Here is a 270,498-nt window from a genome sequence, read left to right on the forward strand (position 1 = left end):
GCGTTTGCAAGGCAGCCACGCGATTTTTACTTAGATCGTCTCTTTCAAGTGGCTTCGGGGTCTTACTGATGCGAATTACAGGGGCACTGAAAAATCCCCCCCTCAGACTGACACTCTGATTCGTGGCGACCGCGCCCTTTCGAGCAGCGGGGAGCGCGTCGGGACTCCGGCTGCGCCGCCTCCTTCGGCTGCCGGCTGCCTCCGGAAAACCACGCGGCCACGCTGGGGCGCGCGCCCCCCGACCGCACGCGCCCGCTCACGCATGCTCCAGGCGCGCCCACGTGCGCAGGCCCTCCACCGGCACCGCCCACGCAGCCTCGTGCTCCCGGCGCACGGGCTCCGGTGCTGCGCGGCGCCCGCGGAGGCAGTTGCCGGCGCTGGGATGAGCTCTCGGAGGATGCCGCAGCGCGGGGCGCGTCGCCCCCCTCAGTCCACCAGAGCCCGGATACCTCAGAAATTCGGCTCTGGGTCTGTGGGGAGCGAAATGCAACCCAAACACCGTTTTACCGAACCCCGCGCAAATAAACACGCACAAGCACTCACACAGACGTCGCCGCGACCCGCGCTTGCCGCGGCGGATCCCGGCCGCGGGCTGCCAGGAAAAAGCCCGGGACCCGGGAGGGGCCGCTGCCCACGCCTCAAAGTCCGAGGGGTCGCTGCTCGGGATCAGCCGCTAAAAGGTGCGACGTAAGTGCCCGGCGTTACCGGCCCGGCTTAACGGCGCAACGGCGCAACGGCGAGCCTGGGGCCTCCATCGCCGGGGCGGGGCCAGGCCGGGCGGAACCGGCCGCGGGAGAGCGGGTAGGCGGGGGCGATCGGGCAGGAAGGGAGCTGGGGAGGAAGAGTGTGGGCGTGATTTGTCCTGCGCGGCCAGGTACGGCGGTGCCCAGGACGGGCCGGAGACAGGGCTGCGGCTGTCCTCAGACGCACCAGCCGGCACCCGGCGGACTCGCGCCCGCCCTTCGCTTGCAAGACTCGCCGGTTCCGTTAAGAGGCGGTCTCCGGGTGAGGACGAGCTCTTGCGGCCGGTGTCTGTCAGTGCCCTGGCCTCTGCGATACAGACCGAAAGCTAAGGGGGTGGTGGGAAGGGCGCGGGGCCGTCGCCTCTGGCTTAACAGAGCAGATGCGCAAAGAGTCCAACAGGTGGCTCCGTGGCGCAATGGATAGCGCATTGGACTTCTAGAGGCTGAAGGCATTCAAAGGTTCCGGGTTCGAGTCCCGGCGGAGTCGCAGTTTTTCCCCCCAGTACATAATTTATTTTCTACACCTGTCATTTCTCTCATTTTCCTAAAGGGTTGAACTGGCCTCGCATCCTCTGCCCACTGCCTTCGGCTTCTGCAGCTCTTTCACCTCTAGCCGCTCGCACCTCCAGTCTCTCCTTCCCCCTGCTTCCCTGGCTCAGTGGCTCTGGGCCTGGGCCCTGCCGACTCCGGAGCCGGATCCGGGAACTGGGAAGAGCGGCCTGGGCGGCGGCGAAGTGAAGCCTCGCGGTTTCGGTCTGAGCAGAGCGCGGGGGAGGCCTGGGTCTAGGGTGTTTCGGGAGACCTGCCCCCAGGCCCCGGGGGTACGCCCCCTCGCCAGGAGCGCGAGCTTGGGTGCCAGGGAGGGGTGAGCAAAGGACGAGGAAACGCGCCCACACAGTGAGCTGCCCCTCCAGCCCACAAGGCTTCCGAATTGTCATGTACTTGAATCCCCAGTGGGATCCTGTCAGAAATGCAGATTTCTGGGCGTCACTCTCATTCAGTCGATCAAGGTGGGGCCCAGGAATCTGACCTTCGAATAAGAACGCCCTCTCCCCTCCTCCACGATTCCGGTGCAAAGAGACCCGAGGTCCACTCTGCTTGTCAGCTACTCTAGGCAGGGATGACTATCTTGTACTACTTCTCCTGACAGTTCATAGCTTTACACGAGATTAAGGTTCCACCTCGCTAAAGGCGAATGAATGAATGAAATTTTAAAAACTCATTGTAACAAACAATTCATCCAAAAAATACAAAATCCAAAATTGTCAAAAAAGGTACAGGGAAAAGTAAACATCCTTGTTCTTCCTATATCCCAGCCTTTCAATTCTCTCTATAAGCCATCAGTGAAAATGGTTTCTTGGAAGTATTTTCAGATTTATTTTATGCACATGTCAGCATTTCTATATCTATTCTCTTTCTTTATGTTTGTTGATGTTACTGATATAGGTGATATAGCATTACGATTGGTAGTATATTATGCTTGCTAGTTCACTTATTAATACAATAGAGCTGCCTTGTTCCATTGCACATAAGTATCATAATGATTTAATAGTCCCCAATAGTTGGTCATTTAAGTGCCCAGTATTTTCCTGTTACAATGTTTCAGTGAACATCCTTATTCTTACATTATTGTACACAAGTGCAAAGGTATCTGTAGGATAGATTCCCAGGAAGTTGAATTGCTGTGTCAAAGGTTTATTTGTGCATTCTTTGATAGATACTGCCAAATTGCTCTCATAGAGATTGTATCCATTTTACTCTCACTAACTGATAAAAGTGGCATTTCAAATTAATGTAGAAGAGGAAGAATGTTCATTATCAGTGGTTCTGGGACAAAATTCCCACTTCACTCCTTTTACAAAAGTATATTCCGGATGAAGAAAATACAGGTATAAAAATAAAACCAAGAAAAGCACTAAAATAAAACATGATGAAGTTATTTAATAATCTAAGTGCAATATAACCCCAAACCTAGAAGAATTTAAAAAATTGATAAATACAAATATATGAATTTCTCTAAGACAAAAAATAAGATACCATAAACAAAATCAAAAGACAAACTGGGAAAGAATAATTACAATACATATCACAAAAAAAGGGCTGGTTTCCTTAAAATGTAAAGAACTCCTACAAACCAATAAGAAAACGACCAACGATGCAATAGAAAAATGACCAAACTCAAGAACAGATAAATTACAAAAAAGAAATACAAATTATTCTATGTATAAAAAGATGCTCACCTTCACTCATAACAAGACATGGATTGAAACTACAACTAGAAACCATCTTTCAGCTGTTTCATAACATGTAGGGTATGTTGTTGGTAAGACTGACATTTAATTTTCTGCTGTAAATGCAGCATTGTTTAAAATGGCCTCCGGAATTCCCTGGCAATCCAGTGGTTGGGACTCCATGCCTAGGGCCTGGATTTGATCCCTGGTCAGGGAACTAAGATCCCACAAGATCCCTGCACGGTGGGGCAAAAAAAAAATTTTTTTTTAATAGAATGGCCTCAAGCTGGAAATAACCTACATGTCCATCAATAATGAACTGTTTGAAGAAAGTATGGTAGAACCTTGTAATTGAATTGAATACAGTGCAGACCTTTAAAAAATGAGGAAGATCCATATATACTGCTATGGAAAAATAACCAAGATTATATGAAAAAAATTGATGCGTAAATGAGTATACTTAATATTATTCTTTTTGTGTTAAGTAATGCTAATAATAATAGTAGTAATAATGTATATTAGCATGACTGTATGTGCAGAGAAAATTTCTGGAAGGATATATGAACGGTTAACAGTGCTGGGGCAGGAGGGACAGTGGTATGGAGGGTGGGGATCTTTTTACTGATTGCCTGTTTGTAATGTTTGAGTCTTTTTTATAATAAGCCTATCTTATCCTTGTAATAAGTTAATTTTAAAAAGATAGAGCAAAAATAATTCCTAAGCTAATGAGGAAGGAACAAAAAGCATTTGGTGCCTGTTCTTAAGTTCACTTTCCAGTAGTCAGCCCTGATACTGCTTATCCATTAAAGATTTTCTGAATTTGATTTAACAAACATTTATTATCTCCTTATGTTCTGCTCCATGCTGGATCTCGGCCATAAATACACCCTTTAGGCGCTCCTCCTACTAAGCATAGAGAAATATGTAAACAAGATCTCTCTTTACAAGGCGGTTCCAGCAGGGACCATGTCCTGAAGGTCTTGTACACCATGTTAAGGAGTGTGGACTTTGCCCTAAAGGCATAGCCTAGCTTTTTTCTTTTTTAATTTTTAATTTTTCTTATTGAAGTATAGTGTGAGTTACCATGTTTCAGGTGTCCGGCAAAGTGATTCAGTTATACATATACGTATACATGTACATTCTTTTTCAGATTCTTTTCCAATATAGGTTATTACAAGATACTGAGTATAGTTCCCTGTGCTATACAACAGGTCCTTATTGTTTATCTATTTCATATGTAGTAGTCTCTGTCGATTAATCCCAAATTTCCCTCCCCCCCTTCCCCCTTTGGTAACCATAAGTTTGTTTTCTTTAGTTGTGAGTCTATTTCTGTTTTGTAAATAAGTTCATTTGTATCATTTTTTAAGATTCCACATATAAGTGATATCATATGATATTTGTCTTTCTCTGACTTACTTCACTTAGTATGATAATCTCTAGGTCCATCCATATTGCTGAAAATGACTTTTTTTTATGGCTGAGTAATATTCCATTATATATATATGGAATATATAATATTAATATAATATATAATATTCCCTGGTGGTCCAGTGGATAAGGCTCCACGCTCCCAATGCAGGGGGCCTGGGTTCAATCCCTGGTCAGGGAACTAGATCCTGCATGCATGCTGCAACTAAGAAGTCCGCATGCCACAATGAAGATCCCGCGTGCCACAGCTAAGACCTGGCGCAGCCAAAATAAATTAAAAAATAAATATTTTTAAAAAATTCTATACATACACACACACACACCCCACATCTTCTTTACCCATTCTTCTGTTGGTGGACATTTAGATTGTGTCCATGTCTTGGCTATTGTAAATAATGCTGCTATGAACATTGGGGTGCATGTATCTTTTTGAGTTAGAGTTTTCTCCAAACATATGCCCAGGAATGGGATTGCTGGATCATATGGTAACTCTATTTTTAGTTTTTTAAAGAACCTCCATACTGTTTTCCATAGTGGCTGCACCAATTTACATTCCCGCTAACAGTGTAGGAGGGTTCCTTTTTCTCCACACCCTCTCCAGCATTTATTACTTGTAGACTTTTTAATGATGGCCATAATGACTGGTGTGAGGTGATACCTCATTGTAGTTTTGATATGCATTTCACTAATAATTAGTGATGTTGAGCATCTTTTCATGTGACTGTTGGCCCTCTGTGTGTCCTCTTTGGAGAAATGTCTGTTTAGGTCTTCTGCCCATTTTTTGATTGGTTGTTTTTTAGATATTAAGCTGTAGGAGCTGTTTGTATATTCTGGAAATTAACCCCTTGTTTGTAGCATCGTTTGCAAATATTTTCTCCCAGTCCATAAGTTGTCTTTTTGTTGTATGGTTTCCTTTGCTGTGCAAAAGCTTTTAAGTTTAATTTTGCCTCATTTGTTTATTTTTGTTTTTATTTCCATTACTCTAGGAAACAGGTCCAAAAAAATATTGGTGCGATTTATGTCAAAGAGTGTCCTGTCTATGTTTTCCTCTAGGAGTTTTATAGTATCCAGTCTTACATTTAGGTCTTTAATCCATTTTGAGTTTATTTTTTATATGGTGTTAAAGAATGCTCTAATTTCATTCTTATACATGTAGCTGTCCCCTTTTCCCAGCACCATTTATTGAAGAGACTGTCTTTTCTTCATTGATTATTCTTGACTGCTTTGTCATAGATTAATTTTGACCATAAGTGTGTAGGTTTATTTCTGGGCTTTCTATCCTGTTCTGTTGATCTAGGTGTCTGTTTCTGTGCCAGTATCATACTGTTTTGAGGACTGCAGCTTTGTAGTATAGTCTGAAGTCAGGGAGCATGATTCCTCCAGCTCTGTTCTTTCTCAGGATTATTTTGGCTATTATTATTTTCGGGGTCTTTTGTGTTTCCTACAAATTAAAAAATTTTGTGTTCCAGATCTGTGAAAAATACCATTGGTAGTTTGGGATTGTGTTGAGTCTGTAGATTGCCTTGGGTAGTATGGTCATTTTAACAGTATTGATTCTTCCAATCCAAGAACATGGTATATCTTTCCAGCTGTTTGTGTGGTCTTCAGTTTCTTTCATCAGTGTCTTATAGTTTTCAGAGTGCAGGTCTTTTGACTCCTTAGATAGGTTTATTCCTAGGTATCTTATTCTTCTTTTTTTTTTAAATTTATTTTTATGGCTGTGTCGGGTCTTAGTTGCGGCACGCAGGATCTTTGTCGAGGCACGCGGGATCTTTTGTTGCAGCATGTGGGCTCTTCATTGCAGTGTGTGAACTTCTCTCTAGTTGTGGTGTGCGGGTTTTCTCTTCTCTAGTTGTGGCACGTGGGCTCCAGAGTGCATGGGCTCTGTAGTTTGTGGTACACGGGCTCTCTAGTTGAAGCACACGAGCTCAGTAGTTGTGGCACGTGGGCATAGTTGCCCCACAGCATGTGGGATCTTAGTTCCCCGACCACAGATTGAACCCACATCCCCTGCATTGGAAGGCAGATTCTTTACCACTGGACCACCAGGGAAGTCCCTCATTCTTTTTTTTTTTAAAGTTTTAATTTATTGATTGATTGATTGCTTGATTGCTATGTTGGGTCTTCGTTTCTGTGCTAGGGCTTTCTCTAATTGTGGCAAGCGGGGGCCACTCTTCATTGCAGTGCACGGGCCTCTCACTATCGTGGCCTCTCTTGTTGCGGAGCACAGGCTCCAGATGCGCAGGCTCAGTAGTTGTGGCCCACGGGTCTAGTCGCTCCGCGGCATGTGGGACCCTCCCAGACCAGGGAGCGAACCCGTGTCCCCTGCACTAGCAGGCAGATTTCCAACCACTGTGCCACCAGGGAAGCCCCCTCATTCTTTTTGATGTGATGTTAAATGGGATTGTTTCCTTAATTTCTCATTCTGATACTTCATTGTTAGTGTATAGAAATGCAGCCGGTTTCTGTATATTAATTGTGTATCCTGCAACTTTACTGAATTCATTGATGAGCTCTAGTCATTTTCTGGTGGCACCTTTAGGATTTTCTATGTATAGTATCATGTCATCTGCAAACAGTGACAATTTTACTTCTTCCTTTCCCATTTGGATTCCTTTTATTTCCTTTTTTTTCTCTGATTGCTTGTCTAGGACTTCCAAAACTATGTTGAATAAAAGTGGCGAGAGTGGGCATCCTTGTCTTGTTACTGATCTTAGAGGGAATGCTTTCAGCTTTTTATCATTGAGTATGATGTTAGCTGTGGGTTTGGATGTGTGTTCTGTATCAGCCCTCTGTCCACATTGTGGATTCCAGGCTGGAATAGCACAAGACGGGAAGCTCTACAACCAGTTCAGGGCAGTTAAGGTCATCTAGGTAAGAAAATTATGAGGGCTGGAACTTGGGAGGTGGCTGGGGAGTGGGATAAGTATACAAATTGGAGAGAGATTAAAGGAGGCCAAATTGATGGGACTTGATCAATTAAGGGATATATAGAGGAGAGAAAGGGAACAGTCAGAAAAGACTCCCATTTCTAATTAGGGCAGATGAGTGGATGCTGAAACAGTCACAAAGGAGACAGAAGGAGAGAGAAGTGGGTTTGGGGGAAAACTAAGTTCGTATTTCTATGTGTTGAGCCTGAGGTCTCTGTGGAACATCCTGGAGAAGATGTACAGTTGGCGGTTGATATTCAATGCCGAGGACATGGCAAGCTCTCAATAAATATTTATTGAATGAAAGAACTAAAGGAAAGTAAGTATGTAGGGAGAGAGGGAAGGAAAAGAAGAGAAGGTCTGCAGCTAAGGAGACTGATCTAGGCTTGAGATTTAAAATTTATTCACCTACAGATGGCACTTAAAGCTCTGGACACAGGTGAGATCGTGCAAGGAGAGTATAGATCGAGTAAGGAGAGATGAAGGTTGAAGACAGAAACCCAGAGCACAGACAGTTGAAGGATAGGTAAAGAATGAGTTCTTCAAAGAGAACAAAAAGGGTAGCCAGAGAGGTAGGAAGAAAACCAGGAGAAGAAAGCATTATCTCCAAGAACTGATGGAGCAAGTTTCCCCTTGAGGAAAACAGAGTCAAGAGGAAAAGGAAGACACCTCACATTTTTCTAAACACCTGCTTTATGCCGGCAACTTTATTTAACCCTTGCCATTTAATTATCTCTCCAATCCTAAGAAGTATGAATTATCCCTATTTCATGGATGAGAAAGTTAGAGTGTGAAGATGTTATGGGCGTAAGTTGAAAGGATTAGCCTCGGCGTGATGCAAAAGTGCCTGCTCTTCTGAGGCAAGTAGGAAGAGGGCAGAGGAAAAAGCATGAAGGTGGAGAAGGGAAAATCATAGGTGTTCATGTTTGAGGACCTATTTCCTTTGTGCCCTCTTTCACTGCTCTACCTCACACACCCAGGATTCCAGGAAGGTAGTCACAAAGTGGGAGCTGCCCCAAAGGTGGAGACATTCCCATCTTGTGCCACCTGTACCCAGTACAGACTCTAAAGACTAGTGGCTAGGGGTGGTTTCATTCCAACTTCCTCTTGGGCTTTGTACATCCATCAGCATTTTAAAAATATTTTACAACTTCATCCACCTTCTATTCTATTCTATATATATATATATATATATATATATATATTTTTTTTTTTTTTTTTTTGAGTCCTGGCTTTGTACAAGGAACCATATTGGAAAGAAATACAAAATTGAGTAAGAGTGCATTTTCTTACAGCGTTCGTCCTAGTGAGGGACAGGGGACCATGGATCGGTGATTCCATTAATTAGGGTTGGTTTTGCTACGAGTGACAGGAAACTCAAAATAACAGTGGATTTGGCAAGATAGAGGCTTCTTTTTTTTTTTAATAAATTTATTTATTTTCAGCTGCATTGGTTCTTTGTTGCTGCGCGTGGGCTTTCTCTAGTTGCAGCGAGCGGGGGCTACTCTTCGTTGCGGTGCGCGGGCTTCTCATTGCGGTGGCTTCTCATTGCAGGGCACAGGCTCTAGGCGCGCGGGCTTCAGTAGTTGTGGCACATGGGCTTAGTTGCTCTGCGGCATGTGGGATCTTCCTGGACCAGGGCTCGAATCCGTGTACCGTGCATTGGCAGGCGGATTCCTAACCACTGCGCCACCAGGGAAGTCCAAGATAGAGGTTTCTTTCTCATGTGAAAGTCCAGGGAATGGCAGCTGCTTGATCATGAGACCCAGGCTCGTTATTCTTCCATCTTCAAAATGCAGGTTCCACCTCATGGTCCAAGATGATTGCTCCTGCCCCTGCCATCAGGTCAGAATACTAGTTAGTGGGGAGAAGATAAAGGGACAGAGCCCCATTCCAAGCTCATCCTTCTTTGAAGGACACCTCCCAGAAGATGCACATACCACATTCACTCACATCCCATGGAAAGGTGGGAATCTTAGCTTTTTTTTTTTCCCCAAGGTGGACACAGTCCCAGCTAAAAACCATGTGTTCTGTAACTGTAAAAGAAAGGGGGAAAAATCCAGCAGTTTCTGCTGTTGATGCTGAAATAGGTATGCAGATAGCTATAGTGCAAGGCTAAAATGAAAGTGTGACAGAGTTATACGTACTAGCTCTGTGACATGAGGCAGGTTACTTAACCTTTCTGTGCCTCAGTTTCTTCATTCATAAAGTGATGAGGTTAATAGTAGTACCTACCTCCTAGGTTTACCTAAAGGTTACCTAAATTGTTACATATGTATATAATATGTTTCATATGTACATACATATATAATGGTTACATAAAGTAAGTTGTATTTGTAAGTCCTTAGAACAGTGCCTGGCACTTAAGTAAGTGCTATATAGCGTTTATTAAAAACAAAGTAAAAATAAGCAAAAATGGAAATTTCGAGAATGTACATATCGGTGGGGAAAAATCTGAAAAAATATTTTATGAGGAAATGTAGAGTGTCAGCTCAGTGTTGCCTGGGATGGTCTCATTCCTTCCCTGGGCACTGCCAGCACCTGGCACATTGCCTTGCACAGAGTAGATGCTCAAACTACTGGCTTCAGAATGGGCTTGAAAGGTCAGTAGTATTTTGTTAGGTGAGTTGGAGGCAAGGAAAATATTTTAGGTGGTGTTACCCATATGAACAAAGATAAAAGGTGAGAAAACTCACTGTATCCAGCACAGTAGCTGGCATGCACAGCACTTGGTATATGTTGACTGACCACTCAATATCAACTAGTTTGGTTTGGCTGAAATTTATTTGTCGGGTCTAGGCAGAAAGACACATCACTTTAGAGAATTTAATATGGGGAATTGTCACACAGGTGATGAAAGTGTAGGCAACCCAGATATTGCAATAGTAAGAAACCGCTATCAATCACCCCTAGTGCCAGGGGGACAATGAGAGGAGATGGTGTTCCCAGAACCCAGAATCCTGGGGTATCCAATGGTGGGAGGTTGCCTGGTGGGAGGTGGGAAATGGCAGAGCTGCAACCCAACCCAAGGCGGAGAGGGAGAGAAATACCCTGACTTCTTGCTTCTCCTGCCCTTGTCTTAGGTCAGTGTCTCACTGCAAAGTCATTTGGCATCTGGGAAATGTCATTTCCTGTAGTCCAGAGCAGAGCAGTGAGAGAAATAGGCAGATGACCAGCACAAATGACGTTTGGAGCATGAGCGGGGGAGTGATGAATATAAACCCCTGGTGGTGTCATTTTATAGTCTTGAATGTCAGATCTTGAATGTAGGGGTTTCCTCATGTTTTGTTAGGCAGAGGTAGGCCATAGAAAGTAAAAAAAGCAGAAAGGCATCATTAAAACTGTTTTAGGAAGGCTTCCCCAATGGGGAAGATGGAGAACAGGGAATAGTAGCTTCCCTTTGAGTACCTGTCATGTGCCAGGCACGGTGCTAAGCACTTATTCATCTCAGAAAGATGATGTATCTGGTTCTGGATATGTTGAGTTTGAGATGACTTCACGATACATGGATGGGCGTATCACATATAACAGGAACTGTGCATCTGGAGCAGGGGTGTAGAAGTGTAAGGATGGAGACTTTGGAGTCTTCCGCGGAGGGGTGAGAGCAATGCGGAAGGAGAGGGAGGACAAGGCATTCAAGTTAGACGACAGTATAGAGGAAGAAGATAAGAGGGTAGGCATTACGGGGGACCAACGAGCAGTGGGCAGAGTAAGAAAACCAGTGAAGGGAAAAAGAATAGAGGGATAGGAGAAGCAGAAAGTTCATCTTCCCGCAGGAGCCAAGGGAAGCTGGAGCTTCAAGAAGGAAAGGTCAGGAGTGTCAAATAACAGTTCCTGGCCAGAAGAGATGAAGACAGAGGGAACAGCTATTGAGTATAGCAGCTGGATGCATGGAGGAATCGTTTCTCTAGACAGGTGAGGTCACAGAAGGAAAAGTAGGCGTTTCCTTGGCTGCGAGTGGCAGGTGAGAGTATCAGAAAAAGAAAGAACAAGACTAGTGGCACATACGAAGAAACGTCTGACCAACGGATCCAGACTGATTAGGGAGGAAAATGTATCCTAATGGGGGTGGAGGATTGGGAGAATGAGAGGGGCTGAAATACTTGAGATCATGAGTTTACAGTCTTTGGAGGTGGGGCCCAGGCATCAGTACTTTTGGAGCCACCTCGAATAATTCCAAAGTGCATTCAAGGTTGGGTTAGAGGGAACTGGAGGGAAGGCTAACAGAATCACAGATTGGGGTAGTCAGAATTCAGTATCTTGACCAGTTTCAAGTAAGTCCATGATGGTGACTGACTGAGGTGGAGTGGAATTGAAGGTAACTGGAATTGATGAGATTGAGCTTGAAGGAAATGCAGGCTCATCTTGATTCAAATGCCTTTGGCTAAATCAGGATAATGATTTTCACTAAAGGAAAAACCAAGAGTCAACCCTAAAGGACTACAGTCAGGTAAAATATGTGAAAAGCGTTTAAGTTGTGATTCATCCAGCAGTCACCAAAGCACAGGTAGAGGCACTGAGCCAGTTGTTTTGTATCTTTTCATCTCACTTTATTTGACATCCACTCCCCTCCTGGCAGGTGAGGGCAGCTGACAGTTGAAGGTAAGTGGCAGATTTGTCTAGAAGGGCAGATGTTACAGATAAATCGGCCAAGGTTTTGATGAGCTTCACATTACAGAATTAAGCCATGACCTGTTATCATTGTCTCATAGCCAGCCATTTTGGTGTGTGTGTGCGCGTACACATATATAAAAATGGGAAAAAATAGGTCTTCCTGATAATACCAAGATATAGAAAAATTTTATTAACTACAATGTGTACCTTGTTTTTGTTGTTCTCTTTAGTACACTACTCCTGTGAACTTCCCTGGGTTATGGGGGTGGAGGAGTAGATGTAGGACGGAGGGGCTGAACAAAACTTCACATAAATTTTTTTTCATATAGATGACTGCGTGCACATATTTCTTTCCTACCATTTAAAAAGGTTGAGGAACACCTCTCAAAGTCATTTATAGTATTCCTCACTGCATATGAGAGCTAAAATTCATATGGTAATTGGGCTAAATCTAACCATAGTTTTCATATCCATATTTCATTTTTCTCCCCTTAATGAACAAAACCTCAGAACTTCAGTACATTGCATGGGGTTTGAGGTCAGGATTTTGGTGCCTGAAACCTACCAGTTCCTGCTTTGCAATTCTGCCAAGGAGGTTGTAACCATAAGGAAGATGAGCCAATGGAAAAGAAAGTATACCACTCATGTAATAGCTTTAGAGAAGCAACCCTGACTGCAGGGTTTCTCAGGTAAGCCGAGATTGAATGACGTGTTCCTATCATCCCCTACCATTCACAGAGAAAGCCTGGCTCAAGAAGGCCCCAAGTCTAATTTCCCACCTCGTTTGGAAGAGAGGATGAGAGGCCTGCCCCCTAATAGGGCAAAAGTGACTGACTGCAGATCGTTTCTGACCTGTTTGTTAATACAGCAACTTTGTTCATTTGTAAAACTACAGCCCAGTGAGTATCCTGGGCTCACTTCGATCTGGTTAGCAACTCCTCTTCCCTCAGGAGGGGCGACTAGGAAGGAGGAAGGTGGGGAAGAGCAGGACTTCCTAAACACTATGCAGTGCCAAAGTGTGTGGGTCGTGTTTTGGCTTTATAGCAATTTCTATGCTATACTACCATTAAACTGAAGATAAATTTCAATTGTCATTATGCTTTTAAAAGAAAATATTACAAGGTGTCAGGCATGTCAGGGAGTGTCTTAGGCCTTCCAGATCTGCTCAGCAGCCCGCTGAATACCACTGAGCGACCTCATTCAATACCATGTAGAGCAAAAATCACCTAGCCGAGCCCTGACCCACTGAATCACGAGATACAATAAAACAGTGGTTCTGAATCACTGAGTCTTGGGGCAATTCTATGCAGTGATAATTGGAATGAACATACATCATCCACCACCCATCACCTGAACCTAAAATAGTTTTGCCTTTTTCACAGTTGGTGTTCAGTATTTATTCATAACCATTTCCCTTTCAGAACCTCCTCCACTGTTATCTAAATTCACATTTCATAGTTTGAGACATTCCAGTTCTTTGATAAAACACTGATTTGCTTAAGACATTTAATTGCAGGTCATGCTACTGACCCTGCTTCTGGAAAGCTATTAGAAATTGAAAGCACTCATTTGTCACTTAAGTTGTGTAACAATGAGACCTGAATTTTACATTCTAGTCAGATGCTTGGGGAGTTCATAAATCATTTTGTTTCAATCCTAACTGAACGCTTTCAGTAAGATGTTGTAGGTAGTTAATCTGAACAGTAGTTGTCATTGCTTGAGGGATTGAACTGAATGAGCATTTGCACATATTCCAGAAGTGGTACTGAAATTTTTTTCATGTGATGTTTTCTTATAATTTGCTATTTCTAAGAGTGGGACCCCTTGAATTTATCCCAGTTGCTCAAAGTTTCATTAAATGTTTCTATACAGCCTTTCTTCCTTTTAAAACCCTGCCATTTATCCTCTGGACAGCCAAGCATGGCCTGTAGTCTGACATCCTTGTTATGAGACCCATGCGACATTTCTTCAGGTCTTAAAAATAGGTATAATGGTGTTTCTCTAAAGCAGCTGTTTCGTTTTTATATTGTGGCAGAACACTGAACACAGAGCTGATTTTTGTGTTAGATGCCAGGAAGCTCAGAGCCTGCCTTCATCAACTGTTAGTTTTCTAACTTCTTCCATCTCCATTTTCCTTTCCCTCATTTCCTCACTTTAGAAAACAAATAAAAAAAACTAGCTTTGTAGGCTTTTTTTTTTTTTTAATAAGCTGTGTTAAAAGCATTTCAGAAATCTTTCAAGACCTTAAGGTATTCTGAAGGCCCTCCTTTCATTAGCACACTACATCAGCACTTTGTACGCTTTATAATGCTTTTCAGTTGAGAAGTCAAGGTACTTCTGATAGTCATTAAGCCTTAAAATAGTTCCTGTAAGTGAACTGAGTTTAGTGACAGGAGCCAAAGTCACTAAAGCTTTTTCTCAACAGTTGCTTTGCTTAAAAAAAACAAGACAAATACATACATTATTCAAATAGATTTTTGTAGAAGGCTGGGAGCACTAAGAGACTTCCTTCTGACCTTTACTGAGTTATATTTTGATACTCAGTTTTGAAGATTTAAAATAAATTTGTGAAGATCACATTTGAGATGAAGCTACTATGCATCTTACCAGTTTTAATTCCTTAAAGTAAATGTTAATAGAGATAACTTTAAATGATTTTTAGCTGAAGCATTTCAGTTTATTTCACTGATTAAGGTATTTTACATTTGTTGATAACTCTCTACTTTGTTCCAAGTTACTTATGTGGCTTACAAAAATACATATAAGATAAAAAAAAAGGATCAATGGAGACAAAAAAAGAGCATGTTAAAATGTAACTATAATACAGTTGACCCTTGAACAACACAGGCTTGAACTGGGCAGGTCCACTTATACACAGATTTTTTTTCAATAAATCCACACTAAAGTACTGATACTACATGATCTGCAAGCAGTTGAACAGTTGGCTCTCAGATGCAGAACTGTGGATACAGAGGGCCTACTATTTAAGGTTTCCGACTTTCAGCTGCATGGGGTTCAGCGCCCCTAACCCCCGTGTTGTTCGAGTCAACTGTACTCAAAACACATACTGTGAGCACCTCTAAGGTGGGTTAGTGAGAACTGAACTTGGCGCCTAGGTTCAGTTCTCTTTCCTCATCACTGCTTTCCAATCCAGAGAGCTCTAATGCTGCTCTGTGTGGGAAGGATTAGAGTTCTCCAATCTTGCTTTCCCTGTAAAATGCACTATAATGTATCAAATATCTGTCATTAACTGCAGTTTTGAAGTATCAAATAATTCAACCTATTCTAGCATTCACTAGTCAGAAACCAGCATGAAAGTTATGAATAGATAAAAAGTTGACACACACCTTAAGCCTGAGAAAAAACTGGGTAAGTCCTCAATTGCGCCGAGAAACACCATACAAAAGGACTGACAGCTTTGACTGTTCTTATAGCATAGTAGCATGAGCTGAAGAAACGTTCTACTAACAATGTCTCCTTCTGGAAGAATGTGTAAAGAGTAAATTACTTCTTGATATTTAATTCTCATAGCAGGTCCTTATTTTACCCAAAAGGCAAAACTTAAATATTCTTGGAATAAAAGCTTTTCTATAAAAGAGAGCAGATAGAGATGTTTCACTAACTCCACCTATGAATGTCATTGTGAGTTTTATTACTAGGCTGCTTATTCCAAGCAGTAAACACAAAATAGGAGATTTCTTATTTACTGAAATCCCAAGAAAGCAGTATGCTACAAAATAGACGTCCCGTGAATAATGACATAAAGGAAGCAATAACCCACCAAGAGGCATTAATAGAAATGACCAACACTCCTTGGGTGTCGTGAGTTGCTTTAGCCAAGATGCATATTTCTGCCACTGGAGACAAGATAGGCTGGGCCACGTTACCTCCTGGCCAAATTAAAATTATATTAATACTATTTCACTGGAACACAACATTGAATCTGGATAAAATCTATTTTTCCTCCTGTTTCAGTTGCTAAAGAAGGAAAATAGCTCTCCTGCTTCTACCTTTAACCCAAACTTTCCAAGTAGTCTATCTTTTAAGTCCTTTTTATAGCTTCATTTAGTTCTTTGGTCATATACTAACACACACATGCTCCAGGAACACATATAACATTTCTTTGGTTTCAACTGTGACTGTTATACCGGCAACAAGATCTCTGTATCCCAGCTTCACCAATTTTCTGGACTTGAATGTGCAACTGACAAAAGGGCACCATCTCCCCCCTACACACACATCTCCACATAATAATTACAATATTGCTCACATATCTTTGATCATATTACTTTAAAATTTTTGAATGTTAGCAAACTTTATATTTTCTAAATGTTTTAAATTTTCTTTAAATAACCAAATGTTGAAAACTTTACAAAAATGTTAAATGATTGAGGTTATTTTCCTTTTTTTCCTCCTCAGAGGGTCTAAGCATGAGTGGATCCTTTGTAGACACCCCTATTTTTATCCCAAGGGGCATGTGATTAATCCTCTCTAAAATCAACTTTTTCCAAAGAGAAATCCCTATATATAAATAGGGCCAGGCTATGTTAATTTATGTGATGGTCGTGTTAGTTTTCAAAATATTTTTAGTCATAAATAAAGGGGAGATGTAAAATTTTGTGATTTGCTTGGTGAATCTTAATTGCGAAACTTCTTCTTCTTTCGAAACTTCTTTCCTGCTGCATTTGCTGCCTTTTCAGCCATAATCTCTGAGTACTTCCTTCGGTTATATCTAAAAAGAAAAACCAAACCTTTTAGTTCTAAAGTATGACACACCAAACATTAGAAGTTAATGTAACCTTTTGGTGGGGAGAGGTGGGGCGGCGGCAGGGAGGCACTTCTAAATTTCATTTTTTTTGTTTTTTTTGCATTTTCACTATCTATTCATCACATCTGCACTAAGTTCCACCATGTGTAAGAAGCCATACTAGGTGTTGGGGACAGAGCAGTGAACCAGCCAGCCATAGTAGTCCCTACCCTCAGAGCTTGCAGTCTAGTAAGAAAAAAATGGCAACGGCAGAGGAAGGCTTTTGAAAACTTTCAGCCACTAGAGACCCATGCTGTAATTTCTGGGATTGCCATCATGAAGATTACAAAATATAGGTCAATTTTAAGTAAGCAAAGACTCAGTCACCTTGTACCACACACCTCTGTGGGGAAGGAAATAGACAGGCTTGAGAGATAGGAAAATGGGAGGGACTCTGACAGTTTGAACATGGGACTGAAGGGAGAAGAGGTATCAGGACTTGCCCTAATAGATGGAGGGCGATGCCGTTTGGTCATGAGATACAGAACACTGGGAGAGGACCAGAATGTACAGGGAGGATGAGGTCAGTAGACCCCAAGTTAGCTCTTAGAGGGGCTTGTGAGATACCCATTAGATATTCCTGAGGCAGTAGCTGGTTATGGGCTCTGGACTCAGGAGAGATCTAGACTAGACATACACATTTGAAAGTCAACAGTATATAGATTAATACAACTCTGTGGGGATGAGATTTCCAAGGAGAGAGAAGTGAGAAAAGAGCATTGCTTATTTCTAAAAATTTCACCATAAACCAGACTCATTAAATAGTTTACCTAACACTCGAGTTAAATTTGTTTTCCATGTCTATATATTACACCAGTTTAAAAAACCTTGATAAACATTTTCACTTTTGCTATTAAACGAATCTGGAAGTTCAGCAGAGGTTTCTATGTGAGGTATGCTTTTAAATCTATACTATACACATACCTACTTCAAGGACATTTAAACATACTCAAATTGCCCCCATCGCAGGAAAAAAAAAAATCCAACTCCATCCACTAGCTGTGACTCTCTCGTCTTGCTCACAACCAAACTTCAAAGATTTATCTCTTATTTCTTCAACTCACTCTCAAGTACCTTCCAGTGTGCTTTCCTCCCCATCACTCCCCTGAAAACTCCTTCTGCCAAGGTTACTGTGACCTCCATGTACTAAATCCACAGTTTTTAGTTCTTACCTCAACTGAGCTCTCAGCAGCACTTATTACTGTTAACCACTCCCTCCGGCTTATACCTGCCTGTAACGTTCTCTTTCCTTGACTTCCCCCCCCAATTTATTTATTTATTTAATTCTTTGGCTGCGTTGGGTCTTTGTTGCTGCGTGCGGGCTTTCTCTAGTTGTGGCGAGCAGGGGCTGCTCTTTGTTGTGGTGCACGGGCTTCAGTAGTTGTGCCACGTGGGCTCAGTAGTTGTGGTGCATGGGCTCAGTTGCTCCGTGGCATATAGGATCTTCCCAGACCAGGGATCGAACCCGTGTCCCCAGCACTGGCAGGCGGATTCTTAAGCACTGCACCACCAGGGAAGTCCCTTTCCTTGACTTCTATGACACTGTGCTCTCCTGGTTTTCTTCATGCCTCCCTGGCTATTCTTTCCCAGTCTCCTTTGTGGGCTCATTCTCCTCTAGTCAGCCAAATACTTTCACCCTTTCCTCTAAAGCAGTGGTTCTAAATTGGGAATGCTTATGCCCCACAGGGGCCACCTGAAACTGCTAGAAGACATTTTTGAGTGTCATGAATTGGGGGTGAGAGGAGTGCACTACCGGCATCTAGTGGATAGACACCAGGGAGGCTGTTAAAGATCCTACAATGTACAGGACAGTCCCCCCTAATAATTATTCCATCCAAAAAATATAACAGTGCTGCTCTTGAGAAACTCTGTGCTAAAGCATTTAAAAATTATCTTGAATTTAAAGTTTATGCATATTCTAAGTGAAAGTACACATATTATAAAGTGAAACATAAATTCCTTTACCTTCTGAACTCAGAATCGGCCAGCAGTTCTTCCACAATAGTTCTCTTCCTTTGTTTCCTGGGAACTCGTGAATGGTAGAAGTCAGCTGGATTGTCAACAATGGTTCCAATCTATGAATGATTGATTGAAATAAGTCATGCAATACCTGAAGGCCAAGTATCTTTCATATCTCAGGGTAGCTCTAACAAAGTATATTTATAGAAAGTAATGGAAAACACAGCTTACAATTTACCAATATTAAAATTAGTTTTGAATAAGTGAAAAAAAATCACTTATTCAATCTGCACTGGGTCCTACTAATGACATTTCATTAGTTTACAGTAAAACCAAAATTCCTTTTATGTAAGTGCTAGACGGTAAATTCTTGATGAACAGTCTAAATAGAGGAGGAAAAGTGGGACAGATAAAGTCTTTTTAGTTTTCCAATTTAACGAAATTGACACATACATTCTACTATATACCTATTTGATCTCCTAGGTTATCATAATTGCTGCCAACTTAGAACCTTCTTACTGACCACTCTGCATCTGTGCATATGTTCAACCAAGTAAAATTTACAGTGTCTACTATGTGCCAGGCACTGTGCTAGGTGTTAGGGAAACAAAGACAAAGAATATCTGGTCCCTGCCAGTGAGGGGGCCAGAATCTTTTTTTAAAATTTTATTTATTTTATTTAATTTTAAAATAATTTTTATTTTTTTAATAAATTTATTTATTTATTTATTTTTGGCTGTGTTGGGTCTTCGTTTCTGTGCGAGGGCTTTCTCTAGTTGCGGCGAGCGGGGGCCACTCTTTGTTGCAGCGCACAGGCTTCTCACTGCGGTGGCTTCTCTCGTTGCGGAGCACAGGCTCTAGGTGCGCAGGCTTCAGTAGTTGTGGCTCGCGGGCTCTACAGCGCAGGCTCAGTAGTTGTGGCACACGGGCTGAGTTGCTCCGTGGCATGTGGGATCTTCCCAGCCCAGGGCTTAAACCCATGTCCCCTGCACTGGCAGGCGGATTCTTAACCACTGCACCACCAGGGAAGCCCCCAGAGTCTCAAGGAAGATCCAAAGGTACGCAACTAAAAAATTAAAGCATAACCTAATATTATGCTGAACAAAACACTCTAGATGCTCTGAAAACTAAATGGCGAATTCTACCTAATGGAGGCAAAGAAGGTTTTACAAAGGATGACATTTTAGCTTGGATTTGTACGGGTAAAATTTCACCACGCAAACATGGCAGAGCCAAACACTTGTAAAGTCAGAATAACTAGACCAGTCTGTGCATATCCTGAGAAGACTGAGTAGCTGAGTGTGTTGGAGCTTAAGAGGAGACTATGTGACCAAAAAAAGGGTTGGTGACCTGGTTTGGGTGCACGTGGTGAAGGGCTACATTAAAGGGTACAGACTCTATCCTGTAGTTTATAAAGAATCATTTAAGGTACCATTGAATATCCTGATTATCACTGAGCAGAGGTATGTCATAAAACAGACTGCTATTTTTTAAAGGAAAGATGACTGCCTACAACGTAGAGGATGGACCCAAAGGGAGAGCAGACCTGGAGGCAAAGGACTATTACAGTAATCCATGAGTGACAAGAAAGGTAGCCAAGAAGAACGAAATGAACTTGAGAGCTACCAGAGGGTGAATCAATTGGACTTTCATCTGAAAACACTTTGGAAACCAACTTTTAACTTGTTTTCAGAATAAAGAACCTTGAAAAAAAGAAGAGTTTGGTGTACATGAGTCCCTCCTTCCTGCCCCATCCTGCAAGGAGTCTTGCTCTTAGGCTAATAATACTCATATATGGTACACCCATCTTATAGGTTTCATAATTTTTAGAGAAGAAATTATGAAAAGCTAGTTACCGTTTGGAAGCCTAGTTACCGTCTGGAACACCGTCTTTCTATATGGAAAGCCATTACAAGCTGGTGGCTGTCTGAATTGGGTTCTGGCCATTATTATACGGCCCGAGCAGATGTGCTCTGTAAATATTCATTTAAGAGTAAACAAATCACTATAGTGCTTTCCAAACTAAAATCCTCAGAACATCACTACCATTATTCTGTTTGCTTCATACCTGGAAGTACTTGGGGAAGCCATCTCTATCATTTTTCTTATAAAACCTTTTTGGGTCCATGCTAGCTCTCATCTTCAGTGCTTTGAGATCATTTTTCAGTTCATCTGTCAGTTCTGGAGCTTTCATACCAAACCAGCCATCACCTGCTGTTTTTTGTCTCTCTTGCTGAAATTCAAATTTCAGAAACAATTAGAAAATTCTAATTTTAATAAGCAGTGTATAAACTATACCTCACTCCCCCTGAAATTATAAAGAAAATTTCATGAAAAACAAATAAGGTTATTTTAATTTATTTATTTATTTATTTATGGCTGTGTTGGGTCTTTGTTTCTGTGCGAGGGCTTTCTCTAGTTGCCGCAAGTGGGGCCACTCTTCATCGTGGTGCGCAGGCCTCTCACTATCGCGGCCTCTTGTTGCGGAGCACAGGCTCCAGACGCGCAGACTCAGTAATTGTGGCTCACGGGCCTAGTTGCTCCGCGGCATGTGGGATCTTCCCAGACCAGGGCTTGAACCCGTGTGCCCTGCATTGGCAGGCAGATTCTCAACCACTGCGCCACCAGGGAAGCCCTACAAATAAGGTTATTTTACAGGAATGTATATATTAGTCTCCAGATTCACCTTTCTGATTAGATCACAAAAAGCGATTTCTCTGATAAATTAGGCACAGCACTGTCAGTTTCATAAATGAGGGCTCCTTAAAATTTACTTTGTATCTTAGTAAGAACTGCTGATGTGTTCGGAAAGTAACCCACAGCTTCAATTTTTATTGTCTAGAATACCCTACACAAGATGTAATGTATAAAAAACATTTTTACTTCTGGAGCTTTTATGTAAACATTAACACTTTTACTGAGTCACCGAGTTGTCTCAGAAAGTTACTCACTCTACCAAGTCCAGAAATTTGTATTACTTCTAAAATAAACTTTCTATTTTTTTGAAAAACTTTCTATTTTTTGGAAAACTTTCTATTTTTTTGAAAACTCCTAGCAAGTTATTTGCTTAATTTCATTTTTTGTTCATTCACACAACAAATATTGGAGTGTTTACCATGTGCCAGGGTGCTCTGGTCATATTAGTGACATTACTGGAGCACCATCCTTAAATCTCCTCTTAAGCTCTCTCAATAATTTCTTTATCCTTACTAGTTGAAATGGAAGTAGTCCCCTGTGTTTTACTAAAGAAAATACTTCCTGTGCTTTCGTTTGGCAGACTAAATAGGCCAGTGTTTTTAATGGTTACATTCAGTTCCCTAGAAAAGCCCACAATAGAGCTCCCAGACTTCTGTGAACAGTACCTATAAGCCAAAAGGTGTGGTGTGGACAGTGACCTCATATGCTGGCTGCCACTGTTTTTAAGGAAGGTAAAAAAGAGCTTTCACTTTGTGAAAATCTATATGAAACGTTGTTTACGGAACCATATTTTACAGGCTCTTAGATATCTGTAACAATTTTCTTTGGAAACATATATATCTTAATTGTACAGCCATGTTAGATAAACTGAACATATATAGTCAAACACATTAAACATTCTAAATAATGAGTCACTGTACTCACTCTGCGTTTTTTCTGAAGTTTATACTTTGATTCACTATATGGTGGGACACAGTCGTTTTTTTCAAAATCAGGAGTAATGACGGTTTTCTGCAAAAGCTGCAAAAATATTAAATTGGTTTTAAAATGTCAGAATGTCATTATTGTTTCAACATTATTGCCTTATAAAGGAAACACCTCCCACACTGAAGACTACTCCAGATATATTAACCTTCTTTATGGACAAACATACTACTGCAAAGTTGCTCCTGTCCTTAAATTTGTGAATTATATCAAAATAAAAATGCTTTAGGAGACAAACTGAAGGGTTATTTTAGGGAATCTATAAAATTAATATTCATCTCAAATTTCTTTTTCTAATCTGAATCTGCACACACCAGATACGTTAATGTGTCCACTTGCATTTCATTGGTTTGCAACCAGCCACCTGCACCAACCAACTGGAAACGAAAGACAATAGGAACAATGCCATAGAGTTCTTGAACTCCCTTGGAAAAAACCTGACTAGGCTTTAATAAGTTCTTCGATGTTGGTAAAACAGCTTTCTGTGATCTGAGGAGACCAGCTAGACTACTAATAAGAAACAGCAGTATAGATTTTGATTAAACAACATATGCTTTTTATGGTATACCAATGAAATTATGCCATCAAGCAAATCTGCTTTTTGCAACCCAACAATATATCAAAGATGCTCTTTCAACGTCAATTCATACAAAGATCAACTTCATTCTTTTTAACAGCTGTTACGTACAATTTTTCTTCTTGATATTTAGTTTAATAAGTCTCCATTAAACTTTTTTCCATGAAACATTGTAAACATCATCTCTGCACACTTGTGATTATTTCTGTAAAACAGATTCCAAAGTGTGTCATTTAAATTTTGATAGGTACTACTAAATTGCCTTGCATCCAAGTAGTATAAACTCCTACCAAGAGTTAATCAGTACCATTTTCTTTACATAGCCAACACAGGAGATTATCCTTTCGTGTTTTGTCAGTGGTACTTCATGAATGTTTCCATTTGCTGTTGATCATCTTTTTGAGTACTTATTAGCTATGTATTGTAATATAAATCTTCTTCTGTGGAATGCCTGTATTTTGGGGGGGGGTTATTTTTCATTTTTATACAGGGTTGTGTTCTTATTAATTTGTAGAAATGTATTTTGTATCTTGGTATTAACCTGTGGTCTTTTACTTGTCTTTAAGGTGTTTTTATTTGCGTTAAGTTTTAAAATTTTAAGTAGTCAGATCTGTTAATCTTTTCCTAAATGTCTTCTGCATTTTTTGTTACTTGCCTAGGGTGATTAAATACTGTCTTAATACTGTGTATGTGACTAAAAGGAACCTCAGGGTAATTAGTCATTTCCCCAGTACAAGAACTAAAGACAGCTGCTCCTTAGTCCTCAAAACAGTTCACAGGAATACAGCAAATATTAATTTGGTCAATAACATTTGAAATTATCAATTTAGAAGTCAATTATCAATTCAGAAATCCTCAATTCAGGTTCAGGACTAGAAGTTGCTGGGTAGCACAGTAGCAGTCTAGACTTTCCTATCAGTCAGAGAAGAGAGCATGACATTTATTTAATAGATTATTAAGAGCTGGTTGTGTGTCAAGTACTATAGTAGGGTTTAGACTGGTTCTCAACTGAGAGCAACTGGCAATATCTGAAGACATTTTGAGGTGGGGGGGGCAGTGCACTGGTAGAGATGGATGCTACTGGCGCCTATGAGGTAGCGGCCAGGGAAGCTGCTAAAAACATCCTATAAGGCACAGGACGTTTTCCCACAACAAAGAATTATCCAGCCCAGAGATAAAAGACAGTAAAATAACAATGAATACCACATGATCAATAATCACTTAGATCTATACTGGGTGTTGCAGAAGCAGAGAGGAGGTAGGGGGAAGGACTAGGGTCAAAGAATGCTTCCTAAAGGTTGTGATTTATAATCTCTGCATTGGCCTGGCAAAGACCAGGGTGTGTTCAGAGAACTATAGTAATTTTCAATGGTAAGAACACAGCAGGTGGACAGTCAGAGCTAGAGGAACAGAGGCACCTTGAATACTCTGAGGAACCACTACAGGACTTAAACAGAATATCATGGTCAGATTTGTAGTTTCAGAAAAAGAAATCTAGCAAGACCATGGAGGATGGCTTGAAGAAGAGTAAGGAGGCCACTACAATAGTCTAGATGAAAAACACAACAGATGTCACTAGTCAGTGACAGTGGGGTGGAAAGGAGGGGGCAGAGTAGAAAGTATATAAGAAGCACCGTCCCCTAGGCTTAGCTGTTGACTGCAAAAGGGAAAAAGATTTTCCCTTGCAAAAGGAGGAACTGGTTTAGGTAGGGAAGAGAAGGGCAATTAGTGAAGTCAAGTGCCTGAGCACATCTGAATGAACAAACAATAGGCACCTGGATTTAAAGACCTGGGTAGGCTGCAAGCCTAGAAAATATTGATACTAAAGATATGGAAGTCATTCAAGGTGACAGCTGAAACTGAGGGTTTGGATGAGGTTACCTAATCTGTAATTTCTTTCTGAAAATATATGTACAATTTTATGTCTATGTGCTCTTTTTCCTGGTGGGGTTAGTGGGCACTCACAGCTTTCAGATTTTCAACACAGTCCAAAGCAGTTAAGAACTAAAAGTATAGCAAGAAAAGAAAAAACGCAACCCTTGGGATCATAACTGGTGACTGCAAGAAGAGTAACAATGATCCTATATCACTTTAGTTTTCAAGTCTCATATTTTATAGCTAGGACTTTATAATAAAAAAGAAGAAATGATTGTCCTGGAAAGAGGGAAAAAAGCACAGTAGGCTAATGTGGTTGCATCGTAGGAAAATTAGTCTCTTACCAAGGACTAATCATTTCTAGAAGTGACTGGTTAGTTCTATGAAAACCAATGGGATGCTTTGTGCAACTTACCTCATTTTTCTTTTTCTCCTTGATCTGTGTTAGGGTTCTCTTGTTCAACTGTAGCCTGTCTGCATTGACATTAATATACAAACCACCCAACTGCTTAATACTCAGACCAGGATCTATGCTGCTGCTAGTCAACTTCAGACTGAAAGAGAAATGATCACTTTTAAGTGATTAAGAAATGATCTTTAGATCATTTAGTTAATTCAAAATGGAAACAATTGAGACTATATTTTTATTTAGAAGAAAATTATGGGATGAATAATGAATTAAGCCTTTTGGAAGCACATCAAAATTTATTCCCTAGTTTTTCTTAGAAGAGGATTAAGACCATATTACATGACAATAGACTTCATAAAGGGATTTTATAAAGAAAGAATTACAGAAAAGAGGAGGAAATACATCTGGCAATTTAGCTTAACTTCACGTATAGGTAGTGAGTTAGTATACGTCCACATACTTCCATCTCCAAAGCCAATGAGAAAGACAGGGTCTTCTACTCCCAACTTCTAAGTTATCCAAATTTGGAATGTTTTTCTGGGTGATTTAAGGGCATTTAGTAGTGCCTCTAAATCAGTCAGTTTTAAACAATGAGCATTAGTATTTTCCACTGGAGCTTTAAAAAAAATATAACTGTCCTACCCCAGATCCACCAAATCAGAATCTTCTGCAGTTGGCTTGGGCTCCTGCTATATTTATGTAGTAAAAATTTCTACTTTATATTACTGAAGAGTCCTTTTTATAAACAAGTACACTTGGACTTACAGTCAGTTTCTTTCCTAATTATTCATATAAACTGAGCAGTTGAAAGTTTTGATAATCAACCTCTACTGGAAAGTGAAATCATTCAATTGTAGTGCCTTGGCAGTGATTCTCAACCCTGAGTGTACATTACAATTATCCTGGGGAGGGGGTGTGGATTTTAAAAAATAAGTACACCTGAGACTAGCCTCAGAGATTTCACTGGTTTAGAGTGAAGACTGAGCATCTGTTAATGGATAGTTCCTTACCAAGGATACCTGTATTTCCAGTGGATACACTGCCACCAAGGGCCTGTGCCTAGGAAAAACAAATTTGAAAAACAAACAAAAAAGAAAGTAAAGAAATAGCCCCCAAAGAGTGCTTTTCAATGGGTGGTAGATGGGATTATAGGTTATTGTTTTTCTTAGGTTTTCCTCTATTTTTCAATTTCTCTACAATCAACATGTAGAAAAAACCAAGTTACCTCCCTTCCCTTTTATATGTTGCTCTTAATAATCATGCAAGAAAACCTTAACAGATGATTTTTAATATACCACCAAATGGAGTACTTTTAGCTCTCATTGGTGGGAAAAATATGACTAACAAAGATACCCACATAAACAAGGGAAATGCTGGATAAAAAAGCTCTTCCATAAAGAACCCAAATTAATAATTTTTTCGATTTCTATGACTGTAATATTTTTATGGTAAATTAGCCACTTCGAACATGTATCAAAAACTTACTTTAAAAAATAAAGATAAAACTTACAGTTTAGATTTAGTGCTATTTAGTAAGTTGTCTTCATCACTAAACTCATTATCTTTACTTCTGTCACTGTCTGATGGTTCTTCTTCACTTTCTTCCTCCTCCTTTTCTTCCTCAGTGGCAACCTCACTTGCCTTGTCTTCTTCATCCAAGTAAAAATTTTTATCAGCACTCAATCGAGGAGTTGTGTCAATTACAAACAACACATTGTCACGTGATGTATTTTCTGAGTCTCCATTTAATGACTCTTTTTGACCACTATTTTCAACAAAACACACAGTGTCCTCTTCATTCTCACTGTTTTCAGACTGCTGGCTTTCATCACTGCTGAGAACTAATAAAACAGAATCATCTTTATCCTGAGATGTGCTGGGCTCAAGTTTACACAGTTTGGTATCACACTCAGAATCTACATCCCTTTCTTTGCTCATGTCTTCGCCAACACCTATAACTGTGCACTCTTCTTCATCACTATCACCACCATCACCAAGTTCTGGCCAGTCACTTGTTTTTATGCTGCTGTTTCTCTCTTCATTCCATCTGTTCACTTCCACAACTGCAAATGTTTGAGCTAACGATTTCATTACAGCCTCAGAGTTCACGTTTGAGGATGCTGAGGTGGTTTTGTTACTTTCGGGGGTTGAATGCCTTTGAGAAACTAACTGCTGAAGGCTAGTGTCCTGAAGTTCAGAAAGACTCTTCAACTGAGAATTTTTCTCATTAATTTCTTTTCCCACATCTGTTATTCCTTTGGCTTCTTCATCTAAGCTCTTACAATTCTTTGTTATTTCTTTGAGAGGTGAAACGTCCTGTTTTTCCTCTCTTATATTAAAACTTTGGTGTTTTTGCACTATTAGTTTTTTTCCTGAATTTCCAAAGAAGGAGTCATTATCAGGGTCATCATAAGTTTCATTATTAGAGATATGTGGCTTATTTATCTGAGAAAGCGATCTTGCTAGTAAACGAGAAGAAGTTCGTCTGGTATCTGAATCCTCTAAATTCACAGGTGTATTTATGATTTGCTTTTCATTTCCTGGTACAATGTTAGTACCATTCTCCTCAGTTTGTGCCTGTAATTTCCTTTGCATACTCCTTGTTGTTCTCCTAGTTGCAATTCCAGAAAATGAAGAAATGTCTGAGCATGATGACTCAGCATCAGAATTAGCTTCCACATGGTATTCTTGGTTTGGATCGGTTCGGGATTTAGCCTTACTTCTCCTGGTTCTTGTTATTTCTGTGGGATGCACAATTCTAGAAATACCTGAAATATGTGATTCTGCTTCAGAGACTTCTTCTTCAGTATGAGACTCACTTACTAGAGTTATTTTCAGCTTTTTCCTTACACTGGAAACTGGGGTGCCTGCAACTAAGATCTGCCTTCTCCTAGTTACTCTTAAAATGGGATCCTGGGCCTCAGACACAGAAGAACAGTTTGACTCTGCTTCAGAGATCTCTCCATCAGTAGACGGTTTGTTCATTCCTGGTAATGAACCTGTAGTTCCGCTCCTCCTCTTCCTGGTTTTAGGAGCTGGACTTTGTTCCCTAGTGGTCTGTGATTCAGCAATACTTGGGTCATCAGATGGAGATTCCTTCCGGCCTTTTGGATGTGCTTGAATTCTTGTGGCAGAATTCTATAAGCCAGTGAAAATACATTGTGATTTACACAGGGCTGAGACAAGAGCAAAGTGAATGAGGCACTCCCCTCAGAAGCAAATTTTAACAGGGCACTAAAAAACTCAGTAAACAAGATTAATGCAAAACAATAACAACAACCATCACCACCCACAATTTAAAAAAAAAAAAAAATCAAAATACTGGATCTGACTCTGAATTTGCAGGCCCTGCCTCACTAGCGTCACCTAAGTCCTGGATCTGACTTTAGGGAACAAAACAAATAATTGAAAAAGAAAAATTTCTCCACTCAAAGTCACATATGCTAGGTGGACCTACATTCCGACATACATATAGGAAAAGACAAAAGATAGAATCGGTCGCTGTGCTTCCGTTTTCATACCTAAGCGAATTAATGCTCCCTTCCCTTCATCGCAACATCGGAGGCAGCGGACGACTAGCGCCACTTAATTACTAGCTGGCGTCACCACAGCCCTCCCCACGCCAGAAGAAGGTGCTGTCGGGGCACAGCCAGTCTTCCCACGTGAAAATGGTGCCTGCTCCATCCAATCCAGCTAATGAGGCTCACGCTTGGTGGCCGAAATTAATCCTCCTTAGCACGGTGTTAGCAGTAAGATTAAAAGGCCTGAGCTGTGCATCTGCATTACGGAGCTGAACTACCGCAAAATAAGTTACCTAATCTCTCTATTCCCTGCCAAGCATTACATTAAAAGACCCTAGTGAGGTCTGAAGAGGAAGCTACAGGCTTAGCGCGGAGCTTGGTACACAGCTGCGCGCTGCCAGTTCCGGCTTTTCTGCCGCTCCTCCCCAGACTCTGCGGGACCCCAGTGCCACCCACCTCCCTGAGCACCGCTCTGCGAAGCAGCGAGAAGAAATGAGGGAGGCTTGAGATCTCCTACCTTCTGCTGGGAGCTTTCAACTGACGTGGCTTGGATCCCGGCCTGAGGCCGCGCAGACCTAGTAACCACCATCTTCCAAGCGTGCAGCCGCCGCGGCGCCCCCTCCGCGCTCCGGAAGTGCGTCAGAGAAGCGCCACACTCGCGTTTTCCCGCGAGAATCCCGGAACTCGAGAACTCTTACCGCCTCCGCCCCTCCGACCTAGGCCAAGGCTACCTCACCCCGGGAGCCCAGAGGAGACGGGTATTAGCGTTCACGACAGTGCGGTAGAAGACAGAGCAGCCTTGTGCAGGGAGAGACCTTCCCGGCGTGGCCTAGGGCCCTCGTCCCCGTTACACACGAACGAATTAGAAAATAGCATCATCTGTGGGAATGTAAATTGATACAGCCACTATGGAGAACAGTATGGAGGTTCCTTAAAAAACTAAAAATAGAACTAGCATATGACCTAGCAATACCACTACTGGGCATATACCCAGAGAAAACCATAATTCAAAAAGACACATGCACCCCAATGTTCATTGCAGCACTATTTACAATAGCCAGGTCATGGAAGCAACCTAAATGCCCATCGACAGACGAATGGATAAGGAAGATGTGGTACATTTATACAATGGAATATTAGCCATAAAAAGGAACGAAATTGGGTCATTTGTTGAGACGTGGATGCATCTAGAGACTGTCATACAGAGTGAAGTCAGTCAGAAAGAAAAACAAATACCGTATATTAACGCATATGTGTGGAACCTAGAAAAATGGTACAGATGAACCGGTTTGCAGGGCAGAAATTGAGACAAATGTAGAGAACAAATGTAGGGACACGAAGGGGGGAAAGTGGCGGGGGGGCGGGGGTGGGATGAATTGGGAGATTGGGATTGACATGTATACACTGATGTGTATAAAATGGATGACTAATAAGGACGTGCTGTATAAAAAAGTAAATAAAATTTAAAAATTAAAAAAAAAAATGAAAATAGCATCATCTGCCCCACTACGTCCATCCTCTCATTTGTGCAGCAGAGGTCTTAATGCAGCCATGGGTATGGCCAAAGGAGACGTTTGCATTATTTATAATACCTTTAAAAAAATCATATACTCTTGTATTACTTGTGAAGTTAAATATAAATAAAATAAAATTTAAAGATGTGGTTCGGGTAAAAGATGTATATGTTAAATGCCCAGGAATTCGGAGGCTAGTTAGGAAGCTATATAATTTAAAGGTGCAATGGTGAGTAGGAATTGGGAATAAGCAGAATAGAAGAAATGTTAAATTGTAAAGGAGAGAGATTTTAAAAAAAGTTTTTGCAGTGAAAGGAGGAGAATGACTAGACTCGAGACACTTTTTGATTTTTCTTTTAGGATAAAGGGTGGAGAGCTAGGATATGTTTGAGGGTAATGGAAAGGGATTGAGGAAGTAAGTAAACAGTCGTTGGAGATGAGAACGAGCGCCTCATCAAATCTCTTCTCCCTTACTTTAGAACAGAAAACCAATTTTTTTTTTTCTTAAAGTCACGAAGTACAGAATTTTCAGTGGGCACACTGCCATTCAGCTAAATAGCTCCTTTCATAGTTTCTCTTGCAGCCAGATACAGCTAGGTTTGGACTAATTACGGATCAATTAAGTGTTTTGTAGTTCTCTAGGGACATCTTAAAAGAGAGGAGGTCCTCTTTGCCTTCTTTAACTTCATTTCACTCCGTGGAAAGTTGTGTTCCCTGGTTTTCAAGCAGCAATCTTGTGCCATGAAGATGAGGGCCATGCTTTAAGGATGGCAGAGCAGTAGCAAAGAAAAAAATTGAGTTTCTGACAAGTTGTGGAACTGCTGTATCAGTTCTAAATAGCCTAATTTTAGAGCTGTTTCACCTGAGAAAAACACCTCTTTTTAAACCAGTTATTTGGGGGTTTTCTGTGTTTTGCAGTGAGCCTAATCCCAACTAAAGAACGGAATTAAAAAAAAAAGAATGGAGATGGAGGAGTTAGCCACAAAAGAATGCTCCTTCCTTTGAGGCAAGAGGGAAGAGTTGATAATTGAAGCAGAGAGGAGACTATAAATGCAGGGAAATTGAAGTGGGGAGAAGAGGAGGGGATTCGAGGTAGATAACAATCTCTGTAAGAAGAAGGTGATTCATCTGCTCAGAAGAATGAAAAAAGTTTAGATTGACTGTCATGGGGAATGTGGTAAGAAGCAAAAAGAAGGAGTTTTAGTAGGGCCAAGTAGCAAGGAGAGTAGGTAAGAGAAAGAACAGAAGACAGGCTAAATTTGAAGAGGAGGTGGAGTGGTGTAGAGGAAGGAAGATGAAGCAACTGGAGGTGGGTAATGGAGATCAAAGCAGCAGAGGACAACAGCATCCATCATAGTAATAGTAGAGCACTTACTGTATGCTGGGTACTAAGTGCTTTACATGCATTAACTCATTTAATATATATGACAACTTTAACATGAGCAAATGCATGAAAATAGAAATTAAGATTACAGGAGTGGGTGTAGAAAATTGGGAGAGTATTAGAACACCAGTGTGTACTGTTCACTTACAAGCATGGCCCCTTTAAAATGAAACAAACAAACAAACCACTCCCAAATATTTACAATCTAAAAAGTTCAAGAAACAAACATTAAATACTAAGATTAAAATGTTAGTACATATTCGTAATATAAGAAGACTGAGCTGGTCTGCTGATCAGGGGCAAAACTGCAAAGTATTGTTTTTGTTTTATGCGAGCTTACCAGGTCTGCCATGTTTCCCTATCTCTACCTTCTTTACCTGCTCTCTTCTTTACCCAAAGTGGATTTGGGGAAAACACAGTATAAAAACACAGTAATTATTACACAGGCCCAAAGGGAAACTCTCCCATGATTGTCTATATTTTACTAACTAAAGCTCTTAAATTATAGGGTTGAATCTCTCTCTGGAATTTTAGGCATTAACCAAAAGATGAGCGTTTTAGTGCATAAGCCTTCTAAAAGTACATTTTGCATTATTACATACAAAACATTACTTTTAAATTAAGTTTGACGGGTAAGATGGTCTCCAATGATCCTATCCTCTGGTCTTCATACCCTTGAGTATGGGCTAGACTTAGTGACTTATAATGAAAAGAATGTAACAAAAGTGATGGGTGTCACTTTCAAGATTAGGTTACAAAAAAAAGCTGGCTTCCATCTTGCAATTTCTCACTAGTTCATTCTGTGCTTGTTATGAGCTGCCCTATGGGGAGGGCCATGTGGCAAGGAAGTGAGGGAGGCCTCTGGCTTACAGCCAGAGAGGAACTGAGTCCAGCCAACAACCTCACGAGCAAGCTTGGAAGCAGACCAACCTCAATCAAGCGCACAGGAGAGACTGGAGTCCCAGATGACCCTGATTGCAACATTTTGAGAAGCCTTGAGGTACCCAGACGCAGCAATAGATAATACAGTCAATATTAATTTTGTCTGTTCTAAAAATTTCATGTAAAGGAAATTATGTATTTTCATGTCTAGCTTCTTTCACTCACTGTATTTCTGAGACTCATCCATGTTACTTTGTATACCAGTAGTTATTTTTTATTGCTGATTATACTTCAACTATCCATTCAACTGTTGATAAACATGTGGGTTGTTTCCAGTTTTCAGCTATTATGAAGAAAGTGCTATAAACATTCATATGTGGCTATTTCAGATATATGATTTCTCTTGAGTAAATACCTAGAAGTGGAATTGCTGGGTCACATGGTACATGTACATTTAATTTTGTAAGAAATCCCAAGTGATTGTATTGATACCATTTTACAGTCCCAACAGCACTATGAGAGTTGCTTCCTCCACATCCTTGCTGCCACTTGGTACTGTCAGTTTTTTAAAATTTTAGCTATTTTAGTGATATTTCATTGTGGTTTTAATTGGCATTTCCCTGGTGACTAATGATGTTGAACATGTTGTATATTCTTATTGACTATTCGTGTCTTCTTTGGAGAAAAATATGCTCTAACATTTTGCCTACTTTTTATTGGGTTGTCTTAAGCTGTAAGAGTTCTTTACACATTCCACATACAAGATTCTTATCAGATATATGATTTTCAAATATGTTATCTTATTTTATGGGTTGCCTTTTGACTTTCTCGGTGTTTCTGAAGTTTTTTAAAAAAATTATTTTATTGAAGTATAGTTGATTTACAGTGTTGTATTAATTTCTACTGTACAGCAAAGTGATTCAGTTATATATATAAATATATATATACATTCTATTTCACATTCTTTTCCATTATGGTTTATCTTGATGGTGTTTTTTGAAGTACAATTTAAAAAATTTGATTATGTCCAATTTATTTTTCAAAGAAATATTTATTGCAAGTATTTCATCCCAGTCTGTGGCTCACATTTTCACATTTTCAAAATACACTGTTTTCTTAAGTGTATTTTGAAGAACAGAAGATTTTAATTTTGATTAAATCTGGCTATTGATATTTTCCTTTATGATTACTTTTTTGGTGTTATCAGAAAACTCAGAAGCCAGTTTTCATTTTCTTTCTTTATTCTAATTCCATACACATAAAAATGAATAGAATACTTCAAATGAAAAAAACGTGACCAGAGGGAAAAACAGATTATTTCTAGGGAAGAAAATGCAGGTTTTCATTAGCAAGAGTATAAATGCTGGAAATCAATAGAATGTTATCTTCAAGATGCTGAGGGCAAGTGTTTGGAAACTTAGAATTCTATAATGTCAAATGATGATTTAAGACTGTTAATAAAGACATTTTCAGACAAACAAGACCTAGGAGGTTTACTGTCCAAAGACCTTCAGTGAAAGAATTACTAAGGATATACTTAAGAAAAAAGTAAATGTAAATGGACTAGAGGGCAAGAATCAGCAGTGAGCAAAGAAACAGAGGAAACAGAGCTGAGTCCAAATTAATAATGCTTATTGTAAAACATGAACCTTATTAAAATAATGGACCAAAACACAGACCGAAATCTTGTATGACATTTTATACATTTATTCATTGCTGAGGGATACATATTAAGGTTTTGTTTGACTTTTCTGGTAGTGAAACTACATAAGCTATATCCTAATATATTTAGGGGATTGGGGCAAGTTTCTGTCTCTCTTTTATAAAATGTGACTTTTCAAACCTTACCTACTCTTGTCTCACTAGAAGCCATTCCTTTCTATCTGATAAGAACAAGCTCTTGAAGAAAGTGTTTTCACAGGATTTCTCAAGTTTACATATAAACTGTTCATTATTCAGTATCAGTGTATTTACAAACCAGGCATACCCCCACCCCGTCTTATGATCCTACTCTGAGGCTAGTTCCTGCAGGGGAGCCTTTCTCGTCCTTATCCTGCTTCCCAGCAGTCCCACTCCTTCCACGTGACCCCACTCCCTTTTCACTGCTTCTGTCATTAACAGATGCAGCCCTTTATTGCTCTTGTTCATGTACAGATCTCTCTCGCCCCCCAAATATACTTATCTGCTCCTTGAAGATAGGGCTGTTTTCATCTCTGTTTCTGTCTGCCAACATCTTGCACACTGCCTGGCACATAGTAGGAATTCAATACATCTTTGTTGAATGAATGTATGAATAACTTTATGGCTTGGTATTTAATTTTTTTTCATAATTTATTTTCAAACCATACTCAGTTTGAGTTTAAATAGTTCAAAACCAATATAATGTTCCAAGATGCTTACAACTATTAAAACAACTCAATTAAAAAATACACAACTCACAATTTAAATTCATAAATAGGTAAAATTAAAAACTTATAATCATTTAATAATGCTTTATATTTTACCTTCATTTTAGAGTACACTACTAAAGACACATAAAAGTAGAATTATCTAGTTAAAACATTTTCCCCTCCTAAGTATATTTCTAACTCTGAAAACTATTTAAAAAGTTAATAAAAATTATAGTACATATTTTTAAAAAATAAAACTGACATATCCTGCCACCAACTTTATGGGAAAATGACAGGTACAAGTTCTGGTATGTTAGGAACTTTGAAAAAAATAGATTTGGAATCATAAGTTGGTATATTTGAGTATGAAAACACAAATGGACTAAATTCTCATTAAAACTTCAAATTTCTCTAAATGTACATTTGGCAGAAAGATGAATTGTCAGCCAATATACTATATATATACACACAATATATATATCAACTGCTTACATTCCCAAATATTGAATCTGGGTGGAAAAGTTAGAAAGAAAATCTGCTCTAAAAAGAAACATAATTAAGACTTAGACCTTTATCACTGAAAATCAAGATCCTATTTCAGTTACTACTTGGCTCTGGTAGGGAACTCTGAATCATTCATTCAAAATAGAATAACTTCATTTTCCATTTCACACAGCTGTCGAAAATGAACCTTCCCGTGAATGGAAGAATTATTAGCTATTATTTGTGATTCAAGTTCTAGCACTGGCTAGTCCTAAATTAATTTTCTATTATCATACTGGCACAATGTGGTCTTCATAATGTACACCGTGTGAACATGTTTTGTAAGACACCTTGGTCCTTCTGTTGACGACAGTTTCTTAGACGAGAATTCAAAACAGACTCATCACAGCACAAATTCCAAGTTACAGGACATTGTGTTAAAGTAAGGCTCCAGTGTATTTTGGACATGTAATAACAAGCTGCAGCTTCTTGTCATATTTACTGGAAAAAAACTTATACCTTGGGTCACTGGATACACAGCTCCCCAGAAAACATATCTGTTATATACACTATTGTTAACTTAGCTTTCAGCTTTAAGCAATTATTTGGTAGTATTATCACTCTATTTTATGGCTTTTTAAACATTAAGTCCCTAAATACTTGAAAAGCATTCACTATATTCTGATAGTTCACCAAAAAAAGAAGTGAATATCAGCTTAGAGAAGATAAAGCCTTTAAAAAAAATCAGTTTTTTAAAGAAAAGGTCATTCAATAACAGAAATTAAAGGTACAGAGGCGAAACAAACAAAAAATTCATTTAAAAAAGCCACACATGATCCCCTTCACAAAATGAATCTATAATCTTTCTACTTTGTCAAGAGTTGGGGAAAAAACACACAAAAAGCTCCTGCTGAAGTATGGATGTATTAGCAACATACGTTTTTTTCTATTTTCAGAATAACCTTTCAAACAATCCATTTTTGTAAGTCCAGGGTTTTAAAAAATAATAAATGTGATATTAAAGTGCCCTCAAAATATCTTGGCCAATTCACTGTATAGGCTTAAATTAAAATGAGCATTTGTTTTAAAGACTTACATTACATGAAAAAATGTTGTACATTTCCAAATTAAAAAGTTAACTATATACATTTAATAACATTACATACAATTAATATAAAGGCTATACATAAGGCTTTAGGAAGCTCAAAGTCTAAAGTTTTAGCAGGTAAATCAGCTGATTTCCCATTACAATTCTAATGATCAAATTATCCAACTAGTAAACCACAAAACGTTACTCAGAACAGGAAAAGAGTCTTATTTGTTTATTTATTAATTTTTAGTGTATTTATTTTGAATATGGAACCACAGATCTTTTCCCTAAGTTGAAAAAACTTGGGCAAAATTAGTTTTATACATTAGTTACATATATGTGTGTGTGTATATATATATATAATTATCTTAGTTTTATAAACCATGTATTAAAATACATGGTTTAAAAGTATTAATTGAGATACAAGAGATTTTTAAAGAATTTTTCAAACTATTTGGGTTACAGGTACAAATTTATAGAATTACAAAGACCTATAGTATATACCAAAGAGGTCACAGCTTATTTATTTGCTATTTTCTGGTTCTTAAACTAATGAGGAATTATACTAAATGATCTACAGTCTCTTTTAGCTTTAAAGTTTTGGTTATATTGTTTTGATTTTAAACAGTTAAGACCATGTCTCAAAGTTGTCTAAGTAGACAACATGATCCTGAATTAAAGTTTTCACCCCTTTTTGGCTTTTAGTCCCTTGTTGTCAGTTACGAGTGGGGAACAAATATTGCATATTTTACTCAACTGATTCTTAATCCCTGTGCTCCCTCCTCTCTCCAGAACCCACAGTGCCCAGCACATGGTAAGTCCTCAATACTTACTGAGTATTTTTGAATGAGTAGGAAAATATTAAGGACAGATCGAGAATTAAAAAGAATCTGGAGGTAACAATAGTTGCTTTTATAAAACCCCCAAACAATAATTTCAAAGCTCCTAGTCTCCTTTACGTATTTACTTTGGTTTGTCTTTGTAATAACAGCAAGAGCAAATATGGCACAAGAATACAGGTTAAATCATTACAGGTAAACTGCAAGCAAGGACAAATAAAAAAATTTAAGCTTCCATTCACGTGTTGAAGAAAGGACTTTTATTTACACTACTAGTAGATCCCAGCTATTCCAGTTACTCTGAGATATAATCATCTTATCAATGACAGGAAAAATATCTTCCAGTATTTAACAACTGTAATTAAATTGCTTAGTTATACTGTAGAGTAAGAAGCAATGAATTTTTTAGAAATAAAAAATATGTATATATATTCCCCTGATGCCTAGGCCAAAATATATCTAACAACAAATTTTCTTGATTTCTACTGTCATAAAAATAAAGGAAAAATATATTGCAAGTATCTTCTTTATAGACAATTTCAATTAGAAAACAATAGTTTAATGAAAACAATATAGTGGTTCATGTGAGTGAACTGATATGGAAGCAAGAGAAATATTCAAACTTGATAGATAACATATTGTCAAATATAACTAAAGAATATCTGCCTCAATGACACATTTACAGGCAGTAATTAGATTTTTACACATCTCAATTTTATCTTATATTCAAGGAAAATACAGGTCAGTAGGTTATGATCCTAAATTGTAGTTAAAAACCCTTTCTTTTAGCTTGTAAGATGTAGCCTTTTGATTTGATAATTCCTCTACTTTTAACAATGACTGAATATCGCAGTAGCCACAGTGGCACCCACTCATGTGCTTGAATGTCAGGGATGCTTTCCTGAAGTGCTTCTTGGAAACTTGCTTCAGAAAGCAGTTCTTAAAACAAACAAACAACAAATAAAAACCCAAACTGTTAAACTTGAAAACAAAAGCACTTTACTATGTAGGTAAGCATTTAAATACAACAAAAGAAACACCTCAAAACTGAATATAAATTATATTTATCCTTAATGTGTGCTATGAATCTCAACCAGTATATCAGAAAGACCCAGACAGTTCTTTAGAAAGTATCTACACTTGTAACCCAGCCAGTTTAATTCATAATTTCTGGTGAGTGGAGCCTGGATATTTGTATTTTTTGAAGATCTATAGGTGATTCTAATGTACAGCCAGGGACAATACAGGAAAGTACAAGGAAGGAAGAAAAGTTACCCATAATCCTATCAACCAAAGATGGACCATTTCCATTGCCATGTATTTCCATCCAACTATTTTTCTGTATATATTTATATATATATGTATGTATCCATATCTTAAAAACTAGAAATCATACTGTAGTTATAGCTTAATTTACTTATTTTTTTCACTTATATTTTCCCATGTAATTAAATAATCTGTGAAAGCATTTTTAATAATTCTCCCAATATTACATTTTATAGATATCATAATTTATACATTTTCTTATTGTTGGTCAAAAAATTAGGTTTTTCCAAATATTTAGCTAATAAAAATAATACTTAATGAACATCCTTAAAATGCATGCCTGGCTATGGAACGACAAGGTCAAAGTACATTTTCTGAAGGCTTGATACATAGTATATTGCCAGTTGCTTTCCAGAAAGACTGTACTTTACAGTTAATAGATAATATTGGAGTGCCAATCTTACCATATCCTCACTAGCACCAGCAATCATTTAAAACATCTTTCCCAGTGGTTATCTTTTAATCAGCATCTCCTTGATGAAATTATTATTTTCTAATTCCACATTTATACCTAAGCCCTCTACCATTGCTCTGATCTGCTACTCCCCTCCTCACTTCCTCTTCTCCAGCCACCCTGGCCTCACAGCTGTATCCTGAAATCCTCAAACATATTCCCACCTTGGGGCCTTTGAATCAGCTGCTCCCTCTTCCCTGAGCACTCTACTTCCAGATACCCACATGGCTCTCTCCCTTCTTGCAGGTCTCTGATTAATGTACCCTAGCAGAGAGGCCTCCCCAACCATTCTATATAAAACAACAACCCCTAACCTGGGCACTCTTTCCTCCCTCAGCCAACTTTTCTCCATAGCATACACCACCATTTATCACATTCAACATTTATCTTAATTTGTGTCTCATCCCATCAGAATATAATTTCCATGAGGGTTGAGATTTTTGACTTGGTGCTGTATTTCTAGTACTTAGAACAATGCCTGGCACATAGTAGGTACTCAAATGTCTTTTGAATGAATCAGTCAATATGGAAAGATTCCACTGCAGTCAGAACCAACCCTATAGATAAGGATTAGGTGACCATCTATACAATATGATTCGGGAATGCCAAAGAACCTGCCCTAAAATGAACTGCCGTGATATTTGAATAACATCAATAGTAAACTCTCAGTAAATATTAGCTATTGTCACGTGCCAGCCACTTTTTTTTTTTAACATCTTTATTGGAGTATAATTGCTTTACAATGGTGTGTTAGTTTCTGCTTTATAACAAAGTGAATCAATTATACATATACATATGTTCCCATATCCTTCCCTCTTGCATCTCCCTCCCTCCCACTCTCCCCCTCCCACCCCTCTAGGTGGTCACAAAGCACCGAGCTGATCTCCCTGTGCTATGTGGCTGCTTCCCACTAGCTATCTATTTTACGTTTGGTAGTGTATATATGTCCATGCCACTCTCTCACTTTGTCACAGCTTACCCTTCCCCCTCCCCATATCCTCAAGTCCATTCTCTAGTAGGTCTGTGTCTTTATTCCCATCTTACCACTAAGTTCTTCATGACCTTTTTTTTTTTTTTTCCTTAGATTCCGTACATATGTGTTAGCATACTGTATTTTTTTTTCTTTTTCTGACTTACTTCACTCTGTATGACAGACTCTAACTCCATCCACCTCACTACAAATAACTCAATTTCCAGCCACTTTTCGGAGTACTTTATTAACTCTTTTAATCCACATGTTAACCCAAGAGATAGGTAATATTATTTCCCTTCACAGGGGGAAACTGACACAGAGAGATTTGATAACTTGCCCAAGGTCACACAGCTAGTAAATGGTAGTTTTAATAAATGAAATGCAAATATCTCTTTGGAAAAGTAACATTAACGTGGATTTGTTTACCAGATTGTCTAACCCTGAGGGAATGCAGCATAATATAGATTAGATTTAATGGGAATGGTGACAGGAGGAAGGTAAATAAAAAGGGGAAAGTTTGAAAGTCAGAATCACCTACTTCACAATTTTACCCTAACTGTAGTTAAACTATTACCACAACTTATAGGACAAAGAATAATGGAAAATAAACCTTTCTGAAGAAAAAGGGTAATTTTAGAACAGAGGAAGGCCTTTAGGTGACTTATAAACAAGATTCTATTTTAGATGACACGCAGAGTTAAATGTTTTACAACTTGATCACTTAAAAAATAAATCTGACACAAAGTCAGAGAACTATGCTATTCATTAACTACATACTTTTAATTCAACTATGTTAACTCTTTAGAATCAGTAAACATGACAAAACTTTTAAGAGAATTGCTTCATTACAGATCAAATTGTCTGAAGATCCGTCTATAGTATATGCAGGATCAGACTATAAATTCTAATTAAAGGGTTTAGAATTAAAATTAAAAAGACATCCAAATGTCAAATTACACCAGTAAAACAAAAACATACTTCCCCCCACAGGATTAAATCTCTCTTTTTATATACATGTGCAATATATTTTTCCATAACAATGATGTATTAGCACATAATCCCCATGCCCACATTTAGATAACGTGGAAATAAAATACTAGACACCTTAGTCTTTTCCTATTTCCTTTCTTACTGGAAAAAGGATAGAGTGTTTTTCAGGTGGAGGTGGAAGGGGGTACAGGACCACCCATCAGCTGTTGGTAACAATTACAGTTGGAAGAATCCCCACGAGTAAACAGAAAAATGATATATTATTTGCCAATGTATAGAAAGTTAAAATTTCAGTGGTTTATATTTTAGAACAAATCAGCACAGCAATTCTTTGTTAGATTTTCACTAAAATGACCTTTTTTAAAAAAATGAATCTAATTACTCATGTGTGAAAGCTCTGCTGGAGGGGAGGGAAAGTCCCTATGTCCTATTCTGGTACGATTTAAATGGAAACTGATAAGAAAGTACAGTTTCAGTCTGAAATACTACAATACTAATGTTTCAAGTCAGAGAGACAGTACAGTATGGTGGGGAAAAGGCTCCAAATTCAGCCAGGACCTAGATCTAAGTTCAAACTTTGCCCTATGCCAGCTGGGTGACCTTGGGTAGTTTCTTAAACTCTAAGGCTCTGTTTCCTCATCCATAAAGTGTCTAGTTTCAGTTGCTGTAAGGATTACAGATAATCTCTCTGAGACATTTAGCATGATGCCTAGCATTTGAGAAAGAATATCAAAACTCCTCCTCCACTTCCTACAAAACAGTAAAAAAAAAAGAGGCTGAGGCAGATTGCTAATAAGGTATAAAGTCTTAAGAGGTTATCCATAAGCATCCTAAAAATAAATTGAATCAAACCACCTATATAATGCCATCTTTTTAGAAATGAAAGTAAAAACTGAATGTTTTTCTCCAGGAATCACCTATAAAATATAATTGCCTCCAATTTTTATTAAACTAGAACTTCTACAAAAATGTCATGGAAATTTAAAACTTTCACAAGATATCTCTCACTTAACTATACCAAAAATACTGGTTCATAGAGTCTGTATATTTAGTAAGTAAAATATGCTTAGTATATTTACCTCTGCTCCCTAAGAAAGTGTGAAAAAACGAAAATGGAGCAGACTGCTAATAAAGTGTAAAATATTATCTTCCCAGCTTTCCAAGTTATCTTGTAAAATGTTGATAAAAATTATTCTACAAAAGGCAGACAAGCCATTCTCATTAATCAAATGTTTCTGATTAACATCAAGCATATGTCTTGATATTAATGATTAATAAAATACCTAATCAAATACCTATCCTAAGATGCGTAAGTTTCAAATTGAATTTTATCTGCTTCTTTTTCCAGATATTTATCCTTTTTAATTAAGTGGCCCTTTGGTGCAATCTTTGCTATACTAGACAATATTATATGTGACACTATTTAGAATATCTTAGAAGATCTTTTCTGTGTAGCTTAATATTTATAAACCTCAGCAGACTGGATGTTCAGGAAATGACCCCTTCACTTCTTTTCCCATTGGTACAAAGACAAAATTAAAGCTTTCTGAAACTAAAATAAAGGCATGTATGTTTTGAACTAACTATTAAGAATAGTTCTAGGTGACAGCATTGTACCTTTATCACTGTACACAATTAAAAATTAAATCTTAACAAGTAGCTTCTTATAAGATAAAAGCTCATGATCAATCTCTATAAATGAAAACCTCAGTCTTACCTTTTGGATCATTATGAGTCAAGAGCTGTATGTCAAATTGCTTAGCAAATGCAGTCAAATCGGGTGGCATCACACAGCAGGAGGCAAGATTAACTTGGTTACTATTTGGTTTTACCTAGAAGTGGAAAAAAAAAAAAATGACATCTCCACTAAATTAAGTACTACAAAAAGTAGAAAGCAATAAAAGGATTCAATTTTAGAACATATGAAATATCACATTCTACAATACTTAAAGTTTATAAAACACTTTTACATGTATATATTTATTAATGTATGCTGTTCTGACTCAGTGGTAACAGAGAAAGGAAAAATAGCTCTGCAAGGGGGAAAAAGCCAATATATTATTACACTATTATAAAAGTCTCATGCTCGAACCTGCCATCTAATACATCTGCCTTGGAAACTAACATGATTCTAAGTGGTATGGTTCCACCTACAAAGGAAATATGTCTTAAAGATAGAGGATCAAATACAAATGATAAGTATGTTTAATGTTGAAGTATACAATATGGTTATTAATCAGACATTTGAAAAAGAGAAGAATCAGGTAATTTCTAATAGATGCTCTAGTTAATTTATAGATACATCTCAGATCATCTAAGTCTCTCCAACAGGATCTTAGCCACATTCTGGCTATCACCAAGCCGAAGGGACAAAGGGCAACTTTTCTCTAGGGTCTTCCTGCCCATAAGAAAATGAAAAGGCTGGGGATAAATGAAAAGGAATAAAGAAAAATACAGACAGTAAACTACTTGTAAGCAACTTCCCTAATAATTTTATAGGTTAATAGGCTAGAGAGCGGCAGTGATTAATTTATGACTCCTACTCCACATCAAGTTATGTGAACAGAAGGTCTTATATATCTTTAAATAACAGAGCAAAATATTTGTTATATATGATTTTCTCTCACTTAGGAAATTAGAACCATGGACTAATAAAACCTAAAGGAAAACATAATATTTTTATCACATAATTAAAACTGAAGGAAAGAGCCTTAATTCATTTGGCTATGAATGCTTCAACACACACTTTCTAGTGTTTTTGTCAAAGCCTGCTTCAAAACTCCCATGTTTGGAACAGTCACCCCACAGTGGCATCCACTATGAGCACGATGTTTAATGGGATGCAGCAAAGACTGTAAAAGACAGGCTCCTCCTGGAGTGCTCGTGATCTAGACGTCTTTTACCTGTGCCCACTGATACAGCTGTTCCAACTGGCTTTTGTCCAGATCAGAGGTACCTATAGCAACAATCTTTTTGCTGTGGACTAAGTTTTGTAATTCTTCCCAGTAAGGCTGCAAATGCTCCAAGGAAAGATTAACTCCATCTTCAATAGGAGGTGAAGCAATGATCACAGAATCCAGCTGTGCAACTCCAAGGACTGAACAGGCTGATGTGAAGGAAAAACACAAAGAGGATAAATGTTTGTTACATAATAAAAACAAGTTGTTTCTAATGTTCTTTAAGTACCCCACTGAATTCTGTCCATACAGTTCACTAGTATTCTACATAACAGATTATTTCACTAGGTTTCATAATTTACCTGTCATTTAGAACATTTCCATCTTTTAAAAAAGTATAAAGTGCCCATTCATCTACTTGGTCTATGTGGCAGACATGTGGGTTTCTTTGACCTGCCTCATTCCTGGGGAAACTCACAACTACTAAAGGTTCCTCTTTCTGAGGAACAGGCCTCCTTGTTGCCTAGGCCCCAGGACTTTTTGGTAGCCTTTGACCTAATAGTCTATAATTGGTAGTCATAGCAAAGAATAAGCTTGAGACTCTGAAAGACTGAATTTATGGTCTTAACCTATATATTAATCTATATTTATAGATGTAGATAATCTCTTAATTTCTATAAAAATAATTTTAAGAGTTTATTTTTAATGATTATTGTTCACTCCATAGTTATATTAAAGAGCTATTTATTTAACTGCTCAATGTATATAAATACTGGAAGAATGTTTTAAAAAACACTGAATAACTATACTGCCATAGTAACCTAACCAAGTGCTGAAAATAGATAAAAATGCTTGTTTTTGTTGTTGTTATTCTTTTGATATTTCACCTGTAGTAAAAGAGTTAAGAATATGATTAAGGAGAATTTCTATCTCTAAACATATAGTTAACATTTAATTATGTTACATCTTTTACATTCCTTTTATATATTAAAATATGACCTTACATAAGTTGATGTGATTCTACAGAAGCCTTAACAGATTAGGCTAGAACTTTAAAAGATAAAATTGCAATGAGCTCATTTTCTTTTTTACCTGGACCTGAACACAAGATATAACTAATACACCTACACTAATTTAAAGTCCACATGAAAATAAAGTTGAAATTTTGCTTACCCATGTCAACTGCATTTCTAGTTGATGATGAAGAGTTTGATCCTACAATGAACAGTTTTGCTGGGTGACAAAGAAAACAAAACAGATTACTATATTTGAGTAACATTCTACTACATAGTAGTAATACTGCTAAAATACTAAGATGACAGATAATCCTGAATGAATTTTTTCCTTTCCTAGTCGCATTGTTTTATAGTTTTCATTTTAAGACCTAAAAGGATATTTCCACTGTAATTTTAAAATTATATGCTAGTTGCCAACAATAATCTGATTGTCAAAACAAAAAAGCAAATATTAATTTCCCCTTTATTAGAAGGCAGGGCAGATAAATATAGAAACTTATTCAAAATGTATATTTTTATGAATTAAACATTAATGGAGCATATTATTTTCTCCAATAAACTAAAGTCTATATAAAGCCTAAATTAGAATTGCTTATAATGAGAAGAAAATTGAAAAAAAAAAGCCAAAAAACCAAAAACAAACATACACTCCACAATCCTACCTTCCTAATATTGAATACAATCATTTTCATTTTTAGACGACATTACCTTCAAGTTCTTGGTCATATAAAGCAGAGTATATATTTTCTACTTCCACATACTTGGTTTACCCTTATGTAACAAATATTTTTACATCTCTATGCAGTATTATCTTAATTTTTTAAAAATCATAACAGTAATGTATTCACTCTAGAAATGAAGAAAATCTATAGGAGTAGGGGAAAAAAAAAAACCAAACAAACAATAAAAACTCTACCAATAGTCTCATCACCAAAAGCAATTACTGTTTAGATGTTTATGTACTCTGGATTTTTCTTTTCTTTTTTTTTTTGGCCGCATGGCTTGTCGGATCTTAGTTCGCCAACCAGGGATTGAACCCGGACCCTCAGCAGTAAAAGCACAGAATCGCCAGGGAATTCCCTGTACTCTGTATTTTTAATGAATAATTTTACACACTCATTTTTAATGGTGAACATTATTCTGTAATTTTGATAGGGTATAATTTACTGAATGATTTCCTACTTTTTTGACTTTTAGATTAGTTCCAGTTTTTTGTTATCACATATAATGCTGAAATAAACATCTATGCTAACTTCTTGTTCAACTTTAAGCCTGAAGCATTTCCCAAGGACAAACCGTCAGAAATGTGATTATGAGTCAAAGAATATGATCTGTTTTTTGTGAGTCGTGTTCTACTTTATTTACCTCCTATTTTATAAAAGATTTGTACCAGTTTACCAGAGCACTAAAAGTTAGGAGTTGCTCTCCTAACAATATAGGATGCTATTAAACAAAACAAAACAAAAAATATATATATATATATTTGCTAATTTGATAGGTACAAAATATACCTGCCCAGAACAACATTAATTGGCATTTCTTTGCTTACCAGGAAAGTTGAGTAGTTTTTCATATTTATGAAATTGAGGCTTTGGCTTGATTTCAACTCAGCTTTATATGTATATATTTACTTTATGTAAACTCACTGTTCAAAAATCTAAATTTACTCAACAAATAGGTGGAGTAATAGGAAAGCAAGAAGAGGAAAATCAGAAAGGGGAATGGAGAGAAAACAGGGTTAATGAAACACCCTTATGTAAAGTGCCTGGCATTCAACATATACAACAAATTTTCCTTGTACAACATTTCTTATATTTGTCATTTCCTTTCTACTGCTAGATAATCTTCCTAAAACACTGCTTTCCTCATGTTACTTCTCTATTTAAAAGCCATCACAACTTCCTTACCAGGTGAGAGTCAATCTTCACCACTTTGCTCCAGCCTTAGCTCCTGTAATTATGCTCTGTGAACACCCTCCCCATCACTATCCCTCTGGCCATGAATCTGTGCCATTTGAAACGGTCTCCTCTCTCTGAAAGATGAGGCATTTTTAGGTAGGTGAAGAGAGGAAAGCTCTTGATACTTATCAAAAACCTCAAGCCTTCCAGGAACTGAGGACAACTTGTAAGAGCTCCAAGATGGATCTACACCATGATGAACTGCAATCAACCACAGAGAAATGTTGCTCTGATGTCCTTTCCAACACAAATAATAATGTGAAGTTAACAGAAAGAAATGGGTTTTGTAGTCAGGCATACCTGGATGGATTCCTGGTTCAACCACTTACTTGCTGTATAACAACTTTCAAGTTATTTAATGTCACTTCTGCAATGGGGGTAAAAAACCTACCCTGCAGAACTGCTTTGAAAATTATATGAAGAAATATAACCATAAAGTGTCAAGTACAGTGCCTGGTATAAAGAAAGATTCAACAAATGGTACTTATTATTATTAGAGTCAAAAGACAATGCCCTATCTCATCTTACATGTTCATCCTAATAAGAGTAATAATAAAATAACAACAACCACAACACAACCACAAATGGTAATAAATAACAGCTATCTGGCACTTACTTGTGCCAAGCACCATGCTAAGTGCCTCTTTTGTTATTTCATCTAACTTACAAAGAAGCCTGTGAAACAGATGTACCCCCATTTTATAGATGAGGAAACTGACCTCAGAGAGGTTAAATCATTTGTTAGCCCCAGATTATATCAGTCAGTAATCTGCACATCCAGGAATTTCAATTTAGTTAAGCTCAAGCATTTAATGACTATGTTATGCTGACTGTAAGCTGAGGACAAGAACATCTTCATTCCTTGAGCTCAGCACTATCTCTGCAAAGTAGGAGTCATTTCACCTTTGTTGAATGGGTAGAGTATGTATTTGATTTCTCTTCATGCAACTTGTTGCCAAGACTTCTTTCTCTGCTCCCAGGCAACCTCAGCCATTGCTTAGCAGTATCACACCAGGAACGGAGGGCTTATGCTGGCTTTAGGTGGGCAATACTCTTAAGTCTTCCCTTTATTCTTTCCATTTCCTACACCTTACTCTTCCTACTGCTCTGATGTCCTACAAATAAATTAATGAGAACATCATGAAGAGGTGAAGTTCTATTCTGACTCCATTGAAGTAGCCAATAGTGACCTCCTATAACTCCCTTTTTAAAGCTGACTTTAAAATTATGTTATAAAAAAATCTCTATATTTCCCACACTTAGTGATTGAGTTACTCATTACCAGAAGCAAGGAAAGGTTTAGTCCCATGCCTGACAAAACCTCACTATCATCCACTGTATAACAAAATGAACTGTAAAGGCTGGACTTTACCAGAAACTTTCATTTCTTCTCTTTCATCGGGATTTATCTTTTCTACTGCATGAGATACAGTACATTCCAAGACATCTGGAAACTCCTATAATAAACACATGATATTTACAATAAATATAAAATTAGTGTTTCTGATTAGCTATATATTTTCTATTGTCCATAACACTCTTTAGAAGCAGAGAACCCATAAGACAATAGAGTTCTTTACCTGAGGCCTAGATGGGCTTCATAACGTTTGTAAAGCCCTGAAATAAAGGTAAAGTGCTGTGTGTGTATGTGTCCATTTTCTGGGAAAAAGTATCTCATTTTGATGAGATACTCAGAGGGATGTATGATCAAAAACAAACAAACGAACAAACAAACAAATTGGGCAGTATGTGAGGAGTGAGAACCACTAACACAGTAAACACTTTTGCTCAGAAAAGAAACCAGTGAAAAGTAAGTAATATTTTCCTTCTGGACACCAATATGTTAAAATACTTCCTATATATCAATCACAAACATTTTAAGCCAAAACATATTTTTTTCTGAATGCAATGGAAAAAAAGTAAAGGCCAGTCCAATGCATAAAAATGAGTAGTTAATGAGTGAAATGATAAAATATTAGTACACATAAATCAGAAACATACTAACTCACATTTACAAGATTAAAACAAAGTAAACGGTGAGGATTTTCCCATGATTCTTGAGCATATTACAATGCCTGGCACATATTAACTATTTACAAGTCATGCACAGAGTGAATGGTCACTTCAGAAAAACAGAGACAGACAGAAGACATTAATTAATGCCTGCCTAGCAGCCACAGAGTTACAAACTTGCAGTATGCTCAAGGAAACAATTATTTTCAGCATATGTCCTCTTCCATACTTTTTAAGTAGTCTATGTAATCTGTTACAAGCCTTTGGCTAAGTTGGATTCCAAAGAGTGGTTTACAGACAGGTGTTTTGTATATTAACATTTATGATAATGGCCATATACTGACATTCAATGAAACACAGTTCTTTACTGTTTCGTAAGAAACTGATGCTTAAAAAATTATTTTTAGTGGCTATATTTTGGGTTATAGTCTACCAAAGCAATCTACTAACCCAAATTGTTTGATAGTCATTCCTCTACTAGACCAAATATAAACTGGAAAAAAACGCATTTTGAGAAAACTGTGGTGGGACTCTTAGTAGCTTGTCTAGTTGAAGAGTTGACTAGAGTCAGATTTTCTCTTTCATGCTTAAGCCTACTGGGTCAGACTCTCATCTCAGCAAATCAGCCACAATAAGTTTCATGCTAATTGCCTATCTGACTTCCCTATCAAACCTGAGGAAGTTAATTGCCTGCTTATTACATGATTTCTTCATTCACAGTTCACTCACCCTGACCAAATCTGTGCTAATTTGGGAACTCCACTCATTCAAGGTCTTCCGGATACAATCTCGAAGCTGCAAAAGAAATGCATTTTGAAACTGCTAATCATACGCTACACTTTTCTGTACTTCTACAATAAGACTACACTAGTCTGTTAAGTAGGAAAAGGAACATATCAATAGGAAATACCATACAAAAATTTTAATTCTATAAGGTTTTTGCTTCCTTTAACAAAGATTGATTTAGACCCGTTTTTATCCTACTCTTAATTCTCAAATGTTCTTGACCTAAAGCAGTAATCTAATTATTTAAAAAGTATTTTTGTATCAATGAAAATTTAAGTAAACTTTTGAGATGTAAAAGCATTCATAAAGAAACAAAAAAATTTTTCAATAATAAAGTTTATAAATGGAGGAACTTCAAGCCCAGGCAACCTGACTAGAATTAACATTAACCACTACGCTATATTCCTCAAAGGCAAACAAATGATTCTCTAAGTGTGGCCAAAGAAATTCCTACATTAGACTCACCTGTGGTGTTTATTAAAAGTTCAAATTCCTGATCCGCATCCTAGACCTCCTGAATCACTTTCTAAAGGCAGCAGAACTTTCATTTTAACAAGCATCCAAGTAATCAAAATGTACTCTAAAGTCTAGAAACCACTATCTCCCTATCTTGCAGAAGTCAACTTGCATAAAGTCAGTCCTTAAGTCATTTCCTAACAGTTAGGTAGACCTTCGATCTGTCTTCAATGTTTTCTTATATAAACAAACAATTTTATTATGCTAACATTATAGTATTTTGTTAATTCATTAAAGTGTCTACTTATCTTTTATCTCTTATGACAGTGTATTTCCAACTTATTTAATAGTGGTCCAAAATAATAAGACATACACTAACACAGTGAGTAAGGACCTACATACATATAACAACAAAAATTCATAAAGCAGTATTTATGCTTACTACATGCCAGATACTCTGAGGGCTTCTATTATGAGTTAGAAAAAAAATACGGGGCTTCCCTGGTGGCGCAGTGGTTGGGAGTCCGCCTGCCAATGCAGGGGGCACGGGTTCGTGCCCCGGTCCGGGAGGATCCCACATGCCGCGGAGCGGCTGGGCCCGTGAGCCACAGCTGCTGAGCCTGCGCGTCTGGAGCCTGTGCTCTGCAGCGGGAGAGGCCGCGGCGGTGAGAGGCCCGCGCACCGCGATGAAGAGTGGACCCCGCTCGCCGCGACTGGAGAGGGCCCTCGCGCAGAAACGAAGACCCAACACAGCCAAAAATAAATAAATAAATAAATTAAAAAAAAAATACGCTTCTCCATGACTCACTGAACTGATAACACACATGGGCCAACACTAGCAGTTTGAAATCATTGCCTTATAAATACCAAGGGCACAGTGCTTTGCATTCTGTGGACAATCAATGAAAAAATAAATGAGTAACTAGAAGTACAGCACTGAATTGCAAAAGCACTTTCCTAATACCAACAACAGAGATTAAACTTCTGAACTATCTGATCTATGATTGCTTATGATAAAAACTGACACAAGCACTTTATTGCTTATATCTCAGTACAGATAATTACAATGGACAACTGGTTTATCAATTTAAGAGCTCAGAGTCACCTATTTAAGATTTACAGTCTACAACAGCAATTCATGTGCTAGCCACAATAACCCACATGAATACAATTTACAGGGTCTATATCTTTATGAAAGGTATATTTGTAATCCAATTCAAGTCAGTAGATAAAAATAAGTTGATAATCATTCTAGACAGAATTACAAGTCAATACTCTTTGAAAAATTAATAAAATTTGAGGCAGCAGGACCAACTAGAAGTTAACAATTCTATCAGGAGTGCTATGGCTCAAATCATGGGAGAATTTTTAGAAATTTTCCTCTGGAAGGATGGTTAATTTGCATAAGGCTTTCCTGATGAATTTCTCAATTCATGAAGATAAGTATATTTTCAGAGTGTTTGCTCCCTTCTGTCAGGACAAATCATGGAACAGCCCAATGTTACAATAATATGATAAATTCACTGACTATATCACAAACCTAGTGATTTTTAATCTTTTATATGTTATCTATATTGACTGAATACTAACCTTGTACTTTTTTGTTCTCTGCTCTCTTCATTCTTATTAGACACACATCACATAGTACCATGGAAGATGAGTGTCATGATAATTTAGTGTATCATTAGATCTGGGGTTGTATAAGAGTTTAAAAAATGCTACATGATCAAATACCCTAACAACAAATAACTGGTCAAAATAGTCCTATAATGGCCCATTTTAAAAACAAGACTTGATTTCATAAAATTCTAGTGAAGCAAAAAATCTCGGCAGAGATCATAGAATAATTAAAAAAAAAAACAAAAAACAAACATTAGACTAGAAAAGACCTTTTAGGAAATTTAATGATCTCTCTCTACGCAATGTGCAAATTTTCTCAATAATGAGTGATTTAGTCAGTTTCTTTATTCAATGAGGTTAAACTGTTTCAAGTAGTGTATCCCAATTTAGAGCTCTGGTTGCTACAAAGCTCTTCTTTACATAGAAACAAAACATGCCTCTCTATTCTAATCAAGCTGGCATGTTTTCTCTACATATGCTATCATATCTTCAAGTTTTCTCAAACGTTTTCAAGTTTCTTTAGTTTTGGGTCCCTCTTATGCAGCGCCCAAAGTAATATACACAAATCACAATTCATCTTTTGAACGATGTTTCTTAAACTGTGGGGTGTGACTCATTACTGCATTAAGAAATCAAGTTTTTAAAAATTAAAGTAAGAGAAAAAATCAGAATACACAGTATATAGTAAGGGTTAAAATCTTTTCATGAAACTCGTGTGTTTGTGTGTGTGTGTGTGTGTGTATGTGTGTAAACCATGAATTGGACTGCCAAGGCCAAATGCATTTTTTTTTTTACTGGGTTTTCAGTCAAACTGAAAACGACTACTTTAGCATGTGTTGAGTGAGATAAGAGAGAGAAAATTTCACCCAGTATTATTTACGTGCAAAATACTGTATTGAACCATCAGCCCTGGAGAAATTAAAGGTCTAGTATAAAACACAGAAGTATTTATCTTTGGGAGAAATAGCACAATTGAGGGTGGTTTTAAAAAAACAAGAGAAACAAACTGAGGTGCATCCTGGACACAGAGTATGGTATGGATTCTGATTCCTACTAAAGTTACAATCAAGAGCACTGACAGAGGCGGCACTCGGTGTGAGGATGCACCTGCCGAATTTTTAAAGACGCTGTGCCCCCAACAGTAGGTTCGGATGCGACATCGCGCCGACAGCCGACCCAGCCTCCTCCGGCGGGCGGAGCCCAGGTGTGCGCCTCTCCCGCGACCACTGCGCGCACGGAGCCCGACCACCCGCCCTCACCTCCCGGCGCCTCCCCGCCTCTCGGAGCCGCCCGGTCCGGCCCGCGCGGCCTACCCCGGGAGCCCCGCGTCTCCGCCGGCACGCTCGCCACCCTCACCTCCTCGCTGTGCGTGGACGGGCACTTCTTCCGCAGGCGGCCCCAGTTCAGCAGGTTCCCCGTCTGCAGGTGCAGGGTGCTGGCCCGCGCCAGGAGCGCCCCGGCCGCGCGGCTGTCGGTGCCCATGGCAGCAGCCGACGGACCTGGCCCGGCGGCGACGGGGCAGCAGGCGGGGAAGGAGGGCCCCCGTAGGACGCGGCGCCCGAGGCCGGAGAGCAGAGCGCGAGGCTGCTCGCCCCGCGCGGCGGGACCCCGGCCTGCGCTCGGGCCCGAGGGAGGCCGGGAGGCGGCAGGGCGGCGGCGGAGCGGCGGCCCGGGAAGGACGCGCTGGTGGCTGCGGCTCCTGCTACTGCGGCCGCCGCGGGAGAGTTGACTCCCAACTGAAGAGTCGTTTCCTGGAAGACAATGACTAAGCAGAAATCGCGGCGGAGAAAGTGCTTCGTAACCGTTACCCGTCCCGCAGCAGGGCGGGGGCGCGCAGCGACCAGGCTGCAGGGGCGCCGGCCCGCGGGTGACTAGCCCTCGGCCTGTGGCCGGCGTGGCGCCAGGCGGAGGGCTGGCGCGGGGCGGAGAAAGCAGAGAGCTGGGGGCGCGCGGGGCGGGGCGGGGCCGGCGGCCTGGGGCCGGGCGCTTGGCAGGGCTCCCCCTGTCGGTCAGAGGGCGGCGCGCCACCTCCACCTAATACCTCAGAGTGCGCTCGAGGTCTCACCTCCCAGCCGACCGGCAGTCACTCTGGTTATACCCCTAGACATCTCTTTAAAAAGAGAAATTATGGGCTTCCTTGGTGACGCAGTGGTTAAGAATCCGCCTGCCAATGCAGGAATACACGGGTTCGAGCCCTGGTCAGGGAAGATGACACATGCCGTGGAGCAACTAAGCGGGGCGCCACAGCCACTGAGCCTGCGCTCTAGAGCCCGCGAGCCACAACTACTGAAACCCGCGCGCCTAGAGCCCGTGCTCCGCAACGAAGAGTAGCCCCTGCTCGCCGCAACTAGAGAAAGCCCACGCGCAGCAATGAAGACCCAACACAGCCAAAAATAAATAAAGAAATTTAATTTAAAAAAAGAGAAATTACTGAGGCATTGAAATACTAGCCGGTTTCAGTTCTCAGAAGCGAGCCTTAACGTACAAGGGCTCCTTTCTCCTTCAACTTTGCTTTGCTACCCACTTACTGGTTCATTTCCTTTCTCAAGGGCTTTCCCCCAAAGTGCTCATTTTTCTTCAAGTCCATTAATTAAAGGTCTATTGATTCACACTATTTGCTGGCCAGAGTGTGAAGTCAAAGAATAAGACAATCTCTGCCCTTGAGAAGCTTAAACTCTAGTTACAGATACAAGGCCTAAGCGTATGAAACAATGAGTAATAATATAAGAATATCGTAGTTTCCAGATGAGTTCAGATTAAAGAGAACGCTTAAACCGGTGAGATCAGGGAAGATATGACCCATTCCCTTACAGGTGGTTGTGATTCTTTACTCCTATTAAATTTCATAGGTAGTAGACTTGGTATGAACCTCAAATTTAACATTTATTGAGCATTCCTCAACAAATTTTTGCTTTTGTTGAGAGTAATCAGATATACTAAAAAGCAAAATGATATTAAAAAGAGATGAATTCCAGTTAGTAAGAATTAGAGGAGGGGTGTAAGAGGTTAGAAATTGAGCCTGATCTTGAGTAAATATTTGTAGGCTAAATGAAGGTAAGAATTCATTGAAGATAAGGGTAATCCCAGAAGCAGGAACAAACATGGGCTATTTTAATTAATGTAAACATTTGATTCTTATGCTGCATTTCCTGTGGCATCATTTCTTGACTTCTTTCGTATTCTCTAGTACCACACAAATAATACTTGAATAAAGCTTAGAGGTTATACCTCCTAATCTATTAAACTTACCTCCTCGCTGGCGATTTATATAGCACACTGGTCACTGACATAAACCCGAATGGCTTGCAAATCAGACTTTGCCAGGTACTGGTTATTTTAACTTAGACAAGTCACTTAGTCTCTGTGTTTCACTTTCTCCCAGTCTCGGCAGATGATAGTTTAAACTACATGACATTGCTGATACTTGACTATTTTTGATCTACAGAAATGTCTAGTTCCCATGGTTCCACCTAATACAATATCTACTACATTGGGTAGGTGTGAGGAACTAATGAGAGAACTTATGAAAGCCCTTAGTACAGTACTTGGCTCATAGTAAATGTTCAATAGGTGAGAGCGCTTAGAACTAACGCCTCCGGTCTTTCCAGCTTACAATCCAGTTCTCACAACACTGGCAAATTCATGATGTAATTCACAGCAGCATCACGTCATGTTTTTAAAATTTACATTTTTAGGGGAATTCCCTGGCGGTCCACTGGTTAGGACTCTTGCTTTCACTGTGGGAGGGCCCAGTTTCCATCCCTGGTGGAGGAACTGAGATCCCGAAAGCCGCAGGGCACTGACAAAAAAAAAAAAAAAAAAAAAAAAAAAAATTTACAGGTGTGAACTCCTTTACTCTTCACAGCAACTCAGATAGGTAATTTGTTGAAAATCTCAGGTAGTACTGAGTGTTGGGGCCTCAATCAAAACCTAGATCCTCCATCTTCAAACTCCTTACCCTTCCATACTACAATTTACTTTATGCTACATAAAGTGTAGTTATTGAGGTAATTTTAATTCTTGAATGTGTATGTGCATGGTTTATATGCTTTTTGTGCTTGTACAGCTTTATTTTACAATATATTATGCTTAATGATACCCTTGCCATGACATCATAGTTTTGGGAGAAAAAACCTTAATCGTCTAAATTTATTTGGTGACAAAAACAGGGACTGCAAAATCAGAAGACTTTTACTATATAGTTATTTTGAATGAGTCTTTTTTCCCCCTGTCTATGGAAGAGGAAAAAACGCTCAGTATACATTTTGGTTTTAGATACTTGAAAATTCTTCTGCAAATACCTGTAAATACGAAGAGTCACTAACATTGACTGCCCTTTTTTCATTCTCCTTGACCTTTCCAGGATCTGATACTACTGTCCACGCTCTCCTTTAAAAACCACTCTCTTCGCTTAGCTTGAAATAAACTACACTACATGTGAGAGTTTCCTCACCATGTTTGATCACAGAACACTTTTAAAAATTATAATGTGTTGTTGGAAGCCCAACAGAGGCTCATGAGCTGTGTTTAGATTAAAACAGACAGCAAAAAATGGTCTCGTAAATAAATTGTTGTAGGAAGTGATCACATTTTCATTCATAGTCTATATAAGAACAAACAAAATTTGAAAAGTAAATTTTATTTCACCTTATTATGGGACCACCTGGTACCTTTCATGCTTAATCAGGTAAAATTGATTTAAATTCTCAAATTTTGTTTTAATTCTTAAAATTAGTGTTACCACATTCAGGAGTCACTAACTGGATCATGGCCACTCTAGAGGTGAAGGTTTTTAAAAGGATTTCTCTAGGATATTTTTGAAACCCAAATTGTTTGGAAATAATACAACGGTCACTATCTGTCACACGATTTGGAAGAACAGACCAGTGGTTTGGAATAGAAAGAACATGAGCAAGTGCAGAGGAGTGGAAACACCCACAGCATTTTTTTGAAGATAGGAAAGGGAGGCGCCTACCTTGAGCAGAAGTACCCCTCAGAGGTGAAGGGAATGAGAGTGTGGTTAATGGAAGACCGTTATCAGCAAGCTGGGGCTTTTGGGTGTAGTTTAAGAAGACTTTGACCTTGAGTAAAGCAGAGTCTTGACTCCAAGAAATAAATAAGAAAAAAAGAATCTATATTTAAAATAATATTCATTTACTCAATAGATATTTCTTATGTGTCTATTATAATACTTGTCAGGGGGCTTCCCTGGTGGCGCAGTGGTTGAGAATCTGCCTGCCAATGCAGGGGACACGGGTTCGAGCCCTGGTCTGGGAAGATCCCACATGCCGCGGAGCAACTAGGCCCGTGAGCCACAATTGCTGAGCCTGCGCGTCTGGAGCCTGTGCTCCGCAACAAGAGAGGCCGCGACGGTGAGAGGCCTGCGCACCACGATGAAGAGTGGCCCCCGCTCGCTGAAACTGGAGAAAGCCCTCACACAGAAACGAAAACCAAACACAGCCAAAAATATATATAAATAAATTTATTTAAAAAAAAAATGTCAGGTGCTGGACTAGTCACTACAAATTTAGGGTGAGCAAAGTGTGACTCTATCCCTGTCCCCACCTAATTTACAGTCCAGTAGAGGAGGCCGACTTTAGTCATATAATTGCAAGTAAATGTAAAATTCTACTGTGGTTGTTACTATGAAGAAGGGGCACAAATATTATAAGTGTACAAGTGGTATGTAAAATGGTAGTGGGAGTGATTCAATGCCAAGAGACGAGTGTGAAGACTCTGGTAGTCACCTAAACATAGGTTAGTGAGAACCTGGCCCACAGTGAATGGAGGCTGTGACGATGCATCGAAATGGAATAGATGTGCCTTCATTTTGCCCCAGTTAGTGGAAAGGAGAGAAATCAGGTTACCATGGTGGGGTTAGAAAAACCGATAAGATTTACTTAAAGCAAACAAAGTAGAAAATAGGGCATGGAGAAAAGTCAGAGAGCCAAAACGTAGCAATTAGCCTTTAATGTTATTTTTCCATATCAATAAGAGGACAGAAAATCTGATGAAATCCTAACACTCTCTGCCCCTCATTTATCACATCCAGTTTTCAGGTGTGTGCAGTCACTTTATGGTAATTATCTACTACTTATCAGATTGTGGATTATAGGATGTATCCAAAGGAGTGATCTATTCATTCATATAGACAGTATTCCTGATAGTACAAATCAAGTGCCTGGCACGTGGTACGTGCTCAATAAATATTTGTTGAATGAATAAATGAAGGAATGAGTGCTATTTCTGATGATCTGTTTCAGAGCTGGGATGAGTGTCCACATATTGGCTGTTCTCTGAGGTCACAATCATCCAGATAAATCATCCTCATTCTGCCACTGCTAAACTATTACTGTAGCAGCTGGAACCTAAGGGAAAGAAAGGGCCCGAAGCAATCCCCTCCTTCCCATTCTCCAACCCTGGCCTCACTTGCCCCTGTCCCATAACTCTGCTGGGGAGTCTAGGCAAAGGAGGGGAAAACAGCCCTTTCTAAGAGAGCAGGCAGGTGGGCGATTTCAAATGGGTTATGCCTGATAGAAAAAGGGAAGTAGAATCAGTCATTCACAGGCCTTATGATGCACAGGACCACAACATCCCTGGAAAATAAATGGCATAAATTGATTTATTCAATCATTCAGGAAATCTTATTGAATATCTAATGTGTCATCTAAGAACTTTTCTAAGGGATTTGGACTGGCTCTTCAAGATAGAGATGTTCCTTAATTTTAGTACATAAGACGTATAAAATAAAACTTTAAAATGATTTCAAATAATATTTAAGGCTATGAAGAAAATGAAAGGATATTGTGATGGAGTGTGTGGGAGATTGACAATCTTTATAACAATGCCTATAATCTGTTCGTTGCTATGCCCAGGCATTGTGCACTTGAGTTGTACCATTATAGCTTCAACTGTTACGTCTTTCCATTACTGGGAAGAGGAGATCTAGGGTCAAGTTACTTCTACCAAGGAGAGTGAGCAGATTTTTAATGAGGCTGTGTAGAGTTATTTTTCAGAAGGTCAGAAGGCCGCACTTTCCTGAGAGTTTCTCTGGTTTTCAGGTAGGCCTCGCTCACCTTCACAAAGCAGGTTGGACCCATTCTCCTGATACCAGACAACTTGGCAAGAATTCTGGGCAGCAGGCTCCTGAAATTCCAGTATTTCACTGTGAGTAGGGCACAGCACCCACAGACCACCCTGGTAAAATGACCAACCATCTTCTGGAAAATCCAGACATGATGTTATCTAAAAATGAGGATTAAATGAAATTCTGGTCTTTAGAGTCATTCAGAACTAAGTTTCGTTTCCTTTCCTATCTCTTTCTTTTAAGGCATGGACTCTGGAGCCAGACTGCCTGGGTTGGAATCTCAGTTCTACCACTTAGCAGCTATTTGACCTTGGCCAAGTAACTTAATATTCTGTATCTTGATTTCTTCATCTGTAAAATGGGTACAATTATAGTACATTGCTCATGGTGGTGTTGTGAGAATTAAATAAGTCAAAGCCCATAAAGCTCTAGAATAGTGCCTGAAACGTGTTCAATAAATGTTAGTTACATATGTGTTTTTTGTGTGTTTAACATAAATGTGAATACACTATTATTTTATGCAATTTATTTTAAATTTAATTATATATATACATGTATATAATTTATTGAATAATTATATATACATATATATGTATGTAGGTCAGTGCATAGATTTCTACTTCATCTATATTTTAAAAACCTTGCATTCTATTATATGAATATACTATAATTTATTTATTCTCAGTATTGACGCCCAGGTAGGTTGTTTTCAGGTTTTTACTAGAATAAACAAGGTGGCCATAAGCATCCTTAGTACTTGCCTCTTTATACATGGGGGAACATTTTTTTTGCATAGATAACTAAGTGTTGTATTGCTGTCCTGAAGGGTGTGCTTATTTTCTACTTTAACAGCTACCGCTGAACCAATTTACACTCAAATCTAAATTGCATAAGACTACTCATTTCCTGCCATAATTTCCAACACTGGATATTATCAGTCTTTTCAATATTTGCCAATCTGATGGGTAGCAAGTGGTATCTCATTATTCCTTGATTACTAGTAAGATTTTTGTTGTTTTATGATATATTGTGATCATACTCTATATAATTTTGCATCCTTTTAAGATTAATATTGTATCATAAGCATTTTCCCCGTGTTATTATATTGAATTATTTTCTAGTCTCTGTTAACACTCAGACAAGAATGTTGCTAATTCTTGTTATTTTTTTTGGTCTTAGAACATGTTTAATCAAGGCAGCTCTCACATATCTATTGACAGTATATAACCTCTTGAGACAAACAAGCTTTTAGCAAGAGGTGATGTAGACAGTTAAAAAAATCCACAAGCCAAGTTTCTTCTCTCTTGGTTCCTGTTTCTGTAGCAATTCCAATGGAGCATGTTAGATAACATCGCATACCTCTTCATAAAGCACTGGAGGCTGCCATCCAATTACTGAGTTGGTGGTTTGCCAGTGGGACACAGACCACAGTGCCTCGCAGCTAAAGGAATTCAGTGCCATGTTATTTGATAATGTGCTTTGTGGTGAAAATCTTAAATTGCCACGTAATCCCCAAATTCCTCCTAGGGTGCCTTCCTGTATGACATAGCCTGCAAGCGCAACACTGTAATTAATTCTCAGAATCCCTTGCAAGCTCTTATTCTAGGTACAAATTAGATTACATAAATTCCATGTACTAGTTTTGGATTTCAAAGGTAGAAGTGCGACGGAGAGCATCTTCCTGCATTGTCAGCTGTTGAATTTTGCTGCAGCCATGGTCTGATGTCCTATACCCAGCTTTGCTGGGGTCAGGATGTCAGGGAGGCAGTTAGAGCCACTTTCTGATCCCTGGATCACAGTGATGATGATTCCATGGCAACCTCCTGATTGCTCATCCTTCTTATTGTGGCTCAGGAGCAGCTAGCTCTCCTGGAGAGATAGCTGAGCAGTGTCACTGTGTCATTCCTAGAGACCCGGTCCAGAGCTTGTTTGTCCAACCTTCAATTTTGTAAGCACCTAACTTCCTGAATTAAATATCTTCTGCTTAAACAGAGTGGTTTCTGTTTATTGCAATTGAACCCTGACTGATACCATTTCTGTTCTTATAATCAAATTTAAAATGTGTTACTACTACGAAAAAAATGCACTACTACGTTGAAAATGTAATATAAATTTTTTTCTCATCTCTGGCAAACAAATATCACTTCATAATTTTTAAGTATACATTGATTACAAGTGTTTACACATTTGGGCAAAGCACTAACTTTAGTTTGCAATTATACCCACAAAACCACACCCATAAGTATGATACACATATTTTAAAATTATTATATGAAAATATAATAGTAGAGTTCTAGAAAGATTAAAAATAGGGAAAAACTCAATTCTGATGTGCATTTTTGAGGGTTATATTCATTGATAGATAGATGAATGACAGATGATACTAGCCAGAGAAGCATGTACTAGAATGGTTGGGAGAGCAGGAACATTGCATCAGACAACCTTAGTTCAAACCTTGGCTCCAACACTTGCCAGAAGCATGTGTTTGGGTAAGTCTTTTATTCCCTTGAAGCCTCGGTTTTCTCATCTATAAAATGGGGGTAATCCTAGCACCCAACTCATACAGTTGCTATGTAAATGAGAGAATATATATAAAATTCTGAGCATAATGTCTAGCCTATATAGCTCAATAAATGTTAGCTATCGTGGAAATAAACTACTTTTTTTTGCATGATTTACTTAGAAAGTACAAGACTATTAGGCCAAGGAGTCTAAGAGTTTCTGGTAAAGAAACTGTACTTATTGGTTTCTAGTTTTAGTTATTTCTATTTATTATTTCATATGCTCTATGGTATGTTGGCCCACTTCTTCAAAGAGTCATCCAAAATCCCTGAGGAAATACTAGATGATGAAAGAAATTACCTTTAAATGTCTTTGAAACTTGTTAATACTTGCTAATTCTGTACAAGTTATATTTAAAATCTGACTAGCGTTGAGCCCATTTTGGGCTTTCATTAAATCGTGGCTTGCTGGTTTGGGGACTGGTGGACATTAGCAGCAAGTCTACGCATCAGTGCGCAGTGGAATGTGGAAACCTAGATTCTGCCTTAACTGTTCCTGATGATGCCTCCATCCCAAGATCAGCATGTTTGCCATGAAATGACAAATTACCATTGAGAAACTGCAGGGGCTGGAGAAAACCCTGGGCTGCTGGGGAATCAGGACCCCAGGGAGCAGGGGAGCAGGGGCAGGGGCTCAGGCCGTCAGCAGCGGAGAGGACTTAAGCAAACTGTGAACTTTCTCTGGGGTCAGAACCTCATTTGTGAAGTGAAGGAATTGAACTGGACGATGCCGTTGCCCAACAACTGGCCCATTGGCCAAAAAGAACTTTTCTGAATAACTGGCAACTGGGAAAGCAAAGTTTTAAATGCTTATTATCATAAGGGTTGAAATTCAGAGATAAAATAAGGAACTGTATTATAATACTTAGAGATATAATGAGAAATTTGTCCATATTAGAAGAGACTGAGTTGAGATATTCATATTCATATTATACTATTTGGGGTTGTCAGATACAATTGTATAGTAGAGATCAAAGACTGGCAGCTGTGTACAGCCAGGCGGATTATCTTGGTTTGGGGGATGGGGACTGGAAATCTGCCCTTTTAAACAAGTCTTCCAGGGGTCTCTAGAGTCACTGCAATTTGAGAACCAGTGGTCTTGTATATTTATTTTCTTTGACAGAGACAATTTAATTTGTTAAGGAATCCTAAATTATTTTGCCCAGAATTTCTCTTTAAAAAATATTTTTTCATCAAAAAAAAATATATTTTTCATTATAAAAAGAATGTAATTTTATTGCAGAACATTTGTAATACGCAGAAAAGTAGAAAGAAGGAAAATCATTTATACTACTCAAACATATCTACTTTGTTTTCTCAAATACGTATTTTTTACATGACTCTTACTCATACTGTCTCAACTGTGTATCTTCCTTTGTTTTCCAACTGAACATCATAGCAAACATTCCTCCATGTTATTAAAACTATCTTAAAGCACCATTAACATTTTTAAACTTGCATTTATCTTATGACAAAATTAATACCTATTTATTATAGAAAGATTAAAACACACAAAGAAAAAAAGAGAATAAAATCCATAATCCTACCATCCAAAAATCACCTTGTACTATGATGTATCACTGTCTCAACTTTTTTGCATATTTATATAGATTTATTTTTAAAACAAAACATGATCATACTGTTTGAATTGTTTTATAATCTATTTCTATTTACTATATTGTAAATATTTTTATGTTAACAAATAATGCATAACATAAAATTTCCTATATAAATTCCTGACAACACTGGTTAGTAGCATTTCTTTTATTATCTCCAATTTAAAAACAGTCTCAAATACTGCTTTTCTCATGTAATTCTATGTCCTGTTAACATCCCTTATTGTTGGGCTTAGGACTATTTCTAGTTCTTTGCTATTACAAACTACTTTATATTGAATATTCTTGTGACTCATTGTTAGGCTGTCACCCTGGTAAGTCTGTAGAATAGTTTTCTAAAAGTAAGATTGCAGGTCATATGAATACATATTATAAATGTTGTCAAATCACCATCTAAAAGGTGATACCAATTTACAGTCTTACAAACAAAGTACTGAAGGGCCTGCTTCTAATCATTATCACCAACACCAGATGTTGTCAATTTGTAATTACCAATCTGATAGGCCACTAATGATATTTTTTTAAATTTGCATTTTCCATATTCATAATGCTGCACTTTCTTTCACATGCTAATTGGTCATTTGTCCATGTTTTTCCAGTAGCCTGTTGATACCTGCTGTCTCAGACCATGTGGGCTGCTATAGTTAGTTACCACAAACTGGGTGGCTTATATTTATTTCTCACAGTTCTGGAAGCTGGGAAGTCCAAGATCAAGGTGCCAGCGGATTTATTGTCTGGTGAGGATCTGTTTCCTAGTTGTAGACACTCTCTTCTCCCTGTGTTCTAACATGGCAGAGGGGCAAGAGAGCTCTCTGGGGTCTCTTTTATAAAGGCAGAGCCCTCATGACCTAATCACTGCCCCAAAGCCCCACCTCCTAATACCAACACACTGGGGATGAGATTTCGTCATATGAATTTGGGGGTGGCACAAGCATTCAGTCTATGGCACTTTCCATCATCAAATATTGATTACCCTCACTCCCACTAGCAGTGGAGTCCATTTACACAACCGATTAAGGTTAGGCTTTGCAATGTGACTTGCTAATAAAATGTTGGCAGAAGATATGTGACTAAGGGTCTAAAATGTGCTTGGGTGATGGGGAGTGTTTGTTGGTCTTTTGCCATCGCTGCAAGAACATGCCCTGGCCAGCCTGCTGCTGAAAGCACGAGAAACACATGGAACAGGCCTGGACCCCGCCTGTACTGAGCCCAATGCTCAAAAGACCTTAGTTGACCTGCCTGTCATAAGTGAGAATAAGTATTATTTTACACCATTGAATTCTGGGCCTCTTTATTATTTATTATTTTTTGTGGCAATAGCTAACTGAGACATCACCCTAGCCACTTTTCCACTGCTTTATTTTCTTACTGATTTGTAAGAACTATGGACATAATTACTTTGTTAGTATGACGTCACATATAATTTCCCCTTTTGGAGTTTTCTTTTTCATTTTGGTTACTGTGTTTATTGACTTACTGAAGCTTTTTATTTATTTATTTTTTAATAGACAAATCTGGCATTCTTTTCCTTTATGGCCTTAGCCTTCGGTATTATGCTTAGAAAGGGCTTTCAAGATAACATAAAGATCTCCCTCTGTTTTCTTCTAGTACTTTTATTGCTCTGGTTTTTGCACTAAATCTTTACTCCACTTGTAATTTATTTTGATAAAGGATATGAAATAGGTATCATCTAATTCATACACATACTTGGGTCTGGTTTTTTAAAATTGAGACAGAATTGAAACTATATTAGTTTCAGGTGTACAACAAAATGATTCAGTATTTGTATATATTTTGAAATGATCATTACAAGTCTAAGTCTAGTTAACGTCTGTCACCATACATAGTTATAATTTTTTTTGCAATGAGGACTTTTAAGATCTACTCTTTCAGCAACTTTCAAATATGCAATACAGTATTATTAACTATAGTCACCATGCTGTACATTACATCTGCATGACTTATTTATTCTTTAACTGGAAGCTTGTATCTTTTAACCCCCTTCCCCCATTTCACTCACTGCCCACCCCTTGCCTCTGGCAACATGCTCTGCCCATGAGCATGGGTTTTGTTTTGTTTTGTTCTTTTCAGAGTCCACATATAATTAGATCATACGGTATTTGCCGTTCGTTCTTTGTCTACCTTATTTCACTTACATAATACCCTTGAGGTTCATTCATGTTGTCACAATACCAGAATTTCATTCTTTTTTTTATGACTGAAAAATATTCCATTGTATATACCACATTTTCTTTATCTATTCATCCATTGATGGACACTTAGGTTGCTTTCATATCTTGGGTATGGTGAATAATGTTGCAATGAGCAGAGGGGTGCATATATCTTTTTGAGTTAGTGTTTTTGTTTTCTTTGGATAAATACCCAGGAGTGGAAATGCTAGATCATATGGTAGTTCTGTTTATAATTTTTTGAGGAAACTTCATACTGTCTTCCATAATGGCTGCACCAATTACATTCTCACTAACAGTACACAAGTATTCCCTTTTTTTCATATACTCGCCAACACTTGTTATTTCTAGTCTTTTTGATAATAGTCTTTCTAACAGGTGGGAGGTGATGTCTCATTGTGGTTTTGATTTACATTTCTCTGCTGATTAGTGATGCTGAGTATCTTTTCATGTGCCTGTTGGCCATCTGTGTGTCTCCTCTGGAAAAATATCTATTCAGATCTTCTGCCCATTTTATTGTTTTTTGGTTTTTTTTCCCAGGCAGGAATTAACACTTTATTTATTTATTTTTTTTAAACATCTTTTTTGGAGTATAATTGCTTTACAATGGTGTGTTAGTTTCTGCTGTATAACAAAGTGAATCAGCTATACATATACATATATCCCCATATCTCCTCCCTCTTGCGTCTCCCTCCCACCCTCACTATCCCACCCCTCTAGGTGGACACAAAGCACCGAACTGATCTCCCTGTGCTATGCGGCTGCTTCCCACTAGCTATCTACTTTACATTTGGTAGTGTATATATGTCCATGCCACTCTCTCACTTCGTCCCAGCTTACCCTTCCCCCTCCCCGTGTACCCAAGTCCATTCTCTACGTCTGTGTCTTTATTCCTGTCCTGCCCCTAGGTTCTTCAGAACCTTTTTTTTTTTTTAGATTCCGTATATATGTGTTAGCATACGGGCAGTCTCTAGGTCCATCCACCTCACTACAAATAACACTACAAATAATTTTGTTTCTTTTTATGGCTGAGTAATATTCCATTGTATATATGTGCCACATCTTCTTTATCCCTTCATCTGTCGATGGACCCTTAGGTTGCTTCCATGTCCTGGCTATTGTAAATAGAGCTGCAATGAACATTGTGGTACATGACTCTTTTTGAATTATGGTTTTCTCAGGGTATATGCCCAGTAATGGGATTGCTGGGTCGTATGGTAGTTCTATTTTTAGTTTTTTAAGGAACCTCCATACTCTTCTCCATAGTGGCTGTATCAATTTACATACACCGGTCAGAATGGCCATCATCAAAAAATCTACAAACAATAAATGCTGGAGAGGGTGTGGAGAAAAGGGAACCCTCTTGCACTTCTGCCCATTTTAAATTGGATTTTTTGCTATTTTTTGTTGAGTTCTTTATATATTTTGTATATCAACCCCTTATTAGATATATGATTTGCAAATATTTTCTCCCATTCAGTAGGCTGCCTTCATTTTATTGATGCTTTCCTTTGCTGTGAAGATTTTTAGTTTGATGTAGTCCCAGTTGTTGATTTTTTTCTCTTGTTGCCTTTGCTATTGGAGTCAGATCCAAAAAGTCATCTCTAAGACTGATATCAATGAGCTTACTCCCTATGTTTTCTTCTAGGAGTTTTATGGTTTCAGGTCTTACTTTCAAGTCTTTAAACCATTTTGAGTTAATGTTTGTGTATGGTGTAAGAGAGTGGTCCCATTTCATTGTTTTACAGGTGACTGTCCAGCTTTCCCAAGACCATTTATTGAAGACTATCCTTTCCCCTTTATATATTCTTGGCTCCTTTGTTGTAAATTAACTGATCATTTATGTGTGGGTTTATTTCTGGACTCTCTGCTCTATGCCATTGGTCTATGGGTCTGGTTTTATGCCAGTACCATCGTGTCTTGATTACTATAGACTGGGTCTGCTTTTATGCCACTACTATCGTGTCTTGATTACTATAGACTGGGTCTGGTTCTAGTCTTTCAATCTTCTTCCATTGATTTGTAGTCTATCCAGTAGCACACCTCATGCTTTTAAATTTTAATTTATTTTAGTCTCATGATGTAATTTACATTGATGAGACTATGCTATCCCATCCAGTTGAGGATGCATACGTAGATGTGAAAAGTTGAAAGTAAAGGATGGAACTGGTGGTCACAATGTTTATGAGAGGGGTTACTTCTGAGAGTGACGGTGGGGTTGTGAATTGGGAGGTGCACACAGCTGGCTTCTGGGGTGCTGCCACATTTTATTTCCTGACCTGGAGGAGATTACACAGGGATTCACCTTATAATAATTCTTTAAGCTGCACCAATATGTTTTACTTACTTTTTCTATAAAGATGATAAGGCTCAAAATTTATGAGTGTTTTTAGAAGTTCTTACTGTACTCAGAGTACCTTTCAAGCATGTGTGTAGAGAGGATTTAAAAAATAGCCAGGGACAGGGTGGATCCTTATACTTGGAAAGTTTAGATGTATCATTGAGATAAACATTATTTTGGCACAGTTCATAGTTCATAGAAGCAGAAGGTCTGTGAGGATGTTTGTTCCAAGCCTCCTCTCCCATAACACGTTCAGACTTTCAGGTCAGGCCCCCAGATGTCCCTCTTTCCTACTCTTCCCAGGGCCCACATTCCCGTTGAGGTCGGCCCTGCTGTGTGCCTGGCTCCTTCCACCTGTCTGCCTAGCCTCAGCAGCTCTCCCTGATCCGTCCTGACCATGTTGACTACCAGCTGAAATGCTGTGAATATTGCCGACTGTTAAGCAGTGAAGTTATCATCACCCAGCGCTCCTCACACACAGCTTCTGTTCCAGTGAGTCCCCTTATCAACCACTTCCAGGGAGTCTCACTGCTCTTAGGACAAAAAGTCCAACTCTCTACAGACCAGCGCTTCAGTTCCAGTCCGCCTTTCCCCTCACACCTTTGACTTCCTAGTCACACCCTAGGCAGCTGGACATTGTGCTTTTCCTCATCTGGGCCACATTTTCCAGCCTCCATGACTTTGTTCTTCCATCACAACATCCCAAGGCTGCTTCAAGGCCTACCTCACCCACTCTCTTCCTCACACAGCCACCCTCACCTCTGTCCTGCTCTGCTCCTCTCGTGCCCTCCTGGCGCTCTCCCCTGGGTTATGATGGGTTAGCTGTCTGTCTGGATATCCCCTACTCCCACCTCTCTGATGCCCCATGTCCTTTTCTGTTCAGAGTCCCTTCCGGGATTGCCCATGACCTCCACGATAAAGTCCAACCGGGCTTAGGGCCCTCAGACCCCCTCCAATCCTGCTGAGGTCACTCCCATGTGTGGACCCTCTGCTCCAATCAGAATTGTCTCTTCTCTAGTCTTGAAACACTTGGTGGTACCCATGTCACACCTTCAGTCCATTCTCTCCCTCCATCCTCACTGCCCTCTCCTTTATTTGCTTGTCCAAACCCAGCTCATCCTTTAACACTAAGTTTAGATGGCACTTCTCATCCATGAAATGTTTCTTCATTACTCTGGTTAAACTTCTATTTCCTACCTCTGAACTTTTGTGACATTTCATTTCTATTGACATTTGTTCCATCTGTCCTTACGTTCTCATTTTGGTACTTGCTTATCTAGACAATTAATTATCAGCTCCTGGAGCTGATGTTCTATTTCTTAGGCTTTTTCTGTTTTTAATATCTCCCATGGTTTTGAGTGTTGTGTCTCAGTATTGTAAGTTACTTGGTGAAGACATATTGATTGAATGCTAACCATGTACCTAATTCAATTCTGAGTAACTACAGGGTTCCCTGGCTTGGGAACTGAACATTTACCTTCTTCATATTTTTCTTTTCTTGCTGGCAAAATGGTGATAGTTTTATTCCATAAAAGAATGGATGGGACAAAGCTAAATTGGACATATGCTGTATTTTTCAGTGTTGCATATTTTTATTATTACTTAAAATAAATAAATTTGCTTCCTAATTCAGATGTAACAGAGGAAGCCAGTTTCTCTGGGGTGTGGCTGCACTCCCCATCTAACTTGTGATAAAAGCTGATAGGGTTTGGATTCCACTAGATAGCTTAGGAAACACCCAACACAAAAGTTCAGTAAATTCTACTTATTAAAAGCCCTCAGAGTAGAGGGCTAAAACAAGCTCTGCTGCACATAGGGGAAATAGGTGATGCTTTTTCCTTTAGAAGTTAAAGCTGAGGCATGAACCCAGCCTGTGCTGTAGTGCACCATCAGACCCCTACACCCATCTCCCCGCTGGACATCTCCACTTGGAGGACCCACCAGCACCTTGAACTTTTGACAGCTGAAGCTGGCTCTTTATTTCCCTTCTGAAGATCCTCTTTATCTCCTGTGGTGGCACCACCTTCCAGCAGTTCTCGGGAACCAGGAGAGCCAGGGGGACCCTCCTGTCCTTTTTAGCACTCCCATTCCTTATGCTGACTTTCCTCCTGAAAACCACCATTGTCTTCCATTCCTACTCTTAGTGCCCTAGTTCAACCAAGTGCAGAAGCCTCTTCATGCTTGAATTTCCACAGTGCCACCTCGATGATCTTTCTAAACTGCAAATGAGCATCTTTGCCACTGTTTGAAACTTGTTTCTGTTTTCTCTGAACCAGATGCCTCTCCTCACCTGTCCACCTGCAGACAAACTCATCCTGCAGACAAACTCATCCTTGGAAAGCCGGCATGGGTGTCTTTTCTGCTGGGCCATCTTTGGTTCTCCCAGTGAATTGGTCTCTTCCCTTCCCTCTACTTGTGTAGCTACCCCACAGGTCCACAACTGCAGTCTCATACTCTCTCTAGTTAGGGTTTCCAGTCTGTTTTCTGTACTAGACCATGAGCACCTGGGATGACAGAGTGACTTATTCGTTTTTGTATTGCTGTACCCAGCGGGCTTCCCAGCACCTGACAGCAGATGCTTTAATGTCTGATGACTTGACCATGCCAATAAATCATCGCAGGCTGGTGATCCAGGAGAAAGATGGGATATGCTGTCTTCTCATTTAAGTAGGCACCTTGTAGCCCCCAAACAGCTAGTAGCCAGTACATGACTTTGTTCTGCTCTGTCCCTCTGTGCATTGGACAGGCCAATACTTCTCCTCTTGTGCTCGATCTCCTTCCCATCAGCCACCCTCTGCATTAGGAAGCATATTTTCCCTACCCTCTGCATGGTGCAATGGAAGGGTCACTGAATTTGGATTAAGCAGACCTAAGGACTCATCCTGGTGCTTCTGTGTGACCTTGGACAAGTCAAGTATTTTTTTTCTCAGCCTCAGGTCTTCCTTCTGCACAATGGCAGGGCCAGTGTAGTTAGACCACAATGAGTTGTTTTAGAAGTGCTCAGGGGTAGGGGGCAACAGCTGGAATTGGGGCCTGGATCCCACCTTCAAGCACAGCAGCTCCATCTTGGTGTGTTTTTATTTGTTCATACCTTTTGGTAATATTTAGTTTGAACAAAATTTTCCTCAGTCAAAACCTGTTTGAAAATCCCTGGCTTAGATGAATTTTAAAATCCCTTTCCTCCTTGTATTATCTTAGGCACCCTACTTCCTCATTTACTAATAAGAAAAAGGCTGTACTGGTCTTCTGAAAAGGATTATTATTGTTCAGGAAGATTTCTCTCCCTTTAGTTTTCTTAAAGTTGAAATCTAATCATAGGTTCAGCTGGTTCTCTGAACTGACTTGACTTCTACAGCCCTGGCTTGTTTATATTTTTATTGCCTTTCCAACCTTTGTTCTCAGTTCATGCTGAGATTTGCTAGTTGACTATAAGACACAACTCTGCGGTGAGGTCACCTTGGAGATTAGCTTTCTGCTCTAAGAGATCAGAGGCAGGCCCAAACTTGCCTTCCTGTGAGTTGGGTGGAAAGAGAACCATTGGGCATTGGCAGAATTCATTTTAACGTCTGCCGTTTAAAAAAGCACTTGTTAAAAAAAAGTTGAGATGCAAACTAAAATTCAATACATTAAAGTATAAAAGAAAAAAAGGCATTTGCTGGCTACCTTGTGGAAAATGTGTTGGAGGCAATGTGAGGAGTAAAAACAAAGGCTGTACTATGTCTTCTCCTGGGAGCCTATAGACCAGAAATCATTCAAGAAAGTATTCAATTAACCTAAAATTTTGAGGGTCATAAATGTTTGTTTCCTATTGAAAATAAAAAGGGAACTTGTGAGCCCTTGTGACCTTGTTGGTATAAGCTTCAAAAATGCCTTGAGTTCAGACTTGCTCTTTGAGATCTGAACCCGAATTCCCTGCGGTTGGTACATTAATGGTCAATGGATAGAAGGCACGTTACAAACTCTGTAGTAACGGTTACTCAGTGACTGACTTACCGTGTGTTCTATCTTTTAAAATGAAGCAAACTCACCACAGAAAGCATGGACTTTTGCCTCCACACCTCTCCACGTGCTGTCACTCAATCTGGAACACTCTTCCCCCTGTCCTCATATCTCCTTACTATGATTAACTGATGCTTTAAGTCCCTGTTTAAAGGGTGGTATCCTTCGGGAAGCCCTCCTGAGTCTGGGTTTACGGACCCCTCTTGTGTCCTCCGAAGACATCTTGTACTTAGCCTTGATATAGAGAGCACTTGTATTTTATTGTAGCAGTCTGTTTCATTATCATTATAGTCTGTAATACTAACTTATATTTAGGACTTAATGGGAACTAACCATAAACACACTTAACAGTATGTGAATTCACTTAATCCTCTCATTGCTGTAAGGTGGGTACTGTTATCATCACCATTGTATACACCGGGAAACTAAGACACACAGGGGCTAAGTGACTTGCCCAGGGCTACACAGCTAGCACGTAGCAGAGCTGGGATTCCAATCCAGGCAGTCCAGCTCCAGAGCCTATACTCCTAAGCATGATGCCAGGACAGTCTTGCTTGCAGGTGTATCCCAGGGCCCAGCAATTTGCCTGGCACGTAGAAGGTATTAAGGCATACTTGTTGGAAGAGTGGATGAAGCATGACCCTTACCTCCAGGCACTTCCTGCATGGTGGCCTGGTCACAGAGAGCTATAACATGGGGTCGGGGCAGAGATTTCAGGAATGGTATAGACCCAGGGCTGAGGGCCTGATGAGGAGGGAGAGACTCATGCTGTCTGGGAGCTGGGGACTGACCATGTGGGCTCAACATTCTCCCACAGGGAGCCGGGTCTCCACCAGGCAGTGACTGCCCTTTCTGGTTGTGTCAGAACAACCTGGCATGTGTTTTGTTCTGAATCTTGAACTAGTCACCCAGATGACCTCAATTTTAAGAGAAATATTATGTATTTGATTTGTAGAGATCTATTAAAAACAAAAAATATTTTCTCTCAATGTTAAACAGCAAAAAAATTAAACTTGCAGGAACCATCTGCACAGCGGAATTTCCAAAGCACAAAGAGAAAGCAATTTTCTTTTTAAAAGGATTCTGAGCCTAGAGAACTTGCGTGGAGGGGGCTATTGTGACCCTTCGCCGTTCGCAGAGCCCTAGGCACTCGGAGGGAACAGGACGTCAGCAGAGGCTGGCTTAGGGAAGGCGTGGAAGGATGCATCCCTCCCTGCCCGCAGCTCTCTCATCCTGAGTGCTAGCTGCTAAAATTAACAGGGGTTTTAACAGCACTCATTTGTACGTGTTCTGGTAGGCTTTAATTAGAGATTAGACACATTACAGCAGGGATGTGAGAAAATTTTGCTTTAACAAAGTCTGTGTTTGGTCTTGCCCCCGCTTCCTGAGGATGCCGGACTCCTTCCCAGCACGTGCGTGCCTGGCATCTTCCCCTTCCCTGGGACCCCTCCAAATCCTTCCCCCTTTCCACTGAGGCTTCCCAAGTAACTCCACGGCTCACTAATCTGCCAATTTTTGGAAATACTATGTTTGTCGTTGGTAGTAAAATGGTAAAGCCAGTATTACATGATACCTTCCCACATCAGGATATGGGGCTTAAGACCTGCTGCTGCCAGGTTTTTGAGCCACTTAACCTCTCTGAGCCTTTACACTAATAACAGTTCCTGTAGTACGGGGTTGTTATGAGGATTGACCGAAGAGATATGGTGTTAGGCACATACCACCCCCTCATGGGCCAATCCTGTACAATAGGGCCCGAGAAGCCTTCCTTGGTCTCTGGGTCCTCTCTGGTCCTGGTGGTGTCCCGGAAGTGACCTGTGGGTGGAGATGGTCTTCTCACCCACCACATACAGCAGACACAGGCACAGGGAAGTTGAACAGGGACTGAAGCTACTAATCTAGTGTCTAAGTCCCCCCTACTGGGAAGGATTCCTTCTGGGCTACAGAATAAAATGTGCTAGAGCAGCTTAATCACTGGCTTATTTATTAATCAACTCAGGGAGAATTTGGCTGAGGAAGCTAACTTACATTTGGGGCATTAGTCTTTATTAACCCTATTGCCTGTCTCATCTTGATCCTTTGGTTTGGTTTTGTTAAAAAAGAAACTGAAGCCAACCCAAACAGAACAAAAAGGTTTATTGCCCCAGAGCTGGCAGAGGTACCTGGACACCCACCTCTCAGTTCCAGGTGCCACCCGTTATCACGCATTCTGAAAGTGCTCCCAACTTCCTGGTACTTATTCCTCTACAAAGCAGGCCGCAGGGATCTTTCATGAGATTAAAAAGTAACTACTCCGAAGGTCTCACTATAAGTAAGCAAAAGCTCACTGGGGTAGAGGCACTGCAGCCTCAAAGTCAATAACTTGAATTTGGGCATCCTGATCTCAGGGCTGCGCTGCCCGGGCAGAAAGGACAGCAGATCTGAGCTGTGGGGATTCCTGGGGTTTGGGTCTGCCGCTGGGGTCAGGAACAGGCTAGTCTTTGCCTGGCGATTTTCATTTTTACAGTTCTCAGTTGTTTAATCTAAAGTAGCTGGAACTATGGGGCGGTGGTGAGTGGGGTGGCATGAAAAGACCTGACTTCTGGGCTATGGGATCAGGATTTGATTCTCATCATGACTCATGGGGAAATTCTTTTAAAAACACAAGCCCCATTGCTCTTACCAGACATTTCCAGGCTGGTAACAGTTGCTGACATTCGCTAAGCAACTAGACAGGTCCTGTGCTGTGTGTTTGACAGATGTCGTTGCATTTAATCCTCATAACAACCCTGCAAGGTAAGCCTTCGAGGTGGGCATTCTGTCCCCACTCTGCAGATTCGAAACCAAGCTGGCCCAATGTCAACTCATTAGAAAGAGGCAGAATTGACACCTGAACCCAGGTCTGACTGATGCCCAAGCCTGTGCATTTAGCAGAATGGAGGAAAAATATCAACAAACTCTCCCCTGTCCCCCAGCTCAGCGAAGTCCGTGGCAATAGACGTGTCCCCTCTACCTTGTAACATGGTCAGTAGCCTCCCAACTCCAGCACCTCGGAAAGGGGGTACGGATTTGCCTCCAGCGCTGCCGCAGGGAGGGAGGCTCAGGCTGGTGACAGAGCCCAGCACTATGGGGCCAGTGATCGCTTGGTCTTGGAGAAATAAGGTCCGAGTAAAACCTGTACCCTGGGAAACGGGGTGTGAGGAGGCCTGCATCCTTCGCCTCAAAGGAAAGGTGCCAGTCCTGTCTAGATTTGCTTGTTTGTAAAAAGCACCAACGGCAAGGGCCTTGGTGAGGTTCTTGCCCTGTGACCCAGACTGAATGTCTGCTGTGAGGAGAGCTTGTATGAGGCAGGAGCATTGGAGCTGGGCTGTATCCAGGGCTGAGGTCAGTGTTGGGTGGAGCCCAGCGGATGTGCTTTTCAGATTGGTCGGCTCTTCTCTTACCTCCCCACAGGGCTTAGGGAGCCTCTGACCCAGCCTTTACTCCACAGGCCTCAGGGCAGACAGGCCTGAGAGGTGAAGGGATTTGCCCACAGTCACAGAGGTTTGGGGTAGGGCCTCAGCTAGAATTCCAGTGCCCTGTGCTTTCCTCTGCCCTGCCAGGCTCTGTGACTCCTACTTGTTCCTGGTAAACTGACCCAGTGAGAACTTTGTGTGGGAGGTCTGCAGTCCCAGTTACCTCTGTGAGCATTTAAGTCTCTTTTTGTGTTGACGTTTCTCTTCCAGGAAGAGATGCTTTAGTAAGTGCAGTTATTTCCTGGACTTGTGCCACCATCCTTCCCTCATGAACTGTGAGGAGCTTACAGGTGAGTCAGCCAACACGCAGGGGTGCCTCACGTGAGGATGCCTGAAGGGTGAGTCCAGGCCAGCAGGTTTCCTGTTCAGCAAATATTTGCGGAGCCTCATGCCCAGAACGGGAGGCCATTGCGGTAATACTCTCCCCTTGCCAGACAAAAAGCTGCCGTTAGCTGGGGGCCACGGACATGCAGTCAGGCGACCATTCTACAGAGTGGTGATGTTTCAGAGCACGACCCAGGGTGTCCGGCAGGAGAGAGGAGGCTGTCTCACCCAGTGAGGGCTCAGGGAGGACTCTCTGCAGGGGATGACAATGCAGCTGGGAATGGAAGAGTGAGGGAAGGGGCAGGGGAGGGGGTCCAGGTTAGAAAGAGGAGGCTGTGTGGGGATCACACCAGGTTCAGTGCCAGGAACACAAGCTGGAAGAGGAGATAGATGAGGCTGGAGAGGAAGGCAGGGGCCAGGTCTTGTGAATCACGATGAAGACGTTGGACATTTTCATGAGGGCAGCAGATCGTGAGACCTCAGTTCCATCTCTCACTTGCAACCTAGCATGGGTGAGAGAGAAACTCTTTGAACCCTGAGTTGACTGCTCACAAAAGGATGTGTTTTTCTAAGAGATCTCAAGGCAGAACAAGTCAGGGCCCCTATGCCAGGGATAATCACTAGCCCTGACATTCCATGCTGGCCACCGAACCAGCTTTTGCCCTTGGATGTGGTTTAGTTCCAGACACTGAGGCCGGGGAAGCTCTCGTGCATCTCACTGCTCTGTGCTTTATCCCCTGTCACAGGTCACAACATACACTAGATGACTAATTGTGGGCTCATACTGTCACCAGCCACACTGCAGAGCAGAGCTCCATCCTTGAAAGCCAAATGCCATATTCTGGGTATTTTTTGTTTTTGTTTTTCTCAATGGGGCTACCTTTTTGTATGTTACTATTATGAAAGTAATATATGTTCCTTATAAAAAAACTAAACATCCTGGAAATGTATACAATAGAAGGTGGAATTTCCTCCCTCCTCTCATAATCCCATTTCCCCAAGAAAACCATTATCCCGCCAGACTTTAAAAGAAATGCATGTATATGTATGCCCAGACATTTTCTGTTGCAATATCCCAAGTAAAACAAGGCTCTCAGGCCCCTCAAAATGTCCTCCAGTTCTTTCTGGAAGTCACCAAAAGGGTGCCTCAACTGTGCCGGTAAACCTGTCTGTTGGTTGTGTCTCCATATGGCAACCTCTCCGTTTCCCTTTTTCCCTGCTTCTCGTGTGTCTGCTGCTCACGGAAGCTTGGAGAAGTTAACAGAAGCCAGACACCAAAGTCCATGCCACGGGTGCTGTCTCCAAAGTTTCCAATTCTTTTTTGTTTTTTTAAACTTTGCCCAGCCTTTTGAGGCCCGTTTATTGACATGCGCAGACCTATACTCGCGGGGCCTGGAACTTCTCCTCAGCACCACTGCCAGGCCCATCAGGAACTTATCCCACTCCGTCTGTATCTCCACTGTGAACTTGCCCTGCAACAAGATCGGACACTGGATAGCAGTGGGAAGTTGGTGGGGTCCAAGCGTAGCCCGCGTGCATGCCCGTCTGCGAGCGGCTCAGGGCCGCGTGCAGGTTGTCCGCATGCCGCATGGTCATGCCCACCGCCTCCAGCATGCGTGGTCCGTGGCTCAGCAGCTGCACCTTGTCAGGGTGGCTGCCCAGGGGCTTGAAGTAGGCCTGGGTGCTGGGGTACACCGTGAGGAGCCTGCGGGAGCAGGGGCGAGTGGGGAGGGCGGTCCCCCCAGCGCCTGTACCTCAAAGTTACCAATTCCTGTTCGGCAGAGTTGGGATGTTGAGTTTCAGGCAGAGCTGGGGAAAGGGCCACCTGCTCACTGTGTGCCAACCATCCTTCGTCACTGGGGGTCCCAAGGCTGCTCTGCTTAGATCCTCAGTCTCGAGACATCTCTACCAAATGGTGCCATCAGCTTCTCTGCTAAAGCCTCTTGCAGGGCCCTCAAATTCAGTCTGGGGGTCAAGTGCAAGGGGAGATGCTCTTCTCTCTCATGGCTCTTTTCCCTTTTCTCTGCCTCTGCCCACCCTCACAAAGGAAAGTCTCTTCCCTCCTGTCCTTTATCTTCAAAGAGTTTATATTAATGTGTAGAAGCTCTGTATACATTATCACTATTAACCTTCTTATTGATCTACATTGAAATATTTGTATCGGTTTATATTTAACATTGTTAGTCTTGTGCTTTGTTCTTAAGAAGTTTCCAAATTTATTTAATTAAATCCATCTAATTTTTCCTTTGTTACCTCTGTGTTTTCTGTTCTGCTTATAAAGGACTGTTCTGCCCCGAGATTACAATAATATTCTTTTGTAGTAATGTAGGAATTGTATATTTAAGTTCAACTATCTGGAATTTGTTTTCGTGAATGTCATGTGTTGAGTGGAATTTCTTTAAAGTTCCCCATAGATTTGGGTATAGAGGCTAAAAGCTAAGAGAAGAGATGGAGGGAGCAACTCAGCGGGCTCTTGGATGCCCTGTGCGGGGGAAGCTTGTTTGCTGAAAACACAGAGGATTGTGTTCTTGGCCAGCTTGGAGTTCCATCTGCTTCCTGCTGAGAATGACTCTCAAACCTGGTGTCTTTAGAGCCAGTCTTTCCCGTGTGATTTTAATCCAGGCTTCGGAGGTTGAGAGGAATATGCTCAGGGCTGCATTCTGTTGCCTGTGAGGGCAAACTGAAGAATCACTGTGGACCATGAGGACTGAGTGTCAGAGAGGGCCAGGACTCTCCTGTCCACAAGGCCTGGCTCCACGCTGGCGGGGTGGGCAAAAAACCATGAGTTCTTGAATTGTTCTAAGACCCATGGCATCAAGTGGCATCCTTGTTACCTCCTGGTTAACTTCATTAATGATGGGCCCTCAGTGCCTGGCATGTGCTGGGACCTCAGAATATTTATTTGTTGAATTGTTAGAAATCCATTAGGAAGGAATGGGGATTCCCAAGAAGATGATGGTCGAAACAGGAGAAATTTAATGGCAGTCCTATGTAAGATGACATCCATCCATTTACTCATTCAGCAAATATTAGGTGAATGCCTGCTATGTGCCACGCACTTTTCTAGGAGAATAAGTGTGTTATTTTTCCAACAACAACCAATTCTCTGCTTCTCCAACACCAACCGGGTATTCAACAGTTCACTTCAATTCTGACATTAACTGCTTAGAGTTATCGTATACTCCATAGGTTAAGAGCTCAGTTCCACAAGATTGCCCAACTTCAGATGCCAGCCAAAAATGGGGCCCCCAGGGTACCCGCACTTCTGCCTGGCTGACTACAAAACTGAGTTTTCCGTGACCACCCTCAGATCTGATAATTTGCTAGAGTGACACACATAACTCAGGAATTTACACTAATGATCGTGGATTAAGGATAAAAATGTACAGCCAGATGAAGAGGTACATAAGATGAGATCCAGAAGGGCTTCGAGTGCAGGAGCTTCTGTCCTGGTGGAGTCAGGGTGCACCATGCTCCAGGCATGTGGTTTTGTTCAACGAACTGGAAGCTCCCTGAATCCGTTGTTTAGGGTTTTTATGTGGGGTTTCATTACACAGGCACAATTGATTAAATCATTGACCATTGTGACTGAATTCAAATTTCAGCCCTTCTCCCCTCCTGGAGGCTGAGAGTGGGGCTGAAAATCCCACCACTCTCATCACATGGTTGGTTTCTCTGGCCACTGGCCTCCATCCTGAAGCTACCTAGGGCCTCACCACTAGTCACCTCGTCAGCATTACTCAACTGTGGTTAGAAAGAAGTTTGTTATGAATACCAAAGACACGCCTATCACTAGAAAATTCCAAGGGTTTAGGAGCTCTGTCCCAGGAACCAGGGGCAAAGTCCAGATATATATGTACCACAATAAGATATCTACCCTTGGGCTTCCCTGGTGGCGCAATGGTCGAGAATCTGCCTGCCAATGCAGGGGACACGGGTTCGAGCCCTGGTCTGGGAAGATCCCACATGCCGCGGAGCAACTAGGCCTGTGAGCCACAATTACTGAGCCTGCGCGTCTGGAGCTTGTGCTCCGCAACAAGAGAGGCCGCGATAGTGAGAGGCCCGCGCACCGCGCTGAAGAGTGGCCCCCACTTGCCGCAATTAGAGAAAGCCCTTGCACAGAAACGAAGACCCAACACAGCCATAAATAAATAAATAAAACTAAATTAAATTAAATTAAAAAAAAAAGATATCTACCCTTGTGGGGCTTACAGGCTGGTGGGAGAATACACACAATAAGTTATATGATATGTTGGAAGGTGATAACTACTATGGGAAAAAAGGCAGAGCAGAGTAAGGAGGATTTGGAGTGCAGGTAGGTAGGGTTGGCAAATGTGTTACAATTCTAAAAATGTTTCAGGTGAGAACTCATTTAGTTTTAGACAGAAACCCAAGTACTGTGGTTGGTGCAGAATAGAATCATTAAAAGAAGGGACATGGAGGGCGTAATAAGAAATAAAGCATATGGTTGAAACGAATTGCCTTGATTCATTATTCCTTCTAATAATGACTTGTGTTCAATTTTGTGTGGTCAGAATCAGACAAGGGTAATGTCAGCACTAACTCTGAATCAGGTTCCCAGCTAATTTGAGGCAGGCTTAAAATAAAGTGCTGACCAAAAACCCAGCACAGTAATGTGACATTGTAGTCATGTGGTCTGCTAGGTGATCTGAGGATGGATAGAGCACTAGATAGGTGTGGAAGAAGCCCCCTTGGAAATGGGGTCCGTGAGGCCAGCACTGAACCTAGAATTGGCAGATTTATCTTTTCTTCCCTCATTACAGAGCTGGATGTTGACATTCTTGAGATGTTGTACTCACTTGTTTCTGTAGGAAGAAGCTTCAAACAAACCCTGGGGTCCATCAAAACATGCACATTCCTCAGAGAGCTGTGTTACAGTCTTATTGAAGTGACTGTTACAAGAACTGGCAAGAGAGACTTAGAACTGAGGGTAGGTTTAGAAGACGTTTGGTCATCTACTTCAACACCTCATTTTATAGATGCAGGAATTGCCCAAAGACACTGCAGAGAATTAATGGGTATCAGGTCTCCTGACTTCTTATATGGTGTTTTCCCCATCATATTGGTCTGTCCATATTATACTTTTATGCTTAGAGTTTGGAGTTAACCATATTTTTTATGAATAAATATTAAGAGTGACTAAGAACTCTGCCCCTCATAGGGGTGAGTCTGGCAGCCATGTTTCTACCAGGTAACCCTGCTCCATAACTAACTGGATTAGTTGGAACCATTCACTTCTCCTTCCGAGAATTTGGCCTGAGTCCCAAAGTTGGGAACTGAGTCATGAAAGCTGCCTCAGCTGTCAAAGGAAGGTCTTTAGATTCCCTACAAGCTGTCTTGCCCTAGTTCTTGGATTTCATCCTTCCAATAAAACCCTTATTTTATTGATGCTAACTCAGATTGGTTTCTGTTATTTGCAACCAAAAAAGTCTTAGCCAAGAATCTTAGAAGCTGAGGACTAAGCACATCATTTATTTTCAGATATGAGTTTTAGATTTAGAAGTCATGGTTCTTTAATATAGGTTATTACGATATTACCATTTTGGTTATGATGTTAAATTATGAGGGCGTGTATTAAGACTTAGTCTACTTGGAACTATGAAGAGATTGAGCAATCACTGTGAGGGGCTTGTCCTCCAAAAAACTTATTTTCTTTTGTGTTCTGTTAAGAGTCTTGACTTGTGTATTAATAATAATTATATGAGACAGTGTGGAAAAATGCTTGAGTTGAGTGTTCCAGAGGACAAACTCATTTCAAAAGCAATCTTAGTTTCCTCATCTGTAAAGTAGCCATAATAATACCTTCATCATTATGTGAAGAAGAGTAAATTCTATTAATGAAATAAAATAACGTGGGTGTTTAGAGCAGCAGACTTTGGTTCAGATCCTACTCTGCCTCTCACTAGCTGTATGAGTTTGGCAGATCATTCAGTCTCCCAGAGCTTGAGTGGCCTCATCTAAAAAGCAGGGATAAGAATAAATACTTCACAGGATTATTTTGAAAGCTTTTTGCTTGTAATGGGAACTTGACAATTGTTAATATTCCTCCCACACCTGTTATGTCCTTTCAGGCTTCTCTGTTTGCCATGGGTGGGTTACAGAGTCATAGGCTTTGCCAGATGATTGTTACAGCTTGGGTAGTTGGAGGTTATGAACTAAGATGACAGTTTGAGAATGGGAAGGACTCAGCCCAACCCATCTGAAGTACAGTCTCTGAGAGGGACCAGGCAGGTGCACACAAAGCCTTTTGTATGGCTGTTAAGATGAAGGGCAGACCAGCTGTGTGTGTGTGTTTGTGTGTGTGTGTGTGCGTGTGTGTGTGTGTAAATATTGGTCTCCTGAAACTCATGTTTGTCATATGGTGTCTGAAAACTCTGTGCATTTCTGAGTAGTGTCTCTGAGCTGAGGGCACTTGGGAGGGGTGGAAGCGTGGCAGTGGGGTCCCTGATTTTGATTCCTGCCTTAATGGCACTGTATAAATATGCTGGGGGTCATCCTAGGCCAGTAGGCCACACAGGACCAAAAGGTAGAGTTTTTGTTGTAATCTTTTTTTTTTTAAATACATGTATTTATTTTATTTATTTATTTTTGGCTGCATTGGGTCTTCATTGCTGCGTGCGGGCTTTCTCTAGTTGCAGTGAGCGGGGGCTACTCTTGGCTGCAGTGCGCAGGCTTCTCATTGCAGTGGCCTCTCTTGTTGCAGATCATGGGCTCTAGGCATGCGGGCTTCAGTACTTGTGGCACGCAGGCTCAGTAGTTGTGGCGCACGGGCTTAGTTGCTCAGCGGCATGTGGGATCTTCCCGGACCAGGGATCGAACCTGTGTCCCCCGCACTGGCAGGTGGATTCTTAACCACTGAACCACCAGGGAAGCCCTGTTGTAATCTTTGTTTACATCAGAGGGAAATCCTTGACTATAAGACAGAGAAACAGCTGTGTCTTCTAGGCAAGGCAGCAAACCAAGGTATCCTAAGTATGGTGTGGTGGAAAGAAAGTGTGGTGGAAAGAATATGGGGACTGTGGCAGACAGATCTGGGTGAATCCCAACTCCACTACTTACCAGTTATATTATCATGAATCTCTGAGCCCCAGGTTAAGCCTCTTAAAGTTGGGATAATAATATCTAGAATTAAATGACATAAAATGAATGTCATGTATGTGGAAGTGCCTGACATGTATGTCCTTACTTTTAACAAAATAGCTATAAAATGACACAAACATATCATTTTGAAGGCTACTTAAAAGTCTGTTTTAATTAAAATAAACCAATTGCTAGATCTTAAAGTTCTCTTGAGATTTTAGTTATCTTTATCCCAGGTCAAAATGCATAGTGACAGGGCCAACCAGCTGGGCCAGTTCCAGACCCCTGTGCCCAGACGTCACAGGCAGTGGAGAGACAATCATCATTGGATTGTCCTGACCTCTTGGCCTCTGTACCAAGACATATGGGTACTTGGCTTGGTCTCACTAAAGCCAACCACTCAATTCCTCATGTTAATGAATTGTAATGACTTTATTACTTTAGTTCTTTAGAGTAAATAGTATCCTTGTTGGCTATCTCTTCAAGTTTTAATCATGGTATTGAAAGTTAATTACAAAAGATCAACTCTCTAGAAACTCAGTAATTATAAATGTTTTGACACCTATGTCAAAACTTACCCTTCAATTAATAATATCAGGTTGATGTTTCTTAGATTTTTTAAGGTATCAACTACATGCTCACAAATGTCGTTAGATCACACACACACACACACACACACACACACACACACACACACAAATTATGTTTAAATGTTTATGGCCTAGAAACTGACCAACAAGTTAACATAGAAAAGCCAAAATGGGGCTTCCCTAGTGGTGCAGTGGTTAAGAATCCGCCTGCTAGTGCAGGGGACACGGGTTCGTGCCCTGGTCCGGGAAGATCCCACATGCTGCAGAGCAACTAAGCCCGTGCACCACAACTACTGAGCCTGCACTCTAGAGCCGGCGAGCCACAACTACTGAGCCTGCCCGCTGCAATTACTGAAGCCCATGCACCTAGAGCCCATGCTTCTCAACAAGAGAAGCCACTGCAATGAGAAGCCCGCGCACCGCAACGAAAAGTAGCCCCCGCTCGCCACAACTAGAGAAAGCCTGCACTCAGCAATGAAGACCCAACGTAGTCAAAAATAAATAAAAATTTTAAAAAATTAAAAAAAAAGAAAAACCCAAATGTTTGAGGTAGGCCCCCTGTAGCTGATTTAAATGGAATCATCTCCTAATGGCTGTTTAAAGCACCTGAATAAGACGATTTTTCCATTTTCTTCTCTAGATCATCAATGGTGTCTTGCCAGGTAGTCCATGAGGCTCCATCCCACCAAATTCCAGTCAGGATTCAGCTGGCAAAGGGGCAATCCTGCTAAGCATAAGCCAAAAAAATTATCTGGAGAGAGTTCAGGAAACAAATGTCCCAGTCTAGGGTCTAGTGCCTGGGCAACGGCAGATCTGAGCTGTTCGCACTTTGGCGGGCGCTGAGAGTGAGGGCTGGCCCACCCACACGGAGGCCTCTTGGTCATTTCAGACCTGCTCATCTGAGTAGCTGCTTGGTGGAGGGAACCAGAAAAAAGAAGCCCAAGACAGGGTTCTTGCCCTCTGAGATGGTAGAATATGAAACAAAATGTTACGGACCACAGCATTGTCCAACTTTGGGAGAGATGAGATTTTGCTGTGGACGAGGCATGGGAAGATTGAACAGGTGCTGGGCTCTGAAGGCTCATCGGGCTTGGATCTTGGGGTGGGCGTGGGTGGTGAACCAGGGAGAACATCACCCAGACTTCTGTGCTGTCAGTCAGCATCAGTCAGTCTGGATTTCTTTATTTTTTTTATTTTTTGGTCACACCATGCAGCATGGGGGATCTTAGTTCCCTGACCGGGGATCGAACCCACACCCCCTCAATTGGAAGCACGGAGTCTTAACCTCTGGACCGCCAGGGAAGTCCCAGCCTGGATTCTTATCATGCTCAGAATCACCAGGTTATAAGAAGGCAATTTCTGCAGAACTGCAGCTCAGTTGATTTGGCAGTTCCAGAAACTGAGTGTGCAGGCTCTTGGTTGGAATGTCATTGTTGTAGCCATCACAAAATATTTATCAGTGTATTTATCACCATTGGTTGCAAGAAACTAGGCCACGCTAATCAGGATAGGTTCAGTTCTCTGAGATGCCATAAGAGGCGTCTCAGGGGTAAATAGCTGACATGGCCTGCACCCAAATCCCCCTGGGTCTTTGTTAACCAAAGGGGCACAGGTTCTGTCCTGTCAGGAGCTCCTGGAGGCCTGACTAGACTAGACATGGATCTGCTCCAGGCTTCAGCCCCCAGCAGAGCCTGTGTCCTCCAGCATCCAGAAGTCCATCAGTGGACTTGGGGCCCCAAGGCTTTCATGATTTCACAATCAGCACCCCTTGCTGCCCTGGGTTTGGGGCTACAAAGGTCCAAACAACAGTCCAGGAGCATTCAGGCATAACTTTTCCAGTGGCCTCTCTTCTCAGGAGACTGTCTCTTTCAGAGCCAACTCTGAGCTTTGCAGGCTCTGGGCAACACAAGGTTACTGGAGGATTATCAAAGGATTAGGGGGCTTTGCTGAGTGAGCATGTACGGGTACTTTCTGCCAGAGTGATTTTTCTGAAACAGATCTGATCATGCCACCCCTCTATGGCTCTGTGTCTCCTGCAGCTGTATTTGGAAAAGTGTTGCCCAACCATACTCTGCATCAAACTCACCCAGCCGATGGAGTAGTTATTAAAATGCAGATTCCTGAGTCTACTCCCTCATCGGTTGAATCTGAATTTCTGTGTGCAGCTTTCAGGAACCACAGTTAAAACAAGCTCCCCACTAAAGTCAGAGAACCAAAGTACATTACAGGATAAAGTCCAAACTGCTTAGCCTGGGGGAAAAGGGCCACCAGGATGTTGCTATGCCTGTCTCTATCTTCTCACCCATCCTGGAAGCACTTACCTTCCCTGCACCCCCAGTGATGCACCTCATAGAATTAGGGTCTCCCTCTCACCTCCATGATGTTCCTACTACTTAGAACACCCTCCCTCCCAGCCCCACCTCCATTCCCCTCCTTACTCTTTTATTCTTAACAATTAGCTCAGCCATTGTCTTCTCTGGATTAGACATGCCTCCTCTAGGTACCTCTTAGTGGTGCCCACACTGACTCAAAACCGTTTGGTACTTGTCTTTCTTCCCATTGCACTATGAGCTCCGTGAGATGGGGCCATGTCTTGTCTTGTTTTCCAAGTGTGTGTTATGTTCCCTGGCCCTTAGGAGAGGCTCAGAAACAGTTGGGAATAAATCAAGTTTTCAAGTTAGAGGTACCAAAGCCTTGGGTCTATTTGGGTTGCATACATCTTCTTAACAAAACCCAAATATTGGCAGTGGTGATTGTTTTTAAATTCTAATCTCTCAAAGACAGCGATGGGAATAATAAAGAATTAATAAACTTAGGCTATGAGATGAATTATGTACACTTTACTGGAGATAGTTAGGCATTATATGTGCAACAAATTTCAAATGGAGGTACAATCATGGTGTGTGGCCCTGTCCTCACTGTACAAAATCACACTCAGGGGGCCGGAGTTAGATGGCAGGGGGTGTTGGACGGGTGGGCCACCGCTGGGAGTTGAGGAACCCAGGGCTGAAGCTAAGATAGGGGGTCAGGACCTCCAAGGAGAAAGGAGTCAGAGGTCTGGGTCAGCACTGGCAGGTGTCCTGAGGGTGGTTGCTTCCAGGATTAAGTAACCTGACCAAATCCTGAAGGCAGCAGTTTGTAGAGGCACAAACACCACCACCATCAAGAGTCAGGAGTTGGGTAAAAAGTGGGCCAAGAATGGTGAAGAGTTTGGAAAAGGCGGGCCAGCACTTCTTTCCAGGAGCCCTTGGGATAGCATGCCAGGCCTGCACAACGGGGTTTTATAACGAAGGCCTTGTTTTGGGCAGTCAGCTGAAGGTAGCTGTGGGCCCTGGGCACGTGTTCGTGGGAACATGACATCTAGGGGAGGATGGGCATCTGGACAGCATGGTCAGGAACCCCTGATAAAATTCTTACCAGCCTCCCCAGCCCCCACCTCTCTCCCTTTAAAAATAAACAGCAGAAATTTATTTCTCACAGTTCTGGAGTCTGGAACTCTGAGGTCAGGGTGTCAGCACAGGAGAGTTCTGGTGAGGATCCTTTTCTGGGTCACAGACTCCTGACTTCTCATTATATCTTCATGTGGCCAAGAGCAGAGAAAGGAAGCAAGCCTTCTTGTTCTGTCTCTGACTCTGGCACTGACCACGGCTTTTGTGGTTTTGGAAAAGGCCACCATCCCTCTTCCTGCTCTGGCCAACCGTAAATGGTGACATTTTCATCAACTGCCCTGCCCCTCCAATGAAGTCATCTCGTGAAATGGTAAGCCTCTGAGTCTGCGTGTTTGAAACTTTAGTAACACTCTGAAAGCTGTGGGCCTCTTTACAGCAGGTGTCTCTGATACAAGATGCAGGTCCCTAAACACTGCTGCCTGTTTTACCTCTGCACACTTTTCTTTCAACCTTGGCCTGACGGGACGCTCATATTTGGCCTCCCTGGATTAACTGAGTCTCTTCCCAGAGCCCCAGGGAGTGTCAGCACTGGAGTGGTTGTTCCAAATGTCTCACCACTTATGCCTCTTTAGCTTTCTTAAATCCTTTTGTCTTTTTATTTCCAGTTTGGCCAGTACCTGCCATTCTTCTCACCTCATCAAAAGGTTGAATGAAACAATGTTTGTTCACCAGATTTCCCATGGAACCATGCTTTAGGGGAGTATCAGAGAGGCAAATTGTTTCTGTGTTCTCCAGCCTCTGTCCTGGGCCTTGGTCCCCCCAGCTTGGCTGTGTGCATGACCTTGGGCGTGTGCCCGCCTCCAGGTGGCCACCCTTACCCCCCAGTCCCACTGTACTCTGTTTCATCATCATTTCAACCCCTTCTCCATCCAACCTTGCTGTTCCAATCCCAAAGTTTGTTTCTCCTAGTGTTTTAAGCACTGCAGTGCCCTTTGGTGGTCATTGTAGACGTACTGTGCTTTTGAGAAGAGGGTCTGACAAGTATATACATGCAATTTTGGGCCTTTGCTTGATACTGGTCTGTTGCTCTGGTGCTTTTTTTAATTAAAAGGGAGGCAGGTATGAGCACGGGCTGAAGACAGGACTGGGGTCATCAAGACTTGAGCCTCATCTATCTCTGACATTGAGTCTCCCTCTGGCCTTGGGTGAGTTCCTTAAATTTTGAATGAAGACTCTAATGAAGGGTCCAGGAGTTTCTGGGGGACATGCTAAATATTGTTGAAAACACTAATTATTGAAAATATCTGCTCAACGGCACAGCTGTATCCGTTGGCAAATGCCAAATTTCTTTTTGCAAGTCCAGGGTCAGATACCCTAGCTTCCCTCTGCTTGAGCACCATCAGATAGCTGTCTCATTTTTCATCAGAATAGGAATAGCAGGCATAGGCATTCATTAATTGTAGCTATTAAAAAAAAAAACAAACTCCTGAGCAAATTCAAGTAGAATGTGATTGTGAAAGCCAAGCCCTGTTGCCAAAGAAAGGTGTGTGTGTGTGCGTGTGCTCTGGGCCACCTGCTATGTTATGTAATATCTGATCCTTGACCCCTGGATGTTATCCAGTGAGTAGCTGGTTGGATTTGGGGTCTAACGTGCCTTGGGAGCTGTTCATAGCCTTGCTGGGAACTAGATGACTACGGCGTTTCAATCCTGCTTGATAAACAGTCTCTTCCCCTGGTCCATCTGACACAGCCCGGCTAGTTTGCAGGGCCGGCAATCGCCTACTGTGTCTCTAGAGAAAGGCTCTGAATGGTCAGCAAGGAGCTGCCACAGAGCTCTTGGCAGCCCATCCCAGGTTTGTAGGAAGGGTTTCGGGGAATTTTGAGGACATCTTCTATGCAGGGATTTACAGGCTTTCTCTGTTAAGGAACTTTAACATTCTAAGCAGCTGCTTGAGTTTTTTGGAGGGAACGTATGCATTACTTCCACTCTAAGCCAGGCTCTTTCTTTGGGGCTGGGCCAGGGCCTGTTGCTGTCAGTGCACAGGGCCTAGGGGACCGTTACAGCATTGGATTTGTCTAGAACAGCCTATTTTTAGCTGTTGAGTGAATCAAAAATGATATTTCTATCACACCACCTAAGTCAACCAAGCTAGGCTGCTGTAATGGAACCAGGATGCAGACTAATTTGAGGCACCTAATGGTAGGGGGCAGTGTGCTGCACTGCTAGACAGCTCTGCTCCACACACACACTCAGGACCCAGAGTCTTTCCATCTTGTGGCTCTGCCATCCTGAATCCTTAAGCTTGTTTCCATGGTTACCACAAAATCAAGTTCCAGTCAGCAGAGTTGGGGAAAGAGCGTGGAGCGGACCTCCTGGTCCGATGTCACACCTGTCACTTCCACTCCATTCTGCTAAAGAGAGCTTAGTGACCAGGCCACATGTACCACAAGGCTTGACTAATGCTGTCTCCACCTGGGCAACTTGGCACCAAGTCACTGCTCTGTTATTGTGGAAGAAGAAGGATGTAGTGCATAGTTAGCAGCCTCCCCGTAGCCTATTCTTTTAAATCATTCAGTTACTTTATGAGTTCTGTGTTCAAAGCCTGCCCTCAGGGTTGGATTCATGGGTGGGAGGCCTGTGCGCTTGTGCTTGATTTAACGCCCTGCTATTGCCATCTTGAAATTCTAAATAATTTTTTAATAAGCTTTCATTTTTCACTGGGCCCGCAAAATTATGTAGCCAGTTCTGCCTGCCATTCCCCAAAGTAGCATTTTCATTCTACCCTATTCAATATTAACTGAAAATCCATTTTATAGTAAGACAAGCATGAAAGGTCACAGGAGGGATGGGATGCAAAGGTGAGTGAGGTTCAATATCTGGCATCTTCCAATTCAGCAGGGGGGTGAGAGAAGTGGAGTAGTTATCATTCAGAAGAGTCCTCCACACGCTGCTGTGAATACTCCTGGGGTGGCCTCTGATGGTGGTGCTGTTGTCAGGGGGTAGCGGGTGGTGGTGTAAGATATTAGCTCTGGATAGGATAGTTTTTAAATGAATTGTTTCAAGCCTACAAAAAATAGAGAGAGCGATCTTACAACTATCTATGTATCCACCACTTAGTTTTGTCAACTCTTAATATGTTACCATGCTTGCTTCAGATCTTTTTAAGAAATTTGAATATTATACATATAGTTGAGCCTCCTTTGTGTCTCTTCCTGAATCTCATTCCCCTCCCTCCCACCTAGAAGTGATCATGTCCTAAATTTGGTGTTCATAACCCTCAAGCATAGTATTTTTCACTGCTTATATATGTATCTATAAATAATTGTTAGTACTTTCACATGTTTTAAATTTTATAAAAATGGTAGCATACACTATTCATTCATTCATTCAACAAATACTTACTGAGTAGCTACTATGGCCAGGCACTGTTTTCGGTACTGGTGGGGGGGGGAAATGCTGGCCAACTCCACCGAGCGGGCCGTCACCATTGCTGGTGTGCTGCAGTCTGTTACCGAGTGTACCAAGCAGATCTGCCTAGGCATGCTGGAGATGCTCTCTTTGGTGCAGAGATGCTGCAGGCTACCCCACACCATCGATGACCTGGAGGGACCACCTCTAGATGCTTACTCAATTCAAGGACAACACACCATTTCTCCACTCCATCTGGCTAAGCTGAACCAGGTGGCAAGACAACATTCTCACTTTGCCGTGATGCACGGTGAGACTGGATCTACCAGAATTGACTCCAGCCTTCCAGAGATCAAGGCTATTGGGCAAGTTTGGACGCATCTAGTCAAACTACCCATGAACTCACCATTCCAAATAGCTTAAGTGGCTGCATAGTCAGTCACCAAGGCACCAACATTAATGATATCTGCCAGATGTCCAGGGCCCAGATCAGAACTGCCAACCCAGTGGAAGGCTCTCCTGGAAGGTAGATTACTGCCACTGGTTCTGTTGCCAGTATTAGTCTGGGCCGGAATCTAATTAATGCCAGGCTATCCTCTGAGAAGGGCATGAGGTGCAGCTAGAATGGTGTAGGTTCACTCATAACCCCTTTATGCTGTATTCTCATAATCCAGCTGTGTAATTTCTGGTCAGTGATTTCCAGGTTTTAAATTATTTCTGAGTGTTCAGTTTCTACACAACTTTATCTTCCCCTGAGAATTTAAAAATCACATTCTCTGTTCAGTTGATAATGCTGGGATTCATATTTAGTTTTATAAGCTTTTCTCTGTTTTTAGTTTTGTTTTGGGTTTTTTGGCTCATGGATTTTATTTGTGTTTGTTGATAAGAAATGTAAGAGCAGAATGTTAAATTCAGTTTAGTTCTGTAATGTCAAGAATTAAAAATAAAAAATGGTTTGGTTAATAACAACCAGAAAAAGTAAGAGACTAAACAAAAATTCCTGCCCTCATGGAGTTTGTACTCTAGAGGAGCAGTGAGACAATAAGCAAGAAGAGAAAGTAAAAACATGTAGTATGTTTGATAGTGATAACTGCTAAGGATATAAGAAAAAGCAGAGAAGGGGGTATGGTGTCAGGATGGGGATGGACAGTTGAAATTTTAGACTGAGTAGCCAGGAAGGCCTTGCTATTTCTATCCTGCTGCCATTAGATATTTTTTCTAACCATTAAGTTTTGAGATTTATCAATTTTGAAATACATACTTTTAATTAGTTCATTTCCACTGCTTCATGACATCAATAGCATGAATTGGACATAATTCATTTATTAATTCTTCAGTTGATTAATATTCAGATTGATTTTTGATATTCTGCTATTAGAAACAAGGCTACAAAGAGTACCCCTGACCATGTCTCCACATGCACTAATACAGGATAGACCTAGGAGGAGACTGTTGGGCCAGTGGACATGCATGTCTTCAACTTCATTAGATGTTTCCAGATTGCTGTTCAAAATGATCATATCCATGTACACTCTGCAGAAAAGGGTTACCATAGCAGACTTGAAGCTGCTGCCTTCTAGAAGGGCCTGCCTGCTAGGTTGGCCCTTGGCTGGTGCCTGCGAACTCAGATTTCTGGAGTGTTCCCACTGTTCTTTAACAGATAAGGGTGGTTACCGGTGCCTCAACTGTACAACATTGTTGTTTATGCAGAGCACCTACTTTCCCTCTGGGAGTCTGGAATTTTGGAACCTGCTAGTTGGAAAGTGCTTATGTGACACAATGGAAACCTTGGGTGTTGCGTCACTAATGGGCTTCCTGGGGCAGAAACACCCATGTGTTGCGGTGTTGCTGTGTTTTTGCTGCTGTGAAATGACTTTTTTATTTGGATTTTCATTTCCTTGTCTATTAGTGAGGTTAAGCATCTTTTCATATGTTTAGTGACCGTTTGAGTTCCTCTTCTGTGATGTGCCTATCATATTCTTTGCTCACTTTTCTTTTGGGTTGTTTGTCTTATCTTATTGCATCATAGGAATTCTTTATATCTGGATACTAACTTTCTGTTCATTATGTGTATTGAAAAATAATTTCTCTCTCTTTAGGGTCCGTCTTTATTTTTTAGAGTGTGTTTTGTTTTAAGGAAGTTTTTCATGTTAATGTATTCAAGTTAATTATTCTTTCCCCTGTGGTATGTGTGTGTGTGTGTGCATGCGCACATATGTTTGTCTTGTTATATGTCTTCTTTTTTTTTGAATTTTATTTTATTTATTTTTTTATACAGCAGGTTCTTAATAGTCATCCATTTTATACACATCAGTGTATACATGTCAATCCCAATCGCCCAATTCATCACACTACCACCCCTGCCACCCCCGCGGCTTTCCCCCCTTGGTGTCCTTACGTTTGTTCTCTACATCTGTGTCTCAATTTCTGCCCTGCAAACCGGTTCATCTGTACCATTTTTCAAGGTTCCTGCAACTTTACCAAATTTACTAATTAGCTCTAGTAGTTTTCTGGTGGCATCTTTAGGATTCTCTATGTATAGTATCCTGTCATCTGCAAACAGTGATGGTTTTACTTCTTCTTTTCCTATGTGGATTCCTTTTATTTCTTTTTCTTCTCTGACTGCCGTGGCTAGGACTTCCAAAAGTATGTTGAATAATAGTGGTGAGAGTGGACACCCTTGTCTTGTTCCTGATCTTAGAGGAAATGCTTTCAGTTTTTCACCATTGAGAATGATGTTTGTTGTGGGTTTGTCATATATGGCCTTTATTATGTTGAGGTAGGTTCCCTCTATGCCCACTTTCTGGAGAGTTTTTATCATAAATGGGTGTTGAATTTTGTCAAAAGCTTTTTCTGCATGTATTGAGATGATCATATGGTTTTTATTCTTCAATTTGTTAATATGGTGTATCACATTGATTGAGTATATTGAAGAATCCTTGCATCCCTGGGATAAATCCCACTTGATCATGGTGTATGAGCCTTTTAATGTGTTGTTGGATTCTGTTTGCTAGTATTTTGTTGAGGATTTTTGCATCTATGTTCATCAGTGATATTGGTCTGTAAATTTCTTTTTTTGTAGTATCTTTGTCTGGTTTTGGTATCAGGGTGATGGTGGCCTCATAGAATGAGTTTGGGAGTGTTCCTTCCTCTGCAATTTTTTGGAAGAGTTTGAGAAGGATGGGTGTTAGCTCTTCTCTAAATGTTTGATAGAATTCACCTGTGAAGCCATCTGGTCCTGGACTTTTGTTTGTTGGAAGATTTTTAATCACAGTTTCAATTTCATTACTTGTGATTGGTCTGTTCATATTTTCTGTTTCTTCCTGGTTCAGTCTTGGAAGGTTATACCTTTCTAAGAATTTGTCCATTTCTTCCAGGTTGTCCATTTTATTGGCATAGAGTTGCTTGTAGTAGTCTCGTAGGATGCTTTGTATTTCTGCAGTGTCTGTTGTAACTTCTCCTTTTTCATTTCTGATTTTATTGATTTGAGTCCTCTTCCTCTTTTTCTTGATGTGTCTGGCTCATGGTTTATCAATTTTGTTTATCTTCTCAAAGAACCAGCTTTTAGTTTTATTGATCTTTGCTATTGTTTTCTTTGTTTCTATTTCATTTATTTCTGCTCTGACCTTTATGATTTCTTTCCTTCTGCTAACTTGGGTTTTGTTTGTTCTTTCTCTAGTTCCTTTAGTTGTAAGGTTAGATTGTTTGAGATTTTTCTTGTTTCTTTAGGTAGGCTTGTATAGCTATAAACTTCCCTCTTAGAACTGCTTTTGCTGCATCCCATAGGTTTTGGATCATCGTGTTTCCATTGTCATTTGTTTCTAGGTATTTTTTGATTTTCTCTTTGATTTCTTCAGTGATCTCTTGGTTATTTAGTAATGTATTGTTTAGTCTCCATGTGTTTGTGTTTTTTACATTTTTTTCCCTGTAATTGATTTCTAATCTCATAGCGTTGTGGTCAGAAAAGATGCTTGATATGATTTCAATTTTCTTAAATTTACGGAGGCTTGATTTGTGACCCAAGACGTGATCTATCCTGGAGAATGTTCCATGCGCACTTGAGAAGAAAGTGTAATCTGCTGTTTTTGGGTGGAATGTCCTATAAATATCAATTAAATCTATCTGGTCTATTGTGTCATTTAAAGCTTGTGTTTCCTTATTTATTTTCATTTTGGATGATCTGTCCATTGGTGTAAGTGAGTTGTTAAAGTCCCCCACTATTATTGTGTTACTGTCAATTTCCTCTTTTATAGCTGTTAGCAGTTGCCTTATGTATTGAGGTGCTCCTATGTTGGGTGCATATATATTTATAATTGTTATATCTTCTTCTTGGATTGATCCCTTGATATTATGTAGTGTCCTTCCTTGTCTCTTGTAACATTCTTTATTTTAAAGTCTATTTTATCTGATATGAGTATTGCTACTCCAGCTTTCTTTTGATTTCCATTTGCATGGAATATCTTTTCCCATCCCCTCACTTTCAGTCTGTATGTGTCCCTAGGTCTGAAGTGGGTCTCTTGTAGACAGCATATAGATGGGTCTTGTTTTTGTATCCATTCAGCAAGCCTGTGTCTTTTGGTTGGAGCGTTTAATCCATTCACGTTTAAGGTAATTTTCGATATGTATGTTCCTATGACCATTTTCTTAATTGTTTTGGGTTCGTTTTTGTAGGTCCTTTTCTTCTCTTGTGTTTCCCACTTAGAGAAGTTCCTTTAGCATTTGTTGTAGAGCTGGTTTGGTGGTGCTGAATTCTCTTAGCTTTTGCTTGTCTGTAAAGCTTTTGATTTCTCCATCGAATCTGAATGAGATCCTTGCTGAGTAGAGTAATCTTGGTTGTAGGTTCTTCCCTTTCATCACTTTAAGTATACCATGCCACTTCCTTCTGGCTTGTAGAGTTTCTGCTGAGAAATCAGCTGTTAACCTTATGGGAGTTCCCTTGTATGTTATTTGTCATTTTTCCCTTGCTGCTTTCAATAATTTTTCTTTGTCTTTAATTTTTGCCAATTTGATTTCTATGTGTCTCGGCATGTTTCTCCTTGGGTTTATCCTGTATGGGACTTGCTGCGCTTCCTGGACTTGGATGGCTATTTCCTTTCCCATGTTAGGGAAGTTTTCGACTATAATCTCTTCAAATATTTTCTTGGGTGCTTTCTCTCTCTCTTCTCCTTCTGGGACCCCTATAATGCGAATGTTGTTGTGTTTAATATTGTCCCAGAGGTCTCTTAGGCGGTCTTCATTTCTTTTCATTCTTTTGTCTTTATTCTCTTCCGCAGCAGTGAATTCCACCATTCTGTCTTCCAGGTCACTTATCTGTTCTTCTGCCTCAGTTATTCTGCTATTGATTCCTCCTAGTGTAGTTTTCATTTCAGTTAATTTATTGTTCATCTCTGTTTGTTTGTTCCTTAATTCTTCTAGGTCTTTGTTAAACATTTCTTGCATCTTCTCAATCTTTGCCTCCATTCTTTTTCTGAGGCCCTGGATCATCTTCACTATCATTATTCTGAATTCTTTTTCTGGAAGGTTGCCTATCTCCACTTCATTTAGTTGTTTTTCTGGGGTTTTATCTTGTTCCTTCATCTGGTACATAGCTCTCTGTCTTTTCATCTTGTCTATCTTTCTGTGAATGTGGTTTGTGTTCCACAGGCTGCAGGATTGTAGTTCTTCTTGCTTCTGCTGTTTGCCCTCTGGTGGATGAGGCTATCTAAGAGGCTTGTGCAAGTTTCCTGATGGGAGGGACTGGTGGTGGGTAGAGCTGACTGTTGCTCTGGTGGGCAGAGCTCAGTAAAACTTTAATCTTCTTGACTGCTGATGGGTGGGGCTGGGTTCCCTCCCTGTTGGTTGTTTGGCCTAAGGCAACCCAAAACTGGAGCCTACCTTGGCTCTTTGGTAGGGCTAATGGCAGACTCTGGGAGGGCTCACACCAAGGAGTACTTCCCAGAACTTCTGCTGCCAGTGACCTTGTCCCCATGGTGAGCCACAGCCACCCCCTGCCTCTGCAGGAGACCCTCCAACATTAGCAGGTAGGTCTGGTTCAGTCTCCCCTGGGGTCACTGCTCCTTCCCCTGGGTCCCGATGTGCACACTACTTTGTGTGTGCCCTCCAAGAGTGGAGTCTCTGTTTCCCCCAGTCCTGTGGAAGTCCTGCAGTCAAATCCCACTAGCCTTCAAAGTCTGATTCTCTAGGAATTCCTCCTCCTGTTGCCACACCCCCAGGTTGGGAAGCCTGACGTGGGGCTCAGAGCCTTCACTCCAGTGGGTGGACTTCTGTGGTATAAGTGTTCTCCAGTCTGTGAGTCACACACCCAGCAGTTATAGGATTTGATTTTACTGTGATTGCGCCCCTCCTACCGTGTCATTGTGGCTTCTCCTTTGTCTTTGGATGTGGGGTATCTTTATTGGTGAGTTCCAGTGTCTTCCTGTCGATGACTGTCCAGCAGCTAGTTGTGATTCTGGTGCTCTCACAAGAGGGAGTGAGTGCACGTCCTTCTACTCTGCCATCTTGGTTCCTCAGTTGTTGTGTGTCTTCTGAGAGGCTGTATGGAGTAGTGATTAAGAATATGGACAGTGGACATAGACATAGAGAATAGACTTGAGGACGTGGGGGGGTAGGGGGGAAGCTGGGGCAAAATGAGAGTAGCATCGACATATATACACTACCGAATATAAAATAGCTAGTGGGAAGCAGCAGCATAGCACAGGGAGATCAGCTCGGCGCTCGGTGCTTTTTGATGACCTAGAGGGGTGGGATAGGGAGGGTGGGAGGGAGGCTCAAGAGGGAGGGGATATGGGGATATATGTATGCATATGGCTGATTCACTTTGTTGTACAACAGAAACTAACACAGTATTATGAAGCAATTATACTCCAATAATGATATATTAAAAATTAAAAAAAAAAAAAGGGCAGTGGAGCAGGACTCTGTGGGTTTAAATCCCAGCCCCACAACTACTGCTCAATTTAGGTGAAGTTAACCTCTCTGGGCCTCTGTTTGTTCATCTGTAAAATGGAGATAATCACAGTTCTTGCTTATTAGGTAGTTGTAAGGATTACATGATTAAACACGTCAAGTGTGTCAAACAGTGCTTGGCACACCACTGGTGCTCAGTTAAGTGTTAACAACAAACATTATTGTTCAAGAAAACTCTTCTCACCCCAACGTGATGAAGACAGTGTCTAATGTTTTCTTCCTAAAATTTTCAGGTTTGGCTTTTCAAAAGTCTTCCAAAAAGTCTTTAGTTACTCTTCCTTTTCCTTTTCTGTTTCCTTCCTTTCCTGAGCAAATCATTCGTAAGGCCATTAGCTGGGGTAGAGCAGGGTAGATGGCCATGTGGGGCTGAGGGGGAGCCTTGATGGCCCTGAGTGGGGTGTAAGAGCCTAGAAGGGGTGAGGAGGGCATCCATGCAGGAAGGTGGACTGGTGTGGAGAGTCAGAGCCTGAGCAGGGAGAGGAAACTGTGGTATCAGAGCCCTAGTACTGTGAGGTGGGATCCTTACGGGAGCGAGAGTGGTGGCAGAGATGGAAATTAGTTACTTCTAGGGGGAGTGTTCAAATAAGTAAATACATACGTAGTAATAGAAGTAGGAAACTAATCAGTTCAGAATTTCAGAGAGTGACAACAATTAAAATAACAAAAAGTGTAAAGTTGTATAATTGCTTAGAATTCTGTAGTTCTCAAAGCTCATGTCTTTATAGTGGTAAATACCACTGGGTACTCCAAAAAAGGGAGCCCCTCTCCAAAGGGGGGGACTAAAAATAAATGGGGACTTCCTGGTTCTTCCATGACACCTTTGCCCAAAAGCCCAAATTTAAAAATGTATCAACCCTATTGACCATGCTATTATGTTTCTAAGAGCTTCTGAGTCAGCTGAGGAAACCAACATGGATGTTTGGAGCTGGGCCCTCAAACACCACTGGTTTATAGGTAGGAACTGATGTTGTGCTTTAAGACGTCTTGTTGCATGAAGTGAGGTAGATACAAGGCAGGTAAAAACTCAGGCTCAGTTATACCTTCCTGTAAACTGGGCTGCTGTCAGTTGTTATCACTAAGGATTATCTTGTACGCTGGGGCATCAGTCAAGATTGGAGATCTGAAACGATAGTTTCTGAGCTTGAAAATTATCTCCATTCTCTGTCCTTGGACTTATCTTTGAACATCTGCTGTCCCATCTAAACTGGAGTTACTTGAAGTCCCTATTATAAAACAGAGGAAAGGAAACAAGTGGTATCAGGGTCCCTAAAAGGCACCTGGAGCTGCTTTTGCTGGTCTTCTAACCTCTGCTTTCTCACTAGAACAGGGGTGGGCACAGTATGGTCTGTGGACCAAATCCAGCCTCGCCCCTTCCATTAGATATTGCCTACAGCTTCTTCCCTGCTAAAAAGAGCCAAGCTGAGTAGTTACTACCAGAGACTGTATGACCTGCAAAGTTAAAAATATGTACTATCTGGCCCCTTCAGAAAGTTTGATGACCCCCGCATGAGAATGTTAACACCATAGAGACGTTGGCTGTGTCTTGTTCACTGCTTTAGTTCCGGAATGTGGAGAATTGGATGTTTTCCGCCCCTCCCCTGACCTCAGTGTCCTCTCCCCTTCTCTCTTACACCTTTGCTTCCCTAGTAGGCATAAGAGGATGGACTCAGCAGTCAGTATCATTCAAGAGCAAAGAGATTGCCAAGCTCTGGTAGAAAACGAGAATAGCACCACAGCAAAGCTGTGTGCCTGGGATGCTGCTGACCAGGTGCTATGTGTGCACTGCTTTGTAGATAACATGTGCCCCCTGAAACTCACCAAAACCCAAGACTATGGGATTCAGCTACAAGAGGCTGTGGTCCCTTATGAAAGTTACTAATGTACAAAACCAAGAGGATGACTGGTTTGGCCAAAGCTTGACTCACGAGACGTAAATGTCTGAGCCTTGATATCAGGCAGCTGCTCAGAAAGCCAAGTGTGTGTCATGGTGAGCTTTGGGAAAGGCTCTGAGGAGAGTACCTTTTGGGAGTTCTCATACCATATATGTCTCAATTCTTAAAGTAATAAATTAAGCTAAGAAACTGCTAAATAATGACCTTCATGATGACCTAGGCTCAACTCTGGAGTCCCACATTGGACAGTGGTGGTGCAGAGCCAGCTGCCCCATGACTCACCCCTCTTTTCATTGCTTTCCTGCTTTCCCAAAGGGCCTCGTGTGTCATGTGTAGACTTGAACCTGTGTGATCAAGGACCACCTGTGACCCAGGAAAGGGGCCCACTAGGACCTAGAAGCAGACTTTACACCAGCTGGGCCGGGATTTCTGGGTCTGGTGGGCATATCTCCTCAGACATGGGAGTGAAGTAACTGGAGGAGGACCAGAGTGGGGCCTGAAGGGAAGGCTGGATGGCCAGCCATGTAATTTAATCCTTCTGGGACTTGGTTTCCTTTTCCATTAAAACAGTATAAACCGAACAATTACATAAGGGCTTAGTTTTTGAACAGGGAGCTATTTTCTAGCTCTGCAAGCCTGTAGGTCTATGAATCTGAAAACTTCTAGTGCCTGTGCTTTCCTCAACTTGACAAACACCTTGGACAAAATGTGGCAGCAATTATGCCCTGTGGACACCAGGAGTCATGAACCGTTCATCCCAGAGGACCTGCTGAGGCATTGAATTACCACACTGAGGAAACCAAGCCCCAAATAGCCTGGGTCCAGGGGGCTGATTGCTTCTGCCTGTTTCAGAAAGGTAATGCTGCCATTTTTTTCTAGGGGAAAACCTTCCATTCTCCATAAGCCCCGCAGGCCTCTGATGCAGAACTTCCTCCTCGCTGGTCCCCGTGCAAATACCTAGGCGGCCACAAGAGACCCTTTCTCCCAAGCCCAGAGCTTTGCTGACCTGTTTTCTGCCCCACTTCCCTCTTCTTCTTTCTTTAGGAGAGCCATAGTAGTGGGACCAAATGAAGCTATGAGCTGTTCACTCATAGTAAAAGAGATTCTCTTTTGATTCCAGCTGTTTTAAAATCTCGAGTTCCACAAGGAAGTATGGAAGCTTAGAAAATCTGGCAGCAAGTCATATTCCTGAAATATCTGCTGAGTGGTCTTGTTTTCTGAACTGACTCTCTCCATTTTCTCCTCCTCTTCTTTGTAAATCTCTCTTATTAAACGAGATTGGGAGATTTTTCAATAGATTAACATGTTCTCAGGAGATTTGGGCCAAGTTTCCAACTTGAATGTTACTCAAACCCAAACAAAGTGTGTGCATGCCTCCTCCTTCTCGAGTTTTCCCTGCTTATGTTTCGTGACTAGTATTTTTAATTTTTATTTTTAAATGTGTGGGGGGTTTTTTGGCCACGCCTTGCAGCTTATGGGACCTTAGTTCCCAGAACTGGGCCCCCGGCAGTGGAAGCACGGAGTCCTAACCACTGCACCGCCAGGGAATTCCCCGTGACTAAAATTTTTTTTTAAAGCATAGCATCCCTGTTGTTTTGCCTGCCCTTTGCTACTGTCTTCGGCTGTCTGGAAACATCATTTTTTGGACCTACTTCTTTTCTGTTTTTTTCTTTTTTCTGAGTTTTTAAAGTGTTCAGTTCAGCAAGTATTTTTTGAGTGTTTTCTGTGAGTCAGGAGCTGGGGAAAATGATGAAAAAGACAGACCTTGCCATTGGAGAGCTTGGGTGTAGTAGAGACAGACAGTTAAACTGAGCTTTCCTCCCCAAGGCAGGGCAAGATTTTACCTATCCCTGACTCTTCCCAGCCCATGATGCTCGCCTCAAACCCTTACCACCCACCACGAATGACTGCTGATGCCCCTCCCTTCTTAGTCTTCTTCCTTGTGATATTGTAGTTGCTAATATAAATTTACAGAACCAGCTGGACACAACAGGGTGATGTAAGCACCTAGGTGATCAGGGTGATCAACAGTACACTCCTGGGCTCTCCCAAACTCTAGTCTAACCCTAGCTTAAGTGATTTTTTTGGTTTTGGTCAGTGGTAGATTAAAAAAAAAAAGTCAAAACCAGATTAAGCTCTGAGGCTACCAAAGTGGTTTTGTAAACTCTATCAGCAGTTATTTGCCAAGAATCTATTATTTGCAAAGCTGCAAGCCAGCAGCTGTGCAGGATGTAAAGTTGTGTTGCCTTCTGCCCTCTCTCTACCTCTGCAGAAGCACAGGACTCTCGTCGCCCAGGGAAAATGTCACCACTTCATGTTCAATTTCTCCCATGTCCCTTTCTCAATAACAGTTATTGGGTCTCAGCATTTTTCTCTTCCTCTTCCCTCCCTCCTTTCTTACCTCTGATGAAAGAAGTTTTCACATATCGAAGTATGGGGAAGTCATTCCGGCTTATACATGAGTTAACTTAAATTTTATGCTAACTGAAATAGCCTGTTTGTGGCCTATCAAACACACATTGTATATCTGCTTTAATTATTAAAGAAAAGGGCACACTGACCAGAAGTAAAGAATGTCCATGTTGAAAATGAAATGCCCCTCTTCCTGGGACACCAATGTCGGTACTCTTTTGATGATAAGAATCTCTTCCCAGGTTCCAAGGCCATACTGCATATGCTGTAAGTGTATGTGCTGGTCCTTTTTTTTTTTTTGGAGAAATGTATCCCTGACTTGTTTACTGTTCTTTGCTCTGACAAGATATAAAACTGTGCTGAGAAACACTGCTTCTCCAGAGCAGTTTCTCAGAGTAATCTGGGAAGCTGGCTTCCAGGCTATAGTCCTCAGTTTGGCTCAAATAAAACTCTTTCCTATTCTTATTATTGATTGTTTATTGATTATTTTCATTGACACCTCCCTCTATCCCGGACTCTGGAGTATACCCACAGTGTAATGTGCACTGAGCTGCACTGCTCTAGAAATTGTGTGAACTAGGAAGCCCATCTGTGGGTCACAGAGGGGAGGCTGCTTGGCAAGGAAGCCCATTTGCCCTTCCTGTCCATAAGTCTTTTGAAATAATTTGGTTTGAAAGTATTTTTTTCTGATTCTTGGTGTGTTTTTATGTGAACAAGTAGATGTCCTGTAAAGCACTGCCTCCTAACATCATTGCAGAAATGCACACGTCAGCACTGTGGAAATGGCCTCAGCATCTTCAAACAAAGACATGTTGGATCCCATCGCCAACCAAAGAGCCACTCTCACCTGTTCTTGCCTCTCTGTATCCTGTCTTAATTATACCTATGAGATAGGCATTCAAATAAGCTGGGCAAACAGATGGAAAACCTAGATGCAAATAATACCCAGCTGACAGTGGATAATGTTTACATGCATTGCCAGTTGGGTGTTGTCTTCAAACCATATGAAGCTGACTTGACATGGAACATCAAGACTAGTCCATTCATTTCCACCACAGCATTGCAGAATCTTGCTGTGACTGGCACTCCTGTGGTAATAATTCTCACAGAAGCTCATGCAATGATGGGAAGCCATATAGGCACAAAGAATGTCTAAATCTATACCAGATGGTGCACACAGGGAGATCAGTGAATTTGGATAGTTTGTGATAAGTATGTTTGCATTTTATTTTCTCCTTAAAAATAAAACACACACAGAAAAAAGCAGATCCACTTGAAATGAGAGCAGTGTGGAGGCCACAGCCACTAGGAAGACGGACCGAGTTTTCCACTTCTGTGGTTCCAATGAAAAGGGTTTTGCACTCGTTTGGCTGGGTCAGTTTCACCATCAGGTGTTCCAGGTGAGCAAGTCAGTTCTGGTTTCCTTCTAAAAGAGCCCCCATTTGGAATTCGCTGTGTGCCTCACATGTGTTTGTTTCTGCTGCCAAGGGATTACTTATGCTGGCTGGCCTGATTGAACGACCATATGGCAAAGGCTCCTGCACTTCCAGCGGCCCAGAGTTCCTTTCCAGCTGCAGAGGAAACACAAGCAGTGTAGAAGGAGATCAGATGGACTCTTCTCATCTCAATTTTCTGGAGAGGTGGTGCGATGGCTTTTAGATTTTAAGTCAAGTAGCTGTCAGTCAATCTCTGAAGGAAGCTCAGCTGAGGGCACTGAAGTCTATCAGATCACCCAAGCTTACAGTTTATGCTTGTTTCCTTGTCTGTAAAGGTTGGAGCCGATGATCCTGAAGGTCCTTCTGATTCTACAATCCAGACGTTTTAAAGACTCATGCCCACACCCCTACCCCACCCCCGCCCCACATGCTACATGTTGACATGCACGTCAGCTACGCCCTCTGTACGATTTCCTATGGTGCCTTTTGGTTTGTTTTTTAGCTCAAGAAAGTTATATGTTCTTACTGTCTCAAAAGCCCAGAAGTCACCATTTAGGTCATCCTTGAGGTGCAGAATTCCCTTTGTCCACTTCCTACGGAAGAAAATTGTTTTAAAGTGGGATAATGTAAACAAAAACGTTATTACTATTTGTTTCATGACATTTATTTATGTACAATGCTATGCAGGAGGATTTCTGCAAACCTTTATAACGGTGGTATGTCATAGAGTCAGAGTTAGGTTTTGAATCACAAATTTATTATAGAAAGATACCAATTTAATAAATGTGTTGCAGTAGGTCTTCTAATATTTGTATGCTAAAATGTGACAGACAAAACAGAAAAATGGTCACATCCAATAAGGGGGGAAAGTTTGGAATTAACTGCTGCAGATCATAGCCTGTGAGTGCCCCTTGTTGGGCCCAGAGATGACCTAGTATTAGCCCTTTAAGAGGGCATATGCCAGGTTGGGGTGCGGAGACCATTTGTAGCTCTAGGAAATGCTTTTGCTACCTAATTATGTATTCTGAGTTATAAAAAGGATTTGTAACTGCAAGTGGTTTTCAAAGAATAATTTTCTACTGGTGTAAACAGCAACTACGAGATCTATAAATTAGAAAGAGTGGCTGGAAAATCTCAGCAAAACTAACTTTCCCTGGACAGGTGCCTTTACTTAGGCATTTCTGGGCAAAGTCAGCTTTGCTAAGTAGCCATTAGGTCTCCACAGGTCAAGAGAAAGGGGAAAAATTCATCCCAAGCCGTGCCTTGGAAAGGAGTGTTTCAGTCATTACCTGTACTTGGTTTTTCTTGCAATCAAGAAACTGGTGGGAGGAATGAGAACTTCATGGGAAATAAGGCTTTGCATTCTTTGTTTATTGGAAAAATGCTTTGCTTTTATTTGATTTACTGTCCAGGTAAGTCAGGAGAGGATGGCTGAGTTAGCTGGACCCTTTAACATCCCAGGCTTAGGCCAAGGCACCTGGATCCTGGCACCTCCTCCAGAACTTTCTCCAGATCTCTCTTGTTCTCTTTCTGGGGAACTAGGATGAACGTGCTCCTTACATGGGGCGCTGTGTCAGGGCAGGAACCTGGAGGCACCTACCCCGAGAGTTATCACAGGCCAGGATGCATACCTTGTGTTGTTTCTTCCTTCATCGTCTTGATATTTTGATAAAGAACAAAGAGCCCTCTTCATAAAACAGACAGTAAGTCTTGCTCTAACCAAACGAGTCCACCACTGAAATGAGTGCCAGTTAATTTCCTTCCTTTGAAACTCAAACATATGATCAGACATATATGTCAAGTATCCCAACAACTGAAATGTTTTAATATTCTCTCCTATCTTCCCTGCTTATTTCCAAAATCCAAGTGCTTTTTTGCTGTAAGCAAAACTATGCGGGAAAGTTCTTTTCCAAAATGCTCTCCCATACCACCGAAAGGTTTCCTGATTATAAAAGGAACCTACACAACTACTGATAGAAAAGTCCTGCAGCACAGAACAGGTGAGGAGAGGCAGGGCAGCGGTGGGGGTCTGATATGGGCAGGGCTCTCTGTAGGAGGCATATCTGGGCCTTGGGGCCCCGCAGGCCCAGTGGACCAGTTGGGTCCCTGAACCAAGAATCTGCCTCAAGCAGGGGATGGGGGAGGGGTAGCAGGGGTACCTTGGCCTGTCGACTGGCTCCAGCAGCTCGAGGGTGCAAAGGGAGGTCATGAGTTTCAGTCTGCTGCTTAGCAAAGTTTACAAACACCTGGAGGCAGGGGAAGAGCAAGAGTAGGTAGATATTTCCAGAAAACGGCACCCTCCACCCACCCACCCACTTTGCTTTCTGTTTTCCCCAGTTAAGTACAGCCCTGCTGGAGCAGCTTGTGCCCTGCCCAGGGCACAGGGCTTTTTCTTGGAATTGTGAGCTAAGCCAAAGGAGTGCCCACAGGAGGATTAAAAGGTCAACAAGGCAAGGCAGATTCTCAGCTACCGGTGTCCTCCTGAAACTCTAAAGGAATAACTAAAATATCCCAAGCCAGGAGAACAGGAGCTGATCTCCCCACTTTTCTCTTCTCTCTTCAGTGTGCCTGTCCTTGCCTCCACCTGCTTATGCTGATAAGAAGCTCCTCAAAGGGTAAACAGAGGCTTGCCTATTTCCACTGCTTTATTGAATAGTCTTTAAGGGTGTTTATTTAAAAAACAAAAAAACCCCAATAAAACCCAGAAACAAATGTCCATATGGATGAATGGATAAACAAAACATGGCATTTACATGCAACTGAATAGTATTCAACTTTAAAAAGAAAGGATATTCTAACACATGCTACCACGTGGATTTACCTTGAGGACATTATGTTCACCAAAATAAGGTAAGCACAAAAGGACAAATATCATATGATTCCACTTATATGAGGTACGTGGAGTAGTCAACAGAAAGTAGAACGGTGGTTACCAGTGGCTGAGAGAGTGGTTACTGGGGAGTTATTGCTTGATGAATACAGAGTTTCAGTCTGGGAAGATGAAAAATTTCTGGAGATGGATGGTGGTGATGGTTGCACAACAATGTGAATATATCAATACTTAATGCCACTGAAGTGTAATGCCACTTAAAAATGGTTAATTATGATATATATATATATTTTTTTTATATGTAGTTTTTACCACAATAAAAAGTGATCACGTTAAAAACCCTGACACATGGCACACATTTATCAAAACTCACTGAACTGTACACTTTAAGTGGGTGCTTTCTATTGTATTTAAATTAAGCATTAGTAAAGTTGATTTGAAAAGAAAAAAAATGGCCACCACCACAAACCAGGAAGGAGAAATAATGTCCTAGAGTTGTGGGGAAGGATGCTGTAAAAAAGTCCATGAAGTCTGCTGATGGCTGAAATATTGTTAGAAGACAATTTCTGATATTCCAAGTTTTGCCCTAATGGACAGAGGGACTAGAGTGTTGGCACTTGGGCATGTCCTGCCTCGCTCTCGTGTGGATTCCAGCCCAGCCTTTGCCCGGCCCCGCTCTGCACGTGGCGCCCTCTCGGCCTTGCCTGGTCCAGCGTGGTCTGCGTGACCGAGTACTCCTCGATGAGCAGGCTGTCCTTGTGGGAGACGAGCAGCCGGAAGATCCTGGCCAGGGAGGAGGAGGAGACCTGGAACTGCAGCATGTTGTAGTGCCTCTCCCTCTGCACGCTGCCTGGGAAGTTCCCCTGGAAGAACTGCTCCACGGGACCCAGGTCGGGAAGCAAGTCGTCCTTCGGGGATTTGATTTTCATTGTGACGATGTAGCCATCTCCAAACCTGAGGGAAGCATGTGGTGGTGTGGTACAGGCCTGTTAGCAGTTGGGTCTAAGGAAATCCTGAAATGAGGACTAGACTCATCAAAAATATTGGGGATTAAAGGCATGTACTATAGACCTTGTGTACATGTTTAAAACTAGGATTAAAAGGTCCAGCAGGTGGCCACTCTAAGTTGCCGACATGGGTCTGGTGACCTCACATGCTGAAGTCCCCCTAGATATCTGTGTAGTGTGCAAGCTGTAGTTGCTCAAGATATCATGGGTCAAGTGCCCAAATGCAGCTAATCTACTAGACCTTCCTCTCAACCACTTATCTGTATGATGTGTACGAAGCATGATGTGTATCGTGCAAGACACTCCCCTGGATACATGGAGATGAAGCGTCTCGGTGTAGATGAGGTGAGTTAGGTTCTCTTCCTTTCACCAACGGGCATGGTGACTTTTCTGTCCTGGGCTCTCATTTATCTCTGATAAATGAGTGATAGCTATAAGTCCACCCTTCCTAGTTTATAAAGCATATCAGAAGGCAAAGGAGCATGACATTCTTAATAAAATCTTATTTTAAGTGATGGTCGGCTTTGGCGCACAAACTGTTATTAATAACACATTATTTACAGCTGTCTACAATTTACAGGGACGGGATAATCCTGCTGAAGATTACTGGCATTGCTGGTTTGTCATATAATACATGGTCATTTCTCAAATTCAAAAGCATATGACATGGCAGAAAGGAACACTGATTGCTCAGGCCATTTGGTCTCTGAATCATTCCTACCGTGGTTGTGGACTCTTATTAAATGGGTCATGGGTCCTGGATCTGTTGGGCTAAGTGGTGGGATAATTAGGCAGTGGTAGTGACCCTCCCTTATCCCAAGTGGGCTCTGCATTTGCCCCGATCAGAATCCCCATCTGGAGGCTCGGGGAGCCTTCAGCCATAGGCAGTTAGCCCAATAGAGAGGAGTTACATTCAGCACAACAGCTTTCTCCATCTACTACTGCAGAATGAGGCCCAGACACCTCTGCCCGTGGGATGAGGGGGCAGCAGGACCCCCCCACATGTCAGTAGAGAGCACAGGCCCTGGCTGACTGCCCCTTCCTCCCCAGAAGGTAATAAAGGCAATCCCCACCATATCCTTACTTGTACTTGAGGTGCTGAATGGTGCCCAGACACTGAAAGGCGCCCTTCGCCATGATGGCAAGCCGGGTGCACAGGGCCTCGCACTCTTCCATGCTGGGGGCGGGGGAGAGCAGGTGAGGGCTGGGAGGACTGGACTCCATTGCCCGCCTGCTCCACCCCAGTCCCTGGGAATCTCTTGCCTGTGGGAAGTGAGGACCACGGCTCTCCCTTCTCTGATGATGCTCATGATGGTGTTCCACAGCATGCGGCGTGCCTGGGGGTCCATGCCTGTGGTGGGCTCGTCCTGTGGGGAGGCAGAGAGGACAGGGGGCTGCTTCCGGCACCCTCCTTGGCTGACTCCCTCTGAGCAGCTCTGCTCTCTGGCGGACAAAGCACAAATTCACTCCCCCGTGGGGCAAGACCCGGGGAAGCCAGCACAGGGCATGGAAGGCAGGAGGTGAATCAGGACCGTGAAGAAACATCATGCACACCTCTAGACCCATTTCAGCCCGTGAATGGGTTAAGGTTGATTAAAAGGCAATGATAGAGTTATCTTAAAAAAAGGAAAAAATTCTCTATATATGTTTGCAAGGAGGCAGGAAGATAACTCAGGTGATTCTCAGGGTCCCTCCAAGGCCTGTGATCCATGCCCTCATAAACCCCAGACTACAGGGGTATGGGGGCCTCAGGCCTGGTCCAGCTTTGGTGAGAACCACATGAGCCGTTGCTCCAGCCCAGTGCGCCTGTCCAGTTAGGACCCCAAACAGGCCTCGTCAGGCAGTAAAAATTTTTGACCAGTCCCTGACATTCTGCAGAGGGGCTGAACTTCCCTGCTAGAGCCTGCAGCCCCCAAGAGGCTTCCCAGGAACCCAAAGTGAGAATGTGTTGCGACTCTATCTCCCCCCAAGAGCTGTGAAGCAAACACTAGGCTGATATGCTCAAAACGAGCAGAATAGGCAACAGCCCAGACAAAAACAGCCCGCTGCGTTTTCTAAATCTGCTGACCCAGCAACAGAGATGCAGCACTCGGCTCTTGCAAGCCCTTTGGTGGTCCCGGTGGTGCTCACCAGTAGCACCAGCAGTGGGCAGCCTATCAGTGCAATGGCTGTGGAGAGTTTCCGCTTATTGCCTGCACTGTAAGTGCCGGCCAGGCGGTCTGCGTAGAGAGACAGGCCCAGGCTCTGAATACTCCAGTTTGTCACCTAGGGAAGAGAAAGAAATCCCATTTGGGATAAACAAACAAGCAAACACCCCAAACCTCCACCAACTCAAAGTCTTGGGCTCCCAGATCGCACACCTTCAGGATGACAGACCCAGCTAGGCTGAAAAAGGACCACCTGCTGGCTCATGGGGTGGCTCGTGGCCTTCAAGGGCCAGACGTCTCCTTTCCACTGTGGGCCTTAGATCTCAGTGTGGTTTGGTCTGCTCCACACCCGTTGGGTGTAGCCCCCTGAGAAATGGCCTTCAGCTTTACAAGAGTCGGACAATGCTTCTCACCCAGTGTCCTGGACTATCGCTAGGAGTAGAAGAGGAAGAGTCCTAGGGTCTGTTTAAGAAGATGGTGGGTCCCAGACCTGTTGATACCACCCCTCATCACGGTCACACTTGAAGTCTTGTGTGTGCATCTAATATACACTTACTGAGCACCTTCTATGAACCAGGCATAGAAGGGTGCTAGAGAATAATGGTGAACATGGCCATTGCTGCTGTACTCACAGATGGCAGGGGGTGGTGACAGACAACCAAAATACACAGAATAATGACAGATTGTAACAGCGCTTTGAGGGAACTCAACAGTAAACTATGATAGAGAATACCGTGTGTGTGTGTGTGTGCACATGTGTGCATGTGCATGTGCACAGAAGGAAAGCTAGGGAGGTCTCTTGGAGACAGGCCCACCATGCCTCTGCCTTCTGCACCTCTACCTGGAATGTTCTTCCCCTAGATATCCATATGGTTCACTCAGGTCTTCACCCAGAAGTCACTTCCTCTGTGAAGCTGTCCCTGGGCCGCCCTACATAAAAGTGCACACCCCACAATTCTTCCCCGCTTTATTTTTCCCCTAAGGACTTCTTACTCTCAAATGTATTGTATATTTTACTTGTTTATCTTTTTAGTGTCTGTCCCTCCCACTAGAATATAAGCTCCATTTTTTACTTTTTATTTGGAATAGTCCCCAACTGGCAGAATCGTGTAAGAATAAGAATAGTGCAAAGAACACTCATAGACTCTTAGTCTCTATTTTCTCTCTCCTTCTCTTACACACACAAAAATACACACACACACACACACACACACACAAATGTTTTCAGACTCATCTGAGGGTCAGTTATACTTGGCCCTTCATTCCTAAATACTTCAGTGTCTATTTCCTAAGTATAGGGACATCCTCTTACATAACCACAGTACAGTTATGATTGTCAGTAAATTTAATATTGTCACGATACTTTTATCTAGATTATTACCCTTCACAGTCTGGTTTTGCCAATTCACTCAGTAATGTCCTTTCCAGCACTATTTTCTCTCCAGTACAGGCTGCAGTGTAGTGTACATTATTCAGTCACTGTGTCTACTTAGCCTCCTGTGATCAGGAACATCTCCATAGGCTTTCTCTGCCATTCCATGTCTTTTATGACTTTGATAATTTTTAAGAATACAACCCATATATACATATATATATTTTAATAGAATGTTCCTCTAGATCTTGTCAAATGTTTCCTCATGATAAGGTTCAGGTTATGCATCCCAATCAGAATATTCTGTAGGTGAAGTTGTGTCCTTCTCAGGGTATCACATCTAGGGGTGTGGGATGTCCATCTGACCCTCAGCGGTGATGGTGGTTTTGAGCACCCAGTTAAAGTGTTGTCTAATTTCTCCACTGTAAGATTATCAGGCTTCCCCCTCACAACCAATAAGCAATCTGTGGGAGATACTTTTAAGCCATAAAGATATCTTGCTTTTCATAAAAAATTTCCCCTAGACTCAGCAACCACAAATCTTGTCACAATCCAGTCTTTACTCTGACCCTTGCAAAATGATTTTCGAGCTCTGGAACTTCCTGCACACTAACTAGCTGGCTCTCAGCATTTGACTGTAGGCAAGAACCATCCCTTCTCTCCTGATTATTTACTTATCTACTTAACAATATGGAGTTATAAATCCCTACTTTTCCTCCAATGTTTTATAACTGTCATGGTATTTAATTACATTGATGCTTAAATTGTCCCATATTTGGTCATTGGGAGCCCCTTCAAGATGGCTCCTGTGCACTTATGACATGCCTCTATCATTTTTTTTTAAAGCACTCTTTACTTTCTGACATAATAGGATGTTCCAGGCTCATTTTACCTATGGTGTCTCAGCCCTGGAATTTGTCAGTTGTCTGAAGAGTCATAATTCCTTTTAGTGGGGAATGGTATTAGAGATCAAAATCTGGACACTTATTTAAATATACTCATTTTAACTGGGGCATTTTTGCTTCTTGGCCTTTTCAGAGGACAGATATATGCACACACAAACATACACACACATGCACATACCTATGTATGCATATGTGCAATATACATGAGCACATACGGCATGCATGCACAAACATAAGCACATAACTATTTCATGAGTTCACAGTGATAGCTCCAATTCCAATCCATCCTTACAGGATTCTTTCTTACTTTCCCCCTTTCCATATTTGTATGTCTCTTCTTCCACGTTGAGAACTCTGGCTCCAAACAACATAAACGCATTTATTCATTTACTTAGTCCTATAAAACATGTAAAATTGTTTCAGAATTGCTTTGCCTATGCCACTATAAAAAACAAATCAACTAAAAAGAGCTCACAATTTGCTTGCAGCTCTTTCTCTCTGCTCCACCTGCCCAAGACTGAGGATATACTGTCAAATATTGTATCATCAGTTACTTGTATTAGTTCTTTTCCTCCCCTCCTGTATGAATATTACATTCATTTGAAATAAAATTGGATTAATTTGTTTTAGTTTGCTTTCAGTGTTAGGATTTTCTTTTTGTTTTCATTTTTACCTCTTCTTCATTCTTACTGATTTAGTTTTATTTTTTTGAATATGTAGAACATTAACATGCTTCCAGAAGTTTAAACTATACAAAAAAAATACCAAGAGAAGTGTTATTCTCTCCCATTTCCCTCTTGCTGATCACTACATTTATTGTTTTCCAGTTTATCCTTCCTATATTTCTATTTGTAAAGGTAAGCAGACATATTTATGCTTTCTTATTTTTCCTACTTTCTTACACTAAAAATTAGCATTCTACATGTGCTCTTTTGCACTTTGCTTTTTTCACTTAACTATATCTCCTAGAAATAACTCCATATCAGTTCACAGAGATTTTCTTTGCTTCTGTTTTTTTTTACAGCTGCATAAGACCTTATTGTATGTATTTATCACAAATTATTCAGCCAATTTCCTATGTCTGAACATTTAGCTAATTTCCCATATTTTACGAGTAAAATGCAGTGAATAACCTTGTGCATAAGCATTTTGTACTGGATCAAAGGGTAAATGTGTATACCGTTTTGTTAGATATTAGGGCAGGACTTTATTTATCTGTTTTGTTCACTGCTATACCCTGTTTTCCAGAACAGTACTTGACACGTAGCAGACACTCAGTTGAGCATTTGTTGAATGAATAAATGGATAGCGTGCTCCAGCTTTCCCGTCTCTAAATAAATGTATTCTCATAAAACAGGTTCTCGAGTGGCCATAACAAACCATGTTTATTTACCCTCTTGATTTTCTCTGCTGGTACACCTCGAAGCCGGGCATAAAGGTAAAGATGTTCTCGCCCTGTAAGCAGGTCATCGATTGCATCAAACTGAGGACAGTAGCCCATACTTTGATGGACGTCAGAAATATTGGTTAAAATACTGCAAGAAGAAAAAGCAGTTAGCAGGTTTCCTTCACAAAGTGGGTGACCAGAGATCTAGGGCTGGAGGAGTTTCTGCCAATAAGATAAGAAAGCTGCCTCTTCTCTTCTCCCATTTTGCTTTAGATATGTGCACGACATTTAGCAATCAGAGCAGGGGCTGTTTGGTTAGAAACTGATAAACTCCAGGAGTTCTGAGCTTTGAATCCAGTCAGATTCTCCCGTTTCCCTGTCTAGGATAAACTGAATACCTGCTACCCAAAGACAGCTATGCTTTTGGATTGGTTCACCCTTAAAAACAAAGGGAAGATCAAATTTAAGAAAATGACTAGTGGTTTTTGATCCCTTTCAAACATTTGGAAAGTTGCTAGAGAAGACGTGTGCTTTCCAATGGAAGTAAATTTCTCCATTTGTGTTTACTGGCAGAGATACAGTCAATGAAAGAGGAACCAATCAGATCACCACCTAGAGCAAGAGGCTGGCAGAAGAGAAGAAGAAATGAAATGAACTGAGTCTATCAACTCCCTTTGACCAATATATTCTCTCCCGCTAGAAAATATATTGCCTTGATGAAAAAATAAACTGTCCATAGACTGGTCTAATTTCTTTCCCCCTTCTCTTATAGCTTAGGGTCTGTGAATAAAGGATGGATGCAACAGTATGCAACAGGATGGGACAGAGAGAGGCCATGTAGTTCCCCACTATGACAAAAACTACTTAGGTATGGCTGGGCCAATTAAAACCACCCAGAGAAGCAAGGAGGGTCCTTCACCAAATTCACAGGAACTACTCCACTGAAGAACCTGAATCCTGTGTCTTAAACCTATACGTTCTTTCTAGCTTCTGTCTTGGTTTTACCTTCTGGGCATCTGACTGTGTCTCACTTGGAGTATAACTTGATGTCTCATGGTAAAACCTATTACATCCCTCTGCCCTCCACTCCCTGCCCTTTCCCCTTTGTTACCATCATGAAGTCATTTGCTTGGCTAAGCTAGATCTGAAGATGAGATAGACCCAGCCATGGCTCCACCTCTGCCATTCCCTTTGCTCTAGACCCAACAGGGATGTCTGGGAAACCAAATTCATCCTATTTGAGCCAGTGAAGAATGCTCAGGACTCTCCCTACCCAGGGAGCATTGGGCCATGTTGAGGATGGCTTTCCGTAGTCAAGCAGAAGTTGGTTAGATATCAGCAGTGCCTAACTCCACCCATAAACCAGGGCAGAGAGTTTCTCTGGGCACATCTAATGTGTGTGAGCTCTGCTGTTCAAGGGGCAGCCTGGAAAGAGGCAGACAAGTGCAGGCTCATGTTCTCTGTACTGTCCTGTGGATGACCAGTCTGTTTCCATGCTCCTTATTTCAGAGAGCAGCAGGCACCCTCCCAGAATCCAAGGGCACATGCCAGTTTTCCCTTTATAGAGGAACCTTGGCCTGCAAAGCCAAGTGTTGACACAGAAATAGCCAATGCGGATTAAGGCCTCTGAGGGCCCCAAACCATCGCCCATCTAGAAACTCAACCCAGAGAAAGGATGTGTCACCACAGAGGTTCTTAACCTGGGGTCCAGGAGTTCCTGTAGGGTCATAAATGTGCTTCAGGGCTCAGTAAATTCCCCAAATGCAAAGAATGTATGAAGAGAGGTAATGGGAAACAATGGTGTATTTTTATAGGAAGAAGGTGCGTGTGTTCATCAGAAGTTCAAAGGATGAGATGCTTATGACCCACAAAAGACTAAGAACCACTGATTTGGTGCTTCTCAGAGCTTTCCTAGAATTCACGCTAACAGAGGAATCTCTTAACAATCACAATTCAATTAAATTTTCCAGAGAGTCTATGTCTTAGACTTTTTGGACCATGTCCTCTGGGAGGTCCACCCTTCTGCACAGATCTTTCAGACTCTCAGAGTCACCCTCAGATACAGGGTCAATGCTTACCCTTCCTATGGTGGGACAAGGACATGGCTTAGGACCTGGGAGAGACACCCTGAGACAGGATGAGCAGGACACTCACCTCTTGCCTGCGACAGTGGCATCGCCTGACGTCACTGTGCTGTCCCCAGTGAGCATCTTGAACGTGGTTGTTTTGCCAGCTCCGTTCACTCCCAGGAGGCCAAAGCACTGAGGGAGAACACACAGAATTGGCCTCGCCCTAGAGCCCAGGAAGGTGTGGAGTGTCAGGCCCTAGGGCAAGTGTGTGGGGTGGGGGGAGGCATTTTAGGCCTGTGCTGCCTTTGTGGAGGTCACTAGCCATGTACGGTGTAAGGCAGCAGAATGTGCCACTTTGGCATAAGGATGCTTTTGAGCCGAAGGCAAATGAGAAGAAGCAGATATAAGAAAAGCTCTCTGCCCTCCCCCCTATTTGCTTCAAAGCAGGACATAAATTTACAAGGTGTTTCCCTTTCTTCTCTACCAAGATGGACAAAAATTAATCACTGGAGACAACTTTAGACTCCTACCAGCTTGGAGATGAAACCAGAGGAATCTATAAAACAAACTTTACTAACTAGCCTTTATCTACCATTAGTTACCCATGTACTTGCTTTCCTACAATTTGCCACCCTAGAAACTATAAGTCCCTTTCCTTTGTCTTGCAACTTCCCTAAAAATGTACTGTTCCTTTGCTAAGATGCTATATAAGCCCAAGTTCTAACCACCCCTTTGGGGTAGTCCTCTCCCCTGTGTATGTACGGTACACATGCTAACAAACGTCTCTTTGTTTTTCTCTTGTTAACCGGTCTTTGGTCAGGCCAGTTGACAGAGCCCCAGCCCCAGAACCTAACAGGGTAGTAGGAAGGGGAATTTTTCCTCCTTGACAGTGGCTACTGAGCACTTGAAATGTATCTACATGTGCTATAAGGTAAAACACACACTAGATTTTGAAGACTTAGAACAATAACAAAAAAGAATGTAAAATATCTCATAAATAATGTTTTATACGAATTACATGTTGAAGTGATACAATTTCAGATATACTGGATAAAATTAATGATTAAGATTAATTTCACCTGCTTTTACTTTTTCCTGTGGCTACTAGAAAATTAGAATGACCTGACCTACAGTGGCACATGTTTTATGTCTACTGGCCAGCTCTGCTTGAGAGGAGACCAGAGACAAGCATAGGAGCTGATTTTCTGAGGCCCTTTCACATGTGGCCTGCAGAGTACCCACCTCTCCGGGGCGGACTCCCACACACAGCCTGTCCACCGCTGGGCTGGAGCTGCCTGAATAAATCTGTAAGATCCAGAGAAAGTGAGCTGAGGACTGAGAGAGGGTTAAGTAGGGAGGGCAAGAGAGCAAAGGACGGTTTAGGCGAAGGTTACATTTTGACACGAATGTGCAGAGAGGTGCTGTGAGCACTGAGTCTCGAAGCTGACCCCGTGCGGAAATGGAACGGAGGAAGGTTAGCGGGGCTCAGCTGCAGTGGCTGTCGCTGAGGCCCTGTGTCCGTGCCCAAGATGAATACTAGGGAAAGTGCATTGAGTGTTCTTGGAAGACAAGTTATAACACTGAGGTTTTATAACCTCACATAAAATTAGGGAAAGGAATTGCTTGGATAAGCATATTGCTTATTTTACAGAAGGCAAATTACAACGTAGTGCCATCACTGGTCCACCTGGCACCTCCAAACTAACATGCCGGCAACTATTCCCTTACCTTGGTTAGTTCATTTAGCCTTAAGATATCAGTTTTATTTCCTCCACTAACAATTCTTTGTCTTTCTTCAGCCACATCATCATCTTCATCTATGATAGGCTCCTTAGCGGGCTCGGTAGTCCTAGATGAAGAAAAGAGGACGGAGTGGGCTGGTGTACAGCACCCTTGGCACTGTTCTTTTCCTCTGACATTCTTCCCATTCCCTGGCTTCTGCCCCAGCCTGGCCTTCCACCCCCGCAGGCTTGAACTCTCAAAAGGACTCCCCACAGGACAGGCATTAGGCATTAGGCAGAGAGGGCAAGTGCTCGAGTCCAGAGTCTGCCCTGGGCTCCAGTCCTGGGCTTCCCATGTGTGACTTTAGGCATGTCACCGAACCTCTCCAAACCTCACCTCCCTCAACCATAAGATAGGGAGGGGCTGGTAAGAGCGTGTGCCTCATGGGATTGTGGTGGAGATGCACTTGGCACAGTGTGTGGCACAGAGTCAAGACTCCTAACCTGGGAGCCGTTATCATGAAAAACCCTTCGTCTATGGCAAGCACTCAGCAAACGATAGTTACTAGCGCCCAAGCCCCCACTTCTTTTAGTCCATAAGGTTATCTCATGCCCCCGACCATAGTTCTCCAGCAGCTGTACATTAAAGGCCTAACTCCCCAGCTGAGATCCCAGAGCCCTGCGGTCAGGCTGCACCTACTCTTCCCACCCGCTCTCCCGTTTATCTCTTGGACTAACTCCTCCGCCAACCACTCGATCTACCCATGGTCCCCAGCCCATGCTAGCCTTTCCCAGCTCGAGCCCCCGCAGGCATCTCCAGTGGCCCAGTGTTCTCGTTCTCCTACCCTGCGGAGGAGAATCCTCCTTGTCCTTAAAAGCACAGTGTCTTCTCTGAAACCCTCCCTGAACACCTTGACCTCCATGCTTTCCTTCCTTCCTCCCTGGCCATATCCAGTTCATTACTAAGTACTGTCTAACAGACTTCCTACTATTTATCCAGTCAACTTCTTTTACTCCATCTCCTAATGCCACCACTCCTTTCCAGGCTACCACTGTCTCACACCCGGGTGCCAAAGCAGCCTCCTGTCTGGTCTCTCCCCTTCTAACCCCGGCAGATCATGTCATTCCCCTGAGCAAAACACCCCAACAGCTTTCTGCTGCCCTCAGCCTTAAATTCTATGTCCTCACCAAGGTGGGGGGCATTTCACCACCTGGCTCTGCCCTCCTCTCCAGGCCCATCTCTCATCCCCCTCACCCTCTCCTTTCACGGACATCCTGAACTCCCCACAGGCAGGCATGTCCTCTACCGAGAGCACCTCTTCTTCCTCCCTCTCCTTCCTCTCTTTTCCTGGTTGCTTCTCAGTATGGGCATAGCTGTCTTCTTGAAGCCAGAGACTGTGGAATACTTCTCGGGTCTTCTTTCTGGCCTAATGCGGCAGGATGTGCTCAATGGTGCTGACACCAGAGTCTGAAGCTAATGAGTCTGTTTTAGTAAATAACTCCTCCCCCTCTCTTGCCCCAGGCCCCCTAAGATGTGGCCAAAGCTGCGGGGCTCCTGTAAGGGCTGAGGCTCCCGTGGACGGCGACTCCTCACACCGTCTCTCCCACACTAGAACCACGTACTGGCCATGTTGTTTTATTCTAAGTGTGTTGACACCCATTATCTCATTCAAACTCTTTCTAACAATTCAATTCCCTGTGGATCAAAACCTAAAGACAAGTCCTCTGAATCTTTATTTACATGTGAGCACATTCAGCCTGAGAGGATGAGAGGATAAGAGACAAACACTGTCAAGGAAAGTTTCTTCTGAGTGCCCCGTGATTTGCAATCTGGGCCTCTGGGCTGAGCCCAGTAAATGTCAGCCTGGGTTGCAGAGGGGGCTGCCTTCTGGAAAGCTGAGCACCCACTTCAGAATGATGCAGGGCCTCAGGCAAGAGCATGGGAAGAACGGCACAGCTGGGGTGGGTCAGGTTGGCAGTGACCCCCTTCTTCCCCAACCAGGGGGGGCACAATCACTGCCCCACCCGCTCCACACTGCACCTGGCTGCCTTCACCCCGAATGTCACCCCCATATTACTCCCTTCCTTCCCTGCCCTGTCCCCATTCTCAAATCTCTAACTAGCATAGGGGCCCGCTTTGTCTATTTTCTCATGAATGCATAAATCTATTTCCTAGTACTTTGGATACCAATGAATCATTATCATTTGCAATGCTACGATGCAGTTTAATATGACTATCTGTTTCTTAAATGAATGGGATTAAATATTAGTGATTGAAATTAACAGCATTGTATTTTAAACACTTTAAAGTTTAAACTTTTAAACTTTAAGTACGCACAAATTCTAACGTGCCTGTTTTAATGTACCTCTCCTCGTATTATTCAGAACAAGCCAGGCTTTGAGAGCATAAAAAACTTTATGGAGTGGGGCTAATGAGGAAAGAGATGACCACTTGGATGTGAAATCAAGTTCCCTGACTGACAGGCACATGGAGCTGGCCTTGGTACCCTCAGGGCAGCGGCGCGAGCGTACCATAGGCTGAAGAAGAATTGGTACTGGATGAGGAGGGTCAGGAGGAAGTACACCAACCCTTCTACTGCCATGGCAACCAGGTTCTTCCCAATCAGGTCCCACTGGAACGGATTTGAAGAGTGCTCCTCACCTGGGGATGGAGGCCACCGGAAATCGACAGGAATTAAGTCCACTTAGCTGCCCCAGCTGTCCCGAAAGACCTAGTTACAACACTAGGCTCAGCTAGACTAGGCCTTATGCAAGGGATTAAGTCAGAGCCAAACCCGAGTCTCATACTGGCTCCTCAAGTCGGAGTAGGGAAGAGTAGGAACTGCCCTTGACCCCTCCTAGTCGCCTTAGCCATGGATACAGAGGCACTCTGGTTCCTTCTAGTGTCAGGAAAATCCCAGACCAACCAGGCACCCCCAGCCCCAGCCCAGGCTGCAGGTCTGTCATAGGAACTCCCACTGCAGCCCTCCTGGCCTTGGAGGATCCAGGGCCATGTGACTGCTACCCACCAAACCGGGCATAGACGTCTGTCACAGCCTGGCTCAGTGCCAGGTCAATGAGGCCCCGGCCCAGGCAGAAGTGGGGGAAGATAATGAGCAGCTTCCTCAGCACGGCACTGAACCTGAGCAGTGTCTGAAATACAGAAAAGCAGGACAGTCAGTGATGGAGGCCAAGCTTGGCTGCCCCCTCTGAGCGGGGTGGGGCTTGGATGCCCTCACGGACCAGGACCAGTGGAAGCCCTGCAGCCAGAGGGGACGTAGCAGCCAGACTGGCTACCGGAGGGATTTGTCAAGCAGATAGGAAGTTTTGGAATACTCACAGGAGGTGCCTCTAGCTGGCAGCCTGCTTGAGGAGCTTTCACTGCAGACTCACTTTGAAAGTACACAGGAACCCTCCAAGGCTTTTGTTAGCAGGAGATGCAGCTGCTGGGAGTGTGGCCCAAGCTCCCTCTCCTTTGGTACAGCTGTGAGCCACGCTGGGGGCTGCGGCTGTGTCACTGGCAATATCTTAGCCTAGCTTGTACCAAACGGGAGACGGGCCCTGAGCATCTTCTAGCTCTGCTTCTCAGCTCCCACAGGACAGCTATAGCTGTCTGTAACTGTCACCAGCAGAAAAGACGGCTGGAGACTTTCCCTGGTGTCTGGGTTGAGTTGTGGGGACTTGTTTTCAGGTGGTAGAAGGTACTTGCTGCCTTAGCCTCAAGTGTCAGTGTCAGGCAGAGGGGACACCGAGGGGGTGAGGCTGACCCACTCTTCCGGCCAATCCCTGCTGCACAACCTCCTTCCTCTCCAGCCTCCGAACTTTTGCTTAAGTTACCCCATCTCCTTCTATCTACCCCTCCCCACGGTCCCGCCCCACTACTCCTGGAAGGAACTATGCTCTGTTGCCTCTAGGCCTTTGCACTTGCAGCTTCTATTAACCACTGCTATTAGCTGGAAAGAATGCTCTTTCCCCGCCTGCTCTCTGGCAGATTCCTGCCCTTCTTTAGAAAGCTAGCTCAAATAACCCCTTCTCTCACAAGCCTTTTCAGATTCCCATGGTAAAATATCCGATCCTCTCTTACAGGACTTACCACGTTGCCATGATTAATTATTCTTTTACCTGCCTATTTTCTGCACTAGTCAGTGGTCCCCAGGGAACAGGAACTGGGTCCAAATCCTTTCAATGTCCTTCCTAAACACCTTACACATGATTAGTTCATAGTAGGTACTTCACTGTTTATTAAATGGGATAATAAAATCCTACTTATTCCAGGCCAGGCTCAAACTGAATTCCTCTACCAAGATCCTCTTGACCCCCATAGCCCAGCTCTTTTGGCCCACTCTGGTCTGTAGTGTTCTATCTGTCTTGCTCCTTTGATGTTCTGCCATACACTGTCTCATGGAATGTCACGTACCGTGGTTTATATCAGTTCCTAACTTGGTGCGCAGGTCACTTACTGACTGGAAGGGGAGTTCCTGGGGCCACGCTCGTTTATATCAGCACATCCATCACACGGTGCTTACCTAGTGGATGCCTCTGGGACCTGGGGAGCCTCCTGTGGCATCCTGGGAATTTCTGCAGCATCTGTCTATTCCACAGTTTAGGTGAAAGAAACCAGCTTTTTTTTTTTTTTTTTTTTTTTTATGCAGGGGAGGGGGTGCGCTCAGTTAATTGTTGGCTAAGTAAGTGCAGCCTGCAGGAGGGAAGTTGTTTTGAGTTGCTCTAAGCTATTTAATTATTCTGAAGTAACACGCTCTCTTAAGACTTAGTGAGCCGTGAGCCTGTGACACAAACAGCTCCGAAGAGCAGCATTTTCAGTCTTCCGGGATGCTCTGACCATTGGCAGAGTCTGTGTTCTCATCCACCTCCCTGCTGGGGTCTGACTGTGACATGGTACGTTTTTTTATCAGTCATGGGACAGACGGGGTTTTGCTTGTTTAGCGGCCACAGAAAGCCTGACAAGGTCAGGGAAAGAGTCGCTCTCAGGCCATTGGACTGAGTGGTTAGTGCAGGTTTGCTCTGTGTCTTCCCAGCAGGGCCCAGAGGCAGGAGTGGGGACAGGGGCCACAGGGCATCTGTGCAGATGCTCTGGCTGGTACCAACCCTCTCAACTTCAAAGACCTTCTGAGAGAGGGAAAGGCTAGAGAGGTGCTGGGGACACAGGCACACAGGAGAGCCCACCGATCCCTGGGTATGTTCCCAGGACAGTCATGGCCAGGGCTCAGACACAGGGGTCTGGGAGAGGGAGTGTGGAGCAAAGACAACCCTGTAGTCACCACCGCTGTTTTTAGGATTCATTCTTGTCAGTTCTTTCTGGGCAAGGAGAAGTCTGGGGCGTGTGAACGGGACAACTGAACTTCACAGCTCATAAAAATGAGTCACTCAGCACTACAAATTCCTAACCCTAACCTCAGGATTAATTTTCATGCACAATAGTATGTGTTACTCTGTTACAATATATGTAAGAAATTTGGAGAAAGGTTACATATGTATTTGCTTATATGCCTCTAGAACACATAAGAAACTCATATGAAAGGTTGCCTCTGGAGAAGAGAACTAGGTGAGTGGGAAACAGGAGTAGGAAGGAGACTTTTCATTGTATGCCTTTCTGTTCTTTTTAAATTTTGAAATCACATGAATGCATTACCTCTGTGTGTGCGTGTGTATAAAACCTAACACCCAAAGTCCCCAAGGAAACCTTCTTGAAGAAGTAAGAAGATCTGAAAGCTTAGGATTATGAAAGGTCATTTATAACTTGCAGAAAGGGCTCAGAAAACTATGACACTCAGAGCACACAAATGAACAAGGAGCTTAAAGAAAAAAAGAAAGGAAGGGAAGAAGGGAAGGAGGGAAGGATAAAGGAAGGGAAGAAGCAACATTCATTTATACACTAAGATTGTACAGACACAATGCTTGCCTCTGGCTCTGCTTGACCATCACACTCTCCAGTATCCTAATAATCAAACAAAGAAGCTGAGAAAGTCATGCTTACCCGGTTATTCTCAAATAATTCCAAGATGAAGGTGATGGCACTGCTGTTGATGCCGATGAACAGATTAGCACAAGATAAGGCCACATAGGCTGTGCTGGGGACATCAAACAGGAAGGATGCTGGGTACATCATGGGAATGACTGCCCATCTGTGTGAAATGGCACAACACAGTGGATGGAGTTCCAATTTCCATTCCATCTACTGTACCCCTAGATAGAATACATTCCCCTCTCACATGGGGTGGTATGTTTGAACTGGTGAGAGTCCTGGGGAAACCAAAGAGATACTTCTCCCCTTGGTCTTTGCTCTTCATCTTTGAATGGAGATAACAATGCCTTTCCTGACCACCTCTTGGAGTTTTTGTGAGAAGCAAAAGCTGTGAATGTATTTTGTAAATTATAAAGCCTTACATAACATAGGAGTGTTCTTCCCACTCTAGTCTGGCTCAGCAAAGCTGGGCTGAGATCCCAACAGGCTCATAGTTCATTGTAGCTGACGTGTCACAGTCACACTGGTTCCTGAATTCTCTATTTCCAAGAGAGATGAATGGAGACCATTGCTCTGGCAAGACTCTACTGGCCCCCCATAGGTAGGGCTAGGTATCATGATCTCCATTTTACAGATGAGGAAACTGAGGCTCAAATGGGGTGAATTACTTGCCCATAGTTACATATATAGTAAGTGGTGGGCCTGGATATAAAGTTGCATGCTCTATAATTCTATTGGATTTAATCCCTGTGTTATCCTCTGGCCCTGACCCAGAGCGGCTTTTCAGGTGCAGTCTCCCATGTGCAAATAACTCTTGGCTGGTACAGGAGACACTGAGATGGATGGACTGGCCACAGATGAATGAGAGTCAGAGCTGAGTGAGGAAGTGGGGAGTGATGGATTCCCAGACTTTGGTCAGGTCACAGTTGGAGCGGAAGAAGATTAAGATTCAAGCCCTGTGGGGCGTCTCCACTGTACCCGAGTGGATGAGTGGACTGAGCTGCAGGAATCCCTCTGTGCGTGGAGTCGGAGACAGAAGCCAGACAGATTCCTGGTCAGCAGCCGCAGACCCTGCTGGGAGCTGGAAGCTGACCTTGGCACTGCAAACCCTGGTTTTCTGTCAGAACTGCAGCCTCCTCCCCTGGCTTCCCTTTGGCAACATTAGCTAATGGCCCACACAACTCACCCATACAGCATGAGCAGTGCAACCAGGGCTGGAAGATTGTCTGAAGAAGTGTAGGCTTTCTTCTGAAACCCGATGAAGATGCCCACCACCAGTGCAGCGCTCACAGTGTAATTCATCTTGAAGAGAGAAGAGGGGAGGGAGGCACTTGACCTCTCTGCACCTCTGCTTCCTGTTCTGCAGAATGAGGGCTGGGCCAGCCTCCTCCAGCACTTATGTTTTGGGATTCTGATTCCATTCGTCTAAACATTTCTTGGCTAGCAAACGTATGTTAAGTTGTCCTTAGTCCTCCTACCCCATGCCACCCCCACCTCCCTACACAGGAGGGAGGGTACAGTCTGTATCTTTTGAAAGAATGAATTATAAAATTCCACCTGATCTCTCCTTCTGTCCTTCCAATCGATCTCAAAGTCCTGTTGATTCTACTTTCTGAGCATGTCTCCAGAATTCAGAAAAACTTAAAGTATAATCCTTGGCCTCACATCACTTCCTCCCTTCCCTTCGTACAGAATTAAGCCCTAAAGCCAGCAGGCTTGACAGGGAACTGTGGGCAGCCACGGTGGGGGGAGGGGAGAAGTCAGAGTGGTCCCAAGCAGAATGAGAACCTAAGAAGGGTGAGAAGGGCGTCCACGGAGGTGGAGTGCTGTGCGGTGTTGGAGCCCCAGCGGGTCAGGAGGGTGTCTTTACAGGGGGCTGATCTGTTGCAGGATATCAGAGCCAGAGCACATGAGGAGGACCTGCGCCTGGGGGGTGGCTGGAGCAGGGAGAGGAGCGTGGCCACACAGGGGAGAGGGTGAGGGCAGAGATGGGGGACTTATTACACACAGGTGTATTGCTCAGGTAGGTACATGAGTCAGGGGCAACAGAAACCAGTTTCTCACTTGTGGAGAAGGGAGTTAAAAATATGGAAGGACAGAAAACCAGAGGGAGCCTGTGGTGCTGGATTGGAACTAGTGGTTTTAGTGAGTGTTTTGTTCAGTGTATAGATAGATAGAGATGTATAGATGTAAATGTGTGCATGTCTGTGTATATACCTGCGTATCTCACCTAGTTCTCTCCACTGAGAAGGCCTGGGACCAGTGAATATATCTAACACCGAGATCTTGGTTTTTGAGGGACATTTTCCCCTGGAAGGAACCAGAGCTCCTTGGGGGAGACAGTTGATTCCAGGGTAGGGCTGTGGGGAGGAACATCTTGCTGGGCAGAGAACTTGGAGGTACTCAACGAACGTGGGGACACAAGTCAAGAGGGCACAAGAGCCAGCTTGAAGGGGCTCCCACTGGCCAGACTGGGGATAATCTGAGCACCAAAATCAGTAAGAATGGTATCAGATTGTAGTCTGTTGATTAACACAGGAACCACAACTCCATACAGGCATAAATAAATACATGAATAAATGGAAAGCTTGATAACAAACAAACAGGATATTTACATAACTTCAAAGTACATCTCTCTAAATTCTTATTAATTATAAGGAAAAAAGTAACTTTACAGTGAAGAAGCTCAGCAGACACCATCTTAATCAAGTGACTGAAGTGACCATCATCAGTAATAGGACAAACTGAAATCAGAAGCTACCTGACAGGATGCAGTGAGCAGGACAGAGCATCCCTTCATGAAACTGCTGCCATGACCCGAATCCAATCATGAGGAAACATCAGGCAAACCAAAATTAATGGACTTTCTGCAAAATAACTGGTCTATGATCTTCAAAAGTGTCAAGTCATGAGTGTCAAGGAAAGACTGAGAACAATCCCAGGCTGAAGGAGACTAAAGAGACAGGACAACTAAAAGCAATGCATGATTCTGAGCTAGATATTTTTCTATAAAAGGCATTATTAGGGCAATTGACGAAACTTGAGTAGGGTCTGAGGATTAGATGGAAGTGATACATCAGTGCTAGTTTCCTGATGTTGACAGTTGTGTTGTGATTGTATAGGGTGAGTCCTCGTTTGTAAGAGGTACACATTGGAGGTGCCGGGGTGTGTATGTGTATGTGTGTATGAAGGGTTATCTTGTTTGGAAGTTACTCTCAAATGGCTGAGGAAAATAGTTTTGAATGGTGTTTACAACGTTTCTGTAAGTTTGTGGTTGTTTCCTAATTTAAAAGAAAAGAAAAACAGATGATATATAAAAAATAAGAACTTACAACATCATATATGCGCTGCATGAATGATATAAACAATGAGTATCTGTTCATTTATTCAACAATGACCCCCAGGCCAGTGTTATTTTTTCGCCACTGGCTAAGGAGGGTGCTTAGCTCCAATACCATAGCTCCTTGAGCTCAGATTCCAGGCCAGCCTTAAACTTCTAGAGCATCAGGAAGCCTGCTGGCATCATAGTCACTGTCTCCAAACCCTTCATTAGGCTGCCAAGTGTCTACTTTGCTAGTATCATCTCTCATTCAGACACCCATTCTGTCCTTCTGTCCACAAATTTCTCCTTAGGCTCAGAGATCTCTGTCTGTAGTCAAGCACACACGTGGGTCAGCCCCAAGTGTTAATTCTATTCCTTGTCTTAAAAAAAAAAAGTAGAAAGCAAAAACCCAGCACTTTAATAGCTTTTCAGTGCAGGTGAGCCTAGCTCCTCTCATGTTTTAAGCACAGAGCCAACTTGGGTGGCTGCAAGGGATGTTTTCATCCAAAGTGAGGTTTATTGGCTCTGACCTCCTCCCCATGTGTTCATAAGTGTTTCCTCATGTAGACAGAAGAGAGGAAGGAAGATTAGTTGGTACTGATGATTTCTGGCTTTATATTGTTAAGTGATGGCTGCTTAGTAAGTTGAGTAAGATATTTGTCATCATTATTAAAAGCCATAGTGGAAACAGTTGTTTGTGTTGGTCTCCATCGTGATATACATTATCATCACCATGAAGTGGAGACTCAACGTTAGTCTTCGAATGTTGAGATAAAACAAAACATCTTGTTCCCCAAGACGCCTGGAATAAACTGGAGTTAGTGTCATAACAACTTCCACATTATAACCAGGCCTTCACTGTCAAGTCATTTTGACCCTGTGGCCTGTCGTAAGGTAACCCATCCTGACCCCTCTCTTCCCCCACCAATCCTGATTGTGAGAGAGGTGGTAGTCTGCTGTTGATTTGATAAATAATTTTTTCTTCATGTTCCTCCAAGTGGTAGCTAATCTAATATAGTGAAGTTCTGGTTGGGTAGGCAAAATAAGGCCACTGGATAGGGTTCCCAGATTTAGCAAATAAAAATATAGGATGTCCAATTAAATTTGAATTTCAGACAAACAACCAATAAATTTTTTAGTGTAAGAATGCCATATTTGCGGGGGGCGATTAGGATATACTTATACTAAAAATTGTTCATTGTTTTATCTGAAATTTAAATTGAACTGGGTGCCCCTTATTTATCTGGCAACTCTACCACAGAGCAGTTTCCAGTTTACCCCTTTGAGGGTGGGGTGGGGCCTAACAAGAGGATGTAGGGTGAAGGGCCTCTTGATATCATCTCTTCAGCTCCCGGTTATTCTCAGGAAGGCCAGCCTCAGTGCTGCAGAGCAGTGATTATTTGGTGCGTCAGAAGGCCCCTTGTGCAGGGCCTACAGAGTTCCCACTCAGCAGTTGCTAAGCTGTGCCCTGCATCTTTCCCCAGCTTGGGCGCTGGGCACATCACCTTCCAGCAGCCCTGGCCGTAAGAGAGCCCCACCCTGCCACGTCCCTTCAGTCAGAGCACACACAAACGCCCACCCACCTTGGGCCCAGGGTGGTGAGGGAGGTGCTAGGTCCTGATACTTACGATGTCCCAGAGGAAGTTGGTCAGCCAGTAGGTGGTGGGGCTCACCCCACTGACAAACTGGAGGTGCTTAGCTTTGTTCACCCTCTCCTGGATCAAATAAAGGACAAAGCTGGCAGGGACGAAGGACATGGCAAAAATCACACAGATGGCCACCACAGCATCCACAGAAGTGGTGAGCCTGCAGAAGGGCGGGAGACAGAGGGAGAGAGGTGAAGGAGGAGCAGAAGCAGGAGGAGAACAAAGTTAGGCTCTCGGAAGCCCTCACCGATGCCAGGGAGCCGCCTCCAGAATGCCCTTCCCCAGCCTGAAGCTCGTCATCTCACTCAACTGTGTAAATCAAACTGGGTCAAGCGTAAATGGATATTTGTGCATTTCCTGTTCTAGGTTAATGTTGAATATCAAGGTTAATATCAAATATTGTCCCCTGTTAATATAAAACTCTAGATACATTTTCTTTTTATTACATTTTCTAATTATTTGTTGATTGTGTATAGAAACGGATTTTTACATTAATCTCATGCACTGCAATGCTCTTATTAGTTCTAATAATTTGTCTATAAATACTCTTGAATTTTTATGTAGATAGTTATAGCGTCTGTGAAAAGAAAGAAATTTTTAAAAGAAAAATTTATCTTTAATTTATTTAAATTATCTTGTTAAATCATGCTTTCAAGAAACATCATAACATAGGGAAATGTTACGTTATAACATAAATTTAAGTAAAAAGGGAACAGGCTGATTTTACAGGATCTTGGCTCTATTCGCCCTTTCCCAGATCAGATAGAAAGCATCTGGCTAAGGGGGAAAGTGTGGGCTGAAATCCAACCCGACCTTCACATACAAGCCATGAACTCTGGTGTAAGCCAGCGCCTGCCTTGAGAAAGGAGCACCTTTTACTAATTCCCACAAAGGCACCATATGTGCTAGTCGCTGCCCTGTTAAAATTACAAATAGCTTGATCCACACACACACACTAAGATTAGAACAAATTACTGGAAGGAAACACCCAAAAATGTTTAGAGGAAACACCCTAAACTGTGTTGGGTTATAAATACTAAGTTCTTAAAACTCTATTCTATAAACTTTATTTAATGAACATATACTATGTTATATACTATTTTTATAGTCACAAAAGACTCCTCTCTCATATTTCATATTCAAGAAGCTTGGCAGGAGGTATAGAAACTTGGGCTAAGTGGGAATGGACATAGACTCCTTTTCCTCAGTCTAGGGCCTCAGAGGGTGTCCTGAGGAAGGTCCCATGGGCCCAGGACCCACCCAAGTTTAGCCATGACCCTGGGCACGTTCAGGGCACTTGGGTTATATTGGGTCCCCTAACTGCCTTCCAGAAGGAGTTTGCTCTAACAAAGGCATTCTCACCAAATATAGGCCTCGAATAAAGCAAACATGCTACAAATTGCAAAAGAGTGAGGTTTTTACTGCTTAAAGCTGAGCCTAGGCTTTAGGAAGGTAAGGATCTGTCGACATGCCCAAAGCCTGACTGTCTGGGGGAAATTACCGGAATCTAAGATAATTACTACTGGGGTGATGAAAGATTTACTGAACTTCCCAGTTCCTGGCAATCATTTTGCATACTGGAAAGGAGAGCATTTGTGTAAGCTCCAGGAGCAATGTGTTATCAAGAGCCAAAAGGGAACGGAACCAAACATATGCTCACTTTCCAAATAAATATGAGGAGAAAGAATGGCCAAGCAGTTTGGCACACGAAGTCTTATGCTCGTGTGTGCGTGTGATTAAACAAGCTTGCCATCCAGCCCAGCAGCTTCTGCTGGTGAAAATCCTCTTGGGGTGTTTAGAGCAGAGAAGGTGACAAGAAAGCTGTGAGGCCGGGGCCACAGTAGCTTACACTGTAATTTCGGAGAGCTGCTCCTTGGTCAGGTTCAGGGGCTGGCTTACAACGGTGATGCCATACTCTTCGGGGTCCCCGTCCTCATGCAGGCTGGCCCGTAAGATGGCGTTGTGGGCCACGTTGAGGAAGCTGACCAGGGCATGCCAGCCTTTGTTGTTAAACCACACCTAGAGGGCAGAGATGTGGCTTTGTTAGGCTCCGCTACTACATAGGAGACTCTGCACTAACAGCAGCTGCTTAAAGAAGAAATGAGCCGCAGGAAAAAGAATGTGAGAGGGAGGAAGGTTTTGGCCGCTGGGAGACATTCCATGCCAGATTTAAACAGGAGGAGGGATGGAATTTAATTAAGCTGGGAAAATAAAAATAAAACAACCGGCTCACATGAGTTTTTAGCTCTAGGGCAGATTGTGTAGGGCCGATACCTTAATGTTGTCTTCAGTTTCTAGATGTTTAAGGAAAGCAGACATTTCTTTAGAGGCTTCTCTGGTGATAGGGCCCTGGAAAACCATAATAAACAACCAAGAGGTTTTTTTTTTTCCCCCTTCCCTTAGCACTCATGATCATTTCTATTTCATGATAACTGGCAAGTTGAAAGTCCTACGAAATCTCCAGCTGGTTTACATACCCCGCTCACATTCATTAACTGGCCAAGGTCACTTAAAAATCCAACAAGGGCTTCTCCAGTGATGGGGGGAGCCGGGAGCTTTCCTCCAATGGAAATTCCTCCGTACCTGACAAGGGAACAAGAAGTTCTCAGACCTGTGCCATGAACCATGTGTGTGTGCCTCGTGGTTGCTGTAGCTCTCAGTTTCTGTAGGAAAGTGTGTATTTTTGCAGGAATTGCCTGGCCCATCGGGAAACATAGCTCCCCTTTACAAACCAGCTTTAACATCTTCCTCACTGCCTCCAGGACTGACCCCTTCTGACCCTGGTGTCTGCGCACCTCTCCAACCTCACCCCTCCTCAAGTCTTCCCTCCAGTGGCCCATTCCGGCCATGCAATCATTTCCAGAGCTCCCAGTGGTCCAGGCTGCCTCTGTGTCTCTCTGCCTTCGCAGGGCTCCCAGTTTCTCCGGGTGCCTTTCCAGCTCATCTGTCCTGTGTCATCTTCTCTTTGAGGTCTTCCCTGACTTTCTCCCACCCCTACCAGTGGTTCTTTTTCTGTGCTGCTTCTGTACTTTGCAGGTACTTCTGGTGTGCTGGACTCATCGAAACTGGTCCAATCCCGCCGTGCCTCTCTTGGTGCCTCTCACCCACCCCTGCCTTGACTCCTGCTCTAGTCCTTAACTGGATCCTAGCCTTGGGTCTCTCCCACTCTAACCCATCTTTCACACTGCTCTGGAAGTCTTCAGTAACGGTGCTCAAACACTGGCCTGGGCATGTCACTCTCTGGCTTAAAACCCTTCAATGGCAGCATAAAAGCCAAACTCCTCAACAAACAAAATTAATTTGCTGGACAGGCAAGGCAGAGGAGAACTTTATTTCTCAGGGACTCAACTTGTCCCCCCGCCTTTCTGCTTCAGCTGAGGCCCCTCACTTCCCTCTCGGGAACAATTCTAAAAGCTGAATTTCACTTTTATGGTCTAGAATTTGCCCAGGAAATCAAGTCAACATCAGCTCTGCATTCATTCTAGAGGTCCTGTTCCTGAGGGAGCCTGGGAGGCGGGCTCACTCCTAGGCCATCCCTAGAGGATTCTCAACCTTGGGAACCGTGTGAACCTTCGGGATGCCTCAGGAACGGGTGAGGCTGGGGCTGGGCCAGACGCCCTGAGGCTTAAAAGGAATGGGCCAAGGGGTGCCAGGGCTTAGGTTACATGTGCTCTTGTTCTAAACTGTTAGTTGCTCGGAGGTTTTAGAACCTTCCTGGAGTGAGAGTGCTCTGGAACTCCTCTTCAGGGAGCATCACCTCTCATTTACGCCCTCCAAGGAGATCTACTGCTGAGCATCTCCGGGCCCAGGGTGTGTGCAGCCATGCATCCTCCAGGCATGTCTTATGAGCTCCTGAGCACATGCAGAACAGCTCAGCCACATGGCTTTGAGGTGGGGCTTTTTTATGTGCAGTGAATTTAAATAGATCACTCTGAGATTTTAATTTCTTACAAAAATAATTTCTTACCTCTGTTCATTGACCCAGTATTTGCTCTTCAAACTGAAAGCCAAAACAAATCATACAATGAATACAACAAGTATGCAGTAGTGTTAACTTTCTTCCCCAAACACTCACTGGGGTCTCCCAGTCTTCAGGGGTATTTTTTGCATTTCCTGATGTCCAAGCAATGTGGAAACCTCCCAGGCCAGGGGCCGAGCCTGAATAAATATGTGGAGAAAGGACTGATCTTTTCCAATCCTGCCTGTCCAAGTCACATCCTGCCTGCAGGGCTTTCTGGGTGGCCCTGTTGTAAGGTCACCTGTCAGATGATCTGGACCCAGAAAATATGGCAGCCCTCCCCTCTTCCACCCTGTAAGAACGAGACTTTCATAATCACCTGCACACTTGGAGGAAGTTCTGAATTACTCCTAGCCCAAAGTTAAGAGACTGACTTCCAGTCAATCAGGGGCAAAATTACAAGATAGGAAACACGCAGACACCAACTCTAGTACTCATAGTTCAGCCCCATGAACTATCATTGTCATTAAGCACAAAATCCAAAATTCCATACTGCAGATTTGCTGCTGAGAACAAAGTTTGGGATGGTCGTTGCTTACTGCACTACTGAATAGATTCTATGCACCCTGTTTTTATTTTGTGCTTGGATGCTGTCCTTCATTTTGCTAACTGCTGGCTTGGCACCGCCTCCTCAGCAGCTGCTTTCACCGTCTGCAATGTGTTGTAGTTAGCTGAGTCCATTTATCCTTTGTTGAGGGACTGGGAGGGAAAGCAACTGTAAATACTACTAAAATTAGACAGTATGCTTTATTTTAAAGTTCCAGAGAACATGAGGCCCAGATCAGGGTCCCCTATAATCCTCTCTCCATAGCATGCTCTTGTCATGCTGCTTGCTCTGATGGGACTGCTGAAGCAGTCCCGGGGTGGGGCCTGTGAGAACAGTTGCAGAGCTGCATTTGAAAGGGCAGTGATACAGATGATAATTCACAGTTAAGAGTGTGACAGGTGCAGTTAACCTGGACAACCTGGGGGCTCATGCAGACTATCCCACCGCCTCTCTCCTATCTTGGTCTAATTGTTTCCTTTCTCCTTTTTGCTTCTTACTTTTCCCTCTTGCTTCTCTCTTTGTCTCTACCATTTCCCCTTACTCTCCTTCCTCCCTTCAAACTTCACCTCTGTTTTTTTAACTAATTAAAATATGAGGCACCTCTGTTTTTTAACTGATTAAAATATGAGGCTGTATTTTGGACAAATTCTATACTTTCTTATTTTACTTGTAATAGTGCATGGCTGAAACGTTAACTGCTTGTCCTAAACAAAATCAAAAACAAAGCAAGATTAATCATAAGTTGCATTCGACTTGTATATGCCTCCATTGCTTTTTCTATTGGATGAGGCTCTCAAATTAGGACAAAGAAAAAATTCCACTGCCCTGATTGTTGATAAATCATGAGAGGAAATTATCTTCTGTCCCTACTTAATATTTCCCACAGGGAGCCAGGATGAAAAGTATAGAAAGGTCTCTTCTTACCTGCTTCTTATAAGAGCAGGATACGTTTTTACCAAGAAGTCGGAGATGTTCCTGTCTGTAAGGTCCTGTAGAACTTCAGTGCTGCGCTGTGTTCTCTGAGGCAATGAGATATCTGCATTAATTACTTCAGAATTTGAGGTGAAACTTCTTGTTCTTTTCCAAAAATTATTTATAGACTCAGCTGCTGGGAAAATACTAAGTACAGCACTGGCATCTCCCCAGTTCCCATAGCAACGATGTGGGAGTCACCTTCGAACCCTCTCTTTTCTTTATTCCACTGATGACACAGGACAGTTCTCACTTCAAAATAAATCTCCAGTCCATCAGCATCTCTCCAGTTCTACCACTATCACCCTAAACCAAGCTTCCACCTACACATCACCTGGACCTCTACAGACACTTCCAAACCGGTCTCTGGTTCCACCGTAGCCCTGCACAATCCATTCTCCATTCATTAGCCAGACTGAGCTTAACGGTATCAATCAGAACATCCCATTTGCCTTGCTTACCACACTCCAGTAAACCCTAGGATCAGATCCAAATCCACTACCGAGGCTGAGCTCACCTGCTGCTACCCACCCCCACTGCCCACCTCCCCACTCCTTCTCCCTGTTTCTCAAATGCACACCTCTCATTCCTGCTGTAGTTTTGCACTTGGCGGCAGCTCCCTCTGCCTGGAATGTTCTCCCTGGACAACCTCTCATGGCTAACTTGTCATCATTTAAATCTCAGCCCAAAGTTTATTCCTCAGAGAAGTATTTTCTATTTCTAGTCACATACTGTAGTATTGTCTCCACATCTTCGTCTCTACCTGAAATTTTCTTTCCAATTAATCTTGTTTACTTGTTTTCATCTGTTACCCCCTTTTGGATACAAATTCTGTGAGAGCCAGGACTTTTTCTGACTTGTTAGCTATTGTGTCCCCAGCACCCAGAATAGTACCTGGCATATAGCTGGCACCATAAATTGTGACATGAATGAAAGAATTCAAACAGTGCATTACAATTTACAAATCACTTTCAAAATACATCTAGAAGAACTCCAAGTTAATCAAAAGATATTAGAGAATGCAAAGGTGCATGAGCCCTGGTGTGGTTCTGTCCTGCGCGACTGTTCCCTGGAACAGTAGTCTTTTATCTCCGTCCGCCTTCTCTCCCACCTAAGTGCATGCCACCAACCCATGGAAGATTCGATGGACATGGACATGAGCCCTCTGAGGCCCCGGAACTATCTTTTCGGTTGTGAACTGAAGGCCAACAAAGATGATCACTTTAAGGTGGATAATGATGAAAGTGAGCACCAGTTATCTTTAAGAACGGTCAGCTTAGGGGCTGGCGCAAAGGGTGAATTGCACATTGTCAAAGCAGAGGCGATGAATTATGAAGGCAGTCCAATTAAAGTAACACTGGCAACTTTGAAAATGTCTGTGCAGCCAACAGTTTCCCTTGGGGGCTCTGAAATAACACCACCTGTGGTCTTACGGTTGAAGTGTGGCTCAGGGCCCGTGCATATTAGTGGACAGCACTTAGTAGCTGTGGAGGAAGATGCAGAGTCAGAAGATAAGAGGAGGGGGATGTGACACTCCTCTAAGTATGTCTGGAAAGTGTTCTGCCCCTGGAAGTGGTAGCAAGGTTCCACAGAAAAAAGTAAAACTTGCTGCTGATGAAGATGAAGATGACGATGAAGATGACGATGATGATGATGATGAAGATGATGATGACTTTGATGATGAGGAAGCTGAAGAAAAAGCTTCAGTAAAGTAATCTGTACTAGATATTCCAGCCAAAAATGCACAAAAATCAAACCAGAATGGAAAAGACTCAAGACCATCAACACCAAGATCAAAAGTTCAAGAATCCTTCAAAAAACAGGAAAAAACTCCTAAAACACCAAAAGGACCTAGCTCTGTAGAAGACATTGAAGCAAAAATGCAAGCAAGTATAGAAAAAGAGCATTGAACAATCCTGGGCACTACTGGTAAATTAAGCCCAAAGATGGGGAGAGAGGAAAAGGAGAGACAAATATAGTGCAAACTGAGTATCATCAACAATCCAGACTGAAGTCTTCTATTTTAATCTCAATCTCCTTTCCTGATTTGCCCCCTTCCAGGCTGGAAGCAATCTCTTGATCTCCTAAAACACTTTCTTTTGACTGCTGTGATTCAGTGAACCTTATACTTTGCTTTCTATTACTTGTGGATTTGCCTCACCTCTTTGACCATGTTTTAATCACCTTTGTATCTCCCTAGCTGCTCAATAAATATTTGAATCAAAAAAAAAAAAAAAAAAAGTGCATGAGTTTGGCCACCAGGTGGCAATATCACTTCAAATTTGGGAATACATAGCGATTAGTTTCTGGTGAATCATGAACCTGCGGTATCAAGGGTGCCACCCAGAGGCAGCCGAGGAAATTTCTGGCAGTGTTAACACCACCATCATCACACTATTCATTTTTCGTCGTTTCTGTCTTTCCCGCCCCTTTCTCATTTTACTCCCTTCTTCAGTTCACTTTCTTCACCTTGTTGCTCTCTAACACTAGGAGGAGAACTAGCATCTCCTGAATGCTTACTGTGTGCCAGGCACAGTGTTAAATGCTCTACATTATCTCCCTTAATCCTTATATCCTGTGAAAGAATTGTTGCCTTAATTTATAGACAGAGAAACTGAGGTTCAGAAAGGTTAGCTAACTTGCACCAGGTTAGAACTTGCTGATGGTGGACCTAGGATTTGAATCTGCATCTGTCTGACTCCATAGCTTTGCTCTTTTCACTCCGTCACCTGCTTCTCAAGCTGGAAATGGCACCCAGGTGAACTGCCAGGTTCCCCTGGTGGAATCTAGGCTGGAACAATGGCTGGTGCCTGGGAATTTATGACAAAATATTTTCTAAAAGTTCTGTCAAATGAGATCCTCCTACAACTTTATCTCTGTGTATTCCAGAAGTCAGGGATGGAGCATCTCCCCCTCAGGACCCAACACCATTCAAAGAATGTTATAACAGGAAGGGGCCCTAGAGAAGACCACAATCCACCACCCCATTTTCCAGATGAGGACAATTTACCATCTCTGAATCAAACCCATACTCTCTGGTCTTATTCCAGGCAAATGGGGGAGTGTGTGTGAGTGAGTGTGGTGAGTGGGTGTGAATATAAGTGTGCGTGTATGTGTGAAGGAGAGAGAGACACACACACACAGAGCAGCTTCTGTGCAGATGCCTGATGCAGATGCTCCCAAGAGAAGCATGAATGATAGTGAGGAGAGGCAGGAGTGATAGAAAATCACAGGAACTGATTTGCTTTTTACCAGACTTTGGCTAAAAGTCTTTTACATTTTTTCCTCAAGGACCAAGGATTAACCACTGAAAATACATTTCTAAGTGAGGCAGTGAGCCTTAAAGTCAGGATTCACTGAGGAATGATTCCCTTCACAGCTATGCTTGGCCTTTCCTCCCTGTTCCAGCCAAGGGCTCACTACACAGGGTCACAGCCTCGGTGCCCTGCCACTGGATGTATTTGAGTAGAAGCAGCCACAGGGGTCCTCCGCAAACCCAACAGAAGCAAAGCTTCCTCTGGGGTACCGAGAATTGGGACAAGCCCCTGAGTCTCTCTTTTGGGATCCCTGTGATGCTGCAGTAGCTGAGTTATGATTCAAAGGGAAAATATATTGCTTGAGAAATAGAAAGGTGCATGCTTTTAGCATAAAAAAGGGAAAGGTAGGATGTTCATAAACACGGAATCATTTATATACAAGCCAGCAACTGTGACTGACGCTGTGGCAAAATTTAGTTGTCCCCCATTACTGCTCTGCCCTCTGCCGTTTGCCATAGGAATAGACTTTTTTGCTGGGTACAAGGACACCCAGAATAAAGACGATAGTTCCCAGTCTCCCGTGATGTTCCGTTCTGGCCAATGATGTACACATGAAAGTGTCTCTGTGGTAGCTTCTGGAAATCTTCCTTTAAAGATAGTGTATTCACACACTTTGCCCTCCCTTTTTCTTCATCCCTTCTTCCATCTGCTGCCTGGAAAGTAGATTCTGCCATCTTGGCCAAGGAGGTTGAGACTTGTTTACCAGAAAGGAGGGAGCGACAAAACAGAACGCCATGGACCACCCACATAAACTTTTACATGAGAAAGAAACGAGTTGTGTCATATTTTATCCACTGTTAGTTTGAGGTTGTCATCACTTGAGTTGAAACTATTTCTAAATAATAGTTTCTTTATCTCATTGAATTCTCATAATAATGCTGAGAAATAAGTGCAGTTATCCCCAATTTATAGGTGAAGAAATTAAGGCTCAGAGAGGCCAAGTAACCCACCCGTGGCTCTCTGATGCCAGTGCCGGTGCTCGCCCCACCTGCCACACTGCCTCATGGGGAGTCGTTCATTCATTGGCAAATCATGAGAGAGAACCACGTAGGACCCAGCTCTGTGCAAGTCAGCTGGGAGTCCCGTTATCAACCTGAGACAAGGTGAGACTTCTCTGGCCCCATTCACTGTCTCTGAAACCCCTGGAGCGGCTCACTGTGATACATTATGGCATTCAGAACTCCTGAGACAGGAGGCTGCTCAGAGCCAAGACTGTTGTTATCCCTGCAAAACATAGGTTGCTAGCTGTGTGTGTGTGTGTGTGTGTGTGTGTGTGTGTGTGTGTAATGCATGTTAATTACACAGCACATGGAGAGTTTCTTAATTAAAATTGTTAGTAAGTGTGCATTTGAAGGGACACTACAACACTGTTGATAACAGAAAAACTGATAGCCCACATGTCCAACAATGAGCGAGTAGTTAAATAAATTAAAGTAAATCCAAACAGTAGGATAGTGTGCAGGTATTAAAAACGATAATGTAGATGTATATTTATTGACATGGCCATATGTTCATGATACGTTGTTAAGTGAAAATAGCAGGTTTCAGGACAGCATTTTGAATATAATCCTGTTTGAATGGATAAAAACTAAATGTTATTTGGTGGTTATCACCAAGTGATAGGGTAATTTTTTTTTGTTCTGACTTGTCTGTATTTTCTAATTTTTCTATAGCAGTCATGCCTGATGTGTAATTTTCTCAAAACTTAAAGATATTTTCTTACTAGATTGAATGGGGAGTGTTTGGTGGAAATGAAGCTTTTGGTCAGTGGCTTCCTCCAGGCGGTAAGGACCTGGAGCCTCATTTAGTCCTTCACTCAGCTGTCAGTTTGAAATGTTAGTTGGCTAGAAACTCAGGAGGCGCAATGGCTGTGGTCACAGGCAGGTTCAGGGCCCTAGCAGCCCCTGGAGGGGGAGGTACCTGAGGGGGCGGGAGCCCCCCTGCGCCCTCAGGGCACTCGGGGAGCATGGTGAGCTTCTCTCTGGTGCTGCACGTGCAGGAAGGCGAGGGATGGTCTGCTGTCCATATCTGCTTCTGGAGCAGGTGGGTGACATCCGGGGACACAGAAGGAGTCTTCCAGGGGGTTGAATTGCCACAGGGGAACGCCCTCATGGAAGACAAGAACATATTCCACAATCAGCTTCAAGGTTGCTAAAAATTCCTCAAAATGAGAAATAGTACCCAACCCTCTCCTTCCGAGCCTTTCCTCCTCGGACCCATGCATTTTCTTCTACTCTTGGAGGTTGGTTTCCGCTCAAGAAAAAATCAAGACTAGAATTTTATTGATTCACTAGATGTGGGTGGGGCTGGGAAAAATTATCTAGCTTGTGGATGGTTTAATCTCCCTTTTATCTGCTGGCATTTCTCGCTGTTTAGAGAACAAATACAAGAGGTTTTGAAATTAATCTATTTTGGGCCTTATCAATAACTCTGGAAAAGACTGGATGAGAGAAGCAGTTAAAATTACATTGAATGTTTTGAATTCTTGGTGGATTTCAACTGCCCTCTAGAACTCTCTTCTCCACACTTAAAGCAATAATTGAAAGTTGGCCATATATGTAACTAATGCCATTCTAGGTCCAATCACACAAGGGCACATCCCCCATCTCCCTCTCTTCTCCATTCAGATTCCTTTCAAATAAGTTGTGAGTAGCATATGTCAACTCAGTATGGTACTTTTATATCGAGAACTACAGAAGTACAGAGTTGTCCTGTGGTGCAGGGGCTTCCTAAGGGGTAGTGAACACCCTTGCATACAGGTGTTCATGGAGAGGCCAGGTGAGCGCTGCTCAGGGGTATGGTAGTGTTCGTGTAACACAGAACAGGACTGAGATGGGGCCTCTCCCAGCCCTGCCATCCCAGGCCCCCACCATCAGGGTCTCCCAGGGCAGCTGCTGGTGTAAGGGCAGGGGTGCGCAGGGACTTACGGAAGCCACTCTTCCTTCAGGCAGCGGTTGCCAAAGCCTGGCTTATTCACGAGGACGTCTGCAAGTACCACGAGCCGCTCGCTGTCTGGCTGGTCCATGCTAGACAGAGTGAGAGGGGCTTACTCGATGGGCATGTGACTGGGACAGAGGGACAAAGCAGCCAACATGCAACTCAGCAAATGTCTGTTGAATGGCTACTACATGCCAGGCATGTAAACAAGGCAAAGGATGCTGCCCTGAGGTGGCTATAGGTCTCCTGAGAAGTGGGGGTAGGCTATCTGAACACACCAGTGGTCTGATTCCATATCATGTCTGCACTTCAAAAAATGGAGCTTCAAGCCACTCACCCAACCTTTGCTTTCTCTTTCCTTCCTCCTGGCAGTCTTGCGTGTCCACTTGGGGGTCACCTTTCCCAAGTGGCAGACACATTAATTTCCTTTCTGAGGGCAGCCTGAGGACCACTATCACGCTGGTGACTGTCCCAGAGAGTGGGAAGGTCAGGGCCGCACCAAGCAGCAGGTGACCCAGGAGCCCCACAACCCAAGGAGGTGGATGATGACATCTGAGGATGAGTCTACGCACCTGAAGAAGGTGTACTGCTGCCCATACATCCAGGGGTGAAGGGTCAAAGCAGGGTATTCGCCGAAAGGAGGGATGATGAGGGAAAGCATCAGAGCCAGAAACACAAAAGTGGCTGGGAGCACAATCTGTGGGAAAATACACATGGTAACTGGGGCTGTGGTATGTGGCATGTTACACACACACACGCGCGCACACACACACACACACACACTCTTTTAAACATTTATCCAGCAGCCTCAGAACTGGGCCCTGATGGAGAAGGTCAGTCTTCTGGGGAACATGATGGGAGGATGTGCAAAGGCAGGCTGTGAAGGAGAACACAGAATGCTCTGGTAACCTTTGAAGGGTGGTTGAAGCAGGTCAACGTTGAACCCTGAAGTAGGCCAAGGCTCAGCCAGAGGTGAACCAGAATTTCTGTTTCTGAACAAAAAGTATAAAAAGAAAAAGCGGACAATGACCTTGATATGTAGGGTCATTACAAAAAAATGAATGAAAACATGACTTCACCCTCCCCTATAAAAATAAAAGCAATATTAACATATCCACTATTATTCTATTTTCTCTGCTAAGTGAGGTAGAATACTTACAAAGAAGCTTCGTGTTACCAAAAAGAAACCAAAGTTGGCAAGGAGGAGACAAAGCTGACAGAACCCTAAGAGGGTGTTCATCACCGTGTCTGACCCCACGTGCACCAGAAAGCCTGGGAGAGGATGCGGAGGCTGGGAGAGGGCTGGTAGGCGTGGCCACCGGCAAACAAGCACAGCCGAAGACTGCAGTCATACCTGGGCCAGGAAGTCCTTGTGGCTGCGGACAGTGTGGTGGAAGCGCTTGACCAGCAGCGCCTGCACGTGCTGGAGGGCCAGCTGCACTCCCGTGTTAAGTCGGCTGTGCCCCTCCTGCTTCGGGGGAGCAGCGGGCTCCGTGGGGTGGCCGTGGGAGCCCTGTGGAGTCTGTCTGGCCTTCCTGCTGGAACCCGAACAGGGGTGTCGGAGACTGATGTTTTCTCTTTTCCGCTGAGCGCCGCCTGGTTTGGGAGATGGAATTAATAGTTTAGAAAAACATTCACAAGATCATTGTTTTCTTACTGTGTACATTTTCCCTTCATTTAAGTCAGTGACAAAATATCAGGCCAGGAAGGTTAATAAACTTTTTAAAATTCTATTTTCTGATATAAATCACCTATAGACAGAATTGCCTGAAATTTCTTTAAAATCCTCTACAGTAGTTAAAGGGAACAAGACAGAGAGGTCTGAAACATAGAAGTAAAAAAAACCAAAAAACAAACGTGCAGAACAATATGTGTAATAAGATCATATTTGTGTTAGCACATTTATCATATGCAGAGAAACAAATTTTATGTATACACATACACTCACAATGTGTACACATGTGCAAAGCTCTGAAAGAATACCTGTCAATTGTTAAAAGAGGTTACGGCTTCAGGGGCAGAGCTGGATAAGGGCATAGGATGAAGTGGGAAGGATTAGTGTTTTTTGCATTATTTGAATTTAACAACAAAATATATTCATGTATAACCTGTGTACATAAAAAAAGTAAAAGTCAGAGTTGATTTGGTTCTTTCTAAATTTTTAGAGGTCACTGAGAAGTAGTGGAAAGAGCAATGAACTAGGAGTCAGGAGACCTGGGTTTGAATCCTGACTCTTACCAGATGTTCAAATGTGGCTAAAAGTGACTCAACCTGTCTGAATCTGAGTTTTCTCATCTGTAAAATGAAAACAAGAAAAAGGTTTTTATGAAGATTAAATGAGCTAACACATGTGAATGTGTTTTATAAACCATTGCAAGTCATCTGTTACGTTGAAGCTATAGTTTATCATCACTGATTAATATTTATTTGCAGAATATGTTGTTGGACATAGAGGGCCTAGAGGATGGCTAGTTGCCCCTAGCTGCTTTCTCCTAAAGTCTCCCAGGACAAGAGCAGCTGCAAAGGGAGCTGGGTCAGCTGAGTCATCCTTTCAGCTAATGTTCACGGGCACCTGCAGTGTACCAGGCCTGCTACTCAGAGGGTGGAGAACTTCTGCAGGCTCGCTGACTACCTGGCACCAGAGTCCCATCTCCACTTCCTTTCTCTTGATCTGGGCTCAGACTTGGTGTCTGCTGTGGATGGCCCTCCCTCTGGTAGGATCGCTGCCTGTCCTCGTGTCTATCCTCTGAGCTTTGCTCTCTCCCTGATGCCCCATCCAGACTGGAGTCCACGGTCCAGACCAGAGTTGAGGGCTTCAGGTCTGTTTGTCCCTGGCTTTCTGCTGCCCTCCAGAGGCCACTGGCAGTGAGCCACCCTTCAGAAATGGCTTGGACCCTCTTGGTACCATGCAATGTATGACTCCACAGACAGCCACAGGCTCCTTCAGACTCTGAAGACAAGATCAGAAAAATGCCGTCCTCTAAAACGGAGCCTATTCAAAACAAATGCAATTAGCCACCTGAAAAATGGGAGACAGTGGGAGTGTATAATTGAGGGTCCTAGATTTGAGAGCTGAGACCAGGGAATAATAAGACTCAAAAGCCTGTGTGACTTTAAGGCAAGTCATCCAACTTACATGAGCTCAGTTTCCCCAGATGGGGTCAATCCCTGCCCTACCAGCCTCACGAGGTTATAGTGACAATCAAATAAAACAACGGATATTTAGCCCTTTGTAAAGTATAAACTAGGGCTGAGTTTGACGTAAGAGATATTTGTAAGTGTTGAGATTAGGGCGCTGCTGAATCATAACCAGAAATTGCATACTGTGTTAAGACCTGGCATGTTTTAGCTCATTTAATTCTCTCAATAACCTTAAAAGGTGGATACTATTATCATCCCCATTTTGCATATGAGGAAACTGAGGTACAAAGAAACTAAGTATTAATAAGTACTAGGGATGTAATGTACAACATGATAAAATTAATTAACACTGCTGCATGTTATACACAGAAGTCGTTAAGGGATTGAATCTTAAAGAGTTCTCATAAACAAAAAAAGAGGCTAAGTATCTACCCAAAGCCACTCAATTAGCAAATTACAGAGTTCAGGTTTGATGTTTGGTCTGCTTCATTCTAGAGGCTATGCTCTTAACCCCTACCCTTGACTGTCTCTTTGGAACATTCTATTCTGTGTCCAGAATGACCAGTCTTCTGATGTGTAATTTATCCTTCTAAAAGGACCTAATTTTTCTTTTAATTTTATTTATTCATTTATTTATTTATTGGCTGTGTTGGGTCTTCGTTGCTGTGTGTGGGCTTTCTCTAGTTGGGGCAATCGGGACTACTCTTCGTTGCGGTGCGCGGGCTTCTCTTTGCAGTGGCTTCTCTTGTTGCGGAGCACGGGCTCTAGGTGTGCGGGCTTCAGTAGTTGCAGCACACAGACTCAGTAATTGTGGTGCACGGGCTTAGTTGCTCCACAGCATGTGGGATCTTCCTGGACCAGGGATCGAACCCGTGTCCCCTGCATTGGCAGGCAGGTTCTTAACCACTGTGCCACCAGGGAAGTCCCAGGATCTACTTATTAAGAAGGAGCATTCTGTGCAGATTAAAGGCCCTGATTCTTGAATCCATCATAGCTTCTAATATAAATTAGCATGTTTTCATTCTGGTCTTGGTTAATGTAAGTTTTTGCCCTTGGGTGAGCTGAGGGAATTTAATTCCTGTGCCTACAAAGCTGGAAAGAAGACCTGGGCCCTGTGGTGAGCTGCTCCCACCCCCTCCAGAGCACTGCACCTTCCTCCCCACTCTGCCTGGATGGCCACCTCTTCAGGCTGCCACACAACCTACCTGGATCATGGCACATGTCTGGGCTAATATATTTGACTATTGTTAGTTCTAGGCATAGCTGGGATCACTTACAAAGCAAGATGAAAACCGTGACGTAGAGCTAGCACCGGAAACTAACAAAGAGGAAACAGTCTTTGCACAGGAAAATACTGTGATATGTTACACTGGGTAGAAAGAGGTAACCAATGGCAGGTGCCCAAGACAGCAAAGGAGAATTGCCTCACAGCTTTGCCTCTGACCAGGAGAGAGGAAAATGGAATGGGAAGGGAGAAGCCAGGGAGAGGATTTTATCAGAGTGGGTGGATGCCTGTTGTTCTATCAGAAGTGGCCTGTGTTGCGGCAGGTAAGCTCTCCTGCATGTCCATCTCCCCATCCTCCACCCTCCACAGTAAAATCCACTGCACTCATGAGTGCTTTGTGTGGCTCTGAGATTTGGTAGAAATCACGGAAGGGGATGGTTGGTGGCCGGGCTCACACATATGGAAGAGAAACCCCCAGAATCCACAGCAATTATGGTCCCCCCAGTTTCGAAGCTCCGCAGTGCACTAAATGAGCGCTCAGAATAATTTTATCTCCATCTCAAAGAGGCCAGGAGGTCCTAGCTGGCATCTGGGTTGTATTTACTGTCACCATTTTCTCTAAGAACTCTGCGAGCTGTCACTCATGCAAGCAGGAGTGGATCAGAGGCCTGGTAGAGATCAGAGGAGGAGATGAGGATGGTGATGTGGCAGGAACAGGAGACCAGGAAGTGGGGTGAGAAGCTTGGGGGTGGTGAAGCTCCCAGCCTGACCTCCTTAAGAATCCCGATTTCGTCTAGAGTCTTCCCACCCAGATCTAATTCCATTTGTCTTTCCTTTGTCAATCAAAGGAATTGAGAGTGCAAAATGCCTGTTATTTTGGGGTCAGATGAAGGCGATGGAGGAGTGTTTGCCTGCTTTGTTGTTTTATGTGCTTTTCCTTAGGCTTTCAAGATAGAGCTTGTGGGTGTGGTAAGGGAACAAACTCCACGCTCGGGCGCCATACCAGCAAACAGAGGTCCTGACCCACAATCCTCCGTGACCTTCAGAAAAATCTGTCAAGAAGGAAAAAAGAGAGAATTTGGTTTAGGCATTCCCACTCTCAGAAAAATCTAACCCAAGCTCAATTTTGTTGGGGATTGCTTCATCATAGGAAGAAAATACATTATGACTCTTTGTCTAAGAACCTAGTCTTCTATAAATACAAAAGTGTATGTATATGGTGACCACAACTATGTAAAATATGTACGCGTATGAACAAAGGCAGGAGGAAATAAGCCAAAAATGAAGATAGTTGCTACGCTTGGGTGAGGAATTATGGCTTTTTGCCTTTACAGAATTTCCCTTCTAGACTTTTGTGTTAGACTTTGGCAAAGAACCACCTCTTCTGGTACCTGACAGCAGCTGCCTGGAATCTCTGCCTTACCTCTTCCAGGGGAGTGTCAGAAATTCCAAAACTGCTGAGCCCCAGGTCAGCCAGGCTCTCCTCCAGCTCTCTGAAAAGGCTGGCGTATGCCCTCTGCTTGAAATTCTTATTTGGAAGAAGGAAGATGAGCTCTTGACCGATGCATTCCACCAGCTTCGCCTCCGGGACATGGTGGCGAACCATATCCATCAGCTCATTCACATCCCCTAAGACAAGAAGAAAGGCTGACATCAACTCTGTTTTCCAGAACCTGGAAGACTGTGAACTTGCCCAGGTCCCCTACTTTCCTCTGCCTCTCATTTGAGAAAAGGGCATTTCCTTTCTCGGTAGTGACTCTTGTGGAGGAACAGCGCTCCATCATGTCTGTTTTTAGCTTAGTTGGCCCTGTGATGGGCACTGAAAGGGAGATGGAGATGGAAGCCAACCCCCACCCCCAACCTTGGGGAGCTCATGTAACACTCCTGTGCCAGTTTTCTCCTTTGTTCAATCAAATGTTCTGTTCTTTACAAGCTATGCAACATTAGGCAGGTCATACCCTTGTTTCTTCATCTGCGTAAAGGGGAAAATAATGGCACCCACTTTATTGTTATTTGTGAGGCTTGGATCCGTTAACATGCATAAAACACTGAGAATGATGTGCCTGGCCCATAGATGAGTGTTAGCTGCTACTGTTATCATGAACATCAATCTCAAGTAAGAAAGCTCTTGTCACACACCCAGGCCTGGTCTAACTTTTGGGAGGCCTGCACCATTTCCCCTGGGAATGCATCTGCCTCCTCAAACAAACAAACAAACAAACAAAACCCTTAATCCCCAGCTCACAGGAAATGCAGAAGGGGGTTGAGAAGCTGTGGAAATGGACCATGGGATGGAGTACAGGAAGCACAGCATGGGGTGTGGGGAAGTGTCCAGTATCAAGTATTCACCTGATACACTCATACCATCAGAACTGAATTTTATGCATGAGCATGTGTTACTTTAAAATTAAAAATCTAATTAAAAAATTTAAAGCATGCATTTAAAGAGACAGTTCCCTAGCACACTGTCTTGAGAGGCAGGTCAACGGGGAAGGGATTCTGGGGACTCAGAGCCCAGGTCTTGTGTGTTTCTGCAAGCCATCCTCTCAGAGTCAGGATCACCCAATGAGTTCTTTTCCTTCTTTGTTTTAGAAATGACTCATGTGGAGGGATTTCATGGCTTTCAACCCAGATCCTTCTGCCTAGCTGCACTGGAAGGCTTGTTTTAAGTCAAATATGCAAATTAGACTCAATTGTCTTCAGCTCAGAGATGACTTCATGCAGGGGCCGGAGGGCTCCTCACGGGAGGAAGCAGCTCTGCCCTAACAGCTCTCTAGGGGTCACGTTCATTGTTCTCTTAGGAAGGAAATCGAACCTGAAGCTGCTGGATTCCCAGGAATTGTGTCTTAGACGTGTGTGTCAGCCTTTCCAGCAGCAGTCCTTCAAGGCAGTAGGGCTTTCAGCGTCTGGCAGGGAGGTCTGCGAGTGTGCGTGGTATGTGGGTGTGTGTGTGTGAAAAGCCTTCCAAGGAGCTAATGGGGACTGAAATGATCTTCCTTCTCTTATTTCGGGTACAACTACTTACTGTGCTTCCCACCCTTCACAGCATCCCTCTTCTATTCAAAGAAAATAAACTTTTATTTAGAAGTAAAGTAATATTTAAAAAATTCACCCCAGCCAGCAGGCTCTGTTTCCACCTTAACTTTGGCGCACACAGTAATTAAATGTATTCTTTTAAAAAGAATTATTCAGAAAGCAGGGAGGGGCCCATGGCAAGGCAGACTAGGAAAAAGACACAGAAATGTTCTAAAAAGATGTGTTCATGTTCACCACAGGTTCTGTCAGTGCAAAGAGAGGGTGGGAGAGTAAATATGATGCACCTCTGGGCATTTTCCCTCAGCTTTTAAGCATGGTGCATAAATACTGTCTCGTCTTCTTGTTTCACCAGATTTTAGTTAGAAAAATATTTGTGCTAAGTAGGAAACTTTGTCTTTTCTTTGATAAGCAGGTATTTTCCCCCTTCATTAACTTGGATCAGTACATAGGTTTAGTTTTGCTCCTACTTAGGAATATGGGAAGTGTGGTATTCCAATTGGGAAGACACCCCGGGGAAAGGATGAGAGGCAAGCGCTCAAGGAGAATGGAAAGAGCTGTTGACAAGCACTCTAGGGCAGGAGGTCAGGTCCTGCACGATGACTGCTGCTACAGCGACAGCCTCTCTTTGGCATCTTCCTGGAGTGGAGGCATCCCTTATGAGGTTTGACACACCCTAATCCAAGCAAGAACCAATGGAAAACTGGGAAACTGAGAGGAAAGCTGGGAGTGTAACAGGGAGGGATGTGCGATATTCCTCAGATGTGGCATCTACACCGTGCAAACTGACTCTCTGGAAAAGTGCACGATGAGGGCTGTGCATCGCCGTGGCTCCACCGTAGGGCTCCAGCTGGCACCTTTAGAACCCCTTCTCTCCAGACACTGAGGAATGTGGCTTGGAGCCAGGCAGGAGGACCCCAGGAATGGAGGCTTACTATGGGCAAGGGCAAGGAGTGAACAAAGACTGGATTCATCATTAAAGGGAGAGGGCCCGTAGGTCCATGACTTTAACATCCCTTTGGGAACGGAGGAGGAGAAAAAACTCAAAGAAGAAGATGAGCAATTGCATGACTGTGGGCTTGAGAAACACACAGAGTGTTCTATTTGCTCCCGTTGAAATGCACGACAGCTGGACACACCCAACAATACCCAGAGATGATCACCAGACAAGAACTGAGGTACAGTCTGCCTGAGTCCTTACCATCCAAGACTTGTTCTGGAGTTATCTCATCAACGCAGGACGGACACCTGATGGAGAAACCCTTAGACGCACAGCTGCAGTTCCCCTAAAACAGATGGATGTCAGTCATTTCTATAGCATCTCCCTGATGCTGACTGAAGTCACCACCATGCTTTGTTTCTCACGCCAAGTGTAGTCAACACATTTTTCTTCACTGTTTTAATCTATTACTTCATCTGAACATTTTGAAGCTGTGGCTGTTTGATTTTGTTCTGCAGAGTGTATGAATCAGGCACAGAGAGAACCTTGAAGGATCCCTTTAGCTTGTCATTACTTATGTGAAAGCTATAGGTTGGCCTGTGCAAGACATTCTGCTTCTCCCTCCCCAGGGATGCACGCTGGGCTGTGGAAGTCTATCCAGGACTGGAAAACCCAGAAGCAGCCAGACACTTAAACTACAGGGGCCAGAGGCATAAATAATGCTACCATAAAATAAGCATGACAAGACAACTTGAATGCGAGCAATGCCTTTCTCGATGAGCCCAAAGCATATTTATAATACTTTATCTCACTTATCTTCACCACATCCCCAAGAAGCAGAGAGGCAATTATCAGTTTCATTTTCTATGTGGAAAATACCCCACAACAAGGAGGAATTAAGGAATTTGCCTAGGATGACACAGTTTGTTCACCTTGCAGCCCAGACTTGAACCTGGGGCTCCTAACATGCTGAGTTGGTCTCTGCTGGTTGGTATTTCTTCACTTCACCATTTTCAGGTTATAGTTATCAGGGAATCTTTTTCTTAGCTTTCATTTACCAATGAAATTTGGGTTTAATTAGGGAACATAAATGTTGGAATGAAAAAAGGAACTTAAACTACTGTCCTTTAATTAGTGTAACCTTGCAGAATAAGTCACTCCCTTCTATGTTGCACCAAACCACATGCGTAGTTTAGGATTCTGGCCTATAACAATCAGAGGTCGTTTAAAACTAGTTGTTTTATTTGGGGTAAAGCATCTCTGTAAGAGAGTTCAGAATGCCCTTTTATCAAAATTTACAAATGGTTCCAGAAACAAAGAGGTCAATTCTGCTGGCTGGAGTCTGATTTGGGTAGAAGTGTCCAGAATGACAGCACCACCCTGTGTGTTCCTTCTCACCCAGGACAGGCTCCTTCCCTGGACAGACACAGACCTCACAGCCTCCTCCTTGGCTCTGGATGGTCTTCATCTTGCGCACCAAGGTTAAGTAGAAGCCTGTGCCAAAGCAGTTCTTTAGGAAGAGCGGGGTGCCGGAGCAGTAGAGCCGTCCCTGGGCTATGATGGCGATGCGGTCCCCGAGGATGTCGGCCTCGTCCATGTGGTGAGTGGACATGATGATGGTTCTGCCTGCAAGGGCAGGGGTCAGGGGAATCACCAGGCAGGCCTGGGCCAGGTGTGGATGGGAGAGGATGTATGGCAAGCTTCCCATTACATGGGTTGCAAAAACTGGGAGTTAATAAATAAAAACAAGTTTTCTGCAATAAAGTCTAGAATATTAGAATAAAAATGAAAACAGCTAACGTTTTTAGCATCCTGCATATTGTAAAGCACTGTTTCACAGATCATTTCTTCATTAGACATAGGACCTGATGCAAATAAATCACCATATATGGGACATGTTTATTATTGTCAGTCAGCATCTTTTGAGTTCTATATGTATATTCTCTGGGTTATTAAGCACTGCATTTATAATCTTTGCAAAGAACACACACACACACACACACACACACACACACACACACACACACACACTTTGATACTAGCTGGAGATGTCATTGAAAGAAAATGGTAATGAGGATTCCAGGAAGGCAAATCGACCGCAGGATTGAACCACACAACCGCTTTTACGGCACTAGCTCTGCTTGCTGTCTCTTCTGGATCTGTACCTCTGGTTGTACGTGCCACGACAGAGGAGGAAATGTCACACTTTGAGACATCTCCATCTGCAGCAGTCCTCTGTAGCACTGAATACAGGCTCACTGTCCTCACACCTGGTTTCCAAGGGGGAATTTCACTAGAGCTGCTCCCATTGTTCCAGACAGAAGGGCTGCAGGTCGAGAGAACTTTCTAGAGCTTTTTGGGAAGTAGGCTGCTTCATCGGCAACTCCCTGCTTGTACTTGTGTAAAATATATCAGGAGGCTTCATCTAGAACTTAGACTCCCCCAAGCCAGTGATAAAGCCCCATCTGGGTATAGTTGTGGCCCTTACTATACTGAGTTGCAAAATGCTAGGTGTGAGAGAGTGGAGAGCACCCATAAAGCCTCAGTGAGAGCACAGGCGATGCACAGTGGCCATTACCTGAGCGATATTTCAGGAGCAGGTCCCAGATTGAGCGCCTCGAGTAGGGATCCACCCCAGAGGTGGGCTCATCCAGAACCACCACCTTGGCATCTCCCACGAAGGCAATGGCAACGGACAGCTTCCTCTGCATGCCACCTAGAGGTACAAGGCGGCAGGGTCACGGGAGCTGTGGACAATTGGAAGAGAAGGGCCCAGGGCTGACCTCATAAGGAAGGTACCTTAGATCCAGCAGCAGCTTGATGCTGCCTCCTTAGGTATTCATACAGTGTTCAAAACTCTAGTGGTACAGGCCTCATAATGCAGGAAAGAAAATCCCTGCCTCCTAAGATCAGACCATTTGAAGACTGTTCTCACCTTTGAGTTCAAACACATAAACATCAGAGCAAATACAGCCCAGGCTGCTGCAAGATAGTGTTCCATGTGGGAAATAATCCAGAGGTGGGTTGGTCTTAGATGGTCAGAATAACTTTATAGAATGTTCCAACCCTTAGGAGCTCTCCTGTTATAAGCCTAAGAATATACACACGTACACACACATGCACACATGCATATGCACAAGGCCCTGAGCACTGGGAAACCACGGATATGCCATCTGAAGCCCTGTCTTTTCCCAACACCAAGCACCTGAGAGATCCTGAGCTGCTTCGTTCCTCTTGTGGTAGAGGCCTGTGTCCTCCAGCATGGCTTCCATCTCCAGCTGGGCCTCCTGCCAGGACCTCCCTTTCAGCTGCGCGTAGAACAGGATGTGTTCAGCCACTGTGAGGCTATGGGGACGGGGCAATGAGAAAGGCAGTGTGCTCAGCAATTCCACTTCTAGCAATTTACCTCATAGAAATAACTAAAGATGAGCACAAAGATTTAGCAATCACGATGTTCATCATGGTGTTGTTTCTAATAGAAAAATGAGACAAGATACCAACCCCGCCAAAATATCTAAGACAGCTTAAATAGCACGTTATACAATGGAATAGTATGTACACATTAAAACTTACTGCATAGAAGGATATGTAATAGCACGAAAAGATGTTCATGATATCTTAGGTTTAAAAAAACCGCAGGTTACAAAATGGTATGCAGAGTTTTATTCTCCTTTATAATTTTAAAGTATATATGTATATCTATACATGCATAAGAGAAAGGTTTGAAAAATTATATATCAAGGTGTTAACAGTGGTTTTCTATGGCTGGTGAAATTACAGGTGACTTTTATTTTTTGTTTTAATCTATATTTCCTTCCTTCCTGTCTTCCCTCCTTCTTTGCTTCAATGACTGTATATAACTTTTTAAATAAGAAATAAAAGTTTGGGAAAAAAGCAACTGAAAAGCTTCCTCAAAAGTCAGTTTTTAATGCCTGGCTGAAGAGGAAAAAAGGAGCGATGGCCTCCTCTCTGGTCCCTAAAAGGGACCAGACTTCTGGGCAAGTACTGAGCAAGGGGCCCCAGGACCAGCCACCCTGACAGAGAGAAGGCAGCACCACCCTTCTGAGCAGGAAGACCTCAGCTCTGAGTGCCAGAGGCACAGTCACATGTTCGGAGGGACTTTCTCATTGCAAGCAGGACAAAGGACCCCGAATGTGGGGGAAGCCAAAGAAGAGTACCGCCTTCTGCCCCCAGAGCTGGCATCCCTCAGCTGCGCTCTAGAGAACATGTTGTTGGAGGGCAAGGTGAGGTTATGGCATGGGGAGGGTCTCAGTTCCTGTTCTACTTACTGGTGGAACAGGATGTTGTGCTGTGGACACATGCCAAGGCTCTGCCGGATAGCATCCAGGCTGGTTTCAATGTCCTTTCCCCTAATGAGCACAGTCCCGGATGTCGGTGGCAACAGACCAGTCAGGATGGACCTGCCGAACGCAGGAGTCAGTGGTTGAAAGGCTGGCCTTTAGTAAGGCCTTGGGACAGCAGCCTCCACCCCAGGGTTGGTGATTCTGCCCCTCAATTAAACCCCAACCATCATCAGCTGCAGGAACCAACAGTCTCCTGTATGGGGCTTGGCACCAGTGTGTACGTCCAGGCCCCTAGGAGGATGAGCACTTATTTCCTAGTTCTTTCAGGCAAGCACTGATGGGTGTACACTGATTCCCAGCTGTAGAATGCTCACTTGCAGCCGGAGATCCCTCCCCAACTCAGCCATCACAGCTCCTGGCGCTGTAGGGGGCTCAGTTAAAGGTATTCAGCCCATGGGTCCAGGTTTTGCCTGATGTCACCATTACGAAAGGCAAGGTCTTATTGAGAAGCCCAAACGTTCAACATGTATTTGTTGTTTAACTGATTGAACCCAGGCCTGGGAATTATCACCACAATAATTTTGGATCCAAAATAATAAAAAGCCCAATAGCAATGTTGATTTATTTTGTGAAATGGGAAATGACGACTCTCACCTCATGGGGGTTTTGGGGAGGATTAAATATAGTTAATACCTGTAAAGTACTTAGAACAGTGCCAGAATAAAGGAAGACTCAAAAATATTATATTACTTTTATTAAACGTTGTGTTCCAGCCACCAGGGGACATTGCATTTCACATTCGTGAAGTAATGTGTTTGCCTTTGGGGTCCTGAACAGGGCTTGGGGCTCTCTGACCATATTAGTTAACAAGGAGAGAAATCAGCTAACCCTCCCAGCTCTGTCCCTGAGCCAGATACAGTCTCAGGCTCTCTGAACTGGCCTGTTGATCGACCACTAGAGGGAAACAGAACCAAGTATAATGGCACCAGCCCCACATTCCATTCACACGGAACCGCCCTCAGAGAACATTCCAACGCAGGGTGTACACAGCTGTTCCTTCCTGGGGCTCTCTAAGAAGCCAAAGGACTTGACGACTGCGTTCATACGGGTTCCCTGCCCTGCTGCTCCTCGGGAAACCTTAGCCGGCCCTGTTCTCCTTCGCAGCAGATGACGCTCAGGGCCCTTAGAAAAGTGAGGGGAGCTTCCTGACCTGAGGCGTCCATGCAGAGCCTTCATCTTCCCTGAACTTAGTTTTCAGTTGCCAGGCAGTTACCCCACAGCCCCTTTTAACTTTCTGCAGAACTACCACCAACCCTCATAGGTAGGAAAAGGGACGCTCTCTGAAAGTAAGTAGCGCTCTACAGACAGAAGGCGTGTGATGGTGGTGGCCATGACCTTATCACCACCATCATGACGGTAATGCTGGGGAGGCTGCGGGTAGGGAGGCCGGCTCGCAGCATCAAAGACAAGAGACAATTGTGGAAGGACCTGGCTCTCGCCCCCAGGGAACCACTACAACTTGGTGACCTTGGGTAAGTCACTTCAGCTCTCTGGATGTCCACTTCCCTGGCACAAAGGGGGCAATAAACTTACTACTCCACCTCTGTCTCCAATTTCATGTGAGGATCAAATAAAACAATATATGCAAATAAGCTTTGAAAGCTGCATTGTGCTTTACATCTTCCTGGGACACAAATATTGGCACATTTTTGTCACTAAAATTCAGTGGGAAAGAATAGACTGAAGCTAAAAGAGGAAGAAGAGAGCCAGAAAATGAGTGGAGACTCACAAGGTCGTGGTTTTCCCTGCTCCATTGTGACCGAGGAACGCGGTGATCTGGTTTTCATAGAAGGTAATGTTAAGACGGTCCACGGCTGGCCTGCCACTGGGCTCAAAAATCTTTACCAGATTCTTCACACACACCCCGGGAACCAAGCCTGGGAGCTCACGTTCAAAGAAGCAGTCTTGTTGGAAAAAATGAACATGATGTAACAATGCCTCAGTGTATACATTTCCCAAGGTTCTTTCTTCAGACTATTGTCTTCTGCCCCCAAGGCTTTAGCTATGACCTTTGTAAGGATGACTACAGAATAATAATGGTAATAATAGTGTCCAACCTTTATTGAAAGGTTACTCTGTGCCAGGCATTATTTCAAGTGCTTTATATGGATTTCCTCATTTCACCCTTACTACAGCCCTAGGGGAATAGATATTACTGTGCCCATTTCTATTACTGAGGAAACCTAAGACACAGAGACATCAGGAGTCCAATCAAGGTCACATGGCTTATGAGTGGCAGAGCTGGGATTCAAACCCAGACCGCACTCACTGTCTGTCTGGAGAGTTAGCCCTAAGCTCAGCCTTCAATCCCAGGTCCTCATTTCTGATAGTCTGCTAGGCTAGAAATCCTCATGGATTTCCTGTAACAGCTCAGGCTCCTCATTTTCTTCCCCAAACAACATTTTCCTTCAGTCTGTGCTATATTCATTCTTGGAGCTGCCATTCTCCTGGTCACCTTGGCTCACATCTTTGAGCCAACTCTGACTGAAACTGACTTCTTGCTCCTCAGAACTCCAGAGTTTCTCCAATTAGGGTGGAACAGTCCACTCTTCTTCACTATCGTCCCTCAAACTCTGTCCCTCCACTTTTTGATTTCCACACCCCCCTACTGTGTGAGGTCCACTTGGTGTTCACTTCTGCCTGTCCTCCAGTCTCTCCCTGCTTTAGTTCACTCTATACAGCGTCACTTAATTTGTCATCGTAATATTGTAGTTCTGAGCACTTACTCCCCTGCAAAAAAAAAAAAAAAAAAATCCCGTTGCTTCTTCTCTCTGTGCCTCCTGGTCTCGCCTAAAACTGAGGTGGGACCAGCCCCCAACCTCCTGATTTTGGTCTTGGAATTACATTCTGGGAGGAGGGTCTTCCCACAAGTTCTGCTGACTGGAAACCACAGGAGCCACAGGTCTCTGACCTCAGCTTTGTGAAATGGCACCTGGGATGGACCAGAGGCATGGAGGCTGGACCCTCTTATGCAACATCAGGTGAAGTCCAGAGGCCATGCTGCCTCTCTAAACCCAGGGTGAGGATAGCAAGAGCATTTAGTATCCACAGAGAAATTCTAGAGAAATTCATATGCTTAAGGAATAGAGAACATGGTGCGGGGGGAAGTACAGAACTGGTTCAAGAGGGAAGGTAAGGGAGGCAAAGGCCAGGGGAACACTTGCAAACTTAGTCCATGGGTTGAGGAATTATTAGGTAACTTCCACGGTCAGGAAAGGCTTTTGATGGCTTGAATGAATGGACTTCTAGATTTGTAAACCACGAATGAAATGTAGTCAGCTCCTTTAGACTCTTTCCCCCTGTGCACAGGAGCATTTATTTTTGTCTTTCCTTATAGCTCATATCCGCTTTAAGACCCAGTGACCCAAGTTATTGTTCTTGCTAAATCCTCGGAAGTCAGCACATTTGTGCAATTCACTTGGGGTTTGCCTAACAAGGGCACAAACACACCACATACTTTGGATTTGCTTTCTCCAGGAAATATGCGTTAATGTCTGGCCGGACCATTCATTCCGCACGTGTGCAGCTGGACCCTTGAGAAGGTATTAGGTTTAACCCTTGTCAACAGAGACAGTCAGTTTCCTGGGTTCCATTTCACCTCAGTCATGGGGCGTTTTACTGCGGCCCTGTGCAGTGTTCTGAGCCTTTTCCTTGCCGCTGTTCTGCACTCTTTACTGAGGTTTTTACCATTTATTCCTTCTGGGTGTTCCGGGTCCTCCATCTCCTCTGTTATGGGTTCTGTCTGTTCCAAGGCCCTTTCTTCTCTGGTTGAACACCCTGCACCAACCAGAAGCCACTGTTACTCTCCTGGTGAGACAGGAGAATCAGGAAAGGCAGGAAAGGAGGGGAAAAGAAGGCGGAGCAGAGTTTCCTACCGTCGCTGGAAAACACAGTTCCCTCAGAAGGCCAAGTTGGCATTCCCAGGACAAGCCCTGAGCAAGGCTTTGCCAACCTCTGACCTGCGGGGCTGTGAAGTTCCGGCAGTGGCTGGAAGGGCCTCCCAGCTGGCTGATTTGGCAACCTTTGCTGAGCCCAGAGGGAGTTTTGTAACAGGAGTTTCACACATCCTCTCAAAATGCCAGGAGGAGCCCACAATGTCAGACATTGTGATTAAAAAAAAAAAAAAATTAACAAAAAATTAACTTTGAAATGGGTTAATTTTCTTTAGCTCGTTAACAGTATTTTTCACTCCAATCCAAAACATGTCAAAGTCATGGTGAACCTTGAGTAAAAGTCCATTCAAGCTGATATGATGGGCAGCCAGACTGAGACATCGTTTACCTGAGAAATCTACTTTTATGGGCATTCAAGTATTTGGAGATTAATACCAGAGTTGAGTCTGATTGACGTACAGGCTTGCACAAATTGTGAATTGTGGTGTAAACACACACTCGTTCTCACACTCACACATACACCTACCTCGCCCCACCCCCCACTCCCCCCCCCCCCCCGCCACAGAGGCACTTTTTATAAACTTGGCATTTGGTTTAAAAGGATATCAGGACATCCTGAAAGCGGAAGAGAAGCAGAAAAGCAAGCCAGCCAGAGAAGAAAGCAGGGGCAGGAGGAAACCATTGTCGCCAGGCATCTAAAGGCTCTGGCCTCAAGTGCACATACATGAGCAGGGTGAATTTTTCAGTGCTGCAGCCAACCAGGGCCTCTCTGTCCACACTGCTGCCTGTAGATTTGCAGGCTGTGTGGTGGAGTGGCGAGTAATGGGCCTGGTGGTCAGCGACCCGCCCCCTCCAGTACTCCTGTTTTCTGAAGGACTTTTAAATCTATTGACCACAGTTCCTTTGATCTCTTTATTAGCTATCATATTGCACTAATGTATAATAATAAAATAGCAGGGGGAGATATTCTTCTAGTCACTGGAGTGAGTTCCTTGCCAGGAAATGTATGTCCCAGTTCCAGATTTTGTCCCAAGTGAACAATGGGAACTGGGTAAGACACTGGATATCTCTTGGGCTCCATGTCTTCATCTGTGAAAGGAGGGGTTTTGGTGGAAAAACTCACCTCTTTTCTAATTTTAGAGAAATTTAGGAATCTATTTCAGTCTAGCCTGTGAGACAGGTGAAAAATATTTGGCTTCTGTTGGCAAAAATATGACTCATTTTTGAAGGAGCACATTTGTCTTAAGATTTCTCTTTTCTTTTTTTTTTTCAGAGGCAGCGTATCTGCTGAGATTATAGAGGGGAAAAAATGCCCACAAGTCCTGATATTCATTGAAATTAGAAACATTCCAGGAACAGACTTCTGTGTTGAAAATTCCCATTTATGATGGGTTATAACTTTATTATAGTGGAAATTTAAAAGTTTATAGATAGACAAGAAAGACAGACAAGCTAATATAATGGAAAAAACAAACAAACAAACTGAGCTGTTGAAGTGCTGTTTGTTTGAACCATTAAAAAAAGGCAACCCCCCCACCCCAAAACTTTTAAAGGTCCTAGGCTAATCGCCTAGAGAAAACAAATATCTATCTTAGTGCTTAAAGGATAAATCCTGGCCCAGGCCCAATAGTACAAAGTAAGGAGCAGGTAGGTGAGGAACAAACAGATTGGAAAGCATTTCCTTTGCTTCCAGAAACTCCTAGCTCCAGGGGAGTCCCCAGCTCTCAGCTCTGGAATTTCTCTGCCTCCTCATACCTCACAAGAGTCTGTGGTTTCCCCCCAATTCTAGAACTCTCCCTTGGCCTCCTATCCTATTCAGGAGGAAAGGTAAATTTTATCTAGGATGCATTCTGGGCAAATGTCCTTTTAACCCTCTTTCCCAACCAGAGGAAAGACCAATACTAAGAGAATTTGGGAGTATTTGCCTTGAAGATCACAGCTCTGTCCCGGCCTCCAGATGGGCCCTTACTTTGGGAAAATAAATTCATTTATATTTGAAAAAGTAGAGAGGAATAAAAAAGCAGATGAGGGGAGGCAGCAGAAGACGAATGTAAAGATTCCTCTATGATTCTCTGGATCTGTTTGCTTTAAACTGGGAAGTTGCAAAACTTATTTGCACCCTGAAGTGGTTTGGCCTTCTTTTAAGAGTGTGCCTTAATCTACTGGGCACGACCAGGACTCAAGGGTTTATCAATGCTCAGCCATCAACCTGGCCCAGTGACTCACAAAATATGGGCTCCCAGAGGCTGTGATGCTACACCAAGGAGCAGAGGCCCCAGCAGACAGCTAACTAATCAGGAATCTCACACTTCATGTAAGAGCCACCTCTACAATGCACACACATCCCACGCAGAGCCAAAGGAGCTAATTTCAAACATTCATTTTTCTTTTTTTAATTAAAAAATTTAAAATAACTTACCTTCACCACCTAGCCAATAAGACTCTTGTAGAAGGAAGTACCAAGGAAGTGGGGTTCCATAGTCCCCTAAAAATAGATAGGCAAATAAAGAGAAAAGCCTAAGTAGTTCCACCTTACCACAGTTGTATAAGATCTAGAATTTATCTTCCTGAACCTCAGATTGTAACTGTAGATATTTATAGTTCATACGCATTACGTGGCTATCCACATGCTTCCTCCAAGACTACTTCTTCTAATATGTTTTAATTCAAAAGGTCATGTTTTGGGGGTGAAACTGGCAACACTAAGACTGATGATCTTGGCCGACATTAGTTTTCTAACAAAAAAGAATCTAAGCATACCCCTTTTCTTTATTTTTTTCACATATTCTTATTCTATTTTATTGTTATTTTTTAAAATATAAATTTATTTATTTATTTATTTTTGGCTGCAGTGGGTCTTTGTTGCCGTGTGTGGGCTTTCTCTAGTTGCCGCGAGCAGGGGCTACTCTTTGTTGCGGTGCGCGGGCTTCTCATTGCGGTGGCTTCTCTTGCTGCAGAGCATGGGCTCTAGAGCGCAGGCTCAGTAGTTGTGGCGCATGGGCTTAGTTGCTCCGCGGCATGTGGGATATTCCCGGACCAGGGATCAAACCCGTGTCCCTTGCTTTGGCAGGCGGATTCTTAACCACTGCGCCACCAGGGAAGTCCCAAGCATACCCCTTTTCAACAGTTACCAGATAATAATAATAATGATGATAATCACTAACATTTGTTGAATGCTCTTTCTGTGTCAGACATAACTGTAAGTGCTTTCTATGTGCTAAATAATTTAATCTTCAGAACAACACAAGGGGATAGGTAGTATTACTATTCTTGTCAATAAGGAAATTAAGGCACACTGAGTTTGAAGCATCTGCTCAAGGTCACAGCTAATTTAACAGAGGTGCAAGAATTCCAACATAGGTAGTCTGGTTCTAATACCACTGATCTTAACCACCCCATCCTACTGGATCTGCCTGGGTTTCAAGGAAAAAACTCCCAAATTTCTAGTCCAGTTCTCTTAGCAGGCTCTGCTGCCTATAAATGTTGATTTTGTGAGAACACTATCTTTGCTTATTTAATAGTTATTCTGTGTTTTCATGGCCAGTGCTAGACTGTAAGCTCCTCGAGGGCAGGCTTGCGTCAGTCTTTCCCACTCCTTTTTTCTCAGAACCTGTGCTGCTGAGTCTAACACGTTGGTGCTGCTTAGTACATAGTGGTTGAACATATTAAAGCTTTAGGTTGGCTAAAATAAAGCTCTTGAAAATGCACAAATTTTATTTTCAATCTAATATGCACTTATTATATCTCTCTCTAATGGCCCAGTGAGATAGAAAAAAATGGAGGCTGAGAAAGGTCAAGTGTATTTTTCAAATTCATCATTATGGGTTGAATTGTGTCCCTCAGCCCCCCTCCTCCCTGAAAAAAGATATGTTGAGGTGTGTGTCAGAATACAAAATAATACTTGGTCTTTGTCCTCATTTCCTGGCACAGAGCTCCTAAAACCATTGGAGTTTCCTGAGTAATAGAGTGCCTTTTGTTATTCATAATAGTTCATTATTAGTGTGAAGAAATGCAAGAGATTTTTGTGCATGGAATTTGTATTCTGCAATTTTACTGAATTTTTAAATTAGTTCTAACAGTTTTTTTGATGGAGTTTTTAGGGTTTTCTATATATAAAATAATGTCATCTACAAATGTTACAGTTGTACTTCTTTCCCAGTTTGGATGCCTTTTATTTCTTTTTTTGTCTGATTGCTGTGGCTAGGACTTCCAATACTATGCTGAATAGAAGTGGCGAGTGGGCATCCTTGTCTTGTTCTTGATCTTAGAGGAAAAGCTTTCAGCTTTTCACTGTTGAGTATGATGTTAGCTGTGGGGCTGTCATACATGGCCTTTATTATGTTGAGATATGTTCTCTATGTACCCATTTTGCTGACAGATTTTATCATAAATGGATGCTGAATTTTGTCAAGTGCTTTTTCTGCATCTATTGAGACGATCATATGATCTTTATGTTTCATTTTGTTAATGTGGTCTATCACATTGATTGATATGTGGACATTGAACCATTCTTGTATCCCTGGATTAAATGCCACTTGATCATGCGTTATGATCCTTTTAATGTATTATTGAATCTGATTTTCTAATGTTTGTTGAGGATTTATCACCTTTGTTCATCAGGGATACTGGCCTGTAGTTTTGTTTTTTTGTGGTGTTTGGTTTTGCTGTCAGGGTAATGTTGGCCTCGCAAATTGTGTCTGGAAGAGTCTTCTTTCTTTTTTTTTCTTGGTGAGTTTAACTAAAGTTTTGTCAATTTTATCCTTTCAAAGAACCAGCTCTTAGTTTCATTGATCTTTCCTATTGCCTTTTTAGTCATTTCATTTATTTCTGCTCTAATCTTTGTTGTTTCCTTCCTTCTACTTTGGGCTTCTATTTTTCTTCTTTTTCTAGCTTCTTGAGGTGTAAAGTTAGGTTGTCTATTTGGGACTTTTCTTGTTTCTTGAAGTAGGCATTTATTGCTATGAACTTCCCTCTTAGAACTGCTTTTGCTGCATTCCACAAATTTTGGTATGTAACATTTTCACTTTTTATTTGTCACAAGGTTTTTTTTTATTAATCTGATTTCTTCTTTGACCCATTGGTTATTTTAGCATGTTGTTTAATCTCCATATGTTTGTTAATTTTCCAGTTTTCTTTGTATAATTAATTTCTAGTTTCACACCACTAGATCAGAAAAGTTGCTTAATATGATTTAAACCCTCTTAAACGTAAGACTTGTTTTGTGGCCTAACATATGACCTATGTCAGAAAATGTTCCATGTGCTATTCAGAAAAATGTTTATTCTGTTGCTTTTGGATGGAATGTTCTGTAAGTATCTGTTAAGTCCATCTGGTCTAACATGTTGTTTAAGGCTAATGTTTCCTTATTGATTTTCCATCTGGATGGTCTATCCATTGATGTAAGTGGGATATTAAAATCCACTACTATTATATTTCTGTCTATTTCTCCTTTTAGGTCTGTTAATATTTGCTTTACATATTTAGTGCTTCTATGTTGGGTGCATAAATATTTACAAATGTTATATCCTCTTGTTGGACTGACCCTTTTATCATGATGCAATGCCTTCCTTCATCTCCTATTACAGTCTTTGTTTTGAAGTCTATTTGTCTGATATAAGAATAGCTACTTTGGGTTTCCATTTCCAAGGAATATTTTTTCCCATCCCTTCATTTTCAGTCTTTGTTTGTCTTTATACCTAAATTGTGTCTGCTGTAGGCAGCATATAAATGGGTCTTGTTGTTGTTTTTCTTTATCCATTCAGTTACTCTATATCTTTTGATTGAAGAGTTTAGTCATTTACATTTAAAGTAATTATCAGTAGGTATGTGCTTATTGCCATTTTGTTAATTGTTTTCGCTGTTTTTGTAGTTCCTCTCTGTTCCTTTCTTCTTCTTTTATTCTCTTTGTGGTTTGAGAACTTTCTTTAGTGGTATGCTTAGTTAGATTCATTTCTCTTTCTCTTTTATGTACTCATAGATTTTTGTAGTTACCATGAGGCTTACATATAAAAACTTATACCTGTAACAGTTTGTTTTAAGTTGATAACAACTTAAGTTGATCCCATTCTAAAGCTCAACATTTTTACCCTCCCCTCCACATTTTATGTTTTTGATGTCACATTTTACATCTTTTCCTCTGTGTATCCTTTAACAAATTATTGTAATCAGTTATTTTTACTACTTTTGTCTTTTAACCTTCCTACTAGTTTTATAAGTAGTTAATCTACTACCTTTACTATATATTTACTTTTCCAGTGATATTTATTCTTTCACATGTTACTAATTAGCACCCTTCCTTTTCAGCTTAAAGGAATCCCTTTAACATTTCTTATAAGGCCAGTTTAGTGATGGTGAACTCCTTTAGCTTTTGTTTGTGGAAAACGCTTTCTCTCTCCTTCAAGTCTGAATAGTAACTTTGCCAGAGAGGACTTTTGGCTGGAAGTTTTTTGCTTTGTTTTGTTTTCTTATAGCACTTTGAATATATTGTGCTACTCCTTTCTAGCCTGCAAAGTTCGTGCTGAAAAATTTGCTGATGGTCTTACAGGGGCTCCCTTGTCCATGACAAGTTGTTTTTCTCTTGCTCCTTTTAATATTCTCTCCTTGTCTTTAGCCTTTGACATTTTAATTATAAAGTGTCTTGACGTGGGTCTCTTTGGGTTCATCTTTTTTGGAACTCTCTGGGCTTCCTGTATCTGAATGACTATTTCCTTCCCCAAGTTAGGGAAGTTTTAAGCCATTATTTCTTCAAATAAGATTTCTGTCCCTTTCTCTCTTCTCCTTCTGGGAGGCCTATAATGTAAGTGTTAGTCTGTTTGATATTATCCTGTAAGTCCTTTAAGCTATCTTCACATTTTTAAAATTCTTTTTTCTTTTTGCTACTCTGATTGAGTTCCATTGCCTTGTCTTTCAGTTGACTTATCCTTTCTTCTGCTTCATCTGGTCTATTGTTGAGCCCCTCTAGAGTATTTTTCAGTTAGTTATTGCATTCTTCAGCTCTGTGACTTATATTTGGTAACTTCTATATTTTCCATCTCTGTGTTGAAGTTCTTGCCTTGTCCATCTATTCCTCCCCAGTTTGGGTGAGCAGCTTTATGACCATTACTTTGAACTTCTATCACGTAAATTATTTATCTCCATTTCATTAAGTTTTTTTTTCTTAAGTTTTATCTTGTTCTTTCATTTGTAACATATCCCTCTGTTTCTTCATTTTGCTTGACTCTCTGTGTTGGCTTCTATACAGTAAATGAAACAATCACTTCTCCCAGTCTTGAAGGAGTGGTTTGATGTAGGAGATGAAACTTTTTGTTCAGCCCTACCCCAGCTCTAGTTGTCCCTCACACCTCTGTGTTTGTCCAAGCAACCTACTATATTTTTAATAGCTCCTGGTAGTTGAGGATGTACCAAGACCTGTCAGTGTCTCAAAGGGGAGGATAGCAGCACCTAGATGCCAGGTGACTGGAAGCCAGACCCTTGGGCAGCAGCTTTTACAAATACTCAAATGTATACAGTCCTAAGGGGCCACAAACATAAGTCTCACTGGTCACCAGAGCCAGATGATCTGGAGGTGTCCCCTGGGTGGCAATCACAGAACTCCAGGCTCCAGACAAGTGCATTAACTCCTTTCTGGGAGATACTGGTGAGCTGGAGTAGAGCAGTGTGAGAGTGCCAAGATGGCATCCACAGCCTGCGTTCCTTGAGAGCAGCTCTGTAGGCCACTAAATATGTGCCAAACCTGAAGCCTTCCCCTCAGTCCAAAGCTCCAGGACAAGCAAAGCAGCCCCTCACAGAAAGATTGGTGTGTATTCCGCAGTCCACTGTCTGTGCAGTGCCCTGTGGGTGGTAGCCTGCCAAGAACCATCCTTCTGATTGCCATGCTCCATGGAACCCAAGAACCCAAGCTACTCCAGCCTCAGAGTCAGGCAATCAAGGGATGTCCTCTGGATGTCAGCTGCAAAAATCAGGTACCACATGCATGTAAAGATCCCTTCCAGGAGACACTGACGCTCTGGAGCATGGCAAAGGGAGAACACAAAGATAGTGCCCACACTCCGAGGATTGGAAAGGGTTACAGTTAACCCCGAGACGCATGTTCAATTAGAAGCCTATCCCTTAGGCCACAATCATGAGGATTAGCTAATAGGCCTTCTTCACAGAAAGACTTAGCTCCTGGGTCTGTTGCCTCTTACTGTGCCCTGGTGGTGATAGCTGTTTAAGAACTCTTTCTTCATTGATTACAGTCCTGTAGGATCCACTAGCATAAGTCCCACTGGCCACCAGAGTCAGGGGATATTAGGGTGTCCCCTGGCAGCAGTCACAAAAACCAGGTCACCAGATAGGGGTATGAGCTCCTTTCTGGATGACACCAATTATTACAGTCCCAAGTGACCAGGAACACAAGCTCCCCTAGCCTTCAGAGCCAGGAGATGAAGAGGTATCTCCTTAGAGGCAGCCGCAAAAATCAGGGCATGAGATACGTGTAAAGGCTTCTGTCCGGGAGACACTGGTGCTCTGGAGCAAGCAAAGGGAGAGCACAGAGATGGCGCCCTCCAGTCTCTGTCCACAGAGACTGTTCCAGCAGGCTACTAGATGTGTGTGTTAAATTAGATGCCTGCCCCTCAGGCTAACACTTCAGTATAAGTAGGTGAGTCTCCTTCATTTTAAGCCTGGACTCAATCAGCTGCCTCTAAGCTGGGCCCTGGACAGGTGAGTCTGAGCACATACGCCCTTTAAGTGGCATTTCTTAGATTGCTACCATCTTGTGGGTCTCAGGATGTGAGCCCTGTTGGTTTTCAAAATTAGATGTTTTGGGGGCTCATATCTCAAGTGCATGTCTTAAAAGTTGGGATGCCTGATGTGGGGTTTGAACAGTTTGTTCCTCATGGAGAAGCTTTGGGTTCTGAGATCCCTCCTGGTTGTGGGTCACTGTGCCAAGAGTGGGGCTTATGGTGAGATTGTGTCCTAGACTCTCCTACCCACTTTGATGTGTTTTTATTCTCCTTTGCCTGATGTGTAGCCATCACTCAGCTAGACTTTAGGTTTTTTTTAAAGAGGAAATTGTTCCATATGTAGCTGTAGACTCACATGTCTATGAGGGGAGGTGAGTTCAGGATCTCCCTACACTGCCATCTTCTGAAGAATTTGAACAGAGGGTTGACACCATCTGACCTAGATTCTGAAAGGATCTCTCTGAACATAGTGTGGAAAACAGACTGGTAGGAGATGATGACAGAAGAAGGAGGCTTGGACTGGGAAGGTTGTGTAGAGGTGGTGACAAGGGATCAGATTCTGAATCTGTTTCTAAAGTCGAGCCAACAGCATTCACTGATGGATTTTTGGTTCCTGGACTTAAGTTTCAAATGCGGGTTCTGATGAGAGTCCAAGTTGAAAGACCTTAGAAAGAATAAGATTTTTTTGAAAATTGAAGTATAGTTGATATAGAATGTTGTGTTAGTTTCTGGTGAACAGCAAAGTGATTCAGCTATATATGTGTGTGTACATACATACACACACACACACATATATATATATATACTTTTTTAGATTCTTTTCCATTATAGGTTATTATAAGATACTGAATATACTTCCCTGTGCTACACAGTCTTTGCTGTTTATCTATTTTACACATAGTACTGTGTATATGTTAACCCCAAACTCCTAATTTATCTCTCCCCACCCCACCCTGTTATCACCTCTGGTAATCATAAGTTTGTTTTCTATGTCTGTAAGTCCATTTTTGTTTTGTAAATAAGTTCATTTGTACCATTTTTTTTAGATTCCACATATAAGCAATATCATATGATATTTGTCTTTGTCTGACTTATTTCACTCAGCATGACAATCTCTAGGCCCATCCATGTCAATGCAAATGGCATTCTTTTCTCCTTTTTTATGGCTATTATTCCACTGTATATATGTACCACATCTTCTTTATCCATTCATTTGTTGATGGACATGTAGGTTGCTTCCATGCCTTGGCTACTGTAAATAGTGCTGCTTTGAATATTGGGGTGCATGTATCTTTTCAAAGTATAGTTTTCTCCAGATATATGCCCAGGAATGGGATTGCCGGATTATATGGCAACTTTATTTTTAGTTTTTTAAGGAACCTCCATACTGTTTTCCATAGTGGCTATATAAATTTACATTCCCACCAACAGTGTAGGAGGGTTCCCTTTTCTCCACACCCTCTCCAGCATTTTTATTTATAGACTTTTTAATGATGGCCATTCTCACTGGTACCTCATTGTAGTTTTGATTTTCATTTCTCTAATAATTAGCAATGTTGAGCATATTTTCATGTGCCTATTAGCCATCTGTATGTCTTCTTTGGATAAATGTCTATTTAGGTCTTCTGCCCATTTTTTGATTGGGTTGTTTGTTTTTTGTTATTGAGTTGTACGAGCTGTTTGTATGGTTTGGAAATTAATCCCTTGCCAGTTGCATTGTTTGGAAACATCTTCTCCCAGTCTGTAGGTTGTCTTTTTGTTTTGTTTATGGTTTCCTTTGCTGTGCAAAAGCTAATAAGTTTGATTAGGTCCCATTTGTTTGTTTTTGCTTTTATTTCTTTTGCCTTGGGAGACTAACCTAAGAAAACATTGCTATGGTTTATGTCAGAGAATGTTTTGCCTATATCCTTTTCTAGGAGTTTTATGGTATCATGTCTTATATTTAAGTCTTTAAGCCATTTTGAGCTTATTTTTGTGTATAGTGTGAGAGTGTGTTCTAACTCCACTGATTTACATGTGGCTCTCCAGCTTTCCCAAAACTACTTGATGAAGAGACTGTCTTTTCTCCATTGTATATTCTTGCCTCCTTTGTCAAAGATTAATTGGCTGTAAGTATGTGGGTTTATTTCTGGGCTCTCTATTCTGTTCCATTGATCCATATGTCTGTTTTTGCACCAGTACCATGCTTTTTTGATTACTGTAGCTTTGTGGTATTGTCTGAAGTCTGGGAGGGTTATGCTTCCAGCTTTGTTCTTTTTCCTCAGGATTGCTTTGGCAATTCTGAGTCTTTCATGGTTCCATATAAATTTTAGGATTATTTGTTCTAGTTCTGTGAAAAATATCATGGGTAATTTGATAGGGATCACATTAAATCTGTATATTGCTTTGGGAAGTATGGTCATTTTAGCAATATTAATTCTTCCAATCCAAAAGTATGGGATACTGGAATAAGACTTAAACTAGATGAAAAGGGGAGGCTGGGGATCTGAAGAACCTAATTACCTTTACCCTGTGGAGGGGGACACTTACCTGGAAACACCTGGTCAAGATACCAAGCAAGCAAGCCATACAGAGCAGCATCAATAAGCATCATCTTCATGGACATCAGAAAACTGAATTCATCCCCTTCCATGGGACTATTCCCAATATTGTTCCACTGTAGCCCCAGGCCTTGCTCTTCAAAGCGAGCCAGGTACTCAGTACCAAACCCAAATGCCACAGGAGACAGCAGGCTCTGCAGTGGGGCAAAAAGGGCATGAAAGATGAGCAGAGGGTCTTTTGCCCAACCCAACAGAAATCTACAAGGTAGGGAGTAGGGCCAAAAGAGGATCCATGTTGTATCCAGGTGTAAGACCACCCCAGGGAGTGGGTAAGGCAGTCTTCCCACAGGAATATAATTCTGGGAATACCTTTCAGGCCTCAGGGACCCCCACCCAATACTCACTGGGCCACCTCTCACCTGTCCAATGGAACACAGTAGTATACAGGAGAAGACAAAACCACATAGCATAACACAGCAAAGGACCAAAGGTCTTCATGTTTATCTTCCTAACTTTCCCCGCTTCTTCCTACCTCTTTCTTAAGATCTTACAGTTTTTGGTAGAACAAAGCAGCTTACTTGAGCTGCTTTGTGAGAATCCCATTAGAAGTGTCCATAAAGTCATCAGTGTTCTAGGGCAAGCTAGAGGGCTAGGCAGGGGATGGTCTCATGACCTCCTGAGCTCTGTCAGCCAAAAAGCCCTCAGGTTACATTGACTATCACTTTTTCCCATCTCCAGACTGGGGACAATCATTTTCTTAGGTTATCCTTGGAGAGCCCTAGTAACTGAATAGGTGGCATACAGAAGGAAGTCTGAAGAGGAAGTTCCCCATCCACATCCCCACAGGTGGTCCATGGCATGGCAGAAAGCACATAAGCACATGCAGAGGGATGAGCTATTCCCACTTGCTCTGCTGGGTGACCTACCTCTAGTTTGAAGGACCCACGGTGGTGTTCAGAGTGTCTCTCTGCAGAAGGAAGGGATTCTCTAGCTATATTTTCACAAAAACCATTAAAAAAAATCTCAGCCCAGCCCTGGTCCACAGAGCTTCCAGAACTATAGCTTCCTGGTAGACCCACACACAAGAAACTAGTTGTGGCTTCAAAGTACCAACTGTCTATGCAGTGTACCAAGATAGTCCAGCTCTGCCTACAGGCTGAGTCATAAGGGTTTCTTGCCCTTTGTGATCATGTTGGAAAATTGGGTGCCATAAATGACAGCAATTAATTCTTATTTAACATGAGAAATAAAAGGCAGATGCCCTGGCAACACTAGAGCCAAATAAGTTTGAGTCGTGAGAACAAGTTTGACTTAGATTTTCCCCAACGAGAAGCCAGTGGTAGTCCTTTCTCAACTGCATTGTACAAAGAAGTACGGACAGGGAGATTCTGGAGGACAAGGAAATTTTCACCCTACAGGGCTTAGAAGCTATTTAGCCTGGTTATGAGAGGGTGTAAATAGATCATTTGAAAACAATTAGAGAAAAAGACAGGGTTGTTTGGGCATTGTGAAGAGGTCTCTAAGGCAATCCAGAGTCAATTTCCAGAGACCTCTCTTGGCAAGAGGGCCTGACTGGCTCATTTCTGCACCCCTCACTGAGTGCACTGGTAGAACATGACAAGGACACTGTAGAGCTGTTCCGATTCAAATTCTTTTGGAGAGAAACAAAAACTTTTAATTTACGGAAACATCTTTCTAGACAGAATAGTTAGGGGGCAAGCTCCCTCCCTTATGAATCTTCTCAAATGTTAGGAAAAAAAACCTGAGTGAAATGGGCCCAGTTGTTCTCCCCTTACGGATACACAAAGGGACCCATGAGCTGAACTGGTTTTCAATTACTTCCCAGGGCAGACTAATCAAGCAGATTTGGTGAGGAGGAACTCTTAGGTTGCTCAGGGTGAAGAATGCTCCCACTTTTGTACCTGTGCCTTCAAACCTTGTGTTCCTTTGTGCCAAAAGGCAAAGTGGATCCCCTCAAAGGGTGAGCCGGTCCTCTCAGACTGCTACATACCCCTCAGATGGAATGCATCACATTCTAGGTGTAAGCCCAGGGTTCCTTACCACAGCTAGCTTCAGGTCGGCCGTCATTCGGTCCTGCCAAGCAAAGCAGAGAATGTGTGGCAGGTAGAGGGTGAAGTAGATGATACCACTACAGGCTGCTGCCAGGCTGGCCTTGGAGAAGAAGGTGCTGAGCAGAAAGCACTGCATGATTGTAGCAGTGGAGAAAGCCAACAGGAATAGGAAGAGGATAAATGGATTGCTATAATGCAGGATCCTTCCATGCTGAAACGAAAGAGACCACTTGAGTCAGTAATTTCCACGCACATCCAGGGGCACCACCCCTCTCAGGAGTGACCTCTGTGCTGTGATTCTGGGGCTTTCAGAAGCCCTCTGCCCCAAAGGGATCTCTCCCATCAGCCTGTTGTTGGTGTCCAAATTTCCACATTTAAGACTCAATGTGTTGAGTTCCTTTAATTCTAATTATGTCATTTTTCCCCAGGAGGGTAACATATTAAGCTACCTATCAGTACTGAGTAATTATTATGTGTTCACTAAGGAAATCCTTGGGAAGGGGATAGTGTGGAGAAATAAGCCTAGAGCAGGGGAGGAAAATCTGCAGAGGGAGTCTTGGAGCATCAGTAGCTCTTGGGATATACTGAGTAGATGAGGAACAAAAGAGGGAGGTGGGAGACCATCCAACAAGCTTTAACATTTTGCCTGGGGCCTGGCCTGCTAACTTAATCATTTATATTGGGTTGGCCAAAAATTTCGTTCGGGTTTTTCCGAAACATCTTACAGAAAAACCCTAACGAAATTTTTGTCCAACCCAATACTTATATTCTGAGATTTGCCTCTCACATAGATAAAAATAACAGTAGTTAATCCACATCACTTGGAAGTGGATTAATCCTCCAGACCCATAATATCATACAAATACATTTCGTAGAACCTGTGGGCAATATTCAGTATCTTTCATGTTAACTAGTGGGTCAATCACTTTGGCTATGTAGAAAATAGGACCAAACTAGGTATTTTTAATAAGTGAGCTGCTGTCCAGTTACATTAAAGGATAAATTGAGACATTCAAATTTATTAGGCCTTCTTGGTTCTCTTTTGCCATAGGCCTCCTACAGGATTTTTACCTATGAGGTATCCTCCTATGAGGATTTTTACCCTTTGCACATAACTCCAAATTCATATAGATCATCCTGTTCTTTTCTTGGGAACATAAAGGTACAAACTGGTTCACCTCTTGAATTGGTTCTGATTAACTGGTAGTGGGGCACTGGGTTTCTCTCAGTAGAAAAGAGAGACCAAGTAGCAATATATATAATGGGCATGTAAGATTTGAGTAGAAAAAATGTGCCACTTATCTCCTGCTGCTACCGTTTCTTCTTCATTCATGCTGTCATGCCTGCCAGACACTGACAGAACAGATTGGAAAATGGAATAAAACAAATGGCAAAGGAGGTGGAAGAGAGCCATGCTTAACTAGAACAAACTTTGAGGAAATCTAAATAAAAGTCAAGGTTAAGACTCAGAGTTCCTGATTTTGTGTGAAAGCACTTCCGACATTACCCTGGGAAGCTCACTCCTCATCCTTAATCACATGCAACTCAATAAAAGCAAGACCATGACTGAACATGTGGCTTCTGGCTGGAAGAACTTTAAGATGGTTGCTGTTATTCTCAGAAGAATGAAATTAATTTCTTATCTCAGCTCAAAGCAAAGTCCTACAAACTTCTAGGCTATATAATTTCTCATTGACTTCAGGCAGAGATGAAAGTCATTTGGCTGACCCAACAATTTCACTGGCCTTGTCTTCTTCTAATGACCACTTTTCTTTTTTGTTCTTAACAGCTTGAATAACAATGGAACCTTTCCATTGTCCCAGCTTCCAGTTTCTTTCCTGCATAGTTGAGGTGGGAAGGAACGACAGGGGAAAGATGAGAGCGTCATTCAAAGGAAAATCCTATTTTGTTGTGGAAAGCTCTGTTTCCGCCATCACTGGAAACTGGAACAATGTCCTGGTTCCCACAAGGAGAAACCCCTTTGTGCAAGAAACTCTTAGTAAACATTCTTTACCTCACGTCCTAAAAGCTTTGAAGTCCTAATGTCCATTCTTAGGAAGGCAAATCTCAATGCCACTTATTAGCAACAAATCTCAGGGCCATTGCAAGATGTCGTGCATGTTTATGAGTTTTGCACAAGTCAGTTACTCATGCATTTTGACTCCTTTAATTCTGAGGACACAAAATGTCTTAGTAGTGGGGAAAGGAGTAGACTGAAGGATGGGAAGGAACAAGGGACCCCTAGAGGAAGACAAGTTTCTCAGCTTCTCCCCTCATCTCTGGAACTCTGGGACCCTTTGTGTATTTAAAGCTACATTTGGGTCTGGTCAGATTGAGCAGACTGACCTCTACATCAGCATTGGTTTTGATTGGGCTCTAGCACAGGGTCTGGCTAAGGCCACAGCTCACTGAATCTCAGTGCAACACTTAAACTAAAAGCATTCAGACTTAGTACATTTTACTGCAAAGAGAAGGGGCAGGATTTGGTTTAACTGGATATGTGTTGGTTGGACAGGATATGGGATGGAACATTCTTGGATCAGGTAGGCACCAGGTATCATCCAGCATAACAAGGGACACAGTCAGAATCTGTGCATCAGCACATATAGTGCTTAGTGCAAGGAACTCTTAATATCATCATGGTAAAGAGGCAGAACAAGCTTAATGACACTATATCAGAAGATTGCAAAGCCTGAAGTCTAAGGCTTATACTAAATCCCATCAAATAAATATAAAAAGTTACCTAAATTTATGTCCTATCATTCAACAAGTACAAAAGATCATCTACTGTGGAGGAGTTAAACATGAAGCACAGCAGTGTGTTATGAAATAATGTTTTATTTACAAGTCTAACTTGCAAGGGAGCTGCAAGTTTGCAGAGGATGGACCTATGCATGCTATCTGCGCCTATAAAATTCCTGTCACTGAGAAAGGATGGACTCCAAATTCCACCCTTTAAAACAGAGAGGTCTTAGAGATTTTGTAGGCAGCAGAATGTTCTTTGGTCAAGACATGAATGGTGTGACATGATGGTAATTAATAAACATTCCAGATCTCCTCTCCTAATACACTGAAGAGGCCCTCCACATTCCCACCCCAGCTGGTGGTTGGGACAGTAATCCCAAGAAAAGAAATGAAATGGATTCATTTCTTCTGTATTTGAAAAGAGAGAACGCTTTGCACACACAATCTCCCTGTGCTGGGCTCTGCTAACAGCAGCTTTTCCAGATAGTCCACGTAATGGGGTTGGATAATCTACGTAGATTGTGGTTCCCCAGGCAGGAAGTGGGAGCAGGGAAGATGCTATGACGCAGTGGCTCTTCGGGGAAGACTTTGTCTCTCTAAGTGTCTTCCACCTTGGCTGAAATGGCCAGGCAGCTACATGTCATGCTATCTTTGGTGGCCAGATGACTAATCTAGGCACAAGTTCATTAACAGGAAGAAAAGTGGGAGGAATAAAATTATTCAAGGTTTTCTGAACCTTCTCCATCTGGCTTACCATGATGAATATTGTCAGGAAACAGATGCTTATCGACATGATAGAGAAGCTGTCCAGGAACCAGGTACACCAAATCACTGTGTTGGAGACACCCTGATTTTTCAAGGTCTCCTTCAGTCTCAACTCCTTCTCCAAGACGATGCTCTTTACTGTCATGGAGACAGAGTAGATCCAGGCCAGCACCATGAAGATAGGGAAACAGCGGTTCAGGATGATCATAAAACTAAAGCAAGAGGAGAGAAGCAGAATAGTAGATTGCCTTGTACCTGGTGGAGGTGGAGTAAATGTTTGTTGAATGAATATGTTGAGAACAAAGCCCAGGTGGAGGGAAAGGCAGAAAAATCTCCACCAGGCACTCAATGGACTTGACTCTTTTAATACATTGCACTTTGTCCCAAAGGATTACTTTTTCTTTAGAGCAAAAGACTGTAGCCTTTTGGTTAGCCCAGATGAAAAGTCTGTGAGTAAAATGTGTAAATAAAATTGTACTACGTATGTTACACAGTATAGATGTTCTTTATAAGATCTCAGGCAGCTTTTTGGTTAGTCCAGATGAGTGCTCTGTAAGTGAAATGTGTAAATAAAATCATACTATGTATGTTACATAGTATAGAGCTTCTTGTAAGATCTCCCAGGAAAGAACTGCAGACTTGATGATGTGGGATGTGACTGGAATAGGTAGATACATGCTAACTGACACTGAAGCCCAAGAAGGTGGACAAAGGGAACTGGTGGTGATGAGGTCAATAACTGGGCTCCCCAAGGGGTCAGCCAGTGAAGCACTGTCTACCCAGGAGGATCAAACCCCAGTTACACAGGAAGAGGCACAAAATAACTGACCCAGCAACAAATCAATCAGTGATTCAATAGTCACTGACTCCACCAGCCATGTACTGGTGGAGTACATCCATGGATATTCATTCCAGTAAGCAGGGCAGAGTTGATATTCTGGAATTACTCTACTGTGAACTTTACATATGTTTTCCCTGTGCTTTATGTGCTAGTAAAAGCCCTTGAGATTATTATTTCTTGAAATCTGTTGGGTGTCACAAGAAGGGCCCAATTCCAGCGTGGGAGGGTTTCACTCAAGATGGCCCTAGGGAGAGAACCATAAATTCATAATGCCTGCCCTTCTGGGACCTGCCACCAGAGGGCTCTCCCACATTGAATGGCCAGAATCCCTACCGCCTCCTCACTGTTTACCCCACTTCCTTGCCGGTTACTCCTATTCTGATCTTAGAAGTAGAGCTGGGCTTTTGCCCCGGCTCCATTTCCCATCTCTGCCTATTGTCCAAACTTAAACTGACTGTAGAACAGCCCCTGTTATCTCTTTTAGTCTTCTGTAGAGCTGAAGGAGAACGGATTGGACTGAGGTGTTACACCCATACTGGGCTTTATTTTACTACCTTGCCAGCTGGCAATTTGACTCTTCCTTTTACAGGCTGTGCACGTTTATCTCCTCCCTGAACCCTGCAAACCCACACGTACACTATGGTGAACTTCCCAGTTTTCTTCTAGGAGTTGAATCCCTAAGCCAACTGCAGATCTCTGCTGCTGTCCTTGGGAGCATTTCTGCCCCCATCCACCATAGTAAATGAGCCCTCCCAGCCCCTTCTCCCTCTTTAACCCTCCCTCTACCACCCCCCAAATGCATGTTCAGAAAACAGTGGGCTACTTGCTTAGTTTGCTACTTGCCAGCAAATGTATAGGCCTGGGGATGGGGGTGGGCAGGCAGGGAGGGCCCAAGCTCATCCAACACATCCGTCTACCTTTTCATTAAGCATACATCATGAGAATGTTAATTAGGGAAGGAGCTGCATTATTCCAAGGCTCCTAGGAACCGGACCTACTTGTGATGCAGAGTCCTAATTTGCTGTTTTGGCAGTCACTGGGCAAACACTCTGACCTGAACCCTTCCACATACCAAACATACTACGCAGTGGAAATTTTAAAAGCCTTTGTCCCCTCCCCCAACCTCACTTCCCCTGCTTTAATTTTCACCTTCCCTTTTCCACCCACAACACCAGCTCCTTTCTCCCACTTTACTTGTCCATCTGACCCTGCCCGGAGTCGAGGAGAAGCAGGCTTCTCAATCAGAGCTCCATTCTCCCGGAGCCGGTCCCAGGCCCCGGGTTTTTTTCTCCAAAGAGATTGAAGCCTGTGGAGCACCTCCACCTCACCCCACCCCAGCAACCTGATCAGCTTGTCCTGGAGGGGGATTGGGACCTCAGACTCACGAGTCATCCACGAAGCAGGGGTAAGGCATCTGCTGGAGGTAGATTCCAACTGGAACCTCAGCCTGGGCCTGACTCCTTGTGATCCCCTGTTCAACCATGTCCTGCAGATAGGCAAACCCGCCCCAGATGTATCGGAAGTCTTCCACAGGATCAGCTCTGGGGCCAGAATCCCAGTACCTAAGAAGAAACCGGAGAGAGGGACAAAGGATGGGAATGGGAATGGACAGCTCACTCACTGGTCATAAGCACGAGGGGACTCAGTATTCACTCTCCTGAAACTTTCCCCTGAACTTTTCCACACTATCTGATTCTATTTTCCAGTTCACAGGTTAAATCTCAATTATGAACATTGGCCACAGCACGATTTGTAATTGCTTTCATTCAAGTACTCTGCTTTGAGCTTTACAAAATATCTTACTTCCTCTGATTTAACTTAATTTAATTGATTTACAGGCTGAGTCCAGTCTCAATCCCCTACCCTGTACCAAACATAATTTCCCAGTGACTTTGGTGAAACCTCATTTGCAGAATCTCTATGTGAAGATAACTCAATAACTCAAACCTAGAGGTTTTCATCTCCAAATTGCACAAAGGCCAGCCAGGGACAAGTGCTGAGTTGAGGGGGTAAAGACAGGGTAGCTGAACTCTCCTGGTCCCACCAACTAGCAGGATCTACTGTCTAGCTTAGTTCTTTGATATCAAAGTGCTTCTGTGCCTTTCTGAGTAACCTTTCTGCCCCTGAAGGAGATGGGTGGCCTGAGCCCACAGGAGCCCCCTTTCCTTGCCTCATACATCACTGGGGATGCCCAGGTCCTTCTGAGATCTCCTGAAACATCACCTGTCTTTGATCTTATTGGTTTTCTCCACCACATCTATGTCCATTCGGATCTTGTACTTCACATGGGGTGGTAGGGAGCTGGTCCAGGGATACATGTCAGGAAATACCACACCAGCCCAGAACCTGTTTTCCTCCAGCAGAGACAGGGCTCGTTGGGTGAGTTGAAATTCATCATCGTAGCTTTCAAACTTATCCAGGATCAAGCACTGTGGATAATCACAAAGGTTGAGAGAGTCTGAGGAGCACCACCTGCAAAGACTCAACTGCAAGAAAATGGCAGAGGATCAGGGCTGCTGCCCCAGGGGATGGGTCAAAAGCAAGGAGACCTATAAACTTACTGTTTGCTTAACTCCGGGGTCTGGTGTCAAGTTTTCAATGTGTCTAGATTTGGGGGTGAAAGGGGGCTTAGGAACGCTGACTTGCTCTCATCCCTGCAGATTTAGTGAGGACCGCACTATCGGGCTGTCCAAGTATGCAAGTCGTCAAAATGACAAAAATACTCCCAGCTCTCACTCCCCAGCATGGGGAGTTGAGGGAGTGGGGTCACATCAGATACAAGCTGCTTTGAAGATCAGAAAGCCTGCTAATAAAAGAGTTTTAAAGAGAGAGAGAAACAGTCCCAGCGGCAAACCTTCCTGCCTCTCTGCAAACACACAAGGATGGCCAGCTGAGGCAAGAACAAGGAGGAAGAAAGAAAATAACAGAAAGTCAAAGTGATTTCGTCAGGGAAATCATTTCCAGTTACAATTTTATGATAGGTAATGAGGATGGAGGAGGAATTTCCTAACATGTCTTTTTTTTTTTCTCCCCAGAAGAGAAAAAAATCATTACCCAGAAAAGAGCAAAACTAAGAATTTCTTTTAATTTGAATATTGGGAGTTGTCCACTTTTACAGATTTGTTAAAGCGGTTGTATTGTACTTGGATGTGTTTTATCCTTAACCTCCTGTTTCTATAATACACTGGGGTTATTGTGCCATGTTTCTTTCTCAGAATGTAACTCACAAGAGGTCAGCTGGCCTTGTCTTGATTAATCTGTTCATGGAATACTTACTGAAAGCCTGCAATGTGCCAGAGCCTGCTTGGCTCCAGGGATACAAGGAGGAAAGATAAAATCTCTTACTGAAAGAAACTCCAGACCTAATGAGGGAGAGGGTTGGAGTAAACCAACAATCAGAATGCAGAATGATCAGGTTCTGGTGAAAGCAAGCCTAGGGTAGTCTAGCAGCCCAGTGGAGGGATGAGGCTAAGTCTACCCGGGGCGGGGGGGGGGGTCTCAGAGGGCTGCCTGGAGGAAGAGACTACTGAGCAGGATGAGAATAAGCAGGAATTAGCCAAGGGAAGAAAGCAAGGGAAAGGTCAGCTCAGGCACAGGGAACAGCTCGCAGGGTTTCTGGAAACCTGCAAGAATAGAATAGTGGTTTCCTTCCTTGGCTGTGCTTTAGAACTACCACGGAGCGTTAAAAAGACAACTATACTCAAGTCCCACCCCAAACAATGAAATCAGATTCTCAAGAGGCAGGGCCAAGGCATCAGCATTTTGTCAAACACTCCCCAGCTTGTGCCAATGTACAGAGAAGAACGTAGGTGAGCAGAGGGGAGAGGTAAGAGATGTGTACTAAGAAGGCAGGTGGGGACCAGGTCAGTTGCCCTGCTGGGTTTGCAGGGTGACCGGCCAACTGAGAGGTTTCATGGGATGCAGGGCTTTCCATGCTAAAATCAGGAGTTTCCTGGCAAACCCTAAAAAGCCACAAGAAACCACTGTAGGGTTTTAAGCAGAGGTAGGACATATGAGATCAGACCATGTTTCTGAAAGATCACTGGTGGTGGGAAGGGGGAGCAGGAAGCCCGGTTAGAAGGCTGTTGATGTAACACAGGCTTAAAGGAACACATTAACTCTCCCACAGAGCCTGTGAGTTACCTGGAATCCTCATTTTATTGAAGAGGAGACCTACCAGAGGTCACGCAGCTAGACAGTGGCAGAGCCTGCGTTCTCTCCCCATTTTTCAACGCCAGGCCCAGACTTCTTCCCACACCAGGAGCCACAGGCAAAGCCTGATCCACAGGCTCTCCATGTGCTCACGATTGTCTTGCAAAGTAAGAGAGCACAGCTATTACTTATCTCTCTGTTTTAAAATAATCTGTCTCTCTCTTCTTTTAAATCAGTTTGTCGAGTTTAGGACTGCATATATAGAGTTTTAGTATTGACAAATAGAGTGAACTTGAAATTAAATTTCTAAAATAATCAGGAAAGTTCTTGGGGAGATGGAAATTCTCTGCAGTTTCTTTTAGCTGTGACACACACACACACACACACACACACACACACACAGAGTATTCTACCAATTCCCTCATAGCATCACAGGGCACTTGGACAGACAGAGTCATAGAGGGGTCTTACAGTCTGATGTGCTTGCTTACTGATGAGGAAACTGGCATCCTAGGGCCTTGCCCCAGGTCAGTATAGGTCAGAAGCAGAATATGAATCCATGTTTTCAAGTGTCAAGCCTGAAGGGTGCCGCTGTTCCTTCACATTGCTCTAAGAGTAAGCCATACTCCAACTACGAAGTCAGAGCAACAGAATTCCTAAATAAGATCTCTTGCCCCTGTCCAGTAGATCAGCACTGTCCAGTAGAACTTTCTGCAGTGATGGAAATGTTCTATTTCTGCCCTATCCAACATGGTAGCCAGTAACCACATATGGCTATTGATTGAGTACTTGAAATGTGGCTAGTGCATCTGAGGCACTGAATTTTTCACTTTAATTTATTTAAATTTAAATAGCGACATGTGGTTACTGCATTGGTTAGCACAGCTCTAGAGACAGTAAGTTCCCGGAGGTCAGGGGCCATGTCTTAGTCATTAGGTCTCTGGAACAGTATTTCCTCATGAAAGGGACTCAATAAGTGTTTACTGAATTGAATTAATTCAAATTTAGAAGTCCCAAATGCTGCAAGAAATATAACTTTACTACTGTGTGTTGTGAACATAATCCTGTGCACCCGAAATCAGATGGTAAACTAGGAGAAATTAGTGAAAGGTGAATTTTTGATATAATGTTAGTAACAGTATAACTCTCAGCGAAGCAAAAAAGCTAATAAAAACAAACACATTTTAATAATGTGACTTTCCGAGCAATCTAGCCCATTCTCTTTGAACTCTCCTTTCATGTCTTAAAGGGAAATCTATACTGGAATAAGCGCTGATGTTTTCAGTGATATCGTTGAGTCCTGCAATGACGTGGGCTCCATCCTGGCTCTTTTATCAGGCAGCTGATTCACAGTCATGTTTCCTGCTGTATCCCCCTAGGCTGGTACCCTGATACTCTCTGGAAAAACAAAACCAAAAGGTTCTCAAACACTCATTTTTACCCTGAAACATCTGACCCATTTTCAAAGTTGAATTATCATCTTTGGAAAGATGGTACAGGGTAGTGTTTGAATGCCATCCCCACTCTGCTGTTTCCTAACTGTGTGGCCTCTCTTTCCCTATCTGCGAGCTGGAGATACGCCTACCTCACAGGTGTGTTCTAAGGATCACATGAACTTGTTTGGGAAGGGCCAGCCAGTGCCGCCTGGTAAGAATAAAAGCTGGTGCTTACTGCAGGCTCACAATATGACCAAAACTGGTCCAAGGGCTTTGCTTATATTAACCCCTTGAATCATCACAACCACTTTACGATTATCACTCCAAGCTCTCTTAAGAGGCATGATGAGCAAACTTCCCCTGGAGAGAGCCTGTGTTTTAACCATGTAGGATACTAAACTATTTCACAAGTAATGAGGACTCGATGAATACCATTTTTATTACTGTTTTTGCAAAATATCTTGAAAATCAAAAGAGTCTAGTGGCTTTTAAGCCCCTGCCAGGTTACCTTTCATTTATGACAGCTGTTTGTCTGGGGAAGAAGGCAGTTATCTTTTAAAAACAATATGGCTGGGAACATAACCCATCCCAAGCTGATCCATAGCAACTCATCTAGTTAGAACAATGCTACGGACAGAAGCCAAAGCTGTGTCCCCCTGGGCAATGGAGGGTGGCAGTGGGGTGGGTCCTAAGCCACTGGTGTTCACTAGCTTGCTCATTGGCCATTAGGTGAAAGTCAGACAACTCTACCAGAGGAAGGTCTTATGAAGCTAATCCAGAACATCTTCCTGAGGTCAAGGCAGAGCAATTGCAGATTTGGACATGAGTCAGAACTCCCTGGGTCATCCACTGAGGTATGACTCATGATGTACCCTTGCATTCTCATGGGGAGGCCACCTGGCTAACAGCAAATGACCTCGTTCCCTTTTGGTACTTGCTCTGGTCCCTGAAGTTAAGATCTTGGCTAACGAGCATGTATATTGATGAGAGTGTGTACATGAGTGTGTTTGGGAGGCAATGATGGATGACTAAACCCTTAACCAAGGTTATGGATTTTGACATATCTGGTGTGGTCTGATTAGCCTGTAAGTTAACACATAGTAGGTTCTAATGAGACTGAAGCCACAGAGTCTGTTTATAAAAGCTATTTGGTTCTACACAGAGAGAAACTGTGTGACCATGGATGTTAGGGAAGAATACTGTAGGTAGGTAAGTAATGGCTAGTGTAAGAGGCTCAGCATAAAAATAGCACCAGTACTGGGAAAAAAATTCAAAGGGCATCTTCACTGATTAAAAATTCATTGTCTCACAGTTTCAGAGGCAGATTCTGGGCAAATTTTGCAAGCAGAATTCAGAATCTCAAAGAGAATTGTTATAATGCCCTGTGATAGCCAAGGGCAGTAAAGCAAGAGAAGAGGTTTCCTTGTCTCCTTCCGTTCCCAACTACTGTGGCCAAAATCTGGGTGGCAGGACCACTGCCATTTGAAGCCCACACATATCCTACAATTCCTTGTTTGTTGTTTTGCTGATACTCACCAGGAACCAGAGTGCACCCTGGCGGAAGAGGTGTGGCTCTCTCCAGGGCAGGCAGCTGTGTTTAAGACCTCTGGAGAATGCAGTCACTTGTTTACACAGCTAAATCAAACACTACCTTGGGAGAAGAAGCTGCAGTAGCAGCAGGCTTCCTTCTTCAACTGCGACCTCTCCAACTCTAATTCAAACACATTAAATAATAGATAAATTATCTATTAAGTGGGAAACGATGTCCAGTGGAGGCAAAGAGAGAAAGAATCTCTTTTTCTGCTTGAACCTGATAATCAAAGGGGATTGGCACTCTGTGCTGACACAGTACTTTGACTAATACACCCAGGACATGTGAGGGATAAGAAAAGCACTACACCCTGAGAGACACTGCCTCTACAATCCTGCCTCTTACAAATTTGACTTCCACACTCAGGCTGAGAACAAAGCGGCTGATGAATGCCAACTGAGGTCTCAAGTGGTCCCGCTGGTGGACCTGGAGACACGTGGGGTTCCTTCTGGAAAATGCCAATGGATGTGGGCAAACATCCCAGAATGAATTTCCTGGCATATCTAGACCATAACACTCAAGATTTGTTTCCCAACACATGGAAAAAGCCACTGGATAAAATAGTTTTGGGCTGTTTGAGTTGGTTGAGATGGTGAGGTAGAGGCCAAAGGCGTTGCCATACATTTTATCTACCACACCGGGCACCGTGAACAGACATCTGAAATGTTCAACCACAAAGAGTGAGGAAATGCACCACGACAGGAAAACAAAGGGATAGGAAATGCACAGCTGTTAAAAAATGTCCGTTCCTAAAATAAACAAATACAATAATGAAACAAATGAAAAGGTCAGGTTGGAGCATGAAGACTCACACTAGGACAAAGCCACCAGGTGATGCTTCCTGTGTAGTTAGGTCCAAGGAAAGACAGAACAGCCTGGCTGACGACGGCAGGGGATTTTAGCTCTCAAAGCTTTCTTGTTTAACCATTCCAACAAATTTGGGAGGGAAGTGTTACCATATTCAAAATATTTAATAATCAGCAGAGCTGGGCACTGACCATTGAAAGGACCTGCCAGTCACAAACACCCAGTCCAGCCACACTGGTGAACACTGCCCTAGCTGTAGCTTCACTTATCATCCTTATTTTTCAGGCAGGGGAACAGCGATATTGCCCGAAATCACAGAGCTGGTACATCATGGCAAGACTGGGGTTTCAGAAAGATCTCACTGGAGGCAGTCTGGGAGCTGAACAGAAGCAGTGAGAGACCAGAGGCCCAGAGACCAGCTAGGAGAGATGGTACAGGCCCTAGTAAACAGAGGCCATACATGGAGAGGGTGAGGAAGGGGGATTTCGGAGACAATTTGGAAGATATTTGACAGTCCTTGGAGGATCTGTGACATTTTGACTTTGGATTTGTGTAACTTGTTTCTCCTCCATTAGATTGAATTCTAGCAGCTCCTTGAGGTACCACTACTAAGGCCTTATTTAATGACAAGCTTATCTCTCTCAATAGAATGTGAGCTTCTAGGGGTCAGGGATTAATTGTATTTATTCAGAGGTAGGTAGTTCAATTCATGCGAATATATGAATGACTGAATGAGCTCAAATCTCTTTGGTTTCCTACTCTAAACCTAGTTATTTCCAAGCAGAAAAGACTGAATCACAATAGTGTCTGTTATTCTGAATATAACAAAATAATTGCTGTCCCTATCCAACTCATTATGTAATTTATCCAAACAACACTGACTGAACCCCCTACTAATATGCCCCTTGTGGTACAAGAAAGAACTTCCTCTTCAGAGCCAGACAGGTCTGGATTAGAATTCTGGATCCACCTCTTATCTGCTGTGGTATGTTAGGCAGGTCAGTTTTTAATTCTATAAAATGATAACAATTACGCCTGCTGGGCAGGTAGTTAGGAGCGTTGCATGAGATGACATGTAAGAGTGCCCAACATAGTGGCTGGCTCACAGCAGGCTCAAATACAAGTTCCTTTCTTCTACCTACAACTCGAGCCCACCCCCCCTCCTCCCCAAACTGTGTTCTCCTTCCTCAGCCCAGTTCTATGTTTCTGAGAGACCGATGAGCCATAAAATAAGGTCATTGCCCATGAGTTGCTTATGATCCAGTTCATGGCTCTTAAAATAATATTGCTCTAATGGTGTAGACTTTTGTACCCTTTTGACCTTTCCCCTGACTTCTCCCTAGCCTCCCAATGCACATTTGGAGACAATGAATCAACAGAAGAAAGCACTAGGGCAGATATTATGCGAATCCCTAAACATCTGACTAAAGTAAATTACACGATCAGTAGCTTTACCTTCCTTAACCTATTTTTATTTAGGCTAGCCTGAAAAATACGCTCCCTGAGCACATTCTGGTTGGGTAGTGGTGGCATGTGGCCAGGACCATGCAAGGCACAGAGGAAAGGTGGTCCAAAAAATCCCCCTACTGATAATTCATCAACAAGATAATCACCATGTAGATAATAAAGAGTTATGCACATATATTGAGTGTGTTGACAGCAGAGGTAAAAGCAGTTAATGAATACATGTTTTTTCAAGACTTAGGGAAAGGAAGTTGTAACTGGTTAAAGTACAATTTTATGCCTTGATCAGAGGTATTTTCATATTAAAGTTTGGCTGAATTCAGCTTTCTGATGCTAAATTCAAGACCTGAAATTCAAATATACTATGAAATTAAAATACACTGTGAATTCTAAATAGTATTCCATCTGTGCCAGGCCTAACCCTTCGCTAAACAAAGAAATCAAAGGGGAGGGGTGTGGATATTTGTTTTAACTAAAGGGTTATCAGAGGAATTTTTCTAATTGTGCTTTTCTCAGAAGAAAAATATATGTGAATAAGACATATAAATTATGAATGTAAGCGTATACACATACCAGTTTAAGATATTTACCTACATGAAGACTCATTTGCCCTCAGCCTCCTTAGACTTGGAGAAGGTGATCAGAAGGCCTGTAGAGATGACTCTTTCCACGTGTTAGAGATGTGATGCTCCCAAAATGTCACCTTCACCCCTTTCCCTAGTTGACTGCCCACCTTCTGACCAGGAAGTCTGTCTTTTATTCTTGATTTTTTTTTTTCCCTGCTAAGGGCAGGGGATCAGGGGAAAGACTAAACATGGTTATGGGATGAATAAGGTTATAGAAGCCCTTTATTGAGGACGTGCTCCAAGGACAGAAAGAGTTCTGGAGCCACTGAAGCACTGTCCACAGAAGGGCCAGAATGGCCCCAGAGACATCCTCCTGGGCCTTCAGGAATGGACTGAAAGTCCTGATTCTAAGCCAATTCACAAGGTTAATATGAAGAGTGGCTTCACATCCTGGTTAATGCTTACACAAAGTGAGTCTGAGAAAAAGCTACATTCCTCACGTGGTCTGTGGTTCAAGGGTGGACATCCTTGTGGTTCATAGCAAGAGCTGCCATGCATCAAATGGCTCTACTATGTGCCCAGCCCTCTCCAATCTCATCCTCACAGCCGCTTGGAAAGGGGGGCACTAACAGCCCCACCTAAGAGATGGGGAATCGGGGGCAGAGAATTTATACACAGGTTTAACTAGTCAATGGCACAAATGTATTGAGTGCCCTGCACGCTTCACTCACTTTATCTTTAACAACAGCTGTGACGTCTGTTGTGTTATTATCTGGATTTTACAGATAAGAAAATTGAGCCTTAGCAGGTAAAGTGTCTTTCCCAGAGTGATGTAGCTCATGGGCAGAGATCCAGGCCCATTTATCCTCACTGGCAGGTGAGAAGGTTCCCCAAGCAGTGGCCTAACATGGCATACAATGACCAAGCAAGGCAGCTCCGGAGGAATGGGACACTCTCCAGGATACTCAGTGGAATGTCCAGTAACTAAGGCCTCACCCCGAGCAGAAAGAAAGAGGACTTGGCCCTTCTATTAGGTGAAGAGAAAACTTATTGAATCACTCCCCTTTCCTGTAATGACAAAAGGCTTAAAAGTTTGCTCTTAGTTCTTGGACCTTCTGTTGTTCAATATCACATCTGAGTGCAGCACTGACCGGAACTGACATAATTTACATTTTAGAGTATTTTTGCTGAATTTTCCTGAAATGATTTTTTTCGTTTTTGGAATAGGCAGGGAAGTAGGCATCAAGGCTGGCCCAGAAGTTCTCAAAGCTCTTTAATGAAAGTCATATTACTGAAAAGGAGAGGCTCAGTCAAGCCTTGAACAGCCTGTGAAGGAACATGCTTGCTGCCCTGTCCTGGAGAGGCCATCATGAAGAGGTTTTCATGCCCTGTCTGCTACTGAGTAGTCCTCAGGATGAGAGCTGGGGAGTTTCCAAAGCTCCTCCAGACTTCCCAAAACACAAGGACAAAAGCGGAAAATTCCAGGACCAGTTGTAATGATTGGATTCTACCTCACTGCTTTACAACACCCGCCCCCAACACCCCCGCCCCCACCCCCGCCCCGTCTTCTCCTTTCAGTTCATTCCCCATCACTTTCCTCCTTCCTCCCGCTCCCCTGCTCCCCAGGGCAGGAAGATCAGAAACCTCAGCATAATTACCTGCTGGGTTTCTGCCACCATCAAAACTCCTCTTAGGAACCCCTGGGGCAGGCCACTGACCTGTGGCAGTCTTGGCCTTTGCTTAGGAGCATTTCGCTGGGCTAATGGGATTGCAAGGCCCCAGGGAAGTGTTGGTGGCTTATGTGAGATGCGATTAGCAGTTTTGTAATCCCTAGAGGAGCACCAGGAGTGGCTCAGTGGCTGGGCCTGATTTCACTAATTCCACTCTCCTCCTCCCAAATAGTATTTTTTGTTTGTTTGTATTTTACTAAAAAGTTAGTATTTATTAAGTGCTTACTAAATGCCAGGCACTGTCTTAAGTGCTTTGCATGAATTAACTCAGTTAATTCTCATAACAAGCCTATTAGGTAAGTATTATTAATATCCCCACTTTACAGATGCAGAAACTGAGGCACAACTAGCAGGGATTTGAACCCAAGTGGTCTGGCTCCAGAGACTGAATTCTTAACCATTTAATATATACTAAGTATCTGTTGGGTGCCTTTTGCTACATTAAGCACAAGCTACATGGAAAAAATGATCCTTCAAGAAAACAAGCCCTTTACATCACCATGCAAATGTCAAGTCAAACCTAAGAAGTATTCTTTATACTGATACGTAGTACCTCACAAAAATATTGTGAGACCCACTGAACTCTATTCTGCAAGAATAAAGGAACAGAGTGCCTCCATCTGCACCCCATCCAAAAAATCCTGCCTGTATTATAAGCACAGTGGTGGATGGTGGTGGGCATGGCCAGGGATGGGGACTTAGCTGGTAGAGGCACCGTGAGAAGAAGACGATGTCAACTGAGTAATTGTACAAGGGGACTCCAAGATCCTACCAATCCAACAGGTTTGTAAAAATACAGATTACCAGGCCTCTTCCCTGGGAATTCTGAGTCAGTTGATCTGGGTTTGTGTCCAGAAATCTGTTTCGTAAAAAGCACCCATGGTCATTCTTGTCTTCAGACAAGCTGGGAATCACTCTGTAATGACCTGAACTTTGGCTGTGCTGCTGCCACACCTGACCGCTGCTGAAAGGCCGCCTAGAGAGCCTGTGCCAATATTTCCACGGTTCTGGAGACGGAGCATCACACACTCCAGGGAAATTCTGGGGGCGCCAAGGGCAGCAGGGAGTCCTCAAGAGCACCGTGGTGACAGCTGGTGCCGGGCTTTTTCTCACTAGTTAGCTATCCTCAGGACCAAGGAGTCTGGGGAGAGGGGCTTGCTCTTGGGGGCCACTGGCTTAACTCCCTCTCCTACTGCCCAGAGCATCTTCTACCTGCTAATGGTTCTATATGACACGAGGCCCAGTGGCAGGTGTGATAAGCCCTCAGGCGGAGATGTTCCCTGGAAGTTTGAGGTCGAGAATTCAAGAATAACTAGGATGGGCTCCTTGACTCTGATAACTCCAGCCTGCTGATCTGCCAGAGACGGACATGTTAACAGCTAACTTGAATCTAACTTGAATACGGTCTGAAAGAGATGTAAAGAGGGGGCCAGGGAAGCACAGAGGAGTGAATGACTTAACCTACGTCGAAGCGGAAGTGACATTTGAGAGCTAAGTCTCAAACAGTGAATGAAGAGAAGCTCAACAGATGGAGAAGGAAAAGTCCTTTCAGACTTCTCTGCCTTATGTTTCTTCTTTCGGGGAAATACCCTCCCCGAATTCACAGTAATCCTGCTCAGTCCATGAGACTCAGATGAAGCCAACTGTGCTTTCCTTACCTCGTGGTGGTACACAATCCGCTGAGGGACTGGGGATAGGTAGAGTGGCCAGGCCAATCTGAGAACTCTCTAGGAGTATTATGTATGCTATGGGAAAGCCACTCCCTCTTTCTGTGTAGTTTTTGGGGTAAAGATGACCTTTGAGGGCTGTGAGCAGCTGACACACTACCAAATGGAAAGGGTCTGGCTGAGATCAAAGCTGGGCCAAGGCAAACAGAAAGGTAAGATGGAAGGACACAGTGTCCTAGGTCCCCTGAACTTCCGGGTTATGTCAACCAGTAAATTCTCTTTTTCATTTAAGCAAAAAGGCTCTCATAAATAGGCAGAGAAACAGCCATTTGCAAAGGATGAAATCAGGAGAAGCTGGGGTGTCCCTGAGGGTGGTGGAAGGACGTGTGGAGCAGAGCGGAAGGTGTATGAGTGAGCAGAGGCTGGGAAGGTGGGCTGGAGCAGGTTTGGAAGGGACTTGTGTTCCCTGAGGAGGAGTCATTAAGATTGTAAGAGTGACAGTGATGCCAGTAGATGTGTGTTTGGAATGTAACTCTGGTGTTAGCGTGGAGAAGCGCCTGAACCAACAGAGACTGGACCCTGGAGTCCAGGGAGTGAGCCTTTAGAACAGGCTAGTGGAGAGATGACAAGGCCTCTGGGGCTCAGAGAGCCTGGCAAGCAAGAGGAGGAGTTGAGAAATACCTAGAGATGAGGAGACAAAGCTCAGTGACTGGACGTAACAGAGGCAGTGGAGGGGTCAGGACGGCAGGCTCTGAATTCAGGCACACCGGATCTGCATCCTGTCTGTTCTACCTAATAGCTGTGAGATGGGATCTTATTTAAACTCTTTAAGCCTCAGCTTCTGCACCTGTAAAGTGGGAATGATGATAGCATACACTTGATGGAGCTATCAGAGGATTGAATGAACTAAGGTACGTGAAAGCGCTTAGCACAGTGCTTGGCAGAAGGTTACACAGTAAATGAGAGCTGTTGAGTGGAAGGTGATTTAAGGTTGACCCTTAAACCTCTAGCTTGAGAATCTGGAAAACTGCAGAGGACCGTGATCAGGACAGGAAATGCTGGAGGAGGAGAGGCTTTATGGGTAGGGAGAATACAGATTTGTTTTGGACATGTTGAGGCTGATGTGCCTGTATAACCCGGGGGTGGGAGTGTCCAGCAAGCAGGGGGACCTTGGAACTTGAGGTTTGGTGGACACTACCAATGGACAGCCACTGAAGCAATGGCAGACAGGAGATGGCTGAGGACAGACACGACACTGTATGAGCTACAAGGCAGAAGGAGTAGCCAAGGAGGAGTCAGGGAGCTGTTAGGAGGCAGAAGATGTGAAGAGGGAACTATTTAATTGTGGATAAGCTGTTAGAGAACAGAATCCATCTCTGGGGGCTGTGGGAATTCTTGTTTCTTCAGGGGGGAAAATGAGATTTGAAACCCAAGACCACTTGACTTGCTAAGGGATCTCTGGCTCCACCTACAGGGCTGTCCTGGAGGGGCCCAATGTGGCCCTCAGGTGGCTCGCTGCCCTTACCTCCAGGTATTGATTAGCCAGGCGTAGCATGCGATCAGTGATGTTAAATATATCCCTCCAGTCGAAGCTGTCCATGTCATCAGCCTGGCCCTCTCGTGGACCCCTATAGAGGAAGTTCAGTACGGCTTCGGCAGTAATACCTTCTTCACCAAGCTGCCTATTCCAAGAGGCTTTTACTGTTGGGTTCTCCAGGGTGTCCTTGGGAAGAAGCAATACAGCTACAGCATTTAGAATTCCACAGGATCTTTGGTCTTGTTTTTAGGCCATTTCTAATTTTTAACAAATAGGATAGACTTTAAGGCTCCCTAAAAATCTAGTGGGTTTTCTTCCATCATAAGGCATATCTATCTATATCCCATTTCCCCCCAATACATAGGTCTCTATAACAGAGGGGAGAAGTTTATGTGGGGATGGGGGAGAGGGGCAGGGAAATGGTATATAGGAAGCTTTCTTTTTCTTAAGGATTTTCTTTGGTTCCCTTTTAATTATCCCTGCTATGCAGGACTCTTATCTCCTGGTTTTGTGAAAGTGAAAATGAGACCAGAGAGACACACTCAACCACCTTTTGCAGTTACAGAGCTGGCCCCTTGGGGAGATGCCCCTCTGAATCTGAGGCCCTCAAGTGAATTCATAACAGCAAGAAACCTCAGGAGGTCACTGGTCTTACGCCGGTTTTCACATTTCCCCAGAGTTTCAGAAACCTATATCCCACCCAAAGTTGGTGATTCCACATGATGACAGCTTCCAAAACTGGTGCTTATTATATTTTGATCTAACTCCAGGGGTGATTAACCCTCTATTGGGCAAAGGAAACAAATGGAGCTTTCCTGGCCTTTCTCCTCCCCCCGCCTCCCGACCTCTAATGCCATCCGTACTCTGATCATGGTCATCTGCATGCTCTTGTCAAAGAAGTACCATATCTGGGGCCCTACTTCTTCCCAGGCTTTGACCAACTTCCTGAAACGCTCCAGCTCTTCAAACGTCGAGTTGGCCTAAAACCAGCCAGAGACAGCAGAAGGATGGAGAGAGAAAAAGTGAGAGAGAATCTTGGTTGTACCTTTCCTGTCACGAACCCTCAATACTTAGGAAAGGCTTTTCAAGGAAGTGTCTTTATTTTCTCAGTTGATTGATATTTCCCAGAACAATCAGCTATTTCCCAGCCTCCCAGATTGACAGAATCTTATTTCTTAGTATCTCAGAGGTACTCATAATATTGATGATGCTATTGTCTCAGAACCTCATTAAAGCTGGATTTGGACTCCCTGTGAGCAAGTGCTCTTCCTCCCTTCCTCCCTATCTTTGTCTGTTCTCAGTAGCCAGGCTTCAGAGAACTGTGAACTCTTCCCTTAGGGATAGAATTCAGGAAGTGAGGAAGAAAATCTCATTGTAGGCTGCATAGAGAGGGCAGGGCCAGGCAGGGGCATTGGTGCAAAGCCTTCCAATGATGTCTGTGGATGGGGGAGGAACCAAGAGTCCACTTAGCAAAAAGCAAACATGAGGCTCACCACCAGGAGGGCACAGTAAAAAAATACAGACACACACGCACACACGCACACACACACACACACACACACGCACATGCATGCACACACACTCTCATTCTACTGGGTAGCCAGAGGAGAAGGCAGAAGGGACAAGACCAGCTGGGACCTTACGTTCTTCAGTATCCTGCGTATTGCGGGGGAATCCGGAGTAAAGAGGATTTTTCCCATCAGCAAAGGCTTTGCTGCCCTCCAGGCTATTTTGGTTAGAGGGTTTGACTCCAGGCTCTGGATCAGTACATTACAAAAGGTTGCTGTCAGGAGAGAAGGGACAGATTTTATAGAAACTCCCCGTTGCTCAGAGCTAAACATAGTCATTAGTGTGTTCAAATCACATGTCTCATTCAACTGTATGCTGGAGGATTTGACAAATAACCTAAATTAATAGGCTGTACCCCACAAATAACAAGCTCATCATTAGTAAGTAAAAATGCCACACTGCATCTCAATAAAGGCCTCATCAGAGAAACAAAGGATGGGGCTTGCCCTGTGGTTTTTTTTCTGCTTTAGAGGAAGGTTGAGAAGCCTGCTTATGATTATTGCAAGGAACAGAGGCCATTCTCAGATGAAAGGAACCGAGAGGCCAAACAAGGCCTCCCCTTGCAATCTCAGCTTTAGTCCCAATAATTTCCTTTCAATTAGCTGCTTAACTTCTCTGTTGTGTGTGGCTGTCTTAGGGCCCAGCTGCTTTTGGTGTGTGCCTTGCTGCTGCTTTTCAATTTTTAACTAGAGGGTTGCCCAGCTGCATTTCATCCACACCCCACCCTCCTTTACCCCACAGGAGCCAAAAAAAATAGTGAAAGGTGGGAAAGATAACTTGCCAGCAACTTGCCATTTGGAACGTAATTCAGTACTACACACACGGATTTTCACTACATTGTGTTTGTAAAAACATCCCACAGCTATGTTTACTCTCCAGAGCCCTTCTGACCCCAGCTCTGCTTGCAACTCTGGGTTGCCTCCTCATTTATCTTTCTCTTCCTCTAGAACGTAACCCTAGTTCAATCAGATCAGTGGGAAATGTCCCTTCCGTTCCCGTTCCAAGTGGGTCTCAGTCATTTCCATGGCTCACTTCCAGAATTCTTTATGAGCACTGCCCGCTTCCTACTTGGGGAAGTGGACTCTCTGGAAGGAGAAACCTCTTTGCCCAAGGCCCCTCAACAAGACCAGGGGAAAATCAACCCCAGGATTAATTTCACCTGGAAGTGTTAACCCATCAGCTTAACCAACATCAGAAGCCAATTTATATGCAGGATTTAGAAAACTTACTTGTTCTTTTGTCATAAGAATAGATAGGATCTTTCCTCGTGGAGTCAATCCCCAGGAAGGCTTTATAGTTATTGTCTTCGTACCAGTTGAAGGAGAACACCCGAGAGCCTCCTCCCTCTGGGTAGCCACACAAGAGGTCAGACAGGGTGCCCATCAGCTGTGTGAAGGTCTCTGGACCGCCAGTCTGCACGAGTGGCCTGGTCACCCACAGCAAGTCTTGAACACTTGGTCGGTGGATGAACTGAGAGGCAAGGCAAAGGCTTCAGGTTATGCTAAGGTAGTCAGAGTCACAATCCACTGGGAAGTCAAAGCTCCAAAGTTTGGGGAGACCTTGGCATAGGCATTTGATTTCCACGTTTAAAAGAAAACATATATATGCTTAGCAATCCTTAATCCAGCTGTGAAATAAATTCTACTGCCGTCCACTCAGGGCCCAGGAGGAAACTAGCATGAGCCTTAAAGAAAATAAAAGAGTTAACCTCCAAAGTATTTCAATATTATTTCTCTTTTCCAGTCCATTTAGTTTGAATTCCTTGGGAATGTGTCCTTGGGGAAACACAGAGAATATTTCTCTATCAGTCAGTTCTTAGGTTCTGTTATCCCACCAAGATGGAGCTACTGGAAAACTGGGAAATAAAATAGAGGAGTAGCTCTGTCCTAGAAAGGCAAAGTCAGGGCAAATTTCTTTGGCCAAATAGTTTAGAATTTAGCTTTCTATATTTGGAAAATTATCTTCTTATTAGCTTAGCTTTACCAAATGTGAACTCTTCCATTTCGCTGAAATGTGTGGCTTGTGGTTTCTTTTAGTGTTTGTGTGTGTGTGTGTGTGTGTGTATTTATGTATGTTTTAAGATCTAAGCAAATATAGAACAGATGAAGTCTCCATTCTTGGGAAAACTCTCTTTAAATTCTTCACCAAACTAAGAAGAGGCTGGTGGTCATCTCTCCATATTGGTACCGGTGGCACTCAGTGGCCTCGTTTTTTGAAGGTAGATCTAAAATGCTGAGAACTAAGTTGAGGGCTGCCAGAGTTGCCAGGGTCTCAGTTCCCATAATAAATACCATTTGACTTTAAAGGAAAATACAAAATAAAAATCATGCTACTTTTATTCCCAAAACACACTTGGTTACTTATTCTCAAAGGCACTTGGGGATTTAAAAAACCATTAGGATTCAAACAGGGGAGACTGAAAACAGTTCTCCCACTGCAATAAGTGATGTTTACCTGTCATCTCCTCTCTGTCCACATGCCAACACTTGCTCTCTGAAACTGCTGAGCGCCATGTAGAATCCACATATTGAGTCATGCCTATAATCACAGTCTAGGCTTCAATAATAAAGATGGAATCTCAAATTGCTTCAACAACAGTAAGTCTTACGACAGTCTTGTAAGGGGTTATTACCATTATTATGTTGCTCATTTATTCAAAGCGCTCCGAGATGAAGGGGCTGTTCCAGGGTCAAATAGTCTAGTATCAGTTAACATAAACTGGGCCATCTGCTTCAACCCAGTTCACGAATGCTAGACTTGCTATCTAGACAGGCAAGAAACCTTCTGCAACTCCCACATGGAATTAAGAGCTTTAATATGTTTTGGAGATTTAAAAAAAAATTCTCTATCAACTTCAACCCTATTATACTGATATGAATTTTTAAAATGCTTATGAAGAAAAGAATGTTAAACAGAGACTCCCCCTGCAGCAGGTGGCCATCAGTATATTGGGCCCTTCTCTAACTTTCCCTGCACAGCACTCTGCCCAGGCTGAGCTTAGTTTTATGAGGACAGATTCTAACCATGCAGTTTTCCAGGTTGGCAAAGCCCAAGTCAGCTGAGAATACTGAAGGGGAAAAAAAGTTTGGGGAAAATTATATTTCCCCTTTTGCCTCTCTTTCATAATACTCATTACACTTGAAGATAATTGTTCATTTCATATCTCTCTTCCCTGTTGGACTATACATTTCACAAGGCAGTGACCATATCTGTCTCTTCATCATTATGACCCCAGCACCTCTCATCTGTTGAGTGGAGAATCATTTTATATATGGGCAATGGCTTGGCATTTGATTAATATGTGCACATCTTTTACAAAACAACACAAAAAAGTCACTATCTTTGTGATGAAATGAGTATGTAATATGTATGTAAGACACTTAGTACCTGTAAGCACTGTGTAAGTGTATGCGATTACTATTAATGGTATAGATTTATGTGGATTTTAAGAGCATAATAGAATATTGGATCACATCAGAAAGAGTGGAAAGACTTAGATTCAGCTGTCAGTCCACTGATAATCTGCTACACCAGACAGAGTGTTATTTCTTTCTAGGTGTGAAATTAGACGAACAGTTCCTTTCTTGCTGCCTCCGACCCAGGAGCACAGATAATTAAGGATATGAACAGGTATTTTGAAATTGCTAGATGGAAAGATCAAATATATTACTCCTTGAACAGGTCTGAGGTACAATTAAATTATTTGACATAATAAGTGTGATAAAATGGTGGAAAGATATAATGAAATTATATTACTACCATCAAGCCACTTACTTCTTGAATTCTTGGCGACATATCAGATAATATTCTTCCCCAGGATCTCAGATTGATACCTTGAGAACTGCTGTCCAGGAGTCTGGGAAGCTGTAATTGATAGGAACAAATATTTTAAAAAATATAGTATATATATATATATATATATATATATATATATATATATATATATATATATATATATATATATATATAGTTCTACATATATACATGGGTGCTATCTGATCTCCTGTATGCTTGAAAAACATTTCCTCCCTTCTTTTTGATCACGGAACCTCTTCTGAAAAATTGCTTTCAGAAACAAACTTCTTTTGTCTAATCGAGAAAATCAAAGGTTCTTATTCTCAGCCCTGCTGAGCTAGGCAATCACAAATAGTTTCATGGTGACATTAAATACACCAAAGTGATTCTGATTGCTGGTTTAGCAACACCAGACAAGGCTCCTGGAGGCAGGAAGACAGAGCACAGCTGCTGGGGTGTAAAGGAAGGCCACGTGCAGAGGGTGCCCACCTGTTCACCTCGGGCTTCCTTGTCATTGTTGTCCCTTTATGTCCTTTCCAGACAGGTTGTGTCTCTTCCTCTGTTCAGCACCACTCTTACGGAAGATTCGGCCAACTCCAGAACCTTTCTTTTTAAAGCTGCGGCTGGCAGCCTTAAAGAGAGAGAAGTTCCCTTGCAGATTCTCTAAGTGACGCCAGTGTTCTGGTGACCCCAGGCCCACGCGGCAACACAGAGCTGTTTGTGCGTTTTCCACCGCGGTGGGGAACGTGGAAGTTCACAAGCTTGCTGGCTCCAAGTCCCAGAGCCTGAGGTGAACACCTTGTTTTCCGGAAATCAAGTTCAAGTCCTGAATGAATAACTTCATTCTTTACAGTTTCAAAAATGATTGAATCACCGAGTCTGTTTTTTAGGACTGAATTCTAACTTTTAAGATGGCGATTTTCAAACTCAAGTGTGCATCTTGAGTAGGCCTTGAGTGGATCTTCATTTTAACAAGCTCAACATATAATTCTGATTCATGCATTTATGGACCACAAGCCACAAGCCTTGCCTTTTTATTTGCCAGTGTGGCTCTCCTAAATGATGGGTGTACTGATCTAGCTGTGGCAGAGCAGAGAAGCAGGTGGAGTTAGGCTTTGAGCAGCCCAGCCTCCTATTTCTAGCTGTGGTCCTGCTCCCCTCTCTCCCTCCCGGCTGTAGGTGCAGGAGCCCTCGTATTCTCTCTGACTCTGAACTGAAGAATAAGTGTACGTACACTCTTGGAGCATCAACATTTCAGGCTTACTTTCTAACTGTAATAATGAAAGGCTTTGTTACATATGAGAGCTACAAAGCAGACAGGTGGAGAATTTTCTAGAGGAAGGAGCAGCAAAGCCACCATTGAAACTATACCCCTGAGAAGAGTCTTCTCTCCTTAACCTTAACACTGGGCCTAGGCTTTGGTCTTGCCATAGTCTACTTTTCAAACTCCTCGAAAATAGCTTCAGTGTATGTTGGGCAAAGCACTTTAATTGCCGAGAAGAACAGGTAGGAAGGGAGAAAGCCAGCAGGTAAAAATGTGTGCCAATGGCAAGATATCACTCAGTCCTGTTGACTCTCCCTCCTAGCTATCTCCAATAAGATCTGTCACAGATGAAAGGGGATCTAAGGTACACATCAATTAAAATGCCATTGTGGACCTTATTTTGATTTTGATCTGAACAAACCAGCTGTAACGATCAGAGGGAAAGTGAACATAACTGGGTATTAGGTAATATTGAGGAATTAATGTTAATTTTGTTGGGTGTGATCATAGCACTGTGGTTTTGTTAAAACAAGTAAGTTTTTATGTTAGAGATACATAGGGAAGTATGTGAGGATGAAATGTTGTCTGTGGTTTGCTTTAAAAGATTTCAGGGAAAAAAAGGAACAGAAGAAACAGGAGTAGCCAAATGTTGATAATAGTTGAACCTGGGTGATGGGTACATGGGGGTTCATTATATTATTCTCTCTACTTTTATAATTATTTCTATTTCAAAATTTTAAAAAAGTTTATTTTTGCATGCATAAATGGATAAATGAACGAATGAACGAATAAGTCAATATTCTCTCCTCTCTTTTTTCCTTCCTCGCTAGACTGCCTTTGCTCAGGCTCTCCTTGCTTCTGTCTCAGAACATTCTATCAGAACAGCCTTCTTCCTGTCCCCTTGCCCCTAGTCTCCTTCCTTCCAATGTACCCTCCACACTATAGCCTGAGTTACCCAACAGCCCGATCCAATCATGTCACTTCTCCTGCACAAAGATCCTCCATGGCTCCCTAGTGCCTCCAGGAGAGAAGGTCAATACCCATGCTGGACACACCTGGCCTCTCGTGAGCTGGTGCTTGGCTCCCTCTCTAGCCTTCTCTCTTGCTTCTCTTCCGGCATCCAGACTTCATTCTACATTCCCTAACGTGTTGGTCCCTTTCTCATGCCTCCTGGCTCTGCACATTGTTCCCCCTCCCCGCCTTCTCTGCCTGGTAAAGTTTTCTTCATTCTTCAAGTCTCAGTCCTGATACCACTATCTATGTGAAAGACAGCGTCCCCACGGTAGAGTTAGATGATACTTCTTTATCTATGCTTCTTTGCTTGCCCTTGCCCTGTTATGTTCTTTTAAGGTGTCCTCCTTTTTTCCTTCCTTGTACTCTTCACCACTGGTAATTATTCTACTGTTTATGTGTTATCTGTCTCTCTTATTAGATTCTAAGCTCCATATAGACAAGAACTGTGTCTGTGTGCTAGGCACATAGTAGACATTCAGGCACATATTGAATATGATGAATGAATGAATACTTATATTCTAGCAAGAAGCAGATTGACTATAAATGTTTCTATGCCTGATACTCCATGAAATGGTATGCTCATTAAGGGCAGTGTATTAGTTAGGGTTCCCCAGAGAAACAGATCCAATAGGATGTATATAAATAGGAAGAGATTTATTATAAGAAATTGGCTCATGCAATTATGGAAGCTGGCATATCCCAAGATCTGCAGGGTGAGTTGGCAGGCTGGAGACACACAAAGAGTTGGTGTTTCAGTTTGAGTCCAAAGGCAGAAAAAAACATCAATGTCCCATATCAAAGCCAGTAAGGCAGGAAGAATTCTCTCTTACTTGCGGGAGGGTCTTCCCTCCTCCACCCCTTATTCCCACACTTCTTGGAAGAACAGTTCACATTCAGTGATTCATTTCCTCACCAACACTTCCCAGTCTTCCACCCGCATCATCCTACTAAGATGCTCTCACTAGAATTTCCAGTTTTAAAGTCTAATGGATGCTTTTGGTTCTTGTCTGTTCAGACCTCTCTGCTCTTGACACTTTTGGTCATGTTCTTTACCTTCATGACACTCATCTCACCTGGTTTTCTCTGTTCCCTCCCTGCCTTTCCCACAAGCTCTTCAGCCTCCACTTTCCCCTTATATGCTGAGATTCTCCACCTCCACACCCTCACTCTTCTCATTCTGTACACTCTCTCTGGGTTTTTTCATTCCCTCTCTCATTTAATCTGCTACTTTTTTGTCGATGACTTCTAAATCTGCATCTCCATCCCTCAATTGTCTGTTGGACATTTGCATAACTCCAACTTGTCCTAAACTGATCACATCATCTTCTCCCAAACCAGCTTCTGTTCCTGGATGCCCTTCCTCAATTGGTGGCACTGCCTCCTGCCCACTCACCAGAGCTGAAAGCCTGAGTGTCATCACTGATGCTTCCCCATTCCCATCCCATTGTCAAAATCCCCAGCCTGGTGACTTAGGAGCTGGTGTTGGGTCTGAGTTTGGAGCAGGATGAGCCTTCAGATTGCAGAGAGGGGAGCAAAGAGATATCTGAAAGACCACCTTAGGAAGAAGCTGGAATCAAGGAATGGAGTCTAGAGAAGCTGTGCAGAGAAAAACAACCAGGGTCCTAGACAATGGGAGGTACCTAGAGGGACTAGAAACCCAGAGGCACAGAAAATAAGCAACTGTCACACTCATGTGTCCAGAGAGATTGGACAGCAATCAATCAGTCACAGCTCCTATCGCCTTTAATTACTTTCTCATCTTTGTGAGTTTGTTGTCTGCTTTCCTCACTTGACTGTGGGCTGGAGATTATCCATGCCTATGTTTTGCCTAAGTGGACATCTTCTTTCCATCCCCTCTCCTTCATCTCCATAGGCTCTAGGCACACTCTGGCCTTAAAACTCCATCCTGCCTCAAATTCAACACATTAAAAGCACCTGTGTCTCTATCTATAGCTATATGTACCTATATCTATATATTGATATAGATAGGTAGGTAGATAGATAATTTTTTAAGGTTCTTAATTTTGCTTTTGAAATTATTTGACCTTGACTAACTCATTAAATGAATGATCTGGTACAATTTCTCAGCAATCATTGCAAATACTTAGGAATGTTTGTAAAGGTAGAAAACCTGAACTATAAAACAGTTTTTTTAGTTTAAAATTTCATGAATATTAAATTTAACCAAAAAGTTGAATAATATTACCTTTCTTAAACATTCAATTTAATGTTTATTAATTTTAATTCTAAAGCTTTTTCTTTGTATTTCAGAGCCATAATTTTAAATTTTCAATTCTTAAACATTCTTGTAGGCCTCTGAAAACCCTTTTTCCCTTAGGTACTACGCCTATCATTTTAGGGCCTAATAGATAAGACAGCCAACCTACCCCATTCCACCCCATCCTCACCTTACCCCTACTGGCCATAGTCAACTCATGTGAAACCACCTCACCTTCTCCAGAAAGCCTTCCTTCCCCCACCGTCATGCTCTTCCTGCCCTCCTTATCCATGGGGTAGATGCCCCTCCTAGCTGCTTCTATAATCTTCAGTGCATTTATTTATCACTTTTATATTGGTTTGCTATTATTTTTTAAGATATTTGTCTTTCTACTACACTGTAAACTCATTAAGCATAAGAATAGGCTTTATTTTGTTTTTATATCTTCAGGGTATGGTACACAGTAAATGCTCCATAAATATGTGTTGTATTACTTAATGAGGAAATAAATATACTCTAGTGGAAAAGAGACGGAGTCTATTGTGATTTTACATTTCATGAGAGATGTTTTTACAAGGTATGATGGTGACTTACAGGAAGGGGGTGGTCAGTTCCACCTGGGGATGGCGAAGGTGACACTTGGCTAATGTTTGAAAGAAGACAAGGTGATGATCATAAGGATGAGGGCAGTATTCGTGGACAGAACGGGAGGACCAGGAATTCCAGGTGGAGGGAGGAATGTAAGGAGAGATGGCAAGAGAGACTGGAGAGACAGCCAGATAAGAATAAGACCAGAAATTTGGGGAAGAAGAAACAGGAGGAACAACTGCTTGAGATGCATTTGTGTGTCTGGTTAGCATTTTCTTTTTCAGTCTTGTTAATAATTTAATAATATTCATTATACAAATATTTACTGAGTTCCAGCTGTGTGCCGGGTACCATAGCTGCAATGTCTTTCCTAGCTCTTTCCAGTGGAGATGGTAAATAATGAAGGTCTTATACTCACACTTTCGTTTTAGATACCACCTACATCTCAGAACAGTGCCCGTCCCCCCAGGGAACACTTCATACGTATCTGGTCACCAATTGTCTGACTGATGTTGCCATAAATTATAAAATAAATTTCCCAGGGCTCCCTCTCCCATTATCTATTCAAATTCGCATGGACTGTTCTTGCCAAAAGAACCGGAAGGGACTGTAAATTTATTTGAATGGAAATGTGAAACCATTTCTGGAAAAAAGGTCACAGACCAAAATGGCAAGTATCATCACTCACACACACGCACGCACACACACACACACACACACACACACACACACACCACTGCTTCCTATGCCAAATAAGTTCTCTTAATTTCCCAAACAACAAGTAACCCTTCCATGTCACGACTGGCCTCAGCACTGCCAACCCAAGTTCAAGGTCTGATTAGACCTTGTCAGGAAGGAAAATTGGATATACAAATAGGGCTCTTGAAAAGGTATGTCTCTATCATCTCCCATCAGCTATGGTTGATTTGAGGGGTCCCTGGGCCTTGATCCAGTACTTAAGAAATGGATACAAGGTCCTAGACAGTAGCCAAGAAGATTCTGGCTACATGAGGTCTCTGGGTTCCCAAGGGACAAGATACATGTCTGTCCTTTGGGACTGTGTAATATTTTTTCCTACAGCAGAATAAGGCATATTAGCTACTAAAAAAGTCTTGTTTGAGCAATTCTTGCTGATGCTTTGGATCCAATGGGTTAATCAAACAGATGTCACTCTGCCAGCACACAAAAGGAATGTTTTATGAGTTGAAAGTTTTGTTTTACTTTCTCTGATTCAAAGAAGGCCATCTGGAAAACAGTATTGATTTCTAAGTTGAGGATCTGTCTAACACAAGGGTAAATAGGTAGCCTTGGGTTAAAAGTGTCTTTATAGGGATAATGTGGCCTCCGGGAGCTGGTGGAAGGCTCTGGAGTAAGGGATGAGCTGCTGCCTTTGAAGCACCCAGACAGAGGTGAAGAACAGATGAAACGGTGGACAGACAGTGAGGGGCCCACTGTGTTTAATTGTGGGCCGCTACAGGAAATCCAGATTTATCCGGTAGGGAAGTTGTTGCTAGGCAACTGGAGGAATGTAGATTTGAAGCCTGTTTGCTGCAACCTGACAGTTGTGAAGCATCAGATGAAAAGAGAGGAAGCCAGCTTCAGTGGTGAGGGGGCGACCAGGAGGGGACACCCTGAGTACCAGGAAATGCGTCAGGAGTGGAGAATTCAGACTAAATCACTCAGAGCAGGGGGGAAATGCCAAACTGTCTCTACCGGGAGAGGTCACAGAGACATGCTGTTTCCCAGGACTGGAGGGGGCAGAGAGTCTGAACGAGAGGGTGGGCTCTTGAACAGACAAGTTATGGGACTTTTTTTGGCTCAACAGAAACTGGGCCTTTTTCTCTCTGAGGTGACTTCAGTCTTGGTATGTGTGGTTGATGAAAGCAAAACTGGTTTTGGAATCTATGGGAAGTCAAAAGGCGACCCCATGAGATAGACCTCTTCCTAGTCTGAGGGTCGGAGGAAGGAGAATGTCCCATCTAAGTGTTTGAGGAGGACGCTTCTGGGAGTGGAGCAATGGGGGCGGGGCACAGTGGGGCCCTCCACAAAGCAGCTGCATTCTTGTTTCTGAAAGAGCAAAAATGCTTTTTGTTTCAAAGCACTTTTCCAACTCTTCTCTAATGTGAATTTCACCACTGGATCCCATGAGATACATGGAATAGGTTTTGCGATCTCAAGTTTACAGATGGAGAGGCTGAGTTCCTTTTCAATGACAGCAAGAAAGGAGCCAGTGCAGAGCCAGGACCCAGTCCCTGACCACCAGGAGATCTCTGTGGGCCCCAGCTGGCTGCCCACCCTCTGGGCCTCTCACTACTGGGTCCTGTGCTCAGGGGAGAAGCTGATTACTTCATAAGGAGAGTTAAGGAAGAATCTGTGGCTATATTGAGAGCCTTTAGGAAAGGACATATATTAATGGTAAGTAGGAAAGAAATTTTAACGCAAAAGCTCTTAACTTGGGGTCTGACTTCAGAGGCTCCAAGAGTCCCACCCTCTGTGTGTCTGTGTGAACTTACGTTTCTCTAGGGAAAAGGTTTAGAGCTGTTGTCAGGTTCTCAAAGGCAGTTCTAATCCATAAAAAGATTAAGAACTACTGTTCTGGAGAGATAAGAAATGTCAGAGGCCAAAATCCTTCTTTAAACCAGTTTACCTTGGAGAAAACCGGATGCCTAACATGTTGGTGCTCAATCTACAGCTACTGAATAAAGGCCAGAACCCCAGGACCCATTATCCTAAAAGCAGTCTTTGTAGGGGCCTGTTTGTGTTCTAAGTGACTTTAGTATTGACCTCTCAGTCTTTTTTTCTTTTTAAATTCATAAAACAGCATCTGATCTGGCATGAAAATAAGCCCTAGCCTACTCATGCCTGGAGTCTAAAAGAAACCAAGGCAGGCGAATGGCAATCAAGCCCATGGGCCTAATATATATTTAATGTACATTAATGTTCCTCTCTTCTATTTCCTTTTTATTTCTTCCTTATCAAAATCAGTTCGCCAAAATTTTGAAATATAATAGACACATAATTTTGTAGATGTAGGAAGAACAAATACTAATGCTGTAAATCAACTATACTTGCTGTGGCTTAATAATTTTCAAAAAACAAAAAAATCCTATTTGCTGACTTGGTTTTGCTTTCGCTCAGCAGCCCTGCTGCACCTCCCTCCACACTGCTGGCACTGGATACCACTCCTTTCTCCTCTTCCCTCCCTAAACCCCCCACACAGAAATGGGAGAAAGTTGACAGTCCAAAGATTCAGAAATCAGAAGGGAGAGAGATCATGAAATTAAGTCATTAATGGGACCTCATGGTAAAATCCTGGAGACATGGGGCCTTTCCAGAGAATTTTGACGCAGCAGTATCACCTGAAAACTGAAACGCATAGTTGAAATTTAACAAACTGCAACGAATGATCCAAGAGAGCAGAAACCATGGCCAGCTCACACTGGGCAGGGGCACTCCACCCACATTTATTCCCAATGATTCAGGAATTTAGGGAGCAGAGCCAAGAACAAAGCGGGACACTGAAAAGAGCATGCAGCAAGCACCCCCAAGACCGGCCTTTCTTCTGCGGAACTCAGTGTTCAGCCACCCCATAGTCACAAAGACACGGGGAAAATGAAGTCAGAAAAGTAAAAACCTTGACTGAGTAGCAGTTGAGGGAAAGGAAAGAAAGCTGAATCATGTCACACTGGAAGCAACTGCAAAGGGGAAAACCATGGGCCAAAATGCCGGGGAGGCCAAATTTCCTCTATCAACATCCACTGAGAAGGGGGAAGGGAGGGAACACAGATTTCCCAGCAATGTGGCAGGTCTTGGCACCTCCTCAGTTCCCCGCCGAACTTCCACAAATAAACATGCAGAGCCGAGGGGACAGATTCGCTTCTCAGCAAGATTTCAAAGCTGTGCACCAGAGTCGGAGAGAAAACAGGAAGGATTGCAGAGGGAGGAGGGGGAGGAGGGGGAGGGACACGCACGCCCTGGGCCAAATCAGATGGGAAATGGCCCAACCCCTCACCCGAAACTGACACACCATTTTTTATGAGGTGTGAAACGTTTCAGGTAGTGTTGGCAGTCACCGTACCTTGGACCCAGGTCTGAGCTCTGGGGTTTCAAGCTGGGGGCGTTAAGCCCAAAAAGGCCACAGGAGAAGACAAGCTCTTTCAAACTGTCTCAACCCAGGTGAAACCAAGAGGGGCTAAACCTCCTTGGAGAAAATCCAGCCAGCTGGCTGCTGTTTTCGTCCCAGCCCACCTAGGTCACTGGCCATCCAGTGTGTGTGCACGTGCATGTGTAGGCACGCAGGCGCGAGCGTACATATGGGGATGGGTGGGGTGGAGTAAGGCGAGGGTACTGCATTTGGATTATTGGAGGATGACAACACTCACTTCTGATCTCCAAGGGGCTGAGGAAAAACACAGCTGGCCCCAGTTGGTGCTGAGTCCCCAACGCCCCTCTCTGAGTCTCTTGGCTCCAAGGTCTAGGTTTGGAGGTTACACTTCCACCCACACGCCCAGGTCCTGACACAACAGAGGCAGGAGCCGTGCGGTGGTTTGCTGAGATGGCCTCTCTCTTTGTTAGTGAGCACCAACTTGGCATTTACTAAAACCTTATTTATACGCTGGTGTACGTGTGCGTGAGAAACAGCCCAGGAGAACAGAAGGCACAGCATTCCGGGCGCTGGACCTAAGCATGGCTGCTCGCCAACCAGCTGCAACAGCAGACTCGTCCCAGAGAGGCCCCTGCCCCTGCCTCCTGCCTGGCCCAAGCCCCTCTGAGAGGGTCGGAGGCTCTGCCCTGAGCCTTTCTGTGCCCGCCTCAGGGCTATTTTACTAAAAACACAATAGGACGGGTACAGGAAGAAAAATCCCATCTTACTGCCTGCAATTGCTTTTAGGTTTCCTTCTTAGTAATTAAAAAAAGAATGTGTAGCCACTCAGTCCATTTGTCAGCTGGAAAAGCCCATTTCAAGGGCACCACATAGGGCGTTTGTCCTCTTTGCTTGGAGCCGATGTGTCCTGTCTTGGTTAGGTCTTCCCACACAGAGACCAGCAGGAACAGAAAGATGGTGGGTAGGGGCAGCACTATCTCCTGGCTAAGCCTGTCTCCTGCCACAACTTGCTCCTCTTGGCAGTCTCTGGGGTCGCTCAGCGGCTTCGTTAGGAGGACAGCAGGCAGGATGCATCTGCATAGCATCCTGGCGTCAGGGGTGATCAAATGAAAGTACTTCGAAGCCTTAGGGGCATTTGGGTACGACTACTATTATTGGGCTTGCTCTACAGAAATTGAGACTGTAAATCAAACTCCTATGTTGTAGGTCAGTGATTCTCAGCCCTGGCTGGACATTAGAATGATCTGGGAAGCTTTTAAAAATGCTAAAGGCAACTAATCAGAATCTATGGGATGAAGGTGGGGGGGGGGGCACTTGTAGTTTTTAAAAGCTCCCCAGGTGACTCGGTGTGCAACCAGGCCTGGGTACCACTGCTCTAGGGGCCAAATGTCCTAAGCCTCAGTGCTGTGACATGGCCTGTTTGTCTGTCTCAGGGTAACTGGGAATTCAGTGAGGGCATGAAAGCCATGTTTGGGCCCTTGGCCTCAGCACAGTGCCTGGCCCAATTCAGGTTTAAGTGCATGGACACGGGCGAGTACCTAGGGTCCATCTCGGGTTGGTGAGGGTGACTGGCCAAAATTCTCTGGTTTCTGAACTCTAACACTTGCCAGAGCAGCATGTAAGGGCAGCAGGAAAGACAGTCTAGTCTTTCTTATCTGATAAATAAACATCCTGAAGCCAGTAGCCTGAGGTATGGGTTCAGACCCTAATGAAAAGTTTTGCCCAGGTTCCCCTTTCTCCTGCTATTATCCAGGCTGTCCTCATGCCCCAAAGGTACATGTACTATACCAGTGGCCAAGGTGCTGCAAAAAGAGAGGCAGGACCCTGCCCGTTTTCTAGTGACCAGAGGATTGCACTATCCCAGGCACCCAGGGAAGCTCCCACAGCTCTGCAAACGCAGGCACTGGGCTCCCACTGTGCTGGGGGTGGGGGTTCAGCCGCTCAGAATAAGGATTTTTATCACCTACTCACTCTCCTGTCTGATTCTGAAAACAAGCTAAGAAGTGTGTCTAAAATCGGGTTCCTCATGGAACTTCGGACAGAGAAGTTTGAACTGCATGGCTTTTTAATCTCCCTGCAGAGACCTTCTCTGGGGCCCTTGTCTCTCAGGGCTGGTGGCATCCATAGATCTGACCCCTCTTACCCATCCTGGAGGCCCCCCGATGAGCTGGGGAAATTATGGAGTAACATTCCAAGGAAAAGTCACACTGAAAGGGATGAGGTGCGAACCCTGCCAGAAACTGTGGGGTCTTGTTTTATTTTGTTTTGTTTTTAAAAGCCTTCACCTTGCTTTTGAAGGCAAGGCTAGAGCAAGTTTCCTGGGACTTGAGAGAGCAAATGTAAAAAGACAAAACACAAATTCCTCTGCCATGTTCTCACTGATTGACACTCTCCGAAACATAGTTCCAGAAATTAAAACGTAGGCAAAAGAGAAAACACAATTCAATGCTAGAAAATTCTAATTCTAATTTTGAGTGTTTCTTAAAGCGTGGCCTACGATGACCTCCATCAGAATCACCTAAGGTAACAGGTCAGATTCTGGCCTAGCCCAGGTCTCCTGAATCAGTCTCTGGGGGTGGGAATGTGGAACTTGCATCTTTTACCGGCTTCCTTGATGATTTTCCTACACTCTGAAGTACGAGAACCAATGCTTGATGCCTCCTTTATATAATTCCCTCTCATCTTACCCTTCTAGCAAAAGAGAAGATATGACTGGATCCCAAGAAGTCTGTCTGGGATGCACTTCTGAACACAGTGCTGAGCTAGGTCAGGCTTTCCAAATTTTTGGAAATTTTCTATGACATTTTCTCTTGCTTTGTTGTTGTTGTTTTTTTAATCCAGAAACAGTAAAGTTTGGGGTCAAGAGCAGACCCAGAGAAGGGAATGTGAAGCTCTCATTTACTGAAATTTATTAAATGCTTTGCATGTATTTTTAATGTATCTACAAAGTATTATATTTGTTTTGTAGATGAGTGATGGGGCCAGGAAAGGTTAACAATTTTTCCACGATCACCTAGCTCCTCCTTTCCACACTGCCAGAGGTGGTGAAGAGGGCTTATCCCACATCTGGGGGGGGGACCCAGACCTGCCACAGCACATATCTAATGGTGATCCTAACGGTGACTCCTGGATGTCTGGGCCACGGCTCTGGAAATACTATCAGTTGATTCCCGGGCCTTTGGAGCCTGTCTTGTCTTGTCTTGAACAAGGAATGTCTGGAACACCAGGTTCGTGCCTTCCCTGACTGTCAATTTGTGAGTCCCCGATGGCCTGCCACCAGGCCCTACTGCCTCCAGGAATTACCCCCCAAGGGGCGGGCAGCTGGATACCTCCCTTACCACATGGAAGAGCTTGAAGAAGTCCACGTTGGCGTACAGGGTGTCTTCCATCCATTGTAGGGTGCCCTGGGAGAGGGAGCACAACGCATCATGCACCGTGTGCACCGCACGGCGCTGGGGGAAGATGAGGAAGCGCTCCAGGAGGGCCTCACTGCAGGCGATGTCCTTCAGCACTAGGTCTGGGACTCCATGAGCAAACTGCAGAAAGGAAAAGCAACACTGGAAACCTCCCTGTCGCAGAGGAAGACTGGCCCGCCCAAAGATGTCCATGTCCTAACCCACAGAACCTGTGAATACGTTATGTGGCACGGCAAGGGGAATTAAGCTTGCAGATGAAACTAAAGTTGCTAATCAGCTGAATTTAAAATAAGGAGATTATTTTGGATTACCTGGGTGAGCCTAATGTAATAACAAGGGTCCTTTAAATGTGGAAGAGGGAAGCAGAAGAAACAATGTCTGCCTTGAAGATGAAGGGAGGCCACCAGCCGAGGAAAGTAGACAGTCTCTAGAGGCAAGAAAATGAATTTTCCTCTACTTCCCTCAGTAAGGAGCACAGCACTGCTGGCTCCTTGACTTTAAAGATTCTGACCTCTAGAGCCATAAAATAATAAATTTGTATTGTTTTAAGCCACTAAGTTTGTGGTAATTTGTTATAGCAGCCATAGAAAACGAATATATTCCCAGGCCTCATTTTAGCAGAGAGACTTTACAATTTAAGCCATCCCTTCTTAGCACATGATGCTAAGGTACCATCAGGAACTACTTCCTGAAGCTGAGGTGGGGGACTGGCTAGAATGCATTTGGAGTGATGGTGGATGACCACCCCTGCCTTCCTGTCTCACCAGATTTAACAAATAAAAATACTGCACGCCCAGTTAAATTTGAATTTCAGATAAACAGTGAACAATTTTTGGTACAAGTTATGTCCCAAACAGAGTCCAAATGGGACATCCTCATGCTGAAAAACTGTTTGTTGTTTACCTAAAATTCAAATTTAACCAGGCACCCTGTAGTTTATCTGACGATGCTAACCCCTGGAGCTCCCACATCCGGAAGCTCCTGTGGAGCACAATCCCCATGATGGCCTCCAGAGGCCAAGGAGGCCTCAACCCTGGCCAGGGACCCTTGTCCACCCAGCACAGTAACTGGCCTCCTGGAGTCCTGGACTCCCAGTAGTGGACAAAACCCTAAATACCATAAATAGAACAGGTTCATGAACTTCCCTGGCCTCCACAGTCCCATGCCTTCTACACAATCCTCTGGGCTGGAGAACGGAGCAGGTGGGTCTCTGTTGCCCCCTGTATGGAAACTGTCCAGACCACACACAGAAGCCCAGTCCCCAAATGAGGCCCAGGTCACAGCTGGTGCTGAGTGGGTGTGGACTCCGTGGATCTCAGGGGCCTGTAACTGGGTGCATATTCCAACAGAGCCTTCCTGTTTTGTCCATACCTTACTTCTCATCTCCGGGCAAAACCTCACCCCAACTCTATTCCCAGAGTCTGAAACATTTTGAGGTGGAGGGAATTAATGAGCTCATTAGAGTCCAAACCTCTAATATTCCAGAGGAGGGAAGTGATGGAAAAGGGGTTAGGTGACTTGAGAAGGTTACACAACAGGCGAGGGAGAAAGCTGGGACACCATGAAAATGCAACTCATTCATTCAATGCTCATTCACTGCGTTCCCATTCTGCAGGGACTAGGAGAGTTACTGGGGATACAACAAGAATAAGATGAATTTTCTGCCCTCCCCAAAACTAGCTAGGCTAGTTTCCAGGCTAGCTGGAAATGCAGGCATTTAAACAGCAGGAGGTGCTAGACTGAACGTCGTGAAACCAGAGTGCAGAAGAGGGAGTGTTGAGAATTGCTAGTAAAAGTAGCTGGTATTTATTGAGTGTTTATTATGTGCCATGCACTATTCTAATTGCTTCACGGATATTAATTCTTTTAACCCCCACAACCACCGTATATGGTAGGTACTTTTATTATCTCCATTTTACCAATGAAGAGACAGATTGCTTATTAACTTGCAGTGAACCTTGTGACCTTGCTGAGATTTGAACACACAGCTTGTGCTTAACCATTACCCGTTAGCTCTTTGTCGATTAGGGAAGGGGGAGGGCGCAGGACAAAGAAGGGAGGGTTTATGAACTGTTTCACTGAGGAGGCAACACTTGAGCTGGGCCTGGAAGAATGTTCAGGAGGTTGCACGGCTGGGGGTGAGAGGTGTGATGAGGGATGGACCAGAGAACCGTATTACTTTAATTGCCTAATAATTCCCTCAATGGGGAGAGACCAAATGATGTTATTCCCTTTGGAGCTGTGCTCAGACACTAGGCAGAGGGATATCCAGTTCTAATGGTAAAAAACGAAATTCCATGTATAATGAGGATGATCGGGTAGAGAGCTGCAAGCCCCATGTAGCTGTTTAAATTTAAAATAATTAAAATTAAATCGCATTTAAAAATTCAGTTCCTCAGCTGCACTAGCCCCATCTCAAGTGCCCACCAGCCACACGTGGCTAGTGGCTACCCTACAGACAGCACAGAGAGAGCACTACTGTCATGGAGGAAAATTCGCGTGGACAGTTCTGTCAAGGAGACGGAGATAGAGATCAGGAGGAAGGCACACAAGGCAGTCGGGCTAAGAAGCAGGGTGGGCACGGAGGCATGGAGGGAGCTGGGTCCACATGACCGGCCTCTGGAGCGCAGGAGCTGGGCTCCTTCCTAAGCTCTGAGTTTTGCTGATCAGGAAAGCATCAGCTAATCAGAAACTGCAACACTAAATAAAGGCACACCCCAGTGGCCCAGGCCCTGTCTTCTCCCCACATGAAAGGCCTCAGCCCTAATGCCAGCCGCACAGCAACTAGAAACCCAAATGTCACGTAGGTGAGGAACTGGAAAGAAATTTCCCCTAAATTCCTGCCCTTATCTCCATCTCCCTTTTATTACCAACTGGAAGTCATCACAGGCATTTCCAGGACTTGAGTTTTATGAGCTGAAGAGAAAGCAAAGGGGAAAGTGAGCAAGTGATGCTGCCCACCCCCCGCCCCCGGCTTGGGATGGGAGGGGAGCCAAGCAGGGCCGGGCAGCCAGGCCTGACCCCAAGGGCCGCCCCAGGAGCGCACTGTGGCCAAGCCTGGGCACTGGGGGTGCCGGGTTCTAAGGGCCCTGACACTCTGCCTCAGGGCTGAACCTCAGCTCCCCTTGTCTAGTTTCAGTGAAAACCTCAGGGTCTGAGAAGCCAGAAAAGCAGGTATGGGCTTCTCCACTGTTGTGCTGGGAACCAGCTTGAAAACCCCCTTCAAAGGAGCCAATCTCAGCCAGGCAGGTGGGTCCCCTCCCTTCTCTGGGCTCAGACAGCACCCTGTGCAGACCTTTGCCTCAGGACTGACACAGGCCCTGAAATTCTCTATTTACGTCTCCGTCTCCCCTGGAGTCTAGAGGAGGTGCAGTCCTGGCCAGGAGAGCCAGGCGGGGCGTCTGTGCTAAGGCCCCTGCTTATCAAGCGTTCTCACCATGTTCATCACACTAGGAATCCACACCCCCAGGATGCTGGGCCAGGAGCCCATGAGGCCCCAAACTAGAGCAGTGGTTCTCATCCCTGAGCCATCAGAACCACCTGGAGGGCTTGTTAAAGCAGAGACTGCTGGTCAGTCTGGGATGGGGCCTGAGAATTTACTCCCAGTCCTTGCTGAGGCTATTGGTCTTGGACCCTGAGAACCACTGAACGAGCACGGGACTAGGAACGAGAAGACCTGGATTCCGTGCCAGCTCGGACAATTCTAGCTCTACAGCTGTGCACAAGTCAGTCAATCACCAGGCACGTCAGTTTCCCCATCTGTTTGACCCATCTCGGGATTAATGTGAGGAGCACAGGCGCTAACAGATGTGAAAGTCATATGTTAGTGGTAAAAACACTCTGAATAAATACAGGAGATTATGAAAACAGACAAAATCGATTTGGGGGGAATAGAAGGAGTTCGCCTGCCACTGGGAAGAAATGGTCCAGGAAATCAGAGGTCTGCTTCTACTTGCAGCCGTTATTGGGCTCTGTGACCTCGAAGGTCACCTCAGCACACTCAGACCCTGGCTTTGCCTTTTTCTTGGCTGGAACTCTCCTCTCACAGGCATTTGCATGGTGCCTTCTCTTCAGTTAGATCTGCTCAAATAGCACCTCCTCAGGAAGGTCTCCCCTGCCCATCGAATTTAAAACTGCCCCCAGTCCCTCCTTAACTCCGACCCTGCTAGACCTTCCTCACAGCCCCTTTCACAATCTGGAAACGCACGTAGGTGCCCTTGGCTTACTTGATTATTGCCTGTCGCCCCCGCTGGAATATGAGCTCCCAGAGTCAGGGGTTTCCTCGTATTGTTCCCACTGTATTCTGGTACCTAAAACATCTCTACGTATTTGGTGAATACATGAATAAAGCTCAGTTTCCTCAACTATAAAAGGAGTCTGAGCCACATGGTCTCTAAGGTTCCTTCCAGTCATAAACTCTGAGATGTTTTAAGGGCTGCCAGGATTTGCGCCGCTCCAGAATCCTGCGATGGGAATGCTCATCACCACAAGTGACCCCCAGGTATTCTCCTGAGTGTGCGGCATGAATGTGAATGATTCTGAATGTGAAAGCAAGAAGGAAAAAAGAAACTCAAGGTCTCCTTTGCCTTTCTCAGGCTCAGGCTCAGTGCCCACCCTTCCCCTCCAGGGACCACTGACCAATGACATCCACCTACCTGCTCTGGACGGACTTGGGAGTTGACCAGAAAGTAGACAACTGAGTCAGACAGGCCAATGCTCTTTATGAGAAACAGTGTCAGTGTTTCCTCATCTTTTAGGACATCCCGTATTCGTATTCCTCTTCCTGCGTAGGAATGAAAAAAAGAACAGGGTGTTGGAGGAGAGATGGGTCAAAAAAGGGAAAACATCTAGAATTGATTTCTAACTTGACTCTCAGAGGAAGGCTCTGTTTTGGGTTCCCTGGGAGCGCCTAAGAGCCAGGGCCCCTGCCAGTGGCAGTCACAGCATTTACTGCTGGAGCAGACGAGCCAAATTTAGTGAGAAGGCACACAAGGTGGAAAAAGTTAGGTCGGGGTGGTGGCCATCGGATGCTTTGTGGAGTTGGTCTTGGACAATGGGGTGGGGGTGAGGAGCAGTCTTGTCCCCCTGGGAATATTTGGCAATGTCTGGAGACATTTTTGGTTGTTACAACTGGGGAAGTATTGATACTAGTGGATAGGGGCCAGGGATACCACCAAACATCCCACAAGGCACAGGACAACCCCGTTTCTCTGATAAAACAAAGAACTATCTGGTTCAAAAGGTCAATAGTGCTAAGGCTGAGAAAGTCTAGAATTGGAGGGGAATTAGTGCCGTTGTCATGGGGTACAGAACCCTTCTTGGTGATTCTGTCATCTCAGCTATGGCTCTAAGCTCAGGGTATGGACATGTACTAAGAGAGATCAAGCTGTCTGGGGCAAGAAAATCTTCACGTGGGGAAAGGGGGATGGACTGTTGCCTGGGCTTGCAGTTTCATGCCCTGATCAGCTCAGTCACATTCTTTCAGCTCCACTCAAAACCTATTGGAAGCAGAAATTTCTTTATAAGGAGGCATAAAGGACTTCTAACAGGTGAGGTGACCTTGGGGCAAGTGATTGAACCTCTCTGTGTCTGCACTTTCCACATCTACCTCTTAGGATCGTTGTGGGGTGACTCAGGATAAGGAGTGTAAAGTGCTTATTAGCTCCCAGCTCAAAAAAATGCTTGACCTGATTGCATTAATATTATTCTTACCCCTCCCAGGGGAGGCACACCCACCTTCTCTGCTTGCTTCCAGGGCCAACACTCACTCTGAAGCTGGCCACTGCTACAGTTCATGAGGCACCAGCCAGAGAAGAGGGGGACGGGCCCAGATATTTATGAAATCATTTCAACATTAAGGGAAAGCATTTGGGTTGCATGAAAACAGTTATCTCTACATCCCAACGTCTCCGGGAGCCTGGTTGACTGCTTATCTCTTAGTTCTTCTTTAACTAACTAACTGTAATCATCAAATGCCCCTGTTCCTTCCAGCTTCTAACACCACAGTGCTCTTCCTCCCCAAATTCTCCCCAGGTCGCCGAGAGGCCTAGCCCCCCGAGAGGCCTAGCCCCCCAAGTGCTTGACAGTCACCCTTCATGTTCAGGTTGTGACTTTCTTTGTGTATGTCTTATCCAGATTGATGTCGCTACTAATTTCCTCTTGAAAGGGGATGGGCCAGCCACAGGCCTGCCCGTGCAGCTGGGGCAGGGGAACCAGCCCCGAGGTCCCACCACACAGCAGCCTCTCTCACCACAATGGATGTCCCTTAGAGTTGTACTGCCAGGTAGCTCAGTATCACTACCTTTTGCTTAGGAAAAGCCCAAAGCCTTTAGGGGAAACTGACTATAATATATAATAGTCCCTTTTATCTTCAGTGGATATATTCTGAGACACCCCCCCCAGTGGATACAGATAGTACCAGACCCTATATATACTATGTTTTTTCCTATACATACGTACCTATGATGAAGTTTAATTTATAAATTAGGCACAGTGAAAGAATACCCAAATTGCCAGCATCACTGGTCTTTCACTTTGGGGCCGTTATTAAATAAAATAAGAGTTATTCATACACAAGCACTGTGATACTGCGATAGTCGATCTGATAAGCTAAGCTAGACAGCTAGTAAGTGACTAACACGCAGGATACCTGGGCAAAGGAATGGTTTCCATCCTGGGTAGGTTAGCCCAAGATTTCATCATGCTACTCAGAACGGCACACAATTTAAAACTTATGAGTTGTTCACTTCTGGAATTTTCCATTTAATATTTTTGGACTGTGGTTGACCACAGATAACTGAAACCATGGATTGGGGGCATTCCCCCAAGAGAGGGGGATGGTTCTGAGAGGGGCTGGTCTATTTTCTTCTTGCCTTCTTTCCTTTTCAATAACATATGTCTGTCATCTTCCAAATCCAGCTTCCTTTTTTCTTCCCCTGGGGCACCAGCTTGGTTGTTCATCTCTGAATCATTTCTTTGTATACAGCATTATACTACATCCTCTGGCCTCCAGCAATGCAACCCCGAACACACACACACACACACACACACACACACACACACACACACACACAGAGGCTCTTGAGAGTAGGGAGCTAAGGATCCTGCTTTTATTATACTCCCCATCATACTGAGCAATGCTGGGCACAGAGATGTAAGCTCTCCAAGTCACCTCTATCTGACACCCAGCATTAGAGCCTGACGTGGAATCAGGTCCTTGGTAAATGTCTGCGGAATGACAGGAGACACCCAATAAATATCTGTTGTCTTGACCTGAGAGTCAGGGCCCTATCTGACTAGTGTAACTCTTTGTTATTCTTTAACTCCCTCACCTGACCTTACATACAAATACCTTGCTGGGGAGAAGGGACAAAACAAAGGAAGCTGGGAGTGATTTTGCCCTGGTCCAGTTTCCCACCCAGGTGCCTGGGCTGCCGTGGCCCTAGGGAGAAGGGGCAGGAGCGTGCTGGTTCAGCACACCTGAGGAGGGCTGGGGGCCACCCTGTTCGGAGAGCGTGGGGCCGAAAGCGTAAGCAGTGGCCGATACCAGACAGCAGCTACACCAGACTCCCGAGGGAGAAATGTGAACTGGGGGCCTGAGGAAAGAAAAATAAATGTAGTTTAAAATGTGGTTCTTCTTGTTCTCTTCCCTGGGAAGATTAGAGGCTGGGGGAGGGGGCCGCTGAGGCCCATGGAGGTCAGGGGAGCTGAGGCTGGGGTGGGGGAAGCCAGGAGAAGGTGTGCGTGAGGCTAAGGGGAAGACAGCGTTTAAAGATGATTGAGAGACCGCAAAGCTTGCTTGGGGGTGAGTGCGGAGGGGGCTTCATGGCTGGTCTTTTACCATTAATCCTCCTCTGCGGAGAATGCAGTACTACAGGTTTGCTGGGAAAGGAAAATGCCCTGGGTCACCATTGGCATACTTTCCCAGGTGACCGGGAACTGACAGGCAAAAGCACACCCCAGTTACAGCCACCCACCTCGCTTTCAAAGGCTTAACCCTCCACTGCAGCTTTGGGCTGAGGAGTCAATGCTCAGAGCCGGCAAGGTCCCCAGGGGACCCTGGGACAGACTCTGAAACCGTCTTCAGTTCTGACGGTGGACTTCAGTCCCCGGCCTGGAATTCCTTCAGAGACTCTGTCTCTTTTCTTGGGGATGGTCCCCTCTACCCTCTCATGGCCACCAAGGTCAGGGGTTCTGCAGAGTCTGTGTTCTCGGGCCCCAAAGTCCTCTGGAGAGCCTTGGCTGGCCTTCCCTGACCCAGTTTTCCCAGCGCCCCGAAGCTGCCCTCTTGAAAGGAACGTTCGCCGACAGCCTGAAGGCCAGCAGAAGGAGCATCTGCGTGCCAATTCAAAACTAGTCCTGCGTCGGGCCGGGAAGGAGTGGTTTTGGTTCCCATATACAGGCTTGAAAGACCACAGAGACACTGTGGTTTGAAATGACTTCCTTTATATTTCCTCCCAGCCGGACTCCATCCGACAATCAGAAAACAAAATGAAATATCTGCTGGATGAATGAGGTAGACAGTCATTCCAGGGGTCGGATAAGCCCGTGTTCTCATCCGCTTGTTTAACCTTGGGGAAAAAAATGCTTTCTTGTTTGTGCTTTCCCCTTACTTCCCTCACTATTAAAATGCTAACCGTGCTCATACCCTGCAAGGCCCTTTAAGCTTGAGCTAAGTAAAATCTTAGTAAACTTCCGAGTAGCAAAGAAGACAGTGTTTGTAATCTGGTTTTACTACTTAAAGTATATGCATTACTATCTTTGAAAGAATTAGAATGTAATGAAGTAATCTTAACGGTCATCTGATCACACTGGTGTCCTTTATTACTCCAATGGGGAGAGAAGGGAGAAGGTGGCCCAGTGGGAGGAGGGTCAGGTTCTCCTTGGACAACTTTCCCCTCCTGACTCCCCTGTGCTCTTTGAAGCCCCCCTGCTTCCCTCCACCAGCCCCCCACATGGTGTGGTTACTGACCACTTGGTCCTTCCACTTCTGCCCAGGGACCCCTCAGGGGAGAGCACTGGTCTGACCACCTCTCTGTCCCCAGGGACTGGCACACTGCCTGGCTCGGTGGGTGCTCACCAAACATCTGCTGACTGTGCAGCATGGGTGAGGAGCCCTGGGGGGTTGGCTTGTACCATTCTCCCCGAGCAGAAGCTTTTCTATCCAGCCCCTCCTGTCCCCTTGGATGTCCCCTTCCTCAACCTTGTCATCCTCCAAGATCATCCTGACAGTCACTTCCCCATCTCCATCCTAGGAGCAGACATCTCGCAGCAGCAACAAACCACTTCCTTCGCAGCCTCTGAGCCCCACCCCTGAAAAAACTTTTCCACTCCCAGGACTGCAGTGACCCCTGGGGTCCTGGCAGCCCTGTTCTCTTCCAGCTGCTCATCTGCCCCTGCAAGGGGATGTGGTCCAGCTGGTGCCCAGGCCACTGCCATGGCCAGTCTCTCCAGCCACCTACAGAGGAGTCTATGGCGGATGTGACAAACACAACATTAACTTGTGCTCTAAAAAGAGATGTCAGAGTGGTTACTGGGTTTGGGTTTTGCTTGTTTCTAGTTCTTCCCCTGGGGAGGAGGGGCATGGGAGAGGGAGCTCCTCCACCCTTCCTCCTCACGCTTCTGGACTCCAACGGGCTCTCCTACCCACACCACCTCAGTGTCCATCCAGCGTGGCCTCTCATTTCCTTCCCCTCCCCATCACCTAACCTTCACCTCCGCTCCACTTCAACAACCATGGCCACACCTGGGGGCTTGTTTTCATCTGTCCTGCATGCCTTTGAAATCCTGAATTCGCATATTTCACATTCTGACCACATCTGTCAATCTTTCCATCCTGCTATTTCCTCAGTCCTTAAACAGGGTCATGGAACCCTCCAAGACCTCTATTCTCTTGCCCCTCCATTTTCCCCTGGGCAATTGCAGTACTTCTGGCTTCTCCTCCATCCATATGCAGCCTGAACCCGATCCGTGTAGTCCAATCACCACCCTCAACCCCCTGGACTCCTGGACTTTCTGTGGCACCTCCCTACCAGCCCCCAGCCCTGCATCCCCCCACTCTGCACCTGCTCTGCCTCAGGGCCTGGGATGCTGAATATTACCAGAAGAAACAGAATAACTGTACATATTTATGTCATGATAAACATGTGCTCTGACCTCCCTGGCTCCTTACTGCTACTTGGCATTGCTTCCACACGGTCCTGGGTAGGTCACTCTCTAGGACTCTGTGAAAGTGTTCCACACCCTTACCATGCTCCGCACACTCCTCCCCTTGCTCCCAGCCCTTCATCTGGCCTCAGACTTCCCAGAGCACCATCTCTCTCCGCATTCTCCTATCTCTGGACTTACCTGGGATGAGACCTTTCCTGCCTTCTTTCCCAACTTCCCACCTTCAAGCCTGGCAGGAAGAGGAGTTCTTGCCAAGGTAAGCCTCATGCTGCCTCTAGGTCCCATACCTTCCTGCACCCTCTGGTATCTTTTGCAACCAAATCTCCAAACTCTTTCCTGTAATCTTCAGTCTCTCTGATGGAGAAGGCAAGTGAGAGGCAAGTGATAGTAAGAACACTAAAGCCCACGTCACCTGCAGTCCTCTCGGGGTGCATCCGGAGGGTGTTCATGAGTTGCGACAAGGTGCAGAGTTCTGTCCAAACCTGGCCAAGGTGCTGGCTCTCTGGTGCATCCATGAGGAGTTCTCGAAAATCTTGATACACCCTTGCCAAGCTGTAAGAAAGAGCCTCATCAATAAAGACATAGCTGTCATTTTCATCAACATCATTATCATCATCATAATACCTGTATAATTTTTTAACATACCACCTGCTTGACCTATCTATTACATTATGTATTCTCTCAATATTGCCAAGGCAAAGGAGAAAGATATTTTTACTTCCTTATACATATAAGATAACATGGGCAGTGAGAAATTTGTTGTCAAAAGTCTTCCAACTTTGCCAGGGCTGGGTCACCTCTCAACCCCATTCTCTATGTGTGTCCTGTCCCAAGAACCCTTAAATAGGATGATATTAGGAGATATTACTGGAGGCTCTTCCCAGCCAGTACCCACTTCTCTGAGACCAGCCATTCATATGAGCAGGTTCTAACAGCCATGCTTAACCCGCAAAGTCCTCTCTGCACGCATGTACACACACACCTCCACCAAGGCTGATGGACAAGGAGAATAAAGCTGGGCTAAGCAGATTTGTTCCCAGGAATTTGAATGGTACTCAGGGATGCTCTTCTGATTGCCCAAGCTGAGGGGCCATGAACTGGGCAACTAGCACCAGCCCAGGCATTGAGAAGCAGGGGATACTGGTCCATGGAGAGAGGCAAATGGAGTAGAAGGCCAGAGGGAGGCAGAGAGGCTGGACCTTGTAGGCCCAGACGGGAGGGAGCAGCTCCTGACGGCTCTCCAGTTCTTCTCCCACTCCCTGAGAACTGCCTTGCTGCTCCTGGCTTTTCAAGAAGATCTGGTGTCCAAACTATATCTTTCCCTCTGAGGCTTAAACTTGTTTATGTGTTTCTGTGCCTTGCAAGCAAATGAATGTTTCACTCATAATGTGTGTGTGAAACATGAAACCCAGATTTCCTTGTTCACATGCTGAGTACAGCTGGAGTCCGAAACCCCTTCCCTTCCCCAGCTCCCACCTCTCAATCTGTAGACACTGTCAGTGCCAGTCCCACCAAAGCTCCATACAGCCTCTGCTGAAATGCCTTCAAGTCTCCCCGATCCCATCATGGGACCCGTGGGATCTCTAGGCAGGTGTTTCTTCTCAGGCACCTCAAGGAGGCTCAAGCTGAAAGTACAGATTGTAAATTAAAGCTTCCAGGTGGTGTTTGCAGCCATGGGAGCCCAGCTAAAATGCCATCTGCTGACTTTCCCAGGAAGGTGGGTGTTCTGTGTTCCCTCCTCCATCTTCCTATAATCCAGGGGTTAGCAAACAGATTATAGGCTTGTGGACCGTGCAGTCTCTGTCACAACTACTCACCTCTGCCTTTGTAGGGCAAAAGCAGTCGCAGTTTGTTCCCAGTGGGGAAGGCTACCTCTGAGTATTAAGCTGAATTACCAAATGTTCTTTTTATTTTAGTCAAAATGCAGTTTTGTCCTGGAGGAATTATATCCAGATCTCCTCTAAGGAAAGAACTGGAGTAACCAAATATCTCAGTTTCCCTCTGACTTGATGTTTATACAAGTAGGTGAAGCCTACTCCCCAACAAGCCTTTGTTGGTGAAATGCCACAAGCTGCAGCTCGAGGTCAGCCCAGTGGCTGAAGGACAATCCTGTCCTCATCCCTGAGCCTCTGTCTATAGAACATGTTACATCAAGTCCCCCTACCTCCTGCTCTGAGAGGGAATTCCAAAAATAGACCCTTTTCGTATGGAATTTGACCTGAATTCGATCCCAGACCAGAGGTCATTAACCTGGAGTCCACAAGTCCCCTGAAATCATATGCACAGTGTAATGTTTTGTGTGTGTGTGTGTCCATCTTTCTTGGGAGAGGGGCCATCAGTTTCCATCAGATTCTCGGAATGGTCGTCAGCCCCACAGGTTAAGAACTTCTGCTCTCAAGCAGTATACTAAGATTTTGCCGACCAAGGGAACTGATGGCATTTATGACAGAGGATTTGGAAATTGTCTTTGTCTTCCAAGAAGCAAACTTCACCTTGTAAACTTGATTTCATTCACCCTCAGAAGGTTCCCTGACATTTTTCTTAGCCTTTAGATGTCCAAGAAGGCTTTTAAAGGAACAGAGATCTCTCAGAATTGATCCAGCGTGGCGAGCGATGTAAGGAAACAGAAGGGGAACTGAGTTGTTTTCATCCAGTGACTCCACCCAAGCAGGTGAATGGCCTGGAGGCAGTGGACACATCTCAGCAGGGGGCTGAAGTCAGACTCCAAGTCACATCTTGGGGATATATGGAACAAGAAATTGTGTTATGTGGTCTTAGTTTGAAGCCTTTTCCTCAAGTGCCCTGACAGCTGATAGAATGCTCCAAGGAGGAAACATGCCCTGCTCCTTTGAGTTTAAGGCTTCAGCAAGCCACAGAAACACTCATTCAGCATCACATGCTCTGTGTGCTCACACATGAACTCCAGGGCAAGATGAGAATAAAGGGTGCACAGCCTCCTCCTAGTATGGTGGGAATCTCAGCACTTACATGGAGTTGTTATAGTTTGACACAATTCCAGGAGATTCTCCCGGGGTGGGACTTTGAAAACAAGGATTGTTCACATTGCAGAAAATTCCCTGGAGCCATGGCAACATTCCTGCTGAGGGCATCGCCTTGTTGGGAAAATGGCCTTTAAGACAGGAAATGAAGACAAGGAGTTAGTCATTGACGCTAAGTAGGATGCAGGCCCTAGGATCTAGAGCCTCTGCAGGAAGGACCCCTGCCCTTCTGGTGCTTTCCTTCATTCACCAACATTTAAGAAGCAGGGGCGGGACTTCCCTGGTGGCGCATAGGTTAAGAATCCACCTGCCAATGCAGGGGACACGGGTTCAATCCCTGGTCTGGGAAGATCCCACATGCCGCGGAGCAACTAAGCCCGTGTGCAGCAACTACTGAGCCTGCGCTCCAGAGCCCGGGAGCCACAACTACTGAAGTCCGTGTGCCTAGAGCCCGTGCTCCACAACAAGAGAAGCCACTGCAATCAAAAGCCCACACACCGCAACGAAGACCCAACGCAGCTAAGAATAAAATAAATAAATAAATTTGTTAAAAAAATAAAAAATAAAAAAAGAAGCAGGAGCATCTGCTGGAGACAGAGTCTCTTCTCTCAAGCTCCCAGTGTAGTGGAGAGATGGACAAATGTCGTAATAGAGGCATGGACGGAAGTGTGAAGGGGGAACAGAGGAGGAGCACATCATTTCGGTGGGGGCGTGGGGAGAGGCAGAGAGATGTTAGCGCAAGAAGCCTCCGCGAGTTGCTGATGCTTGAGGAGGAGAAGAGGTCCATCTATTCCTTCCACAACTCTGTATTGAGCATCTACCCCCAAGCATGCAAGAGGGGGCCCAGGCGCAGGTTATGGGCTCCTTGGTGGGTGAGGTAAAGAGGCAAGAGTTTGATGCGTAGAAGGCTGAGTCAGAACTTGGGGCCTGAAACTTAAAAACAAGAGGCTGAGGAGCAAGAATAGGGGACTGAGCAGCTGTGCATAACTCCTGAGGCCCTCCCATCAGCTGTCTAGAGCCAGAAGATGGCATCCTGGCCAGAACCCAGACGAAGGCTTTCTCTGAGGGGCATAGTATAAAAGAGGCACTTACAGGCTCACCTTCGGTCCCAGGACACCTCTGGGGTCCAAGAAATACTATATTATTAATATATTATTTTTTGTCCCTTCTCATTTTTCTTTAGCACCATGTCTAACATATCTCTGAACTGTCTCCAAAATATTTCAGAGAACTCATCTATAATCTTCTCCCTTTAAAGTCAGGAAGAGTTTAGGTATAGGAAAAAAACAACCAAATAAAAAATAATTACACAATTCTTCAGTAACCACATGTAAGTATCTGCATAGAATGTGTAGGATTTAAAAGTTAGTTTGCATAACGCCGATGAATCTCTGTTTTCTGAATCGTAGGCATAAAATGATGATAAGCAGATCAGATCCTGGCACCCCCAGCCCCCAAAACCTTTCTAAACAAATGGATAGGACCTCCAGGCCTGGCAAGGCTCCCCCTACCCTCACCCCCATTATGCTTACATTCATGTTGGCTGTAGAGTGGGTTGACATTCCTTAACCAGATCAGGACCAGAAATAAAGATAAAGGCCACACAAGTTCCACCACAAAGCGAATCTGGGAAAAAAAAAAAAAAGAGAGAAAGACCAGTGATGCTACGAGATTACAGGAAACATACCCAAAGCAGACATACTTCACTTCAGTGTCTGTCTATGCAATAGGACTTTGGTTGTGGTATATTTACCTAAAGGACTTCCTTTTTTTAAATCCCATCTCCCATACTGCCTCTACTTTGATATATTAGACTAACAAGACTTGGTGTCCCTCTGGGTTCCATTCTGCCTCTATTTTAGAAAACTGCATTAGCACAGTACTTTCGTTAAAAGTCATCAAGATATGCGCTTCGATGTTTTTGGACGTTGCTGTGCATGTGAATGCAAATTCTGATTCTGTAAGACCCCATCAGATCTCACATGTCTAACAAGCTCACAGGTAATGCTGATACTGCAGGTAGTAAAGGTCTCCTTGTAACCTCTCCTTCTGCAGATGAGGAAACAGAGGCCCACGGAGGGCAGGTGACCCATGCAGTGTCTCATCAGCAGTGACAGCATTAGAACCAAAATCCAGCCTCCTGTGTCCCGGCTCAGTGCTCTTCCACATTCCCCCACTCCCACACACACACCGGCCCTGTCTTCTTCTAGTGCTGCTAGACTTTGCATATGTGGTCACTGAATGAATGAATGAATGAATGAAGGTGCAAATGCCTCTGTGAAATACTGTGATCCATAGCAAAGTCAAACCCAGAAATCTGGGTATACCAACGTTTTCCTTCAACAATTTCTTGTTGCTTAAACTTATACCGCCATGGGATTTTATAACACTGGAAGAGGTTGCTGGTACCAACATACAATTGAAAGTAGGTATTTAAATTTAGGTTCAATTTAGAGTTTAAGGACTCTTGGCTCCAAAGGAAGGAGAACAAGTTGGTTGCTACAGCCCACACCCTGAGGCATTGCACATGAGGGTATGGTTGGACGTGTGGGATTACTGGGGGGAGGGTGGGGGGGTATGTATTGGGGAATGTAATAGTTCTTCTACTCAACCCCCATTCCAGAGACCTTAGGAAGGAAACTCATAAGATTTAAAGGAGAATTAAGGCAGATGGCTAAGAACAGAAATGTAAGTATATATAGATCTGCTAGGGGCTATTCGCATGGTTTTAAATTTAACCCTTTGCTGTTCCTTCCAAAGAAATGTACTTAAACTCTCAGCAAAGTAGTGGACACCATAGCAGGTGCTCAATAAATCTTTGTTCCTTTTCTGTTGGTGAGGTCTGCTGGCAACTGAATTATGACAAATCATAAGTCGAAGACGGAAAAAAGATAATACATTGAAGAAAAAGCAAAACATGTTCAGGGTAGGTGGTGATTATGCAGTTGTAACTTTTTACAAAATGTTTTATCCAAAATATGTCTAGGGAGGATGTTTTAGAGGAAAAACTCACACAAACATTATGGGAAGAAGAAAGAAGATTTTTCCTTAAGGCACATATTCTCCCCCAAAATGGCAAAACACCAGTATTGGACAAGTCCCATCCCGTGTTAAGAGGACTGACCCCAAGCATACTTGATAGCCATAGAAATGCTGGCAGTCCCCCCAGGTCATGCAAATCAAGGGAGGAAGGGTAAAGACTGTCCCTGGTGACCCTATCTCACTGTTAACAGCTTCATCCATCTTTGCTGGGTACTAGCCAGCACAGCTGTTCCCACAGCAGCGCACTTCCCCTGTTTTATCACTCATCGTACTTCAGAGTCATTACTCCTTCATGAAGGTGGACCCCTCACTAGCTATAAGCTTCCTGAGGACGGGGACCACATCTATTCTTGTCACTACACCCAACACAGGGCCAAGCTTATAATAAGTGCCCAGTAAATATTGGTGGAATGAGTGAGTCTCTGTCAAGACGACTGGTCTAGGAGGCTTCTCTGGAAAGCTGGAGGTGACTAGAGGCTTAGGTAAACAACCGTTTGCAGACTTAACAAACTGCTTCCCCCAGGGACATGTATGCTGGCTTCACGCCTTCCATCCCAGGTCACCCTGTCAGTGGGCAAGGTCGGGGAGCAAGTTCCACAAGATAGCAATGTGAGTGATACATGCAAGCAATGAAACCAAAACTTATTCGTGGTGTCCTCACCAAGGAAATGAGACAACCAGTCCAGATTCTACACATTTGACTCTTCCTTAAGACAACTACTTGCAAAACTGGCTTCCTACCTAGTAAGTCAGCCACCTTCCATAGAGCAATGTCTATCTGGGAATTGTCTGGTGTATGAGACACTGATGTTGATTTGGGAATGGAAAGATCTAGATTAGGAGTCACTTTGGGGCTTGCTTAATCCCCAAGTCTCAGTTTTCTCATCTGTGAAATGGGTTTTGTCCTACAGCTTATACTGAGGGTTAAGAGTGTGTCAATACCAGGGGTTCTTAGCCAACTTCACTATTAGCTGTACAACCTTGGGTAACCCATTCTACCTCTCCATGCCTCAGGGTCTCTTCTGTAAAATGGGGGTGATATCAGGACCTACCTCTCAGAGCAGCTGTAAGGATGAAATGAGTTCACTGTGTAAAACACCTAAAGCAGAGTCTGGCACATGGTAACATTCTATCAACGTAAGCCATTTATTATTGACCCTCACTTCTCCCAAGGGTCACAGGGACATTGTAGGTGACAGCACATTATAAAGTCTGAAGAGCAAGGAGTTATAATTAAAATTATCTGCAACTCCTAGGTCTGCCCTCCACTCACATTCATGCTGTCCTCCTTTTCTCCCTTTCTGGAGTCAGAACTGCTCAGTTGTCAGTTTGGAAACACGGGGCTTCCTGAGAAAACTAACCACACACTGTCCCCTACTCCATATGTTAGAGGACCTTGGACCATGGGAGGGTCAGCTAGCCTGTCTTAACTGTCCCATGGATAAAATTCCCAAACTTAAGCTAGTGCATCTCATCCCTCTTTGCCATGTGAATCACACCCTCTCTCATCTACTCACCCACTCACTCACTCACTCTTGTGTTTTTGAAGTATCTGGTCTTTGGAAGTCCACCCAGCAGGAGGAGGCCAGATCAGAATCTTCCTTTCCTCCTTCATCCTCTGCCTAGTGCTAGGACTAGTACAGATTTGCAGGAGCTCCTCTTCACCATATCGCTGAGTTAGGGCTGCTGTTTTCTGCCTATAGTCCCTGCCTCTCCAGTGACCACCTTCGTTGACCTAGGTCTGCGGTTCTCACGCAGCTGCAGGCAGGAATCCTGTGGGGAGTTTGGGCCATGCCCCACATCAATTACACCAGGATGCCTGGCCGTGGGACATCAGCTCGGTGTCTTCTGTTTGTTTTTTAACACTTCTCAGGTAGTTCCAACGTGCAGCCGGGCCTGAGAACCACTGGCACAGGTAGTGGTTGGTAATCTTTGAAAAGCATTTTTTGAGAAGTCGGTGTTACTGCTCCAACTCTGCAAGCATTTGTTTTGGAAGGGCTGCATTTCACACTTCACTCCCTGCACAAAGACCACCGGCAATTCTTTTCTAGCCCTTCTAGCCCGGCAAGTCCTCACAACAACCTCTTCTCCCTCCCCCAGAATTGTGGACTCAGCACCCCGACCCCAGAGCGGCATCTTTGTCCTTGATGCTCAACTGTGCACAGGCATACCCTAGGGAGAAATTCCACAGTGTAATTAAAAACATGTTTTCAGAGCAGCTCTGACTCCCCACACCCCTTCTCTTTAAACATGTCTGTAACTTTAATTAAGCCCAGCCGAAGCTCAGAAGGGGCCGGTGGAAATTTTTTTTTCCAAACTGGTATTTCCTTGTTCCCTTTTTTTTTTCCTCTCCCCTCCCCCTCTCCTTACCACTCAACCTTCTTAGGGGAGGAGGGGTCACATGGAAGGGCAGAGTCGTGCTTGTTGTTTTAAATCTTGGCCAGTTAGGTTTTCTTCCCTCCTACTCTGTTTTCAATTTGAAAGCGGGTGGCCAAGTTTTGAAATGAGCTGCAGGATTCTCCCTTCTGCACCGAGAGCCCAAACAGGGTTCTTAATCTGGATGAATATGACCCAGGACCTGGGAAGGCTTGGAGCTGGCTGCCCAGCTTCTCCACACCTGCCAGGTTTTCCTCACCTAATTCTGGGCCCCAAGTCAAAGGTCACAGCGGTACCAGATGTCCAGGTCTGGGGTCCAAGAAATGATAAGCCCCGTACTCTCATGAATCCTTAGGCTTCCCCAAGTATCCTGCCCTGATACGGAAGCTGGGACCAGGGAGATGACACTAAGGAGCCCTAGACTGTGGGCTCTAAGGGGCAAGAGACACATCTAATGGTCTTTATAAACCATCCCAACACAGTGCTTGACCCATCGAAAATGTGGGCGCACATGTATTTGTCCCCACCAGTGGGAGAGGTCTTATCACTGGAAACGCATGCTCTGGGGAATGAACTCCTTGTGGAGCCTTCTCTTATTCCTGCCAACCCCAATCTCTCTTCTGAGCTCCCAGAGCTCATCCTCATCCCCCACCCCATGCTTCCTTCTACTCCACAGTTGCACATGGTTTTCAGCTCAGTAATTGTGCACAGACACCTGCTTCCACCTGGCTCTGAATTCCATGAGGGCAGGGGCTGTCTAACTCACCTGGCTATATAGGACGTAGAGGGTGACCATACAGCCCAGTTTGCTAGGTCCAGTATCAGTTTACACTTACTGTGCTCGTGCAATTATTAATTATTACTATTATTAATTATTAATAGTGCCTCCTTTCACTTTTAAAACTACCCTGGATTGGATGATAAATTATACAGTCACCCTATCTTTGTGGTCTTCCTGACCAGCTTATTAGACGGGGCTTTATACATGGGGGCAGTGTGGGGTAACTGACATGTCTGCCTGTCCTGGAGTCCTGGATCCAGCCCCACCAGTCACTAACATCTGAAGCCTCAACGACCTCATCTGTACCCATGGCGGATAATAGTGGTAGCTCTCTCACGGAACTGAGGTGAGGGTTAAATGAGGTGATACTTAGTGCAGTGCCAGGCACTTAGTAATACTTAATAATGTCAACAGAGGAAGAAAAAAAGGGAGGGAGGAAAGCAGAGATCTGAAGACTTTCATTTATGCTCTTAGTGATAAAGAGGAGGAATGGGGAAATTTGGTATCTGGTTTTTGCTCCTGCTCTGCTCACAAGAGTAAACATCAAAAACCATGAAAGTTTGAGGAATTAAAAACCTAGGAGCTGAGTTATGGGCTGCGTGTGTTGTATTTTTCTTTCTTAGAGTCACCATTTTGTGAAGGCAGAAGCTTCCAGAAAGTTTACAGCTTCAAAAGTTTACAGAAGGAGCCACAGATCCCTATCAGAGCTTTTAGGGGCTGTGGGGATATCTCCATCATACCCAGACATCCTGGAAATTTCCAGAACGTGGGAGCAGAGGGGAAGCTAGCTGGAGGCACACCAGACAGAGACCTCAATTTCCAGGCCATCATGATGTCATCATACAAATGTCAGCCCCAACTAGGTGCTTCCTGGGAGATTCCTGCAGTCAAGGTCCTCAGCCTGAAAGGCCCCGTCTCGCTGCAGAGGGGCTGGCAATGTGCTCCCCTAGGAAGCACACTGGAGAAGACAGAGTCCCTGAACAGGGGCCACCTACCAACACCAGCAAAAGGAAGCAGAGACTGTGAGGGCCTCCTGGGTCTGGGCCTAAGACTGGGCTCAGAGACCCCAGCAGCAGCCTCATTGCATCGCTTACTCACAGGTCTGAGGTCCACCTCTGCTAACATCTCCTCTGTGTTCTTCTCCTCTGTATTCCGCTTTCTCCCTTTGGTTCTCTCAGCTCCAGGGGTGGTAGCTGCATCCTGCAATTGCTACCTCCATGTCACCCTGGAGTTCTGTTACATCCTCAGTTACCAGCTTTGTACTAGCTAACACCTCCTTGTATTAGAGTCCCTCCGACTGGACCCTGACTGAGACACTCATCATAGGTCTTCAGATGTTCCACCTGTTGGCCCCCTTCCCTCTCTAACCTTCTTTCCAACGCCCACACAAACCCTGTCCTGCCCACACAAACCCACGCTGAATCGAGGCTTGGAACAGATCTGTCCTCTTCTTCCCTACAGCCCGTCTTCCTCCCTGTCTCCTTCCAAGCTCTCTTGCCTTGCCTGGCTCCCTCTAATCTCAACCCTGCCCACCCCTCAATCCTCCCCCCTTCATCTTCTCTCGGCTCGTTTAGTCATCTGGCATTGCCATGCCCCTGAGGCCATAGCAATGTGCATTATTTCTTTATAGTTATATATTCACTCTTTACCCTTTCTTAGAAAAAATTTTAAAAGGCCAGTCAGATTTACATGTACACCCCTGGGATCCTCTGATCTCCTGTGGCTCTTGCCTGTTCTCAGGGGATATTTGGCCTATGTTCCTTTTTCTTGTTCTTGGTCTCAAAACATATTTTGGGTTCTCACAGCCAGACTCGAAGTGAGTAGGATATGTGTCTTTTAAGTCCCTGGTCCAGCCCAGTCCCATGTGTGCTCACTGGAGTCTCAGTAAACGTCTGTGGTTGTTGATAAGATATCTCATTGAATCTAAGACACCATCAATTGCTAGATGCACTGTTATTTTTTGCACACTAAGAAAAGAACGTGTCACTTGATTGTGAGCTGCAGTCCAATTTCAGAAATGTGAAAAACCAGTGTGCTTTGTAGAACCAATGAAACACAGTATCATTGGATTGGAAAGCTCTTAGAGAGCATGGTTTTCCTTTGCACCTGATCTTCAGGACTTAGGGCTCTTCCTGCCGCACAGGATGGCTGCACAAGGGCATGTGGACAGAGGAGCAGGTTTAAAAACCAGGGGCAGGGGAGGGATGGGCAGGCAGTGGGTTCCTGCTCAGGGCAGGCAAAAGCAAACTTTATCATATGGCTGTGCTGGGCTGTAGGTGGAAGGCAGCTACCTCAGGACAGAGAAGCACATCTTCCTGTGAAGGACACTTGTCAGAGAGGCTCACAGAGGAGCCAGACAGTTACCTGATGCTTCAGTGATAAATGGCAACCAGCCCATTGGCTACTCACTTTACCCACTCCCACCCCACCCACTCTCTCCACTGTCTATTTGCTCCACACCTCCTCAGTTTGAGACCACAAGCTGCACCTGTTACCTTTTGCCTTTTCCGCAGGGTCCAGTTCTTCCAGAGCAGAAGCTTGATCTGTCTGGCAAAGCCCATGCTGTTGACCACGGAAGACCGGGAGACCACTCCTAGCCCTCTGTCTACGGCTGGGGCTCACAGGCAGCAACAGGCATACATGGCGCCCAGAGCACCTCCAGCTCAGGCTGCTGTGTCCTTCTCTGGCTGATTAAAGGCTAGTTTCTTCCTTCAGAGCATAATCCCTTTTAATTACACGTAATCCCTTTGTGGAGGAAAACAGGCTGACACTCCGTTGGCACCTTTTTAGGAAGACAGGAGTGGCTGAGCACTAAGTGAACTGAGGTGGGGCCATTTCGTGGGAAACCAAAACCCTCAGGCTCCCTCCCCCATCAAAGGGGTTTCTGGGGTTCCTGAAGGGGATGCTTTGGGAATCTTCGACCTTTCAGTTTGGGACAAAATCTCTGTGCATAAATATAGTGCGGGCCATGTCCTCTGAAATAGCCTGCCCTGAGCCAGCACCCAGGGATTGACATCTACTTTAAAGCCCAACTAGCCCACATGCCAGATCTGAAGTCATCCCTCCCTTTTTTTAACCCTTTATCTTGCTCTGTAGTGACTTTAGGCCAGCTATTTGCAGGCATCTCTGAGCTTAGTGGATGGTAAAGGATTTTTCTCTCTTGGGCTGAAATTGATCAACTAGTCATGGCTACCTGGAGCTGTGTTGGAAAAGTTGCTGGAACCCTCCACGCTCAGCAGAACAGGGCCTGTGACTGACCAGCCATGTCTGACGCAGTCCAGGCTTGAGGACTGGCAGCAGGTGGGTCAGCTACTGTCATTCCAGCTCACAGTGGATGGACTTGTCATTTGGAGGTGGATCCGTGATCCCAAGGGGCATCACAAACAGAAGACTTCCTGCTACTTCACCACTAGGAACTTTTAGTCTCCACCTCTTCAAATCTTAGAAGTTGATTCTCTTTGAAAGACTCTAGACCCTTGAGACCTTGATAGGGTGGAGGGAGAGTCATGGAGTAGGAATGGATGCTGACTTCATGGAGTTTGTGATCTGGTTGTACACATGAGACATGAACTTGGATAAGTTAAGGAGTGTGATGGAATCCATGAGAGCATATGGGCTATGTATGGCTTCCAAGAGGAGGAGGATGGTTTCTGCTTAGGATATCAAAAAGGCTTCTTGGAAGTGGTGGCATTAAAGCTAGGCTTTGATGAATTACAAAATAACATTTTATAGCATTTTTATGGTTTACAGACCACTTTTGAATATGTTATCTCATTATATCCTTACTACAATTTTGTGAGGTAGGCATTTACTCTGTTTTACAGGCAAGGAACCTGAAGTCTAGTGGGGTTAAATACGTTGCTCAGGGTGACACATGACAACGTTGGGTTCCTAAACAAGTCATTTAACCCCCCTGCAAAGATAGGGAGGCAGGAATAGCTTATCCTGCCCAGGGAAACACCAAGAAGTAAAGCAGGCTGGAGTGGAGGGTATGGATGGAGGAGTGCTGAAAGACTAGGCTAGAAAGGGAGCCAGGGACCAGACTGATGAATTGATGATTATTATTGACTCAACTAAGATTTCCTGAGCACCTATGAAGTGATCTCTGAGTGGCCCACAGGTGCAGGGCACACCCAAACAGGAGCGGGCTCTGGGCAGAATCGCTAAGACACTGTTGCATGCTACAGAATATGGATTCTATCATGCAGGAGGCTATTGCAGATTTTAATCCAGTGGCTGCCAAGAGTGGTAAATTCACTCTGGCAGTGGAGTGGGGGTGGGGTGGGGAGCAGAGGCCTGAGCAAAGGCAGTAAGAGGGAAGGGACTGGAGACACAGCAGGCTGGTGGCTTATTGGAAGTGGGTGATGAAGAGGAGGGAGAAGTCAGTTAGAATGACTGGGGTTTAGGGCTTGGCTCGCTGGATAGTGAGGTGGTGGTGCCCATAACTGAGAGGAAAATGCCAGAGAAGGGGCCAGGGGATTAGGAAGAAGCGGGAGAGAAGATGGGCTTGGATTTGATATATTGATTTTGAGGTCCCTATGACGACATCTAAGTGGAGATATTCAGCAGGCAGTTCTGGGATGGAAACATAGATTTGGGAATCATCAGCATATAAGCAGAAGATTAAGCCCTGGGAGTGATTAAGTAGATTCCCAGGGAGGATAAAGTTGGAGAGTATGTGGGATTGCTCTGGGGAGCTACAGCTGGTGAAGAAATATGCCTCCTTCCAAATTCCCAAAGGGAAGAAAAAAAGTGGTGGTCATCAGACATCAGCTTTGTAAATTGTGTCCTGTCATAGTATAAAAATATTCTATTTTTCTTTGAGTTACAATAGAAAAAGTTAAACTATGAGCACTTTGTTCAATTCAACTGATGATACTCCAATGGCATTATTCCTACCTAACTGATGTTCTTGCCTGCACAAATGCTTTTTTGATGTAGACCCTCTTTTTATCGTGGCAAAATATACACGACATAAAATTTACCGTTTTAACCATTTTTAAGTGTATAGTTCAGTAGTGCCAAGTACATTTACACTGTCGTACAACCATTACTACTATCCATTTCCAGAAATTTTTCATCTTACCAAACTGAAATTCTATACCCATTAAACAATAACCCTATTCCCTCCTCCTCCTGCCAAGCACCATTCTACTTTCTGTGTCTATGAATCTGACTACTGTAGGTACCCACATAAATCAAATATGATGTTCTTTTTGTGTCTGGCTTATTTCATTTAGTGTAATCTTCAAGGTTCATCCATGTTGTAGCATATGTTAGAATTCCTTCCCTTTTCAAGGCTAAATAATATTAATTGTCTATATATACCACATTTTGCTTACCCATTCATTGATCCCTAGTTATCTGCACTGTTTCCATATTTTGGCTATTGTGAATAATATTGCTATGAACATAGGTGCACAAATATCTGTTCAAGTCTCTGCTTTCAATTTTTTTGGGGGGGTAAGTACCCAGAAGTGGAATTGCTGGATCAAATGGTAAATATATATTTAATTTTCGTAAGAACGACTGTTTTCCGTAACAGCTGAATCATTTTACATTCCATCTGTAGTGCACAAGGGTTCCAATTTCTCCATATCCTCACCAACACTTGTTATTTTCTGTTTTGTTTTGTTTTGTTTTATAATAGCCATCCTAGCAGGTATGAAATGGTATCTTACGGTTTCGACTTGCATTTTCCTAATGACTGGTGATGCTGAGGCTCTTTAAATATTATAACTACACTTAGGTGTGATCTCCACCCCACCCTCACCACCACCGCTCCCCCCAGGTAACTACAGTTTTTTAAAAATTATGTCAAAATAAAAGGCTGTGTTCTTAGTTTTCTCAGATACCTCTGAGAATATGCCTAGTCAAGAATGGTGCTAAAAACTTCGTATTTTATTCTTATAATTATCACAAATAACACTAATTGATTGGGGTAAATCTAGAAGTGACATAAACGTAAGGAATGCAGTGGTTTCAGGCTAGGACCCTCCATGTGGATTGGGAATTGTGCATGGTTTGGGAATTGTGAAGTTAACATATCAACCCATATTTACCTTCAGAAGTACAAAAATTTAAGACAATTGATGAAGTTTTAAAGACTTCCTCGCTCCTATTTCTGAAGGTTGAAATGCAGTGTTATCAAGAAAGAGACATTCTGGGAGTTCCTGGCGGTCCAGTGGTTAGGACTCGGTGCTTTCACTGCCATGGCCGGGGTTCAACCCCTTCCCACAAGCTGCGTGGCATGGCCAAAAGAAAAAAAGAGAGACATTCTGTTATTTGTACCAATTATTCTGCAAAAATTCAGCAGCAGAGAAAAATAATTTATAATTTTAAAAAGTTTCTATTTGGAAAAAATACTCTGAAAAATATATAAGTTAAATGGTTAGAATCACTGTAATTTTGGGAGTGGAGATAAATTTGATAATGAACTAATACCAACAAATAGCCATAGTTCATTTCAAACAAGCTGAAGAAAGTAAAATGTTCCCTGAACACATCACTGAAAATATATTTCTTTGAAAACGGTGATTATAGGTAGGGTGGGAAGCATTGCGAATCTATGTCATAAGCATAAAGACAGTTTTGAGACATCACAATGTAAGATAAAGGGAAAATATCTTGATTTCTAACTTTGAGTTCATTCCTACCAAATTTAAAACTAAATCACTGGCAGTTAAATCCTCAAACTCCTTCGATCATAATGAAAAACATAAATATTGCCTCAGCGTACTCAATAATATTTGATAATAGTGAAATAAGTGAGTATCAGTTTATGTAATTTTCTCCGAAAAAAATATCGAAACCTGGGTAGGAGCTGCCAACAGATTGGCTGCCTAACTCACAAAGAATTTGTTCTCTTCTGGGGGTGGCCCCAACGCCAAGGGAAGGGTCTACAGTAGACTAGTAAATGCTGCGGGTCCCTGGCCATAGCTGACTAGTCATGTGTGGTTTCCTGACCTTAGCTGGGCCAATCAGAGCCTAGTCACAGAATATTTTATTGTGGACCTGAGAGAAGCTTGAGTTCAGCATTACAGAAGTACAGAAGCTGCTGGAGAAATCAGAGGCCATGCTGGGTTACTAGGTTCAGTTTGTAGTTTGTGCAGGAGAAGAGTGGAGTGGCTGAAATCTCACTTACTTTTGCTGACCAAACCTTGGGCCTTGGTATAGAGGTGCATCCAAGAAAAAGGAGTGTTTTTTTTTCAATTCACAAAGATGCCTCTGCTCACCAAACTATGCAACTGTGAAGCTGCCTCCGCCTTCTAATTTGCACAAAAGTGCCATAGGACGGGCAGTGGACCCAAGGCTGTGTACCCCACCGCTGAGAGAAATCTGATCCACCGCTTAGAGAAATCTAAGAGGGAATGAAGGGAATGCACAGGAGAGGCCAAGGCAGAGAGCATGAGTCCCAGCTGCAGCTGTGTCCCTGTTTCCAGCTGTCCCTGGGACACAGCTGCTCCCCTGCTTTTCTTTCAGGCAATTTAGCTGTGAGACACCCCAATCCTTCCAATAAAATCCACTTTTGCCTAACTTAGCTCAAGTTTGGCTTCTATCACTGGCAACCAAAAGACTCCTGACTATTGTGAGTTATCTTAATCCAGGCGAGGATATGACCTGGACAACTGACATAGGGCAAAAAAATTTATTTTCAGCCTATAGAATGTATCTGAATAAATTTCCTGGGTAGGTACATGATTGCAATATTAATATAGCAGAAAACCCAATAGAGTTGCAGCAAAGTTTAAAGAAGAGCTATACTGCCATAAGGATCTTTTAAGAAAGCAGAAGAATTTCAAAATATTCAATGTCGTCAATTCCTGTATCCATTAGGAAAAGGTTGACAATTTTTAAAAACATGCTAGGGCTTCCCTGGTGGCGCAGTGGTTGAGAATCTGCCTGCTAATGCAGGGGACACGGGTTCGAGCCCTGGTCTGGGAATATCCCACATGTCGTGGAGCAACTAGGCCCGTGAGCCACAACTACTGAGCCTGCGCATCTGGAGCCTGTGCTCCGCAACAAGAGAGGCCATGATAGTGACAGGCCCACGCACCACGATGAAGAGTGGCCCCCGCTTGCCAAAACTAGAGAAAGCCCTCGCACAGAAACGAAGACCCAACACAGCCAAAAATAAATAAATTAATTAATTAATGAGTTAATGGGTTATTAAAAAAAAATGCTAATCAGTGTGAAGGCATAACAAGTGGGAAGATGTGTGACGGGTTCAAAACACACCAGCCATTGTGCATTGTTAGCTGGGACTGAAGTTCTTTCGTAGTTTATCAAAACTGAAAATTTAAAAAAAATAAAAAATAAAAAAAAAAACCTGAAAATTATATCAACTGATTCTTTAAATACTGTACTTTGGTGGCCAATGAATCAAGTGGGACATTGCTATTTGTTTCCAATTTTGAACCAGCTTTTTGTTTAACATTTATTTACCGTTCACTAAGTGCTCAAGAATTCTTTCTAAAGAGCCTCAAAGGGAAACTGTAAACACATTTTTTCTTTGTTTTTAAAAGTAGAAGCAATAGCACATAGTTTATCATCAGAGAGAAATGGTGAATATTTCCAAACCATTTGGCACAGAGTAGAAGAGATAATTATTTTTCTTCAAAAAATAATCTCTACATGTCTTGTATTTAAAAATATCTTTGGAGGAGAAAAATAATGAAATCATGTGACTTTTGGCAATGCTTTTTTTCTACCTCCTCAGGACAGTATAAAATTAATATCTTTTGGGACTTCCCTGGTGGCGCAATGGACAAGACTCTGCACTCCCAATGCAGGGGGCCCAGGTTCGATCCTTGGTTGGGGAACTAGATCCCACATGCATGCCACAACTAAGGAGCTGGTGAGCTGCAACTAAGGAGCCCGCCTGCCGCAACTAAGGAGGCCTGGAGCCACAACTAAGGAACCCACGTGCCAAAAGCTAGACCCCATGCAACCAAGTAAACTAAATAAATAAATAAATAAATAAACTTACCATCATGCTATTAAAAAAAAAGTAGTACCTTTTAATATGGATTGCTAATTATATTACTGGATTTAAATTGACATTTTTTCCTGAGAATGGTTGTACCAAAATAAAAATAATTTCTGAATTATCAAGTAAAGCAGTAGCAAAATACATTAAAAATTCCTTTACAGACTTGATGCAAGTGTAATCCCAGAACTCTGCTTTTACCTAAAGTATCTACAGCTCAATTTTATCTGTTAATCAATCTTGACTCTTGCTTGATGTGGTCTTATTAATGAGCCTTGTTGCTTGGGGCTATCATATGTTGCTTTGACTTGGTTGATCACTGCAGCAAGATTGGCATGCTCATTTTCTACTTTGCCTTGCTAGAACATTTACACGGTGTCATAAAAGAGGTGCGGGCCCCATCACTAATTTTCATGGAGTAGAAACTAATGATCAAACTAACAGAACGTGAGCTTTCAGTAGTATTATGGAATCATTGGCCCCATCTGCTGAAAAACAAATATTTTACTAAATTAATCTCTCCTATGAGAATCTTGCACATTACCTGGTACTAATTTAATCCTTCCTGTAAGAATTTTGGACTTCAGGTTTTTGTTGGGCTAATGCGCAGCTATTGAATTTTAGATTTTGAAAATAGCAATTGAAAAAAATTTACGTGAAACATTTCTAACAGCTTCTTTCTTATTTAGTGAGAGGGGACACTGCTTTCATGTCTAAGCCATCTTTGCCCATCTACTCTGTAAATATTCCAGATTCTCACTGGGGGACTATGTAGAGGGAGAGGTCTAGGATGGAAATCTAGGGAATTCATCATTTAAAAAAGCAGGTACATAAGCGTTTTATCACACCATGCCTTCTAATAGCAAAACCTCGGAAATTCACCAAACACCCGTCACAGAAGAATGGATAAATGAATTGTGGTGTATTCTCTCAGTCAAAGCTCATACAGCAATGAGCAGGAACAAACTACATCTAGCAAATCATGGATAATTCTCCCATACACACATGCTAAGCAAAAGAAGCCAGATACAAAGCATTCATAGTTCACATTTATCAATACATAAAGGTCAAGCACAGGCAAAACTCATGCTTGATTTTCAAGCTACTCTTTGTGGGCATGGTGGCTGGAAGGGGGTACAAGGGCCATTTCTGGGGGCACTGGAAACAGTCTGTCTTTTGATCTGGGCGCTAGTTACTTTGGCGTGTTCAGCTTGTGAAAATTATCAGCCTGTAAACTTAGGATTTGTACACTCCTCAGTATGTGTGTTATATTTCAATAATAATAGTTTCTTAAAAAGCAGGTGAAGGAAGAGAACCCAGTGAAGGTACATGAGCAGGATGAGCTAGAGATGATGGGAAAAGGTCTGGAAAGAGGGGTGCCCTGGAAGCCATGGAAAGAGGAGGTTTCAAGGAGGAAGAATTGGTCCGAAGCCCCAAATGGCTCAAGAAACGTTGAGTAGGATGAAGACTGAAAGCTGTCAGCTGGATTTGATGACTGACCTCTGAGAGAACAGTCTTATGGGAGGCAGAAACCAGACAGCAGACGACTGAAGAGTGAGATGCAGACAGCACAGAGGGACATCGGGTTAGGCAGGTCTTCTTTCCCTGAAGACAGGAGAGATTTGACCATGTTAATATGTGGGAAAGAGCCCGTTGAAAGGAAGATGCTAAAGTTAGTGGGGATGATTAATGGGGCCCCAGGGAAGGGGAGGAGGTGGAATTAGCCGTGGGCAGGGGCAGGGACACCTTGCATCCCACGAATACTGTGGGAAGGAGGCCAGCAAGGTGCAGGTGCAGATTCACTTAGGGAGCGGAGGCTGGGAGCAGAGGGAGCTCACCCTAGTGGTTCCTATCTTAAATGTGGCAAAGGAAAAATATTAGGGGATTAAATGAGATGATGTGAAAATACCTTGAGAATTACAAATGGGTAACAGACGTGCAAATTTAGTTCTCATCTTTCCTTTGTCCCCCTTTGAGCTTTTGTTAAGCAAAGTATATGTTTAGCCGTTTATAATGGGAGAGTTATTTATCTACAGTGTGTAGAAATCTTAGGAATCAAATTATTCATTGAAAATCTCCCTCCCCCCACATACTTGCTATTATATTCGCCTAATTAATTGGCAAATCATAGGTAGAGACTTGTTATCAATTCAGCTTGAGAGTTTAAACAAATAACCGGCACCAACAAAAGTGTTTTCTGGAGATTCTTTTCCCAGTTACAGTTACTTCTGCTCTGGAGGGCAGGGCCCTTTGAAAGGTCTGCTGTCCCTGGGAAAACAAGGTCTGAGTCCCTAGGTCTCACCCTCCACCTCAACCTGCGCGGCTGCTCCACCAGGCCTCGTTGGTTTCCCTAGAGTACTCTTCTCTTTCCTGGATACCCAGCGCCATATTACTGGAGTTGGTCTGAATTTCTTCTCATTCTTCAGACTGCAATGGGACTTCTACTGGCATCCTCACTTCCATCAAAGGCAGATCAATTCGGGGAAATTATCATATGGAAATTTAAGCTCTAGAAATGTATTCATGTCAGCTATCTTGGCGTGATACCTTTGGAAAATCTTCAAGGAGTTTTAGGGTGCGGGGGTGGTAGCCCACATACCCCAGTATAAAGGACTCTGCTCTGGCGGAATAAGTGAGACTAAATCAAGCTGTTATCAGAAATGAGGAGGCAGGTCGCTGTTCCAAGCACATTTTATGCACTCACTTCAAAATTTGTTTAGAGTTTTGCTGACTTGACATTCAGAAAACCCACAAGAGCCCAGAGATTTCACATTTTCTGGGTATTAAGTACAAAATACTTGCCAGATAACAGAGTTTTAGGGGATGATGAGGAGTGTTTCATAGCAGACCATTAGTCTGGGATGTTATCACACGAGCCTCAGCAGGGCTTTGAGCTGCTGGCTATGCCCAGAGTCTGACATCACCTGAATAACCTCTCTCCTGGGGCCAGACCTGCCACTCGGCAACCTCAGGGCATCATGGGCTCGGCTTCCAGAACCAGACATTCCGAAGGGCTCCGGCTAGAGGCAAGCAACAAAGCAAGGGACAGGCTTAAAGAGCGGAGGGAAAGAGATATTTCAGTGCCAAAAATAACTGAGAATCAGGGACCTGGACTAACTCAGAACAAGTTCTTTGTGGTGATCCATTTAATAAGACAAATAATAGGGATAACTTGAGTGCGTGTGTAGAAGGTGTGTGCTCATTACAACGTTAAGGAAGACTTGGCACCCATCCTCAGGAATTTGCCGCCAGGAGGTTAACGAGTGAAGTCTCTGCAGACCCTGCCCAGCGTGTCTGCATAACCCAACAACAGGTGCAGAGACTGCCTCGTGGGCAACCTCACAACGGGCCAACGATCAGGAAGAGCTTGCTCCAATTTACCCGCCAAGTGGCAAAACCACACAACAGCCAAAAACCGTGTCAGCTTCCCAGTTACTGTTTGACCTTGAGCATAGGAAAACAGGAGGAAAATGGAAACTACTTAGGTAGCATTCTGTGAGATGGTGGAAGTGGCGTGGGAAAATATTTCACATGGTTCTTGCCTGCTCAGCCTGACAAAGAAAGCTTGTGGTTTGCTGTCAGATTCCTTCAGCTAAATTTGTCAAAGGGAGAAAAACCTCTCTCGGGTGAGGGAAAACTCTCTCTTCAAACAGCTCCGTATCACCCCCACTCCTTAATGACTCAGCACCCCTGGCCCTCTGTTTCCCCCCTCTTTACATCTTCTGGGGCAGGGGGACGGGTAAGAGGTCCACATGCAGAGCTACAAACTGTGTGTCAGTCCCTGCTCTGGGCTCATCCCTAGCTCAACCCCAGTGGGAGCGTGGCTTAGCCATTTTAGCAAACACAGACAGCCCTGGCAGCACTGGGGTCCAAGCAGTTCCCCAGCAATCTCCCTGGAGCCCCCATGAATGGTGTGCAAGCACTTCCGTCCCCATAGCTTAATCAAATTCTCTTTTCTCTTTAATGAAATTAAATTATTTTAAAAGTGCTACTCCTTTATATCAATCAATCAATCAGAGTTTGAGTACAAGGACTGTGGTATGGGGGAAAGTCCCTGTCTTTGGAACCAGAGAGACCCCGGTTCGCATCTCAGACTACCCCTAGCTGTGTGACTGCTGGTGAGAGAAAATGTCTGTATTAGACCAGGAACTTCTCAAGAAAATACCTGAAGGGGTTTTTTTTTTTTTTTAATAAATGATGCTTCTTTATTTTACTCTCAACAGCTGTTTAAGTTGCTAGATTATATTTTGAGAAAAACTGAACATGGTCCATTGAAGTCCCTTAATAAGAAGACTATGTTGCTTTCTTTTGAGGTCACATCAGGTCAATATTGGTTTCTCAGCAAGCCTGGAGAAGCCAGCTTAAATGAAAGCCCTGTATCAAAGGCTTGCAAAACAAGCCTTGCAGTAGGATAGTTGTCACTAGCTTTCAACCTTTAGCAGCTAAGATGCATCTAGGGACCGGCAAATACTCAGGGCCTGAACTGAGGAATCAATCCCAGTACGGCTGTTACAAACCTTTCCAGAGCACTTAGGCTTTCTCTCTGAAACATGTTTGAGATACCAAGAGTAAATTTTCACTTTTCAAAGTAGAGACTCATGCCCTGAGTAGAGGTACATCCTTGGTTTGAATCCTCTGTGTAAGGCAGGGTAAAAAGCGTATTTCTTGGAGAAAAAATAAAACAACCCATTGGCTCGAACTGCCTTCCTTATGGGGTAAGTGAATTCACACAGAGTTGGGGAGGTGCCGGTGGGGGGTGAGTTTTGGAGAGAATGTCAACAGAGCTCTTTACTGTTATTATTACTGTTGTTGAAGACATGAAGAGATCAAGAGATCAATCAGAGATAGCCCTGACAAGCTCCTCCGAGATAAGACTGTGTTTTCAAACAGAGCACTTTTGTCAGTGTTTCCTAAAATCATTTGCCTTCTACTTTTACCACGTTTGCCAGATCCACATAATACCTGTACTTTATTATTTAATTCATTTTAAATTGACTTACTTTTTATACTTAGCTGAATTCTCAACAATAACCTGGGAAATCACAGGGTTTTTTATTTTTCTAGAGTACTTTAGAGCACAGAACTATTAAAATACATTTTTCAAGTACCTCTTAAAATAATCTTGTGTCCCACCAGTAGGCACACCATACTTTGAAGAACACTTTTTTAGACGATCAAATGTATCATGAAAGGAGTGACTATTACAGGGGATTAAGAGTTCTTTTTCTTTTTCTGTATTACTTACCACAACTTTTCCCAGTCTCTTGCTGGCTGAAGAAACTTTTAACAAAGACCCCCCCTCCCCCCAGCTTCTTTAATATCTAAACATACTTTTATGTGCACCATTCTACTTGATCTTCCCAACTCCCTGTGAGGTGGGCTGGATAAATATTATGACCTTCACTCAAAGAGGAAATTAAGGCTCATATTTTAAATTACTTACTCAAAGATACATAGGTAGTCAGCAATAAGGCAGGAATAAGAGCTAAGCTTTCTGACTCTTTATCAGTCAGTAACAGCCCACGTCTCCTTCATAGCAAACTCATGGCTGACAAGAGCCAGGTGTGAGGGAGGGGGTGTGTGTGTGTACAGGTGTCTAAGCTACTCTCATCATCATGTACTGATTTCAAAGACAGGAACTTAAGGTCAACTTGTCACAGAGGCAAGACTTCTGTTCCAATTCAATGGAAAATAGCGTGACTTCCATTCTCTTCAAGATTTTGGTAGTTAAGGACACATGCCTTAGGGTGAGACATACTAGGGTTTGAAACTCTATTGCACTGCTTATTAGGTGTATGACCCCGGGAAATTTTTTTTTAATTGAATTTTGATCAGTTTCATCATCTCTAAAGTGGGAATAATAATACCTATTGGCATAGGGGTGTTGTCGATAGTGGCTGTGGATAACTCCTACATCACAGGGCAATGATTTAATGTGATGGTATGAAAAGAAGAGCTTATTATCACTGTGCTCAGTCTAAAGGGAGCATTAAATGATGGCTATTATTACTTTGATAAGAAACGCCTACTGTTGATGCATTTGCTATCTAATATTTTGAAATCAATGGTGACATAATTGAACGTTTCAAATGGAGGTCCATCTTCATACATATAAAAATACACCTGTGATAATGGGTAAGTCCATTCAAACATTCACTATTTCCCCTCTAAATGCAATAATAATACACTGACCTCTCTCTGTGACCCAGTAACCATTGCCAACCCCTCCAAATACCTTCACAGCAACAAAGATATTTACATTTTTATAGGCTTACAATGTACATTAACTCAGGTATACTAACTCACCTGTCTTTCACCACTGCCTTGTGATGCAGATATTATTCTCATTTCACAGATGATGAAACACTCTCAGAAGGGTTGGATGACCTGCCAAGGTCACATAGTGTGTAAATAGAAAAGTTGGGGCAGAAACATAGGCCTTCTCATTCTTTCCCACCACATGAGTCTCTGACAAAGCAGGAAATAAATACATGGTTGAATCTTCCTTTGACTTACATCTCTTCTTCCTGGTACATAATGTCATAAGCTTCTGCAAAAAGTTACCCAATGCATCAGTGAGTGGGAAGTATCCCCTTTTTTGATTGACACCAATGCAGGAAGCAGTTATTAACTCTCCATCCAAGATGCCATTGGTCTGTCATGGTTTTATCCCTTTTGTTTAAACAGGGAAATCAGGCAGCTGGAATTGAACAGTTTATAAAATGGAAAACTGAGTCATCTGTTTTTCGATGATTTCCATCCTAACCTCCTTCTGTCTTGCTAGATGGCAAATAGTTTCCAGACCATTTAGTGACTCAGCTACAGGCTGGCAGCTTGTCTGGGATTCCAATTCAGTTTCAGGTTGCTAATTTCCTGTTTCCTCCTTGTTTCAGAAAGTATCACAGTAGACTTTAATTACCTCTGCTGGCATGCAAAGGAAGGAGAAAAATGGGTTGGTTTTACAAACTGTCGTGCCCTTTCCATCCTGAAGATGAGACCTTTGACTGAGAGCCTGCAGGTCAAGGTATCACCCAGCCATCTTTTTAAAAGGTCAAATACCCCCTTCAATGGGCTCTAGGGCCCAGACTTCGCTCATGACTCTGAGAAAAAGCAAAGGAAAGCAAAAATGGAGAGCAAGGGAAAGAGGGGGAAAATAACTAGAAAAGTTAAGGGCAGATGGAAAGGAAAGGTGCTAACCTCAGGTCCTTCTCACAGTCCCTAAACCCCAAGTAGGGAAAATCCCAGTGGTACTCAAACAGTTGGAAAGCATCACTATTCTTCTCTCCTCTCCTCCCACAAAGGCTTCACAGTCTAAATCACCATTTCAACTGAGCACTTTTGCAACATTGTTTACCAACTGCTTCCCCACTGTAGAGAAGTGTTATCCGCCTCAGATTACTTAGCGGTGTTCTCTCTTGATTAGATTATGAATTATATCTGCAGTTGTTTTAGTGGCGTCTGTATTCTATTTTCATTTGGATTAAAGGGTAGGATTTGTAAAACATTCCCAACCGCTTTGGTAAGACAGTTTAATTCACTGGACTTGAAAACATTGGCTTCAAGACTGAATTTCAACCAGGAATAAATGTTTCCAAGGGGCATATAAAGTTCTTTGGTATACAAATACACTTGTTAAAAAACAGATTAAAACAAGAAACAGTTTAATACCTGCCTAGCACAGAAAGCTCCCATAATGGCCTAGGCTGTTAAGCCCTTGCACAAGTTACCTTCAGATACTGGAAGTAGGGGGAAAAAAAGGCATAATCCAATCCTTCTGTGTCATACCCCCTGCATCAGAATCAACCTGGAACAGTTGTTAAACATACAGATTCCCAGGCTTGGTGGCTAAGCCACTCAGTTAGAATCTCTGGGGGTGAGGCCCAGGAATCTGCATGTTTAACAAGCTTTCCAGGTGATTCTGATGCACTTAGCATTTGAGGAGCACCCTAGAGATCAAAAAGATGGGCCTGTCTTCCACTGGGGTGCCAGGGTTTGCCTTCAGACACTGTCATCCAAGCCCTATTAATTTTCATGGCTTTAGCATTGCTACAAACCAATCGCTGTTGTAGGAACCACCAAGAGTGGAATTGGTTTATACTAAGAAAATATAACATTAACGTCCATTACATCACCTGCAAATCTTTGGGAATTTTAACTTATTGAATCATGTAACTCAGCTCTGGGATCTTTTACGTGAAGCGCTTATTTGAACACACAGTTATTAACCCATTTTTAATTCAAGGAAAAGGACTCCATAAAGACTGTTTATGATAAAAAAGTTATATTCTTTCTGCAGTCTTAGATTGTTAGCAACCAGAATCTCCTTACAAAAAAAAAATTTTTTTTTAATTACAAAATGTTGGGCCTGTCCAGATTAAGTCAATAATTTGGTGGGCTCAAATGACACAACTCAAGTGCAGCTGTGGCTTTGTCAGTATTTTATTTACTTAGAATCACTGGACTTACTTGATGTTATGACTGCCAATGACCCCTCAAATGAAGCTCCACCTCAAACCAGTTCACCAATTATGTAAATGTCAACGGCAAAGTCCATTAACAATTCCCAGGAAATAAAAACAGAATCTGGGTAATAAAGTCTAATCTTTTTTTTCCTTTGTGCTTAGTCTAGTTTCACTTGCTCATGGGGTACTGCATGCAGAGGCCTTGCACCTGGCACTTCAGGCCAAAGTTCCTAGTGCAAAATGGCTGCACCTGTGGGTGGCCTGTGTGCAGAAGTGCTGCACATGACACTTCAGTTCAAGACAGCAGTGGTGGGCCATGTGCAAAGATGCTGCACCTGGCATTTGGATCTGCAGCACTCTGAGCAGGGCAGTTGCACCCAACCTGGAAGAACTCTGCCCCCCTCCCCACTGATGAGAACCCTATAAAGCAGCCCACCAATGGCCTTTAGGGGAGAGCGTGTACTCTAGAGCGAGAGCTTGCACCTCTCCATTCTTTGATCAAAGAATAAAGCTTTCCTTTGCTTCTGATCCAAACTTGGTCTCATTCTATTTGCAAGCTACACCGGGTAGGACGACCCTTACTGGGGCCTGACAAAAAAAGGTCATAACAAATTTTGGTGACCATGAAGGGATGGATGGTGGCTTTTTGCCGGCACCTACCCACTAGGTTCCAGGCCCACCCCAGCTCCAGAGGAAGAACTGCAGATGCTTTGGGAGGCTCATGTGAGGATGAATGACTCTAGCCTTTGAGTATACTCTGATGAGGTAGAGCAGCAGCAGCCTTCAGCCAAACTCAGAGCAACTCTGCCCAGGAACCCGACACTTGGGTGTGGTGCACACACAGTGTAGCTCCCAGAGTAATCTGCACTGTGCCCCCTTGAGGGGATCATAATATGGCATCATTGGGGATTGGAGACTGAAACTCACACGTGTCTGCCTGCTGCCTCTGGCCGGCCTTTCATGGTACCAGATGCTCGGGGGCGAAGGGAACCTATGGATGAGAGGGAGCCATGGCAGTCTTGCCCGCTGTTTTGCTAGCAGTGTTGTCCTCTGGACCCCTATACAAGGCAGTAGTGGCTGCACCAGGGCTTTCTGTCCTCCTTGCCAACCTCCAGGGTCAACAGTAGCATTCTCCATCATCACTTTTGGTTTGGTAAAGGAAAATGGCCAGCCCTGTGAGCCAAGAGGTGAGACTGGGAAAAGGGCTAGGTAATAAGGGCCACTTGACAAAACGGAATGAGGACACTCAATCTGATGTCCCAGTATGAAAGTGTCCCAAGGTAGGTATGGGACTGTGACTTGACCTCTTCCAGGCAGCTCTAGTTTCTCTAAAGTGGGCTGGGGAGCCCTGTGAGCCGCTCACAGGACCAGGAACCCCATTATCAGGAAGCCCTGTGAGCTACTGACAAGAACAGGAAACACCACCACCCGACCTTTCCTCCCCACTCTGCTTATGAGGCAAATCTTGGGTGATTACTGGCCAAGATTCCAAGGGCTCTCCTCCTGGTATCAGCACAGAATACCAGCTGCCCCAGCGATCTGGGCCGTTAGTCTTGTCTAACCATTCTGTGGGACATTCTGACTCAAGAGGGACTAACTATCTCAAGTACAAGCCATTACAAATTCAAGGGGGACCCCCCGTTATATCAGAGTCCATGCCATTTGGATGCCCCCTATTTTGATCTTTTGAGGAGTCCATTAATAGTTTGGTGCTGGTTCCAAATTTCCTGAGCTACAAATCCTGTGTAATACAGCCTAACCCCAATACTGGCTGGGAGATGGGAAAGTTGGCCCATCGATGGGTCTCTAAATTATAATATTATTTTACAATTGGACCTGCTATGTGAGAGACAAAAGAAATGGGACGTCCAGTTTTCCCTATGTCCAGTTTTTTATGGCCTTATATCAGAACAAAGGCCTTCAAAAGGGATGTGGACCCTCCTCCACTGAGGTAATACCAGTCCTTGACCCGCCCCCCTCCCCCGCCAAGGACCTTCTTGATCTCTTCCCTGACCCTCCTCCTACAGCTCCCTCCCAATGCCCTTCCCCTTCATATATTCCGATTTGGGCCACAGGCCCAAGATGCCCCCTCCCCAGAACCCAGGCCAGCAAGTACATGAAGCAGGACTAATTACCAGCCAGGGTCCAACAACCCACCAGGAAAAGTACTACATTTGAGGCAGGTCCCCGATAGAGAAGGAGGGCTCGTCTAGGTATATGTTCCATTTACCACTTCTGATCTGTATAACTGGAAAAGTCATAGTAAGGGGTTGAGAGAAGATCCAGAGGGGTTCCTGAATGTGATTAGGGGAACCTTTCAGACCCATGACCCCACCTGGACTAACATCCAGACCCTCCTCAATGTACTCCTAACAGGGGAAGAAAAGGCCACAATCTTTTCAAAAGCCTGAGAGGAAGCAGACAAAGAGAAGAGAAACAATTTAGGTCATGCTATCTTCAGACTGGGGAATCAAGTGGTCCCAGATAATGAACCAAACTGAGACGACTGAGACAATGAAGAAGGGGGTGGAAGACAGAGTGTGACCCATTATAAAAATATGATCCTCAAGGGAATCCAGGCAGCAGGAAAGAAACCTGTTAATTGGAATAAGATAAAGGAAATCAATCAGGAGCCAATGGAAAACGCTTCGGCATTCCTAGAGTGCCTCAGGGGATGCCTCCGTATCTATAGTATCAGGGTCCCTTCCTTCATTGGAAGGAAATACAATCCCGAGGTCATATTTCATTTACCAAAGCACATAAACTTCTGGAAATAGAACCAGATACCCCTACCTCTCACCCGATCAAGACTGCCTACCAGGTGTTTAACAACTGAGATTTAGAGAAGGAAAAGTCAGAGGATAAAAAGGCCCAGAGGCAAGCCCACCTACAGCCTATTGCCTTCCAGTGTCAATGGGTCAGCACAGGGATCTGGACTGACCACCCATAGAGACTCTCAACTCCCGTGAGTGACCCCTGGTCCCCACCGAGGGGCCAAGGAAACTAGGATCCAATCTTTGCCATATGTAAACAAGAGGGACAAGAATGCCCTTGCGCCCCCAAAGGAGGACAGAAATGGCAGATCCCAGCCACTACCCTTGAAGGCAGATAGTCCAAACAGATGAAGAATGATGGGGCCAGGGGACTCCTAAGCTGGCATTCCAGCTGACCCCTGAGGAGCCCTGGCTGACACTGGACATAGAAGGAAAGACTGTTGAATTCTTAGTCAACACCATTGCCACTTACTCAGTTCTGAACACCAGATCAGGCAAACTCAGTCACAAGAGTTATAAAACAATGCGGGTATCAGGGAAGGCCCAAGAATGGGCATTCGTAGAGCCATTAGAATGTTAATTGGATGAACACACACTCACCCATTCCTTCCTGTATGTCCCTGAATGCCTTATACCTCTGCTAGGAAGAGATGTCTTACATAAATTGGGAGCTACTATCCACCTAATGGGAGACAAACTGGAGACTGGCATCCCCTCAGACAAAGGGCACAAGATGATAATGTTAGCGGCTGAGGATAAACCTCTCCAGGCAGAGTAAATCGATCTCTCCAGAGTAAATCCCGAGACCTGGGCCCAGGGACTGGTGAGACGAGCTGTAGGAGCCACTCCCGAGATAGTCCATCTAAAACCCTGACATACATGGCCCAATAGAAAACAGTACCCTCTCTGCTGTGAGGCCTTTTTGGGCATCACCCCTGCTATATAGGGTCTAACTGACCAGGGCCTTGTTAGACCACGCCAATCAGCCTGTAATACCCCCATTCTCCCTGTAAAGACACACAATGGGAAATACTGAATGGTACAGGACCTCAGAGCAGTCAGTGAAGCCACCAAGGATAAACATCCAGTATTCCTAATCCCTACACTCTGCTGCCCACTCTACTGTCCACCGGGACCTGCTATTCTGTATTAGATTTAAAAGATGGCTTCTTCTGTATTCCATTAGCCCCAGAGTTACAAGCCATTTGCAGCCTCAGCCCTTCTAAAACTAGAAGACTGTTTAGGGGTTTCCTGGAGATGGCCAGGTTTTGCCACATCTGGATCCTTAAGTATGGTCTAATAGCTAGGCCTCTATATGAAAAGTTGAAAGATGATGATCCTTTTGAATGAAATTCAGAACGCAAAAGGGCCTTTCAAGAATTGAAAAAGCAATTACTTCAGGCCCCTGACCTGGCCCTTCCAGATTTAGCTAATCCCTTTGACCTTTACATGCATGAGAGAAGGGGAATCACCCTAGGGGTATTAGCTCAAAAACTGGGAACACTTACTCGGGTGGTTGCTTATTTCTCTAAACAATTATATCAAACTGCTAAGGAATGGCCACTTTGACTAGGGGCAGTAGCAGCTACCACAACCCTGTTAAAGGAGGCTGAAAAATTAACGTTTGGTCAGCCAATCACTATATGGACCCCACAGGCTTTAGTAAGTTCTAAGGGAACACAATGGCTATCCTCTGGAAGGTCGGTGCAAGTTCAGGCTGGGCTTTTAGACAGTCCAGTGGCTACCATAAAAACATGTTACATGCTAAATCCTGCCACCCTACTACCCACAGAAAGGGGGCCCCTGGAGCATGACTCTGTAGAAACCATAGACACAATCTGTTCCAGTCTCTCCGACCTAGGAAGTGAGCCTCTCCCAAATGCCAAAGAGGAATGGTTCACAGATGGGAGCAGTTTTATGAGAGAGGGGAAAGGGCTGGTGGGATACATAGTAACTTCCCAGACCCATGTCATAGAAGCAAGAAGCCTACCCCTCGGGACCTCTGCCCAAAAAGCTGAGCTGATAACCTTCACCTGAGCCTTAGAGCTCAGGACCTGGAAGATCATAAATGTTTACTTAGATTCCCAATATGCATACGCCACCCTACATGCACACAGGGCTATTTGGAAAGAAAGGGCGTATGCTTACTGTGGAGAATAAACAGGTAAAACATGGCTTAAGTATATCGAAGCTCTTAGAAGCAGTACAGCTTCCCAAAAAGGTGGCAGTGATTCATTGTAGGTGTCACCAAAAGAGGGATGGGGAGGTAATAAAGGGGAACAAGGCGGACATAACTGCCAAAAAGGTGGACCCTGAAACCAGTAACTTGGCAACTACTCCTCATACACAGAAGGCCAGATCCATCCAATTACTCCCCAACCTACACAAAGGAAGAATTAGACAAAGTCCGAAAATGGGGCTTCAATAGAGATCCAGGAGGCCACGTGTGACTAGTTAATGAACACGGGCAATACTTCTTTCCCCAAACTGCAGTTGTCAGGCCATCAGGGAGACTCATCAAGGAACTCACTATGGGAGGGAAGCCCTATATAACTGGTTAGTTGAGATCATGGTAACTCCTGGCATGAAAAGTATGAACAACCCTAACACCAACCCTAACACCAGACTTCCCAGAGACCCCCAGATAAGGTCCATTCAGACCAGAGGGACATACCCTGGAGAAGACTGACAGGCTGATTTCACTGTCATGCCAAGAGTCCCAGGCAATTTCAGGTACCTCTTGGTGCTAGTGGACACATTTTCTGGGTGGATAGAAGTATTCCCTGCTAGAACCTAAATAGCAGCTGAAATGGCTAAGGCATTACTAAAAGAAATAATCCCCAGGTTTGGGCTCCTAGGATCCCTCCAAAGCAATAATGGTCTAGCATTTGAATCTCAAGTGACAAAGGGGATTACAAGTGCCCTGGGCATAAAATGGACCTTGCACTCAGCCTGGAGACCCCAATAGTCATGGCTAAGATATGGGCCTTAGCCAATGTCAGGAAACTCAAGAAACTTGGATCATCTTGCTCTGCATGTGGTTAGTACCAAGGAATAAGTTAAAGTTAAGAGCATTTGAACTAATGCATGGTAGACCCATTCCCCAAGCCTGAGAGAAAGGACACCTTAACCCTCTCACTCCCTTAGCCCCCTTAACCCCCTTAGTTGAAACGGAACAACTCAAGTGTGCCCTACAGGTAGGAGAAACCATGAAAGCCCTCGTGGAATATGGTAACCAGGTGCTGCCCACACCCACTGACCTTGCCTTCCAGCCAGGAAACTGTGTGTATCTAGAAAACTGGAAAACCAGTACCCCATAAGATCAGCTCACTCGTAAGCAGAACGGACCCCACTTGTGATCCTAACCACCCCACCCATTCTGCCCTGAGGTTGCAGGGGTCATTCTGTGGGCACATCACACTCGAGTGAAGAGGGCCCCTAAACCCCAGCCTCCAGAGACACAACCTGGGGCAATGAACCCCCTTGGCTACTCACGGGAACCTCACTCCGACATAAAGCTTCTCTTCTGAAAAACAACAAAAAATGACCATGGAAATTCTGGCCATGACAGTGAGCCACGACATCAGGGCACACTTTTGCCTACAGGCAAAAGACCTAGATACCTTCACTTTCAGGAAGAATTTGACATGTGACCATTATTCTCTTGCTAATATTTGGGCCATGTGTCTTAAACTGTCTGGTGTCCTTTGTCTCCATAGATTAAACAAATGGTGGTCTCTCAGTGACATGAACATCAGGGCTGAGGCCCGGTGACAGTAAAGGTAGCTTGGGAGAAGTTCTGTTCCTCTAACCGGGTTATAACGATGCCCAAACCAGCAGGAAGCAGTTTCAGAAGACCAACTTGTGCCTGTCAGCGGCCCTCAAAAATGAGGAGCAGGACAAACGGCAGAGGGAGGATTTGTCACCGGCAAAACCCGCTAACAATTCCCAGGAAATAAAAATAGAATCTGGGTAATAAAGTCTAACCTTTTTTTTTCCTTTGTGCTTCGTCTAGTTTCATTTGCTCATAGGGTCCCGCATGCAGAGACCAGCTTCTGACCAGCGTTCCAAGTGCAAAATGGCTGCACCAGACAGAGCTTGGCGGGCGTGTGCAGCAGCGCTGCGCACGACACCTCAATTCAAGATGGCAGCAGCGGGCCGTGCGCAGAGACGCCGCCTCTGGCACTGCGATCTGGAATGAGTGCCGTGAGCAGCACGCCTGCGCAGGACGCGCAAGAGCTCTGCCCCCACCCCCACCCCGCCCCTGGTGAGAACCGTATAAAGCGGCGCCGCCAACGGCCTTTTTGGAGAGCGTGTATTCTAGAGTGAGAAGTTGCAGCTCTCCATTCTTTGATCAAAGAATAACGATTTCCTTTGCTTCTAAACCAAACTCCGTCTTCTTCTATTGGCGCGAGTGACACAGGGCAGGAGGACCCTCGTTGAAACCCAACTCGAAAGTCTTCATATCATAAACAGTTTTTGAGGATTGTCTGTGTGCCAATTACACTGGGTGCAATGGATGGAATTAAGCATAATATTAAAAAGAGTGCCTCCCAACTCTTAGCTGTGTATCAGAATTACCTATAAAGCTTTTTAAAAATACTGAGGTATAGGCCCACCCTATATCTGATCTACCGAATCAGAACCAGCAGGGGCAATATCCTTATGACCAAATGTATAAACCTCCCAGGTGGTCTTAATGCAGAGCCAAGGTTCAAAGCCATGGTATTAAAAATCTTACCTTCTGAGATTTTTTAATCTACAATAGGTAATATTGATGTAAATACATCTGTCATAGGACATATAGTAAGAACACATATTAGGAAAAACACAATAGCGGTAGATAGCATTAAGTCTGACATAGAAACAAATGTGTAGACAAAAGGATAAATGCAAAATTGGCAGAGGTTAGGGGAAGCACAGAGATAACTCTAGGCAGATTCTATCGCATCTAGTTGATGGGAGGAATGATACACTCTGCTGTTGTTGTTTTGTGTGTGAATTTCAAATTAAAGGCTTATAGTCAGAAAAAGTGGTTCTAGTTTAAAAGGAAATGCTTTAACTTCTTCAGAATTCTGATGCATTGGAAGTTGTATTAAAATTACACAAAAAATGTACCTAGAGTGTATGCAATTTGTATTAAAATTATATGACCTTTATATTTTAGGGTAGAATTGCAAATAACTAAGTTCTGCATAAGACTGCATATGTTGTCCACAAAAAAATTGAAAGACTAAACCAACATGCTGTGAACATATATGAATGTATATTACATCCATGTTTAAATGAATTCCAGGCAGTTGTATATTAGGTGAAAAGAAATCAAAGGTTTGCAGTCTGGCTAATGAGAGGTTCTCTGAAGGGCATTCAGTGGAATGTATTTCTCTTGGCAGTTGCTCTAGTGGACTCAGTTCAATTCTAAGCAGATTTCTTTAATCCTTAGCTCTAACTGGGTCAGCATCATCTGATTTTAAGTATTATTACAGGAGACATATGCACAATGATTATTGAAATAGCTGCAACAACCTTGCCTGGAAAGTTGCTTTTTCTTTGAAGATGCTCAAAAGGCCCAATTCACATAAACTGAAAACTTTCAGGTAGGGCCCCTATTATTATAGGGGAGGGAACAAACCAAGGTGGCCCTCACATGATAAAAATGCCAAAAATTCCATTGAGTCTTTTTTAATAGGCTGCTTAGAAAACTTGCTTAATTAACTTATCGTATTCGCTGTATTGGTTCAGGAAGATTCTGTTGGGTAATTTGAGGACTTGGACTTGAAGAGAATTTTTCAGAGTTAGGATAAACATATTTTTTTAAAATCACAAAATCCAAACAAAACAGTCAATTTTGTGTTTATACCTCAACGGAGACAATTATCAACAGGTGTGTCAGTGATACTAGTGAAAACCAAGCAAATGGCTCACAGATATGAATAAAATCTTAAGAGATCACGACTTCAGAGGAGCCATGAGTCCTTGAAATAGGTTGCAAAAACTGAGTTTACATATATATCAACTGTAACAAGGTCATACAAAACTTTTACTACTGGTACATATAATATGCACATGCTAATATGGACATTTAGGCTATCTTGGCCAGTCTTATATTCTATTTTAGACACATTAGTCAAAACCCAGAAAAGGCAATTCCTGTATGTAAAACAGACATTGGAATAGCAAGTGTAATATTTAGCTCACAGTCTGACTCATTCATCAAATCCAGAGGTCTGTACACTTTTTTCTGTAGAGGGACAGATAGTAAATATTTTAGGTCTTGTAGGCCGTAGGGTCTCTGTCCCAACTACTCAACTCTGATGTTGTAGCAGGAAAGCAGCCACAGACTCTGTGTAAATGAATGGGCATGACTGGATTCCAGTAAAACTTTATTAACAAAAACAGGTGGCAGGCCAGATGTGGTCTGAACTAAACCATATATCATACTCTAAATAACACTGAGTTACTCAGCTACTCAGAAACAAGCTTAAATTAATCTGATCTCTATACTAGTTAACAATTTGTGCACTGTTCACATATAAAAATATATCATTATATATTATAATTGATATGTTATAAATATATAATGATGTTTTAAATGTTTTATATAATTGTGAAAAAGCTTAAAACTGTATTGTATTTATTTTTATGCCCATATTTCAATTGTTAACAGTTTTTTTTTAATTGAAGTAGAGTTAATTTACAATGTTGTGTTAGTTTCAGGTGTACAGCAAAATGATTCAGTTATATATATGTGTGTGTGTGTGTATATATATTCTTTTTCAGATTCTTTTTCATTATAGGTTATTATAAGATATTGAATATACTTCCCTGTGCTACACAATAGATCCTTGTTGTTTATTTTATATATAGTACTGTGTATATGTTGTTGACAGTTTTATATTGTGTGCTTTTACAATGAAAAAATATAGTTAAGATGGTCTTTGAATTGTGAGGTTCCGGAAATATTATTTGAAGTATGGTTTGATGGCTTAAAACATCTCTCTTCCAATATTTCTTCTTTGTTCTATGTACACTTCATTTTTTAAATCTGTAACCCAGTTCTGAACTTTTTTCACCATTATATAAAATATTTGTTGCCACATTGAATTTAATTGGAAATTTAAAATTTACATATGTCAAAGCCCAAGGGCTGAAAGGTAAGCTATTAATGTATTTTAAAATCCAAGTAAGAAGATTAAACCACATGATTCAGAAACAGGTTTTAGTGCATTTTCTTTGTGCTATCCAGATGACTGTCGCTGGTAAAAATTTCAATCCTGGTATGAAAATATATAAATATAGTTGCTAGCCTTTGACTACTATAGAAAATATTGGAAAATGAAGCTGTAAATTGTCATTTGGAATACAAAAGCTTACATTTAACAGAGGACAACTGTTAAAAAAATCCTGTTATCTCTTTTTATAATTTCATAACTTATACTGAAGAGGTTTCTAATTTTTTTTTAACCACTGTAGTCAGAAACTTAGTTCTATAAATAAGCACTTAGTTGCATTCAAGAAAATGAAACTGTTTCTTACTGATTGTACCTATCTGCTTGACAACAGTACTTTTTGAAGGTAGATTAAAAGAGATCATTTTACAGGAGCAAAAAAAAAAAAAAAAAAAAAACCAATGGAACTTTACAACTTGAAAATCAGCATGTTGTATTTATGTTTCAAAAACAAAACGTGTTGATGTTCATACTGCTTAAAAGTCACTCAGGAGACTAATAGAACGTCATTGCATGTTTGGGCTGCAATGTTCTCAGCACCCTGAAAGTAGTTCAAGAATTTGAAGCTGAGAGAGATCTAGATATTCACTGATTTTTTTTTTTAAAGAATATCTTGTTTCAAGACCAGAAACCTGATGTTTTTTGAAAAAAAGGAAATGTCAATTAATATTTTACAGACCAAACTTGAAGGGCATTTAATTAGTAGCCAAGTGTGACTGAGTTCATAGATGTGTAATAGAGAACTCACTACAGTTTGTTGAGAGATAAATGCAAAGTGCTTAGAACAGTACCTGACCTAATAAATTCTCAGTACACCTAGCTATTTTATTATGATCAACATTTCTTTTATTTTTAATTTATATTTTATTTTTGGCTGTGTCGGGTCTTCGTTGCTACACGCAGGCTTTCTCTAGTTGCAGTGAGCGGGGGCTACTCTTCGTTGTGGTGTGCGGGCTTCTCATTGTGGTGGCTTCTCTTGTTGTGGAGCACGGGCTCTAGGTGCGCAGGCTTCAGTAGTTGTTGCATGCGGGCTCAGTAATGGTGGCTCGAGGGCTCTAGAGCACAGGTTCAGCAGTCATGGCACATGGGCTTAGTTGCTCCACGGCATGTGGGATCTTCTTGGACCAGGGATCGAACCCGTGTCCCCTGCATTGGCAGGCAGATTCTTAACCACTGTGCCACCAGGGAAGTCCTGATCAACATTTCTTATAATGTACTCAATATCATGAGATAGCAGAATCACCACAGGCTTAGAAGTCCACCAGCCTAGGTTCACATCCAGCCAACTGAATTACTTAACTTCCCTTGGATAGTTTCACCATGATGGGCAAGATGGTGATATTCCATATTCTATAGAAGAACACTTGCAAAACTTGTCTTAATTTACATTTCCTGTTTCTGCCTCTCTCTCATTAGGAGGACTTGTAAGAAGTCTGTCTACAGGCAGAGTTATGGGTCTAGTCAGATTTTAGAGGAAGCTGATTAGGGATTTTTCAGACTTTTTCATTTTAAGGGAGGAATGATGTTTTGAGCTCTTGGTCTCTGAGTAGGTATATACTGTCATCTGACAAGAAAAGAAAAGAAAGAGTTGTCACTTTATATATCAGAATCAAACTTGGGTGGCACTTGATAAAAAAGCATGAGTTGACAGATGGATTCATTCCCAGGACAATAAAGACATTATATAATTTTTTAAAACAAGTTATTCTCAGTTTATAGGATACATAGGAATTAGTGAATATTTCTTTCTGCTTAGTAGACAAAAACTGCTCCCTACTCTGTAGGAATCCCTATCCCTAAAGTTACATTAAAAGATTAAAGCTACACTTTGAATGAAATTGTAAAATTATATATATGTGTGTGTGTATTTAAATTAATGTAACAAATGACTACAAAATATACTGTTTTTTGAAAAAATTTTGCTTCTATGAAGTTCCATTTATAAAAATTTCAGCAAGAAATCCCACAAGACAAATTCACAGAAGTGAAATTGTTGTGTCAAAGAGTTGTCATAATTTCAATAGGCAGACATTGGTAATTAACCTCAGAAAAGTTACACCAATTTACACACCAACCAAATGCACATGCCCTGAATCCCAAGGCTTTTGTCAACTCACTTAATCCGCTTTTCAGATACACTAAACCCACACCACAGTGAGAGCACATCATATTAAATGCCTTAGATGCCCTTCTTAACTGATCAACTAATACATGGACTATAATATTCATCCAGTCTGATTAAGGTTGAATAGTTTTATTTTCAGTAAAAATTGCCATTCTCCCCATTTACTGTTTACTCCCAGACTTAACTTTCTTCTCTTTTTAATCAAGTCTGGACCCATGGTCCATGTTTTCTCAAACTAGTACCCTGAGCTCCTTCAAACCCTGTCCCTTTTTGCTGCGTCTCTCCTAAAAAATTCCCATTTCTGGAAAATTCCAGCTCTTTGCTCACACTCATTTTTATAGCTGAAAAACATCAAACAACTCTGAGCCATGGCAGCATTCTGGCTTTGGACTTCAACTGCCCCTGAGCACAGCATGCAATCCTTTTCCCTGTTGCCAGGTTCTTCTCCCATCTTTTGGGCAGCGGTCTGCAGACAGGAGCTCATCAAAATGACTTGACAGTGGTCTTTCCATCTGACCTTCCTCCTTACCTGAGATTGTGGACCTCTCTTCTCTGGGTTTCCAGGGCAATGCTCTCTTGTTTTGATTTCCCAGGTCCTTCCCCATGTGTATAGAACACCCTAAGGGACCTGACACACTGCTGTCGGGCTGTAGGTACCAAAGTGCATTCTTAAGTTCTAAGGGAAAAACCTATAGCGTAATGGATAAGAGTGGAGACTCTGAAGCCCAGTGGCCAGCTATAGCTCAGCTCTATCCCTTTTGCACTGGGCAAGGCAATCTCACTGTCTCTCAGTGTCTTCATCTGTCAAAAGGAATCATAGTTGAATCTATGGTGTGTGGCCTAAATGATCTAATCATGAAAAGTGCTTAGAATTATCTAGTATATTGTAAGCACTCAAAAAATGACATTTCTCTTTCCACTATGTTAGGGTATACCAAGAAAATAACCATCTGGAAACTAGGAAGAAAGTTCTCCCCAGACATCAAATCTGCCAACACCTTGATTTGGACTTCGAGCTTCTACAACCATGAGATATAAATGTCTGTTTTTAAAGCCAAAAAAAAGAAAAAAAAAGAAAAAAAGACATTATTCTTCATAACCAGGAACCCTAGATAATGGGATAATGAAATAAGCACAGATATAAGAATCAGACTGGGTTTTCACATCCTGACGGAACGATTTATTAGGGTCATGATATGGGCCATTTTATGAAACTGATCTTGGCCTGCTGGATTATGAGTTTAATGGGGCTAATTCTACCTTTTTTTTTTTATATTTCAGAGTTGTTACATGAAATAACATAAATGGAATTAAGCACCTAGCACAATGCCCAGCATAGAGCAAGTAAGAAGTTGCTATTTTTTATTGCCATCCTTTTTGGACCCTGTGATTATTGATACTATTTTATTATTGATACTAGATTGCAGATCAAACTTAACATACAGGGCTTTATTTTCAAATATAAAATGGAATTTAGTTCTACTAGTGTATAAAACTGCAGTTAACAGTGGAGACTTTTCCATCAGCGTCTATGAACTCTGCAACTAAAAAAAAAAAAACAATGAACCTAGTGGTACGTTTAATGAAATAAAAAATATACATATACATATGTGTGCATAATGAGCTCAAGGCTGACCACAGCCAAAAGCATTTAAAAAAAACACCTATGAATTTCAGAAGTCTAGTTTGACCCCTGTTTTTGAGCAGTTAGACCAATATACTTAACTGTGAAACCAGAGAGGTCTTAGAGAATTCTCACTTTACACAACACATTCCTTACTTGGTGTTGATTCACAGCAGAATTTCCCATTTGTTATAAAACATATTAGATAAATTAGTTTTACTGGTATTCTTGTACTTGAATTTGTAACATTTGATTAATACATTATCAATGCATATTTATACAAACCATCAAGATATACTTTTCATTATGATGCCTTTTGTATATACACAATAAAGTGACTATTTTTCAAATTATCTGTTTTCCTAATATCATGTATTGCTACTGATTCAAGTAATTTACTGAGAACTAAACCAGTTGAAGGACAATCTCTTCTGTTCACAGTTTGCTAAGAGTTTTTATCATAAAGGGGTATTAAGTTTATCAAATGTTTGTTTTTTTAAACATCTACAATACCACCTTCTAGATGTAATGGTTCTTTAGGTCAGCACCGATAGAACTTTCTGCCATGATAGAAATGTACTAAATCTGCACAGTCAAATATGGTAGCCACCAGACACATGTGGCTAAAGCACCTGAAATGTGGGTATTATAACTGAGGAACTAAAATTTTAATTTTATATAATTTTAATGAATTTCAATTTAAGTAGCCATATGTGGCTTCTGGCTACTCTATTGACAACTCAGATCTAGATCAGCAGCAGAAGACATCTTTCCACTTAGACAGAGTTCATGATGGTTTTCAATTAAAGTCTCCTAAAAGAAAATTGTGGACATGACTATCCTAATTATTCATTGCAGAATTTTAGAAATGGGTAATGACAATATTTTAGGAATAATACAAGTCATACTATTTTAGCTTCAATTTAAAATGTTTCTATTCTCAGACTATATACAGAAAAATTCTACTATTCATTCCTGGAAAAAAAATTGTATTTAACAATTCTGGCTTTTCTAAATGTGAAAATAGAACCCACCAAGAGCCACCCTCTGATAGCATTAGGTTGTAAGGTCTGCAAGGACAGGAAATATTTTTTAGTTTCTGTTCTGTCTCTATGATCTGGTTTAGTGGATGGATGGTACATGCTAAGTTGTCATTAAATGCTTGCTGAATTAAGTGATAAAGAAATACTTATAATGTAACCTAAAGCTTTCTAAAATATACAAAAATCTACAAATATAGCAATACAATAGTACCATCACATTTATGTTGTCAATAAGACAGGAGACCGGGAACCAGGACCAATGATCCTGGCAGGGCTGAGAGCATGGGATACAAGCTGTCAGCCAAGGACTCTGCCATGTGTCTCAAAGCATGTTTGGAAGCAGCCCGACCAGGTAATGAGGTTTATTTGCTCCCTGCTGATATTACACACAGGGCTGTGTCTAAGTGGAAGGTTACACTTAACTCAAGGCCTTAACAGCCTTAGGTTCAGAGTTAGAAAGGGCTTTACAAATTATTAAACCACATCTCTCCCAAAAGATTCCCCCCACTTCAAACTATGCTTAAAAGGTGGTGGTCTAGTTTTTGTTTTGAATGTGTCCCCCAATGACTAAGAAATCATGAGACCACATGTTCATTTTAGAACTATTCTAACTGTAAAATGACTTCCTTGTATTACTGAGCAGAAACCTGCCACCTATAAATCCCAGCTCTTGGTCACATGTCTCCCTAAAGGAGCAAACAAGCACTATGACTCTCATCCCTTTACACTTCCAGTGTCTGAGGACAGCTGTCACATCCCCAGGTTTCCTCTTTCCCAGACTATGCATCCCTCAGTCTTCACCCATTTATCATGCAACCATTTTCCAGATTCTGACTATTCTCTACCTTGTCCAGCTACAGCCTCAACTTTCCCAACTCCACTTTCGTAATAGGTCACTAAAATCAATTATAGTTCCTCAGTTTCTTGAGTAAATCTTTAGTGTTCCATCCCCACTGCCAACAGGTGTATGTTGACAGTCTTATAAAGTTACACATTGAATTATTACACATTATACTTCAAATATTATCTGACCGGTGAGGACGTCAATGTGATCGCAAGGGAGTCAGATAACACTGAGGAAACCCTGTGCAGCTCTGGGCACATTATTTTATGGGGAGACTTGTGTCAGATAATAGCTTAGCCCAAATAAGATTATGGGCTTTAAAAAATTCTCTTTGAAATTAAACTTAGCTTAAAGAGAGAGATGCAATAAGGAAAGAAAAGACTTATTCAGTGAATAAACTAAAAGAATTTGTGACTAACACAATTCACTCAACTCCCTCATGCTAGGAAAATTTTTGTCTTTATTACATAAAATCTTCACAGGATCCCAAATAATATAGGGCTTGCTCTAGATTGGGTCTTAATTTCTGGGGATACCTAGAACCTTGTTTTTACAAAGCTAATTACAAATATTTAATTAAATATTTAGGCTCACATCTTCAGAGTGTCCCTGAACAGCAATAATTTTAAAGTAGAACTCAAAAGTAGTTGCTGACAATCTGCCTATAAACCTTAGTGCTGCATGGAAGTCATTTCTAACTTTAAATTCAAGGGCTTTTTTTTTTTTTTTTTTTTAGAGTTAATCAATCGTGGTTATTCTTTAGCTGTTACTTTTTTTAAAAATTTATTTATTATTTATTTATTATTTTTTATTTTTGGCTGTGTTGGGTCTTCGTTTCTGTGCGAGGGCTTTCTCTAGCTGCGGCAAGCGGGGGCCACTCTTCATTGCGCTGCGCGGGCCTCTCACTGTCGCGGCCTCTCTTGTTGCGGAGCACAGGCTCCAGACGCGCAGGCTCAGTAGTTGTGGCTCACGGGCCTAGTTGCTCCGCGGCATGTGGGATCTTCCCAGACCAGGGCTCGAACCCGTGTCCCCTGCATTGGCAGGCAGATTCTCAACCACCGCGCCACCAGGGAAGCCCCTCAAGGGCTTTATTCATATGAATAAACTTTCTGTAATATGTAGAACACTAAAAAAAAAAAGCCTTGGACTTTGAGGTGGGTCAAATCCTATAATGTATCTCCAGCAGTGCCAAGATCTTAGGAGGAAGGAGCGTAACCAGGAAGAACAGGACTGGAGCAGTCTTTGGTGGACGAATGAAGGAGAAAGAAAGAATGTCCCTGTAAGAATCCCATGGGTTTATGTATTGCCTTCTTCTCCTGCTAGCGGTATATCCCATGGCAAGTTATCCTCTTTGAAGCCACTAAGGGCAAGTTCAAAACACCTGCTCTGCCTCTCTGAGGATCATGAGACTATCTTTATCAAAGTACCTTAAAGCATATTTGTCAAAAAATTAACACGAATAAAGAAGACTGGGTTGAATGTACAGACCAATTTGGGGAGAACACCTATCTTCAGAATATTGAATCTTCCAATCCACAAAAATGGCATATCCTTCATTTGTTTAGTTCTTCTTTAATTTATACCAAAATATTTTGTGTATTTCAATGTATAAACATCTCTACATATCCCACCTTAGATATCCTAGCTCACTGATATTTCAATGTTATTTTAAACTCCATTTTCTATTTGGTGTTGATATATAAATAATAATGACTTTTGAGTACTGAACTGATAAGCAGGTTGTTAAATTCACCTACTAATTCTAATAGTTGGTAAATTCATTTGGATTTTCTATGTACATAGTTATATATCATCTGCAAACAAATGGCTCTTTTATTTCTTCCTTTTCAATCTTTATGCTTTCATTTCTCTTTTTCCCCATTATTGCGTGGCTAGACTCTCTAGTACAATGTTGAATAAAGTAGTGATTGCAGGTATTCTATCTCAGAGGTAAAACTTTCAATACTTTACCACTAAATATATCTGCTATAGACTGTATTTCTATCAGTTTAGGGAAGTTCTATTCATAGTTTGCTATGAATTTGTATAGTAAATTTTGAAATTCATCAAATCCTTTCTTCAATTTGCATGTGAGATACCTATTTTTCTCCCTTTAAGAAATTAAGGTGGAAAATTATGTTGACTTTTCAAATGTTAAACTATATTGCATACATGGAGAGTTAACCTCACTTGGTAGTGATACATTATCCTTTTTATATATTGCAAGTTCCTTTTCTATGTATTGTGATGTCCTCATCAGATTGTGGTATCATGAGTAGATGGACTTAGTTTGGAAGTGTTCCATTTTTCTATTTACTGGAAGAATTTGTATAAAATTGGTATAATATCTTCCTTAAATGTTTGAAAGAATTCACTGGTAAGGCTTTACATTTTCCTTGTGGAAAGGCTTTTAATAACTGATTCAGTTTCCATTAATAAAGGAAACTCTCCAGATTTTTCTCTTTATTTTGTCAGTTTAATTTTCTGAGGAATTTGTCCTTATTCGAATTTTGTTTTTCATTATAAGTTGTTCATTATGTCATTACATCTTTTCAATGTTTGTAATGTCTTTAATGATATTCTTGTTTTCATTCCTAATGTTCCTTTTTTTCTCTTTTACTGATGTCTTACTGGGGGTATATCAAACTTTTCAAAGAACTAGCTTTCTAGCTTTATTATTTTTCTTTAGCTTTGTTTTCTATTTCACTTATTTCTTATCTTTATTATTTCCTTCTATCTACATTCTTTAGATTTGATTTACTATTCTTCTTGACTCTTGAGGTGAAGTTTAATTGATTTTAACCTTTAAACTTTTATAGTAAATGTAGTGAAGGCTATAAATTTCTCAGCTTTGCTTTAGTTGCAGCCTACAATTTTTGATATGCTACATCTTCATTATCATTCAGCTTAAAATATTTTCTAATGTCTGTTGTTATTTCTTCTTTGATCTATGGGTTATTTAGAAGTATGTTCTGTTTAATTTCCAGGCACTTGAGGATTTGCTAGTTATCTTTTGTTACTGATTTCTACCATAATTTCCCTGAGGTCAGAGAGCATATTTTGAATTATTTCAATCCTCTGAAATGTTTTGGGGCTTTCCTTATGGCCTGCTTATTATCAGTTTGGGTAAATTTTAAATATGGGCTCAACTGAAATATGAATTCTGTCATTGTTGACAGTGTTTCCTGCATGTCAATTAGGTCAAGTTTGTTAACTGTGTTCTTCAGATCTATCTTTTTACTACTCTTTTGTCTGTTCACAGGTATGTTAAAGTAACCCTATGGTTGTGAATTTCTCCACTTTTCCTTTTAGTTGTCTATTTTTGCCTTACACATTTGAAACAATGTTATTATAAATTATAAAATCTTCCTGGTAGATTGACTTCTTTATCATTACAGAATATCCCTCTTTATCTCCAGTAATGCTTCTTGATTTAAATCTGTTTTATCTGACATTAGTATAGCTATATCAGTTTTTTCATTAGTAGTTGCATGGTTTATCTTTTTCCATCCTGGTACTTACTGTGCATCTTAAGATATGTCTCTTGTGAACATAGGTTTTATTTTCTTCCCTAGTCTGATAACATTAGTTTATTACTTGGTTTATTTAGTCTTGGTTTATTATTACTTAGTTTATTTAGTCCATTTTCATTTAATGTAATCACAGATTTAAGTGCTTTTATATCTACCATCTATTTGTTTTCTATTTGACTCACTGTTTCATTTACCTTTTTTCTTCTGTCTTGCCTTCTTTTGGATTACTCAAATATTTCATTTTTCCTCTCCTTTTATTTTACCATTCTTTTTAAAAAATTAATTAATTTTATTTTTGGCTGCATTGGGTCTTAGTTGTTGCGTGCGGGCTTTCTCTAGTTGCGGTGAGTAGGGGCTACTCTTTGTTGTGGTGCACGGGCTTCTCATTGTGGTGGCTTCTCTACGTTGTGGAGCACGTGCTCTAGGCGCATGGGCTGCAGTAGTCCTAGCACACAGGCTCAGTAGTGGTGGCTCGTGGGCTCTAGAGCGTAGGCTCAGTAGTTGTGGCGCACGGGCTTAGCTGCTCCACAGCATGTGGGATCTTCCTGGACCAGGGCTCAAACCCATGTCCCCTGAATTGGCAGATGGATTCTTAACCATTGCACCATCAGGGAAATCCCTATTTTACCATTCTTTTTCATATTACAACTTACATCTGAATTACATTTAATAAAATTATTACATTTACCACTTCCTTGATAATGCTAGAACTTTATACTTCCATTTTTGACTCTTCCATTTTTGTTGTCATGTATTTTAACTCTACATAAATTTTATACTCCACATTACCAGTATTTTTTAATAACAGGCAACATTCATTTATATTCTCCTTTTCTAGAAGTCTTCACTCTTTCCTGCATTCTGTATTTCCATCTGGGATCATTTTCCTTCTGACTAAAGACCTCTCTAAAGAATTTCGATTAACGCAGTCTTGTTGGTGACCAACTCTCTTTTTTGTTTGTCAAAACCATCTATATTTCAGTTTTGTTTCTGAAGGATATTTTAACCCTATATAGAATTTTGGGCTAACATTTTTCCCCCTAGCACTTTAAGGATGTCCTGTAGGTAATGAAGTTTAAATGCTTCCTTGTTGACATCAAAAACTGTGGCATATGGGCTTCCCTGGTGGCGCAGTGGTTGAGGGTCTGCCTGCCAATGCGGGGGACACGGGTTCGAGCCCTGGTCTGGGAGGATCCCACATGCCGCGGAGCGGCTGGGCCCGTGAGCCACAATTACTGAGCCTGCGCGTCTGGAGCCTGTGCTCCGCAACAAGAGAGGCCGCGATAGTGAGAGGCCCGCGCACCGCGATGAAGAGTGGCCCTCGCTTGCCGCAATTGGAGGAAGCCCTCGCACAGAAACGAAGACCCAGCACAGCCATAAATAAATAAATAAAAATAAAAAAAAAATTTAAAAAAAACCAAAAAAAACAAAAAAAACTGTGGCATAATGAAAATACTGAAATTGCTTAATGTAGTGATTTTAGGATTTGCAGCACTGAGAAACATCTCCTTCACTTTAAATTCAAGGTCATAGAATCATGGTCAGAGCTTGAAAAGATTTACAGATCATCTAGCCCAATTTCCTCCCTAATAACAATCCTAATAGGAGGTTATTTAGTTTTTGCCTTGAACACTTTTCCAGTTTGGGGGAATTCACCAAATCACAAGATAATGCACTCCATTCAAAAAGAGTTCTAATCATAAATGGGTTCCTTACAGTGTACTGAAAAAAAATCTGCTTCTGTTTAACTCCCAGTCATGGAGCCTTATTCTCCTAAAGGAGCAAATAAGATATTTAACTTTAATTATTTGTTTTCACTTATGATATCGAAGAAAGGTACTATGTCCTGGCTTCCAGGTTAAGCACTTCTTCCTCCACCCTGCCCAAGTCGACCCTCAACCTTCACCACCTCCACGTTCATGACGGGCCACTAATCCCTGTCAGTTATGTTCCTAAAAATAAATTGGAATTTAGGTCATCATCCCCATAGCCAGTGGCTTAATTTAGGGCCCATTTCCCACCTGGATTGCTGACTCTTTCCCTGATTACAAGCAGATGCTAAGAGATCTCATGCAAATCCTATTCTTCCATGCATAAAATCTTCAACAGCTCTCCACTACAGAATTGCTTTCCAAACTTTTTTTTGAGATAGAGGGTGGAGGGTAGAGTTGTTTGTTTATTCTGTCATTTGCTCTGTTGTTCTCTCATTATCAGCAAAGTTCAGCTCAAACTCACTATAACCCAGGAAAACTTTAGCAATTTTAGATGCAATGGTTTTAACTAAATGAATAAAGTCTAACACCCCCCCCCACACACACTACAAATGACCTTAGAGTTGGGATATGATAACCGTAAACTTCAATATCCTAGCAACTAAAAAGAAAAAATAAAGCCTGAAAGTACACTATTTATCACAGCCTGTGGCTAAAAAAATGAAGATGAAATAATTTAGAAATGACAGAATTTATAATAAAGACACCTGGGATCAAGTCTTATTACCCTTTCTTATTAGCTATATAACTTATAGTAAGTTATTTCACCTCTTTGAAGTCTATTTGTTTGTCTGAAAAAGGCAATTAAGAATACCTGCCTTGGTAAGGATTAAATGATATAACAACCACAAAACAGATTTTTTTTAAAAAGTGAAATAAAGAAAAAGTAAAGATTAAGTTTTCAATGCAGCATTGTTCATAATGATGATAAATTAGAAGCAACCTAAATATCTGTCAACAGTGAGATGAATACTAAATTGTATGTATTTACCGCAGGAATACTTTAGATTTAAAAAAAGAGGAAAAAGAAAAAACATGTTTGCAGCTACTAACATCTACATGGATGAATCCCCAAAACATGTTAAATGTAAGCAAGCCGGCCACAAAAGAATCAATCATGATTCCACTTGTAAAAGCTTCAGAAACAGGCAAAATTAAATAATACATAGATAATAATTTTTTTTAAAAGCCAGGGAATGATGAACATAGAATTCAAGAAGGAGGTTACACCTGGAAGAGGAGAAGGAGAGACAGTCATGTGATCAGGGAGAGGGCTCTGGTGGCTTCTTAACATTCTATTAAGAGGATTGAGGGTTAATGGGAGTTCATTTTATAATCATTCTTTATATGCTACATGTGCCCATATACACACTTCTGCATTTGTGAGTCAATTAAAACAAAAAAAAAATCATTTAAAACTCTCACTAAATCTGAACTATTAAGTATATATCTACACTTGTAGATGGAGAATTCATAGATTCACTGCTTTCTCCTGTGTTTAATCACGACACATTCTGATTTGACTGGCAATTGACTGGATGAACTCTCACAACTTTGAAGAAAATAGTTGGATATAAAAAAGTTTTGCTTTCATTGGAAGTACATCTCAAAGAGCAAATTTCTGATGTAAAGTGAAATGAGATGTAGATAATTAACTTAGCAGAGAGCAACTATTATTCGCCAGGCTCTGTGCCTACAGTTGTAAGTAAGATCTTACCACACTTAGTTTATGGCCTGATTTTTAAATTTCAGGGCCACATTCACTTATTAATCAGCACTCCCTAGACAATAAAAAGCTCACTGGTCTATTCACACTGCTACACCATCTCTTCTTTCCAATTCTTTCAGCACTATAAGGAAGATACGATATCCCATACTGAGTGGGCAGGACCATGAAGACTGGTTGCCATGTGACGTATGGCTATTATTTATTTGTTGTTTACTTAAAAGCTGACAAAGAACCCAAATAAAACTTGTAACTCAGAAACATGGACAGTTAGTCTCTTTTACTCTGTCTTCTGAAAAGTATGCTAATTTAATATATGCTGAGTAATTAAACTGGTTGATTGTAAAGACATTAAAAAATAGCATAATATGTGATATGGTTTAGTTATTACAGGAAACATCAATTATATATATATATTTTAAAATTTATTATTTATTTATTATTTTTGGCTGTGTTGGGTCTTCGTTTCTGTGCGAGGGCTTTCTCCAGTTGCGGCAAGCGGGGACCACTCTTCATCGCGGTGCGCGGGCCTCTCACTATCGCAGCCCCTCCCGTTGCGGAGCACAGGCTCCAGACGCTCAGGCTCAGCAGTTGTGGCTCACGGGCCCAGTTGCTCCGCGGCATGTGGGATCTTCCCAGACCAGGGCTCGAACCTGTGTCCCCTGCATTGGCAGGCAGATTCTCAACCACTGCGTCACCAGGGAAGCCCCCAATTATATTTTTAAATTACTTGCAAGTATTAGAGTTGAGACAAAAAAGGAGAGAAAATCATAATTTAAAACTTTCTACATATTTCATAAATATATCCAGGTTTAGACATTTCTGATAAGTGTGTATGATCACTCATTTTTAAACTTTTCCTAGGAAATTCAATAAACAAATATTTAATAGTTGCTCTTTATCAAAAGATCATGAATTCGCCCCTTCCCTCCCTTCAGGTTGGGGTCAATTCAGCCAGATGACCAGGATCTAGGATTAAAATGGCACAGTCAGGGTTGACATCACTGGGGTCAAGGATTCTGCTGGCCTGGTCTTCCTTGTAGATGAGGCTAGGGGTTTGAGTGGCATGTTAGGCAGCAGTGTGGTCAGGACCAGTGCAGCAATGGCTGAGGCCTTATTTGACATACTTAGGGCTAGTGGGCCAATGCAGCAGCTGGTACTGTCAGGAGGTTGGAACATGAAAAGTAAGCAAATAATGTATTTAGGATTATGGGAGTCAGGTTTCTCACTATGAGAGAAAGGAGTTACAAGTATAGAAAGGGGAAGACTAAACCCTGAAGTATTGAATTAGAAATGAAGGTATCAATGTGAACTCAAGGGTTTCCATTTATATGATAGACAGAAATACATACAGATGAATGTTTGTGTGTGTATATACACATGTATTTCTTTAATCTGTCCATTAATAGTGCTTAAAACCAATGACTTGCCAGTATCAATGAGTACTTCTCAGCTCTTTGTTTCCACATACTACTATCCATTGAAAGGAACCAGGGTTCCTGGGAAATATGACTAGGGCAGGGAAAAGTACAAGATAAGCTTGGGACACCTTGATGCGCCAAAAATAAGAGCTCAAGAAGTCAAAAGGACATAGCAGTGAGCTTGAGACTCCCATAGACCAAGTCTGGGAAAAGTTCAGTATCAAAATAAATGACAGTAATATATTGTAACTTACCGAATAAAGCAGGAATCCATGAGTCCATACTAACAGAGATGAATAAACAAGTGGAGAAGGGGCTGCTCTTCCTTAAAGCAAGCAGAATATTAATCAAAGCATCAGAAAGGATGGACTCACCATTTGACAACCAGAATAGTAATAAGTGATTCACGCAAGAACTCTTAGTGGACTCGAACTAATTGGTGACAATTTGGTGAGAAAAAGGACATTCATATAGTCTCAAAGAATATCCTCACAAAGTGCTTTTAACTTTACAATGGAGAAACCTGATAGACACTATCCTAACCAAGTGATCAAAGTTAATATCATCAGGAATGGGACAATTTGACATGGTGCACTTCCTGATATGATACAGTGAAAGAATACATCATTTTTGTAGTATTTTTGTAAAAAAAATGTATATCCTGAGTCTAATCATGAGGAAACATTAGGTAAACCCAAACTGAGAGACATTCTACAAAGTACCTGGCCTATACTCTTCAAAAGTATCAAGGTCATGAAAGAAAAGACTGAAAAACTGTTCCAGATTGAAGAAGAAAAGAGATAGGACAACGAAATGCACCAGGTGATCCTGGACTGGGATGCTGGAGCAGAGAGGAACATTATTGGGGTGATCAGCAAAACCTGAATGTGGTCTGTGGATTAGATGGCATAACGTCAATGTTAATCTGATTTTGACGGTCAGACTACGGTTATGTAGGAGTATTCTTGTTTTAAGAAAATATCACTAAAGTAGCGTTAATGGGGCATCATATCTGAAACTTTCAAATGGTTCAAAAATTATATTGGATGGAATCACATTGAATCTATAAATAAATATAAGGTATATGAACATATTTACAATATTGTGACTTCCAATCCATATAACACAGAGCACTCCATTTATTTAAGATCTCCTTAAATGCCTCTTGAGATAGCCTAAAATTTTTTCCATGAGGATCTTGTGTGTATATTGTTAGATTTATTCTTAGGTACTTCAAATTTTTTATGCTATCGTTTAAGAGATCTTTCTAAAAACATTCATTTTCTGTTAGTTGCCGATATACACAAATACAACTGACTTTTGTCATATTGATTGTGAAGGCAGCATCTTTGCTAAACTCTAGATGTTACTGAATTGTCTACATATATAATCATATCAACACAGGAACAATTTCCTGCCTCTGGGAAAGGAAAACCCAGAGAATTATGGTGACTATAACTTGTCATAAAAATATACAATGGCTGCCATTTAAAGAGATTTTTATAGTTGTACAAATACAGTGACATAATGTTAGCTGGGAATAGTGTAGCCATGGACCATCTTTAAATTAAATCACATCAGGAGGTAAGGTATGATTCTATTTGCTTCTGAGACCTCTAGGCAACAAGTCCCTTACAAGGATCATATCTTCTTTAGGTCTGTATCAAAAGAAATACATTGCCTAAGATGCACTCAAAGTAATTTTAAATACTCATAAATTCTAATTAAGTTCTCAGCATGTAAAACAAGCCTATCTAGGGAAGTTATGATCAACCCTTCACAAATGACTTCTTGGAAACCTGAACAATATGCTTTCCACAAGCTTTCTGGTGGTCTGGCAGCTCTGAAAGGACTCCTGACTTTTGCCCTCTCCCTTGGCTCACATTCTTTCCATGTGAAATAAAACAACTTCCTAAAGAATGACTGCTACCACATTACTGGGTAGCAGGGCACAGTGCACGTGTGGGTACTCTGGAAAGAGCAACATCTCAAGAGATACTTGCTTAATGTCCCAGGAAACCAGAAAGCATCTACAGACTAACAGCTTTAGCTGAACAAGATGCCAGAGAGCCCTAAAGGCAAAAAGGAGCCAGAAGTGGAACTCTCACTTGTGAGGTTTAAAAGTGAGGGGAAACAGAGAGCCCACTTGATTATGATATACTCTTTGGGTTGTCTCAGTAGATTAAAAAAAAATTAAGAGTTTAAAAGTGCATTTTCTACTGAGTGAAAGGTCACCAGCTGGTATTCCACACCCAGGTCAGTGACCTATCTGCTCCTTACACAAGCGTGGCAGAAGGGACAGCTCACTCATGACATTACTTCTCCAGAGTCAGTGTGTTATGTCTCTGCTTTATGCTCCTTAGAAAGAAGATGAAGGACTTGAAAGCCTTGATGTGAGTTTCTTAGTAGTTGCCATTGGGATTAGGCTGAGCGAGATGTTACCTGAGGACTTTATCCCGTGGTGTGCCCTACTCTTATTTTTGCTTTGTCCACACGAGAAAAATAAAGATAACTTAGTGTTGAGATGTGAATTTGGGGGTTTATATGCTATGGGGAAATTTTAAAAAACAAACTCTATGTACATTATGAGGAAATTATGGAATAAAAAGTCTAAAAATTAAAAAAATACATTTTCTAAGTTTCAGTATGAAATGATGAGAAAGTCCTGGACATGGATAGTGGTCATGGTTGCGGAACAACGTGAATGTACTTAATGCCACTGAACTGTACATTTAAAACTTAGTAAAATTCTATGTTACGCATATTTTACCACAATAAAAAAATTTTAAAGGTGCATTTTCTATTGTTAAACACTACCTGATATTATTGAGTTGGCCAAAAAGTTTGTTTGGTTTTTCCCGTAAGATGGTTCTAGCAGCACTTAGTTGTCTTTAACTATATGCAAAACAATTTTGTTAGATTGTATTGTGACAGCTGTCATATCAGTGTGCATTTAAAAAAAACTTATCAAAATTGGTGAATTTTTGTGTACCCATTTAAATATTGAAGATGGAAGAAAAAAAGCAACATTTTCGGCATATTATGCTTTATTATTTCAAGAAAGGTAAAAATGCAACTGAAATGCAAAAAAAAAAAGATTTGTGCAGTGTATGGAAAGGTGCTGTGACTGATTGAATGTGTCAGAAGTGGTTTGTGAAGTTTCGTGTTGGAGATTTCTCGCTGGACGATGCTCCATGGTCGGGTAGACCAGTTGAAGTCGATAGTGATCAAATCGAGACATTAATTGAGGACAATCAACGTTATACCATGCGGGAGATAGCCGACATGCTCAAAATATCCTAATCAAGCGCTGAAAATCATTTGCACCAGCTTGGTTATGTTAATCGCTTTGATCTTGGGTTCCACGTAAGTGAAAAAAACCTTCTTGACCATATTTCTGCATGGGATTCTCTACTGCAACATAATGAAAACATTCAATTTTTAAAACAAATTGTGATGGGCAATGAAAAGTGGATACTGTACAATGATGTGGAACAGAAGAGATCGTGGGGCAAGCGAAATGAACCACCACCAACCACACCAAAGGCTGGTCTT

The 270,498-nt window shown here is 42.8% G+C and overlaps 3 protein-coding genes, 1 non-coding gene and 3 pseudogenes across 5 annotated transcripts; 3 read left to right on the forward strand and 4 right to left on the reverse strand.

Moving 5' to 3' along the window:
* Positions 1-1,145: 1,145 nt before the first annotated feature.
* On the forward strand, positions 1,146-1,230 carry TRNAR-UCU (transfer RNA arginine (anticodon UCU)). Its single transcript is given in 2 exon segments — positions 1,146-1,182; positions 1,195-1,230. It is a non-coding gene; the product is annotated as a tRNA-Arg (tRNA).
* A 13,357-nt stretch (positions 1,231-14,587) lies between these two features.
* Positions 14,588-29,398, reverse strand: DNTTIP2 (deoxynucleotidyltransferase terminal interacting protein 2). 2 transcript variants are annotated; one of them, XM_059926528.1, is made up of 7 exons: positions 29,293-29,398; positions 26,765-28,392; positions 25,261-25,399; positions 22,334-22,429; positions 20,781-20,945; positions 18,719-18,828; positions 14,588-16,678 (listed from the first exon to the last, which is right to left on the reverse strand). In XM_059926528.1, exons 1-7 carry the CDS (start codon positions 29,362-29,364, stop codon positions 16,585-16,587), a joined length of 2,304 nt encoding a protein of 767 aa, XP_059782511.1. In that variant the 5' UTR covers positions 29,365-29,398; the 3' UTR covers positions 14,588-16,584. The 2 variants fall into 2 exon arrangements, with proteins under 2 accessions (XP_059782511.1, XP_059782517.1); XM_059926534.1 differs by lacking the exons at positions 14,588-16,678; positions 18,719-18,828 and adding an exon at positions 18,896-20,685.
* A 4,841-nt stretch (positions 29,399-34,239) lies between these two features.
* On the reverse strand, positions 34,240-53,750 carry GCLM (glutamate-cysteine ligase modifier subunit). The gene is made up of 7 exons (XM_059926555.1): positions 53,203-53,750; positions 49,714-49,779; positions 48,344-48,428; positions 45,171-45,230; positions 44,004-44,206; positions 42,818-42,932; positions 34,240-38,296 (listed from the first exon to the last, which is right to left on the reverse strand). Exons 1-7 carry the CDS (start codon positions 53,326-53,328, stop codon positions 38,127-38,129), a joined length of 825 nt encoding a protein of 274 aa, XP_059782538.1. The 5' UTR covers positions 53,329-53,750; the 3' UTR covers positions 34,240-38,126.
* Positions 53,751-75,801: 22,051 nt separating this feature from the next.
* LOC132361532 (hemoglobin subunit mu-like) lies at positions 75,802-77,304 on the reverse strand (annotated as a pseudogene).
* A 12,648-nt stretch (positions 77,305-89,952) lies between these two features.
* On the forward strand, positions 89,953-90,569 carry LOC132361690 (poly(rC)-binding protein 1-like; annotated as a pseudogene).
* An 11,849-nt stretch (positions 90,570-102,418) lies between these two features.
* On the reverse strand, positions 102,419-227,962 carry ABCA4 (ATP binding cassette subfamily A member 4). Its single transcript, XM_059916005.1, has 50 exons — positions 227,897-227,962; positions 220,735-220,828; positions 219,192-219,333; positions 216,616-216,755; positions 210,692-210,819; positions 205,959-206,156; positions 193,411-193,500; positions 190,866-191,106; positions 189,711-189,850; positions 188,056-188,253; positions 175,341-175,546; positions 174,503-174,679; positions 172,266-172,488; positions 168,756-168,977; positions 166,684-166,888; positions 157,848-157,913; positions 155,223-155,312; positions 153,265-153,439; positions 151,461-151,592; positions 150,377-150,516; positions 149,750-149,887; positions 148,604-148,797; positions 147,433-147,517; positions 144,622-144,827; positions 144,202-144,250; positions 140,187-140,428; positions 139,405-139,529; positions 138,823-138,921; positions 137,816-138,002; positions 132,531-132,625; positions 131,009-131,041; positions 129,519-129,624; positions 129,316-129,390; positions 128,891-129,060; positions 127,024-127,201; positions 123,260-123,375; positions 122,086-122,233; positions 119,120-119,243; positions 118,623-118,752; positions 116,098-116,218; positions 115,612-115,674; positions 114,455-114,561; positions 112,307-112,448; positions 108,620-108,754; positions 107,753-107,856; positions 107,574-107,666; positions 106,187-106,436; positions 104,812-104,898; positions 103,179-103,245; positions 102,419-102,787 (listed from the first exon to the last, which is right to left on the reverse strand). Exons 1-49 carry the CDS (start codon positions 227,960-227,962, stop codon positions 103,210-103,212), a joined length of 6,711 nt encoding a protein of 2,236 aa, XP_059771988.1. The 3' UTR covers positions 102,419-102,787; positions 103,179-103,209.
* Positions 133,711-134,599, forward strand: LOC132367959 (nucleophosmin-like; annotated as a pseudogene).
* Positions 227,963-270,498: the final 42,536 nt, after the last annotated feature.

Source organism: Balaenoptera ricei, chromosome 1 (assembly GCF_028023285.1).
Source record: "Balaenoptera ricei isolate mBalRic1 chromosome 1, mBalRic1.hap2, whole genome shotgun sequence".
Classification (NCBI taxonomy): Eukaryota; Metazoa; Chordata; class Mammalia; order Artiodactyla; family Balaenopteridae; genus Balaenoptera; species Balaenoptera ricei.

Coding starts and splice junctions, on each gene's coding strand:
- DNTTIP2 (XM_059926528.1), bottom strand. CDS start 29,364: ATGGTGGTTACTAGGTCTGCGCGGCCTCAGGCCGGGATCCAAGCCACG. Junction 25,400..26,764: donor AATAGCACTAAATCTAAACT/GTAAGTTTTATC, acceptor TTTCTCTTTCAG/TCTGAAGTTGACTAGCAGCA. Junction 22,430..25,260: donor AGGAGAAAAAGAAAAATGAG/GTAAGTTGCACA, acceptor ATATTTTTGCAG/CTTTTGCAGAAAACCGTCAT.
- ABCA4 (XM_059916005.1), bottom strand. CDS start 227,962: ATGGGCTTTGCCAGACAGATCAAGCTTCTGCTCTGGAAGAACTGGACC. Junction 150,517..151,460: donor CACAACATCCTGTTCCACCA/GTAAGTAGAACA, acceptor CCGTCCCCATAG/CCTCACAGTGGCTGAACACA. Junction 129,391..129,518: donor AGTTAATGAATGTGAGCGGG/GTATGTAAACCA, acceptor ATGGTTTTCCAG/GGCCCTATCACCAGAGAAGC.
- GCLM (XM_059926555.1), bottom strand. CDS start 53,328: ATGGGCACCGACAGCCGCGCGGCCGGGGCGCTCCTGGCGCGGGCCAGC. Junction 48,429..49,713: donor TTAGCACAGATTTGGTCAGG/GTGAGTGAACTG, acceptor TGTTTATTATAG/GAGTTTCCAGATGTCTTGGA. Junction 38,297..42,817: donor GACTCATAATGATCCAAAAG/GTAAGACTGAGG, acceptor GTTTGTTTTAAG/AACTGCTTTCTGAAGCAAGT.